General features: G+C 41.9%; 1 protein-coding gene and 1 long non-coding RNA gene across 2 annotated transcripts; both read right to left on the bottom strand.

The window, feature by feature from the left end:
• Positions 1 to 127,293: 127,293 nt before the first annotated feature.
• On the bottom strand, positions 127,294 to 129,401 carry LOC110525578. Its single transcript, XR_005052202.1, has 2 exons — positions 129,318 to 129,401; positions 127,294 to 128,871 (listed from the first exon to the last, which is right to left on the bottom strand). It is a non-coding gene; the product is annotated as an uncharacterized LOC110525578 (long non-coding RNA).
• A 23,727-nt stretch (positions 129,402 to 153,128) lies between these two features.
• Positions 153,129 to 284,983, bottom strand: wdr11 (WD repeat domain 11). Its single transcript, XM_021605791.2, has 29 exons — positions 284,758 to 284,983; positions 281,060 to 281,171; positions 272,471 to 272,624; positions 269,663 to 269,836; positions 261,113 to 261,314; positions 253,705 to 253,873; positions 246,512 to 246,611; positions 243,159 to 243,369; positions 242,974 to 243,074; positions 230,273 to 230,449; positions 224,304 to 224,388; positions 217,042 to 217,148; positions 214,835 to 214,910; positions 213,951 to 214,059; positions 212,057 to 212,181; positions 210,859 to 211,009; positions 198,228 to 198,334; positions 198,031 to 198,145; positions 196,745 to 196,916; positions 196,224 to 196,332; positions 189,775 to 189,837; positions 189,271 to 189,336; positions 182,463 to 182,652; positions 175,452 to 175,547; positions 156,485 to 156,650; positions 155,796 to 155,893; positions 155,409 to 155,554; positions 154,848 to 154,927; positions 153,129 to 154,414 (listed from the first exon to the last, which is right to left on the bottom strand). Exons 1-29 carry the CDS (start codon positions 284,841 to 284,843, stop codon positions 154,233 to 154,235), a joined length of 3,729 nt encoding a protein of 1,242 aa, XP_021461466.2. The 5' UTR covers positions 284,844 to 284,983; the 3' UTR covers positions 153,129 to 154,232.
• Positions 284,984 to 288,358: the final 3,375 nt, after the last annotated feature.

Here is a 288,358-nt window from a genome sequence, read left to right as displayed (position 1 = left end):
AGAAGAGACTTGCTTGGGCCAAGAAACATGAGCAATGAACATTAGACTGGTGGAAAGTTGTCATTTGGTCAGGAGTCCAAATTGTAGATTTGTGAGACACGGTGTGGGTGAATGGATGATCTCCGAATGTGTATTTGCCACCGTAACACATGGAGGAGGTGTTATGGTGTGGGGGTGCTTTGCTGGTGACACTGTCAGTGATCTATTTAGAATTCAAGGCACACTTAACCAGCATGGCTACCACAGCATTCTGCAGCGATACGCCATCCCATCTCGTTTGTGTTTAGTGGGACTATCATTTGTTTTTCAACAGGACAATGACCCAACACAAGAAGGAGAGTGATGAGGGTGCTGCATCAGATGACCTGGCCTCCACAATCACCCGACCTCAACCCAATTGAGATGGTTTGGGATGGGTCGGACCGCTGATTGAAGGAAAAGCAGCCAACAAGTGCTCATTAAATGTAGGAACTCCTTCAAGACTGTTGGAAAAGCATTCCAGGTGAAGCTGGTTGAGAGGATGCCAAGAGTGTGAAACGATGTCATCAAGGCAAGGGTGGCTAATTAAAGAATCTCTTACATAGCATATATTTTGATTTGTTAAAAAACAATTGTTTACTGCATGATTCCATATGGGTTATTTCAGAGTTTTGATGTCTTCCCTATTATTCTACAATGTAAAAAATTCTAAAAATAAAGAAAAAACCCTTGAATGAGTAGGTGTTGTAAAACCTTTGACTGGTAGTATACATATAACTTAACCAACTAAGTTAATTAACTTAATTTGTTTGAGGCAACACATTTCCTCAAAGTTTTTAAGTACTGTTTACTTATCAGGTTTTACATTGTAGGCTTTTGATCTACTGGACCCCTCGAATCACAACAGTACACCACAGACAGAGGGCGTAAACATCAATGCCAGTGTTACAGTACAAACACAATGCCCATACTATATTTTAGTTACAGAATAACTCTATAATACACATAACTGAGTAATTATGGACATAGCATAGCATGAGAGAGGAGGAGGAAATGGAGAGAGTCAAAGAAGTAGAGAGCAAGAGCGAGAGCGAGAGAGCCAAAAGAGAGGGACAAGAAAAAGAGAGAAAGAAAAAAGGAATGAAGGTTGTGTCATGTGTTCATCTAATCAGGTAGGTGATAGCCATTAGCACAGAGGTCCCATATCAGTTACAGTACACCAGCCTCTTCTTCCTCTTCCCTCAATCCCTCTCTTCCTTCTCCTCCCTCTTCCGCTCCCTTTGCAGGTTTGCTTGTGAAATGTCCATTAAGGAAGCAACACAGGGCCTCTCCTAGGTTCTCAACAGGCATGCTTTAAATCCTACACTGAGTGTACAAAACATTAGGTTACACTCCTTTTGCCCTCAGAACAGCCTCAATTCGTCAGGGCATGGACTCTACAAAGTGTCGAAAGAATTCCACAGGGATGCTGGCCCATGTTGACTCCAATGCTTCCCACAGTTGTGGCAAGTTGGCTGGATGCACTTTGGGGGTGGACCATTCTTGATATACACGGGAAACTGTTAAGCGTGAAAAATCCTGCAGCGTTGCAGTTCTTGACACACTCAAACCGGTGCACCTGGAACCTACTAACACCCTCTGAATGGCACACATACACAATCCATGTCTCAGGGCATAAAAATCCTTCTTTAACCTGTCTCTTCCCCTTCATCTACAATTTTTGAAGTGGATTTAACAGGTGACATCAATAAAGGATGTTAGCTTTCACCTGGTCAGTCTATGTCATGGAAAGAGCAGTTCCCAATGTTTTGTACACTCAGTGTATTATTAGTACATGTCTGCTAGGATATACACTCTAGCCAAGTATTGGGTCAAATACAGAGGATATGAAGGTTATATGACTATGGGGATATGACCCTAAACATGGAATATTCTATTTAATTTCATATCATATTCATGGTTAGGCTGACACAAATGAAATGTTTATACTGTTTTATAACTGTTGTATAATGCTCATAATGATGGGGTGGTACCATGCGTTGAAAGAAGGGGTGGGTTTTATGTGTGTGTGTTGTTATTCTCCTAGCCTTTCAGTAACCCCTCTGTTTGGCCGTATGCTTTTGCCCATAAGACTAGTCTATTATTGAATACTACGTCTCAGGCATCAGTGGCGTTCAAAGTTGTACGTCGTTTCGTGAGATAAATAAACCAAAGAATGAATGAACTCAATTGCGTGAGATGACTCCATTGCCTTTGCAGCCTTCCCAAAATCAATGTCCTCACCTAAAGTAAACAGAATATACTTCACTTTGGATACAGTTTCCCTTTTCTCCTCTCTGAATGCATTTGAACACATATTATTAGCATACATTTGCAAAGCAGCGGCTCACATAACAGAAGAATACACAAACACACATTGTATTGGTCCCACTGTAATGCCTATAAGCAAAGCCATGGTTTTGAGAGAAGCTAGGAAAAATGGTGTTTACGACTAAGATCAAACCACAAAATCCCAAAAGAGCTCAGTAACTGCATAATGCCTCCAAATCCAAGACCTAAACAGAGTTTTTTTTACTGTACACTCACTAAACTGTATACACACATATGTGTGCACAGGCACATTCACTGTTTTTAAAACACCCTATTTCCCTTGCACTCACATACAAAAAAAGAATACCCTATTTCCCTTACAAACACACACTCTCTCACTCACACACATCCACAGACATATAATTGAATTTACTGCACCTAGTGGGAGAAACACAGACGCCCTTTGTGCAGTAGAAGATGGCCGTCATATGGACACATTTGGGACAAATTTAATCTCTATGAATCAGCAGAGTCAAGGTAAATATGAGTGTGGGAGATGAAATCCCATTTAATTGGGGTTGGAGGATGAGCAATGAGCCAACAACATTCCCTGAGATTTGATTTCCAATTGCATCATGTAACATTGGCTTGTGGTGATGTCACGATCGTGAGGATAAACGGCCCAAGGCGCAGCGTGGGTTTAGTTCCACATATTTTTATTCTCCGTGAAACAAACAAAGCAATAAAGAAACAACGAAACGTGAAGTCATGACATGCACACAGGCAACTAAACACAAACAATATCCCACAAAACACAGGTGGGAAAATGGCTACCTAAATATGATCCCCAATCAGAGGCAACGATAAACAGCTGCCTAATTGGGAACCATATTAGCACCAACATAGAAATAGACATACTAGAACACCCCCTAGTCACGCCCTGACCTACTACACCATAGAGAACCAAGGGCTCTCTATGGTCAGGGCGTGACAGTACCCCCCCCCCAAAGGTGCGGACTCCGGCCGCAAAACCTGAAACCAAATGGGGAGGGTATGGGGGGTGATTAGTGTTGGTGGCGGCTCCGGTGTAGGTCGTAGCCCCCGCCCAGACCCTGGTTCCGGCCATGGCGCCGGGCAGAACGCCGTGCCTGGACTGGTCATCGGCGCAAAGGAGGGCTCCGGCCATGGAGCTGGGTTGGACACCGTGCCTGGACTGGGCACTGGCGCAAAGGAGGACTCCGGCCATGGAGCTGGACTGGACGCCGGTGCAGAGGAAGGCTCCTGCCCTGGAGTGGGACTGGACACCGTTCCTGGACTGGGCAGCGGTGCAGAGGAAGATTCAGGCCATGGAGCTGGACTGGACGCCGTGCCTGGACTAGCCACTGGCGCAGAGGAATGCTCCGGCCATGGAGAGGGACTGGACCCCATGCCTGGACTGGGCACCGGCGCAGAGGATGGCTCCTGCCCTGGAGCAGGACTGGACGCCTTGCCTGGAAGCTCCGGACCGTTGACCCTCACTGGAGGTTCCGGACCGTCGCTGGAGGTACCGGACTGTGGACCGTCAAAGGACATACCGGACTGGGGAATGCGCACTGGAGCTCTGATGCATGGAGCCGGCACAGGTTGCACCGGACTGGTGACACGCACTTCAGGAAGGGTACGGGAGCTGGCACAGGACTCACCAGACTGCTGAAAGGCTCTTCAGGTTGGATGCCGTGCAGAACACACTTACATAACATTTCTCTCTCTTCCAACTTCTCCATCGCCTCCCTGACGGTCTCTGGATCTTTCCGAGCCAGCTCCACGTGCCCCACCCAAAAAGAATCTTGGGGTTTCTTTGGCAGCGGACTGACGACACGCTCCTCATGACGAGTGCGAGGAACCGGCACCGGACATATCGGACTGGGGAGGCGCACTGGAGATCTGGTGCGTGGAGCCTGCACAGATGGCACCGGACTGATGACCTGCTCTTCAGCCCGCCAGTGCTGCAGCCTACTCCTTGCTCTCTCCCTCTCTCCGGTATCCATCCTCACATTGTTCCATCGACTCCCAGGCGGGCTCTGGCACGCTCCTCGGCTCGACCGGCCACCCCCCCCACACACACATTTGCTGTTGTTTTCAGGACACATTTTCCATTGCAACAACAGAGTAGACTCACTCAACTGCTCAGTTGACTTACCCCGAGTAAACTTAAATGAATGTTGAATATTTGCAAAACATCTCACTTACTGGCACTGTTATTAGATGACTGATGCTTTAATAAACTGTACCCCAACCCAGGAAATACATAATAATAATAATAGCAATAATAATAATTATACATTCTATTTGTCAGACACCTTTCAAGACACTGAAGTACATTTACAGTACCTAAACTCTATCGCAATTTCCTATCCACTATTATTAGAATTCATTAGATTTAGGTAACTGTCTCTTCTGATTACACTACAATTATTAATAAAACAAACACGGAAAATTGTTTACAAGCATATATTCACTTTGTGATTCAGTGATTCAAATACGACTCCATTCTCAGTAGGTTATTCCAGCAGACCATTTAGGCAACACAAAAACGTATTACCTGGAAATTGCCTCGCTATTTATATTGAATTAATTAGTCTTTCAATTTGAACCAAGCAAGCTGTTAAAATGTTCAGTTTATGTCTAAAAACAAACACTGGCTGCTATATCTACCTAAGAAAAACATGGCAATGTTTGAATCAACAAACAGAAACTCAGATTTCAGTCAGTAACATAGACCCAATGCTATTGAAATTACAAATAAATCCTGCAAATAACAATTATAGTAAAAAAAACATAATAACTTCTGTTCACAGGAAAACCACTTTAATCACCATGTTATCTCTTGTTTCGCTGGTTGTACTTTCCCATATGATGCCTTGTGACCCTGCTCTACCAGTTTACTAATGTGGTGATGTTTGGCATATTTTTTACGCCAATAACAAATTCACTACATTTTGTATATACTGTCAAATGTAATATGTTACCTATTATCCACTGTCCTTGATTCTCACAAGGATTATTCAACCCCAAAATCTGCCAAGGAGCATGCTTGATCCAAGCTCTCTGACCTCACAAAGGCAGTCTAAAGTTGGCTAGCTTACTAGCTACTTAAAGGCATAAACAAAAAAAACACATCCTTACTCTGACCATTATACTCACCCTAGCAGGGCTGGTTAAGCTTTTTTCATGTTATTCAAAGTGTTGGTGACTAACTGTGCTGCTGGCAATAATTTAATTATTTTTTCCCCTAATGTTTACTGAGTTGTTGAACATATTTCCTTTCTCACAAACAAGCATTTTTGGTTTGGAGCTCATTTTTTAATGTCTGTGTCAGAGATACGCGGCTCTCGCACTGAGAAGGAGAAGCTTTGGAAGCTCCTTTTCACCCAAACATAATTATAAAAGTGCCACCAGAAGCAGTCAAAACAAAACACATCAAGGACACTTGTTTATTTTGAACCTGTGCAAATATATATACACATGAAAGCCTCCGGGTCAAAATGACCCACAACATCATGTTTAGATACAAAATCTTAGACATTGAAATTGGGATATTATCATGGCCACCCACTTTTGAACTGTGAAGCCATCTGAAGAAGAAAATGAAGAGATGCCAGAAGATTGCGTGCCCGGGGAAGGGGAGTTGGTCAACTGTGCCCATATTTTTTTTTGCATTGATGGGCACTACTACCACATACCAGTTACATTGCTACAGCACTCTCATTAACGGGTGCAACAAATGTAGACTGCTGCAAGGCATGCCTCAAAATATGTTAATGAGACAGAAATCAATTAATCAAAAGGTTTTTGGTGATCTAAAAATACGGTACTGTACTGTATTCTGTGGCATGGAATTACAGTGCCATTTGAAATATTCCTTCCTCGCCCACAACATTTTTTCACAATGAACCATAATTTACAGTATACTGCAGTAAAACATTTCCCAGTATTTTACTTTTGATAGTACACAAAATGACCATATAAATTACAGTTCGCAATTACAGTGTAGGCTAGTTTTTAGCGATCCGCGAGTAGCCTAGTTTTAAAACAGCCCGGGACATGGTTTATTTAGCAATTGCTTCCCACAAATTCCAAAAAACATATCTTGGGTAAAATGGATCATATCTTTTGAACGGTTTTGGCTAGAGACCACGGTTTTCAGTCAAATGTTTCTCTACGGCATACTGCCTAGCGTGTAAGTGAAGTGCTGTTATGGAAACTCATATCATAAGTACAGCCTGCAATTTCTAAATTCTGGGAATGACTCCCACTACCCCTGCCTGTACCACTGCAAGTGAAGAGAGGGCTCTCGTGTATTACCTGTTTTGAGGATAGTGTAGCCAAATAAAATGGAAAGGCCTTTCCCATTCAAGTCAATGTTGTGTGATGGGTGGAACCTTCTATTCCTATGTGTGTAGCCTTGCTGTTGATGTTTAGCCATGACCAGCCTTTCAAAGTACTTCATGGCTACCGACATGAATGATACAGGGCAATAATAATTTAGGCAGGTTACCTTCACTTCCTTGGGCACAGGGACTATGGCGGTCTGCTTGAAACATGTAGGTATTACAGACTCGGTCAGGGAGAGGTTGAACATGTCAGTGAAGACACTTGCCAGGTGGTCTGTGCATTCTTTGAGTACACGTTCTGGTAATCCATCTGGCCCTGAAGATTTGTGAATGTTGACCTGTTAAAGGTCTTGCCCACATCAACTACGTAGAGCGTTATCACACAGTCATCCAGAACAGCTGGTGCTCTTGTGCATGCTTCAGTGTTGCTTGCTTCGAAGCAAGCATAAAAGGCATTTAGCTCGTCAGGTTGGCTCGCGTCACTGGGCTCGGATGTACCAGGGCTTGAAAACTATTACGGACTACAAAGGAAAACCCGCGTCACAATGGCATTGAGGAGTATACCATCTCAGTCATCGGCTTCATCAAAAAATTGCATTGACGACGACGCCCCCACAGTGACCATATGTACATTCAGGGCTGTGGGGGCGTCGTCGTCAATGCAATTTTTTGATGAAGCCGATGACTGAGATGGTATACTCCTCAATGCCATTGTGACGCGGGTTTTCCTTTGTAGTCCGTAATAGTTTTCAAGCCCTGGTACATTCGACGAGCATCAGAGCCGGTGTAGTAGGAATCAATCTTAATCCTGTGTTGATGCTTTGCTTGTTTGATGGTTCGTTTGAGGGCATAGCAGGATTTCTGATAAGCGTCCGGATTAGTGTCCCACTTCTTGAAAGCGGCAGCTCTAGCCTTTAGCTCGATGTGGATGTTGCCTGTAATCCATGGCTTCTGGTTGGGATTCTGAATGTATATATTCTGAATTTTGCAAGCCCAATTTTTCAGTTTTTGATTTGTTAAAAAAGTTTGAAATATCCAATAAATGTCGTTCCACTTCATGATTGTGTCCCACTTGTTGATTCTTCACAAACAAATACAGTTTTATATCTTTATGTTTGAAGCCTGAAATATGGCAAAAGGTCGCAAAGTTCAAGGGGGCCGAATACTTTCGCAAGGCACTGTACATACATACATACACACATACATACATACATACATACATACATACATACATACATACACACACACATACATACATACTGTATATATACATACATACATACCAAAAACAGACAAATAAATACAGAAAAACAGAAGTCACTTGAACCCAGTCTGACAAAGAGAAGATTCATATGGAAGACAAGCCTGTACATAATCTATATACACACACCATTAACCACATACAGTACAGTTGAAATCGGAAGTTTACATACACTCAGGTTGGAGTCATTAAAACTCGTTTTTCAACCACTCCACAAATTTCTTGTTAACTAACTATAGTTTGTCATTTTTCCAACAATTGTTTACAGACAGAATATTTCACTTATAATTCACTGTACCACAATTTCAGTGGGTCAGACATTTACATAAACGAAGTTGACTGTGCCTTTAAAACTTCTAATGGCTTGGGGGAAGTATTTCAAAATCTGGATGAGAAGCGTGCCCAAAGTAAACTCCCTGTAACTGAGGCCCAGAAGCTAGGATATGCATGAAATTGGTAGATGTGGATAGAAAACACTCTAAAGTTTCCGAAACTGTTAAAATAATGTCTGTGAGTGTAACAGAACTGATATGGCAGGCGAGAACCTGGGGAAAATCCATCCAGGAAGTGGGATTTTTTTATATGGGTACTTTTCAATTGAATGCCTCTAGAGTATCTAATAGTTTAGGACCCAGAATGCAGTTCCTATGGCTTTCCACTAGAGTCTTTAGACATTGTTTCAGGCTTTTTATCTGAAAAATGAAGCAGAATGAGACCTTTTTGTCAGTGGACTGAGGGAGAATGCAGAGCTGGTTTGCGTGTGTGTCCAAGTGCGCGCCCTTCGTTGTTTTTCCTTTCTATTGAATACGCTATTGTCCGGTCTAAATATGATCAATTATTTAGACAATTGACAACCCGAGGATTAATTATAAACATATTTTGACAAGTTTCGATGGACTTTACCTGTACTATTAGGACGTATTCCTCTGCATGTTTTTACCGCCTTTGAGCCAGTGGATTACTGAGCAAAACGCGCCAACAGTTTTTGGGATATAAAGAGGGAATTTATCGAAGAAAACAAACATTTATTGTGTAGCTGGGACTCTTGTGACTGCAACCATATGAAGATCTTCAAAGGTAAGTGATTAATCTTGTTACTATTTATGACTTTTGTAATTCCTTTACTTGGTTGTAAAATGTTTGTATACTTTTGTAAGCGAGGTACTGTCCTCAGATAATCGCATGGTATGCTTTCGCCGTAAAGCCTTTTTAAAATCTGACAAAGCGGCTGGATTTATCAAGAAGTTAATCTTTAAGCTGATGTATAACACTTGTATTTTTTATGAATGTTTATTATGACTATTTCTGTATTTTGAATTTGGCGCTTTGCAATTTCACCGGATGTTGTCGAGGTGGGTCGCTAGCGGAAGCCTGCTCCAGAGATGTTAAACAGCTTGGACAATTCCAGAAAATGATGACATGGCTTTAGAAGCTTCTGATAGGCTAATTGACATAATTTGAGTCAATTGGAGGTGTACCTGTGTATGTATTTCAAGGCCTACCTTCAAACTCAGTGCCTCTTTGCTTGACATCATGATAAAATCAAAAGAAATCAGCCAAGACCTCAGAAAAAAATGTGTAGACCTCCACAAGTCTGGTTCATCCTTGGGAGCAATTTCCAAACTCCTGATTTTAAAGAAAACAATATTGCTCCCAGCATTGAACAAATCTCATAACGCTTGATCTGGATGAGGTCTAATCACACCTGCTTATTTGCGAACAAGTGGAATCATCAACATCGATACATATATACATACATCTCCCAAACATACATACATCTCCCAAACAAACAAAAACCGACTCTCGGAGAATGAGTGCACAACTTGTGTGGTTGACACCTGCTCATCGAACATCACATTCCAAAATCATGGGCATTAATATGGAGTTGGTCCCTCCTTTGCATCTGTAACAGCCTCCACTCTTCCGGGAAGGCTTTCCACAAGATGTTGGAACATTGCTGTGAGGACTTGCTTCCATTCAGCCACAAGAGCATCAGTGAGAACAGGCACTGATGTTGGGCGATTAGGCCTGGCTCGCAGTCGGCATTCCAATTCATCCCGAAGGTGTTTGATGGGGTTGAGATCAGTGCTCTGTGTAGGCCAGTCAAGTTTACATGGCTGTGTGCTGGATTTTATACACCACACGGCTGAAATAGCCGTATCCACTAATTTGAAGGGGTGACCACATACTTTTGGCCATATAGTGTATGTTCTCTGTTCTCTTCCTCTGGGTGATGACTTGTCATGTTCTGCGCCGTTTAAGTTTAGCTTTTTTACCATTTAACTGCTTTACAAATCACAATAAAGTCAGTAATTTCATCCTTGTGTTGTTTTAGTTTGGCTAGATAAACAAGACATAGGGCAGCGCACAATTATTGTGTTTTTATACCTTTATTTAACTAGGCAAGTCAGTTAATAACAAATTCTTATTTACATTGACGGCCTACCGGGGAACAGCCACCTTGTTCAGGGGCAGAACAACAGATTTTTACCTTGTCAGCTCGGGGATTCAATCTAGCAACCTTTTGGTTGCTGGCCCAACACTCTAACCACTGGGCTACCAGTCGCACCACAATTGGCCCAGCGTTGTCGGGGTTAGGGTTTGACCGGGGTAGGACGTCATTGTAAAATATGAATTTGTTCTTAACTGACTTGCCTAGTTAAATAAAGGTTAAATAAAATGTACCTAATCTAAATAGCCATGTAGTGGCCTTTCAACATTTCAATGAGGACTTTCCTGCTAAGGTACATAGTTGAGAAGGGCTGTCTAGCTGTAGTTTTTAAGGCTAGACCCACAAGAAATTAACCTCCTCTACATGGCTCAAAGCAGTACAAGTTTCCTGAGTGACTGATTCAGAAAAGTAATATTTTCTGCCACAAGCTTTAATTACTAGACAAAGACATTTGCAGACCTTTTGCTAAATATACATTTTTGTTCTTCCCAGGTGACGATGAGAAGGACATATCACAAGAGGAAAACACTGCAATGTAAAACACAGCGTGCCAATAAGAAGACCATTGTGCAATGCCAAACAAAAGGTGCATTAAGAAGGCTGTGCTCTCAAAGGTGTGATTGAAGGGGGAACCACAAAAGCAAAAACAGTAAACTACCCCGTTACCTTAACATCCCACAATACATTACCCACCACCCCAATGTGTGAATAAAAAATAAAGAAAAAGGTTAAAGAAAACATGTTAACCAATATCTGTACAAATGTATTTAGCACACATCAGCAGTTTTTGGGTAGACAAAAGGGTCTATCTCACTCAAAAGCGGATGGAGTGGACACATGCTGCGTTAAAAACAACTTGGAACTCGGAAAACAACTTGGAACTCGGGGGGGAAAACAACCTCTGTCTGGGAAAAATATTTTTGAAAGGTTATCCAACTCGGAATTCCAAGTAGGAAGCTCGGGTATCTTCTAGAGCTCCGACCTGAAGATGACTGACGTCATGATTTGACCTCAGTTTTTTTCCAAGTTCCCAGTTGTCTTGAAATCATGTTGATGGGCCCTCGAGTGTCAGCTCTGTCGCAGGGCTGTCCACAATGCCATCCCCCTCCAACAAGCAGGTGACGAATACTTTGCAAATAATCTTAAAATATCTCCATGGGCTCCTTTGAGTTAAAATGCATCTCAATATAACACACACACACACACACACACACACACACACACACACACACACACACACACACACACACACACACACACACACACACACACACACACACACACACCCACACACACACAGGGTCTGTTTTCAGATGTTTGAACTCGCCCTACTAATCATTATCATAACATGGTTAAGGGCGCACCAGCTGTGCCATCAGAGTCCCTGGGTTCGCGCCCAGGCTCTGTCGTAACCGGCCGCGACCGGGAGGTCCGTGGGGCGACGCACAATTGGCCTAGCGTCGTCCGGGTTAGGGATTAGAATAGAATTCTAAAGGGACCTCCCGCACCTCAGACTCCTGGAGTGGGCCAGCCACCACCGGCCTGAGAAGAGACACATGGAACAAGGGGTTAATACGGGAATCGGGGGGAAGCTGTAACCTGTAACTCACCTCGTTCAGTCTCCTCAGAACTTTAAATGGCCCCACATACCGCGGACCCAGCTTCTGGCAGGGCAGGCAGAGAGGCAGGTTTCAGGTCCAGAGCCAGACCCGGTCCCCCGGTGTTCGCACCGGCTTTTTGGCGCAGCACGGCTCGCTGAAGGTGGAACATGGGCGGTGACCCATGTTTCCTTTGTGCGCCGGAACAAGTTGTTCCCCGCAGGAGCCTCGGTCTGACTCTGACACCAAGGAGCTAGAACCGGCTGATACCCCAGTACGCACTGGAAGGGGGAAAGGTTAGTGAAGGAGCGACATAGCGAGTTCTGGGCCGTCTCTGCCCAGGGCACGAACGCTGCCCACTCCCCCGGCCGGTCCTGGCAAGAAGACCTCAAGAAGATACTCACATCCTGGTTAACTCTCTCCACCTGCCCGTTACTCTCGGGGTGAAAACCAGAGGTAAGGCTGATCGAGATCCCCAGACGTTCCATGAACGCCCTCTAGACCCTCGAAGTGAACTGGGGACCCCGATCAGACACTATGTCCTCAGGCACCCCGTAGTGCCAGAAGACGTGTGTAAACAAGGCCTCCGCAGTCTGTAGGGCCGTAGGGAGACCGGGCAGAAGGGAGGAGACGGCAGGACTTAGGAAAACGGTCCACAATGACCAGTATCGTGTCCTCGAGAAGAAGGTACAGGGGCGGAGCTTCGGTGGCATACCCGAGCGCTGAGAGAGCATGGCATATCCCAGCCTCAGACACGTCCAACCGGGTGCAGGGAGAGAGAGTAGTGGAGGCCCCTGTTGTGCTGGTGGAGGTGCCGTAGGAATTCCCCGTCTCTCCCAGCGGTCCATAGCTTGGACGTCGCGGTCCATGGCGCACCGAGATTGTGGAGCATCACTGTGTGTTCCTGGACGCGCTCCTCAACCCCTATATGGCTGGGTTTTTCTGTGAGTTGGTGGTGACCTAACATAATCGTTTGTGTAGCTTTCGCTGTAAAGCATTTTTGAAATCAGACACTGTAGCTGGATGGTGCCTAATAAAATGGTGCCTAATACTTGTATGTTTGAGAAATTTGATTTATGAGATTTCTGTTGATTTGTTTTTGGCGCCCTGCAATTTCATTGGCTGTTTGCGAGGGGTTCCGCAGTCCTAGACAGGTTAATATACAAAACCACCGGCATCCTGATTAACAACAAATGGGTACATAACCCGTCGCCCACCAGACATCAATGTGCACAAGCACTTACAACAAACCATTTCGCACAAAGACATAGGGGGAACAGAGTGTTAAATACGCAACATGTAATGAGGGAATGAAAACCAGGTGTGTGGGAAAAAACAAATTGAAAATGAAAAATGGATTGGCGATGGCTAGAAGACCGGTGATGTCGACCACCGAACACCGCCCGAACAAGGAGAGGAACCGACTTTGGTAGACGTTGTGACAGGCGCATATGACAAAACCAATGATATTGATCTGTTTAAGCAATTGATTTTGTGTCATTGTGATTGCTATAAATGTTTATGCTAGTATCACTAATCTGAGGAAAAAAGGATGTGTAATTACCCTCAATTCAATATGGTCAAAATGTGAGGTTGTGTAATTTAGTAACACATACTGTCCAAGTACAGAGCTACCTCTCAAACGGTTGCATGTGGTCTTCTGTGCAGCTTATAGCCTGTACAACAACACACAGCTCGACATGCAGCCCCAGCCAGGCAGAGCTGAACAGAAAAAAAGCTAGTAAGAAAAGACGGGAGTAATGTGAGAGAGAGGTCAGTGGGGAGATTGACAACAGTTATTAAAACTGGTGTGGAATCTCCACCTCACTCTATTTACTTTTCTCTTTCTCTCTCTCTTTCTCGGTTTCAATGCTCTCCCTTATTCTTCTCTCCCTCCATCATTCTCTCTCTCGCTCCCCCTCCATCTTGGTGTGTTGGATATGAGTGACATGCACTCTATACAGGTAAAGAGGGAGAACAACACCTACCCTGTTAGTAGAGGTCAGGGGCAGGATGGGACAGAACGTTTCTCAACAGGAACGTCTTAAAACGAAGGTGTGCTGGGTGCAGGTGCAGGGAGGGTGGGGGGGGGGGGGGGGTCTGTCTGGGGGGGGGGGGGGGGGGGGGGTATTTTTCTCTTGTAGTCCCTCGCAGCCTTCTTGACTGGTCTGAATCATGGACACGTAATTGCTCTGAATCCAGGATTGGACTGGTGATGAGGGCTGAGAGAGTGTCTGTCTGTCTGTCCCCCCCCCCTATGTTATTTTCCCACAGTGTGACACCGTGAGAAGGAGTGACAGTTGTTTTTTTTGGAAGCCCTCACACCTTTAGGCAATCATTCGCTCTCTTTCTCTCTGTTGTTCCCTTTTTCTCTCCTGTTCTCTTCTCTTTCTTGATCGTAAACCTTCAACAGTGGTTGAATCAGAACCCTTGCTGAGTGAACTAGGTCAGCCAAGTACTGCTACAGGTCATTGGGTTTGTAAGCCAGAGAGTGAGAGAACAATTAAACAGTTGCTAAATAAAGACACTGGGCAAAAAGATGTCATTTGGGACATAACCTTTTTTCCGAAAGGTAAGTCCTCAACTGCCTGCTCTACCCAGCTGGTGTAGAATGTTTAAAACGTATGACTGTTTCTCACCTGTGTTGCATGGCATGAAACCTTTAACAAGTATAACAAGAACCCTTGAAACTAAACTAAACTTTTTCAGATGAGACTGTACATAAGCAGCTGGAGCATTTTAATTGTCGAGTAAATCAAATAAAACATCTATTTTGTGTGATTGTTTTGAAAAGTAACAAAAAAAAAGGAGGACAGTCAGAGTTTTATGAGTTCTGAATTGGTGTGGTGTCATGTCGCAGGTCATAGGGGAGGGGAGGGGTAGAAAGGTGTTAATTGTCGATTTCTTTACACAGGTAACAGTGTTGGTAAAGAATGGCGTGTTGATTCGATTGGTGCATCCCCTTGTGGTGATATTGTGTGCTGTGTAAAATTGCACAAGTGGCTGTTATTCAGCAGACACACACTGCAGGGCCTTCTCCTCTGCACAATGGCCCACAATTCCTTTATCAGTTCTCCCATACTGCCCTGCTCCACTCACCTGAGGACCCAACAGAGGTGTACCAACCTGCTCCAGAGTTACACACACACACATACACGTGCACCTTTACACACACACACACACACACACACACACACACACACACATTAATTATAACAAACATACCATATACCTTAATTCCCACATACCTTTTGTAATTCACTGGAAATCCCCACTTTTGCATGTACACACATGCACACAGCAACATGAACATACACTTAAACACTTATTGTGCACCCAACTGTGTAAAAAATGAAATATGTACCCTGCTGTAGAGTAACTTTTTTGTATTTTATTTTGCCAATCAGAAGCTTTCCCTGTTGGGCATCTCTCCACTTGGGGCCAATCAGAGACCTTCCATCTTGGACATTCTCTCCAAGTGCTCAGGGAACACACTCTCAGATTGCCGAACATTAAGCTTTTCCAAGACAGCCCAGCAACCAAACACCAAACATCGCTCAGATACACATGCTATCCCATTACACCTCTCTCCTCTACATACTGTAGCTTGCGACCAAAATGGCCCCTTGGTCAAAAGTAGAGCACTATATACGGAATAGGGTGCCGGGGCCATGGTCAAAAGTGGTACACTATAGAGAGTAGGGTGCCATTTCAGACTCATCCTAGATCAATTCATCCTGGCCAATTAGCATCGTCTGTGGGCCTCACCTCCCTGTAACACTGGATTACTTTTGATACATCAAAATGCTCCTTTTCATCAAGTCAATTGACTGAATGTTGGCAGTAAAAACTTGAGGCTGGGATTCAACATGCCTACTCACTCATTCACCTAGTTCTTATTTAACTTTTATTGATGCAATGATTATGGGAGACGTACAGTGCATCGGCACACACACACACACACACAGCAACAGGGAAAGCCTTATAAACTATCACACTCTCTGACAGGCTACTCACTGATTGATGAAGTTAACGAGGACCACCATTTAACACTCCCCATGACTGTTTCCCTGACAACCTGACAACAGGCAGGGAATCTTTGACAAGAGAGGACAGAAGAATCCCATAACAGTACCCAGAAAGACTTGACGTAGTAGGGATGAAGATACCTTAATTTATTTACCTCAAGATTGTTTGAGTAATTCGATTGTCTTGGAGTTACGCTATAATTGTGTAGCTAAATCATTATACTCCATTTTCCTCCGAAGTGGGGTGGTGGTGGAATGTTTATTAAAAAATCATGATCATGAATCACAGCTCTGTGATATGATAGAGAATTAATATTGCTCGATCAGGGTGTCACGGTCGTTCTCCTCTTCATCTGAAGAGGAGAGGCGAAAAGGATCTGAGGACCAATACGCGGCGTGGTAAGTGTCCATGGTCAAACTTTAATAAAGAAAGTAGTGAACACTGAAAACTATACAAAACCAGTAAACAAAATAACAACCGTGAAGCTAATCATATGGACTGTGCTGAAACAAGCCATCAACATAGACAATCACCCACAAACAAACAGTGCAACCCAGGCTACCTAAGTATGATTCTCAATCAGAGACAACTAATGACACCTGCCTCTGATTGAGAACCATACTAGGCCGAAAACATAGAAATGCCCCAAAACATAGAAAAACAAACATAGACTGCCCACCCAACTCACGCCCTGACCATACTAAATAAATACAAAACAACGGAAATAAAGGTCAGAACGTGACACAGGGTGTTTTCATTTAAGTTATGGCATGTCTTATTGGGTTGTGTCAGACCTTTATTTATAAGTGGGAGTCCTCCTTTTTTATAAAGTGACATAATTATACACAGTTCTTCACCTGCCAACAGATAGGGGCGCACCCTATCCACGATTTACTGTCTTCTCTATTGGAAAGATAGAGGGATGACATGGAGCGAGTGAGAGAAAGTGAGGAAAGAGATGGGAGAAAAAAGGATAGGGAACAGGGAAGACAGAGATGACGTATTCCATGCGAGGAAAGTGATGTAAGATGTAAGCTCCTGGGAGTGTGAGGCCTCGACATTTGGATCTCCACACCGTCCTATTCTGGGCCAGGTCCCAGACTGACGTCGTGTTGTCCCAGGTTGTGTAGGCTGTCATTGAGATGTTTGGACAACCTGGCTCTCTGTCTTCCTGTTGGGCATGGCCAGTTTGGAGATGGCTCCTTAAGGATGAGGGCAGGCTCCAGAGGAAGATTTGATGTTGCCAGGTGACCAAACAGAGTCGGAAGGCTCTGACCAGGGTGGAGACAGGTGGTTGGTCCGTCTTGCGTTGCAAATCAGGATAGGTACACACGTGGATTTCCCATCAAGGTTGTGTTGGATGGATCTTGAAACCGGCAGCAGCAGCAACCTTTCATGAAATAAGTGTCTAGATATTTTGTTTTCTATTATAAGTAAAGGACATGCTATTCATGGGTTGTATGCTTCCTCACAATATTTTGTAGAATGTTCCTCGACTGAGATCAACGGAATGAACGTTCTAGTACTCAATCAATGTATTCTCTGAGCCATGTGCTGAAGATTTTGTCTATTGCAATATAGTGTTGTATTCTAGCTTGAAATACACTTATTCATGTTACAATACTAGAACTTATTGATTACTTTACATGTATAATGAATGTACACTACCGTTCAAAAGTTTTGGGTAACTTAGAAATGTCCTTGAAAGAAAAACACATTTTTTGTCCATTAAATTAACATCAAATTGATCAGAAATACAGTGTAGATGTTGTAAATTACTATTGTAGCTGAAAACAGCAGATTTTTAATGGAATATCTACATAGGTGTACAAAGGCCCATTATCAGCAACCATCACTCCTGTGTTCCAATGGCACGTTGTGTTAGCTAATCCAAGTTTATCATTTTAAAAGGCTAATTGATCATAAGAAAACCCTTTTGCAATTATGTTAGCACAGCTGAAAACTGTTCTTCTGATTAAAGAAGCAATAAAACTGGACTTCTTTAGACTAGTTGAGTATCTGGAGCATCAGCATTTGTGGGTTGGATTACAGGCTCAACATGACCAGAAACAAAGCATTTTCTTCTGAAAGTCTATTCATGTTCTGAGAAATTAAGGCTATTCCATTCAAGAAATTGCCAAGAAACTGAAGTACAACGCTCGTACAACGCTGTGTACTACTCCCTTCACAGAACAGAGCAAACTGGCACTAACCAGAATAGAAAGAGGAGTGGGAGGCCCCGGTGCCGAACTGAGCAAGAGGACAAGTACATTAGAGTGTCTAGTTGGAGAAACAGACACCTCACAAGTCCTCCACTGCAGCTTCATTAAATTGTACCTGCAAAACACCAGCCTCAACGTCAACAGTGAAGAGGCGACTCCGGGATGCTGGCCTTCTAGGCAGAGTTGCAAAGAATAAGCCATCTCAGACAGGCTAATAAAAATAAAACATTAAGATGGGCAAAATAACACAGACACTGGACAGAGAAACTCTGCCCAGAAGACCAGCATCCCGGAGCCACTTCACTGTTGAGGTTGAGACTGGTGTTTTTCCTATTTAATAAAGCTGCAATGTAAGGATTATAAAATGGAAGATTGTTACATTGCAAACAGGTTGATCATTTTTAGCTACATTCCATTCATGATCCCCTTTCTTATGTTCTAAAGGGTCATCGCTGAGGAAGGCCTGCAGGATGAGGAAGACCATCCTCATGGTCAATGTATGATAGTTGTCATGCCATGTTACCATAGCAGTTGGCTATATATAGGAGTTGGCTATATAGCACAAACAGATCTAAGAAACTGATTGTCAGAACAGAAAGAGTGAAACTTCAATGTACTTAGGTTAGGGTTAGGGTTAGTCTAGGGCTACTCTAGAAACTGTTGGATTTGTTATAGGAAATATTGAAAGGAGAATGTGACACGGTTTGCTTGTGTGGCACCTGAATGCGAGGGCAAGCAGTTGTGTATGATTTTATGGTTTATTAGTGATGTAACTTTTTCAGGTTTGAGTGTTTCAGCCAATCATCAGTCGTTTGTGTCAGTGCAGCACATGTTGAGTGCCCTTCTCTATAAGCATGCTGAAAGAGGAGCAGAGCAGGAGGAAAGAGAAGAGGTACTGAATAGCAGAGATGGCGAGAGCAGAGAGGAGGAAACCGAGAGCAGGGAAAGAAAAGAGAGGAAGCTCTAAGGAGCATGCGTTAGTCACAAAGTAGCTCTAACTCCAGCAGTGACCAGCATAGGGAGAGACTTCTCAACACACACACAACACGGCCAGCACAGGGGAGACTTCTCAAAAGCAGCTGACTAATGGGGACAGTTGGGTCAGACAGGCGAGACTAATGAAACGTTACACTGTAGACATGTCATTTGTCCATCTAATATTCTCTCGGAGGGTCTCTCACAGGGTTTGTCCCAATGACTGTATTTATGAATGGGCAAAGCCATCAATCACGTGACACCATTCATTACTATGTGAAGAGTCAATAGCGCATTTGAAGCCAAGGAAGTCGGATAAGATTGTGTCTCGTGGGAGATATATGTAGACATTTTAAGCTACTCCAGGAAGTGACGCTGCAAGCTAGCTCAGTGCTGTATTATGCTGTATGCATGTGTACGAACATCTCATTGAGTATCTAGAGTTGAAGGCCGACCAGGTGCTGCAGGTCACATTAGCTACTAAATTATCCTTATAACTTCTTCTATGTGTGATTTTATAATAATCAGTTCAAGGACATACATCTGGTGTAATAGAATAAAAAATATTTGAAGATTGCCATTTTTCCCTTTACTATAATAGGGGATCCTGTTTTCTGCAAACAGTTCCTACAGTTCTGCAGTCGGCCTTGAACTTTATGGCTTCAACGAGAGGCGGCAGGCGTTCTCCCCTGGTTTGTCCCTTTCTGTTTCTAGTCTCTCACAATGTCATGGTGGTATATTGGTGTGAAATTAATGTGTGTTTTTGTGTGTGTGCTTGTGTTTTAGTAGTAGTAGTAGTAGTAGTAGTGCTTTGGAACCTGCCCTGGTTCCACAGTCGTGTGCTGCTGTCATCACACAGTGATAAAGGAGATGCCTGCTGTCCTTCAGTGACCCTAGCCGTCCCACTGAGGTCATTACCTCTGAATGCCCTCCGATGGACACACAGGCAAGTGCACACACACACACACACACACACACACACACACACACACACACACACACACACACACACACACACACACACACACACACACACACACACACACACACACACACACTGCTGACATTATGCTCCCGGTGTCAGTAACATGTGAAACAGAGTTACAGTAATCCACAAGCAACACAACAAACACAGTCACAATGTTGCACATGCAACACGTTTCATATGTTACTGACACTGGGAGAATATCGGCTTGGCAATGTCTTATTCAAGATATAAGGTAGAGCTTCTTCTGCAACTTGGGCAGAGGTACATCTGTTTATCATACCCATTTTGAAGGCAAAAGTGTAGCTAAGCTAATGACACTGCAACATCCTCAGTGTGTTTTGACATTGTTATTTAATTATACACGGTAAGGCATTCTGCAGAGTATCACTATTTAAATTATATACAATGATAAACGTACATCTGCCCAAGTCACAGCAGGGGCTCTAACCTATAGCTTGAATAAGACATTCCCAGCTGATTTGCTCCCGGACTGGTGTCAGTAGCATATGAAACGTGTTGCATGTGCATCGTTGCGACTGTAACAATGTTTCCATCCCCAAAAATATATGCAAGTAATGTAACTGTCAGATAAAAAAAACTCAAGACAGGCCTGATGGAAATAAAATATTGTCGGTAAACTTTCCTATATTTCAACTAAACAAATATGTGTGAGGTGATAAGGTTGGACCCATGTGCAGAGAAGAGACCAGATGAGGAATCAGTGGTTAAGGATAAACATTATACTTTACTCGAACACACACGGTAAACAATTCAAGCTTCTTCAAAGAACCACAGAAAACACACCTCTTTTAACAGGGACAAATCATGAAATAATAAGACACACCTGAGTCCAATGAAAGTCTCTAATAAAAGTCTCTGGTGCCAGGAGGAACCATGACAATATGTTTGCGAACTTTGGATAATTTTTGGATGCTTTTTTAAATATTTTTTTCGCAGTACTTTTTGTGGAAAAAACATCAGCAAAGATAAAAAATAGGATGGAAACCGAAATAATAATAATCGGTGAATGAAAAGTAATATGAAAAAGTGCTTTTTATGTCCACTACGTCATCACACACAGCGTTTTATTCGCAACAAGCCAGTTTGATGTAAACACACCTCTGCCTTTATAATGAGCTTATCTTTTTGTGCAAATATTAAAATATTTGCTTGAAAATCATTTGACAAAAAATTTATGGAAACATAGCTATTGGGAAAGAGAGTGTCTGTGCTTTGTCTTTCTGTGAACTGGCTGGTTAAGCGTGAAATAAAATGAATTTGTCACATGCTTCGTAAACAACAGTTTCTGAAGCATGTGGAGTCTTGTTACCATCATACCTAGGCGCTGGAAGGCCCTGTGGCCCTTCTCTCTCTCCTTCTCTATCCTCTCTAAAAGAAATACGCTCCGGGACAGAATTACATATAATAAATAATACGGTGTTGAAAACTCTTCAGTCAAGTTGTTATTCTTAGCAGTGTGTCCTAACTTGTCAAAGTCATTGTGCCTTCTCAGGAGTTAATGTGCGGGAGCTACTATTGAGTGCTAATCTCCTCTGTCTGCCTTCCAACAAGTCAGAACAGCTCAGGAAGGTGTATGTTTGTGGGGTAAAGATGTGGTAAACAGGTGTGGGTTTGATTATTTTTGCTCCTAGTGTAATCAGTGGAATCCTTCTCTTTAGCCAAGGGCTGAAGGCACATTTTTACTGTATTAAACAAATCCCTTCGTATTCACCTAAAGCCTTCATCTTTAGGTGACAGGTGATAAAAATGTCCCAACTGAAGTTCAAAATAAGACAAAGGTTGAATTTATAAGATGAAGAAAATGGTTCTTGTTGCTACATTATTTGGGTTTTTAGCACTTTTTAGCTGTTTCAGGTCTGAACTTTTGAGTGTCCTGTGATTGCTTCCCAGGAACACTCATATGAAATGTATGAGGTAATGTGAGACATGAAATCAATGAAATGTCATCAAAGTTACACGCCTTTTCTCAGCTTTTGAGCGTTTTGCGGATGAGAGAGGGATATACATGCACATACCTGTCATGTCATCACAAAGTTATGTGAGTGTGTACAGTTTTAGTGAGGTCTGAAATGGAGGGGGAGGGAGGGGGTAGGTACTCATTAGTTTATGATATTGTTGTCATGGAGGACTGATTGAGCTCATTGCGTCGAGTTGACAAAAAAATCCTGCTCTCATGGAATGGCATGCTTTGAGCACTACCGAGTGCTCAAAGTGCTATTTGCATCTGCAAAATGTATGCCATATGCTACATTTGCTATAGGCCTTTTGTTAGCATTTTTGTTGGTGACACTTTGATATACAGATCATTTGCAGCTGTTTACATTAAAGTGGCTTGTGAAAGTATTCACCCCCGTTGGCATTTTTCCTATTTTGTTGCCTTACAACCTGGAATTAAAATAGATTTTTGGGGGGTTTGTATCATTTGATTTGCACAACATGCCTACCACTTTGAAGATTCAAAACATTTTTTATTTTGAAACAAACAAGAAATAACACAAAAACAGAACATTTGAGTGTTCATAACTATTCACCCCCCAAAAGTCAATACTTTGTAGAGCCACCCTTTGCTGCAATTACAGCTGCAAGTCTCTTGGGGTATGTCTCTATAAGCTAGACACGTCGAGCCACTAGGATTTTTGCCCATTCTTCAAACTCCACCAGCTCCTTCAAGTTGGATGGGTTTCACTGTTGTACAGCAATCTTTAAGTCATACCACAGATTCTCAATTGGGTTGAGGTCTGGGCTTTGACTAGACATTCCAAGACATTTAAATGTTTTCCTTTAAACCACTCGAGTATTGCTTTAGCAGTATGCTTGGGGTCATTGTCCTGCTGGAAGGTGAACCGCTGTCCTAGTCTCAAATCTCTGGAAGACTGAAACAGGTTTCCCTCAAGAATTTCCATGTATTTAGCGCCATCCATCATTCCTTCAATTCTGACCAGTTTCCCAGTCCCTGCCGATGAAAAACATCCTCACAGCATGATGCAGCCACCACCATGCTTCACTGTGGGGATGGTGTTCTCGAGGTGATGAGAGGTGTTGGAATTTGCACCAGACATAACGTTTTCCCTCATGGCCAAAAATCTCAATATTTTTCATGACCAGAATACCTTCTTCCATATGTTTGGTGAGTCTCCCACATGTTTTTTTTGCGAAAGCATGGCTTTAAGCATGGCTTTTTTATGGCCACTCTTCCGTAAAGGCCAGCTCTGTGGAGTGTATGGCTTAATATGGTCCTATGGACAGATACTCCAATCACTGCTGTGGAGCTTTGCAGCTCCTTCAGGGTTATCTTTAGTCTCTTTTAGTCTCTTTGTCTCTTTAATAATGCCCTCCTTGCCTGGTCCTTGCCTGAAGCTTTGGTGGGCGGTCCTATCTTGACAGGTTTGTTGTGGTGCCATATTCTTTCAGTTTTTTAATAATGGATTTATTGGTGCTCTGTGGATTGTTCAAAGTTTCAGATATTATTTTATAACTCAACCCTGATCTGTACTTCTTCAAAACGTTGTCCCTGACCTGTTTGGAGAGCTTATTGCTTTTCATGGTGCCACTTGCTTGGTGGTGCCCCTTGCATAGTGGTGTTGCAGACTCTGGGGCTTATTAGAACAGATGTATATATACTGAGATCATGTGACACTTAAATAAAGTCCACCTGTGTGCAACCTAAATAATTATGTGACTTCTGGAGGTAATTGGTTTCACCAGATAATTTGAGGGTCTTCATAGCAAAGGGGGTGAATACGTATACACGCACCCCTTTTCAGTTTTATTTATTTATTTATTTTTGAAACAAGTTCATTTTTTCATTTCACTTCACCAATTTGTCCATTACATGAAATAAAAAATAGACAATCTATTTAAATTACAGGTTGTAATGCAACAAAATAGGAAAAACACCAAGGGGATGAATACTTTTGACCTTGTAAGTCTATCAAAAGTGGGTGAGTTTGTAGAAGTTTTTGGAAATGTATAAAAGAATAAAACAGAAATACCTTATTTACATAAGTATTCAGACCCTTTGCTATGAGACTCGAAACTGAGCTCAGGTGCATCCTGTTTCTATTGATCATCCTTGAGAGATGTTTCTACAACTTGAATGGAGTCCGCCTGCAATAAATGAATTGATGGTACATGATTTGGAAAGGCACACACCTGTCTATATAAAGTCCCGCAGTTGACAGTGCAAGTCAGAGCAAAATCCAAACCATGAGGTCTTTTCCTAGAGCTCGCCGCCCAACCAAACTGAGCAATCGGGGGGAATACGACCTTGGGCAGGGAGGTGACCAAGAACCCGATGGTCACTCTGATAGAGCTCCATAGTTCCTTTGTGGAGATGGGAGAAACTTCCAGAAGGACAATACTATCTGCAGCACTCCACCAAGAAGGCCTTTATGGTAGAGTGGCCAGACGGCAGCCACTCCTCAGTAAAGAGCACATGACAGCCCGCTTAGAGTTTGCCAAAGGGAATATTCTCTGGTCTGATAAAAACCAAGATTTTACTTTTTGACGTGAATGCCAAGCGTCACGTCTGGAGGAAACCTGGCACCATCCCTACGGTGAAGCATGGTGTTGGCAGCGTCATGCTGTGGGGATGTTTTTCAGGATCGAGGGAAAGATGAACGAAGTAAAGTACAGAGAGAGATCCTTGATGAGAACCTGCTCCAAAGCGCTCAGGACCTGAGACTGGGGTGAAGGTTCACCTTCCAACATGACAACAATCCTAAGTACACAGTCAAGACAACGCAGGAGTGGCTTCGGGACAAGTCTCTGAATGTTAATGAGTGGCCCAGCCAGAGCCCAGACTTGAACCCGATCTAACATCTCTGGAGAGACCTGAAAATAGCTGTGCAGTGACGCTCCCCATCCAACCTGACAGAACTTGAAACTCCACAAATACAGGTGTGCCAAGCTTGTAGCATCATATGCAAGAACACTCAAGGCTGTAATCGCTGCCAAAGTTGCTTCAACAAAGTACTGAGTAAAGGGTCTGGATACCTTTCTAAATGTGATATTTAATTATAATTTTTTATATAAATTAGGTATAATTTTAAAAATTACTGTTTTTGCTTCGTCATTATGGGGTATTGGGTGTAGATTGTTGAAGGAATATAACCATTCAATCCATTTTAGAATATGGCTTTAACGTAACAAAATGTGGAAAAAGTCAAAGGGATCTGAATACTTTCCAAATGCACTTTATACACATTTAAAATACACACATACAGCCATCCACAACAACCACAATCCGTAAGTAGCAAATAGCTAAATGAGATTGCCGCAGTGTGATTTCAATAATAAGTGATATCCGGATTGTCTGTAGGCTACACCACTGCTGCTATCCTTACCTCCAAGTGTTTATTCAAGTTGGATAATCTTTGGATGCCGACAGCAGTCACACCATTCGAAGAAATAGATTAGACCAGTGGAGGCTGGTGGGGGGACCTATAGGAGGACAGGCTCATGGCTGGAATGAAATAAATGGATTGGAGACCATTTACATATCTTTGAGGTGTTTGATACCGTTCCATGTATTAAATTCCAACCATTACAATAAGCCTGTACTCATATACAGTGCCTTGCGAAAGTATTCGGCCCCCTTAAACTTTGCGACCTTTTGCCACATTTCAGGCTTCAAACATAAAGATATAAACTGTATTTTTTTGTGAAGAATCAACAACAAGTGGGACACAATCATGAAGTGGAACGACATTTATTGGATATTTCAAACTTTTTTAACAAATCAAAAACTGAAAAATTGGGCGTGCAAAATTATTCAGCCCCCTTAAGTTAATACTTTGTAGCGCCACCTTTTGCTGCGATTACAGCTGTAAGTCGCTTGGGGTATGTCTCTATCAGTTTTGCACATCGAGAGACTGACATTTTTTCCCATTCCTCCTTGCAAAACAGCTCGAGCTCAGTGAGGTTGGATGGAGAGCATTTGTGAACAGCAGTTTTCTGTTCTTTCCACAGGTTCTCGATTGGATTCAGGTCTGGACTTTGACTTGGCCATTCTAACACCTGGATATGTTTATTTTTGAACCATTCCATTGTAGATTTTGCTTTATGTTTTGGATCATTGTCTTGTTGGAAGACAAATCTCCGTCCCAGTCTCAGGTCTTTTGTAGACTCCATCAGGTTTTCTTCCAGAATGATCCTGTATTTGGCTCCATCCATCTTCCCATCAATTTTAACCATCTTCCCTGTCCCTGCTGAAGAAAAGCAGGCCCAAATCATGATGCTGCCACCACCATGTTTGACAGTGGGGATGGTGTGTTCAGCTGTGTTGCTTTTACGCCAAACATAACGTTTTGCATTGTTGCCAAAAAGTTCAATTTTGGTTTCATCTGACCAGAGCACCTTCTTCCACATGTTTGGTGTGTCTCCCAGGTGGCTTGTGGCAAACTTTAAACGACACATTTTATGGATATCTTTAAGAAATGGCTTTCTTCTTGCCACTCTTCCATAAAGGCCAGATTTGTGCAATATACAACTGATTGTTGTCCTATGGACAGAGTCTCCCAGCTCAGCTGTAGATCTCTGCAGTTCATCCAGAGTGATCATGGGCCTCTTGGCTGCATCTCTGATCAGTCTTCTCCTTGTATGAGCTGAAAGTTTAGAGGGACGGCCAGGTCTTTGGTAGATTTGCAGTGGTCTGATACTCCTTCCATTTCAATATTATCGCTTGCACAGTGCTCCTTGGGATGTTTAAAGCTTGGGAAATCTTTTTGTATCCAAATCCGGCTTTAAACTTCTTCACAACAGTATCTCGGACCTGCCTGGTGTGTTCCTTGTTCTTCATGATGCTCTCTGCGCTTTTAACGGACCTCTGAGACTATCACAGTGCAGGTGCATTTATACGGAGACTTGATTACACACAGGTGGATTGTATTTATCATCATTAGTCATTTAGGTCAACATTGGATCATTCAGAGATCCTCACTGAACTTCTGGAGAGAGTTTGCTGCACTGAAAGTAAAGGGGCTGAATAATTTTGCACACCCAATTTTTCAGTTTTTGATTTGTTAAAAAGGTTTTAAATATCCAATAAATGTCGTTCCACTTCATGATTGTGTCCCACTTGTTGTTGATTCTTCACAAAAAAATACAGTTTTATATCTTTATGTTTGAAGCCTGAAATGTGGCAAAAGGTCGCAAAGTTCAAGGGGGCCGAATACTTTCGCAAGGCACTGTAGCTCTGCCCACCAGCCTCCATTAGCTTAGAGTGTAGACTGTAGCCTGAGCCAATTCCTGCTCTTAACCTGTGATCCATCAATATGCATTTGGTGTGTCATCATAGTGGTCTTTGACTTGTGGTCAGGCTCACTCAGGCAGAACAAACTTAAAGGGATACTTTGGCATTTTGACAATGAGGCCCTTTATCTACTTCCTCAGAGTCAGTTGAACTCGTGGATACCATTTGTATGTCTCTGTGCCCAGTATAAAGTAAGTTAGAGGTAGTTTTGCGAGACAATACTAACTAGCATTAGCGCAATGGCTGGAAGTCTATGGGTGTCTGCTAGCATGACCTCGGTATCCTCATAGTTAAGGTCCTGAGTGTGCACTGTACTGTATTGTAGGCCTATGTGTTAAATGTGTCCAATGGTTGTCCAAAACAATATGCTCTGCGATGTGCTCTATGGCTTCCTTGCTACAGCCAATCAGATCAGGATACAGCTATTCTCAAAATGTTCAAGTGTCGTAAGACAAGACAATATAGTACAGCTGGCGCCAACTGTTTAGCAACACAGATCACCATTTATCATCTAGAAAACTATCTTGTTTTTTTCATTTAGCCTCTCTCTCTCTGTCTCTCTCTCTGTCTCTCTCTTTGTCTCTGTCTATCACACACACACAAGTGTACTGTCTTTTTTTGGTGGGTCACACAGGGATAAATCCTAAAATCCTATCTTTGAGATGTATATGTGTAACTCCCCCAAAAAATTCAAGAACTCCCCCATTCATGCATGCAAGGTTCACACACATTTCCCAAATTTTGGATTTCACCCAGAGAGAGAGAGAGCATTGGGGAATTTTGACTCTGACCACTTAGGGCTACTACAGTTAATTGCACAACTTATCCACATAAAGAAATGCACAACAAACAATAAAGAAAACATGTCTAAACATGCAAAGCTTTGTGTCAAAAGTTTTAAAACAGACTAAAAGGACATCACAATGAAAGACAACATTTGCAGAAAGTCTAAAGATCATCCATGCTTATAAACAATGCTGTTATCAAATCATTTAATTGGCGAAGTTATCCTTACAGACCCCTTAGGCATAAATCACAGCTTGAATATGTGAGAAAGGATACATGTGTTTTGTGGAATCAATACAATTTCATGGCTAGTAATGAGGCTTTGAGCATTCCTGTGTTCAAATACTGTTAAAAAAGAATCATAATAATTTTAGTGTTTGCTTTAGTCTGCCTGGAATGCCAGATAGGCTGAGTTTGCACCTTTGGGACTATTATGTTTGTTCTATTACATCAGGCAAGCTCAATCAAGCCCAGATAAAGTATTTGAAATTATTTCAAATAGTATTTGAACCCAGGTCTTGCTTCGAGTATAAGTCTCTCCCCTTCATTCACTAAAGTTCCTGAGGCAACGCTTGTTATCAAATGAGAGACTTCCACACAGAGCTAACTGAAAACAGTTGTTTGTGCTGGTCTGGGGAAGACACGGAAAGCTGAATTATGACGGAGACAACAAAAACATGGCTTGTTATGGGAAAGGGCATTCTTTGAACCAAGGTTGTATGAATTCAAGGTATTTTCAGGAGACTGAGAAGGCAGGCAGGGAAGTGAAGTAAACAAAGCTGCATTCCAATCAGGCTATTGTTAATTTAACTTAACCATATGCCCTATAAAGAAGCATAAGATCTGGTTTCTGTGTGCTCTTAAGCTTACATTTCCTTCTTCCCCTCAGCTCAGACCCTAGCTCAGACCCCTCAGCTCCTTCACATATTTTACCCCCTCTCTCCTCTGCTCCAATTGGCTCCCACACTAAGGCACAGACACAGCTCTCTGAAATCTAAGTGGGGGCCACACTTTGGTGGATGAGGTGAGTTTCCCCCTTACATTACATGTTCATCACTTTCTTTCTTTCTTTATCTTTGTTTCTTTCTTTCTTGAATCATCTTTGTTATTGTGCTTTACCATTCCCAGAGGAAACTGGGGCAACCGTGGAGCAATGCTGGAACTACCAATGCCGCACTGAGGGACACAAAACAGGAATACACCGTGGGGCACAGTGTCAACACCATGATACACACAATCAGCCACTCGCCAACCCAGGGAACCTGCACCAACACATCACACACAGCACCACCATCTCACTGGTGACGAAGCTTGACCCCACATCCAACGACAACATGAACTGAGTTTGACTTTTAGTGCTGAATTAATTGCTAATTAAAGAAAAAGGAAGAAATGGTAACACTTGCAGTGTCATACCCTAGAACATACCCTGGAAAGGAAGACCCAGAGTTACCTTTGCTGCAGAGGATAAGTTAATTAGAGTTACCAGCCTCAGAAATTGCAGCCCAAATAAATGCTTCACAGAGTTCAAGTAACAGACACATCTCAACATCAACTGTTCAGAGGAGACTGTGGGAATCTGGACTTCATGGTCGAATTGCTGCAAAGAAACCACTACTAAAGGACACCAATAAGAAGAAGAGACTTACTTGGGCCAAGAAACATAACCAATGGACATTAGACCATTAGAAATGTGTCCTTTGGTCTGGAGTCCAAAATGGAGATTTTTGGTTCTAACTGCTGTGTCTTTGTGAGACGCGTTGTGGGTGAATGGTTGATCTCGGCATGTGTATTTCCCACCGTAAAGGATGGAGGAGGAGGTGTGATGGTGTGGGGGTGCTTTGCTGGTGACACTGTGATTTATTTATAATTCAAGGCACATTTAACCAGCATGGCTACCACAGCATTCTGTAGCGACACACCATCCCATCCGGTTTGGGTTAAGTGGGACTATCATTTGTTTTTCAACGGGACAATGATCCAACACCCCTCCAGGCTGTGTAAGGGCTATTTTACGAAGAAGGAGAGTGATGGAGTGCTGCATCAGATGACCTGTCCTCCACAATCACCTAACCTCAACCAAATTGAGATGGTTTTGGATGATTCAGACCGCAGAGTGAAGGAAAAGTTGCCAACAAGTGCTCAGCATATGTGGGAACTCCTTCAAGACTGTTGGAAAAACATTCTAGGTGTAGCTGGTTGAGACAATGCTAAGAGTGTGCAAAGCTGTCATCAAGGCAAAGGGTGGCTATTTGAAGAATCTGAAATATAAAATATATTGTGATTTTTTAAAAACTTCTTATGGCTTTGGGGCAGTATTTCTATGTTTGGATGAGAAGCATGCTCATAGTAAACTGCCTGTTACTCAGGCCCAGAAGCTAGGATATCCATATTGGATAGAAAACACTCTAAAGTTTCCAAAACTTTACGAAGTGGAAGTGGGACTTTTTTATGTGGGTAGTTTCAATTGAATGCCTATGGAGTATCTAATGGGTTAGGACCCAGATTGCAGTTCCTATGGCTTCCACCAGATGTCAACAGTCTTTAGACATTGTTTCAAGAACAATGAAGCAGAATGAGACCTTTCTGTCAGTGGACTGTAGAATCAAACAGTGGTGGTTTGCGCGCGTGAACGAGTGTGCGCCCTCATTTTATTTCCTTTCTATTGAATAGGCTATTGTCCGATTGAAATATTATCGGTTATTTAGACAATTGACAACCTGAGGATTAATTATAAACATTACATGTTTCGACGAACTTTACCGGTGCTATTAGGATGTATTCGTCTGCGAGTTTTGACAGCCTTTGAGCCAGTGGATTACTGAACAAAATGCGCCAACAAAACAGAGTTTGTAGGATATAAAGAGGGACTTTATCGAACAAAACAAACATTTATTGTGTAGCTGGGACTCTTGTGACTGCAACCATATGAAGATCTTCAAAGGTAAGTGATTAATTATATCGCTATAACTGACTTTTGTAATTCCTTTACTTGGTTGTAAAATGTTTGTATGCTTTAGTAAGCGAGGTGCTGTCCTCAGATAATCACACTGTACGCTTTCGCCGTAAAGCCTTTTTAAAATCTGACAAAGCGGCTGGATTAACAAGAAGTGAAACGGTTTTCTTCCTGGGAAGGAGAGGAGGACGAAAATGCAGCGTGGTTATTTATAAACATCTTTAATGAAAGATGAAAACGTGAACACTATACAAAATAAGAAAACGTGGAAAAACCGAAACAGTCCTAACTGGTACAAAACACAGAGACAGTAACAATCACCCACAAGATACCTAAAGAATATGGCTGCCTAAATATGGTTCCCAATCAGAGACAACGATAAACACCTGCCTCTGATTGAGAACCACTCCAGGCAACCGTAGACTTACCTAGAACACTCAACTGAACACAACCCCATAGACTACAAAACCCCGAGACAAAACAAGACACATAAATCACCCATGTCACATCCTGGCCTAACCAAAATAATAAAGAAAACACAGAATACTAAGGCCCCCCCCAAAGGTGCGGAGTCCCGGCCGCACACCTAAACCCATAGGGGAGGGTCTGGGTGGGCGTATGTCCATGGTGGCGGCTCTGACGCGGGACGTGGGCCCCACTCCAACACAGTCTTAGTCCGCTTACTTAGCGTCCCTTGAGTGGCGACCCTCGCCGCCGACCTTGGCCTAGTAACCTTAACAAAGGGCCCCACTGGACTGAGGGGCAGCTGACGACTGAGAGGTAGCTCAGGACTGATAGGTAGCTCAGGACTGAGAGGTAGCCCAAGACTAAGAGATAGCTCAGGCAGGTTGACGGCTCTGGCAGATCCTGGCTGAATGGCGGCTCTGGCGGATCCTGGCTGAATGGCGGATCTGGCAGATCCTGGCTGACTGGCGGCTCTGACAGATCCTGGCTGACTGGCGGCTCTGGCAGATCCTGGCTGACTGGCAGCTCTGGCAGATCCTGGCTGACTGGCAGCTCTGGCAGATCCTGGCTGACTGGCGGCTCTGGCTGCTCCATGCTGACTGGCGGCTCTGGCAGCTCCTTGCAGACTGCCGGCGCTGGCGGCTCATGACAGACGGGAGACTCTGGCGGCTCATGACAGACGGGAGACTCTGGCGGCTCATGACAGACGGGAGACTCTGGTGGCTCTTGACAGACAGGAGACTCTGGCGGCTCATGACAGATGGGAGACTCTGGCGGCTCATGACAGACGGGAGACTCTGGCGGCTCATGACAGACGGGAGACTCTGGCGGCTCATGACAGACGGGAGACTCTGGCGGCTCATGACAGACGGGCAGCTCAGGCGGCGCTGAGCAGACGAGCAGCTCAGGCGACGCTGGAGAGGAGGAAGACTCTGGCAGCGGTGGACAGGCAAGGTGCACTGTAGGCCTGGTGCGTGGCAGTAGGCCTGGTGCGTGCCGGCACTGGTGATACTGGGCCGAGGACACGCACCTCAGGGCGAGTGTGGGGAGCTGCCACCGGAGGGCTGGTGCGTGGAGGTGGTACTGGATAGACGCCCACCCAGACCCTCCCCTATGGGTTTAGGTGTGCTGTCGGGAGTCCGCACCTTTGGGGGGGGTACTGTCACGCCTTAGTTATTTGTGTTTTCTTTATTATTTTGGTTAGGCCAGGGTGTAACATGGGTGATTTATTGTGTTTCATCTTGTCTAGGGGTTTATTAGATTAATGGGGTTGTGTTCAGTGTAGTTGTCTAGGTAAGTCTATGGTTGCCTGGAGTGGTTCTCAATCAGAGGCAGGTGTTTATTGTTGTCTCTGATTGGGAACCATATTTAGGCAGCCATATTCTTTGAGTATTTTGTGGGTGGTTGTCTCCTGTGTCAATGTTTGTGACACACGGGACTGTTTTCGGGTTTTCACGTTTCTTGTTTTGTAATTCTGTTCATGTATAGTTTCTTCGATTAAAGAACCATGAACTTTAACGACGCTGCATATTGGTCCTCCGATCCTTTTCGCCTCTCCTTTTCGGAAGAAGAGGAGGAAATCCCTTACAAGAAGTTAATCTTTAAGCCGATGTATAACACTTGTATTTTTTATGACTGTATTTGGAATTTAGCGCTCTGCAATTTCACCGGATGTTGTCGAGGTGGGTCGCTAGCAGAACGCCTGCGCCAGAAAGGTTACACTTTTTTGGTTAGTACATCATTCCATATGTGTATATTTTTACTTCATTTTTTGTTTTTCCAGGTCTCGTAATACCAAATTTTTTTCAGGTTTACCCCAGTTCTTTTGACATGTTTTAAATAGATGCTTAATTAACCACATCAGGGGATGACTTTTGAGGTCTGGGATAAATCTAAGAAATGTAGGAATGACAGTGTTCTGCCATGGCCAGCGAAGAGCCCTCAATCCCATGTTGGACTGGAGGGTGAGGGCAAGGGCCATTCCCCCCAGAAATGTACGGGAACTTGCAGGTTCCTTGGTGGAAGAGTGGGGTATCTCACAGCAAGAACTGGAAATTCTGGTGCAGTCCATGAGGAGGAGATGCACTGCAGTACTTAATGCAGCTGGTGGCCACACCAAATATGGACTGTTACATTTTTCAATTTCTGTTAGTCACATGTCTGAGGAACTTGTTCAGTTTATGTCTCAGTTGTTGAATCTTGCTATGTTCATAGAAATATTTGCACATGTTAAGTTTGCTGAAAATTAACGCAGATGGCAGTGAGAGGACGTTTCTTTTTTTGCTGAATGTACAGTGTTTACAGTGAGTTTACAGCGTTGAGGGCATTTATTTGACCTGGAATATGTTTTAAACCCACATTTAATGCAAATGTCACATACGTATGAACAAATATGACTTATTGTTAATGTATAGACAACTATTTTTTCATATATCATGAATAAATACAGGTTATTGACACTTTTCTACTAATACATTGGGGCATTTAATTTTGAACATTTCCGAAATATTGCTGATGAAACGCTGATCATGGATAAGATGGCACCGAAGAGGATGGCTGACATTTTACATGCTCCTAACCAACTGTGCTATTTTGTTAGTTTTTTTGCATTGTTTGTAAATTATTTTGTACATAATGTTGCTGCTACCGTCTCTTCTGACTGAAAATAACTTCTGGACATCAGAACATCGTTTACTCACCTCGAACTGGAAAAACCTTTTTCATTTAACGAGTCCAACGAGAAGGATTTAAAACTTCTTCAGGATCGGTGGGTCCCCTTCGGGATGTTGAGCTAATGTAGGCTAATGCAATTAGCATGAAGTTGTAAGTAACAAGAACATTTCCCAGGACATAGATATATCTGATATTGGTAGAAAGCTTAAATTCTTGTTAATCTAACTGCACTGTCCAATTTACAGTAGCTATTACAGTGAAATAATACCATGCTATTGTTTGAGGAGAGTGCACATGTTTGAAAATGAAAAGTTATTAACAAACCAATTAGGCGCATTTGGGCAGTCTTGATACAACATTTTGAACAGAAATGCAATGGTTCATTAGATCAGCATAAAACCTTGGACATAAACTGCTGCCATTTAGTGGCCAAATTTCTAAGTGCTTCCTTTCAAATGGTATCAAGAATATGAATATCCTTGCTTTAGGGCCTGAGTTACAGGTAATTAGATTTGGGTATGTCATTTTAGGCAAAGATTTAGGAATTAAAAGCATACATGAATATAATTATCTACAACCAAGTAAGTAAGTTGGTTGTATGGTTGGTTTGGCTCGCAAACTAACTAGCTGGATGATTTGATTTGAATGTGAGGTTGAGGTTGAGGAGAGAAGCCTGAGGCAAGAGACGGCAACTGAGATGACAGAGGACGTGTGCAGATGCTCGGGAGTACTACAAGGCTACTGACTATTGCCAACGTGCAATGAACTTTCAGGCGTCCCAACAGCTGCCAGCGTATTGTCTAGGCAGGTGCTGCATGTTGGTGGTGGTCAAGGAGTAGCTGGCTAGCTACCGGCAACAGAGATAGACCAGTTGCGTTGTTGACTACAGTCATCATCAAAACCTTACTATAAGGTCTGTGTATGGCCCTGGTGTGTGCACACATGCACAGTAACTGAGGACATCCACCCTGTTTCCACACCACTTCCCCGCTGACAGTGGGCTGCATGGAGATGGTCCAGAACCAATGCCAGGACCAGAGAACCCAAGGCTGTGTTCCAAATGGCACTCAACTTCCTATATAGTGCACTACTTTTGACCAGTGGTGGAAGAATTACCCAATTGTCATACTTGAGTAAAAGTAAAGATACCTTAATAGAAAATGAGTCAAATAAAAGTGAAAGTCATTCCAGTAAAATATTACTTGAGTAAATATACTTAAAGTAAGTATCAGCAGTAAATGTAATTGTTAAAATATACTTAAGTATCAAAATCCTTATATTAAGCAAACCAGACAGCACATATATATCTATTTTTTTTACCGATAGCTAGGGGCACACAGACATATATTTTTTTTAACTAAGCATTTGTGTTTAGTGAGGCTGCCAGATCAGAGGCAGTAGGGATGATCAGGGATGTTCTCTTGATAAGTGCTAAGCACTAAAATGTAACGAGTACTTTTGGGTGTCAGGGAAAACATATGGAGTAAAACGTTTTTTTTTTCTTATGTAGTGGAGTAAAAATACAAGTTAAAAAAAATATATATAAATAGCAAAGTACAGTATAGACACACAAAAAAAGTACTTAAGTAGTACTCTAAAGTAGGGACTCTGGTAAAAAAAAAAAGTAACGCACTATGTAGGAGAATAGGATACCATTTGGGACGCAGGCAGAGACAAGAGCCAGAGCCTCTACTGTCACATCAGAGACAGGCTCCATGACACACAGTGACAGAGGGATTCCGCTCAGTAAAACCCCAGGAACATGTACGCTGACGGTGTTTAGTTTAGACAACTCTCAAACGACGTGTCATTTCCTGTCTGTAACTCACTAACTCATCCCGCCATCCCCTTCCTCTAACTATTCTTCACCTCCAATGCCCCCATGAGTTGAGTGTGTGTGTGTGTGTGTGTGGGTGTGTGGAGCTGAGTTGAGTACTGGAAACAGGGCCTTTTATCAATTAGATTTGCCAACTCCTGCATCCTCGATGGACATCACGAGTGTCCTTAATGAAAGGTGCCTATCGAGGAGGGGAGGACACTCTTCCGTTTGCCTACCAACGAATTGACAAACTCGTCGACCATTTATCGGTTTCCAGGTCACGGAGGACAGAGGAGAGAGGACAGAGGACAGACTTTTGCCCAAACGAGAAAACACCAGGGTGACAAACAGAGCCACACAGATACAGCACTACAGACATAAGGAACAGCCAATGGGCTCTGTCACTAGGTGGTGCTAAGAGGTACAATTCATAGAAAGAGAATTAGAATAGAATGGCTTCTTCTATTTCTATGGTGCAGTAGGCTAAGGAGCAAAAAACAGCAATGATGAATATCGCCTCAAGTTTTTCCAGACTTTTGCATCCGACTTGGAAAAACTCTCCACGGTTAACACCCTCTTACAAACAATTATTTGTATTATGCAGAGGTTGTTGACTCTTCTCTTTCCAAGTCATAAGAGTGACTGTAGGTGATGGTCCAGATTCATAATTTCATTAAATAAAAGTTACATAGCAGTTCTTGAGCTCTTAGTATACTTAGAGCTGTTAATCTGTAAAGGGGGAAACAGCACCACTGTTCACCCCAGCGCCTTTGTTATTGTTTTTGTTTTATTGATGAAACTGAGGAGAGGAGCATCCAGCATCTCGTTAAAAAAAGTTGCAGTACATATTCTGCTGTTCTGTTACGCGTGCAAGGATGTCCGAGCGGGAAAAAACTGTCTTTGTTGTTGTACAGTAGGTGGGTTCAGGGGCATCTGTATCAGTTCTGAACAGAGATATGAAACTTTCCCACACTGGTGCAAGTTAACCAATGTATCTCTTAGATTAAGGATGATTTGTAAAAAGGAAGTATTTCATTTTTTATTTAAAATTGATGTGGCAAGCAAACATTCAAAATAAATGATTAATCATGTTTACTGCACTTAAACAAACATATTCCCTGATATGATCTGTCTCGCAGTGACTATAACCTAAAGTGCCCTTCAGTTTCATATGAGCGAGACACATCCAAATAGCTCGAAGTTAAAAAAAAAAAAAGGAAAAAGAGAAAAGAAATAACAAAGCTTGAGCTAACATGCTCCTAATTCCAAGAATAGACTGTTCGGGCTTGGATTCAAGCGATAAGCCGGTCATATGAGCTACGTTCCCTATCAGTGCAGTCCTGTGACCCCGCTGAGCGAGAGCAGCAATAACAATGCTTGCTCTCCAGTAGGGCCCCTGGGTGCGTTTACTCAGTGGCATAATGTTTGTGCTCTCAGGCCCTTGCAGCTGCCTTGAAGGCTCCCCTTATCTGGGGCCCCAGCTTGGCTTGGTCTGGGCCAACATAGCACAGTCCTAACTCTGAGTTCCAGCTATGCTGATATTGAATATGCCACAATGTGTACACTACCACTATAAACAAGCCTCACACAAAGGAAAAAGATGTAGAGAGAGGGAGAGAGAAAGAGAGAGGGAGAGAGAGAGAGAGAGAGAGAGAGAGAGAGAGAGAGAGAGAGAAAAAATAGAGAGAAAAGAGAGAAAAAAAAAGAGAGAGAGAGAGAGAGAGAGAGAGAGAGAGAGAGAGAGAGAGAGAGAGAGAGAGAGAGAGAGCGAGAGAGAGAGAGAGAGAAAAGAGAGAGAGAGAAAATAGAGATAAAAGAGAGAAAAAAAAGAGAGAGAGAGAGAGAGAGAGAGAGAGAGAGAGAGAGAGAGAGAGAGAGAGAGGAGGTGAAAAGGAGGGGAAAAAACAGACAAGAAGCCCAAAAGGCTAAAGAAGGGCTGGGGTTTTTGTTGATTTCCATGAGGGGCTCCCATGGTGGGGAGTGTTCATTCCTAACTTTGTGCCCAGGAGGAGAGCGGGCTTTTGCTGCTTTGGCTGCAGCCGGGGAATGGAGGCAGGCCTAAGCCCCCGCAGGCACGCATGCCTTGGCTGGCTTCGGCTCCTTAAGACTGTCAGCAGGACCTGGGGCCACCTCCATCTGCAGCGGATGTGACTGACTCCTGCCTGAGTGGCTACCTGGGGGGTTACTGTCTATTTTCTCTGATTCCTGATCCATCTTAGTACACCGGAACAGCAAGACATAAGCATAACACCAATTGGAAGCATGAGACAATTGCCATAATCTGACTGTATAGAGAGGGGGGAGGGGTAGTAAGAAAGAGAAAGTGAGAGGGAATGTGCAGTTTAAGAGAAAGTGTAATAAGAGAGCGGGAGAGAGGGAGTAAAGAGACATTCTGCACCCCAAAAGTCACACAACTGAAGTAGTTGCAGACGCTGGTGAGTCACAGTGGAAGTCTATCCAAAAAGAGAAGGAATGGTCCACATTTCCCATCCTTTTTTCTCCTGCCCTTTATGTTCTCCTCTCACTGGACTTGCACAGAGGCACCAGGCTGGCATTAACATGGTAATTTCCAGCCCTCCTGTTCTTTCTCAAAACACTCCTGAGAATAGTCCTTAATGTCATGAAGCTCTGAGGCCCATTACGGCTAATTGGAAATATCAAGTCTATAAATACACTGAGACCATCGCACAACATTAATCTGTCATTTCAAAAGGAAGAAATGCAGTCATTTTGATGCATTTAATCAGGTATCCTACAATAAACTGAAATAGTCTCAAACTGATATTTGTAAATTGATGAACTTCACAACCTCAAAAATTGTTGCAATTGGATGCAAAATTGCAATTAGTTGTTATATGCTGAAAAATATATCCCTCACCCTCCAAACACACGCAAACATATTCCAGCCTTTGGATCCCAGACAGTGCCAAAAGAAGACAGCCTTTTGTGTCACAAACCCATACCACTGTCAGAATATACCATCCATCCAACCACTCTAACTCCCTCTCTCAAAACCAAAATCAAGACATAGTCACAAATCAAAGTTTATTTGTAACTTGCACAGGATACAGCAGGTGTAAACAGTACAGTGGATGCTTACTTGCACTCTCCTCAACGACGCAGTAACACTAATACTAAGTCATATAAAATAAATACACACAAGAAATAAATGGGTCCACATGAGAATAGAAGAAATACAAACAAGAATACACACAAGGTCAATACCAGTATCAATGTCAATGCCAGGGTACTGGTGACATATGAGGTAAGCTATTTAAGCAATAAGGCACGAGCGGGTGTGGTAAATGGCCAATATACCACAGCTAAGGGCTGTTCTTAGGTGCTTTATTGGCTGGATGTGTTTTGGATGGTGGACCATTCTGGATACACACGGGAAACTGTTGAGTGTGAAAAACCCAGCAGCGTTGCAGTTGTTGACACAAACCGGTGAGCCTGGTTTCTACTACCATGCCCCGTTCAAAGGCACTTACATTTGTTGTCTTGCCTTTTCACCCTCTGAATGGCACACATACACAATCCATGTTTCAATTCTATGGTGATTGTGTGTGTGCGTAATGTGTGAGCCTGTGCGTGCATGTAGTGGGTTAGTGTGTGGAAGCCTCAGGGTCTGAGTGTGTGTGTTTGTGTGGGGGGGTGTATGTGTGTGGTGTGTGGATAGAGTCGTATGAGTGTGTGTAGGTATAGTCAGTGCAAATAGTCCATGGGTGATTAGCTTGGTAGAAGGAGGTAGAAGCTGTCTCGGCGCCTGGGCCATCCACACCACTCTCTATAGAGCCTTACGGTGGAGGGCGGTGATGCAGCAAGACAGAATGCTCTCAATAGTGCATCTGTAGAAGTTCCTGAGGATCGGAGGGGCCATGCCAAATCTCTTCAGCCGCCTGAGGTAGATAGAAGAGGTATTGCTGCACCCGCTTCATTTGACTGCGCGGGTGTGATGGGTTAATGTGCCGGTGTGATGGGTCCATGGAGATGGTCAAGAACTTGAAGTTCTTGACCCTCTCCACTGCATCCCTGTCAATGTGGATGGGGACTTGCTCCCCATCTGCTTCCTATAGTCCACGATCACCTCTTTGGTTTTACTGACATTGAGGGAGAGGTTGTTGACCTGGCACCACATTACCAGGTTTCAACCTCACTATAAGCTCTCTCATTGTTGCTGTTGATCAGGCCCTGCCACTGTGGCCTCAAAACTGGAAACTGTTTTAGACCCTGAAATCAAGAGATATTTTCTTTCTTTCTTTGGGTCTCCAAATGTGGACTATAGGAATGTTAAGCTTATCCCTGAGAAGATTAGGCGGCTCTTCGATACAGCAAACGGCCCTGGCAGATCAAAGACTGGTGTCTGATTTATTGGTCATTAGCTGTGGCTTATCCTAAAATGCCTTCAACCCCCAATACTGATTCCCTCCCTCATTATCCCCTAGCCCAGCACAGTGCACCAGAACTGCATTCAAAAACGAATAGATATCTTTCAAATACATTTAGAGTTTGCTAAAATACTTGGCTGTAGTGCTGGATGGACAGGGTTTGGATTTTGTGAATATTCTATTGGTTCCATTGCGCCAGGCAGCTAAAGTACTGGAAATTATTTCAAATGGTATTGGAACCCAGGTCTTCAGTGCACCCCTCACTTCGGAAAGAGTTTGGAAACAGTGTGCAGAGCTCTGGAACAGGATAGGGATATTACCCCCCCCCCCCCCCGAATGGAAGGCCTCTTCTCTTACATTCTCTCTGTTATCGAAAATCTTGAAAAAATGTACACTTCCTCAATCACTCTAATGTGGAGTGTGGACTACAAAGTGCAAGCACACACACACGCACACACACTTTTTTTCCTCCGTTCATGCTTTTCCCACACATTAATAGTAGTCACTCTGCTCTCTGTAGAAACGCAATCTCCAAATGAATCATTTCTTTTAAATCAGTAGGTACAGTTGACGTCGGAAGTTTACATCCACCTTAGCCAAGAACATTTAAACTCAGTTTTTCACAATTCCTGACATTTAATCCAAGTAAAACTTCCCTGTTATAGGTCAGTTAGGATCAACCACTTTATTTTAAGAATGTGAAATGACAGAATAATAGTAGAGAGAATTATTTATTTCAGATTTTATGTATTTCATCACATTCCCATTGGGGCAGAAGTTGACATATAATTAGCATTTGGTAGCATTGCTTTTAAATTGTTTAACTTGTGTCAAATGTTTTGTGTAGTCTTCCCACAAGCTTCCCACAATAAGTTGGGTAAATTTTGACCCATTCCTCCTGACAGAGCTGGTGTAACTGAGTCAGGTTTGTAGGCCTCCTTGCTCGCAAACGCTTTTTCAGTTCTGCCCACACGTTTTCTATAAGATTGAGGTCAGGGTTTTGTGATGGCCACTCCAATACATTGACTTTGTTGTCCTAAAGCTATTTTGCACAACTTTGGAAGTATGCTTGGTGTCATTGTCCATTTGGAAGACCCATTTGCGACCAAGATTTAACTTCCTGACTCTTAAGCATTACACCTGTTGTATTCGGCGCACGTGACAAATACACTTTGATTTGATTTGATGTCTTGAGAGGTTGCTTCAATATATCAACATAATTTTCATTCCTCATTAAGCCATCTATTTTGTGAAGTGCACCAGTCCCTCCTGCAGCAAAGCACTCCCACATGATGATGCTGCCACCCCTGTGCTTCAGGGTTGGGATGGTGTTCTTTGGCTTGCAAGCCCACCCTTTTTCTTCCAAACATAATGATGGACATCATGGCAAAACAGTTATATTTTTGTTTCATCAGACCAGAGGACAGTTCTCCAAAAAGTACAATCTTTGTCCCCATGTGCAAACCGTAGTCTGGCTTTTATATGGCGGCGTCTTCCTTGCTGAGCGGCCTTTCAGCTTATGTCGATATAGGACTTGTTTTACTGTGGATATAGATACTTTTGTACCGGTTTCCTCCAGCATCTTCACAATGTCCTTTGCTGTTGTTCTGGGATTGATCTGAACCTTTCACACCAAAGTACGTTCATCTCTAGGAGACAGAACGCGTCTCCTTCCTGAGCGGTACTGCGGCTGCGTCGTCCCATAGTGTTTATATTTGCGTACTATTGTTTGCACAGATGAACGTGGTACCTTCAGGTGTTTGGAAATTGCTCCCAAGGATGAACCAGATTTTTTTCTGAGGTCTTGGCTGATTTCTTTTGATTTTCCATAATGTCAAGCAAAGAGTCACTGAGTTTGAAGGTAGGCCTGGAAATACATCCACAGTTTGACCTCCGATTGACTCAAATTATGTCAGTTTGCCTACCAGAAGCTTCTAAAGCCATGACATAATTGTCTGGAATTTTCCAAGCTGTTTAAAGGCACATTCAACTTAGTGTACGTAATCTTATGACCCACTGGAATTGTGATACAGTGAATTATAAGTGAAATAATCTGTCTGTAAACAATTGTTGGAAAAATTACTTGTGTCCTGCACCTAACCGACTTGCCAAAACTATAGTTTGTTAACAAGAAATTTGTGGAGTGGTTGAAAAACTAGCTTTAATGACTCCAACCTAAGTGTATGTAAACTTCCGTCTTCAATTGTACATAAGCTTTAGATTAATTGAAAACACATTAGGTGGTAGAACAAAGAAGTCAAAAGGGAAAGTAATACAAAGAGTGAATATACTGAATGTAAGCAATACTTTCTTTCTCTGCTCATGCTGTTTTTGATCATTCTGCTTTTTCTTTTCCGTATTTTCCCTGCCTTTGTTTACAATGCTAAATGTGAATCTGTTGGTCCTCTGCTTTCTGGAAAGTATTTATTCGAGTGGCTCCTTGCCAAGTGGGTTATAGGCATATTTATACCCGTTGTTTATAAAAACAAAGGGGCCATCTGGATCCAAACATTTACAGTATATATTGTTTGTGAAATATAAATAATTGCCTCAGATATGTGGCAGGCTGCAGGGGGTGTGTAATTAGTATCCAGTACAGTCTCTGGGGGAAGGCAAGGCTGTTAGCCCTCCGCCGTATTGTAATTTAACCAAACAATCTCCCTATTAGCAGAGAACAGTATATGTACCCCATTATCTCACCAACAACAAACTAACTCCATCCCCCACCAGTCTCAATGGAGCAATGCCAGCCTAAATTGCACTACTAGTTCAAGTGTTCTAAATTGGCACAGTTAAACTTTTCAGGTGTGGGTCCTAAATATCTCCAACGTTCCCCCCCAACATGAGTTTTTATATGTGTGAGATGTCAGAATGAACTCACTAATCACATTTGCCATCCACATTATGCGAGTAAAGTCATACCGTATAAAATAAATAGTGACAGCTGTGATGGAAGAAGGTAGTTTCGGTACAATTTTTATAAATGCTGACCGAGAATTTGTTCGTTCAACATGGTGGGATCTTTTTGTGTCGGTAAAATTTATTGTGCACGAAACGGTGGTGGAAACGCCTGCAAATATTGATTTAATAACCATCATATCGAATTAAACTTGGAGTCACGCAATGATATGGTGTATGTTGCTCCCAGTATGACTCTGGAAACCATGCAGTTTATTAGGCTACTGATGAAATAAGTTCTGATGAACTTCACAGGGTGGTGGACGTGCATAGTGATCTTGATGATCCTTTCCAATGAATATCGAGGGTGTTATTCTGGTGACATGATTGAGACTAGACAAATAAAAACATTCTCACTCTCATCAATAATAATCTCATAGTGTAGACAAGCAATCTTGCACAATATCTGCAAGCTGTTGGCTAGAGCACACGTGCCAAGAGCAGAGTAGGCACATTTGCTATTTAAAGCAACAGTTATTGTGACAAACAATCAGTAGAGTTGAAAATGTGATGGAAACATTGATTTTTTAAAACTTTTTATTTGGTAAATATTATTTTTGGTTAAAAAGTACATTTTGTGTGCACCAAGTCATCATGCTGTTAAGGTTTTCTTCCGGAGAAGGAGAGGAGGACCAAAATGCAGCGTGGTTATTTGTATACATCTTTAATAGATGAAAACGAACAACACAAAAACAATAACCGTAACGAGAAACCCTAAACAGCCTATACGGGTGCAAACTAACACAGAGACGGGAACAATCACCCACGAAACACTCAAAGAATATGGCTGCCTAAATATGGTTCCCAATCAGAGACAACGATAAACACCTGCCTCTGATTGAGAACCACATCAGGCAATCATAGACTTTTCTAGATAACCCCACTATACCACAATCCCAATACCTACAAAAAAAAACAAGACAAAACACACCACATAATAAACCAATGTCACACCCTGGCCTGACCAAAATAATAAAGAAAACACAAAATGCTAAGACCAGGGCGTGACACATGCACTGACTTTTACCTGCAACAAGTCCGTTTGGTGGAAACACGCCACTGGTGGGAAATTGGGCATATTTTCTTTATGCAGATTTTATTATATTTGCATGAAAATCTGTCGCGAATTGGATGGAAACCTTGCTAGTGTTCCAAAATGTTATTGTTACGCAACAAGACAATGTGCTCTGCCCTCAAATCAAGGCTATGTTTCAGCTTGTCAATTTCTAATTATTTTCAAACCCGTTTTGGTCCCGCTTTATAAAGGGTTCAGAAATGTGGCATAACCACCACTGTCAAATGTGACATAACCGAATATGACACATATGACATAAACCTTTGCTTTATACAAGGTGGCATAAGCTTGTGTGTGGGTGTTTGTCAGAAGCAAGATGATTTGGAGTAGTCCATCCTAAGACTACCAGGTATTCCTCTTCGGTTCCCATGCTGGAGACACAGGGCTTGGTTGCAATCTGTTCCAATTTTGTGGCTGATCAATCAGAGGGGGAGTGGGTGAATGTGTCAAAGATCTGACTAGGCCCAGAACCGCATGGTGTAGCTAGTTTTTATTGTGTGCGTGTTTGTGTACTGAGGAACATGTTACTTAGTTCCAGAAGTAAGCCACTTTCAATTTCTTTAGGTTGGCGGCTTTCATAAAGGTAGGTGTTTATTGGTGTAAAGTTGTCCCCAGGCTATTGCACACTAAGCACATAGAACCCAAGTGGAAAAAATTATATTTAAATATACTTAAATCATACTTCATTAACATATTTTAAATATATTTAAAATAATCTAAATTGGAACATTTTTAAATACATTTAATGTCAATTTTATTTGTATTTTATTAGCATTTAAGTATATTAACTACATTTAAAATTATCTAAATTCATACACTTTATTTGTACATACAGTACCTTGCGAAAGTATTCAGCCCCCTTGAACTTTGCGACCTTTTGCCACATTTCAGGCTTCAAACATAAAGATATAAAACTGTATTTTTTTGCGAAGAATCAACAACAAGTGGGACACAATCATGAAGTGGAATGACATTTATTGGATATTTCAAACATTTTTAACAAATCAAAAACTGAAAAATTGGCCGTGCAAAATTATTCAGCCCCTTTACTTTCAGTGCAGCAAACTCTCTCCAGAAGTTCAGTGAGGATCTCTGAATGATCCAATGTTGACCTAAATGACTAATGATGAGAAATACAATCCACCTGTGTGTAATCAAGTCTCCGTATAAATGCACCTGCACTGTGATAGTCTCAGAGGTCCGTTAAAAGCGCAGAGAGCATCATGAAGAACAAGGAACACACCAGGCAGGTCCGAGATACTGTTGTGAAGAAGTTTAAAGCTGGATTTGGATACAAAAAGATTTCCCAAGATTTTAACATCCCAAGGAGCACTGTGCTAGCGATAATATTGAAATGGAAGGAGTATCAGACCACTGCAAATCTACCAAGACCTGGCCGTCCCTCTAAACTTTCAGCTCATACAAGGAGAAGACTGATCAGAGATGCAGCCAAGAGGCCCATGATCACTCTGGATGAACTGCAGATATCTACAGCTGAGGTGGGAGACTCTGTCCATAGGACAACAATCAATCGTATATTGCACAAATCTGGCCTTTATGGAAGAGTGGCAAGAAGAAAGCTATTTCTTAAAGATATCCATAAAAAGTGTTGTTTAAAGTTTGCCACAATCCACCTGGGAGACACACCAAACATGTGGAAGAAGGTGCTCTGGTCAGATGAAACCAAAATTGAACTTTTTGGCAACAATGCAAAACGTTATGTTTGGCGTAAAAGCAACACAGCTGAACACACCATCCCCACTGTCAAACATGGTGGTGGCAGCATCATGGTTTGGGCCTGCTTTTCTTCAGCAGGGACAGGGAAGATGGTTAAAATTGATGGGAAGATGGATGGAGCCAAATACAGGACCATTCTGGAAGAAAACCTGATGGAGTCTGCAAAAGACCTGAGACTGGGACGAAGATTTGTCTTCCAACAAGACAATGATCCAAAACATAAAGCAAACTCTACAATGGAATGGTTCAAAAATAAACATATCCAGGTGTTAGAATGGCCAAGTCAAAGTCCAGACCTGAATCCAATCGAGAATCTGTGGAAAGAACTGAAAACTGCTGTTCACAAATGCTTTCCATCCAACCTCACTGAGCTCGAGCTGTTTTGCAAGGAGGAATGGGAAAAAATGTCAGTCTCTCGATGTGCAAAACTGATAGAGACATACCCCAAGCGACTTACAGCTGTAATCGCAGCAAAAGGTGGCGCTACAAAGTATTAACTTAAGGGGGCTGAATAATTTTGCACGGCCAATTTTTCAGTTTTTGATTTGTTAAAAAAGTTTGAAATATCCAATAAATGTCGTTCCACTTCATGATTGTGTCCCACTTGTTGTTGATTCTTCACAACAAAATACAGTTTTGTATCTTTATGTTTGAAGCCTGAAATGTGGCAAAAGGTCGCAAAGTTCAAGGGGGCCGAATACTTTCGCAAGGCACTGTAAGTATATTATTAGTATAGTAGATAATGAGCAAAACAAATATAATTTGAATACACCTTAATTAAGTACATTTTATGTATATTTCTCATAAATTAGAAATATACTAAAGTGGTATTTGAAATATAATTCCTGTATTTTCTTTACAAAAAAAAGTGTATGCATAGGGTGTTTCAAGTATCATCAACTTTCTCTGCACTCTTCTGAACATGAAATTCAGAAAGTACTTAAAGGGATCGGCCTTCCATCAACGGGGCAGTTGTAAATCATGCAGCGTGTTATATCAAGATCGCAGATTTTAGAGTAACAACAAATGTCGGTACATAGAAATGTCTTATATCGGCTAAAAGCTTAAATTATTGTTAATATAACTGTACTGTCCAACTTACAGTAGCTGTTAATGAGAAAAAATGCCATGCTATTGTTTGAGGAGAGCCCCTAACAAAACACTTTTTTCAACGCGATAGGTTTGATAAATTCACCTCTGAAGGTGAAATGTGTACTTTCATTCTGAAATCTTGCTCTGATTTATCATCCAAAGGGTCCCAGAGATAACATGAAGTGTCGTTCTGTTTGATAAAATAATTTTCCATATCCTAAAAAGGTCCATATAGCACGCACGATCGATTTTGTATTTCCACTTGTTCAATTTGCAAAGAAAGGAATCTGTGAAAATTTCACCATAAATGTTGTTTGAACGAGTCAAATCACATTCCTATCTATTCCTCAGAGATCTTAGAAGGTAACAAGACTTCAGTATTTCATTAGTGGTGTAGTATATTCTATAGGACACCATATGTGTTCAGAAAGCGACGCCTTCATGGCAGCCATCTCTTGATTGACTGTATCTTTGTCAAATAAGCACCAATCGGGGTCAAAAAAAGCTAGCTGTACCCGGAAACCATGTATATGTCGTAAAATGTAGCTTCTAACCTTGTACGACGGCATGCCTTTTCATTTTGGACAAAAAATATAAGGATATTAAGAATCATGAATTTATGAAAACTGGTTGTTTGGCAAATGTTGAACTTATAATATGGCTACAAAATACTTGGAAAGCTAAATCAAAGTCCAAGTATACAGATTTGACAATATTCTTGCAGAAAAATAGAATATGAATGTGAATGTGTCCTTCACGATTTGCCCAAATGTACATGGGGATCGGTCATACTCCAAGTTATCCATCTGAAACTTTGCACATACACTGCTGCCATCTTTTGGACACTATCGGAATAACCAGAGTGTTGGCTATAACAGAGACCTTTCTCTTGCATTTCGAAGATGGTGATAAAAAAAACATTGGTTGTTTTTCTTTGTATTTTCTTCTTCCAGATTTATTGTGTTATATTCTCCTACATTAAATTCACATTTCCACAATATTCAAAGTGCTTCCTTTCAAATGGTACCAATAATACAAATATCCTTGCTTCAGGGCCTGAAATACAGGCAGTTAGATTTGGGTATGTTGTTTAGGTGAAAATTGAAAAAAAGGTGGCTATCCTTAAGAAGTTTTAAAAACTCATTTTTGCACTGAAAGTACAGTGCCTCACAATAGTCTTTATTCCATGGTAAGGATTGACACTTGTAGAGACGAGAAGCAGGTACAAGGAGTGAACATTTAATGGCAACAGACCTGGAACAGGACAGGACAGTGTTTGGTCATGAACACATAACAACATTAATGCAGACACAGGGAACAAATGGGGGAGCAGACAGTTATAGGCGGGGCAATCAACAAAGGGAAGGAGTCCAGGTGAGTCCAATGAGCGCTGCTGCACATAATGATGGTGACAGGTGTGCGTAATGAAGGGCAGCCTGGTGCCCTCGAGCAGCAGAGAGGGAGAGCAGGATTTCTTCACATTATATTGTTACAAAGTGGGATAAAAATGGATTTGATAGATGTATTGGTCAAAAATCTACAAAAAATATTCTAATGTGAAATTGGATTTAAAAAAAAAGATTGCTAGAAATTAAATAACTAAAATATAGTAGTTGCATAAGTATTCAGGTCCCTGAGTATTCTTCGGTACGTCTCTAAGCCCTCAATCTCACACAAATTATCAAGGAAACCACCAGGTACAGCCCTAAATCCGAAAACATGGGCACCCTCATAGATATTATCCTGACCAACTTGCCCTCCAAATACGCCTCTGCTTTTTTCAATCAGGATCTCAGCGATCACTGCCTGCATCCGCTATAGGTCCGCAGTCAAACGACCAGCCCTCATCACTGTCAAACGCTCCCTAAAACAATTCTGCGAGCAGGCCTTTCTAATCGACCTGGCCCAGGTATCTTGGAAAGACCTTATCTCGTCAGTCGAGGATGCCTGGTCGTTCTTTAAAAGTAATTTCCTCACCATCTTAAATAAGCATGCCCCTTTCAAAAAATGTAGAAATAAGAACAGATATAGCCCTTGGTTCACTCCAGACCTGACTGCCCTTGACCAGCACAAAAACATCCTGTGGCGGACTGCAATAAGGTTGAATAGTCCCCGCGATATGCAACTGTTCAGGGAAGTCAGGAACTAATACACACAATCACTCAGGAAAGCAAAGGCTAGCTTCTTCAAACAGAAATTTGCATCCTGTAGCTCCAACTCCCAAAACATTTGGGACACTGTAAAGTCCATGGAGAACAAGAGCACCTCCTCCCAGTTGCCTACTGCACTGAGGCTAGGCGACACGGTCACCACCGATAAATCCATGCTAATCGAACATTTCAATAAGCATTTCTCTACGGCTGGCCATGATTTCCTCCTGGCTATCCCAACCCCGGCCAACAGCTCTGCCTCCCTCGCAGCAACTTGCCCGAGCCTCCCCAGCTTCTCCTTCACCCAAATCCAGATCACAGATGTTCGGAAAGATCTGCAAAACCTGGACCCGTACAAATCAGCTGGACTAGACAATCTGTACCCTCTCTTTCAAAGAATTATCCTCCGCCATTGTTGCAACCCCTATTACCAGTCTGTTCAACCTCTCTTTCGTTTCGTCCGAGATCCCTAAAGATTGAAAAGCTGCCGTGGTCATCCCCATCTTCAAAGGGGGTGACACTCTAGACCCAAACTGTTACAGACCTATATCCATCCTGCCCTTCCTTTCTAAAATCTTTGAAAGCCAAGTTAACTTCTCTAGGATCTCAGCGATCACTGGAATTTTGCATGAAAAGCATGCCCAAATCCAACTGCCTGCTACGCATCCCCAGAAGATAAGATAGAAAACAATCTGAAGTGTCTACAACTGTTTGAATCATATCTGTGAGTATAAAATATATAACATAACTTATTTAGCAGGCGAAACCCCGAGGACATACCTTTCTGATTTTTTTTTTTTGAGGTCACTCTCTTTTCAATGGGTTTTCATTGGGAATCCAGATTTCTAAGGGACTTGCTTGCAGTTCCTACCGCCTCCACTGGATGTCACCAGTTTTAGAAATTGGTTGAGGTTATTCCTTTGTGTAATGAAGAAGTACGGCCATCTTGAACGAGGGTCACTTCGTGTGTACTATTTGATAGAGGCGCATGACCAGAAAGCATGCTTCAGTTTGTTTTCTTCCTGTATTGAACACAGATCATCCCGTCTTCAATTTGATCGATTATTTACTTTAAAAAATACCTAACGTTGTATTACAAAAGTCGTTTGAAATGTTTTGTCTAAGTTAACAGGTAACTTTTGAGATATCTTGTAGTCACATTGCGTTAGTTGGAACCAGTGTTTTTCTGGATCAAACATGCCAAATAAATGGACATTTTGGATATATATGGACGGAATTAATCGAACAAAATGACCATTTGTGATTTTTATGGAACATATTGGAGTGCCAACAGTTGAAGCTCGTCAAAGGTATGGTATGATTTATATTTTTATTTCTGTGTTTTGTGTCTCGCCTGCAGGATTGAAATATGTTTTCTCTCTTTTGTTTATGGAGGCGCTATCCTCAGATAATAGCATCGTTTGCTTTCGCCGAAAAGCCTTTTGGAAATCTGGCATGTTGGCTGGATTCAATATACGTGTAGCTTTAATTTGGTGTCTTACATGTGTGATTTCATGAAAGTTAGATTTTTATAGGAACTTATTTGAATTTGGCTCTCTGCATTTTCTTTGGTTTTGGCCAAGTGGGACGCTACCGTCCCACATATTCCAGAGAGGTTAATAAACAGATCACTGACCATTTCGAATCCCACCAAACCTTCTCCGCTGTGCAATCCGGTATCCGAGCTGATCACGGCTGCACCTCAGCCAGTACCTCAAGGTACTAAACGATATCATAACCGGCATCGATAAAAGACAGTACTGTGCAGCCATCTTCATCGACCTGGCCAAGGCTTTTGACTCTGTCAATCACCGTTTTTATCGGCAGACTCAATAGCCTTGGTTTCTCAAATGACTGCCTCGCCTGGTTCACAACTACTTCGTAGACAGAGATCAGAGTGTAAAATCGGAGGGCCTGTTGTCCGGGCCTCTGGCAGTCTCTATGGGGGTACCACAGGGTTCAATTCTCGGGCCGACTCTTTTCTCTGTATATATCAACAATGTCGCTCCTGCTGCTGGTGATTCCCTGATCCACCTTTCTGTGGCCTCCAACTACTCTGAAACGCTATCAAAACCAAATGCATGCTCTTCAACCATTCGCTGCCCGCACGCGCCCGCCCGACTAGCATCACTACTCTGGACGGTTCTGACCTAGAATACGTGGACAACTACAAATACCTAGGTGTCTGGCTAGACTGTAAACTATCCTTCCAGACTCATATGAAACATCTCCAATCCAAAATCAAATCTAGAATCAGATTTCTATTTTGCAACAAAGCCTCCTTCACTCACGCTGCCAAACTTACCCTAGTAAAACTGACTATCCTACCGATCCTCGACTTTGGCGATGTCGTCTACAAAATAGCTTCCAATACTCTTCTCAGCAAATTGGAAATAGTCTATCACAGTGTCGTCCATTTCGTTACCAAAGCACCTTATGCCACCCACCACTGCGACCTGCATGCTCTAGTCGGCTGGCCCTCGCTACACATTCGTCGCCAGACCCACTGGCTCCAGGTCATCTATAAGTCTATGTTAGGTAAAGCTCCACCTTATCTCAGCTCACTGGTCACGATAACAACACCCACCTGTAGCACGCACTCCAGCATGTATATCTCACTGGTCATCCCCAAAGCCAACACCTCCTTTGGCCGCCTTTCCTTCCAGTTCTCTGCTGCCAGTGACTGGAACGAATTGCAAAAATCGCTGAAGCTGGAGACTTACATTTCCCTCACTAACTTTAAACATCAGCTATCTGAGCAGCTAACCGATCGCTGCAGTCCATCTGTAAATAGCCCACCCAATCTACCTACCCCATCCCCATATTATTTTTATTTATTTTGCTGCTCTGTTGCACACCAGTATCACTACTTACACACCATCATCTGCTCATCTATCACTCCTAGTGTTAATCTGCTAAATTGTAATTACTTTGCTACTATGGCCTATTTATTGCCTTACCTCCTTATGCCATTTGCGCACACTGTATATAGACTTTCTTTTTTTCTATTGTGTTATTGACTGTACGCTTGTTTATTCCATGTGTAACTCTGTGTTGTTGTTTCCGTTGAACTGCTTTGCTTTATCTTGGCCAGGTCGCAGTTGTAAATGAGAACTTGTTCTCAACTAACTTACCTGGTTAAATAAAGATGATATAAATAAATAATAAATAAAAATTGTGCAATGTTAGCACATTATTCTTTTCATAATTCTTCAAGCTCTGTCAAGATGTTGGGGATCATAGGTAAACAACAGATTTTCAAGATTAAAGTCAAAACTGAACATTTACTGTCTACTTGGTAAGCAAATCCAGTGTAAATTTGGCCTTGTTTTGTAGGCTATTGATGTAGCCACCACCAGGCTTGAAAATAAAGGGACAGTTACTCAGTGATGTGTTGGATTTGCCCCAAACATAAGGCTTGCATTTAAGAAAAAAGGTGTCTTCCTTTGTCGTGTTTTTTTTTTTAGCAGTGTTACTTTAGTATTACGCATATTTAACCCCTCATTTTTTGGGGCACAAAACTACCTTCATCCTTCCATTTGTTTGTATGGGTTACCTTCAGACGAGTCCCTTGACACTTTATGTTGAGCAAAACGGAGAACACCATTGTGTTTGTGAGAGTCTCAGCTTTCCATAGTAGGATCATATTAGTTTGTATCTCAAACGGTTCGGATGTCTCATGGTCTGACAAACACCATTGTAGCTCGGCCACCTCCCACAGCAGATGTGGAAGGCCGACATAGGCAGATTTGGTGGATTGAGACGCAGCCCATGCAATGATATCTCTACCTTAAACTGACAGATATTTATGGGGATTTTATTATTATATTACTTATACTGATGCACGTGTGCGTCATTAGACTCTTAAGGAATGTTTAAAGAGATATTCAATTTCTGATTTCATAATGTTACCCGTATACCAATCACTGTTTCATAAAAACATTATTGCTTCAACTTAAAAACAACTCCAAGTCGATTTTTAATGAATATACTATATCACAATTAAGTTGTTTGAAATTCAAGTACAGCGGTCAAATTTAGCCAACTGTCAGCTGATAGAAATATGAATTACCTAATAGAAATGACTATTTACAATTCATCACATCACAAGTGTGCACACTCGTGATCTAAGTAATTGAGTAAAAGAGTTTTGAAAGGTGGGAAGCAATCAGACAGTGGGTAATTTGTGAGCGCCACCATATTTGTTTTTCTGCATCAACTAAAGATAAGAAGAGGTGACAAGATGAGTTGGGTCTGTTTGCAGTATACATGTTGAAGACAAAGGGGGTGTGTCATCTACCCTCATACACTTCCGGAAATGTTCTCGAAAGACGAGTAAACCGTCACCTCATTTTGCTATGACATCTTTGGTCTGACGTGACACCCAGTTGAATGATGTCAACGAACATGGCTCCACACATATCCGGAAAATAGCTTAGTATTAGCTCACCACAATCAGTTCAACCTTCAAAAAAGTATTTTACACACATCATATGTGTCTATTACAATCTATGCAAGAATTGGAATACATTATTTGCCACCAGACTTGAAAACGTGAATAAAACATTAAATAAACAAATTATTACCACACAAACCATATTCTGAATGTGAATTATTGGTAACAATTTACTTGACACCCAGTGTCATATGACACAGTTGTAACCATGTCATACTATGTCATAACACTGTCATGACTCATATATTGACACCTGTTGTGACATATATTTTGTTATTTTATTTTATGGCTGGTTATGACACCGACATAACAGTGTAAAAATCCACATTTATTCAAATTAGTTTTTCCCTGCTTCCTTTTGTTTCTTAAAGCTACATTCCGGGATTTCAGCAAAACGACAGGCCCGCCCGCCTCTTGATTTTGTATTCCCATATCCAAGATTGCAGTCCCCTACAGATACACTCCAACCAACTGACAAAAAAGAGCTGACCACAGAAAGACAGATTGCTTCCTCAGGTATATAAAAGCATAAGGAAGCATAAAGAGTACATCCATCCAGCCATCCAGGTGTTGACTGTGTTTGCTCAAGGCTAGGCGATGCCAGCCATGAGGTGGAGTGGGCTGTAGGTTTATGTCATGAGAAGTACATACACCTGGGTAAAGGAGAGAGATTAAAAGCGTTTGAACAACTGCTCTCTGTTAGGTCAATAGTGCAATCTTTCTCCTGGCTGCCCCATGCAGAATGCTATCGCTATCCGATCTCGGGAACAATCCAGCTCTTATCGCTTATTGGTTCTGATTTCACCCATTTGGGCCAATTAGGAGATTGCTCCCTCTCAGAGTGAGCGGTTCTTGCCTGGCAGCAGCGGGCCACTGTACGGTTGCTCTGGTTCCTGTGCTGTTCAGGCAGGGAGGCCATCAGGGGAGTTAAGAGTTCAGCAATAATCACAGGACCGCTGTGCAGTGTGCTCTTTCCCAGACATTGAAGCTTCATGCTCATGCCAGTCCTCTCTAGAATGCAATATTAGTCTTCCTAGTAGCATCATAATGCAAGGCGAGGCCCAGACGCAGACACAGGAGGCAGATGGTTGAAGTCTTACAATGTTTATTAATCCAAAAGGAGTAGACAAGAGAATGGTTGTGGACAGGCAAAAGGTCAAAATCAGATCAGAGTCCAGGAGGTACAGAGTGGCAGACAGGCTCATGGTAGAGGCAGGCAGAATGGTCAGGCAGGTGTTAACAAAGTCCAGAAACAGGCAAGGGTAAAAACCAGGAGGACTAGAAAAGGAGAAATGCAAAAAGCAGGCGAACGGGAAAACCGCTGGTTGACTTGGAAACATACAAGACGAACTGGCACAGAGAAACAGGAAACACAGGGATAAATACACTGGGGAAAATAAGCGACACCTGGAGGGAGTGGAGACAATTATAGGGACAGGTGAAACAGATCAGCGTGTGACAAGTAGGACTCTGTAATAATGAAGTGGTGTGTACGTGTCATCAAGGCAAAGGGTTGCTATTTGAAGAATGTAAAATCTATTTTGATTTGTTTAACACATTTTTGGTTACTACATAATTCCATATGTGTCATTTCATAGTTTTGATGTTTTTGCTATTATTGTACAGTGTAGAAAATAGTAAAAATAAAGAAACATCTTTGAATGAGTGGGTGTGTCCAAACTTTGACTGGTACTGTATGTCAAACCTTTTTTAATGTACTCAGAGGATCATTACTAGCATATTTTAACCATTCCTATAAAAATGGTAGATTATCAAATACTCAACAAGAAGGTCTGATTTCACTATTACTGAAACAGGACCCAGGTGGTAAATATAAAGATCCAGCCCATTAAAGAAATTGGAGGCCCCTTACACTTCAGTGTTGTGATGCAAAGATTCTAGCAAAATGCATTGCACATAGAAATAAAAAGTTATTTTCTGATATTATTCATCCTAATCAGACAAGTTTTTTTACATGGATGATGCATTGGAGATTAAAAAAAGAAGACAACTACTGGAAAAAATAGAACACAGAAAAATCTGGGAAACCAGGCCTGGTATTCATAGCTGACATTCAAAGGGCTATTAATAAAGTATGTGTCACGTTCTGACCTTAGTTCCTTTTTTATGTCTTTGTGTTAGGTTGGTCAGGGTGTGAGTTGGGGTGGGTAGTCTATTGTCTTTTTTCTATGTTGATATATTTCTATGTGTTTGACCTAGTATGGTTCTCAATCAGAGGCAGGTGTCGTTCGTTGTCTCTGATTGAGAATCATACTTAGGTAGCCTGGTACTGTATACACATATATATTCACACGGGGAACCAGTATGAAAATGTATTCACCCACTACTGTAAGTCGATGTGGGTAAGAGAGTGTGTTTTTATTGTTTGTTTTCATGAATATATATATTTTTTTATTCATGAAAACAAACAATAAAAACACCCATTTTGCAAGTGCCATGCGAGAGTGGGCATCCAGCCAGGGTGTGTTGTGCCGGCTGAGGGTGTCTGGTCTCCGGTACGCCGTTTCGGCCCAGGGTATCCTGCACCGGCTCTGCGTGCTGTGTCTCCGGGGCGCTGGGAGGGTGCAGTGCGTCCTATGCCTGCGCTCCGCCCGTGCTGGGCAAATGTGGGCATTGAGTCTAAGGGAGAGGTGCGAGTAGTATGCACCAGATCTCCAGTATTCACCCACAGCTAGATTCAACCTGTGCCTGCACTCTGGATGGTCCGGGCTAAAGTGGTCATCCAGCCTGGAGGAGTGGTGCCAAGGCTGCGCACCAGAGCTCCAGTGCTCCCCCACACCCCGGTCCATCCGGTGCCTCCTCCATGCACCAGGCCTACTGTAGGTCTCCCCAGCCTGGTGGGTCCTGTGGCAGCCCCACGCACCAGGCTGTCTCTCCGTCTCCTCCCTCCAGGTTTGCCCGTCGGTTCTGAGCTGCCGTAGCCGCCCGTCTGTCCTTAACTGCTGGAGCCGCCCGTCTGTCCTGAGCTGCCGGAGTCGCCCGTCTGTCCTGAACTGCCAGAGCCGTCCGTCTGTCCTGAGCTGCCGGAGCCGCCAGTCTGTCCTGAGCTGCCGGAGCCGCCAGTCTGTCCTGAGCTGCCGGAGTCGCCCGTCAGTCAGGAGTTGCCGGAGCCGCCTTTCACTACGACGCTGCGGAGTCTCCCGCCTATCCGGCACAGCCGGAGTCTCCCATCTATTCGGGTCCGGCTGCAAGGGTCCCCAGTCCAAGGTCGGCGGCGAGGGTCACCGCTCCAAAGGCGCCACTTAAGCGGGCAAAAACTATGGTGGAGTGGGGTCCACATCGCGCCGCCACCGCGGACAGAAGCCCACCCAGACCCTCCCCTATAGGTTCAGGTTTTGCGGCCGGAGTCCACACTTTTGGGGGGGGGGGGGGCTACTGTCACGTTCTGACCTTATTTCCTTTTTTATGTCTTTGTGTTAGGTTGGTCAGGGCGTGAGTTGGGGTGGGTAGTCTATGTTATTTTTTCTATGTTGTTATATTTCTATGTGCTTGGCCTAGTATGGTTCTCAATCAGAGGTAGGTGTCGTTCGTTGTCTCTGATTGAGAATCATACTTAGGTAGCCTGGAACTGTATACACATATATATTCACACGGGGAACCAGTGTGAAAATGGATTCACCCACCACTGTAAGTCGATCTGGGTAAGAGAGAGAGTGTTTTTATTGTTTGTTTTCATGAATAAATATAAATATATATATATATATTTTTTTTTTCATGAAATGGACAATGACTCCAAGCATACTTCCAAAGTTGTGGTAAAATGGGTGTTTTTATTGTTTGTTTTCATGAATATATATTCATGGAAACAAACAATAAAAACACCCATTTTACCACAACTTTGGAAGTATGCTTGGAGTCATTGTCCATTTGGAAGACTAATTTGCGACCAAGCTTTGACTTCCTGACTGATGTCTTGAGATGTTACTTCAATATATCCACACACTTTACATTCCTCAAGATGCCATCTAAATTGTGAAGTATACCAGGCCCTCCTGCAGCAAAGCACCCCTACAACATGATGCTGCCACACCCGTGATTCACAGTTGGGATGGTGTTCTTCGGCTTGCAAGCCTCCTGCTTTTTCCTCCAATCATAACAATGGTCATTATGGCCAAACAGTTCTATTTTTGTTTCATCAGACCAGAGGACATTTCTCCAAAAAGTAGGATCTTTGTCCCCATGTGCAATTGCAAACCGTAGACTGGCTATTTTATGGCGGTTTTGGAGCAGTGGCTTCTTCCTTGCTGAGCGGCCTCTCAGGTTATGCAATATAGGACTGGTTTTACTGTGGATATAGATACTTTTGTACCTGTTTCCTCCAGCATCTTCACATGGTCCTTTGCTGTTGTTCTGGGATTGATTTGCACTTTTTGCACTAAAGCACGTTCATCTCTAGGAGACGGAACGCGTTTTGATTTTCCCATGATGTCAAGCAAAGAGGCACTGTGTTTGAAGGTAGGCCTTGAAATACTTCCACAGGTACATCTCCAATTGACTCAAATGATGTTAATTAGCCTACCAGAAGCTTCTTAAAGCCAACTTCTGTCCCACTGGAATTGTGATACAGTGAGTTATAAGTGAAATAATCTCTGTAAACAATTGTTGGAAAAATGACTTGTGTCATTCACAAAGTAGATTTCCTAACCGACTTGCCAAAAGTATAGTTTGTTAACAAGAAATGTGTTGAGTGGTTGAAAAAGGAGTTTGAATGACTCCAACCTAAGTGTATGTAAACTTCTGACTTCAGCTGTAACTGTCTTACCTTATCATATCCCAAATATCAGGTTTGCGTTACTCCATTGTATATAACAGGAGCATAAACCATGTATAGCTTCAAAATATGTTCAAAAGCTGTCAACTACCATGCCCGTTTTCCATCTGAGTAGGTAGGCCTATTGCGGCGTTCACTTGCTAGTCTGAAACAGGAAACTTTGACATATCCGACTCACTAGCTGGTTGTACATGGCATGTGGCCTACTAACTACAACCGGCTAGCAAGTCTGAAATTTCAGAGTTTCCTTGTTCCAACTAGCACGTGAACGCAACACATGTATTAGGCTAGGTCACCTGTACGATTAAGGAGTGGTTTCACGGATACAGATTACACCTAGTCCTTGAACAATTTTTGATTGTTCCTGCTTTTTCTGTGTCTTGGAAAGCCTCCCCATACTGTTTAAAGGCCAAGTGCTGTCAAAAATGCAATTACCTGCGTTTTATATATATTTCCACACTCTGAGGTTGGAATAACACTGTAAAATTGAGAGAATTATGATGATGCCCTATTAGTGTGAGAGCTGTTTGAAAAGAGTGCCTGAATGTTTAGCCTGTTTTGGTGGGTAGAGTTTTGGCCTGCCTGGTGACATCACCAGTCAACAAATGAGTTAATAGAACAAAAAGAAACATGGTTTTCTCTTTCCTGCTACCTACTCAGACCACTCCCAGACGGTCCTAGCTAAAATCTTGCTTGAGAAAATGTTTTCTGCTAAGAGAGTTTTTGTTTGTTTTTTACTATTTTAACAGTGAGGTACTTAATTGTTACCCATAACAGGGTAACAATATAATGGTGGCACCCATTTTACAGCAATTGTGTGTACTGTGCAGTGCTATATGTACACTACCGGTCATAGGTTTTAGAACACCTACTCATTCAAGGGTTTTTCTTTATTTTTACTATTTTCTACATTGTAGAATAATAATGAAGACAAAACTATGAAATAACACATATGGAATCATATAGTACTAAAAAATGTGTTAAACAAATCAAAATATATTATATATCTCAGATTCTTCAAATAGCCACCCTTTGCCTTAATGACAGCTTTGCACACTCTTAGCATTCTCTCAACCAGCTTCGCCTGTAATGCTTTTCCAACAACCTTGAAGGAGTTCCCACATATGCTGAGCACTTCTTGGTTCCTTTTTCTTCACTCTGCGGTCCGACTCTTCCCAAACCATCTCAATTTGGTTGAGGTCGGGAATTGTGGATGCCAGGTCAACTGACGCAGTACTCCATCACTCTCCTTGGACAATTAGCCCTTACATAGCCTGGTGGTGTGTCTGGTCATTGTCCTTTTGAAAAACAAATGATCGTCCCACTAAGCCCAAAGCAGATGTGATGGTGTATCGCAGCAGAATGCTGTGGTAGCCATACTGGTTAATAAATCACAGATAGTGTCACCAGCAAAGCAACCCCACACCATAACACCTCCTCCTTCATGCTTTACGGTGGGAAATAAACATGCAGAGATCATCCATTCACCCATACCGCGTCTCACAAAGACACAACGGTTGGAACAAAAAATCCACAATTTGGACTAAAGACCAGAGGACAAATTTCTACCAGTCTAATGTCCATTGCTTGTGTTTCTTGGCCCAATAAAGTATCTTCTTCTTATTGGTGTCCTTTAGTAGTGGTTTCTTTTCAGCAATTCAACCATGAAGGCCTGATTCACATAGTCTCCTCTGAACAGTTGATGTTGAGATGTGTCTGTTACTTGAACTCTGTGAAGCATTTATTTGGGCTGCAATTTCTGAGGCTGGAACTCTAATGAACTAATCCTCTGCATCAGAGGTAACTATGTGTCTTCCATTCCTGTGGCGGTCGTCATGAGAGCCAGTTTCATCATAGCGCTGGATGGTTTTTGCAACTGCACTTGAAGAAACTTTCAAAGTTCTTGAAATGTTCCGTATTGACTGACCTTCATGTCGTAAAGTAAGTATGGACTGTCACTTCTCTTTGCTTATTTGAGCTGTTCTTGCCATTATATGGACTTGATATTTTACCAAATCTTCTGTATATCCCCTACCTTGTCACAACACAATTAATTGGCTTAAACGCAATAAGAAGGAAAGAAATTCCACAACTGAAATTTTATGGAGGCACACCTGTTAATTGAAATGCATTCCAGGTGTCTACCTCATGAGGTTGGTTGAGAGAATGCCAAGAGTGTGCAAAGCTGTCATCAAGGCAGAGGGTAGCTATTTGAAGAATCAAAAATATAAAATATATTTTGATTTGTTTGACACTTTTTTGGTTATTACATGATTCCATGTGTTATTTGATAGTTTTGATGTCTTCACTATTATTCTACAACATAGAAAATATAAAAAACAAAGAAAAACCCTTGAATGAGTAGGTGTTCTAAAACTTTTGACCGGTAGTGCATGTTCGTACCCTGTGTGTTTAATAGCCAGCAGCATACCACCCTGCATCCCACTTCTGGCTTGATTCTGAAGCTAAGCAGGGTTGGTCTTGGTCACTCCCTGGATGGGAGACTGGAGGTGTTGTAGGAGGTACCCTTTTCTCTGGTCTAAAAAAATATATATCCCAGGGTGGTGATTGGGGACAGTAGTACCCTGTGTAGGGTGCTGTCTTTGGATGGGACCTTAAACAGGTCTCCTGACTGTCTGTGGTCACTAAAGATCCCATGGCACTTATTGTAAGAGTAGGGGTGTTAACACTGGTGTCCTGACTAAATTCCCAATCTGCCCTTCATACCATCATGACCACCTTATCATGCCCATTTTACAATTGGCTCATTCATCTCCTCTCCCCTGTAACTATTCCCCAAGTCGTTGCTGTAAATTATGTGTTCTCAGTCAACTTGCCTGGTTAAATAAATACATGATAAATACCCCCCCCCCATCCCTTCCACTGTGACATAATGCACAGATAATTGTGATATGAGTAGCTCTACACACGTTAACAATTTTGACCATTTAGGCATAAACATTTATCAAAACCTACACAGTGAACAAAAATATAAATTCAACACGTAAAGTGTTAGTCCCATGTTTCATCATGAGCTAAAAATAAATAAATCCAAGCTTATTTCTCTCAAATTTTGTGCACAAATTTGTTTACATCCGTGTTAGTGAGCATAATCCATCCACCTGACAGGTGTGGCATATCAAAAAGCTGATTTAACGGTATGATCATTACACAGGTGCACTTGGGGATAATAAAAGGCCACTCTAAAATGTGTAGATTTGTCACACAACACAATGCCACAGAGTCTCAAGTTTTGAGTGAGCATTCAATTTGCATGTTGACTGCAGGATTGTCCACCAGAGCTGTTGCCAGATAATTGAATGTTCATTTCTTTACCATAAGCTGCCTCCAACATCGTTTTAAAGAATTTGGCAGTACTTCCAACCGGCCTCACAACCGCAGACCACATGTAACCACGCCAGCCCAGGACCTCCACATCCGGCTTCTTCACCTGCGGGATAGTCTGGTGGGGGGTGTTGAGGAGTATTTCTGTCTGTAATAAATCCCTTTTGTAGGGAAAAACTAATACTGATTGGCTGGGCCTGGCTCTCCTATGCCCTCGCAAATCCACCCATGGATGCCCCCCTGCCCAGCAATGTTAAATCTCGGGCCTAATTAATTCATTTCAATTGACTGACTTCCTTATATGAACTATAACTCAGTAAAATATTTGAAATTGGTGCACGTTTCGTTTATATTTTTGTTCAGTATAGATCACATAATTACTTTTAGGAAGACGTGTTTGATAACTAGTATAAAACATGTAAATAATTGAGCACACCTCCTATAATTTTTTGCTTTCACTATTCATTTACAGAGTTTATAGCATTTTCACTAGATAGCACAGCAACTAAGCCCAAATTGTCTGTATGGTAAAAATTCATGAGAACAAAAATGTGCTTTTTGTCTTAAATTAACCAGTGCGGTTAAGGTTAGATATAAAATCAGATTATAAGAAAATACATTTTTTAAATAGGCAGGGTTTATGACTTTGTTTCTGCGCTAGCTAGTGACGACCAGTTTACAGGCTAGCTTCACTTTCGTCAGCTGGTTGGTCATGCCAGATTCCCCATGGTTCGAAAAAAAAAGAACAAAATATTACTTAGTTGTTCATTTTCTTAATCTGTAGGCACAACCTCGAATCGAGCCAATTTTATGTAGTTGAGCATGTCATTACACCAACCTTGTGAAATTGACACGTTTTAATTTTTGTCAAAACAACTTTATATCGAGTGCCTTTGATTTGACGGCCTGCACTTACACAGTTTGGTGCGAGACAACCATTAGACCCGATTATGTGTTAATGCGCATATGCTAGCCAACATCGCCATGACATCGCCTACAAGCGTGATGTTCTATTGGAGAAGCAGTTTCTGGCTATCTTTATACCGTATTATCTTTGGTTCCAGTCTAGAAGCCCGCTTTCGAGGACAGCGTGTGGGAACAGACATTTAGCTTGTAGTCTTTTGAGGTGAGTGGATACTGCACTGGGCCTGGTTTCAAAATAGCAATGGAAATTAGGCTTACGAATTGTTACCGGTTTTGGTTTTATATTTATATTTCGAGGTAGCACGTTAGCACATAGGGCTCACAGATTGGTGTCATCGCGTTAGTAAGTATGTGTTACATCTGTGCTGTCTTGTCCATCTCGTAAGTCGGAAGGTGTTTCACTTGTGCTAGCCCAGGTGATATTTAAGAATGGCTGGCCCAGTGCTCCAGGTGAGCTTGAGAAATGTTGGGAGAGATGCAATTCATGTCAGCTGAGGTGCGATTTCGAGTTCAACCTATTTAAACATGAAAGAACACCAACTTTTGGTGTGTCCGCTGTTTGTTTTGTGCCAAAGTTCCATCTAACCACAGCAAAATCTACAATGGAATGGTTCAAAAATAAACATATCCAGGTGTTAGAATGGCCAAGTCAAAGTCCAGACCTGAATCCAATTGAGAATCTGTGGAAAGAACTGAAAACTGCTGTTCACAAATGCTCTCCATCCAACCTCACTGAGCTCGAGCTGTTTTGCAAGGAGGAATGGGAAAAAATGTCAGTCTCTCGATGTGCAAAACTGATAGAGACATACCCCAAGCGACTTACAGCTGTAATCGTAGCAAAAGGTCGCGCTACAAAGTATTAACTTAAGGGGGCTGAATAATTTTGCATGGCCAATTTTTCAGTTTTTGATTTGTTAAAAAAGTTTGAAATATCCAATAAATGTCGTTCCACTTCATGATTGTGTCCCACTTGTTGTTGATTCTTCACAAAAAAATACAGTTTTATATCTTTATGTTTGAAGCCTGAAATGTGGCAAAAGGTCGCAAAGTTCAAGGGGGCCAAATACTTTCGCAAGGCACTGTATAGTGTATGTAAAATACATAACTCCCTACAGTTCAGGCTGGATCTGATTTCTTGCTAGATAATCTCTGCAATGTGCCCAATGAGCTCACAGAAAGAAAGCAAAAAATGGAATTCAAATAATTGAACCGACATTGGTCAATTAGTTGTTTAAAAAATAAAAAATACAAAATTGTTGGTTAATCGCTCAGCACTAACACCTACAGCTGAAGTCAGAAGTTTACATACACTTAGGTTGAAGTCATTAAAACTCATTTTTCAACTTCAACAAATTTCTTGTTAACAAACTATACTTTTGGCAAGTCGGTTAGGACATCTACTTTGTGCATGACACAAGTAATTTTTCCAATAATTGTTTACCGACAGATTATTTCACTTATAATTCACTGTATCACAATTCCAGTGGGTCAGAAGTTTACATGCACTAAGTTGACTGTGCCTTTAAACAGCTTGGAGAATTCCAGAAAATGATTCCATGGCTTTAGAAGCTTCTGATGGGCTAATTGACATAATTAGAGTCAATTGGTGGTGTACCTGTGGATGTATTTCAAGGCCTACATTCAAACTTGACATGGGAAAATCAAAGAAATCAGCCATGACATCAGAAAATAATTGTAGACCTCCACAAATCTGGTTCATCCTTGGGAGCAATTTCAAAATGCCTGAAGGTACCATGTTCATCTGTATAAACAACAGTACGCAAGTATAAACACCATTCGACAACGCAGCCGTCATATCGCTCAGGAAGGAGACGCGTTCTGTCTGCTAGAGATGAACGTACTTTGGTGCGAAAAGTGCAAATCAATCCCAGGACAACACAGGACCTTGTGAAGATGCTCGAGGAAACAGGTACAAAAGTATCTATATCCACAGTAAAATGAGTCCTATATCGACATAACCTGAGATGCCGCTCAGCAAGGAAGAAGCCACTGCGCCAAAACCGCCATAAAAATGCCAGACTACGGTTTGCAACTGCACATGGGTACAAAGATCGTACTTTTTGGAGAAATATCCTCTGGTCTGATGAAACAAAAATAGAAGTGTTTGGCCATAATGACCATTGTTATGTTTGAAGAAAAAAGGGGGATGTTTGCAAGCCAAAGAATACCATCCCAACCCTGAAGCACGGGGGTGGCAGTATCATGTTGTGGGGGTGCTTTGCTGCTGGAGGGACTGGTGCACTTCACAAAATAGATGGCATCACGAGGAATTAAAATTATGTGGATAAATTGAAGCAACATCTCAAGACATCAGTCAGGAAGTTAAAGCTTGTTCACAAATGGACTATGACCCCAAGTATACTTCCAAAGTTGTGGCAAAATGGTTTAAGGACAACAAAGTCAAGGTATTGGAGTGGCCATCACAAAGCACTGACCTCAATCCTATCGAAAATGTGTGGGCAGAACTGAAAAATGGAGCATGTGTGTGCGAGCAAGGAGGCCTACAAACCTGACTCAGTTACACCAGCTATGTCAGGATGAATGGGCCAAAATTCACCGAACTTATTGTGGGAAGCTTGTGGAAGGCTACCCGAAAAGTTTTACACAATTTAAACAATTTAAAGGCAATGCTACAAAATACTCACCAAGTGCATGTAAACTTCTGACCCACTGGGAATGTGATGATAGAAATAAAATCTGAAATAAATCATTCTCACTACTATTATTTTGACATTTCACATTCTTAAAATAAAGTGGTGATCCTAACTGACCTAAGACAGGGAATTTGTATTAGGAGTAAATGTCAGGAATTGTGAAACTGAGTTTAAATGTATTCTGTTAAGGTTTATTTAAACTTACGACTTCAACTGTATCTAAAAGTGTGGGCAAATCAGAATGTGATCAAGGACGCATTATAAAACCTGGTGTAAACTGAGCTTCTTCAGACAGACATACAGATTTTGTAAAAGCAGCTAATCATTAAAGTAGGTATTAGTAATAATAGGGCCGATCACATATCAGGAAGGATATAGGCCTACAATAAACCCTCTGTTATCAGTTGTGCTGCTTAAATCTTTAAATTTTATATTGCAAGTCAGACAATGTACATCACAGTCATTCAAATGCATACTGTGCATCTAAAGTTCGATATAACCGAGCCAAGTCTTTTTGGCCCTGTACTGTACTCCACTCTTTTATGCTCTCTCTCTCTTTTCCTCTCGCTCTCCCTTTTTTCTCTCTCGCTCTCCCTCCCCCTATCTCTTTCTCTCTCTCCCTCCCCTCATATAAAGTTGTCCTCTGTGTTGTGTAAGTTCTGTGGTTTGGCATGGCAGTGCAGAAAACCAAGAAGTTCCTGTTGTGGTAAGCACTACTATTACTTCGCTTCACTGCTGGGTGAAAGAAGGTGGTGGGAGAGAGAAGAGAAGGAAGGGATAAAGTTGAGGTAGAGAGAGAGAAGAGAGAGAGGAAGAGTGGGGAATTAGAGAATAGAGAGAGAGAAGAGCTATGAAAACCGATAGACATCTCGGTGTGTCTTTCTTCATATGTATCACCACATTTTTTGCCTAGAATGCAATGTATTGCCTTATGCATCATGCCACGTGATCAATATAACTTTCTGCTAAAGTGTCAGACTGATTGTTGAGACATCATCTTCCTGATGCATTTCTCTAACTGATAGAGACATACCCCAAGCGACTTACAGCTGTAATCGCAGCAAAAGGTCGCGCTACAAAGTATTAACTTTAGGGGGCTGAATAATTTTGCACGCTCAATTTTTCAGTTTTTGATTTGTTTAAAAAGTTTGAAATATCCAATAAATGTTGTTCCACTTCATGATTGTGTCCCACTTGTTGTTGATTCTTCACAAAAAATACAGTTTTATATCTTTATGTTTGAAGCCTGAAATGTGGCAAAAGTTCGCAAAGTTCAAGGGGGCCGAATACTTTCGCAAGGCACTGTATATCAAATAGTTACATATTACAGTTATGCTTCTATGACTTAATTAATAACACAGTCCCGGCAAAGTGAACATCCCACTACTGGTGGGATGTTCACTTTGAAGTGGGATGTTCACTTTGAGTTCACGAGGAGAGTCACATAAAATGAGGCTTGAACTGTAGAACTATCATGTTTCCTCCATATATTTTTTTATCTTTCCCACTCTTTCTTTCTGTTTCTCTCTTTGTCTTGCACACACACACGTTTTAATGTTAAGAAAATGAAAACAACTTCGACAAGAGCAACTTGGTCTCAATTTACCCACTTAATTTAAGTACCTAATGGTTCTTGAACATCTGAATCATCTCAGTTCTGGATGATACATTTATATTTTACTCACATACTGGGCCTACCCTCTCATATTCCATTCAATTGTTATGGTCAAATGTAATTTAGCCACCCCAAATGAATCCAGGCCACATTGTTGGATTGACAGTTAAGCAACATAATAATGACAAATCACAAACACTGTATCGTCAAGGGATGTGTGTGTGAGTGTGTGTGTGCATGCATACGTGGCTGTGTCTGGTTTTCTGTGCGTATGTTCACATACTGTATGTGTGTTTATGGGGAGACCGGGCCAATGATGAGCATGAGATGGGGCCCCAGGGGTCGGCTCCTGGTCTGAATGCATGGAATCTACCCACTCGGGGTGAACTTTAACCTAGTGCCCTCAATCGTCACCTTGCCCAGGTGTGCTCCCCTCGGGTCAGCAGTGAACCTGTGTGTGGATGGCCCCCGGGGTTCACCAATCTGGGCCTCTCCCCACCTCTCCTCTCTATCTCTTCCCTCAGCCCCCCTCTTCTCCAGACATCCATGTAATGAACCCTTAATGAGCCTGTCACTTATTCTAGCTCATCTGGGAAAATAGGGAAGGAAGGGGAGGTGGAGCAGTACTAAGCAATAGGGAGAGAGAGATAGTAAAGGTCAGACAGACATACTGTACATACATACATACTGTATAGCCAGATAGCAACAATCAAATAAAATTGTATTGGTCGCGTACACAGATTTGCAGATAGTACTGCAGGTGTAGCAAAATTATTGTGTTTCTTGCTCCAACAGTGCAGTAATACCTAGCAATAAAAATAAAACATTCTGGTGGCAGAATCATGCTATGGGGATGCTTTTCAGCAGCAAAGACTGATAAACTGGTAAGAATAAAGGGAACAATGAATGGAGCCAAATACAGGCAAATCCTTGATGAGAACCTGCTTCAGAGTGTAAGCGAAGTTTTACGTTCCAACAGGACAATGACCCCAAGCATACAGCCAAAGCAATGCTGGAATGGCTTCAGAACAAGGATGTAAAACTCCTTGAGTGGCCTAGCCAAAGCCAAGACTTGAATCCCATTGAAAGCTGTGGAAAGACTTTAAGATTGCTGTTTACCGCCACACCCCATCTAACTTAACAGAGCTTCAGAAAATCTGCAAGGAAGAATGGGAGAAGATCCCCAAATCCAAATGTTCAAAGCTGATACAGACATACCCAAGATGACTCAAAGATGTAATCACAGCCAAAGGTGCTTCTACAAAGTATTGACTTAGGGGTGTGAATGCATAAGCAAATAAAATATTTCTGCTTTTCATTTTCAATAAATTTGCTAAAACTTCTAAAAACATGTCTCCACTTTGTCATTAGGGGTAGTGTGTGTAGGTGGGTTTTGAATTAAGGCTGAAACGCAACAAAATGTGGAATAAGTCAAGGAGTATGAATACTTTTTGAAAGCACTGTAGGTACTGTATTTATCTTGTCCAGGGGGGATCGGGCAGTGTGCAATAAAATGGTGATTGCGTTGTCCGTGGATCTATTGGGGGGATATGCGAATTGTAGTGGGCCTAGAGTTTTAGGTAAGATGGAGATGATATGGTCGTTAACTAGCATCTCAAAGGACTATGATGACAGAAGTGAGTGCTACGGGATGATAGTAATTTACTTCAGTTACCTTTGCTTTATTGGGTACAGGAACAATGGTGGGCCTCTTGACGCAAGTGGGGACAACTGACTAGGATATGGAGAGATTGAATATATCCATAAACTCTCCAGCCAGCTGGTCTGCACATGCTCTGAGGACGTGGCTAGGGATGCCGTCTGGGCCGGCAGCCTTCCATGAGGTTAACATGCTAAAATGACGTACGTCGGACACGGAGAACAAGAGCACACAGCCATAAGCATCGGGGGCCCGATTTGGTGCTCAGTGTTTTCCTCAATGTGTTTTCCTCGACGCGGTATAAAGAAGATAGCCCTATTTGGGCTAGAATAGCTCAAATAAGCAAAGAGAAACAAGTCCATCACTACTATAAGACATGAAAGTCAGTCAATCTGGAACAATTCAAGAACTTTGAAAGTTTCTTCAAGTGCAGTTGCAAAAAATATCAAGCACTATAATGAAACTGGCTTTCATGAGGACCGCCACAGGAATGGAAGATCTAGAGTTACCTCTGCTGCTGAGGATAAGTTCATAAGAGTTACCAGCCTCAGAAATTGCAGCCCAAATAAATGCTTCACAGAGTTCAAGTAACACATCTCAACATCAACTGTTCAGAGGAGACTATGTGAATCAGGCCTTCATGGTTGAATTGCTGCAAAGAAACCACTACTAAAGGACACCAATACAAAGAACAGACTTGCTTGGGCCAAGAAACACTAGCAAGGGACATTAGACTTGTGTTCTGATGAGTCAAAATTTTTGATTTTTGGTTCTAACCGCTGTGTCTTTGTGAGACGCAGAGTAGGTGAATGGATGATCTATGCATATGTGCTTCCCACCGTGAATTATGAAGGAAGAGTTGTGATGGTGTGGGGGTGCTTTGCTGGTGACATTGTCAGCGATTTATTTAGAATTCAAGGCACACTTAACCAGCATGTCTACCAAAGTATTCTGCAGCGATACGCCATCCCATCTGGTTTGCGCTTGTTTTAACACAGGACAATGACCCAACACACTTCCAGGCTGTGTAAGAGCTATTTGACCAAGAAGGAGAGTGATGGAGTGCTGCATCAGATGACCTGGCCTCCACAATCACCCGACCTCAACCCAATTGAGATGGTTTGGGAAGAGTTGAACCGCAGAGTGAAGGAAATGCAGCCAACAATTGCTCAGCATATGTGGGAACTGTCACACCCTGATCTGTTTCACCTGTGATTGTCTCCACCACCCTCCAGGTGTCGCACATCTTCCCCATTATCCCCTGTGTATTTATACCAGTGTTCTCGGTTTGCCTGTGGCCAGGTCGTCTTGTTTGTCAAGCCAACCAGCATTTTTGTGTTAGCTCCTGCTTTTCCCCAGTCTGTCTTTTCTCATCCTCCTGGTTTTTGACCATTGCCTGTCCTGACCCTGTATCCACCCGCCTGACCACTCTGCCTGCCCCTGACCCTGCCTGGGGTCCTGTACCTTTGCCCCTGTTGCAGTAATAAACATTATTACCTCGACACGGTCTGCATCTGGGTCTTACCTTGATACCTGATATTACGAACTAGCCATGACTGACCCAGCTGACCTGGGCCAACTGTGCAATGCCATCTCCACCCAGGGAGCCACTATCGGTATGCGAGAGGAATTGCTTCATGACCTTGTGGAGTTGGTCCAAATGTTGGCTGAATGCCATGACCAGGCGTTGGACAGTTTGCTAGAGCAATTCCACAGGTTGTCTGGGAGGCCACCTACCACAATGGTAACCCCACAGCTCCTCAGCAACATAGCTGCTAGCAGCGCCGTCTCATCTGTCACTCTACCTTCTCGGGAGCCCCGCATACCTCCTCCGGAATTCTTCAATGGAGGGCTGAGCACCTGTCAGGAGTTCCTAGCTCAGTGTGCCCTTGTCTTCGAGCTTCAGCCCTCCTCCTTCCCCTCGGATTGCTCCAAGATAGCCTACCTCATGCTGATGTCCGGGAGGGCTCTCACCTGGGCTACTGCCGTGTGGGAACAACAGCCGGCCATATGCGCTAGTCTGGAGAGGTTTGTGGGAGAAGTGAGCAAGGTCTTTGATGAACCGGATTTCTGCACGTTGGCAGTGGAGAGTGCTTGGAATCAAGAGCTACGATATGTTCCTGCACGGCGTCTCGGAGGAGGTCAAGGACAAGCTTACAAGCCCGGGAGTTACTTATGGAGCGGGATTCCCTCATCGCTTTGACTTTCCGTATCGATGGCCGATTACCGGAACGAAGGAGGGAGAGGAATTTGGATTTCGCTGACACACCCAGCGATCCCATCTTGCCTCTGACTCATCCCGGAAGCTCTTGATGGTCTCGCTGCCGAGAGAACCCGAGACTTCCCGACCTGTTCCAAGGGCTGCCGAAGACGGCCGAGTCACCGCTTCCTGAGCCTATGCCACTAGGCAGAGCTGGGCTGTCGCCAGCGGAACGGCAATACAGGATTGACACAATTTGTTGTCTGTACTGCGGGACTCTTGGACATTTTGTGTTCTCTTGTACTTTAAAGAAACAAGGCTCACCGGGAGGAGCAAGTACTCTCCTGGGCCATATGGAGGACGTTCCTGCTTCTCATGCTCGTAGCCCTTTTCATGCAATTCTGCTGTGGGGAGACAGGTCCAATTTTCTCTGGGTTCTCATTGACTCTGGGGCCGACAAGAGCTTTTTCGACGCTACCCTGGCATCCGAGCTGAACATCCCCACTCAGCCCCTCTTAATTCCCATGGATGTTAGAGCACTGGACAGGCACTCTATAGGCTGAGTCACCCACAACAGTACTCCCATCATCCTACGGGTGAAGGGGAACCATAGCAAAGCTATCCAGTTCCTGCGCATCAAGTCCCCTCTGATTCCCGTGGTATTGGGATTCTCCTGGCACCAACGACACAATCCTATCAGTAACTGGTCTACTGGTGCCATCATGGACTGGAGACCGTTCTGACACGGCCATTGCATGAAGTCAGCACAACCTGCCATGGGACGTATTCCTAGGGGCTCAGAAGGTGCCCCGGACCTCTCCGCCATCCTGCTGAGTACCATGACCTAGACCACCGCATCGACCCTATGACTGCGGGATTGACATTCTACCTACCACCACGCCGCCCCGGGGACGTCTCTACTCTCTGTCAGGACCGGAGACCAAGGCTATGGATACCTACATTGGGGAATGTTAGTTCCGTTTTTTGGGGCTCCGTTATTTACTTAACCTCTCTTGGTAGGGGGCAGTATTTTGACTTCCGGATGAAAAGCGTGCCCAAAGTAAACTGCCTGTTACTCATGCCCAGAAGCTAGGATATGCATATAATTGGTAGATTAGAGCACTCTAAAGTTTCTAAAACTGTTAAAATTATGTCTGTGAGTATAACAGTGCTGATATGGCTGGCGAAACCCCGAGGACAAACCATCTCCAAAAAAATAATTTCAGCCTACCACTGTTTTCAATGGCTGACACTTTTATTATAAGGCGAAATCCTCCCAGCTTGCAGTTCCTAGGTCTTCCACTATCAACAGTCTTTAGAAAGAGTTTCATGCTGGTTTTTGGAAAAACTTTCCGAAAATTGTAGTTTATCTAGGTGGCTCCCATTTTGTCTGTAAAGTTTCCAAGCACGTGGAAGAGAACGCGTTCTTTGGTATTTTTCTCTGGTAAAGACAATAACGATTCTCTGTCTTAAATTGTATAATTTATTTACGTATTAGGGTACCTAAGGTTTGATTATAAATGTTGTTTGACTTGTTTGGAAAAGTTTATTAGTAACGTTTGGGATTCATTTTGTATGCATTTTGATGGAGGGAAACTGGGTGGATTATTGACTGAAGCGTGCCAGCTAAACTGAGGTTTTATGGATATAAAGAAGGACATTATTGAACAAAAGGAACATTTGTGATCTATCTGGGACCTTTTGGAGTGCCAACAGAAGAAGATCATCAAAGGTAAGACATTTATTATATCGCTATTTCTGACTTTCGTGGCTCACCTGCCTGGTTAAAATATGTTTTTCATGCTTTTGTACGCGGGGCGCTGTCCTCAGATAATTGCATGGTGTGCTTTTGCCGTAAAGCCTGTTTGAAATCTGACACAGCGGCTGGATGAACAAGAAGTTAAGCTTTATTTTGATGTATTACACTTGTGATTTTATGAAAGTTAAATATTTATAATTCTGTAGTTTGAATTTCACGCGCTGCAATTTCACCGGATGTTGGCCAGGTGGGACGCTACCCATAAGAAGTTAACAAATAAGACTAAATAATAACACTCAAAATGTGCACTTATAAATCATAACAATTGTAATCGAAATACAGCTGTAGACAGAAGTCAAAGATCAAACATCACACATACAACTGCAAAATAGGAAAGTGTCCAAGTTATTGTATTATGCTTGCCGTCAATCCTTAGTGATATCAGTCCTACGTCATTACCTTCTACTCATGAGACCAACCCCATGCAAACACAACTATACAAACAATAGTTTCGGTGTTATCTAAAGGCTCAGCAGAAATGTCCACTCCCCAAGTTAATTTATAGTGGTATGTCTGACTAGTCTCTTATCTCTTTCACTCCCCTGCAGGGTTTTGTGTTTATCTTTGAGGTGCTTTCTCACAGACTCCTGTTTTAACTGCAATTACTCACACATCTCTCAGACCATTTCTTTATAAGAGGCAAAGACTAGAAAAGACTGTGGAACAATATTAAACCTTTTAATGAATATATATATTGTTAATCTGTAGTTTAGGACCCTATAAATGTGGCGGGGGAGGGGTCTTATAGCCCTTCCCCTTCTATTAATACAACATAAGCATAATCAACTATTATAATAAATCAAACATTTGGTGCAGCCCCTATCATGACCCCAAGTTGACCCAGTCAGGACTCCCCGGCTACTGGATTTATCCGTCCCTCTTCCTCTTCTGCCGGCGCAGGGTTCTTCTTTGTGCGGAAAAAGGACAAGACCCTTTGCATTGACTACTGGGACCTCAATGACATTACAGTTAAGAACCATTGCCCACTACCACTCATCTCCCTGGCCTTCGAACCACTCCAGTGGGCCACTATGTTTTCCAAGCTGGATTTACGTAACGCCTACCACCTGGTGCGGATATGAGACGGGGGCGAGTGGAAGACCGCCTCAACACAGACAGTGGCCACTATGAGTATCTGGTCATGCCATTTGGCCTCACCAATGCCCCTGCTGTGTTTTAGGCTCTGGTGAATGATGTCCTCCATGACATGTTGAACCGGTTCATCTTCGTCTACATTGATGACATCCTTGTCTTCTCCCACTCCCCTCAAGAACATGTGCTCCACGTCCGGCAGGTCCTTCAACGCCTTCTGGAGAATCAGCTGTTTGTGAAGGCGGAGAAGTGAGAGTTCCATTGCTCCACCATCCCCTTTTCTGGGTTACATAATCTCTGCTGGGAGTGTCCAGATGAATCCGGGGAAGGTGAGAGAAGTGATGGATTGGCCTCAGCCTACGTCCAGGGTACAGCTGCAATGTTTCCTGGGGTTCGCCAACTTCTATCGCCGATTTATCCGGTGCTACAGCACCCTGGCTTCCCCCTTGTCAGCACTCACCTCGCCCAAGGTACTGTTCACATGGTCTCCAGCTGCTGACTGGGCGTTCCAGGATCTCAAACATCGCTTCACCACAGCTCCCATCCTGGTTCATCCTGACCCATCTCGTCAGTTTGTGGTGGAGGCCGATGCTTCGGATGTCGGAGTGGGGGTTTTCCTGTCCCAGGGTTCTGCCCTTGACCTCAAGCTACATCTCTGAGCTTTCTTCTCCCATCACCTCAACTCCACAGAAAGGAACTGATAATAGGAACTGATAACCGGATGTTCGTTCCTGACGCTATCCGCTACACGGCACTGAAGTCGGCCCACTCCTCCAGGCTTGCCTGCCACCTGGGCGACGTCGGACCCTGGACTTTGTGCGACAGCACTTTTGGTGGCCTACTATGGTTCCTGACGTGTCCGCATTCGTCGCCACTTGCACACTGTGTGCACAGAGCAAGACTCCTCTGCAAGCCGGCTGATCTTCTCCAACCTCTGCCTGTCCACCACCATCCCTGGCCTCACATCTCCCTGGACTTTATCATGGGTCTTCCCCGTCTGATGGCAACACCACCATCTTGACTGTGGTGGATCGGATTTCCAAAGCCAACCACTTCATTCCTCTCCCCTAACTACCCTCTGCCAGACACGGCCCAGCTCATGGTGCAGCACGTCTTCTTTGTGCGGAAAAAGGACATGGTCTCCGACCGGGGTCCTCAGTTCTCGTCTCAGTTATGGAAGGCGTTCTGCACCCTCATTGCGTCATCGGCCAGCATGTCCTCTGGGTTCCACCCCCAGTCCTACGGCCCATCGGAGCGAGCCAAACAGGACCTCAAAACTACCCTGCTCTGCCTGGTCTCCGCCAACCCCTGGTTGGTCGCCCGCAATACCTTTCCTGCTCTGCCATGGGCCTATCTCCCTTTGAGTGTTCCCTGGGGTATCAGCCCCACTCTTCCCTGAGCAGGAAGAGGTTGGCATACCTTCTGCCCAGATGTTTGTCCGCCGCTGTTGTCATACCTGGAGGAGAGCCCCTAGGTATTGACGATGGTATGGCTGTCCACCCAGGATTTGCCCCTCCGGGTGGAGTCTCGCAAACAGTCCCCTCGGTTTATCGGCCCTTTCCCCATTTCCAAGATCATTATCCCCTCTGCTGTCCGTCTGTTGCCCCGTACCCTTCGTATTCATCCTACATTCCATGTGTCTAGAATTAAGCCTGTGTCTCACAGCCCTTTGTCTTCTTTTTCCAGGCCCACCCCTCCTCCCCTGGTCGTCAATGGCCATCCGGCGTACATGGTGAGACGCCTCGAGGGTTCGACCACGGGGCAGGGGTTTCCAGCACCTGGTTGACTGGGAGGGTTATGGCCCGGAGGAGAGGTGCTGGGTCCCCACTAGAGACATCCTGGACCCAACCCTCATCGCCAACTTCCACCGCCAGCACCCTGGTCAACCAGGTATGCGCCCAGGTAGGACACCAGGTGGCGCCCTTAGAGGGGGAGGGGGCCTATCAGCTCCTGCTTTTCCCCAGTCTCTCTTTTCTCATCCTCCTGGTTTTTGACCATTGCCTTTCCTGACCCTGTACCCACCCCCCTGACCACTCTGCCTGCCCCTGAGCCTGCCTGCCGTCCTGAGCCCTTTGCCCATGTTGCTGTAATACACATTGTTACTTCGACACGGTCTGCATCTGGGTGTTACCTTAATACCTGATAGAAAATATTTCAAGACTGTTGGAAAAGGTTGTATTCGGCACAATTTACAAATAAAATTTGATTTGATGTTGACACACGCAACATTAGCAACACACACACTCACATGTACATTTGGCAATGATATACAAAGTGGCGGCATTCATGGGTGAGTATTTTGTTTTATCTCATTAATACTACAACTGTTCACACTAAATTGTCAATTTAAAATGAGATGGTAATTTTCCATAAAGAACCATTTTTGTGACTTGCCTCAAGCTCTTTGAAAGTATTTTGCAAAGTGTCACTTGCCACATGATCATGAAGCATTTTGCAGCATATGATGCATTTTGCATCATCATGATAATGTGGCAAGTAACACTTTTTTTCTTGAACGTCCAATATCTTGAAAACATTTTCGAACTGTATTAAATATGCACTATGCAGAAATTGCTCCGCCATTTCCGAATTGCTAAAATTCTAATGGTTCGCCTAATATCAGTTTGTAACAAAACAAATGCGTATGGTGTAGAGAAACATTGTACCATCTAAACAGCTGTGAAAAATATTTTCCATAACAAAAATATTGTATTTTCCGCTGTTTGAAGCTGGTGTACAAAATCGAAAGTAAAAGAAGGAATAGGATTGCTTTCAATGAGAATGACAGATCTATAACTTACATTTCAATGTCAGTTTGGTCGGATTGCCACAAAATGTACGTATTGCTGCTTTAACCATGGACTAATGAAAACATTACCAAAATATAGTTAAGTGAATGTTTTCCTTTAAGTGAAGCGGGGAAATATAACGTAATCAAAGTTAAATATACAGTGCATTTTGACTTTTTCCAGATCTGCAGAGAAGAATTGTAACGGTTTTCTTCCATTGAAGGAGAGGAGAACCAAAATGCAGCATGGTTAGTGTTCAACATCTTTAATATATACGATGAACGAGAACACTACAAAATACAAAACAATAAATGTGAAAACCGAAACAGTCCTATCTGGTGCAATGACACAAAGACAGAAGACAACCACCCACAAAATACCCAAAGAACATGGCTGCCTAAATGTGGTTCTCAATCAGAGACAACGATAAACACCTGCCTCTAATTGAGAAACAATCTAGGCAACCATAGACTTACATAAACACCTAGACTAGGGAAAACACACCATAAATATACAAAACCCCAGACAAAACACATCATGTCACACCCTGACCTAACCAAAATAATAAAGAAAACAAAGATAACTAAGGCCAGGGCGTGACAGTAACCCCCCCCCCCCCCCCCCAAAGGTGCGGACTTCCGGCCGCACACCTAAATCCATAGGGGAGGGTCTGGGTGGGCGTCTGTCCACGGTGGCGGCTCTGGTGCGGGACGTGGACCCCAGCATAGTCTTAGTTCTCCTCCTAGGAACGGCAACCTAGGATTGGCAACCCTACTAAATGGCCCCACTGGACTGAGGGGCAGCTCCGGACTGAGGGGCAGCACCGATTCAGGGGCAGCTCAGGACTGAGGGGTAGCTAAGGACTTAGGGGTAGCTCAGGACTGAGGGGTAGCTCAGCCTGGTTAACGGCTCTGGCAGCTTCTGGCTGACTGACGGCTCTGGCGGATAATGGCTGAATGGCGGCTCTGGCGGATCCAGGCTGACTGGCGGCTCTGGCGGCTCCTGGCTGACTGGCGGCTCTGGCGGCTCCTGGCTGACTGGCGGCTCTGGCGGCTCCTGGCTGACTGGCGGCTCTGGCGGCTCCTGGCTGACTGGCGGCTCCTGGCTGACTGGCGGCTCTGGTGGCTCCTGGCCAGGCGGGAGACTCTGGCAGCTCTGGACAGACGGGAGACTCTGGCAGCTCTGGACAGACGGGAGACTCTGGCAGCTCTGGACAGACGGGAGACTCTGGCAGCTCTGGACAGACGGGAGACTCTGGCAGCTCTGGACAGACGGGAGACTCTGGCAGCTCTGGACAGACGGGAGACTCTGGCAGCTCTGGACAGACGGGAGACTCTGGCAGCTCTGGACAGACGGGAGACTCTGGCAGCTCTGGACAGACGGGAGACTCTGGCAGCTCTGGACAGACGGGAGACTCTGGCAGCTCTGGACTGACGGGAGACTCTGGCAGCTCTGGACAGACGGGAGACTCTGGCAGCTCTGGACAGACGGGAGACTCTGGCAGCGCTGGAGAGGAGGAAGGCTCTGGCCGCGCTGGACAGGCGGGAGCACCTGTAGGGCTGAGACGGAGAGACAGACTGGTGCGGGGGGGCTGCCACCGGAGGGCTGGTGCGTGGAGGTGGTACTGGATAGACCGGACCGTGCAGGCGCACTGGAGCTCTTGAGCACCAAGCCTGTCCAACCTTACCTGGTTGAATGCTCCCGGTCGCCCTGCCATTGCCGCGAGGTGGAATAGCCCGTACTGGGCTGTGCTGGCGAACCGGGGACACCATGCGTAAGGAGACGCACTGGAGACCAGATGCGTAGAGTCGGCTTCATGGCGCCTGGCTCTATGCTCACTCTAGCCCGGCCGATACGAGGAGCTGGTATGTACCGCACCGGGCTATGCACCCTCACTGGGGACACTGTGCGCTCCACAGCATAACACGGTGCCTGACCGGTCTCTCTCGCCCGCCAGTAAGCACAGGAAGTTGGCTCAGGTCTCCTACCTGGCTTCGCCATACTCCCTGTGTCCCGCCCCCCAAGACATTTTTGGTGCCGACTGTCGGGCTTCCATCCGCGCCGCCGTGCTGCCTCCTCATACCAGCGCCTCTCCGCCTTCGCTGCCTCCAGCTCTTCTTTGGGGCGGCGATTTTCTTCTGACTGTGCCCAGGGTCCTTTCCCATCTAGGATCTCCTCCCAAGTCCATGTCTCTAAATAGTGCTGCCTCTCCTGCTGCTGCCTGTTACCACGGCGCTTGGTCCTTGGTTGGTGGGTGGTTCTGTAACGGTTTTCTTCCGTTGAAGGAGAGGAGGACCAAAATGCAGCGTGGTTAGTGTTCAACATCTTTAATATATACGATGAACGAGAACACTACAAAATACAAAACAATAAATGTGAAAACCGAAACTGGTGCAATGACACAAAGACAGAAGACAACCACCCACAAAATACCCAAGAACATGGCTGCCTAAATATGGTTCCCAATCAGAGACAACGATAAACACCTGCCTCTAATTGAGAACCAATCTAGTTAACCATAGACTTACATAAACACCTAGACTATAAACACCCCATAAATATACAAAACCCCTAGACCAGAAAAAACAGATAAATCCCCCATGTCACACCCTGACCTAACCAAAATAATAAAGAAAACAAAGATAACTAAGGCTAGGGCGTGACAAGAATGGTTAAAACACCATAAATATAGGTGTGCAAAGCTTGTAACATCATATCCAAAAAGACTCGAGGCTGTAATCGCTGCAAACAGTGCTTCAACAAAGTACTGAGTAAAGGGTCTGAATACTTATGTAAATATGTATTTCTGTTTTTATTTTGTATACATTTGCAAACATTTCTAAAAACCTGTTTTTGCTTTGTCATTTTGGGGTATTGTGTGTAGATTGATGAGGAAAATAAAACTTGAGAGGCTGTAATGTAACAAAATGTGGAAAAGGTCAAGGGGTCTGACTACTTTCCGAATGCGCTGTATTAAACTATCTGGTCTGATTTCTTTGATAGACTATGTCAACCTTATTAGATCCCTTATTAGATTCACAAATAACAAACACTAAGACTACTACACTTTTACTAATAAGGAATTCAAAAAGTTTTTTTGCTATCATTTTGGGATAGAAATAGGATGGTGCATATAGTGGAAGATGTTTAGAAGTTTGTGTTGAAGAAATGTTGTCGTAGTTGAAGTTTTTGAAGTTGAAGTTTTAATTGAGCTAAGTAGCAAAATATAGTCAAAGTTAATGGTTGAGTAAGTTAGGATTTTGTCAACAAATATATCCACATTTCTATATGTAAACAGATTATGATCAGTGAATGCCAGAATGTAGTTATTTTTTTTACATACTTCTCCCTTTTAGATGAAATCTTATCTTTTCAAAACCATTTTAGCTGTCATGCTAGCTTTTCAGTCCGAGCAGATTCACTAATGATGGGAATTTTTTCGCACTATGGCAGGGTAGCCTAGTGGTTAGAGCATTGGACTAGTAACCGAAAGGTTGCAAGTTCAAATCCCCGAGCTGACAAGGTACAAAATCTGTCGTTCTGCCCCTGAACAGACAGTTAACCCACTGTTCCTAGGCCGTCATTGAAAATAAGAATTTGTTCTTAACTGACTTGCCTAGTAAAATAAAGGTAAAAAAAAAAAATTAAAAAAATAATAATAATGTTGTCTCCCTCTGACGCACATGTTGCTAGGCAACTTGCCTGGGCAGGCCTGCTCCATCCGTGGCTAAAGCCAGTGTCAGAAATGTGTTAAGCTATGAAACTAGATACATTCTGCACTTTGTCTAGTATTAGACAAAGCAAGGAAAGTGAACTTAAATACTCATTTAATTTTATTGGAATTTGCAGCTGTTGATAAGTAATGAATTTGCTAGCTTCTGATGACTTACTGCATCGAAATATATTAAAATATCTGGTCTGATTACTTTGACAGATTACAAGATCAACCTTATTACTTTGGAGTGTGGGGCACTTAGATCGCATAGTTCATCACAAATTACTACACTCAGACTACCATCACAGAATATGTCAACTGTAATAATAGAGTACAGAAAATAATAAGGGATTGGTTAAGTTATATAGGGGGATAAGTGGGAAAAGGGAGGCACTGGCCGGAGAAGGGCCCCCCTTCCCTCGGAGCACTATTGCCAACAGGGACACACAGTCAACAGAGCTTATCATACATCTGAGTTTCATTATATCAAATGCAAGCTATAGATTTTTTTTACCATGAACTTGTGTAGACCATCAAAATGTAATTCTGCTTTCACAACACACCGTATTCTCCACCTGGTACTCCGCTACCATTTTCTCAACTGCCCTGATGCTGATTTTGAGTTTCTTCTGTATCATTATGATTAAACCTTCAGCTTTGTTTGGGGCTGAGCAGCCAGTTTGTACAAATGGTTCTCTATTCTATGTGTGTCCTTTTGGAGCAGGTATGTTTCTTGGAGATTTGCTATATCAGTACGGTTTCTTGCTAGGATATCAAGACAGCTGGAGCATTTAATAGGACTATTAAAGCCTTTAAAATTTCAAGAATAATGTATTATTAATCATGCAACTGTTATCTTTAGTGTTGATAAGACCATAGATGTGAAACAAAAAGCAGGACGCACAGGGAAACCCACTCATTCACTCACTCACTCATCGTCGTTCCCCCACTTTAAAGCATTCCACCGGTTGTATAAAAGTGGTAATGCCCTCGACCTCGTCTCGGGCCTGACAACACCCGTCCCTGGCATTATCACTTAATTAAGCGCTCCCCATTGTTATAATTTGAAAGTTCTGAAAAACTCAGTGGCAGTTAATTCAACAATGGGAAGTTAGCTAAATTACTTGATGTGGACACTAAAACAGCTGCACCTCTTGATTAGTAGTAGATCATTCTGTTCTGATTCCAGATTTAAACTGCAGAGAAGTAGATCAAGATTGTCATCTATGTTTTTGTCTGAAGTGCTGGGAAAGTGGTCCACATTTCAGTTGTTTGTAAAAGTTGAGACAAAGTACTTGATGTGGTTACGAAAACAGTTGACATATTTTGATTGATAGAAGATAATTCTGTTCTGATTAAATATTTGAAAAGCAGAGACATAGACCGAGATGTTATCCCTCAAAGTTTTTGTTGAAAGTGCTGGGTAATTGGATAAAATGTCTGTATTTTCTAATAAATTGAAGAGGTAAACAACATACAGTTGAAATTGGAAGTTTATATACACTTAGGTTGAAGTCATTAAAACTTGTTTTTCAACCACTCAACAAATTTCTTGTTAACAAACTATACTTTTGGCAAGTCGGTTAGGACATCTACTTTGTGCATGACACAATAACTTTTTCCAACAATTGTTTACAGACAGACACTTTCACTTATAATTCACTGTATCACAATTCCAGTGGGTCAGAAGTTTACATACACTAAGTTGACTGTGCCTTTAAACAGCTTGGAAAATTCCAGAAAATTATGTCATGGCTTTAGAACCTTCTGATAGGCTAATTGACATCATTTGAGTCATTTGGAGGTGTACCTGTGGATGTATTTCAAGGCCTACCTTCAAACTCAGTGGCTATTTGCTTGACATCATGGGAAAATCAAAAGAAATCAGCCAAGATCTCAGAAAAAAATTGTAGACCTCCACAAGTCTGGTTCATCCTTGTGAACAATTTCCAAATGCCTGAAGGTACCATGTTCATCTGTACAAACAATAGTACGCAAGTATAAACATCATTCGACAACGCAGCCGTCATACCGCTCAGGAAGGAGTACTTTGGTGCGAAAAGTGCAAATCAATCCCAGAACAGCAGCAAAGGACCTTGTGATGATGCTGGAGGGAACAGGTACAAAAGTATCTATATCCACAGAAAACAAGTCCTATATCGACATAACCTGAAAGGCCGCTCAGCAAGGAAGAAGGCACTGCTCCAAAACCGCCATAAAATAGCCAGACTACAGTTTGCAACTGCACATGGGGACAAAGATCATACTTTTTGGAGAAATGTCCTCTGGTCTGATGAAACAAAAATAGAACTGTTCAGCCATAATGACCATCGTTATGTTTGGAGGAAAAAGGGGGAGGCTTGCAAGCCAAAGAACACCATCCAAAATGTGAAGCACAGGGGTGGCAGAATCATGTTATGGGGGTGCTTTGCTGCAGGAGGGACTGGTGCACTTCACAAAATAGATGGCACCATGAGGATGGAAAATTATCTGGACAGTTTGAAGCAACATCTCAAGACATCAGTCAGGAAGTCAAAGCTTGGTCGCAAATGGTTCTTCCAAATGAACAATGACCCCAAGCATACTTCCAAAGTTGTGGCAAAATGGCTTAAGCACAACAAAGTCAAGGTATTGGAGTGACCATCACAAAGCCCTGACCTCAATCGTATAGAAAAATTGTGGGCAGAACTGAAAAAGTGTGTGCGAGCAAGGAGGCCTACAAACCTGACTCAGTTACACCAGCTCTATCGGGAGGAATGTGTCAAAATTCACCCAATTTATTGACCCAAGTTAAACAATTTAAAGGCAATGCTACCAAATACGAATTGAGTGTATGTAAACTTCTGACCCACTGGGAATGTGATGAAAGAAACAAAAGCTGAAATAAATCATTCTCTCCACTATTATTCTGACATTTCACATTCTTAAAATAAAGTGGTGATCCTAACTGACCTTAAGCAGGGTTATTTACTCAGATTAAATGTCAGGAATTGTGAAACTGAGTTTAACCTCTCTAGGGGGTGTGGGGCGGTAGCGTCCCACCTGGCCAACATCCAGTGAAATTGCAGAGCGCCAAATTCAAAAACAGAAATACTCATTATAAAAATTCATAAAACATACACGTCTTTACATCGGTTTAAAGATGAACTTCTCTTTAATCCAACCACAATGTCAGATTTCAAAAAGGCTTTACGGCGAAAGCATACCATGCGATTATCTGAGAACAGCGCCCAGCAGACAATTCATTACAAATAGTTACCAGCCAAGTAGAGGAGTTACACAAGCCAGAAATAGCGATAAAATGAATCACTTACCTTTGATGATCTTCATATGGTTGCACAGTTTGCGCGTTTTGTTCAGTAATCCACAGGCTCAAAGGCAGTCACAGCAGGAAGACTAAAAATCCGAACAGTATCAGTAAAGTTCGTAGAAACATGTCAAATGATGTTTATAATCAATCCTCAGGTTTTTTTTTGTCATAATAATCAATAATATTTCAACCGGACAAAAGCTTCGTCAATATAAAAGGAAAACAAGAAAGGCGTGCTCTCGGTGGCGCGCAGGAAAAACCTCTGGGACACTGAATGGTCCACTCATTCAGAGTGGTCTTACTCTCTCATTTTTCAGAATACAAGCCTGAAACCATTTCTAAAGACTGTTGACATCTAGTGGAAGCCATAGGAAGAGCAATTTGAGTCCTAAATCAATGGAATCTGTTTTGGCAGTCTATGGAAAACTACAAACATAAAAAAAAAAAAATCCCAGGTTTTCACTTGCCATATCAGTTATGTTATACTCACAGACATTATTTTGTGTTTTCCATCCAGATATTATGCATATCCTAGCTTCTGGGCCTGAGTAACAGGCAGTTTACTTTGGGCACACTTTTCATCCGGAAGCGAAAATAGTGCCCCCTACCCTAATGAAGTTAAATGTATTTGGCTAAGGTGTATGTAAACCTTCCGACTTCAAATGCATGTGTTACCTAAAACAGCTGTATCGTTAGATTGGTAGAATATATTTTTGATCTAATTTCAGAGAAGTAGAGGAAGATTTCATATATGCGCAAACGTCTTGTCTAACTTGTTGAGAAATTGGTTAAAGTAGGTGATTTCATCCTCCCGATTGGCGCAGTGGTCTAAGACACTGCATCGCAATGCTTGCGGTGTCGCTACAGACCCAGGTTCGATCCCAGGCTGTGTCGCAGCCGGCCGTGACCGGGAGACCCATGAGGCGCCGCATAATTGGAAAACACAAAATAATGTCTGTGAGAGGGGAGGGTTTGTCCCATCATTGTCCCATCACGCTCTAGCAACACCTTGTGGGGGGCCGGGCGCCTGCAAGCTGAAAATAAAAAGTGGATGGAGGACAAAAAGAGGTGTCAACTTTTTAAGAGTAGCATGCTAAAGAATAACTATAATAAATAGTCAGATATAAGTGGTACAAGCCACACTAATAACATCCTATGAAAGCCATGCTACTGAGTCCCGCTTGTCCGTGCATGTGCATGCCTATGAATTAATGTTTGTGTGTGTGAGTACCATCGTGGATCACCATCCATCGGCCTATGGCGCTGAGAGCTAAACCAGGCCAGGAGGAAAGCAAACAGTGTTTGGGAGATGGAGGGACGAGACCCCTCACAAAGAAACGCAAACTATTCTGCCCGAAGAGAACACACACTGAGTGTGACTGACCAGGTGAATCCAGGTAAAAGCTATGATCCCTTTTTGATGAAACCTTTTAAATCAGTTTAGATGAAAGGGAGTTGACAGGTTAAAGAAGCATTTTTAAGCCTGGATACAATTAAGACATGGATTGTATATGTGTGCCATTCAGACGGGGAATGGGAAAGACAAAAGATTTACGTGCCTTTGAACGGGGTATGGTAGTAGGTGCCAGGTGCATCGGTTTGATTGTGTCAAGAACTGCAACGCTGCTGGGTTTTTCATGCTCAACAGTTTCCCGTATGTATCAAGAATGGTCCACTACCCAAAGGATTCAGCCAATTTGACAAATGTGGGAAGCATTGGAGTCCTTGGTGAATGCGGAATGCTTTCAACACCTTGTAGAGTCCATTTCCCAAGGAATTGAAGCTCTTCTGAGGGCAAAAGGGGTGCAACTAAATATTAGGAATGTGCTCCGTGAACATTAGACAGGCCTTTCACTTTTAGAATAATAATATCTCTACAAACAGAGAACGTTGCAAATTCAGCTATATAGGCTGGTAGAGGACAACATGCAACTCTACTACTCTCTTTCTTCTCCTCTCTTCTCTTCTTCTTTGGCGTTGAAGCGCCAGGTCTGATGCCTACACCAAAGAAAGAACAAAAAAAAATCATGACTTTTAAATAAATATATTTTTTCTGATTTAGACTTTGCTTTTATTTATTTTTCCTCATCCTTGGTTTTGGTGTGGCCTGGCTTGATAATATAAAATATGTATCCATTCCTCGGAGCTGATCACTCACTCTCTTACTGGTGTGGGTTTCGAATACACACACCACGCTGACGTGTGGACCTGGAGCGAACACAACACTTTTTTTTTTTTTTTTTGCTCTGTACAAAAACACATCAATCTAACCAGCAGTGCTATGACACAATGGGGATTTCAAAGTGATAGAAAGCATTAGTCACCACCAGTCTCCATCACCCCCAGTCTCCCCACTGATAAGGAAGAAGGGCGGCAGGCCTTTCTAGCAGTGAGTCCATGGGATGTGGTCATGACCAAGGCTCCAGTGGGTCTTTGTCTGAGCATGGGTGTGTGTGTGGGTCTTTGTCTGAGCATGGGTGTGTGTGTGTGTATGTGTGTGTGTGTGTGTATCCACATTAAAAAATATTACAGCTTATTATAGAATACTACAGTACTTACTATAGAATTCTGTAGTAAACTGTAGTATGATACTATACTACACATTGTATCCCTCGATCGTGTGTAGTAGTTACTATAGAATGTTGTAGTACACTGTTAAATACCACAGTATTATTCACAAAAAACACACTAGTAAATACTACATTAATGTCTGCAAAAAACACTAGTCTGTAATAAAAAAAAAATATTATAGTAAATACTACAGTATTTAATGTGCATATAACCTACCCATTCCCTCCCCCATTTCCCAATTTGTGCCACCATAAGTGAGAAACCTATATGCCAAGTATAGATCATATTTGTTATAGAAGTTACAGAAAATAGCAGATTCTCTGAACTATCTGTTCAGACCCCAGTTCTACCTACCTACAGGTTTTGCAAAATGTGTTTTTTTTTCTCCAGTACGTTTCCTCAAGAAGAAAGCCTATGTCAAATATAATAAAACAAAAACACTATACTAAGTACTACAGCATACTGCAGTCTGCAGAACACTACAGTAAATACTACATTATGAACTGAGTGACTAGAGTTCTGAAAGCTGATTCGCTGATAGCTGTGGTATATCAGACCGTACACCATGGGTATGACAAAGCATTTACAGTGCCTTGCGAAAGTATTCGGCCCCCTTGAAATTTGCGACCTTTTGCCACATTTCAGGCTTCAAACATAAAGATATAAAACTGTATTTTTTTGTGAAGAATCAACAACAAGTGGGACACAATCATGAAGTGGAACTTCATGAGTCAAACTTTTTTAACAAATCAAAAATTGAAAAATTGGGCGTGCAAAATTATTCAGCCCCTTTACTTTCAGTGCAGCAAACTCTCTCCAGAAGTTTAGTGAGGATCTCTGAATTATCCAATGTTGACCTAAATGACTAATGATGATAAATACAATCCACCTGTGTGTAATCAAGTCTCCGTATAAATGCACCTGCACTGTGATAGTCTCAGAGGTCCGTTAAAAGCGCAGAGAGCATCATGAAGAACAAGGAACACACCAGGCAGGTCCGAGATACTGTTGTGAAGAAGTTTAAAGCTGGATTTGGATACAAAAAGATTTCCCAAGCTTTAAACATCCCAAGGAGCACTGTGCAAGCGATAATATTGAAATGGAAGGAGTATCAGACCACTGCAAATCTACCAAGACCTGGCCGTCCCTCTAAACTTTCAGCTCATACAAGGAGAAGACTGATCAGAGATGCAGCCAAGAGGCCCATGATCACTCTGGATGAACTGCAGAGATCTACAGCTGAGGTGGGAGACTCTGTCCATAGGACAACAATCAGTCGTATATTGCACAAATCTGGCCTTTATGGAAGAGTGGCAAGAAGAAAGACATTTCTTAAAGATATCCATAAAAAGTGTTGTTTAAAGTTTGCCACAAGCCACCTGGGAGACACACCAAACATGTGGAAGAAGGTGCTCTGGTCAGATGAAACCAAAATTGAACTTTTTGGCAACAATGCAAAACGTTATGTTTGGCGTAAAAGCAACACAGCTGAACACACCATCCCCACTGTCAAACATGGTGGTGGCAGCATCATGGTTTGGGCCTGCTTTTCTTCAGCAGGGACAGGGAAGATGGTTAAAATTGATGGGAAGATGGATGGAGCCAAATACAGGACCATTCTGGAAGAAAACCTGATGGAGTCTGCAAAAGACCTGAGACTGGGACGAAGATTTGTCTTCCAACAAGACAATGATCCAAAACATAAAGCAAAATCTACAATGGAATGGTTCAAAAATAAACATATCCAGGTGTTAGAATGGCCAAGTCAAAGTCCAGACCTGAATCCAATCGAGAATCTGTGGAAAGAACTGAAAACTGCTGTTCACAAATGCTCTCCATCCAACCTCACTGAGCTCGAGCTGTTTTGCAAGGAGGAATGGGAAAAAATGTCAGTCTCTCGATGTGCAAAACTGATAGACATACCCCAAGCGACTTACAGCTGTAATCGCAGCAAAAGGTGGCGCTACAAAGTATTAACTTAAGGGGGCTGAATAATTTTGCACGCCCAATTTTTCAGTTTTTGATTTGTTAAAAAAGTTTGAAACATCCAATAAATGTCGTTCCACTTCATGATTGTGGCCCACTTGTTGTTGATTCTTCACAAAAAAATACAGTTTGATATATTTATGTTTGAAGCCTGAAATGTGGCAAAAGGTCGCAAAGTTCAAGGGGGCCGAATACTTTCGCAAGGCACTGTATTTCCACTGCTCTAATTATGTTGGTAACTGGTTTGTTGTATATGGCCAATATACGGCTAAGAGCTATATCCAGAACAGCCCTTAGCCGTGGTATATTGCTTAAGTATACTATTCCAGAAATACTACAGTATACTACAATCGGCAAAAACACTACATAAATTACTATACTAGAGTTTTATTTAACTACAGTAATTATACTATAGCTAACTGTAAATACTACATATACTACAGTGAAGTCCGTAAAAACACTAAAGTGGATACTATACTATTTACCATAGTATTTTTTCATGTGGGTATTCATGCATAAATCTTTGTGTGTGTGTGTGTTTTTCCATAATATCATCTTTATCTTGCACACAGACTGACTGAGCCTTATACCAGGGTATATGGAGACCATTGCACTGCCCCTTTCATGTCCTATTTACTTCATTTTTGATTAATAGGTTGTGTATTTAAGAAGTCTACAGATCAGTCTGATTTTATTATTTTCAAGAAATTGAGAAATGAGGTGAGCAAATGATTATTGAGACAAAGTGGTCATACTTTTGACAAAATTGAAGAACACAGGCTCAAAACCAAATCAATTAATGTCAGTCTGAGCAAAAATCTGGAGATTTTATTGATTTGTACACTCCGTGTTTATCAATTTTTTATTTTTTTTATTTTTTTTTTACCTTTATTTAACTAGGCAAGTCAGTTAAGAACAAATTCTTATTTTCAATGACGGCCTAGGAACAGTGGGTTAACTGCCTGTTCAGGGGCAACGACAGATTTGTACCTTGTCAGCTCGGGGGTTTGAACTTGCAACCTTCCGGTTACTAGTCCAACGCTCTAACCACTAGGCTACCCTGCCGCCCCGGCAATGACATGAAATCAGCTTTCTCCTGTCAACTTTTTTTATTTGCAGATGTTTCAGCTCTTTTGGTCTCTCACTAAGACAAGAGTATGGCTGAGAGCCAAATTAGTGCACAACTACCAAGTATCAGTAACTGGCTGTCAGACAACAAGCCATCTCTTAATTTTGGGAAAACAGAGTACATATTATTTGCCTCTAAGATTAGGCTAGGTAGATCACCAGGCTTTAAAGTCACGGTTGGTGACACAGCAGTTACAGCCAATAACGCTGTTGAATACTTAGGAATACTCAGGTTCCTGACAGGAGAGAGCATGGGTCAGAAAATAAATGCCAATGTCAACCAGAAAGTAATGTTTCTGTCCAGAAAAGCCACATTTCTAGATAAAGGGATCTTGAAAACCCTTGCAGCAGTGTTAGTGCAGCCTCACTTTGACTACGCATGCACTACCTGGTACAGTAAATAATCAAGAACTAGCTGCAGACAGCTCAGAATAAAATGTCAAGGGCCATTGAATCTTAGCCTTTGGGTTCATATTGGGCCTTCTCATCTCAGTGAACTGGAGTGGTAATCAGTTGATAAAAGGGTCATTCAGCTGAAATTGGAATTGGCCCATAATATCGGGTATGGTACAGTCCCCCAGTATTTAAAGAGCTATCTTACTACTGTTAGGGACACGCATTCCTTTGCCACGTGAGGCAGTGCCACAGATTTTGTGCCATGTCGATTCAAGAGCGGTACTGTCCAGAACACGTTTTTATATGCGGTAGTGGTAGAGTGGAACAAACTCCCAGCTGACATGAAAACAGTTTATGCCAGTTGTAGGATCAAACACTCCTCCACAGTTTGGTTAATGATGAGATAGCCTCCTAGCCAAGTGTAAAGCCCTGGAGTGATTTGCTACATGTGTATATATTTTTTATTTTTATAAATACAGTGGCAAGAAAAAGGATGTGAACCCTTTGGAAATATCTGGATTTCTGCATAAATTGGTCATAAAATTTGATCTGAACTTCATCTAGGTCACAACAATAGACAAACACAGTCTGCTTAAACTAATAACACACAAACAATTATATGTTTTCATTCACATTCACAGTGCAGGGTGGAAAAAGTATGTTGAGCCGTTGGATTTAATAACTGGTTGACCCTCCTTTGACAGCAATAACCTCAACCAAAAGTGTTCTGTAGTTGCGGATCAGACCTGCACAACGGTCAGGAGGAATTTCGGACCATTCTTCTTCACAAAACTATTTCAGTTCAGCAATATTCTTGGGGTGTCAGGTGTGAACTTCTCTCTTGAGGTCATGACACAGCATCTCAAATGGGTTGAGGTCAGGAATCTGACTGGGCCACTCCAGAAGGCGTATTTTCTTCTGTTGAAGCCAGTCTGTTGTTGATTTACTTCTGTGTTTTGGGTTGTTGCATCACCCAACGTCTGTTGAGCTTCAATTGGCAGACAGGTATTCTAACATCCTCCTGCAAAATGACTTGATAAACTTGGGTATTCATTTTTCTGTCGATGATAGCAAGCTGTCCAGGCCCTGAGGCAGCAAAGCAGCCCCAAACCATGATGCTCCCTCCACCAATGTTTTTTTTTTGTCAGCAGTGGCTTCTTCCGTGGTGTCCTCCCATGAACACCATTCTTGTTTAGTGTTTTACATATCGTAGACTTGTCAACAGAGATGTTAGCATGTTCCAGAGATTTCTGTAAGTCTTTAGTTGACACTAGGATTCTTCTTAAACTCATTGAGCATTCTGCGCTGTGCTCTTGCAGTCATCTTTGCAGGACGGCCACTCCTAGGGAGAGTAACAACAGTGCTGAACTTTCTCCATTTATAGACAATTGGAATTACCGTGGACTGATCAAGGCTTTTAGAGATACTTTCTAACCCTTTCCAGCTTTATGCAAGTCAACAATTCTTAGTCTTAGGTCTTATGAGATCTCTTCTGTTCGAGGCATGGTTCACATCAGGCATTGCTTGTTGTGAATAGCGAACTCAGGGCAAGGCAGCTCTAACCAACATCTCCAATCTCGTCTCATTGATTGGACTCCAATTAGCTTTTGGTGAAGTCATTAGCCTAGGGGTTCACATACTTTTCCCAACCTACACTGTGAATGTTTAAATGATGAATTCAATATAGACAAGAAAAATACAATCATTTGTGTGTTATTAGTTTAAGCACACTGTTTGTCTATTGTTGTGACTTAGATGAAGATCAGATCAAATTTGATGACCAATTTATGTTGAAATCCGTGTAATTCCAAAGGTTTCACATACTTGTTCTGTATATCTAAATACGTGGACATTGTGTATGATTTAATATATGGCACAGAGTGCCCATGTCACCATATTTCGCCTTTCAGCCACTTTCCTACCAATAGAGGACCACAATGGAAACAAGTCTGACTTTTTGTGTACATAAACCTCTGCAATTTTGATAAATGTATTGGTTGCCTGGTGTGGCTTCTTTATGCATTTTAAATTTCCATGTCTGGTTTACATACCCATTCTTACCCTAGATATAATGTACTAGTAGATATCACAAGTCTTTCCCGGCTACCGATGACATTCAATTCTGTGAGCTGCTCCATGTCACAACCAGCTGAGAGCTGTGCGCTCTTGCACCCTGATATTCTGCTGAAACTATCTATGTGTGCAGCGTGTACGTAAATATAAACTCAGCAAAAATAAGCAACGTCCTCTCACTGTCAACTGCGTTTGTTTTCAGCAAACTTAACATGTGTAGATATTTGTATCAACATAAGATTCAACAATTGAGACACGAAACAGAACAAGTTCCACAGACATGCGACTAAAAGAAATTAAACAATGTGTCCCTGAACAACAACATTTCTGGAGGGAATGGCCATAGCCATCACCCTCCGATCCAACAGGTCCCAGACATGCTCAATGGGATTGAGATCCGGACTCTTCACTGGCCATGGCAGAACATTTGACATTCCTGTCTTGCAGGAAATCACGCACAGAACAAGCAGTATGGCTGGTGGCATTGTCATGCTGGAGGGTACCATATGAGGGAGGAGGATGTCTTCCCTGTAACGCACAGCATTGAGATTGCCTGCAATGACAACAAGCTCAGTCCGATGATGCTGTGACACCCCGCCCCAGACCATGACGGACCCTCCATCTCCAAATAGATCCTGCTCCAGAGTACAGGCCTCGGTATAACGCTCATTTCTTTGATGATAAACGCGAATCCGACCATCACCCCTGGTGAGACAAAACCGCAACTCGTCAGTGAAGAGCACTTTTTGCCAGTCCTGTCTGGTCCAGCGATGGTGGGTTTGTGCCCATAGGTGACATTGTTGCCAGTGATGTCTGGTGAGGACCTGCCTTACAACAGGCCTACAAGCCCTCAGTCCAGCCTCTCTCAGCCTAGTGTGGACAGTCTGAGCACTGATGGAAGGATTGTGCATTCCTGGTGTTACTCGGGCGGTTGTTGTTGCCATCCTGTACCTGTCCCGCAGGTGTGATGTTTGGATGTACCGATCCTGTGCAGGTGTTGTTACACGTGGTCTGCCACTGCGAGGACGATCAGCTGTCCGTCCTGTCTCCCTGTAGCGCTGTCTTAGGCGCACCACAGTACGGACATTGCAATTTATTGCCCTGGCCACATCTGCAGTCCTCATGCCTCCTTGCAGCATGCAAGGCACATTCACGCAGATGAGCAGGGATCATGGACATCTTTCTTTTGGTGTTTTTCAGAGTCAGTAGAAAGACCTCTTTAGTGTCCTAAGTTTTCATAATTGTGACCTTAATTGCCTACCGTCTGTAAGCTGTTAGTGTCTTAACGACCGTTCCACAGGTGCATGTTCATTAATTGTTTATGGTTCATTGAATAAGCATGGGAAACCGTGTTTAAACCCTGTACAATTAATATCTGTGAAGTTATTTGGATTTTTATGAATTATCTTTGAAAGGCAGGGTCCTGAAAAAGGGACGTTTCTTTTTTTGCTGAGTTTATTTAATGTGCTCTGTGATTGCGTAGGCTACTTTGTGCATGATTTTTCTATTGTACTGCATAATTGATACAGCGTATTTCTACTTTGATACACATCAGTGAGGATTAAGAAGTGAGAATATGCCATGTCCACTGAAAAAAAGTGTGTATAAGTCACCTGCATATAGCCCCCACTACACCACTGATGGACAGACCTCAGTCTTTTCATATTCTCACGTCTCTGTGCACTGTGCACACACACAAACACGCACATACTCACTCAACCATACACGTGATAAACACTCACATGCACACACACTCACTCACTATGTACACAGTTGTCAAAAGTCTACCTCTTGCGCAATGGAGGTTTTAGTAATTTACAAACAGAATGGGAAAGTTCCTCCTTATAGGTCCAAGCCTCTATAAGGCTAGGATTATAGCCACATCATCAAACAAAGTGTGACATCAATTACCTCCTAAAGCAGACGGATCACTTCAAGAGACCTCTCATTTTTCAGGAGCCTTGAGCAACTCCTTGTGTAAACGTTGCACTATTGCAAGACAAGCACATGTCACTGTAATGGATGGGTTTACTAGTCTCAGCTTGAAGAGTTGCTCTTGGGTTGCTATAAACAAGACAGCAACACATTGTGTTACCAAGGGTTTACATCAGTAAGCATTTAATAATACAGGTTCATTTTAGTGTAGATTCTTAATAGAGATATGTCACATCACACTTATTTATTATTTACATGCTAGAACATGGTACAGGTCCAAGTGTAAGCTAGTTCAATTGGTAACCTTAGCCACAGCATCGAATTGCTCTCTATTAGGTGGTGTAGCTGGCTATTGTTGTCAAAAGGGTTGTAAAACCCTTGACAACAGGCTATGGCGGTCAGTGCAGCTGTGCGCACACATGGCTGCTTCTCATTACAGGTAATCCTTCATTGCCCGCAGTGAAATGTGTTATTTTCCATTATAGTGCACACCTCCTCCTCCATCCCTCCTTTCCTGACGGGGGATCTGGGGGTATGATAGATGGTGTTTCTCCCTGTGTTTAGCTCACCATGTTTAGGCCTTGGCCTCTGTTAACCAGCATGAGGCTGCCATTGCTCGATGGCACATCCCATGTAGGAGTGCTGGGCGGTGGGATGTGTAGGGGATCTGTGGGGTGGTTGGTTTGGTAGGCGGAGACTGATTTGTAGGCTAAAGTAACTAGCTACAGTATATAACTCTAGTCCAAGGTATGAGATGTGGCTTCGGGGTCAGGGTGCTGGGCTATTAGAGGGATGGTGTGCTGGGGAGGGAGAGGGTATTTTGTGCTGGGATTTCAGCATTGTTATACAGTAATGATCATAACATTTATTTTTTGTGCATAAAAAGCAATTATGTAAAGACCCTTCTCAACGTGAATCAAAAAATAAAGTTAAATGACCACAAGGAGAATGAAAATAACAGACATCTACTGTAGTATTGTACCTGCAACCCTAACTGAAAAATGACCACATTCTTTCCTAAGAAGCACCTTTTCTAATCTAATCGTATGAGGTACAGCATTTACTGTACCCTTGCTCTCTTCGCTGGCTGAGGCTGAGGCCTGGCCTAAAGGTATGCAGTACTGGACATCTTTGATAACCTCATGGTCACAGACACACACAGACTCACTAGGACTGGCCCCTGTAGGCCCGATAACGCATTGGCGCCACAGGACCGACCGCTGGTTTCACGTGGTGGAGCTAGGGGGAGAGAGAGACTGTCAAACATTCTCAGACTAAACAAATTACTCCACCTCCCTCCCCCTCAACCCCTATCATTCATTCTAACTTTCTCACTACATCTCTCTCTCCCTCACACTCTCTCTTTCTCTGTTTCTGTCTCGCACTCTCTCTTACACACACACTCACACATACACCCCCCCCCCTCCTCCGTGCCCTCCTGTTGCCCCAGTCTGGGCTGATGGAGTGGGGTTATCAGGCCAAACACCTCCCTGCTCTCCTGGGGTCCAGCCTGGGAGTCTGGAGGAGTGGAGCTGTTAAAGTAGTGTGAACAAACCGGAGCTGTTAGTGAGCTCAGAATAGACTTCTTCTTTATCCGTTTTTCTTCATGAATGCCAATTTATCTGACTGGCTAGGAGAGAGAGAGTGGAAGTGAGACAGGGTGATCATCAGACAAGCCCATACTGTACTGGAATGTACATGCATGCCCATACACAGACACATTCAGCGATGTAGAAACGATAAAATATGCATATATGGCTGAATCCATCCACATACTGTATTTCTGACTTTTGCATATAGAATTAATTCTGTATGGTACACTGTAAAAACAATCCTGTTGTTTTTACAGTCATTTACCTGTAAGTTACTGTACAAAAAGGAACAGTATGTGACCGTACTGTATTTTACGGTATCCAATACTGTTACTGTAATTGATTTACAGTACCAATAATGCTACTGTAGTCATTTTACAGTACCCTACTCTCACTGAAAAGCCTGCTTTGTATATTTCCCAGATTGCCTTGCCTTTCGAATGATTTGTAACATGGTTATTGAAACATGGTTGTTGCATTCATCCATGTTCAGTCCTGTGGCCTACACCAAGTGAGATACTAAGTGAATATGTTATCATTAACATTTAGGTATTTAACACAATACAATATGTATTTCATAAGGCCTTATTTTGAGAGGTTAATGTTAATTCCGTGGCCTTAAATTCATGGTTAGCAGGCCACAGGCCTGCAAGTAGGATTTCAAAATTCCAGTAACTTTCCCCAAATTCCCAGATTTGCCAGAGATCCTGGTTGAAGGATTCAAGATTTCCAGCTTATTCTTTCCCGTTTCCAGGAATCTTCCAACAGGGATTTCTGGAAAACCTGGGAATTTTGGGGAAATACCAGAATTTTGCAGCCCTACCTGAACGTCACATTATGCTAGCTTGCAAAGTGAAACGTAATTCCTATTGGAATCCAGCCAAAGTTAGGATATCCAACAGGGTATTTATTCACCTGCAACCTGCATTGAGAATAACTGCTAGGAACATTGTAAGGTGACAACCTAAGTCAGGGGTGTCAAACTCATTCCACGGAGGGCCGTGTCTGCAGGTTTCTCCTTTCAATTAATTTCCTTACTAATTAGTGACCTTAATTCATAAACCAAGCAAGAAAGGTGGAGAGAAAACGCGCAGACACTCAGCCCTCAGCGGAATGAGTTTGACACGTGACCTAAGCCTTTTAAACTGGAACAACCATTTCAGTAACAGGTGCAAAAAAATCTGATTGGATTAGTTTAGAAACATGAATGTTATTTATCTTTGTGTAGCAGAAGATTAGTCAATCAATCAAAGTACAGTACATGCAAAAACGCAGATATTAAGAACAATTCTAAACAATTAACCTGCAGGAGAGCTTTTCTTGGAAATATGATCAAGTTAATGATTACCACCGTTTTACAGTAACTGGCTGCCAGTAAATTATCGTAAACAAAACAGTCTAACTATACAAATGCCGTTAATTTATTGATGGTAGCATTATTGGTACTGTAATATATTGTAACGATTGGGGCAGGGGAGGGGGAGAGTAGTTTGAATTCAGTCTAAGTGATGTTGCAGTTCAACAATTTCCACAAGGGGCCTGCGTTTCACTTGTAGCTCCTATTATGTGTGCTTGGTTAATTTTAGCAATGGAAAATTATTTATTTGTATGATGTGCCTTTCTGATTGTGTATTTTTGTCTATAATATAAAACAGCACAGCCAAAAACAAAGCAATACATTTAAAATATAAAGACAGGTACCAATTAACTAATAAGAAGCAAGAGGATTGTTATATTTTCTTCTGATGTGCTTTCATTATGTTGCCGTTGTACTTTTTGTGTGGCGTTTTATTTAGAATATTCAAAAATACATTAATATATCATTTTTCATGGTAATGTAGAAATACATGTTTTTTTAAATGATCATAATGCAATGTAAATTAAGGCAATCTACTATATTCAGTTCATACAGTATGTTAATCTTTGATTATACAGTAATTTACAGTTACAGGAACACTTTTTTTTTTACAGTAGATGCTACTGTAAAAACCCACTGCAAAGCCAAGTGACTGGTTACAGTCCGTGGGAACCAGTAAAATGGCCATATAATCAAACAGGCAAAGCATCAAAACAGGATTAAGATTGAATCCTACTACACCTACTACACTCTGATGCTCGTCGGATGTGGCAGGGCTTGCAAACTATTACGGACTACAAAGGGAAACCCAGCCACGGGCTGCACATTGATGCGAGCCTACCAGATGGGCTAAATGCCTATTATGCTCACTTCGAGGCAAGCAACACTGAAGCATGCATGATAGCACCAGCTGTTCCTGAAGACTGTGTGATCACACTCTCTGTGGCCGATGTGAGCAAAACCTTGAAACAGGTCAACATTCACAAGGCCGCGGGGCCAGACGGAGTGCCAGGACGTGTACTCAGAGCATGCGCGGACCAACTGGCAAGTGTCTTCACTGACATTTTCAACTCTCCCTGACTGAGTCTGTAATTCCTACATGTTTCAAGCAGACCACCATAGTCCCTTTACCAAGAAAGTGAAGGTAACCTGCCTAAATGACTACCGCCCGTAGCACTCAAGTCAGTAGCCATGAAGTACTTTGAAGTACTTTGAAGTACTTTGAAAGGCTTTGAAAGGCTGGCCACGGCTTACATCAACACCATCATCATCACCAAACCCTAGACCCACTCCAATTTGCCTACCACCCCAACAGATCCACAGATGGCGCAATCTCAATCGCACTCCACGCTGCCCTTTCCCAGTTGGACTAAAGGAACATTATGTGAGAATGCTGTTCATTGACTACAGCTCAGCATTCAACACCATAGTGCCCACAAAGCTCATCACTAAGCTAAGGATCTTGGGACTAAAACACCTCCTGGACTTTCTGACGGGCCACCCCCAGGTGGTAAGGGTAGGCAACAACACATCTGCCACGCTGATCCTCAACACGGGGGGGCCCCTCGGGGATCCGGGCTTATTCCCCTCCTGTACTCCATGTTCACCCACAACTGCGTGGCCAAGCACGACTCCAACACCATCATTAAATTTGCTGACGACACAACGGTAGTAGGCCTGATCACCGACAACAACGAGACAGTCTAGAGGGAGGAGGTCAGAGACCTGACAGTGTGGTGCCAGGACAACCTCTCCCTCAAAGTGAGCGAGACAAAGGAGATTATCCTGAACTACAGGAAGAGGAAGGCCGAACACGCCCCATTCACATTGATGGGGTTGTAGTGGAACCGGTCGAGAGTTTCAAGTTCCTTGGTGTCCACATCACCAACAAACTATCATGGTCCAAACACACCAAGAAAGTCATGAAGAGATAACAACAACGCATTTTCCTTCTCAGGAGACTGAAAAGGTTTTGCATGGGTCCCCAGATCATCAAAGTACTACAGCTTCACCATCGAGAACATCCTGATCGGTTGCATCAATGCCTGCAATGGCAACTGCTCGCCATTTGACCATAATGCGCTACAGAGGGTAACGGGTACAGCCCAGTACATCCCTGAGGCCAAGCTTCCTGCAATCCAGGACACATATACAATAAGCGGTGTCAGAAGAAGGTCCAAAAAAGTCTGACTCCAGCAGAGCGCCAAGTCTAGGTCCAAAAGGCTCCTTAACAGCTTCTACACCCAAGCCTTAAGACTACTCAACAATTAATGAAATGGCCACAGGGACTATTTGCATTGACAGTAATGATAGAGTAATGATATATAGTCGACTGCAGAGGAAGAATATTTTCTGCCAGATTGTGCTATTCATAACCACAGTGTCTACAGTACATGTCCTTTTCTACAGAAGGTGGGTAAAACTGCGTTTGTGTTTACACTCCACTCCACCACTGCAATTGATGTTTTCATAACAGAAGAAACAACAATTCCATATTGGTTTGTTTTTAAACATCTCTCAGGTTGATGAGAGAATGGCCAGACTGATGTTACTGATACACAAATAGGTACATTATAAAGAAAGTATATCTTTCCATCTGTCCAGTGGGATTATTTCTCATACATTTTCACCTAATGCTGCTCACACATTGTTGTTTGAAAATGTACTTTCATATCACCGAGAGTGGTCAGTAGTTGTGATCTGTAGTTGTGTGGTTATGGTCAGTAGGTTAGGTCCATAGTTGTGGTCAGTAGTTGTGTGGTCAGTAAATGTGTGGTTGAGGTCAGTAGTTGTGATCAGTAGTAAGTACTGTGGTGTGGTCAGTAGTTTTGCAACTAGTGTGGTTGTGGTCAGGGGTTATGGTCTGTGGTTGTGTTGTTATGGTAAGTAGTTATGTGATCAGTACTTGTGTGGTTGTGGTCAGTAGTTGTGGTTTGTAGGTTAGGTCAGTAGTTGAGGTCAGTAGTTGTGTGGTCAGTAGTTGTGGTTAGGAGTTGTTGTCAGTAGTTGTGTGGCGCAGTTTTGGTCAGTAGTTGTGGACAGTAGTTATGGTCTGTAGTCGTGTTGTTGTTGTCAGTGGTTGTGGTCAGTCGTTTTGTGATTGTGGTCAGTAGTTGTGTGGTTCAATAGTTGTGTGGTCACTAGTTGTGTGGTTCTGGTCAGTCACTAGTTGTGGTCAGCAGTGGTCAGTAGTTGTGGTCAGTAGTTGAGTGGTTGTTGTCAGTAGTTGTGGAAAGTAGCTGTGTGGTTGTGGTCAGTAGTTGAGTGATTCAGTAGTTTAGTGGCTGTGGTCAGTAGTTGTGGGGTTGTGGTCAGTAGTTGTGCGGGTGTTTTTCAGTAGTTTTGTGGTTCAGTAGTTGTGGTCAGTAGTTTAGTGGTTGTGGTCAATAGTTGTGGTCAATAGTTTTGGTCAGTAGGTGTGTGATTATGGTTAGTAGATTTGGTCAATAGTTGTGGTCAGTACTTGTGTGGTTGTGGTCAGTAGTTGTGGTTTGTAGGTTAGGTCAGTACTTGAGGTCAGTAATTGTGTGGTTGAGGCACATGGGCATACCAATAGGACTCAGGAGGTGTGAGTAGTTTAGTTTTGTACCATCAACACCGTGATTATGTATAGAAGACAATCGAGTTTCATTTAATTTCTTTCAGCTAGGGGGCACTATTTTTATGTTTGAAAAAATAACGTTCCCAATGTAAACAGCCTATTTCTCAGGCCCATATGCTAGAATATGCATATAATTGACAGATTAGGATAGAAAACACTTCAAAGTTTCCAAAACGGTCAAAATATTTAACTGATTGCAGGCAAAACCCTGAGGAAAATCAAACCAGGAAGTGGCTTCTATTTTGAAAACTCCATGTTCCATAGCCTGCCTTTGCTCCATTTAAAGGGATATCAACCAGATTCCCTTTCCTATAGCTTCCTCAAGGTGCCAACAGTCTTTAGACATAATTTCAGGTTTTTATTTAGAAAAATGAGCGAGAAAGATAACATTGCGTCATTGTATGGCTGGGTACCAGCTGCATTTTGTATGCGCAACAGAGCTTGGGCAGCCATTGCCTTTCCCTCTCCTACTGAAAAAGACAATTGCGGTTGATATATTATCGATTACATATTTTAAAAACAACCTGAGGATTGATTATAAAAAACGTTTGACATGTTTCTGTGGACATTACGGATACTATTTGGAATTTTCGTCTGCGTTGTCGTGACCGCTTGAGCCTGTGGATTTCTGAACATAACGTGCCAAACAAACGGAGGTATTTTGGATATAAAAATAATCTTTATGGAACAAAAGGAACATTTATTGTGTAACTGGGAGTCTCGTGAGTGAAAACATCCGAAGATCATCAAAGGTAAACTATTAATTTGATTGCTTTTCTGATTTTCGTGACCAAGCTACTTTGATGCTAGGTGTTCATAATGTTTTGTCGAGCGATCGATAAACTTACACGAGCGCTTGGATTGCTTTCGCTGTAAAGCATATTTTCAAAATCTGACACGACAAGTGGATTAACAGCTAAGCTGTGTTTTGCTATATTGCACTTGTGATTTCATGAATATAAATATTTTTAGTAATATTATTTGAATGTGGCGCTCTATAATTCAGCGGTTGTTGATGACAATTATCCCGCTAATGGGATAGGTAGCGTCAATTAAGCCTCTAAAATTGATAGATCAATATATCCCCAAGCAACCAAGAGAGAGTGAGCTGTCAGTGACATACAACAGCGAACCAATGTGTGGTTAAAGCGACTCTGCGCCTCAACCCAACAAACCATGGCTTTCCTTAGAGGAAAAGACAAAGAACAACTTGGACATGAGAGCAACGAACGGCTAAATGATATCCAGGAAAACATCGCTGTTGTTGAAGAAACTTATGTGTTATGGCTTTTCAACCTCTGCCATATTGTGGATTCAGAGCTACTATCTATCTAATAGAACTCAGAGGGTTTTTCTTTAATGGAAGCTTCTCTAATGTCAAACATGTAAAGTGTGGTGTACCACACGGCAGCTCTCTAGGCCCTATTCTCTTTTCTATTTGTACCATTGACCTGCTACTGGCATTAAACAAAGCATGTGTGTCCATGTATGCTGATGATTCAATCATATACGCATCAGCAACGACAGCTAAGGAAGTCACTGAAACCCTTAACAACAGAGTTGCAGTCTGTTTTTTGGAATGGGTGGCCAGTAATAAACTGGCCCTGAACAGCTCTAAAACTAAGAGCATTGTATTTGGCACAAGTCATTCCTGAAGTTAGACCTCAGCTGAATCTGGTAATGAATGGTGTGGCTGTTGAACAAGTTGAGGAGACTAAATTACTTGGCGTTACCTTAGATTGTAAACTGTCATGGTCAAAAACATAGATTAAATGGTTCTGAAAATGGGGAGAGGTCTGGCCGTAAGAAATAGATGCTCTGCTTTTTTGACACCAAGCAAGTTCTGCAGGCTCTAGTTTAGTCTAATCTTGATTATTGTCCAGTGCCTCAAAGAAATATCTAGTTAAGCTGCAGCTGGCCCAGAACAGAGTGGCACGTTTCGCTCTTAATTGTAATCAGTGGGCTGATATAAATACTAGGAATGCCAGCCTCTCTTGAATAAGAGTTGAGGAGAGGCTGACTGCATCACTTATTTTTATAAGAAACATTAATGTGTTGAAAATCCCAAATAGTTTGCATAGGCAACTTACACACAGCTATGACACACACTTATCGCACCAGACATGCCACCAGGGGTCTTTTCAGTCCACAAATCCAGAAAAAAATGAAGAAAGTGTACAGTATTCTATAGAGCCCTTATTGCATGGAACTTCCTTCCATCTCATAATGCTCAAATAAACAGCAAACCTGGTTTAAAAAAATAGATAAAGCAACACCTCACGGCACAACGCCTCTCCCCTATTTGACCTAGATAGTTTGTGGGTATGCATTGATATGTAGGCTACGTGTGCCTTTTCATTTTTTTTTATGTATTTCTGTCCTTGAGCTGTTGTTGTCCATTGATGTTCTTTTTTATGTCATTCTGTATTATGTTTCATGTTTTGTGTGGACTACAGGAAAAGTAGCTGCTGCTTTTGTAACAGTTAATGGGGATCCTAATAAAATACCAAATTCTGATCATGGAGGACAAAGGAATCAATTCTCAACTCTGATTCCCGACAGTGCTGTGGGTATGTAAGGGAACACGGGATGGAGTTCACAAACACAGATGAAGCCCTGAACAGGCTGCAGGGAACCTTTCCAGTTGAATGAGAGCCCAATGCCCTGAGAAGAGGAATATATGGGAAAGAAAGTGATAAGCACACTAGGCTACATGCAGTAATGCCCAAGACCAGCTTATCGTAAATTGAGACAATATTCTTTCCCTCTCCCCCCAATACAGCCTAGACTCTATTGTCCCGAACTAACTGTTCTTCTCTAGGAAGTAATGAGAAAATGCCAATGAGATACATGGACATGAAAAGACAATATAAAAGAGAAAATATAGCGTGTACGTCAATAATTGTCAGTAATAATTATATGGATGTGTGTATGTGTGTGTTAGAGAGGGTGGGCGTGAGTGTGTGTGTGTGCTTGTGCTTGTGCATATGAATGGGAAAGTGAAAGAGGGTGAATATGAATATGTGTAGGAAGGCAGAAGAGAATGGGTTTGCAGAGTCATATGGTTCTTGAAAATTAGAGATTGTCAGCAGATGTGGTTTTCTTGCATGAGGTATTTTAAAAAATGAGAAATGTTATTGTCACGATCGTCGTATGAGTGAGACCAAGGCGCAGCGTTGTATGCGTGCATTCTCTTTTAATGAATGAAACACTTAACAAAAACAACAAAAACAACGAACAAAACGTGGAGCAAAACAAATTAGTGCAGACAGGCAACTAAACATAGTCAAGTCCCACAACAGAAAGTGGGAAAAAGGGCTGCCTAAATATGATCCCCATTCAGAGACAACGATAAACAGCTGTCTCTGATTGGGAACCATATCAAACCAACATAGAAATACACAACATAGAATGCCCACCCCAAATCACACCCTGACCTAACCAAATAGAGAAATAAAACGGCTCTCTGTTTTAAGGGCAGGGCGTGACAGTTATATTTAAAGAAGAGCTGGGTCGGAGAGGCCTATGCTGCCACCTTCTGTAGTAACAGCAGAGGTATAGGCATCCTGAAGAATACACAATTTGCCCTTATATCCCAGCACATGGACCAAGAAGGCCGTTTTTCTAATGATGAATTGTACCTTACATGGTGAGAAATACACATTGATTTCTCTGTATATCCCACCAGGGGCAAATCTGGTGTTTTTGATCAAATTCTTGTACATTAGATCAAATTCAGACAGGAAGTATTATTTTAGCAGGTGACTTAAATCATGCAGATAAGATTGACAGAAGTATTAATAAAAAGGTCAAATTTAGGAAGCCTCCAAAGAGGCTGAACATTTTCATCTATACAAATAATTTACAGGACACCTGGAGATTACTATTCCCAACTACAAACTACAACTTATTTTCCTCTATTTAAGAATTGACTACATTTTCTTTCTCCAAAAATGCACTCAACAATTTACTGGATAAATAAATGTATGATATATTGATATCGGATCATTATCCAGTATCATGCTTAATTACACCAATTGAAAACACACTTAGCGACAGAATTTGGAGAATGAACAGAGAGAAAAGAGAAAAGCCGAACCACGATATAATTTGGGATGCCTTCACTATCTAACAAAAATCCCATAAAAAAGCTCAACAAGCTAAAGAAGAAAATACAATTTCTGAACTTAAGCGGGAATATGATATTTTACTTTTGAAGAGCGCCAACAACTACAGGTTAAACTCAAATAAAGCATACTACTTAATAGCAAATAAACCTGGTAGATATCTCACATCTCTAACAAAATGAATATATACTAAAGCGGTTATAATTTTGAAAGATGAAGATACAAATGTGGTAATTAGAAACAACAACACGGCAAATTACAATTTTAAAAGCTTCTATAAAAATAAACAAAAACAAAAGTTGGACTCATCCTATATCCTTCTTTATAAAAATAGCCTTGAAGCAATTATCAGCAGACAAAAAAGGTTCACTAAAAACAGAGATCACCCAAACATAAATATTAGACACTGTTAAAACATCAGTGCAACAAAAAGCACCAGGAATGGACGGCTTTCCTATGGAATCCTGTTAAACATTTTGGGAAAAAGTAGCACCCCTATTTACACAAATGACAACACGTCACTCAATTCAGTACTTCCTAGTTCCATGTATCAAACTGTTTTTTCAGTCATATTAATAGTAGCACAATCTGCAGAGCCCACTGTTGATTACAGACCCAGTTTAATAAATTGTTCCAATAAAATAATAACAATGTTTATAAGAAATAGAATGGCAGAAGTCTTACCAGACTTCATACAAATCAATCAAACAGGGTTTATAAAACACACACTTACAAACAAATAGAAGAACATGTTTCAGTTTAATACAATATGCCAAAAGAACAAGATATACAGTTGAAGTCAGAAGTTTACATACACTTAAGTTGTAGTCATTAAAACTTGTTTTTCAAGCACTTCACAAATGTCTTGTTTTAACAAGCTATGGTTTTGGCAAGTCGGTTAGGACATCTACTTTGTGCATGACAAGTAATTTTTCCAACAATTGTATACAGACAGTTTATTTCACTTATAATTCACTGTATCACAATTCCAGTGGGCCAGAAGTTTACATGCACTAAGTTGACTGTGCCTTTAAACAGCTTGGAAAATTCCAGAAAATGATGTCATTGCTTTAGAAGCTTCTGATAGGCTAATTGACATCATTTGAGTCATTTGGAGGTGTACCTGTGAATGTATTTCAAGGCCTACCTTCAAATTCAGTGCCTCTTTGCTTGACATCATGGGAAAATCAAAAGAAATCAGCCAAGACCTCCGAAAAAAAATTGTAGACCTCAGCAAGTCTGGTTCATTCTTGGGAGCAATTGCCAAACACCTGAAGGTACCACGTTCATCTGTACAAACAATAGTACGCAAATATAAACACCATGGGACAACGCAGCCGTCATACCACTCAGGAAGGAAACACATTCTGTCTCCTAGAGATGAACATACTTTGGTGTGCAAATCAATCCCAGAACAACAGCAAAGGACCTTGTGAAGATGCTGGAGGAAACAAGTACAAAAGTATCTATATCCACAGTGAAACGAGTCCTATATCAACATAACCTGAAAGGCCGCTCAGCAAGGAAGAAGCCACTGCTCCAAGTCCGCCATAAAAAAAAAACAGTTTACGGTTTGCAACTGCACATGGGGACAAAGATTGTACTTTTTGGAGAAATATCCTCTGGTCTGATGAAACAAAAATACAATTGTTTGGCCATAATGACCATTGTTATGTTTGGAGGAGAAAGGGGGAGGCTTGCAAGCCTAAGAACACAATCCCAAACATGAAGCATGGGGGTGGCAGCATCATGTTGTGGGGGTGCTTTGCTGCAGGAGGCACTGGTGAACTTCACAAAATAGATGGCATCATAATGTGGGAAAATGATATGGATATATTGAAGTAACATCTCGAGACATCAGTTAAAGCTTGGTCGCAAATGGGTCTTCCAAATGGACAATGACCCAAAGCATACTTCCAAAGTTGTGGCAAAATGGCTTAAGGACAAGAAAGTCAAGGTATTGGAGTGGCCATCACAAAGCCCTGACCTCAATCCCATAGAAAAGTTGTGGGCAGGCCTGAAAATGTGTGTGCGAGCAAGGAGGCCTTACAAACCTGCACCAGCTCTGTCAGGAGGAATGGTCCAAAATTCACCCAACTTATTGTGGGATGCTTGTGGAATTCTAGCCGAAATGTTTGACCCAAGGCAATGCTACCAAATACAAATTGAGTGTATGTTAACTTCTGACCCACTGGGAATGTGATGAAATAAATGAAATCTGAAATAAATCATTCTCTCTACTATTATTCTGACATTTCACATTCTTAAAATTAAGTGGTGATCCTAACTGACCTAGACAATAATTTTTACAGATTAAACGTCAGGAATTGTGAAAAAACTGAGGTTAAATGAATTTGGCTAAGGTGTATGTAAACTTCTGAATTCAACTGTACATACATTCATCAGTAATGGCTGTTGACACTGGAGCTCCCCAGGGGTGCGTGCTCAGTCCCCTCCTGTACTCCCTCTTTACCCACGACTGCATTGCCAGGCATGACTCCAACACCATCATTAAGTTTGCAGACGACACAACAATGGTAGGCCTGATCACCGACAACGGCGAGACAGCCTATAGGGAGGAAGTCAGAGACCTGGCCGGTCAGAATAACAACCTATCCCTCAACTTAACCAAGACTAAAGAGATTAGTTTGGACTACAGGAAAAGGAGGACCGAGCACTCCCCCATTTTCATTGACGGGGCTGTAGTGGAGTAGGTTGAGAACTTCAAGTTCCTTGGTGTCCACATCAACAACAAACTAAAATGGACCAAACACACCAGACAGTCGTGAAGAGGGCATGACAAAGCATATTCCACCTCAGGAAACTAAAAAGATTTGGCATGGGTCCTGAGATCCTCAAAAGGTTCTACAGCTGCAACATCGAGATCATCCTGACTGGTTGCATCATTGCCTGGTACGGCAATTGCTCGGCCTCTGACCGCAAGGCACTACAGAGAGTAGTGCGTACGGCCCAGTACATCACTGGGGCTAAGCTGCCTGCCATCCAGGATCTCTACACCAGGTGGTGTCAGAAGAAGGCCCTAAAAATTGTCAAAGACCGCAGCCACCCTGGTCATAAACTGTTGTCTCTACTACCACATGGCAAGCGGTACCGGAGTGCCAAGTCTCGGACAAAAAGGCTTCTCAACAGTTTTTACCCTCAAGCCATAAGACTCCTGAACAGGTAATCAAATGGGTACCATGACAAGTAACCAAAATACCTGTGGGGAAACACTGGTCGGGATGGGTTGCAAAGCAAGCTAAATGTTGAAAATCTTTAAGAGCCCATTTAAGCTGTCCAGTAAATAATGCAGGAAATATCCCAAAAGCCTGATTATTAAAAATTCCCTTTTACAGAGAGTTTTGTAAGTGAGCTAAACATTTCCTCAGAGTGAATATAGGTAAACAAAGCTGGTGGCTTTGTTTACCTATATTTCTTATAATTCTGTGTTGATCAACAACTTTAACAATCACAATGCACCTCTCACCTTTTTCAGGCTTTTCATCATTCTTGTCAGGGTCCTTGAGCTCCGTGCAATGGCATCCTCTATAATATCAACTTGCGTCAAGTGTAGCCCCTGTGCAAATCTGCAATATTGCAACAAAGAAATTAACAAATCAGAACAACAGTATATGACAATAGAAACACAAATATATTTTCATTAAGGAAACCACGATAGGCCCCAGACAACACATTGAAACTCAGCTTTTGGTAACACAACCAACCTTAACTTCCCCTTAAACCACATTCTATTCAGAAGACCTGCTTGCCATACCTTGCTCCACTTCTGTACTAATCTATGCCACAGAACACTAACTAACATGTAATTACTAAGCAGAGAGCCCCACACTCACCAGCACCATCTGTATGGTTGTTATGCTTCATTTTATTGGGGGCTGAAAGAGCATGGACTTTCTGTGGGTGACAGCTATTAACAAGCAAAGTGGTCAAAATGATGTATTTTCTGACCTTGGCAGGTCTACCACTAGCCTAAACATTTAATCATCAATGAAGCACGCCATCCCAGTGTAAAAACAAAACAAAAAAAGTGTCAGGGATTTTTGGAAGCCGTTTTGGGTAATGCAGCACCTGATTGTGAACCACTTTATAAAAATGTAATTATCCAACATTTTCTTAGTGTGTCAAATTCATTAAGAAATGTTACATAATCTTTAAGCGGAACCCGAGAACGGCTAAACATTGAATCCTTCCGAATGGAGCAGGAGGGAGTCTGATTATGCCTCCTTTTGTTTCAACAAATCCTGCAAGGAAACATGCTCATTTAACTCACACAGGTTCGTGTTTTAGAGACTGACACTAAGTGATAATAGAAATGGAACTTAGGCTAAGTAATTCTATTGAATTCAATTCCATTCTACTATGCTTATCAATTAACCTTTTTCAGTAGCAGTAGGAATACATCCACATTGTTGGAAATAGGAGAACAAACTTTTTCCAGAGACATGAAACATCTTCACTGGTAGGCTGCAGGCCAAAGATAGACCAGAAGGGTGTGTGTCTCCTCAACTCTTCACTCGCTCTACATGGGCTTGCAGTCCATAGTGTCCAGAGTGGGACTGCAGAAAGACTGGAAATCAAATGTCTCAAGCAGCACATACACAACGATGAAGGAGAATGGCCACCGGAACGCTTAGATTATTCTCTTCAATGAATGTTCATAGCAACATTTTTTTTAATGTTTTGGCTTGAGAAAATATATAATGTTCAATGTCAGAGGAGGCGGATGGGAGGAGCTATAGGAGGACGGGCACTTTGTAATGGCTGGAATGGAATAAATGGAACGGTTTCAAACTTATAGAAACCATATGTTGACTCAGTTCCATTCATTCCATTCCAGCCACAATTCCAGCCGCAATGACCCCGTCTTCCAATAGCTCCTCCCAACAGCCTCCACTGGTCAATGTCAGCCCAGCCTGGCAGTGTACATGTCTAGGACCTGTGAGACTAGTTAACTAAGGTACCTACATACCAGCTCAAGATGAAAGTTAGATTCACTGTACATTTACATATTCAAACATTTCTTACAGTACTCCTCATTTCAAACTTTCCCAAAGTTCTCTAGGCCAATCAATACCAGTTGTACGATTAACTTACCATATATGTATCCATCTTTGCACGCATGACAGATCATTTTCTGCTTGTGGCCACAGATTGAACACCTTACAGATTTCTTTAGCAGGCCTTTCTTCTGGGGTTATTTCATAACAACAATACTATAATTTTTGGAAGAAAGCTAAATATCTGAACCGACCAAAGCACCAGACTCTGTTGGCACTTTGATGTTTATGTGACAAGTCTGCAATATTGACGTTGGAAAGTGCTAGCTAGTAGGTAGAACCTTTGTAAGTAAGCTTCATTTCATATTTCAGTTCCGAAGTGCGGCAACAATGAATTGATCCGAGAGGGTGGTGGGAGCCTCTCCCCGTGCAAATATTTATACCCCTTTCACACCACGAACCAGGGTTTTACCTTATATATTTGAAATGGGTAATTAACATGCAGGACCGTTCATGGAAAATAACTGTTCAGCAAACAAGTAGTGCTGTTGCGCTTGGACATTACTGACTATGGGTCAGTGAACACAGATCAACCCATACAGACCAACGGCTCACTCCTTTTTTTACACGTGTTACTAGGTAGGACAAACCTCTTGATTATTGCGGAGGAAAGAATGGTTATGCAACCTGTTTGTATGCATCACAGATCTGTGCATTAGCCAGGCTATAAACAATTTAAAAAAAAGGGCAGGCCAGTCCACGGCCTAGTGGTTGGGAATCCCTTGCTTTAACCAATTATCCGTTGGCTGACATTAGCCTGAATGTTCCCTTTGTTTCTCTCTTTACTGTAGGACAAGGGGAGGGGGGGGGGGGGGTAGTCAGGCTCTCTCCCTAGGACCAAGTCCTGCCTCTTCTGTCGGTAAGTTTATTTGCATTGTTTAATGGCATCTTTAAAGTTTTGTTTTAACGTAAGGGACAGAGAACTTTCACATACAATAAGAGTGAGATGGTGTTCTGAACACACCGGTGCAAAATAAATACGTAATATTCAATATCAGCATGTTAGACTAAATATTAGCACTTCATATACTCGTGGGTAATTTACATTCCATCTGCACAACACAACCAAATTAATTAATTTATTGTCCTATCATGATGGAACGGTCGACAGCCCTATAGCCTAGACACCCACCTGAACAACCCATACACTAAAGAGAATTCCCTATCTGTTTTATGGGCCTGCTGTAAGCTGCCTATATGCTGCCAAAACAGAAAGATAAACGCGGTCAGAGACCCACTAGAGCAGCACCGCCCTCTCAAGATGCTGAGCCCGCCTGGCAGGGTTGGTCCTATAAAGCCAGAGCCCTCTGATGGGAGAGCATAATATACAAGGAAATTCTCAAAGCTGCTAATGAGAACCTTGACGACCTTGTACCTAGCCGGTGGGGATTCCGGTGGAGTGCCTCCACCCAGGTAGTGGCAGTGCTGGCAACACTGGCTGCAGTAACCCATGGGGAGGGGGTTACACTCGGACAATCAGAGAGGGGGCATACTATTGTGGCCCTTATGGTTGATTGTGGAGGAAAGGGGTTGAGTGTGTAAGCGTGTGTGTGTGTGTGTGTATTCCACATCTGTTGCAAGGGGGTAAGGATGTTAGGGATAATATAGGAGGAATCACAATTGTTTGCTAAAATAATAATTGCTTGACAAAAATGTAATGTAATGCAATGGCAATCCCGGTCATAGGTAACAATCCTTTGCACAAACTGCCAACCTTATTACACATATTATGTGTTAATAATGGAAATAAAGGTACGCAAGATATTTGAATATACATTTTTAATAGTCATATGTAAAGCAAATTGAGGTGAGAGCATTGGAAATACTTTCAGCGGTTGATCTGCTTCTGTTCTGTGGTTGGCACTCTGATCTTTTCGATGGATGAGTCCTGGCCTTTCGGGGGGACTTGGGTGGTCTGCCAGTCACTGGGGTGACAACCCAACTTTAGAGGGGCTTTGGAGTGTTGAGTTCTGGAGAACAATTGGAGGATTACTTTGTAACAATGCAAATATCATTTTACAGCTATAATTGTAATTGTAATGGCTTAGCAGATAATAAGAAAAGAAGAACAATATTTACCTGGCTCAAAGAGAATGAATATAATATCTATTGTTTACAGGAAACTCATTCAACAATTTTAGATGAAGTTGTGTGGAAAATGTACTGAGGGGGTGAAATATACTTCTCTCATGGGCAAAAAAAACTCAAAAGGGGTGATGATATGAATTAACAGTCATTTTGATCCGAATATGCAAATTGTCCAAACTGATCTGCAAGGTTGATGGATGATTTTAAATGTTATTGGACCATAAACCTTTACGAACCAATTAATGATGATCCACGCTTCTTTGAAAATATATATAATAAATGATCAATCCTGCAAGCAATACTCTATTATTACAGAGGGAGAATATAATACTGTTTTAAATACCTCTATGGACCGTAAAGGAAATCCCACTACAAACTATCACCCTCATGCTCTTAAGGGAATCATGAATGTCATGGATATATTGGAACTAGTGGATATATGGAGGTTTAAATATCCTGACCAAGTGAGATATACATGGCGGAGACTCAATCAAGCTAGTCATCTTGACAGCTTTCTAATGTAATTCACGTTGGCACCAAAAACGCAAAAAGTGTGGATAGAATGCGGTCTGACCATCAGATAATTGGCATGTACAGTGGTTCTTCCTTTAAAAGTTTATGAGCAAATGCAGCAACCATTCTATCATTGCACCACACTATCTCAAGGGGGAGTTAGAAGGCTGATCTATCGGTAGTCAAAACTGTGGCACAAATTGACTATCTTGTCGTAAATGAATGGAGGTGTTTTCAGGAATGGAGTCTCTTCTCTGGCACTAGAGACCTGCATCAGGCAACAACAACAACAAAAATGTTGGTGGTCCTAGAGTTAAGAGAGAACTTGGGTAAGTAAATACAATGGTGGAATTACACTTGACATGTGGACAGATGATTTTCGAATAAATAGGCACGGTGGGCATTTGGTTTCTCTCCATCTAAAAACAGAAATAAATAATTCTAAACAACAAACTGTCTTTATTTACCACAGTGTGAAAGAGTGATAGCCCCTCTATATGAAGTGAGTTTCTGAAACACGGAGTCCTTCTTTGCTGATGTGAAGATATCATTTTTTAAGCAAGCCATAGAAAGTTGGTTGCAATTTCAGTTTAATCCACCAGAAAATAATATATACAAATAATACAAAAAATATTGTGGTTAAACTCAAATATACTAATTGATTAAAAAACTATCAATTGGAACCTTTATCAAGTGGAAGGGGGGAAAAGTAAAGAACTTGTCTGTCGGCCCTGCAATAAAGACCATAATTGGTTAAAAAAAAATTGTGATGAATGAAGAAGTATACCAGTTTCATTTCAGAACCAAAAAAGTGACAGCCGTGCCATATAGACTGCAAAATACAGCAGATAGAAGTACTACGCGATCTGATAAGTCAGTCAAATGATCAATAATATGATACTTTTAGCAAAACATTTTATTTTCCATTTACAATCTGTAGAAACCATGAAATAGAAAGGTTCAGAACTTTTGTGAATCATCACAGCACAGTTGAAAAATATATGGCAAATAGAAATTCAATATGGATGGTGTTAATTAAGAGATGGATGGGAGGGGTTGAATGGAGCTGAAGGTTGGGATCACTAACAACAAGATAACTAATGTAAAACATACTGTGCCCATAAAACGTTAACAGGTTAAGAACTTTTTTGAAAGACACAGTTTGAAAGATATGGCAAATAGAAGTCAAACCGGATGGACATCATACATATGGGACAGGTTGAGGGTAGAGGAAGGACAAGAGTTAAAAACAAACAAAAAAAACTTTTGTCAAACGCAATGTGTCCATAAACAGTATACAGTATGTATAAGCTGGAAATCCAGCCTGAAGCGTTGTTGTTCACTAGTTTGCTCCAATTGGGGGAGGGGTTGGAGGGTAATAAAGGAAATATATTTTTAAAGATGTGTATATATATGTATAAATATAAATATATATGGAGGATTGGAATTGATGCAGACAATTACATTGATGGAAGCTACAATCTATCTGCAAGATGGATAGAGCCAAATACAGGACCATTCTGGAAGAAAACCTGATGGAGTCTGCAAAAGACTGGGACGGAGATTTGTCTTCCAACAAGACAATGATCCAAAACATAAAGCAAAATCTACAATGGAATGGTTCAAAAATAAACATATCCAGGTGTTCGAATGGCCAAGTCAAAGTCCAGACCTGAATCCAATCGAGAATCTGTGGAAAGAACTGAAAACTGCTGTTCACAAATGCTCTCCATCCAACCTCACTGAGCTCGAGCTGTTTTGCAAGGAGGAATGGGAAAAAATTTCAGTCTCTTGATGTGCAAAACTGATAGAGACATACCCCAAGCGACTTACAGCTGTAATCGCAGCAAAAGGTGGCGCTACAAAGTATTAACTTAAGGGGGCTGAATAATTTTGCACGCCCAATTTTTCAGTTTTTGATTTGTTAAAAAAGTTTGAAATATCCAATAAATGTCGTTCCACTTCATGATTGTGTCCCACTTGTTGTTGATTCTTCACAAAAAAATACAGTTTTATATCTTTATGTTTGAAGCTTGAAATGTGGCAAAAGGTCGCAAAGTTCAAGGGGGCCGAATACTTGCGCAAGGCACTGTACATACGAGCAGACAAATGACATTTTTTTAGCTACAATTGATAAAATGCTCAATAGTTACCTTTCATTTTTAAGTAACATTTCATTTTTAAGTAAAACTTCTTCAGTGCTCTTCCATATCATTCCTCATCCTCAGCAATACTGTTCACAGCTAACGCATTCAAGCATTAGATTTGCAGGCATCAGAGGACACAACTTGGTGATGATGTCCACCGTCTTGGACTCTTCTATCCCTCTATCCTGTGTACGTAGTGCCAAAGTTGACTCTAGAGTGACTTCCTTCATGATAAAGTCAAGCTCTGGAAAGTCCTTTTGTTCAAGGTAGACTGTAGAAGAGGCTCCTGGATCCACGCCTCAGCTTGATCTCAGCCATGCTGCTGCTTTCTTCAGCTTGAGGACGGAATGGTAATCTTTACTTGCCAGGATATTTTCCTTTTTAATTTTGACCACCTCCACCTTGCCTGCATTGGAAGTGGGAACCACATGGAGGAAGTCCCCGAAGTCGTACACCACACCTCCAGGTTGAGCTTTCATTTCCTGTTCCTCGCCATGATGGAAATTGTCTGCACTCATAAAATAAAAAAAGTTGAGTCGGCATTGACAACACTCAGGTGACGCCAGGTTTGTTTTGAAAAGTGCAGTTATCAACCCAATACACTGCATGCTTGACATACCTTTCCCTCCCCAGTGCTGTTACGTAAAATGAAGTAATCTCCTCTATCGTCCGACCAGCTGTTCCATCATGCCATTCCACTGTTTTCTTCTTCTTTTGAAACTTCTTTCCAATGTTGGCGAATGTCTCATGAAAGGCAACGATTCTTCTTGTGAACACTGCTGTTTTCACACCTGGCATACGAGGGTGCATGATGACTTTCTGCATGTAAACGCTCCTCATAAACCAGTCCTCTGGCCAATCTTTCTGTGCATCAGCTTGGTAATGGCTTCTGCTCTGCCCTGCATACTTCTTATGTTTCTCATATTTCCTTCATTGCATGCAGTCAGGGTTGGTGATGGTGAATTCAGGTGCTACATGGCTGTTGTCTTGGCAGGCTTGGGTTTCCATGGCTTCATTCTCCCAGTGCTCCATCTTCAGATGATGACCCTGCACCAAGCGGAGCTCGCACTCCTCCTCTCCAAGCTTCACAAAGCTGATGTTTCTTCCTTTTACTGCCTTACGGGTTTCGTAACCACAGCTAGAATCTTTTTTCTTCTCCTTGTAGTCACTATGCATGAACCGGATATTTACGTCACTCGGAAGGTAGAGGTGATATGGGGCATGCTCTCATCTGTAGTGGCTGATTTGGGGATGGAAGGACTCAATGTATTGCAGGATTGGGTTCATGTTCAATTTTCTCGCTGAAGCTTTCTTTCCCCTCTGATCCTTTGGTGGAGTCAGTTTGGTGGTGATTGACTTGCCCATCATTGTGACAATCAGTTTATCATTTTTGGGGTGGTCGCCCAATGTTGTTAGAAAAAACACTTTGCACACCTGTTGTGAAGTACCGCTCTGGTCTGGAAGATGGTACACAAATTACCTCCTGCGTCGACTGTCAGTGCCAGCAGTTATATTTGTCTTAGATTGCTGTGCCACCATGTGTAAGAGCCATGTCCTCTTCTCCTTATACTTCATCTCCCAATACTGTTCCCATATTTCCTATTCCTCTGAAATCTTCTGAGTACATTGCCTCTTGCATTTGGGGCCACATGGCTTACCCATTGGTGGAACCTTTGATTTCTTGTTTGAAAGTACGTCTGGAATTGTGTCCAGGGGCTCAGTTGCCACTTGCGCTGGAACATTCAACTCTGAAGGTGGATGATAATCCTCATCATCATCGGCAATTGATTTCTCATCGAGTAGACTGATGTCTAAGGAGTCAGAGACCACCCACTGGTTCTCTATTTCTTCAAATAGTGTTGACACTGGGACTTCAGTTGAAGGGGGCAGATCAGGAATCTTTGTTGGAATGTGGCCCTCACACTGAATTGAAATAAATAGAGCAAATAATCAAGGACATGCATCCTAATGATTATTTTATGCCATGGATGATAATTATTAATACTGACATTTTGTGGTTTGCAAACATAAGATCATAATCCTTTTCAGTTATTCTATTCTATAATATAGGATATAATCAATGTTGATTTTATCTTGTGCAAACATTATCATGATAAGGGATTGGGGGGAGAAGTAATTTTGGCTAAACTTAATGATGGCACTGAAGCAGACACATTAAGCACACATTTGGCATGACAACGCTTGTTGTACTAATTAAACACGCCACCAACAAAGGTGATGGATATTATTGGCGATTTTAACCTCCCTGACTGGGACAGTCACTCAATACTGAAATATAAAAGAAAACCAGAAACCCTGGACATGTGAGTAGATATACTATTAATGAGGTAACAACGCTGTGTGTGCGCACAACCGGAAAACAAGGGTGCGTGGCTTTTGACAATTGTGACCCACTGCCTTGATTCGGTCTCATGTAGCAAAATTTGAAATTGTGTTTTTTTACATTGGATAAAAGCAGAGAGACATAGCTTTAAAATGGTTACACTACATACACTCCATTTGAGGAACAATGCGAAAGTAATTCTGCTTTGAAAGTTGAACAACTTGTAACCCCACTTTTGAGAAAATGTCCCTTGAATTATTTGGTACACCTACTGGAGAGCTCTTCTTTGTCTACTCCCATTCATCATCGTTCACACCCTCTTAATTATGCATTAGGGGGCGCTATTAAAATTTTTGGATGAAAAACGTTCCCGTTTTAAACAAGATATTTTGTCACGAAAAGATGCTCGACCATGCATATAATTGACAGCTTTGGAAAGAAAACACTGACGTTTCCAAAACTGCAAAGATATTGTCTGTGAGTGCCACAGAACTGATGTTACAGGCGAAACCCAGATAAAAATCCAACCAGGAAATGCCGCATTTTTTGAAACCGCCTCATGCCAATGACTCCTTATATGGCTGTGAATGAGCTACGAATGAGCTTACGTTTTCCGCGTATTCCCCAAGGTGTCTACAGCATTGTGACGTCTTTTAAGGCATTTCCATTTAAGAATGGCCGTAAGGGACCATATATAGCATGTGGTCACATGGTGTCTCCCGCAGAAAATCTTAAGTAAAATACTGAGGTAGCCATTTTTCCAATCACTTCTTATGAGAAACCAATTGCCTCAACGGATATATTATCAAATATATATGTTAAAAACACCTTGAGGATGGATCCTAAACAACGTTTTCCGTGTTTCTGTCGATTATTATGGAGCAAATTTAGAAAAATGTTTGGCGTTATAGTTGCAGCATTTTCCGGTCGATTTCTCAGCAAAGCATGATGAAGAAATGTGCGCTATTTCACCTACAAAAATAATATTTTGGGAAAAAAGGAACATTTGCTATCTAACTGGGAGTCTCCTGAGTGAAAGCATCCGAAGTTCTTCAAAGGTAAATTATTTAATTTAATTTTCTTATTTTCTTATTTTCGTGAAAATGTTGCCTGCTGCCAGCAGAGCTAGCATAGCATTATGCCATGATAAACTTACACAAATGCTTGTCTAGCGTTGGCTGTAACGCATATTTTGAAAATCTGAGATGACAGTGTTGTTAACAAAAGGCTAAGCTTGTGTTTGAATATATTTATTTCATTTAATTTGCGATTTTCATGAATAGGAAAAGTATTTATGTCCGCTGCGTCATGCAAATTAGTTTGAGGCTATGATTACGCTCCCGGATCCGGGATTGCTCGTCGCAAAAAAGACAGCCCCACCCATCTCTTTTAGGATTCACATGTGATGTCATGTGCTAAACAATGAGTACTGTAGTAAAAAATTAAGACTAAGTGGTAAAAGTAATAGCCTACAATAAACAGTGTCCATACACAAATATATTATAAATATTAGATGACACACGTCTAAATTGTTGGGTCATGTGAAAGAAATGCTATAACCCCCAGCCACATCTTGCTAAGTGGATGGGTCTCTACAGAAGGTGTTAACGGTACAGCAAAATGGTTACTTGCATAGTAAGTAGCAATATCAATAATAGATAGTGTCAATGCCAGTAGAGAAAGAACAAAATAATATACAGAATGTACAAGAGCAATATCAATAACGATATCAGTGACAGATGAGGTAGTTATATTCATACAATCAGGTGTAAAGTGGCTGAGTAGCAGGATAAAAAAATAAATAGTAGCAGCAACATATGTGTTAGGAGAGAGTCATGTGAATAGAGGCACTGCAGATAGTGCCGATGACTGGGAACTTACCCCCCGTGATGAACTGGTCTGTCCGAACCACGCATGAACATGGGAATCTATATTCAGGGAGCCTTCCATAAATCACTCAGGCCGGTTATTTTCCTGAAACCACTCTCCCAGGGCCCTCACCTCCTCTCTGAAGGCTGTCTCGTCATTGTTGGTAATCAGGTCTTCTACTGTTGTGTCATCTGCAAACTTGATGATTGAGTTGGAGGTGCGCGTGGCCATGCAGTCATGGGTGAACAGGAAGTACACGAGATGACTGAGCACGCACCATTGTGGGGTCCCTATGTTGAGGATCAGCGAAGTGGAGGTGTTGTTTCCTACCTTCACCACCTGGGGGGCAGCCTGTCAGGAAATCCAGGACCAAGTTGCACAGGGCGAGGTTCAGACCCAGGCCCCCGAGATTAATGATGAACTTGGAGGGTATGCCATTAAATGCTGAGCTATAGTAAATGAACATAATTCTTATATATTCTTATATATTCCTCGTGTCCAGAGGGGATAGGACAGTGTGCAGTGCGATAGTGAATGCATCATCTGTGGATCTATTGGGCGGTAAGCAAATTGAAGTTGGTCTCGAGAAAGGACTGGGATAGGGAGAGATTGATTCTGTCTGTAAACGCTCCAGTCAGCTCTGAGGATGCGGCTTGCCGTCTGGGCTGGCAGCCTTCTGAGGGTTAACATGCTTAAATGTCTTCTTCTCGGTGGCCTCCGTGAGTAAGAGCCCACAGTCCTTGGTAGAGGGCCGCGTTTGTGGCACTGTGTTATCTTCAGAGCGGGTGAAAAAGGTGTTTAGCTTGTCCGGAAGGAAGAGGTCGGTGTCCTTGACGTGGCTGGTTTTCCCTTTGCAGTCTTTGATTGTCTGTAGACCCTGCCACATTCATTTCGCGTCTGAGCCATTAAATAGTTGTGTGGTTGTGGTCAGGGGTTATTGTCTGTGATTGTGGAGAGTAATTTTGGTAGTTAGTTGTGGTCAGTAGTTTAGTGGTTGTGTACAGTAGTTGTGGTTAGTAGATGTGGTCAGGAGTTAAGGTCTGTAGTTCTATTGTTTTGGTCAGTAATTGGGGTCAGTAGTTGTCTGTTTAGTAGGTGTGTGGTTGTGGTCAGTAGTTGCGGTTAGGAGTTATGGTCAATAATTGTGTTCAGTAGGTGTGGTGTAAGTGGTTGTGGGTTCGGTAGTTGTTGGTAGTAGTTGTATGGTTGTGGTCAGTAGTTGTGTAGTTGTGTTGCAGGGACTTTGGGCGGTACAGTATGGACATGGTCATTACTTGTGGTCAGTAGTTGTGGTCAGTAATTATTGTCAGTAGTTGGGTGGGTGATTGTGGTCAGTAACTGTGGTCAGTAGTTATGGTCAGTAGTTGTGGTATTTAGTTGTATTGTTTGGTCAGTAGTTGTGTGTTTAGTATTTGTGTGGTTGTGGTCAGTAACTGTGGTCAGTAGTTGTGGTATTTAGTTGGATTGTTTTGGTTGTGGACAACAGTGGTGTAGTTGTGTGGTAGTTGTGTGGTTGAGGTCAATAGTTGTGGACATTAGTTGTGTGGTTGTGGCCAGTAGTTGTGGTCAGTAATTGTGGTCAGGATTTGTTTGCAGTAGTTGTGGTCAGTAATTATGGTCAGTAGTCATGCTTTGAAAGGCTAGTCAAGGCTCACATCATCACAGACACCCTGTACCCACTCCAATTCTCATACCGCCCCAACAGATGCATAGATTATGTAATATCTATAGCATTTCACACTGGCCTCACCCACCTGGACAAAAGGAATACCTATGTAAGAATGCTGTTCATTGGCTATAGCTCAGCATTCAACACCATAGTCCCCTTCACACTCATACCCAAGCTCAGGACACTGGAACTGACCACCTCCCTCTCCAACTGGATCCTGGACTTCCTGAAGGGCCACCCCCAGGCAGTGAGTACAGGCAACAACACATCGGCCATGCTGACCAACACAGGGGCCCCTCGGGTGTGTGCAAATTGAAGTTGGTCCCGCCCACACAAGACAGTGTGGCTACGCACGACTCCAACACCATCATCAAGTTTGCTCACGACACGATGGTGGTAGGACTGATCACAGACGATGATGAGGCAGCCTATAGTGAGGAGGTCAGAGACCTGGCAGTGTGGTGCCAGGACAATAACCTCTCCCTCAATGTCATGATCTGATTGTGGTCTACAGGAAACAGAGAGGTGAGCATGCCCCCATCCACATCGATGGGGCTGTAGTGGAGCGGGTCGAGAGCTTCAATTTCTTCGTTGTCCACATCACTAAGGAATTAACATGGTCTACACACAGTGTGAGCTCTGTGATCTATGATCTATCCTGTTGCCTTGTCACTTCACCCCATTATGTACATAGCTACCTCAATTATCCCATACCCCTGTACATCAACTCGGTACTGGTACTCCCTGCATATTGCCATGTTATTGTTTACTTTTATTGTTTTTCACTGTGTATTTATCCCTCATGTCACTATTTGTATTTTTATTTTATATATTTTTATCTTTAACTCTACATTGTTGGAAAAGGACCCGTAAGTAAGCATTTCACTGTTAGCCTACACCGGTTGTTTACGTAGTATGTGACCAATAAAATGTTATATATCGCAAAATAACAAAATAGACAGTAGAAATGAGGGGAGTACAGGCTGACAAGACGAGACTGAGAAGAAAGGGAGAAAGTGACAGGGAGACAGAGAAAATGACCATAGTGCTGGACAGTGGCTTGTTCAAATCAAATCCAAGTTGCTTTTGGAGTTCTGTAGATGGTATCTTCACTGATGGGCAGTACATGCTTCATGTCTGTATATGTTGTGTGTCTGAGAGAGGGAAGACTTTGCAGCAATACAGCTAAAAGGCACAGAACGGACCAGTAAGAGCGTGTGTGTATGTGCGTGTACACCAGTGTGCGTGTACGTGAGCGTGTGTGTAAGTGTCCATACGTTTGAGGATTTGAGCCCCTTGTCGAAATCCTGCATGATTCATGAAAGGGGAACAAAGGGAAGTTTTTCCTTTGCTTTAGCTGCAAGGGCCTGCAAAGAGAGAAAAGACAGATGGATCTTCTCCAAATGCCACCGCGGGTGCACTAATGCCTGCTTTGTTTGTCCAAGGCTAATTCTATTATGGTAATCGAGGATGAATCCAAGCTTTCTTTCCCTTCTCGTTACTTCTTCCCAGATAAAGTCTCCAGTTATCCCTGTTGCTCAGTGCTTCCGGCTGGTGATGTCACAACGCGGCAGTGGACTGTGGCCCCTAGGGGCTTCTGAGAGAATAACAATAGAGCAGAGCCCTCTAGCTCAACTCTGGGTGTGTTTACATCAGGAACTTTTTTCAGTTCACCTACCCAGGGCAATTGATCAGTTTAGTCAGGTCCACTCACACAATGATTTATTTTATTATAATAATACAATTATATTTAGTGACTTCAGAAGGTATTCACCCCCCTTTTACTTTTCCACCAAAATGTGTTACAAAGTTGGATATTGTAATCCATGTCATTTTTTTGTCAACAAAATATTTCTCATTTCAGGAAACTAGGCGAATGTCGAGTGTCACTACATCACAGGAGAGACATTTGAACGTAAACTTTTTTTTAAAAATCTAAATGCGTTTTTTTGGCTGAAGTGCCTTCTGGAATATGTAAACTTTCATGTACCTTAATAACAAACTTCTATGCCATCTGTACGAATAAAATTGTTAAAATACAAGCCTAGTTGGTTATAGCCACAGAAAAAGTGAGGAACCTTCCTACTACCCATGATTGGCTGAAATAATGGGTGGGCTGGACATGCCAAGAGGACTTCGGATTGGTCTGCCATCTAGCACACTTCTGTCTATAACATGAGCTGGTCAGTATGTGTAGGTATTCATATCTAACTATTTTTTTTTGAAAGAGATCACGTAGTAAAGCTGCAAAAATGTTGCTCTCCACTTTCTGGAAGACCGAGTTTTGAAATTAGTGGAATGCACAGTGGAATTACAGTATGACAGCTAAGGAGATTGAGAAAATTATGGTGTTTGATTGCAAATATGCAGAGTTGAAAAGAGAACACAAACTGTTGTATAAAACACCCGTCTACGATTACATCTTCAAATTTATATGCTGACCATACCACTCGAGTCATGTGCGCGAGTGTTGCAAAATAAATGTACACATAGATGTTGAACGCTGAACACGGTGCAAGCACATAGAAGTATATACCCACTTGACATCTCCTCATTGGTTATTATACCCATGTGGGTGATTGAAAGATGAACTGAGGTCGGTTGGTCAGTTGTGGTAATACACCTTATTATGAAAGTTAGATGCCAATAGCCATATAAAGTCCAAAGAAGAAAAAGCCTGGAAGGAGGAGAGATGACTAAAAAGATTTAACTGACCGTTTTATGTGTGGATTAATTGTCAGAGTAGAGGACCTTGTGCATTTCAGGTAAAATAACTCAACGTTCATATCCCAGGACGAATTAGCTACAACAGCAAGCTAGCTAAATAGGACACATTAGCTAGCAACTGCAATGTTTAATGCTTTTCGACCTGTCCCCAAATTAATATATTTGGTTCAGAGTTTGTTTTGATATTTCAATCTGTGTGTCGTGATTGCGTTTGGTGTGGGGGGACAAAATCAATTTGCACGTGCGTCCGGTTTGGGCATGGTGCAAGGCAACCATGGCATCCGTGACAGAAAGGGAGAAGCGTACATCCATGTATACGGGTAAGATAGTCTAATTAGCTACATTTTCCAATATTACACATTTCTAATTTTGTCAGAAAGTTGTTTTCATATCAAGTTAAAGCATATTTTTAGCTAGCTAGCTAACATTATCTGGCTGGCTCGCTAGTTAAGGTTCCATGTATGATCAGTGTAGTAATATTATTTGTATCTCAGAGCTTTTTGCATTGCTAGTTATAGCCTAATGTTAGCTAGCTAACATTGAACCTGGTTGGTTAGCTACCTGCAGATTCATGCAGGGTATTACATTTATGAGTTGGGATTATGGTTTATTGTTTAAATAGCTAACTACATGTCTAAACAAAAGACTCCACTATGCAAGTAACCATTTCAATAATGTTCATGATGTCACTGCGAAAATTGTCGATAGACGTGGCTGGTAAATTTGCTTTGGCTGCCTACTCCGATTTCAGAGCACTCTAGTCTGAGTGTAACAGAGATGCACCAGAGTGCAGAATAACTGACAAATTTACGAACGCTGAACACTCGTTGAATATGGCCGGTGTCAGTAAAAGTTGGCAAAAAAGTGTAATTAAATTGTTGCCAGCAGCACAGTTGCAGTCACCAATGCTCTGGATAACATAAAAACAGCCTTAAGCAGCTCCTCAAGGGCAAGTAAAATGGTCAGAGTGAGCTGTTCCCTCATTTGTGTCTGGAAGTAGCTAGCAAGCTAGCCAACGTTAGCCAGTTAGCTTGGGTGCATGACTGTTAGGTCAGAACGCTCGGATCAACCCTACTCCTCGGCCAGAGTGTCCAGTCAGTGTGCGCTCTTAACGCTCCGAGAGCAAATTGCTGACAATCCGACAACGCTCAAAGATTACGAACACCCAGAGCACGCTCTGAGCACATTATGGCACTCCAGATTGAATTTCCTAACACACCCGTAGTATAAACCAGTCTTTAGTCCTGAAATCTTTGGTTGTTTAATACATGGCCTCATGTGAATCCTTAAAGAGCTGGGTGGGGCTAAAATTTAAGAGGGTGTGAACAATGCTGAATGGGTGTAGACAAAAAAGATCTCTCCAGTAGGTGTACCAAAATATTCAATGGCCATTTTCTTTTTTGTTGTTGTTGAATTTTACCCCCTTTTTTCGCCCGAATTTCGTAGTATCCAATTGTTTTTAGTAGTTACTATATTGTCTCATTACTACAACTCCTGTACGGGCTCGGAAGAGACGACCGAGAGTCATGCGTCCTCCGAAACACAACCCAACCAAGCCGCACTGCTTCTTAACACAACGCGCATCCAACCCGGAAGCCAGCCGCACCAACGTGTCCGAGGAAACACCGTGCCCCTAGCGACCTGGTCAGCATGCACTGCGCCCGCCCCGCCACAGGAGTCGCTAGTGCGCGATGAGACAAGGACAACCCTACCGGCCAAACCCTCCCTAAACCGGACGACGCTAGGCCAATTGTGCGTCGCCCCATGGACCTCCCGGTCACGGCCGGCTGCGATAGAGCCTGGGCTCGAACCCAGAGTCTCTGGTGGCACAGCTAGCACTGCGATGCAGACCACTGCTCCACCCAGGAGGCCGCAAGTTTACTTTTATCCAATGTAAAAAACACCATTTCAAATTGTGCTACATATGACAGAATCGTGTGAAAATCACCTTTGGCAGCTATTACAGCAGTGAGTCTTTCTGGGTAAGTCTCTAAGAGCTTTGCACACCTGGACTGTACAATATTTGCACATATAATATTTGCACATTATTTTTTAAATTCAAGCTCTGTCAAGTTGGTTGTTGATCATTGTTAGGTAGCCATTTTCATATCTTACCATAGATTTTCAAGATGATTTAAGTCAAAACTGTAACTAGGCCGGTCAGGAACATTCAATGTCGCTGTGGTAAGCAACTCAAGTGTAGGATTTTGATTTTGTTCAGGTCAGCACAATTATAACAACAATTTATCCATGTGATCACTTTGACCATTGTTTCCTCTCCTCCATTTGTAGGCCTGGCATTGCAGAAATGAAAATTGTAGAAAAGGCCCATGGAGTTGGTGGAATACTCCTTTAATTCATTGCCATTTACTCAGCTGGACCAGGGGCGCTCTAATTAGGTCAGGTGGAAATGTCCGACAGATCTCAACTCCATAAAAGGAGGAAATTGCCATCGCCTGATCTCGCTGCTTTCTCTTCCTTAACTCCAACTGATCCAGAAGTTCTGTGCGTCCATGAATCCACGTAAGTCCACCGACTATGTTACCTTTCATCTGAATTATCTGTGGCGATCGGGAGAGTGGGCCATTCAGTTATTGTTTATAGGTTTTACCGCGGAGCGCGGCTTGGAGCGCACGCTTCAAACATATTGTGTAATGTGAATTGTCAATGATCACGGCCCTACGGATCCTCATAGGCCAATTATGCAATCGATATGGTTCATATGTATTGAAATGAATTATATGTACACATGAAGATAATTGAAAGAGTGAAATGAGAAACGTCATTGTTTGCTAACTGATTGACTTTGATGGGGATTATAGATTGTATAACCATTCACTGTTTGTATTCTTTCATGATTTATGATAAATAGTTACGAGCCTAAATGACTCGCGGATGATTACTATTGACTTAATGAACTGAACTGTTGACCTCCCTAACTTGTGTTAATAATGAATGATATGATTTGATCTTTGATTATGAATCTGATTGGATACATGTTATTTGTTTCCTTTGTGATGCAGCACAGACTACTCAGTAAATATACCACTTTATGGTTAAAGGAATTCCTGCCTCAGTCTCATCCATTCCTCTGTCACCTGACACGTGACCACCTGTTCACCTTCACTGTCAGTCATCCTACCTGTCCAGCTACTCACACAGATTCCACTAATCTTTCAAAAATATTCCCTTTGTTTCCCACTGGTTGGTCAGTCTTGTGCAGTGGCAGTCTGGGGGGGTTGCAGAGGTACCAGTCTACCAGTCTGGATGAGTGCCAGCCAGCATTGGGCTGCTGAACACTGCAACCCTGGGTGACTGTGCTTTGGTCAAACCCTGCCGTCTCCTCTCCTGGGACTGACCATCCGTCTGGTGCCCCATGTCACTACCCAACTGCCCCATAGTTTCAAGGTCTGGGAACAACTCCAAAATGGAATAACTCAGTGTCAGCAAGTCACAGTTAGTTGCATGATTGTATGCCATGAATTACACTAAAGGTATATGAAAGAGAATACAGGCGAACGGACCAGTGATAAATCTGAAATAATGAAACAAAGCCCTATTCCCTACACTGTAAAAGAAAACTGTAAATTATATAGTCGTTTTGTTATTATTAACAGTAAAATACTCAAATGTTTTACTGCAGCATACTATAAATGATGGTGCATTGTGGGAAAGGTTTGTGGGCAGGGAAATAATTCCTGTATTTAGAATGGTACTGTAATTCCACCCCTCAGAATCCAGTTTTTACTGTATCTTTGGAGTGCCAAAAACCCTTTGACCACTATTGGGTGCATGGTATATTGTTGTTTCTGGCTCATTAACATATTCTGAGGTGTGCCTTGTAAGAGGCTATATTTGTTGCACCTTTGAGTGGAATGCTGTGCCAATTTAATTCCTATGTGGTTATAGTGCCTCATTAATTTGTGGAGGGGACAGATTGGAGTGGCAGCAAGTCTTGAACCTTAAATGGTTGAGGGTTTTGCTATGTCCTTTTGTTGTGTTTTGCCCTGTAGTTGCTGCCAGTTTGTAAGCCTTTGTTAAGACCTCTAGAAGTGCAAATATAAATATGTACCTTGCAGCCAACCTGCTTGCACCAACCCTTGAAATGTCAGTAAAATACTGTAAAATACAAACCCATCCCTTCAATGAATTTAATTAATCCATTCATTTAATTCATCCATCTATTTGGATTACGGTACAATGTACGTTCTTACAGTATAATACAGCCAATGTTATGGTATGGTACTGCATGTTATTACACAGTACTTGCTTTGATACCATATTTATATTACAATGGGTGTACTGTAATATGAAATAAATAATTTTACTTTCCACCGAGCTGCCTGTAAACTGTCAAATTTACAGTAACCCCTTTACAGGGTATATAGTGCACTAGAGTTGGCTATTGGGTGTGGATGATATAATACACTAATCTAAACATTATATAACATCGCAACACCTTATGGAACGGCGAGGACTGTGAAGCAAGACTAACATTGGCAAAGACACATGCACACACACGATAACATAAGCACAATACATACACATGGATTTAGTACTCTAGATAGGTGGTAGTGGTGGAGTAGGGGCCTAAGGTGTGTTGTGAAATCTGTGAATGTATTGTAATGTTTTTAAAATGGTATAAACTGCCTTAATTTTTCTGACCCCAAGGAAGAGTAGCTGCTGCTTTGGCAGCAGCTAACGGGGATCCATAATAAATACAAATACTGACAAAAGCACAATGCATTTTTTTTTTACCTTCACAGTATTAACGACCTTATCCATGGTACTTTACTAACAGTAGTATTTCCCTTACGGCAATTATCCTAACAACTATAGACTAGGTGAGCACACCCAATAAAACAAATTATCTAGGGATTCTTGAGACCGGGGGCTATGTGTGTCTGTTGTTAATTTGTTTTCTGTAAAATAACTTAACCATTAAAGAGTGCTCTGCTATTCTTGGGAAGCAGAATGACCTTTGCCTCCCTCCATGTCTTGTTCTTGGCTAAAATTGAAGGTGTGACAAACAGGAGTCACAATGTATTTCGCTACCAACCTTAGCAATTTACCATCCAGGTTTTGTGTTGTGTGTTATTTCATAGTTTGTCTTTAATATTATTCTACAATGTAGAAAATAGTAAAAATGAAGAAGAACCCTTGAATGAGTTGGTGTGTCCAAACATTTGACCGGTACAGTATGTCACAACAGGTGTAAATGAGTCATGACAGTGTTCTGACCATATTATGACAAGTTATATCATAATTATGGTTATCCCTGTGTCATAATGTGTTATGATGCTGGGTGTTAAGTAAAGTGTTACCAAAAATCTCAACTACACTGATAAAAACCCACCCTAGTTATATAATATATACATTAGAATTGTAAATAAACAAATCCAATGAAGATTATATGACTTATCAGTGAAGTCCCAATGAATATAGCAAGTGTCTCAATAGCAAAAATCATCAAAACACTTCAGTACTGAGAAATATAAGGCACTGGTGCCCTCCTGGAGCGAAATGAGATACAGGTCAAACTGCACTAGCAAACTCTTATCTGATTCTCCAATGGAAACCACAGCAAACTTCTGGAATGGAAGCCCAGCGAAGGATGATCTAGAAGAACGGTCACAGCACCACTGTAACAGTACTCTTCTTGCGTTGTGAACAATCATCGACAAAGAGTCCAGCATGTAGCACCAGTTATGGATATTATCTGATAGGAAACAGCATGAATAGCACATCATGCAATAGACACCACATATCATCATACTCTCTGCATACGTGCTGGTTTGGCAATGTTGACTGGGCCGATTCAATGGTTTCCAAAAAGAATTCAAGTTTACATGAAAATTACAATGCATCTGATAAGAAACAGCACGAATAGCATGTTATGCAATGCAGCAACCCAGATCATCATCTTACTCTCTGCACGAACTGTACAAAATATATGCAGTACAAAAATAGTGCCAGCACCAGGCTGTGGTGGTAAATAGACTGCTACGAAAAATATAGATAAACTATTGGTAAATAGTATGGTCTGCAGGTTATCATGAGGTATTCTAGCGCAGGTGAGCAAAAACTCTAGACTTCCTTAACGTTAGAGATAGCGCACTAGCTGTTGTTAACAAAGGGACACATACCCTTCCTCCTTCGACTTACCCGAGTTCGCTGTCCGGTCTTGAAGATGCGTAGAAAAACCAGCACGATATATATCCGTGTCCTCATTCAGCCACGACTCTGAAAAACATAGGATATTACCGTTTTCAGGTCCCGTTGACAGGATACCCTAGAACAGAGCTCATCTAGTTTGTTCTCCAGTGACTGCACGTACGCCAATATAACAGAAGGCAATGATGGACTACTTGCTCGACGACGTAGTCTAGTCAGGGTGCCGGCTCACTTGCCTGTCTTTTGCCGCCGCTTCCTCTTTCGAGTCCCGGGGATTAGGGTCTGGTATGGAGTATGCAGAATGTCCGGAGCAGAAAGAGAAGTAAAAAAAGTTGTCTAATTCAAGGTTAACAATCCCTGTTCTGATGTCCAGAAGCTGTTTCCAGTCATAGGAAATGATGGCAAAAACATTATGTACAAAAGAAAGTAAAGATCAGAGTGAAATATTAGCAGAATTGGTCAGGAGCCCGTAAGACGGCTGCTATCCACTGCAGTGCCATCATAGAAGAAGGTGGAACTGGAGGGGTTGGACAAATGTTTTTATTTATTTTATAATCTCATGTGTATGTGATGTAGCTGTTCTTACGAATAAGAGTGGAATCCAATGTGAGGAATATGTTTGTGTCATTCAAATTATTATTTTTAGTTTACAATAAAGAATACGGTTGAACTAGCTAGTATTGAGAATTTAAAGTAGAGAGAATTACCGGACTGAGAATGTGAATGAAAAGTGAATGAACCTTAGAAGATTACCTCATACTCAGACTGAATTCTCCCTCACAACACTTACATTGCCACATAGCCAGACCTATGCTGCCCCCTAGTCGACATAATAACAATTTTAATTTCAGAATGGACAACACAAGATTCCATAGCCATAACTTTTCCAACCAAAACCTAAAAGGGCAAACAGTTACAGTTTGACTTGGGTCTGATTGATTACCATCATAACTTTATAGCAGTTAAGATGCTTTCCTATGAAAGCCACCAGAGAATGGCAACCAGGGTCTGGTTGCGTTTGGCAGAATAACACACGCTAACCCGCAGGAGCGTGAGCCTGCCCTGGGCAACAGACTCCGTGTGTGTGTGTGTGTGTTTGTGCATGTACACAGACAGCGGAACAGACCAGCCCAACACTCCTGTGCCTCCACCGTCCCTCACGTCCCCTCTCCACACAGCGCTGATGTGTCCGCCTTGCTGCACAGAGAGGAAACGTACTCCGCTTGACAAGAAACATAAACACACTACTCCTCTAGCTGCAGAACTACTCGGCACCAACACCGAAAAGAAGCCAATGTAGTGAGAGTAGGGTTCAGATACACACACACATACAGTGCCTTGCGAAAGTATTCGGCCCCCTTGAACTTTGCGACCTTTTGCCACATTTCAGGCTTCAAACATAAAGATATAAAACTGTATTTTTTTGTGAAGAATCAACAACAAGTGGGACACAATCATGAAGTGGAACGACATTTATTGGATATTTCAAACTTTTTTAACAAATCAAAAACTGAAAAATTGGGCGTGCAAAATTATTCAGCCCCTTTACTTTCAGTGCAGCAAACTCTCTCCAGAAGTTCAGTGAGGATCTCTGAATGATCCAATGTTGACCTAAATGACTACTAATGATAAATACAATCCACCTGTGTGTAATCAAGTCTCCGTATAAATGCACCTGCACTGTGATAGTCTCAGAGGTCCGTTAAAAGCACAGAGAGCATCATGAAGAACAAGGAACACACCAGGCAGGTCCGAGATACTCTTGTGAAGAAGTTTAAAGCCGGATTTGGATACAAAAAGATTTCCCAAGCTTTAAACATCCCAAGGAGCACTGTGCAAGCGATAATATTGAAATGGAAGGAGTTTCAGACCACCGCAAATCTACCAAGACCTGGCCGTCCCTCTAAACTTTCAGCTCATACAAGGAGAAGACTGATCAGAGATGCAGACAAGAGGCCCATGATCACTCTGGATGAACTGCAGAGATCTACAGCTGAGGTGGGAGACTCTGTCCATAGGACAACAACCAGTTGTATATTGCACAAATCTGGCCTTTATGGAAGAGTGGCAAGAAGAAAGCCATTTCTTAAAGATATCCATAAAAAGTGTTGTTTAAAGTTTGCCACAAGCCACCTGGGAGACACACCAAACATGTGGAAGAAGGTGCTCTGGTCAGATGAAACCAAAATTGAACTTTTTGGCAACAATGCAAAACGTTATGTTTGGCGTAAAAGCAACACAGCTGAACACACCATCCCCACTGTCAAACATGGTGGTGGCAGCATCATGGTTTGGGCCTGCTTTTCTTCAGCAGGGACAGGGAAGATGGTTAAAATTGATGGGAAGATGGATGGAGCCAAATACAGGACCATTCTGGAAGAAAACCTGATGGAGTCTGCAAAAGACCTGAGACTGGGACGGAGATTTGTCTTCCAACAAGACAATGATCCAAAACATAAAGAAAAATCTACAATGGAATGGTTCAAAAATAAACATATCCCGGTGTTAGAATGGCCAAGTCAAAGTCCAGACCTGAATCCAATCGAGAATCTGTGGAAAGAACTGAAAACTGCTGTTCACAAATGCTCTCCATCCAACCTCACTGAGCTCGAGCTGTTTTGCAAGGAGGAATGGGAAAAAATGTCAGTCTCTCGATGTGCAAAACTGATAGACATACCCCAAGCGATTTACAGCTGTAATCGCAGCAAAAGGTGGCGCTACAAAGTATTAACTTAAAGGGGCTGAATAATTTTGCACGCCCAATTTTTCAGTTTTTGATTTGTTAAAAAAGTTTGAAATATCCAATAAATGTCGTTCCACTTCATGATTGTGTCCCACTTGTTGTTGATCCTTCACAAAAAAATACAGTTTTATATCTTTATGTTTGAAGCCTGAAATGTGGCAAAAGGTCGCAAAGTTCAAGGGGGCCGAATACTTTTGCAAGGCACTGTACGTTTACTTGCACATACACAACCCATCGTGGAAATTCTAACCAATAATGAGAAGAGTCAAGGTCAATCACTAATCAGGATATTACTTTATTCAAAACAATTAATTATTGCAATAATGAAGCTGGTCGACGACCCACCTGTAGGTGATTTGTTGAGAGCCCAACGAGCGGATTTGAGCCACAGCATTTCATAGCAAAGTGCTATAAATGTTCATGACAAATGTTCATGACAAACAACAGATGTATGGAATGGGTCACATGGTTAGGATTTAGGATTTGTATGAAAGATACTGCTGTAAAGACTGTTCTCATTGTGTAGAAACCAGGGTCTGGCCCCCAAAACCAAGTTATTCTCATTGTTATCCATACCGGAGCCATCTCCACCCCAGTACCTCCCGGTACTTCCCAGCACCTCCCGGCACACAAACACCAACTCATTCTATGGAATGTGGGCTCCGAGAGAGGACAAGACAAATAAATAAAGTTACTAGAGTTAAATCTCAGAAACTCCTCTCACTTCACACAGACACAATAGAGTTCTAAGAAGCCCATTTTGTTGCATAAAACAACCATTTGATGCAATAACAGTATTATCAACATAATCTTGTCATTTCTCCACGAAACACTCCCCCCCTTTCCCCTCCATCCTTCCCTGAAAAGGAATACCCAATAGTGATGTACCGAAAATTACATTTTTGGCCGATACCAATATCCAATATTTTCCTTGCCCCAAAAAACGATACCGATATTTAACATTTTTGCGGCCTTTTAAGCATTCTAGAACAGTTAAATAGTTGATACACACGGACGCAGCAGTCTAAGACACTGCATCTCAGTGCAAGAGGAGTCACTACAGTCCCTGGTTAGAATCCAGGCTGTATCACATCCGGCCGTGATTGGGAGCACAATTGGCCCAGCATCGTCTGGGTTTGGCCGGGGTAGCCCGTCATTGTAAATAAGAATTTGTTCTTAACTGACTTGCCTAGTTAAATAAAGATTACACACACAAATACAAACACACCCCACACTGACCAAAAATGTATTTCACTTACTTGCTGTGCAGTTTCATGGGTTCATTTGTTCAGTCGTTTCATTCTAAAGCAGGATTTCTCATATTATGGAACGCCGTTTGGTCTGTGAGTGTCAAAAAACATACACGACAAATAACACTATTTGACTTGCCTAGTCAAACATAGCAAAAAAAACAATCTGTTTCAGTAGCTATAGTTAGCTAGCTATCTAACTATATAGTTAGGTGTCATCATCTAAATAACCTTAAGAATAATGAAAATGACAGTTTCTTCTGGTCACTGTTTTCAGGCTGGTTGTATTGGTGCTAGCTAGGTACCAAGCTAAAGCTAGCTACCCCAGAACTTGCGGTCAAACAAACAATGCTTTATTACCAACGCGGTATTGTAAACACATCGTTCATGGCCGGTGTTCGCAGACTTTTTTGTACAGCTTTAACAGTGTTACTGGCTACTGATGGTAGTGGTGGCGCTTGGCTGGCACGTGCAAATTGAGACAACAATCTATAATATAATTGTTTTTTGACATGTCAAACAAAAGCTTATTTAACGCATCAAATAGTGTTACTTGACGTGTATCTTTTTTGACAAACAATGACCCAAATGGCATTCCATAGTACGTCGTTAAGCTAACAGCAGTGACGCTATTATTGTGTATGTCCAGTAGAGCAACATCTGAAAAATAGCATACTTGGTAGTGTGTACCGGTGCTCGACCAGTCAGCGAAAGCCAACATCACCCATGACAGAGAACGGTTGATTGTCAAGGGCAATGGATTCCATTGTCTTGGCGTTAATGGATTTCGCCTTTGAGTTGTCTTGCTGAAATGTTCTTACTCTTTCAAATGACTGCTCGACTTGTTGACTGCTCGATCCACACAGCAGACATTGTGGGCTAGGTATGAAATGCTGTGTTGCATGTGTAGCGCAACATTTTACGTGGCGTCATTATGTTATGTACCGAAGTTATATAGGTATGCACGTCAGCTTTGACATCGGTTTTGCACATCGGCGTTGAACTAGACATCAGGCAGATAATGATGTTGGCATTTTTAGCTAATATCTTCTGATTCCGATATGTTCACCGAAATATCGTACATCCCTAATACCCAATACCCTTATTTCTCCAGCTGTATGCCCAGCTCAGGTTACTACAGAGTTCATGAGAGGCCATTTCCTTCATAATCATCCATGTCCTCCCCTCCTCTAATTTCCCCAAGGACCGTGGAAATGAGCTCTGGGGGTTTTCCTCTCTACCAGGAGCATCTGAGGCATCTCTGTTACCTAGTCCGCATCCCAAATGGCACCCTATTCACTACACAATTCATTACTTTTGACCAGGGCCCATATGGCTCAACTGTTTGTTATTAATTAACTTTATAGTGCTTAATGGGATATCTCTGTTGTGTTGTTTACGCAACTAAACGTGCATGCATGCACGCACACAGTAAAAGTGAGTCTGTGTACTCTGTGTGTATGAGAGAGAGAGAGCGTATTTGGGTCTGGCAGTGATGTGTAGCTCAGTAAGTGAGTTATAAATAAATGTTTATTTACAATGACGGCCTACACCACAATCACATGAAGAATATGAAACACTCAAAACAACATATTACACTGCAAACCTACCATTCAGTAACAGTAAAGACAAGACAATAAAGGTATAGCGTCTCCTTTTTTGTCTGGTTCACTTTGCTCTTTTCCAATCCAAGAGCCTATAGTCTGCTCTTTTCTGTCTGTATATTCTTGTTAGCTACTGTGTCAACTCCACACACAGACTATTCTCAGGGGATTAACACTGTAGAAGAGCCCTATACTGGAGCCAGAGACTATATGCTACAGTAATTGACGGAGGCAGTACCACACTCCCACTATAATGTCCCCATTGATTCCCGGGGCTTTTGTAAATAACGGTCTCCACCGCAGTATGCAGGCGTGGCAGCCACAAAAGAGCCGTTTTAAAGACGGCACAAGCAATTTAAAGATTATTCTGTCCACAAGTCATTACAGGGAGTTGATAACAGTGTGTCATCACATGGTAATGTTCCAGAAATTCTGTTGCTTGCTCCCCTATGCTTTGCCATTATTTTTTCCTCAATCCCCCCCCCCCCCCCTTCTCCCAAGCAAGTCTTGAAGGAGGGTAGTGTATTGCTGTGGTAAGGTGAGGCTATGGTTCACCGAGCACGGTGACATTCTGAATCTAAATGGCATCAGATAAGATTGAGGCATGAATAGCTCCAACATAAACATCACCTGCAGCCCCCAGCCCTGCCAACCACCGGCCTGGCCCCACAGCCAACCAGAGTAGAGGAATAAAGGGGGCAGTTGTGGGTCAGCCAATAAGAGGTGGAGAAAAGTCTCCGTTTTGACCAATCCAGAAGTGGAGAGCAGTGCAGGTGTATCAGATCAGGGCTGGTTTCCTGCCATGCCAGAAGATATCCCCAGATGTGGTTAAGGGAGGAGTGTGAGAAACGGATATGACCATGCCACATGTATCCGGTTCCCTGTAGTGGCCTAGGAGGAAAGTAAGGAAATGTTGTTAATAGAGTAGACAAAACTAAGCACAGGAGAATAATCATCTTGATTTATGATGCGTGTATGGAGGTGGATGTTCAAAAAAAAACAAAGGGGGAGAGAAAGGGTTGTAAAAATGTTAAATAGCAGGGGTGACGATAGAACAATTACACCCCGTGCTGTGGAAGGAAAGATGACTAAAAAAAAGCAAGAAATATAAATGATTCATTTTTCTGCAGGAGGAGCAGGCTTAGACCTGCCTTACGTAGATAACGCTATCTGTCAACACCAGTAGTGAGAGAATCTCCTCCTACGAGAGGGTCCAACTATATTTTACTGCAGCCCTGAGTATGCCTCAGTTGCACAGTGCTATATGCTTTCGCAAGCCACCTCCTAAGGGGGCCTATTGGATCGATCACCACTTGTATGGAGGATTGAACATGCTTTAACGCTAGGCTATCATAAATGTTTGTTTTCATTTATCTGACTTTCATTTATCTATATGTCCAGCCCTTATATTTAGCCTCACAAAGAAGTGTTTTTACAATTTTCTTTTCAGGACATCAAGGGCTTCAAGTAGACCACAAAACAATTTGACAAACAGTTGCATACATTTGAGTTTTAGTGACAATTGAGGTCTTCCAAAGCAATTGTTTCAAAGCAACATCATACAAATAAATGTATATGAACGCTGTAAGTACAGAGATTGTCTGCTCAGTGAGAAATATTAATATGCAACTAGTCCGTGACAACCGTGTGGAATTTGTGAAAGCAACTATGAGCTTATTACAGTATTATATAAAATATGTCCTTGGATTTCCTATAATCTTCTATGTAGACAAACCCCTTACCTTTTAACAAGTTGCATAGCTTGTGAGCGTCATAGAGCAAAGCATGTTACATGTGTGTCTGTGAGTCTCAGCTTTTCATAGACAGCTTTTAATAGTTTGTAACTCAAGCCATTCGGACTCTACCGATGTTTTTGTAAAAAGACCAGGCCCCGGGCCCCTTCGGGATCTGCCATTGTCTCACAAACACAGCTCTTGCTCAGCCCCCATTAATCACACAGAATAATGTTTGGTACCAACATATGCAGGATAAATAGACAAATCCAATGGTACAACCCTGAAACAAAAGTGGTTCAAGTCCAAATCACGCCGGTGTCGCAGTGGGACTCATTGGGTAAATTATCTTTGTAACAATGTAATCACCATGGTGTCATGACTTTACTGTCATTAATCTGATGACTGCTATTTATTTAACTAGGTTTAATTGTTACCCGATTAAATTAATCATGTAGCAGTGAACTCATTAGGATTTGGGGCACCACGGAAGAAGTTGTTATATCTCCCAAAATAAACTCTATAAGGTCTATAACATCCATAAAACAGTCAACATATTAATCATAACCTCTTATCATATCATCATTCTAAACAGTCAAACTTCTTGGATCTGCAAAAAAATCCAGCCTTACTCGTGATTCAGTACTACACAAAATGGTTTAACTTCTTGGTGACAGGGGGGCAGTATTGAGTAGCTTGGATGAATAAGGTGCCCAGAGTAAACTGCCTGCTACTCTGTCCCAGATGCTAAAATATGCATATTATTATTAGTATTGGATAGAAAACACTCTGAAGTTTCTAAAACTGTTTGAATGTTGTCTGTGAGTATAACAGAACTCATATGGCAGGTAAAAACCAGAGAAAAATCCAACGAGGAAGTGGGAAATCTGAGGCTTGTAGTTAAAAAAAAAAACTCAGCCCCTATTGTAGATACAGTGGGATATTGGTTATGTTGCACTTCCTAAGGCTTCCACTAGATGTCAACAGTCTTTAGAACTTTGTTTGAGGATTCTACTGTGAAGGGGGGCCGGATGAGAGAGGAATGAGTCAAGTGTCTGGTAGATTGCCACAGGCTCTGAGGCGCGGTCACGAGAGAGTTAGCTCTCATTCCATAGCTTTTCTACAGACATAGGAATTCTCCGGTTGGAACATTATTGAAGATTTATGATAAAAACATCCTAAAGATTGATTCTATATTTAGTTTGACAAGTTTCTACGGGCTGTAGTGGAACATTTTGAACTTTTCGTCCGACGTTCGGCTGGACCTGAAAGCGCTTTTGGATTTGTTTATCAAACGCCCTAACAAAAGAAGCTATATGGACATTATCGAAAAAAACAAACATTTATTATTGTGGAACAGCGATTCCTGGGAGTGCATTCTGATGAAGATCATCAAAGGTAAGTGAATATTTATAATGCTATTTATGACTACTGTTGACTACCCAATATGGCGGATATCTTTTTGGCTGCTTTGTTGTCTGAAAGCTGTACTCAGATTATTGCATGGTTTGCTTTTTCCGTAAAGTTTTTTTTAAATCTGACACAGCGGTTGTATTAAGGAGAAGTTTCTCTCTAATTCCATGTATAACAGTTGTATTTTGATCAACATTTATAATGAGTATTTCTGTAAATAGATGTGGCTCTCTGCTCAATCACCGCATGGTTTGGAACTACTGAACGTAAAGCGCCAATGTAAAATGAGATTTTTTTTATATAAATATGCACTTTATCGAACAAAACATACATGTATTGTGTAACATGAAGTCCTATGAGTGTCATCTGATGAAGATCATCAAAGGTTAGTGATTCATTTTCTCTATTTGTGCATTTTGTGACTGCTTTTCTGTGAGTTGGTGGTGACCAAACATAATCATTTGTAGTGCTTTCGCTGTAAAGCATTTTTGAAATCAGACACTGTGGCTGGATTAACGAGAATCTTATCTTTAAAATGGTGTAAAATACTTGTATGCTTAAGGAATTTTAATTATGAGATTTCTGTTGTTTTGAAATTGTCGCCCTGCACTTTCACTGGCTGTTGGCGAGGTGGGACGCTACCATCCCACATATCCCAGAGGTTAATTATTTATTTACTAGTTAACTAAATAATAACACAGAATAAACATACACCTAATACATAAAGAAAAGTCCCTAGCGGACTAACATGACTGCTTGTTTACCAAAAGTGGGAGGAAGAGTGAAAGAGACTTATCGTTGATACATTTGGAAACTACTCTCACAGTAATCATTTACTTTGCACATGAACCACGGCCCATTTGGAGTAAGAAATCATGAATGTATTTACGTGTGAATGCCTTCGTCTATCCCTGTCAAAACCAAATCTTCTTGGAAAGGGGTTTGGTTGGGTCTCCTCACGTGTAAGGCTCTGATTGTCCACAAGAGGTCACAATAACCTCCTTCTTAGTTGTCCGGTGTCCATTGGGGTGTTTCCTCAGAACTTCATAGCCGTACAAGTGATTGTCTGAGAGGCGAGAATCATTGGTACGGCAACGTACTTTATAGCCATTTCGTCCTGGTCTGGTAGGTGAGTTCATTTTCTTCACCTCGTGTTGAGGTTCAAAGTTCCAACCATTTCAGACATGTAGTGACCGTTCCACGCTTTTCTGGTCTAATGTTCACTTTGTTACCAAGGCTTTTTATGCACTCTGGCCAAAGCGGACGGCTCCGTCCGTCTGACATGCTCTCCGACCTTACTCGGGGCGTGGCTACTTACTTATGCAGAGTTCATAGGAGATAGATTCTCTTATCAAAATCAAAAAACTCCCTAGAAAGGCCAAAACCTAGGAAGAAACCTAGAGAGGAACCAGGCTGTGGGGTGGCCAGTCCTCTTCTGGCTGTGCCGGGTGGAGATTATAACAGAACATGGCCAAGATGTTCAAATGTTCATAAATGACCAGCATGGTCAAATAATAATAATCACAGGCAGAACAGTTGAAACTGGAGCAGCAGCACGGCCAGGTGGACAGCACGGAGTCATCATGCAAGGTAGTCCTGAGGCATGGTCCTAGGGCTCAGGTCCTCCGAGACAGAGAAAGAAAGAGAGAATTAGAGAGAACACACTTAAATTCACACAGGACACCGGACAGGATAGGATAGGATAGCCCCCCGACACAAACTACGGCATTATAAATACTGGAGGCTGAGACAGGAGGGGTCAGGAGACACTATGGCTCCATCCGATGATACCCCCGGACAGGGCCAAACAGGAAGGATATAACCCCACCCACTTTGCCAAAGCAAAACCCCACACCACTAGAGGGATATCTTCAACCACCAACTTACCATCCTGAGACAAGGCCGAGTATAGCCCACAAAGACCTCCGCCATGGCTCAACCCAAGGGGGGGGGGGGGGGGGGGGGGGGGGGGGCGCCAGCCCAGACAGGAAGATCACAGTAGTGACTCATGAGTCTTCAGTAAAGACTTAAAGGTCGAGACCGAGTCTGCGTCTCTCTCATGTTTAGGCAGACCCATAAAATTGAGCTCTATAGGAGAAAGCCCTGCCTCCAGCTGTTTGCTTAGAAATTCTAGGGACAATTAGGAGGCCTGCGTCTTGTGACCGTAGCGTACGTGTAGGTATGTACGGCAAGACCAAATCGGAAAGATAGGTAGGAGCAAGCCCATGTAATGCTTTGTAGGTTAGCAGTAAAACCTTGAAATCAGTCCTTGCCTTGACAGGAAGCCAGTGTAGGGAGGCTAGCACTGGAGTAATATCACATTCTTAAAATCACATTCCTATCTTAAGAAAAATACTTTCATATTTTTTTCAAATTATATGAACAATGTATTGGATGGAAACTTGATAGATAAAGGGGATATACTTTCCAAGTTACAGTATTTAGTCTATACAGTTTTTAACCTCTCTGGGATATGTGAAAATGCAGAGCGCCAAATTCAAATAAATTACTATAAAAATCAAACTTTCATGAAATCACACATGCAAGATAGCAAATTAAAGCTACACGTTGTGAATCCAGCCAACATGTCAGATTTCAAAAAGGCTTTTCGGCAAACGCTATTATCTGAGGATAGCACCATAGTAAACAAAGAGAGAGAAGCATATTTCAACCCTGCAGACACAACACAAAACGCAAAAATATAAATATAAATCATGCCTTACCTTTGATGAGCATCTTTTTTTGGCACTCCAATATGTCCCGTAAACATCACAAATGGTCCTTTTGTTCGATTAATTCCGTTGATATATATCCAAAATGTCAATTTATTTAGAGCGTTTGATCCAGCAAAACACTGGTTCCAACTTGCGCAACGTGACTACAAAATATCTCAAAAGTTACCTGTAAACTTTGCCAAAAGATTTCAAACTACTTTTGAAATGCAACTTTAGGTATTTTTTACATAAAGAATCGATACAATTGAAGACGGGATGATCTATGTTCAATACAGAAGGAAAACAAACTGTAGCTAGCTTTCTGGTCACGCGCCTCTAACAGTACACTTCAAGTTACCCTCGTTCAAGATGGCCGTAAGTCTTCATTACACAAAGGAAAAACCTCAACCAATTCCTGAAGACTATTGACATCCAGTGGAAGCGATATGAACTGCAAGAAGGTCCCTTAGAAATCTGAATTCCCAATGAAGACCATTGAAAATAGTGACATAAAAAAAAAAAAAAAAAAAAAAAAAAATCTGAATGGTTTGTCCTCTGTGTTTCGCCTGCTAAATAAGTTCTGTTATACTCACAGACATGATTCAAACAGTTTTAGAAACTTCAGAGTTTTGTCTGTCCAAATCTACTAATAATATGCATATCTTATCTTCTCTTCTGGGGATGAGTAGCAGGCAGTTGAATTTGGACACGCATTTCATCCAAAATTCCGAATGCTGTCCTCTATCCTAGAGAAGTTAATGACATCACAAAATGAGTTCCCCACTGACCATTCCCCACATTATGTTAGAAATATTGTTCCGGTATTCACTTTTTGGATGTTAGAGTTTTGGGCGGGAGACAAAGAACAATCCTTTAGACAATACTGGAGGGAAAAGAGAGAGTTCTCTCCTGCTTAATTTAAAACGGAGTGTGAGCTGTCAACCCGGCAGTTCCCTCCTCACCCTCCCCCCTTTTGCGGGTGGGAGAGGGTCTGGTTATTGTCAACCATTGCCAAGCTGATCTGAGCAATGTTATCCTCACAGGACAGCCATGACAATGGTCATAGAAGACCATGGTCATGATTGAGCGAGTATTGAATAAATACTGTAAATACACGATGCAACAGTGTCTGGAACAATGACTATATATAGCTAAGCAAATTAGCTAAGCAAATTAGACCTGAACTGTTGGATCTGCTAGCCTTTGTAGAAAGGCAGAGGCATGAAGAGTTGAAAGAGGAGAGAAGGAAGAGAGGAAGGGAGTGATGTACGTTCTTTCAATCTCTGGAACTAAACAAGTCTTCCAGGAAACCAACTAAGAAAAACACAAAACCAATTCAATGTGTTGTGTGGTGCAGAAGCAAGTATTGGCTCTATGCTTTAGAGATGAGGAAGAGTGAGAGAAGGGGAGAGAAAGCAAGAAAGAAAGCGATAGAGTGAGATAAAGCGACAAAGTAAGAAGGGCCACATCCAGGGTGGTAGATGGATCTGAGCAGTTCTGAGAAACGGCGGATGGGAGAGTGTACCGGGGATGTCAGGGTGAATACAGGACCAATCTGGCTGGCTTGAGTTACAGAAGAACAGTGGGGAGAATAGGTTAGCCGTGGCTCAGGCCCAGCCCTGTTAGGCCCTACAGCATACTGATGTTCCAGGGGTGCGTCCAAAATGATACCATATTCCCAACATAGTGCCCTATTTTTGACCAGAGCTCTATGGGCCCTGGTCAAAAGTAGTGCACTATAGGGAATAGGTTGCCATTTGGGACTAAGCCCTGGTCTAACGGATGGGACCCATACCCAGCCACATTCTTTAAAGCACTAAACAGCAGCACACAATCAGGCTGTTTGTGTGGCCCAAAGACTGTTTTTCCTCTTTCTTTGTTCCATTTCACAGTAAAGAGAAGTAACAGAATGCACATGACTGAATACACTGAGGTGAGAGAGAGCTAGAGAGAAGGCAACAGCACAAACTTGACATTGGATTGGATGCAACAACTCAGCACTTGCCAGGAAAGAGGAACAAAAATGGGGGTCGATCAACCACAGCTAGGCCACTTAAACCCCCTTACACCTCGATCGCACCGACAGCGTCATTGCATTTTGGTACACCAGTAGCATTTCCAATGGAATGTTGCGTTTGCCTTGCAGCATTGCGATGCAGAGGCAGTTGCAGTGCGTTCTGTGTGGTGCATTCATTGGATTTATCAAATTTACGTGTCAAACTGTATGCGTAGATGGCTTGACAGAAATGGTAGCAGAAGGTGAATTGAACTTTTGTTGCACACATATCCAGATGATGCTTCGTACCAGTTTGGGCAATGACTTTGTAGGTGTGATCAAGGAATTAGTCAGTGCGTCAATCTAAGTAACATTAAAAAAAATCTTATTTATTTAATCTTTATTTATCTTATTTATTTATTCTGTCAATTTATTCTGGGCTGCGTCTCAATCCACTTCATCCGCTTATGTCACCCTCCAGAATCTGGGGTGGAAAGAGCTACAGAGCCGTCTGTCGAAACCAGGAGACATCCCAAAAATTGGTCTACCCACAAAAACATCTGCAGCATCCAAACGGTTTGGCCTACTAACTACTATGAAAAAGGGAGAAAAGGGAGAATCTTCTCTCTTTTGCTCTACAACCCCCACAACTGTCATGGGACTCAGCTAAATGTAACCCCATACAAATGAATGTTATTTTTGTTGGCACGAAACTAAGGGGTTAAATGTGTGTAACAAAAAAAATATATATTTCCTGATCGCCTAGGTATTTCTTTTTTTTTTTTTTTAGTTAATTAACCTTTAACTAGGCAAGTCCATTAAGAACAAATTCTTATTTATAATGATGTCCTACCAAAAGGCAAAAGATATGACATACACTCAAAACCTTATTCCTTTTTTGCCAATTATGAATGAATGTGTTATTCGATACATTTCTATGAGCTAGTTAAGGCCAAATAAAACATTTTATCCAATAACCTAAATATATTTTTTTATACATAAAGGGGTCCTAAAAATCCAAAATCAAATACCTAAACGATCCATGGTATTTTATTTATTTTATTTCACCTTTATTTAACCAGGTAGGCTAGTTGAGAACAAGTTCTCATTTGCAACTGCGACCTGGCCAAGATAAAGCGCAGCAATTCGACACATACAACAGAGTTACACATGGAATAAACAAAACATACAGTCAATAATACAGTAGAACAAAAGAAAACAAAAAGTCTATATACAGTGAGTGCAAATGAGGTAAGTTAAGGAAATAAATAGGCCATGGTGGCAAAGTAATTACAATATAGCAATTAAACACTGGAATGGTAGATCGGCAGAAGATGAATGTGCAGGTAGAGATACTGGGGTGCAAAGGAGCAAAAATAAATAAATAAATACCAGTATGGGGATGAGGTAGGTAGATAGATGGGCTGTCTACAGATAGGCTAAGTACAGGTGCAGTGACCTGTAAACTGCTCTGACAGCTGGTGCTTAAAGCTAGTGAGGGAGATATGGGTCTCAAGCTTCAGTGATTTTTGCAATTCGTTCCAGTCATGGGCAGCAGAGAACTGGAAGAAAAGACGACCAAAGGAGGAATTGGCTTTGGGGGTGACCAGTGAGGTATACCTGCTGGAGCGCGTGCTACGAGTGGGTGCTGCTATGGTGACCAGTGAGCTGAGATAAGGCGGGGCTTTACCTAGCAAAGACTTGTATATAACCTGTAGCCAGTGGGTTTGGCGACGAGTATGAAGCGAGGGCCAACCAACGAGTACAGGTCACAATGGTGGGTAGTGTATGGGGCTTTGGTGACAAAACGGATGGCACTGTGATAGACTGCATCCAGTTTGTTGAGTAGAGTGTTTGAGGCTATTTTATAGATGACATCACCGAAGTTGAGGATCGGTAGGATGGTCAGTTTTACGAGGGTATGTTTGGCAGCATGAGTGAAGGATGCTTTGTTGCGATATAGGAAGCAGATTCTAGATTTAATTTTGGATTGGAGATGCTTAATGTGAGTCTGGAAGGAGAGTTTACAGTCTAAACAGACACCCAGGTATTTGTAGTTGTCCACGTATTCTAAGTCAGAGCCGTCCAGAGTAGTGATGTTGGACGTGCGAGCAGGTGCGGGCAGCGATCGATTGAAAAGCATGCATTTAGTTTTACTTGCATTTAAGAGCAGTTGGAGGCCAGGGAAGGAGAGTTGTATGGCATTGAAGCTCGTCTGGAGGTTAGTTAACAAAGTGTCCAAGGAGGGGCCAGAAGTATACAGAATGGTGTCGTCTGCGTAGAGGTGGATAAGAGAATCACCAGCAGCAAAAGCAACATCATTGATGTATACAGAAAAGAGAGTCGGCCCGAGAATTGAACCCTGTGAACCCCATAGAGACTGTCAGAGGTCCAGACAACAGACCCTCCGATTTGACACACTGAACTCTATCAGAGAAGTAGTTGGTAAACCAGGCGAGGCAATCATTTGAGAAACCAAGGCTGTCGAGTCTACCAATAAGAATGTTGTGATTGACAGAGTGGAAAGCCTTGGCCAGGTCGATGAATACGGCTGCACAGTAATGTCTCTTATCGATGGCGGTTATGATGTCGTTTAGAACCTTGAGCGTGGCTGCGGTGCACCCATGACCAGCTCTGAAACCAGATTGCATAGCGGAGAAGGTATGGTGGGTTTCGAAATGGTCAGTAATCTGTTTGTTAACTTGGCTTTCGAAGACCTTAGAAAGACAGGGTAGGATAGATATAGGTCTGTAGCAGTTTGGGTCTAGAGTGTCACCCCCTTTGAAGAGGGGGATGACCGCTGCAGCTTTCCAATCTTTGGGAATCTCAGACGATATGAAAGAGAGGTTGAACAGGCTAGTAATAGGGGTTGCAACAATTTTGGCAGATCATTTTAGAAAGAGAGGGTCCAGATTGTCTAGCCCGGCTGATTTGTAGGGGTCCAGATTTTGCTCTTTCAGAACATCGGCTATCTCGATTTGGGTAAAGGAGAAATGGAGGGGGCTTTTGCGAGTTGCTGTGGAGGGTGCCGGGCAGTTGACCGGGGTAGGGGTAGCCATGTTTAAAGCATGGCCAGCCGTAGAGAAATGCTTATTGAAATTCTCAATTATAGTGGATTTATCGGTGGTGACAGTGTTTCCTAGCCTCAGAGCAGTGGGCAGCTGGGAGGAGGTGCTCTTATTCTCCATGGACTTTACAGTGTCCCAGAACTTTTTAGAATTAGTACTACAGGATGCAAATGTCTGCTTGAAAAAGCTTGCCTTAGCTTTTCTAACTGCCTGTGTATATTTGTTCCTAACTTCCCTGAAAAGTTGCATATCACGGGGGCTATTCGATGCTAATGCAGAACGCCACAGGATGTTTTTGTGCTGGTCAAGGGCAGACAGGTATTCCTAGTTCTAAATGTTTTGAGAGGGTCAGGAAGGCACTTTTAAAGAATAGCCAGGCATCATCTACTGACGGGATGAGGTTAATGTCATTCCAGGATACCCCTGCCAGGCCGATTAGAAAGGCCTGCTCGCAGAAGTGTTTCAGGGAGTGTTTGACAGTGATTAGGGGTGGTCGTTTGGTCGCAGACCCATTACGGATGCAGACATGAGGCAGTGATCGCTGAGATCTTGATTGAAAACAGCAGAGGTGTATTTGGAGGGCGAATTAGTTAGGATGACATCTATGAGGGTGCCCGTGTTTACTGATTTGGGGTTGTACCTGGTAGGTTCATTGATAATTTGTGTGAGATTGAGGACATCAAGCTTAGTTTGTAGGATGGCCGGGGTGTTAAGCATGTCCCAGTTTAGGTCACCTAGTAGCACGAGCTCAGAAGATATATGGGGGGCAATCAGTTCACATACAGTGGGGCAAAAAAGTATTTAGTCAGCCACCAATTGTGAAAGTTCTCCCACTTAAAAAGATGAGAGAGGCCTGTAATTTTCATCATAGGTACACTTCAACTATGACAGACAAAATAAGAAAAAAAAACGATTTTTAATGAATTTATTTGCAAATTATGGTGGAAAATAAATATTTGGTCAATAACAAAAGTTTATCTCAAATTTATATACCCTTTGTTGACAATGACAGAGGTCAAACGTTTTCTGTAAGTCTTAACAAGGTTTTCACACACTGGTGCTGGTATTTTGGCCCATTCCTCCATGCAGATCTCCTCTAGAGCAGTGATCCTTTGGGGCTGTTGCTGGGCAACACGGACTTTCAACTCCCTCCAAAGATTTTCTATGGGGTTGAGATCTAGAGACTGGCTAGGCCACTCCAGGACCTTGAAATGCTTATTACGAAGCCACTCCTTCATTGCCCGGGCGGTGTGTTTGGGATCATTGTCATGCTGAGAGACCTAACCATGTTTCATCTTAAATGCCCTTGCTGATGGAAGGAGGTTTTCACTCAAAATCTCACGATACATGGCCCCATTCATTCTTTCCTTTCCACGGATCAGTTGTCCTGGTCCCTTTGCAGAAAAACAGCCCCAAAGCATGATGTTTCCACCCCCATGCTTCACAGTGGGTATTTTGTTCGTTGGATGCAACTCAGCATTCTTTGTCCTCCAAACACAACAAGTTGAGTTTTTACCTAAAAGTTCTATTTTGGTTTCATCTGACCATATGACATTCTCCCAGTCTTCTTCTGGATCGTCCAAATGCTCTCTAGCAAACTTCAGACGGGCCTGGACATGTACTGGCTTAAGCAGGGGGACACGTCTGGCACTGCAGGATTTGAGTCCCTGGCGGCGTAGTGTGTTACTGATGGTAGGCTTTGTTACTTTGGTCCCAGCTCTCTGCAGGTCATTCACTAGGTCCCCCCGTGTGGTTCTGGGATTTTTGCTCACTGTTCTTGGGATCATTTTGACCCCACGGGATCTTGCATGGAGCCCCAGATCGAGGGAGATTATCAGTGGTCTTGTATGTCTTCCATTTCCTAATAATTGCTCCCACAGTTGATTTCTTCAAACCAAGCTGCTTACCTATTGCAGATTCAGTCTTCCCAGCCTGGTGCAGGTCTACAATTTTGTTTCTGGTGTCCTTTGACAGCTCTTTGGTCTTGGCCATAGTGGAGTTCGGAGTGTGACTGTTTGAGGTTGTGGACAGGTGTATTTTATACTGATAACAAGTTCAAACAGGTGCCATTAATACAGGTAACGAGTGGAGGACAGAGGAGCCTCTTAAAGAAGAAGTTACAGGTCTGTGAGCCAGAAATCTTGCTTGTCTGTAGGTGACCAAATACTTATTTTCCACCATAATTTGCAAATAAATAAATAAAAAATCCTACAATGTGATTTTTTGGAGAATTTTTTGTGTGTGATGATGATGATGATGATGATGTCTATGATGAAAATTACAGGCCTCTCTCATCTTTTTAAGTGGGAGAACTTGCACAATTGGTGGCTGACTAAATACTTTTTTGCCCCACTGTATAGTATCGAGGGCACAGCTGGGGGCAGAGGGAGGTCTATAGCAAGCGGCAACAGTGAGAGACTTGTTTCTGGAAAGGTACATTTTTAGAAGTAGAAGCTCAAATTGTTTGGGCACAGACTTAGAAAGTAATACAGAACTCTGCATGCTATCTTTGCAGTAGATTGCAACACCGCCCCTTTGGCAGTTCTATCTTGGCGGAAAACGTTATAGTTAGCAATGGAGATTTCAGGGTTTTTGGTGGTTTTCCTAAGCCAGGATTCAGACATGGCTAAGACATCTGGGTTGGCAGAGTGTGCTAAAGCAGTGAGTAATACAAATTTAGGGAGTAGGCTTCTAATGTTAACATGCATGAAACCAAGGCTTTTACGTTTACAGAAGTCAACAAATGAGAGCACCTGGGGGGTGGGAGTGGAGCTTGGCACTGCAGGACCTGGATTAACCTCTGCATCACCAGAGGAACAGAGGAGAAGTAGGATAAGGGTACGGCTAAAGACTATACGAACTGGCCGTCTAGCACGTTCAGAACAGAGAGGAAAAGGAGCAGGTTTCTGGGCACAATAGCATAGATTCAAGGCATAGTGTACAGACAAAGGTAAGGTAGGATGTGCGTACATTGAAGGTAAACCTAGGCATTGAGTAATGAAGAGAGAGATATAGTCTCTAGAGATGTTTAAACCAAGTGATGTCATCGCATATGTAGGAGGTGGAAAAACATGGTTGGTTAAGGCATATTGAGCAGGGCTAGAGGCTCTACAGTGAAATAAGACAGTAATCACTAACCAGGACAGTAATGGACAAGGCATATTGATATTAGAGAGAGGCATGCGTAGCCAAGTGAAGATATGGGTCCAGTGAGTGGTTGGGCTGGCTGGGGACACGGCGATTCAGACAGTTAGCAGGCTAACAAGCTAACAGTTAGTAGGCCGGAGCTAAACAAGCTAGCAGCTAGTAGACCAGGGCAAGCTAGCAGTTAGCAAGCAGTTAGCATGGGCTAGCAGTTAGTAGACCAGGGCAAGCTAGTAGTTAGCAGACCGGGTTAGCAAGCAAGCAGTTAGCAAGGGCTAGCAGTTAGCAGACCAGGCAGGCAAGCTAGCAGTTAGCAGACCAGGGCCCGGCAGTTTATCAGTTAGCAGACCGGGTTAGCAAGCAAGTAAATAGCAGGGGCTAGAAAGTTAGCCTTTTGGGGGGGGGGGGGGGGGGACGTCCCGATGGGGGTAAGTCTGTTTTTGCCTCTTCGTGCGGTGACGTCGATAGACCAGTCGTGGAATTAGTAGGGTTCCAAGTAGCTCTAGGTAGCTAGCAGGCCGATATTGTAGCCCAGGAGTATGCTTCGGTGGTAGCACAGGAGCCCTGGCCGGGCTAGCTTCAAGCTAAATTGGTACTTGCTCTGGGATGGAAACGCTAGCCAGGAGTAGTCATCCGGGATTGCGGTTAGCTAGTTGTGAAGATCCAGATGAAAATGTTCAGTTTGCGGTAGGAATCCGTGGATAAAAATAACAGGTCCGTTATGCTCTGGTTAGAGTCACGTTGTTCGAACTGGCGAGAGCTTTCCGAGCTGAAGGTTAGCTGATGACCGCTGGCAAGTATTTAGATGAGGTTAAGCAAAATATTTTAAAGGATAGGCGACGAAAAATATGTAAAACGATATATACAAGGGACACAACAGGACAAAGACGTTTGACCGCTACGCCATCTTGGATTAAATGTCCTGTAATTCATCTCACGTGTAGTGGTCATTCATTGATGTACTGAAGGGATTTCCCAAAAGTATTCCAGTCTGTCCATGGCTGTTTGATACACTTTTTTACTCACTTTGTCTCTCATAGTGTAACAGTGCCCTCATGTGATCAGATAGAGAGATAGACACAATATAGGTAGATACTTTAAATGCTTTTATTGCTATCCATTTTCATTTTTTTTTCCAGAACAAGATTTATAAAGCGGATGTGAGGGTCACTCAGTGTAAACATGAGACGACAAGAAAATTAGGCAAAGCTTTTCCATTTTTGACACCGTCAAAATTATAATTGTCTTCAATCAAAACAAAAAGGCAGATTTTTTTTCTCTATATGTAGTTAATGTCTACGGTCACATACAATAACCCCTTAAAAGGCAGACAGTTGTTCTGTAAAGTTTAACAACAAAATGAAACAAAGCAGCAGTTGTTAATTCAAATCTACTTTAAAAGACACCAGAAGGAAGGGGTACAGCAGCCTGATTCCAGGTCTGTTTGTGCTGTCTTGCCAACTCCTCTATGGGCAGCAGTGGCAAGACAGCATAAATAGATTTGGGACCAGGCTAGGGGTACAGTGGGGGCCAATATTACTTAGACAATACTGTAGGACATGATTAGATCAAAATAAACAGTATATCAACTGATTGGATCTTTTAGACCATAGAAATAGTAAACCATAGAAATATAATCTATGGTTTGGACTCCAGTCCATTTCAGGCATAATGGAAACTAAAACTCCAAACACACTGAAACTACATGACATGGATATGTGGGAACTAAGCCCTGTGTAATCCTCAAAATAAGCGTGGGTTACCATAGTGACATTGTCTAGGGTGGTCAACAACATCCCAGACTATAACAGCACTCACAGCAACTGAACGACACACAGATTTAGTTACAATATCACTTCTGAACAAGAAAACATAATACAAGTGCTACTAAACACAGAATTACTTTTCATGTACATCATTCACATTTTTTTTGTATATATTTTTAAAATAATTAATTTCTTTAATAGTTTTGACTTTGAACAAGACAGACGAGGCAAGGGGAAAAAAAACAATATTTTACCCGCACTCCTAACGGAAGAGTTGACATGGGATTGGTCGTTTTTGGTGAGTGGTTTAAGAGCTATACAGTTTTTGGTATGCGGGTGTGAGTCAATGGTTAGACTGGTTTAGCCTATTGATACAGTTGAAGTCAGAAGTTTACATACACTTAGGTTGGAGTCATTAAAACTCATTTTTCAACAACTCCACAAATGTCTTGTTAACAAACTATAGTTTTGGCAAGTCGGTTAGGACATCTATTTTGTGCTTGACCAAAGTAATATTTCCAACAATTGTTTACAGATAGATTATTTAACTTACAATTCACTGTATCACAATTCCAGTGGGTCAGAAGTTTACATACACTAAGTTGACTGTGCCTTTAAACAGCTTGGAAACTCCAGAAAATGATGTCATGGCTTTAGAAGCTTCTGATTGGCTAATTGACATCATTTGAGTCAATTGGAGGTGTACCTGTGGAAGTATTTCAAGGCCTACCTTCAAACTCAGTGCCTCTGCTTGACATCATGGGAAAATCAAAAGAAATCAGCCAAGACCTCAGACAAAAAATTGTAGACGTCCACAAGTCTGGTTCATCCTTGGGAGCAATTTCCAAACGCCTGAAGGTACCACGTTCATCTGTACAAACAATAGTGAGCAAGTATAAACACCATGGGACCACACAGCCGTCATACCATTCAGGAAGGAGACGCGTTCTGTCTCCTAGAGATGAACATACTTTGGTGCGAAAAGTGCAAATCAATCCCAGAAGAGCAGCAAAGGACATGGTGAAGATGCTGGAGGAAACAGGTACAAAAGTATCTATTTCCATAGTAAAACAAGTCCTATATCGACATAACCATTCAAAGGCCGCTCAGCAAGGAAGAAGCCACTGCTCCAAAACCGCCATAAAAAAGCGAGTCTACGGTTTGCAACTGCACATGGGGACAAAGATTGTACTTGTTGGAGAAATATCCTCTGGTCCGGTCTGATGAAACAAAAATCGAACTGTTTGGCCATAATGATCATCGTTATGTTTGGAGGAAAAAGGGGGAGGCTTGCAAGCCGAAGAACACCATCCCAACCGTGAAGCACAGGGGTGGCAGCATCATGTTGTGGGGGTGCTTTGCTGCAGGACGGACTGGTGCACTTCACAAAATAGATGGCTTCATGAGGAGGGACAATTATGTGGATATATTGAAGCAACATCTCAAGACATCAGTCAGGAAGTTAAAGCTTGGTCACAAATGGGTCTTCCAAATGGACAATGACCCCAAGCATACTTTCAAAGTTGTGGCAAAATGGCTTAAGGACAACAAAGTCAAGGTATTGGAGTGGCCATCACAAAGCCCTGAACTCAATCCCATTGAATATTTGTGGGCAGAACTGAAAAACCGTATGCGAGCAAGGAGGCCTACAAACCTGACTCAGTTACACCAGCTCTGTCAGGGGGAATGGGCCAAAATTCACCCAACTTATTGTGGGCAGCTTGTGGAAGGCTACCCAAAACGTTTGACCCAAGTTAAACAATTTAAAGGTAATGCTACCAAATACTAATTGAGTGTATGTAAACTTCTGACGCATTGGGAATGTGATGAAAGAAAAAAAAGTTTAAATAAATACTTCTCTCTGCTATTATTCTGACACTTCACATTAAAATAAAGTGGTGATCTTAACTGACCTTTTACTAGGATTAATTGTCAGGAATTGTGAAAAACGGAGTTTAAATGTATTTGGCTAAGGTGTATGTAAACTTCTGACTTCAACTGTACTTAGATACAGATTATGTAATGCAGTTTGTGGATCCTTTAGAATGCAACCCTACAGTATGCGACAGGAAGTATTTGCTGATTGGCTCATTTTAGTCCTGAGCCTGGTACCAGCCAATGCTATGCTCCTGATGAGGGAGGACTTTTAGTGATCTTGACAGAACAGCAGTCAACTTCCTGCTGATTCTGTCTTTTCTGGTCCACTAGAATGATTTGCTAAACATGATATTTTTTTATATTTTAATGAGACATCCTCATACTTCACACATCAGAAAACACACAATAAAACTGACATCTTATGTCCTTATAGGGAAAAGCTGGAGATCAATCTGCAATCCAACTGTTGAATACTTCATGCCCACATTTTATATATTAACCAAGAAGCCCTTATAGCTAACAGTGGTCAAATCCTCTCTTCTGTGTAGGGGTATAATATACTGTGTCTGTTAGCGCAAACAATCCTGGCTAACTAGACTAGAGGAAGAGCCTCATCAGTGTCCCATCTGTAATGCAGGGACAAGTTGATGAATGCAGTCCCCTGTGCTAACTATGCCTGGCTTTGGTCAGTCTTAATAGAGCTGCTCTATACCACCTACTCTCAGTCACGACACAGCAGACCGGGGCTCACATACTAGCACAAATGCTTGACTGAGCTTGCCTGTTGCAATATAACCAATAGATACGTCTCAACCGTGCAAACCACGCTCATCTGGCACTCCAAGCAGGCTAAAGCAAACACTCAAAGTATTTGAAGGATTTCAAATAGTATTTGAACCCAGGTCAGGTACACTGTGTGGGTTGTCTGGGACATTGGTCTGCTTCATGTCTGAGCTACAGGGAATGGACACTCACTTGACCTTAATGTCATTCATTCAAACATTTAAACATTAATTTACACTAACACCAGCATTAAATAAAAGGGAGTGCATAATGCAGAATGTTGAAGGATAAAAGGTTGTGCCACTTTTAACTGCTTTAAACGGTAATAGCAGTACATCGACAGTCAGCAAACTTTGATTGAATCTTCCACGGAAGAGTCAGATTGTTAAAAAAAAAAAACACTCAAAATAAAGCTAACTGACCATTCAAAACCTCAAATCAATCAACAAAAACTGATTATAATCTCTTAATCTGTTCTTAATAACCATAAATTGATGCATTAGATGAATGTCTGCATTTGCTGTGCGAGTGAGTGTGTGGTTCCATTTGGCCTGCCACTGGGGGAGAAATCGACATGCATACACATACACTGATCACGTGATGAATCAGAACACACAAAAGCATATTCACAGACATGGCAATCTCCAGTGACAAACACTTCCTCTCCTCTCCCCCTAAATTTCCCCTAGAACACTGATCCAAGATCAGTTTTGCATTTTCACCTGTAATAGTTACAATTAGGAGGGGGTGAGCGTTAGCTGATCATAGATCTTTGCTTATGGGCAACTCCTCCCCTCTCCTCCACACTCAGGGATCACTCTGTGTTCTCCAGGCCCTCCGTTTCCTCGGGCACTGCCCCCTCTCCCTGGAAGAGTTCTTCCAGCAGTTGCTCTCCGGCACCTCCTGCCCGCGATGCCCAGAACGCGGCGCTCTCCCTCAGGCCCAGGGTGCGCAGTAGTCGGGCGTAGTCCACGAACGCAGCCCCGATCAGCTTATGTGGCGACACATAGGTCAAGGAGAAAACACTTGGAAACAGACAAACCCCAATGCACAGTAAGATCTGGTTGGATAAAGGATGTGAAGTGTTCAGCCTGTAGTTGAGCGTTAACACTTCTGGCTCTGCACATACTGTGTACCACAACCCCGGAGACTGGGGTTCAATCACCGCCTCAACCCTTCATACTGTTTCACCTATTCATCAATCTCCCTCTTCTGTCTGAATTAAAACATCAAAGTACAAAAGGTAGTGTGGTGTCCACTCTTCAGGTAAAGAAAATAAAGCATGTGAACTGTACTATAAAAGGTACAGTAAGTCCATTCTGTTCCAGACTGCTGTAGTATTAGACTAGACAAACTTTATGTGAGAAAGATTGAGAATAACCTGATTAGCACAGCCAGACTGTATGATGTCTTGACTTTGAAAGGATATTGGTGGAATCGTTGGCCTCCATCACTCCGTACTTCAGACAGGCTTCAATGAAGAGTGCCGCACGGTCAAAGTACCTCATGCTGTCACAGTTGAGATTGATGGATGGATGGGAGAAAGAGGTAGAGAGACAGGAGAGCGAGAAGGAGAGAAAGAGAGGAGGGTGGGGGAGAGACATCAGAGAGAGGTGTGCATCATCACAACTTTCATGTCTCTGTTTTTGAAGCTTCACGTCAACCTGCCAGCCACACGCCTTTCTAAGGTGTCATGGGGAGAGGCACATTAAAATGCAGGCTGCCACTGAGACAGCAGGTCTACTTACAGAGTAGATCAATATTGAATGTGGCGAGAGAAGCAAGGTAGGAGAGCACCACCACACCTTTGAAAATGCTCAAAGTTAGACAATGAGGACCAATTTGGAGTGATGGATAACACAGAGCTGAGCAAAAAACAGAATAAAGTCCCAGAGGAGCTGATAATGGGGAACGAGAGAGAGAGCGCGAGAGAGAGCGCGAGAGAGCGAGAGAGCGAGAGAGAGAGAGAGAGAGAGAGAGAGACTGTTACCTTTGTAGCATCTCTCCTACTTTATGGAAGCAGCCCAAGGATAGCAGCACTAGGATGGCCTTAGACTTCTGGTTGACCTGGGGGGAGCAGAGGTGCTCTGCCCAACGCTTTAGCACGTCTGAGCTCTCTGCCGGGTTCAGACGCACCTGACACACAGTTGCAGGCACACATGCATACAGAGGCACACATAAGCGATCAAGTTATAATTTCAATTATGTTTTATAGGCTTTATCTGAACTACCACTACATTTTATATTACTGTACAGTCTTGATTTGCAACAAACCATCTCCTTGACTCCAGCCCAGCAATATGATTTGAGAGTTTCTCTGGCCCTAATACTTTAAATGGGATACTGATGATGGACAGATGAGTGAAAGATAAGTTACCTTAGCCAGCCAGGCAGCGCGGTTCCACTCCCCATAGGTCTGCAGGTATCGGCATGCGTCCGCAGCCTTGTCAATCAAACACAGCAGTTGCACTCCCTCTGACAGACGGGAGAAAAAGTAGAGACAGAGAGAGTGATGGAGTGTGTGAGATGAGGGGGGTTTAGGATTGATTACTAAGGGAAGCTATAACTGTGCTATACAAGGCCTTTTTTATGGGCTGTGGAGTTAAACTACCTGTTATGTGAGCTGCTGGGCTGCAGAAGGGGACCGTGGTAATAATACACTGCATAATAATACACTCAACACACTACCTACTCCATAGAACTAGAGGTGGGGGTGTGCAATGGCAGAGGCTCTGCCTAGGCTGGTCTGGGTATTAGAGCCAAGGTTGGAAGAGCCCATGGCATACACCACAATGGTACCACAGTTGAAACAATAGTCTCTTTGTTGCCACCTGCGTAGATATACAGTATAATACTAGAGTGACTGACATCATCAAACTTAATGGAAATAGTGTTCTATTTAGCTTTATGGCCACCAGTACATGCCAGATTGCCTTTGGCGATCATGATTGTGACCACCAGTTTGATGGTGCTCTGGGAGGGCAGCTTAGAAATAAAATACTAGAGTGGCAGATGTCATATACCTTCCATAAACTAGAGTTATATTTAATTATGGCTTCCAGTTACCTGCCAGTTTGCCGTTGGCGATCATGTTGGTGGCCACTAGTTTGATGGTGCTCTGGGAGGGCCCTGAGGAGGTGATGGTGGTCACCAGACACGCCTTCAGTGAGTCACAGTAGTAACTGGGGTTGTCAGCACTAGTCTCCAACAGCAACTGCACCGCTCGGTCCGTCTGAGGGAGAGAAGACAGGAGAAGAAAAATGTTAGAAGATTGTTATTTTAAAGGAGGCACTGCCTCCCACAGCTCGCAACTCTTTTCATTTCTTAATTGGGGATAAAGACCATGAGAGAGAGACAGGGAAGTTGAAAGAGGGTTTGTGTCAGAAGTATTGTGTTTCTTTGAGTTCTCTCGTCTCACTGTTCTTTATTCAATGTCTGTGATGCCTACCATTGTCCATTGTGACAACTGCAAAATTGACAGTGTTTTGCATATGTTTTTGGGCCATCTCTGTTATGTTTGTAATATCTTTCTTTTGTGGACTCCAGGGAGACTAGCGGTCGCTAGGGCCAAGGCGTCAGCTAATGGGGATCCAAATAAAGAACAAAGAAAATAGGTGCAGAGAGTGAATGAGAGGAGAGGGGGAAATAAACACAGTAATGATTTATACCTTTAATCAGGTAAAGAATGGTGGCCATACACTATGGACCAGTGAGTAATTGACCAGTAGTTAACATAAACATGTTTAGGATCTCCAGACTTCCAAGCATAAAGTGCATTTGGAAAATATTCAGACCCCTCGACTTTTTCCACATTTTGTTAAGTTACAGCCTTATTCAAAAATGGATTCAATTGTGTTTCTCTTGTAAATCTCCAGACAATAGCTCATAATGATATAGCAAAAACAGGTTTTTAGAAATTGTAGCAAATGTATATAAAATGTATATAAAAAAAAGAAACGTCCCTTTTTCAGTACCCTGTCTTTCGAAGACAAGTAAAAATCCAATTAACTTCACAGATCTTCATTGTAAATGCTTTAAACACTGTTTCCCATGCTTGTTCAATGAACCATAAACAATTAATGAACATGCACCTGTGGAATGGTCGTTAACTTCTTATGGCTGGGGGCGCTATTTTCACATTCGGATGAAAAGCGTACCCAGAGTACACTGCCTGCTACTCAGGCCCAGAAGCTAAGATATGCATATTATTAGTAGATTTGGATAGAACACACACTGAAGTTTCTAAAACTGTTTGAATGATGTCCGTGAGTATAATAGAACTCATATGGCAGGCGAAAACCTGAGAAAAATCCAACCAGGAAGTGGGAAATCTGAGGTTTGTAGTTTTTCAAGTGATGGCCTATCCAATATAAAGTGTAAAATTTGGTTTGATTGCACTTCCTAAGGCTTCCACTAGATGTCAACAGTCTTTAGAATGTTGTTTCAGGCTTCTACTATGATAGGGGAGCGAATAAGAGCTGTTTGAACCAGTGTTCTGGCAGGGTATCTGTATGGTGGCTGAGCGCTGTACTCAGATTATCGCATGGTGTGCTTTTGCCATAAAGATTTTTTGAAATCTGACACAGCGGTTGCATTAAGGAGAAGTTTATCTTTAATTCTATGCATAACACATGTATCTTTCATCAACGTTTATGATGAGTATTCCTCTAAATTGATGTGGCTCTCTGCAAAATCACTGGATGTTTTGGAGGCAAAACATTACTGAACATAACGCGCCAACGTAAACTAAGATTTTTGGATATAAATATGAACTTTATTGAACAAAACATACATGTATTGTGTAACATGAAGTTCTATGAGTGCTATCTGATAAAGATCAAAGGTTAGAGATTCATTTTCTCTCCATTTCTGCTTTTTGTGACTCCTCTCTTTGGCTGGAAAATGGAAGAACCTGTGACAAGGCGCTGACCTAACATAATCGCATGGTATGCTTTCTTCGTAAAGCCTTTTTGAAACCGGACACTGGTGGGATTAACAACAAATGTATCTTTAAAATGGTGAAAAATACTTGTATGTTTGAGGAATTTTAATTATGCGATTTCTGTTGTTTGAATTTGGCGCCCTGCACTTTCACTGGCTGTTGCCAAATCAATCCTGTTAACGGGATTTAATCCGTAAGAAGTTAAGACACTAACAACTTAAAGACGGTAGGCAATTAACGTCATTGTTATGAAAACTTAGGACACTAAAGAGGCCTTTCTACTGACTCAAAAAAACACCAAAAGAAAGCTGTCCAGGGTCCCTGCTCATCTGCCTGAATCTGCCATAGGCATGCTGCAAGGAGGCATGAGGACTGTAGATGTGGCCAGGGCAATAAATTGCAATGTCCGTACTGTGAGACGCCTAAGACAGTGCTACAGGGAGACAGGACGGACAGCTGATCGTCCCCGCAGTGGCAGACCATGTGGAACAACGCCCGCACAGCATCCGAACATCACGCCTGCGGGACAGGTACAAACCCACCGTCGCTGGACCAGACAGGACTGGCAAAAAAGTCCTCTTCAGTGACGAGTCACAGTTTTGTCTCACCAGGGGGGATGGTCAGATTCACTTTTATCGTGGAAGGAATGAGCGTTACACCGAGGCCTGTACTCTGGAGCAGGATCAATTTGGAGGTGCAGGATCCGTCATTTTCTGGGGTGGTGTGTCACAGCATCATCTGACTGAGCTTGTTGTCATTGCAGGAAATCTCAAAGGTGTGAGTTACAGGGGAGACGTCCTCCTCCCCTTCTTGCAGGCTCATCCTGACATGACCAGCACGACAATGCCACCAGCCATACTGCTCGTTCTGTGCGTGATTTCCTGCAAGACAGGAATGTCAGTGTTCTGCCATGGCCAGCGAAGAGCCCGGGTCTCAATCCAATTGAGCATGTTTGGGACCTGTTGGATCGGAGGGTGTGGGCTAGGGCCATTCCCCCCAGAAATGTCTGGGAACTTGCAGGTGCCCTGGTGGAAGAGTGGGGTAACATCTCACAGCAAAAATTCAATTAAATGTGTTAGTCACATGTCTGTGGAACTTGTTCAGTTTATGTCTCAGTTGTTGAATCTTATGTTCATACAAATATCTACACGTTAAGTTTGCTGTGAGAGGACGGCTCTTTTTTTGCTGAGAGATGTATGTGTGTGTGTGTGTGTGTGTGTGTGTGTGTGTGTGTGTGTGTGTGTGTGTGTGTGTGTGTGTGTGTGTGTGTGTGTGTGTGTGTGTGTGTATATATATATATATATATATATATATATATATATATATATATAAACTGAAACATTTACACAAGTATTCAGACTCCTTACTCAGTACTTTGTTTTAGTACATTTGGCAGTGATTACAGAATTGAGTATTCTTGGGTATGATGCTACAAGCTTAACACACATGTGCAGATCCTCTCAAGCTCTGTCAAGTTGGATGGGGAGCGTCGCTGCACAGCTAATTTCAGGTCTCTCCAGAGATGTTCAATTGGGTTCTATTCCGGGCTCTGGCTGGGCCATTCAATGACATTTAGAGACTTGTCCCGAAGCCACTCCTGTGTTGTCTTGGTTGTGTGTTTAGGGTCATTGTCCTGTTGGAAGGTGAACCTTAACCCCAATTTGAGGTCTTGAGCGCTCTGGAGCAGGTTTTCATCAAGGATCTCTCTGAACTTTGCTCTGTTCATCATTCCCTCGATATGACAGCCCGCTTGGAGTTTGCTAAAAGGCACCTAAAGACTCTCAGACCATGAGAAACAAGATTATCTGGTCTGATGAAACAAAGATTGAACCCTTCGGCCTGAATGCCAAGTGTCACGTCTGGAGGAAACATTGCACCATCAATACGGTGAAGCATGGAGGTGGCAGCATCATGCTGTGGGTATGTTTGTCAGTGGCATGGACTGGGAGACTAGTCAGGATTGAGGGAAAGATGAACGAGACAAAGTACAGACAGATCCTTGATGAAAACCTGCTCCAGAGCGCTCAGGACCTCAGACTGGGGTGAAGGTTCACCTTCCAACAGGACAGCAACCCTAAGCACAAAGCCAAGACGACACAGGAGTTGCTTCGGGAAAACTCTTTGAATGTCCTTGAGTGGCCCAGCCAGAACCTGGACTTAAACCTGGCTTAACATCACCCACATCCAACCTGACAGAGCATGAGAACAATGGGAGAAACTCCCCAAATACAGGTGTGCCAAGCTTGTAGCGTCATACTCGAGGCTGTAATTGCTGCAAAAAGTGCTTCAACAAAGTTCTGAGTAAAGAATCTGAATATTGACGTAAATGTGATATTTAGGTTTTAAATACATTTGCAAAGAAATAAAAAAATGGGGTATTGTGTGTAGATTTGGGCTGTTGTGGTGACCGTATTACTGCCACACCGGTGGTCACGAGTCATGAAGGCAGTCAAATTCCACATGACCATTTAGTCACGGTAATTTGGCTTCTCCAAGCTCTGATGCTGCTAATGGTCATTAGTAGCCAACCAAATTTGCTAACTGCCTGGTACTCAGCACTCTATTGTCCCTCTAATCACTATGACATCAATTCAAATGGCATCAAATCTAATCAAACACTTCATGAGAGTCCTTGAGGTCATGCTGCACAACATTTCTATAGGCTATGCAATTGTGCGAGAAAACATATTGATGGCCTCTCTTAAAAAGAGAAGGATCCCATCAGCTTTCTATATGCTAAGCCTACTATATTTATTTCTCAACTTTCCTAATATTAAGCAAATATAAAAAGCACATTGCTTATATTTTCAACAGGAGTATAGCCTACCTGGCTGGCATGAAAGTGAACCACAGGAAAAGTGTCCTCCATTCACTATTTAAGTGCAGAGATGACATGTATTTTTTCCCCTGCCCCTGTTTCAAGTCAGGTGCATGTTAATGGTCAATTCTAAATTAAAACGAGTTTCACACATATATTATTTAGTATATGTAAAGCCAAGATTAAATCAAGAATAGTCTGTTGGGTGACAAAATTAGCCTATCACTTACGAATGTAAGGGAACTCCCCCCTGAAATGGACAAAATGAATGGGAACATATTGGCACTAACAACCATATACACAGTGTCCAATACCACTCAATTCGGCATTGTTTCATTCAAAGTTGATTGCAAATGCCATATGGAAAATGCCAAGTGTAACACTGCAAAAATCCAACAGATGGCGAGTGCGCTCCACCATGATTTTTCATATTGCAAATGTAACAAGTCAAGACCCAAAAGTAAAAAAAAATTCAAAATCTTATCACCCCCTTAAAAAAAAGTGTTTTCTGGACCATTTTTGGAAATTCTTTCGATTTTTTTTGTCAATAACACATGTATAAGAACTGTATCAACATACTTTAGTCATATTTTATTATCATAATTTAAAAATAACTTGTGCATAAGGCATATGTTTTGTCCATTTGCAATATGATTTCATAGGAAGTCAAAAGTCAAAGTCAGGTCACTTTTTTTAGGCCAAATGTCATAAGAAATTTCCAAATGTGATTTGAAAGTGTCAAAAGGCATTTATACTGCCAAAATGATATATAGCACTATGTTAAGCCATGAATCAACCTAGATGGTCTATTTGTCATGTATGATGAGGGAGAAGTGGGACTGTTGTTTTTTACCGATTTTTTGAAAAATGTCCAAAATGACTATTGGATGGGCACGGGTGGGGGGGTGAATGTCATTTTGGTGATGGTACCTCACTGTTTAAACATATTGCAAATGGACAAAAGTCAGCCAGCAAGTCAACGTCCATCAGTCAATTAGATGTCATTCTGACACCAAACTGATAAACTGACACCACACCCACATCACCACACACTATCGACTTGAGCTCTAGAACAGGTTTCTAAAGTTTCAGAACTCTAGGTCTGATGGTTCTTTAACTGTTCGAACAAAGGTAACTATTGCAGGCACTGTCTGTCTCTACGCACCACACTGTGTCCCTCCGTCCAAGCTGTGTGTGTGTGTGAGAGAGAGTTTTTCTTGGAAAGTTTATGGGAGAAATGACTGATTTACAGTTCATGAGGGTTGCCTAATCACACATATGACATTTTGGAAAGATCTGACTTTTTTAACCCGTCAAAACAGCCCCTATGACACCATTTATGGCACTTCCGGTTGGCACAGGAAGCTAAAAGTAGACACATCCTCATTGGGGTATGCTTTTACAGAATCCTGAGTTTTAAGTCTATACGTTAAGAACTGACTGATTTACACAGGGTTGAATTCACTATTTCTATCAAACATCAGTTATATAGGTATGGAAAAACACTTTTAGGGTGATTTTAACCACTTCCAGTTGCTTCAGGAAGCTTAGAATCAACACAGGTAGACCTCATAGTGGCCTGATGGACTGTCATCGAAGACAGGTTCATAAGGCATTATTAACCCACATAGGCTCTAGGTTGAATTTAGGGGAGCAGGCAATGTATTCCTATAAGGAGAGATGTCATTGTAATCTGTGAGATCAAAAAACCCTGATTTACTGTTAAGGGTTAATGCCACACGGTCAAGGTTAGGCTTGCACAGATCGGGAGGACCTCAGGAACGTACCTGAGGTCGAATTGTGCTTCTTACCTTAACGGTTCTCTCACTGTCACCCAAAAGCAAATTACATTTATGGCCAGGCTTCATTTTGGGCCTACTTTTTCTCATGGTCGCTGTGCTTAGACCGAGCGAGCTACGGTCAAGTGGGGCATCTCGTTGAACTCGGCACAGCCAAGAGATGATGGTAATGCCATTGCAGGCTCTGTGTGTCTTTAAGCACTGCACTTTGTTACTCCATCCTTGCTGTGTGTATGTGTGTGTGTGTGAGAGAGCTTTTCTTTGACATCTGTTGGGAGAAATTATTGACTTACAGTTCATGAGGGTTGCCTAATCACACATATAAAGTTTTGAAAAGATCTGACCTTTTAACCCTTCGAAACAGCACCTATGACACCATTTTAAGGCACTTCCGGTTGACACAGGAAGCTGAAAGTGAACACATATCCTCCTTGCGGTAGGCACTTATAGAATTTTGAGTTATAAGTATTTACGTTAAGAACTGACTTATTTATGGAGGGGTTAGTGAGTGTGTGTTATTTCAGAAAATCACAGAAAATCTCAGAAATCTCGCAGAGCTCCGAAGCACCCTTGAAAAAGATTTGTGTGAACACACTGCAACTGGATCTGTAATTAAAAAAAATAATATATATATATTTTTGAACATCACCAATTTGACATTGTACGATTAAATTAAATGACGATAGATAAATGGCAGGTTCTTTTTTTATTGACACCGTAGGTTCATTTACTTTGACGTGAAGCGGAAATATTATTGCTCTATTTTCATTTTTCGACCTTTAATCCCAGAAAAATGTCCATAACTCAAAAAACGTTGAGGCATAGACGCCATCTTGTTCGGGGCCAACTGCCCATTATGCCAAAACTATGCTCACCAAGTTCCGTCTTCAAAATATTTTCCATTTAGAAGATAAGGCCACGTAGTGATTGGTGATGTTTTGTACATTTGCAATATGATTCCATTTGCCCTCTTGGGGGATTTACCGGGAGAGCGGAAAAATGACAAATTTAAAAAAATTATAAAACGGAAACCGAATGTCCGAGAGAGTTCGTTTGATGACTTCCTGGAAGATCCGGCCCTGCTGCAAGGCCCGACGCCGTCGAAACGTTGTCGGACGTCTAGTAAGGGACCGTACATTTGCAATGTGGACTTTCTCACTAACCATATGGCGAATGTCAAAATGTTACCTTAAGGTATGATATGTTATCACTTGTGAATGATGAACAGGTTAAGGCAAGAAACAATATTATTATAACCAATTTTTTTTTTACTTAGTCGAATCATAGTCGCACACGTTTTGATAAGGTTTGTAATCACAACTAAAGTGGCCAAATAAATTCTTAAAAAGAAGCACATTAATCCACTTTACAATACTGTATGCAGCACGAGTTTCAAGTTTTGGGAAGATAATTTTCACCATAAAAATGCATAACATGCATAATCACATTTGTGGTCAATTTTGATAATGGTGTTTTCCCGCTAATGGAACATTCGCGCTTATAGCCTACTGCCGTGTGTGCAACGCTGCGCTTATAATGTGAAGAAAGTAATAGTTCATCAACAATTTCAGCTAAACGTTCTGTTGCGTCAGCCTCATTTCGCAAAATCCTTTTTCATTTTTTTTTATTATAGTGGTTGTGTTAATTTGGGATCTATCGCATCCCACAACTGTCCCAGATTATGTTTGGAATATTTATTTCTCGCACAGAATAGCTCAACTTTTGTACTATGGGGATAGTAGATTGACATAGGCTAGTGCTTTTGCTGTCTTCAGGCCTACTCATCTTGTTGGCTGACAAAAAGTAAATGTGGACAGTTCTTAAAATATATTCAATATGCACCTCGGGCAGTTGCGTCCCCGATGTGTCTGTCTTCACTTGTAGCCTGTGAGAAAGACCAGATGATGTGATGGAGCTGTGTGAGTGAGGTGAGTGGTGCTTCGGAGCAGGCAGCACACAGGGAGAAGGGCTGCAAGAGGCATAGGTTTTTTTAGGGTGCATTATGACCAGACAAAGGGGATGCCGCTGGGAAATTTGAGGCATTATCAAGTGAGAGTGACGGAAACTCCAAGACTGTTGGACAAGCATTCCAGGTGACTACCTCATGAAGTTGTTTGAGAGAACACCAAGAGTTTGCAAAGCTGTCATCAAGGCAAAGGGTGGATACCTTGAAGAATCTCAAATATAAAACATAATAATGAGTGTGAGTTGTCGTCACAACCTGACTCGGGTTGTTTGACTCTTTATGTAGCCATCTTACATATACAACTTTATTTGTTCATCAAAAATTGTAAATAACTCACAACAGGTTATTGAGAAGGGTGTGCTTGAAAGGATGCACATAACTCTGCAATGTTGGGTTGTATTGGAGAGTCTTTCTTATATAATTTTCCACACAAAGTCTGTGCCTGTATTTAGTTTTCCTGCTAGTGAGGGCCGAGAATCCACTCTCACATAGGTACATGGTTGAAAAGGGCATCAGGGTCTTAACAGCGTGATTTGCCAAGGTAGGATACTCTGAGCGCAGCCTAATCCAGAAATCTGGCACTGGCTTTTGATTAAATTACATTTTCACAGAACCGCTTGTTACAATTTCGATGAGGCTCTCTTGTTCAGATATTGGTAAGTGGACTCGAGGCAGGGTATGAAAGGGATAACGAATCCAAATGTTTGTGTCGTGTTTTGGAAAAGTACCTGCGTAATTGCACACCCAACTCACTCAGGTGCTTCGCTATAGGACAGTCGTGTGAGAAACGTCATCATCATGCAAGCGGTCAGACAAGTAAAAATTATGGTCAGTAAAGAAAACTTTAAGCTCATCTCTCAATTTCAAAGAAATGTGTCAATACTTTGCCCCTTGATAACCAGTGCACTTCTGTATGTGGTAAAAGAGTTACATGGTCGCTGCCCATATCATTGCATAGTGCAGAAAATACACAAGAGTTCAGGGGCCTTGCTTTAACAAAGTTAACCATTTTCACTGTAGCCTCCAAAACGTCTTTCAAGCTGTCAGGCATTGCCTGGGCAGCAAGAGCCTCTCAGTGGATGCTGCGGAGTACCCAAGTGGCATCGGGAGGAACTGCTTGCATGTGCGTTACCACTCCACTATGTCTCCCTGTCATGGCTATTGCGCCATGAGTACAGATCGCAACACATCTTGACCACCAAAGTCCATTTGATGTCACAAAGCTGTCCAGTACTTTAAAAATATCTCCTGTTGTTCTGGTTTCCAGTGATATGCAGAAGAGTATGTCTTCCTTAATTGACCCCCCATAAACGTAACGGACATATACCAGGAACCTGTGCCAGGCCCGCCACGTCTGTTGACTCATCCAGCTATACAGCACTGGCTTGTATGCGAAGCATTAATTGTTTCAAAACATCTCCTGCCATGTCACTGATGCATCATGAAACAGTGTTGTTTGATGAAGGCATTGACTGTATAGTTTTTGGGGCCTTTTCCTCCCGCATTGTCCCAGCAATAAACGCGGCAGCAGGAATAATTAAGTCCTCCACAACAGTATGGGGATGCCTGTCCTAACCACTCGGTAGCTCACCATATAAGACGCTTCTAGCCCCTCCTTATTAATGGCATCTGTTGCTTTTATACATGTCTTACTACTCAAAAGTCTTAATACTCGCTCAAAAAACTCCCGTGGCTTATTTATCTAATCTTCATGTTTTGTTTCTAAATGTCTGCGCAAGAGCGAAGGTTTCATCGAGTTGTGAGATAGTAGTTTTGCACATATAACACACGGTGGCTGAGGAAAGGCACTACTCCCAATATAAGTGAACCCCAAATCAATGTAGTTCTCATAATATTAGTGCCTCCTCGATGGTCCAACGTCCCTGTCTGTTTTTCGGTGCTTTCTCGGGTAAGGGGCAGTAGCTCTTCGGCTGCATCAGATTCACAACTGTCAGTGTCCATGCTAGCTGGACAAAGAACAAATGTAGAATTACTGATGCTAGCATTGGATATGCTTGTGGAAGCAGAAGAACTTGTCGTCGACAGGTGCAGGTGTAGTACTGCTGGTAGTAGCAGTACTACCAGTAGAGCTGGTATATGTCTATGGATGCAGGCCCGACTTCTTTTTAACCATTTATCAATTTTCGAACAAACGGAATGAGCAGCGGTTAATGTGATTGGATGTAAATTATTTGACTACGCTACCTGTATTTGACATTGTGTTGTTATTTTGTTGAACACTAGATGGCTTATTTTTTGGGGGGGCAGTGAAACGAGGCTACTCAGGCGAGAAAAAAAAAAACTCACCCAAATGTATGGCCCCGTTGGAAAACATAAATGGATTGTTTGAAAATGTGAAGAAAAAACGTATTGCGTGTAGTGAACCAGTTTGAGAAAACCTGCTCTAGAGCAATTCAGAAAACTGATTGAGGACTTTATTACTGATGTATGTGTTTGTTTTTATAGATTAAATATATATTTTTTTCTTTCTCACCCATCTACAGACAACACCCCATAATAACAAAGTGAAAACATGTTCTTACATTTTTGCAAATTTATTAAAAATGAAATACAGAAATATCTAATTTAGATAACTACTCACTGTCCCAAGTCAATCATTTGCAGAAGCACCGTTGGCAGTGATTACAGCTGTGAGTTATTCTGGGTAATTCTCTAAGAGCTTTCTACACCTGGATTGTGCAACATTTGCCCATTATTCTTAAAAAAATTATTGCTCTGTGCTTAGCTCCATTCTGTTATTTTTTTATCCTAACAAAACTCCCCATTCAACAACCATTACAAGCGTACCCATAACATGATGAAGCCACCACTATGCTTGAAAATATTGAGTGGTACTCAGTAATGTGTTGTATTGGATTTGCCCCAAACATAACACTTTGTATTTAGGACAAAAAGTGAATTGCTTTGCAACATTTTTTGAAGTATTACTTTAGTTCATTGTTGCAAACAGGATGCATGTTTTGGAATATTTGTATTCTATACAGGCTTCATTCCTTTCAATCTGTTAATAAGAGTAGTATTGTGGAGTAACTACAATGTTGTTGATCCATCTACAATTTTCTCATTAAACTCTAACTGTTAAAGTCACCATTGGCCTCATGAAATCCCTGAGCGGGTTCCTTCCTCTCCGGTAACTGACTTAGCTTAGGAAGGATGACCATCTTTGTAGTGACTGGGTGTATTGACACACCATCCAAAGTCAATCAATCCAATGTATTTATAATGCCCTCTTTATATCAGCCGATGTCACAAAGTGCTATACCCAGCCTAAAACCCCAAAACAGCAAGCAATGCAGATGTAGAAGCACGGTGGCTAGGAAAAGCTCCCTAGAAAGGGGGGAACCTAGGAAAAAAACTAGAGAGGAATCAGGCTCTGAGGGGTGGCCGGTCCTCTTCTGGCTGTGCAGGGCTGAGATTATAACAGTACATGGCCAAGATGTTCAAACGTTCATAGATGACCAGCAGGGTCAAATAATAATAATAAGCACAGTGGTTGTAATTAATAACTTCACCGTGCTCAAAGGGATATACATTTTTATCATCTTTGGAAACCTTCCCTGGTCATTTGGTTGAATATGTGCTTGAAATTCACTGCTCGACTGAGGAACCTTCAGATAATTGTATGTGTGGGGTACAGAGATAAGGCAGTAATTCAAAAATAATGTTAAACGCTATTTATTATTGCACACAGAGTGAGTCCATGCAATTTACGTGATGTGTTAAGCCCATTTTCACTCCTGAACTTATTTAGGCTTGCTATAACAAAGGGGTCGAATACTTACTCAAAACATTTCAGCTATACATTTTTTTATTAATGTTCAAATTCCTAAAGACATAATTCCACTTTGACAATATGGGGTATTGTGTGTAAGCCAGCATCAAAACATCTCAATTTAATAAATTTTAGATTCAGGCTGTAACACAACAAAATGTGGAAAAGGTCAAGGGGTGTGCATACTTTCTGGCACTGTACGCTATGGGCTGCATGATGTGACTATTGATAATTTAAAAAAGTCAGGGGGAAAATGCATGCGTTCGAAATTAGATAAGATTTTAAATGTAGAATGACTCATTATCATGCACCTGTCAAAACAGGGGAAGTAAAAAAAAAAATATATAAAAAAAAATAAATAAAAAAATCACCCATTACCACTTAAATAGCGAATGGATTGGGGTTTGTGATTCATTAATTTTCATTAAAGCCAGGTAGGCTACTCCAGTTGTATTGCGAAGCAATGTGCCAAATTAGCAGTTGAGAAATAAATATAGTAGCCTAGCAATAGAAATCTGGGATCCAGAATTTGACAGTCACTTACAGGCAGCTCAGTGGCATGTAAAATTCGGTATTTCATATTACAGTAAGCCTACACCTACTGTTATATAAAAATGGTATCAACGCAAGTACTGTACACAGTACAATACCGTAAAATGAACTGTATTATACTGTAAAAACAAATGCCACCGTAATCAGAATGAATGGATGAAATTAATTGAGGGGAGAGGTTTGTATTTCACAGTATTTTACTGTAATTACAAGGGATTGGTAAAAGCAAGTGTTTACACATTACAGCATATTAATACATTGTTGGTGTTATATTTCACTTGCATTTCTAGAGGCCTTAAAACCTCTCTGGGATATTCGGGATGGTAGCGTCCCACCCTGCCAACAGCCAGTGAAAGTGCCCCAAAAAAAAATAATAATCTCAATTAAAATTCCTCAAGCATACAAGTATTTTACACCATTTTAAAGATAAAATTCTCGTTAATCCAGCCAGTGTCTGATTTCAAAAAGACTTTACAGCGAAAGCACTACAAACGATTATGTTAGGTCACCACCAAGTCAAAGAAAAACACAGCCATTTTTCAGCCAAAGAGAGGAGTCACAAAAAGCAGTAATATGGATAAAATTAATCAACTAACCTTTGACGATCTTCATCAGATGACACTCATAAGACTTCATGTTACACAATACATGTATGTTTTGTTCGATAAAGTGCTTAATTATATCCAAAAACCTAATTTTACATTGGCGTGTTATGTTCAGTAGTTCCAAAACATGCAGTGATTTTGCAGAGAGCCACATCAATTTACAGAAATACTCATAATAAATATTGATAAAAGATACAACTATTATACATAGAACTTTAGAGAAACTTCTCCTTAATGCATCCGCTATGTCAGATTTAAAAAAACAACTTTCCGGAAAAAGCACACCATGCAATAATCTGAGTACGGCGCTCAGAGACCAAACAAGCCAAAAAGATATCTGCCATATTGTGCAGTCAACAGAAGTCAGATATAACATTATAAATATTCACTTACCTTTGATGTTCTTCATCAGAATGCATTCCCAGGAATCCCAGTTCCACAATAAATGCTTGATTTGTTCGATAAAGTTCATAATTTATGTCCAAATAGCTCCTTTTGTTAGGGCGTTTGGTAAACAAATCCAAACGCTCGTGCAAGTCCAGCCGAAAGGTCGGCCGAAAAGTCCAAAAAGTTAAATTACAGGTCGTAGAAACAATTCAAACGATGTATATAATCAATCTTTAGGATGTTTTTATCATAAATCTTCAATAATGTTCCAACCGGAGAATTCCTTTGTCCGTAGAAAAGTAATGGAACGCAAGCTAACTTTCACATGACCGCGCATCATGAGCTCGTGGCAATCTGCCAGACACCTGGCTCAATCCCCTCTCATTTGGCCCCACCTCACAGTAGAAGCATCAAACAAGGTTCTACAGACTGTTGACATCTAGTGGAATCCCTAGGAAGTGCAACATTACCAATATCCCACTGTATCTTCGATAGGCTACGAGTTGAAAACCTACAAAACCTCAGATTTCCCACTTCCTTGTTGGATTTCTCTCAGGTTTTCGCCTGCCATATGAGTTCTGTTATACTCACAGACATCATTCAAACAGTTTTAGAAACTTCAGAGTGTTTTCTATCCGAATATACTAATTATATGCATATACGCTTTAAAGGCTGAGTAGCAGGCAGTTTACTCTGTGCACCTTATTCATCCAAGCTACTCAATACTGCCACCCAGTCACCAAAAAGTTAACAAAGGCTTCCAAAACTGGCAGTGACTACAGACCAAAAGAACATGGCAAAATGTCTCAACCATTTAAGGTTTAAGACTTGCTGCCACTCCAGTCTGTACCCTATACGGTGACTTCAGAAAAGTATTCATACCCCACATTTTGTTGCGTTAAAGCCTGAATTAAACATGAATTAAATTGAGATGTTTAGTCACTGGCCAAAACACAATAACACCCCATAATGTAAAGAGTTTTTTATTTTATTTTTTAAAACAAATTCATAAAATATTTAAAGCTTAAATGTCTTGAGTCAGTAAATATTCAGCCCCTTTGTTATGGAAAATCTAAATAAGTTCAGGAGTAAAAATGTGCAAGTCACAAAATAAATTGCATGGACTCACGTCGGTGTGCAATAACAGTGTTTAACAGGATTTTTGAATGACTACCTCATCTCTGTACCCCACACACACAATTATCTATAAGGTCCCTCAGTCGAGCACTGAAATTCAAACACAGATTCAACCACAAAGACCAGGGAAGTTTTCCAATGCCTTGCAAAGAAGGGCACCTATTGGTAGATGTGTAAAAAAATAAGAAGATTGAATTGAATATCCCTTTGAGCATGGTAAAGTTATTAATTACACTTTGGATGGTGCATCAATACGATACACCCAGTTACTACAAAGATACAGGTGTCCTTCCTAAATCATTTGCCGGAGAGGAAGGAAACTGCTCTGGGATTTCACCATGAGGCCAATGGTGACTTTTAAACAGGTACAGTGTTTAATGGCTGTGATGGGAGAAAACAGAGAATGAATCAACAACATTATTGTTACTTCACAATACTAACCTAATTGACATAGTGAAAAGAAGGAAGCCTGTACAGAACACAAATATTCCAAAGCATGCATCCTGTTCGCAACAAGACACTAAAGAAAAAGCGCAAAACATGTGGCAAAGCAATAAACATTTTCTTCTGAATCCAAAGTGTTATGTTTGAGGCCAATCCATTGCAACACATTACTGATTACCACTCTCCATATTTTCAAGCATAGTGGTGGCTGCATCATGTTATGGGTATGCTTGTAATCATTATGGACTGATGAGGATAAAGGATACAAAATAAATGGAATGGAGCTAAGGACAGGCAAAATCCTTGAAGAAAATAGGGTTCAGTCTGCTTTCCACCATACACTGGGAGATTAATTCACCTTTCAGCAGGACAATAACCTAAAATGCAAGGCCAAACCCTTGCTTACCAAGAAGAAACTGAATGTTCCTGAGTGGCCGAGTTACAGTTGGACTTAAATTTAAAATCTATGGCAATACTTGGAAATGTCTGTCTAGCGATGATCAACAACCAATATAACAGAGCTTGAATAATATTGAAAAGAATAAGGAGCATGTTGCACAATCCAGGTGTAGAAAGCTCTTAGAGACTTACCCAGAAAGACTCACAGCTGTAATTGATGCCAAAGGTGCTTCTACAAAGTATTGACTCGGGGGTTTGAAATGCAGAATGAATATTTCTGCATTTCATTTTCAGTACATTTGCAAAGAAAATAAAATACATGTTTTCACTTTGTCATTATAGTGTACATGGGTGAGAAAAATAAATAATATTTTATACATTTTGAATTTAGGCTGTAACACATGTCATGACGTTGGCCCGGGGATAGGTTTATGACAGTCATAAATACCTCTTACCCCCTTTTTCCTCTCTCTACCCTACTGATGTGAAATTTGAAAACCCCTTGGTTAACATAGAGATCCTGGGAACATCAGAAGGTGGGGGGAAATGAACTATATTCTGGTAATCCGACCAATTGAACATATGCGGTGGTACTTAATGAATATGATGTCAGTTCGGTTGTCATCTGGGACATTCTCATCAATGATAGGATGACAAACTCTACAGTGGAAAGTCTGCACATAGGAGTCACATGGAATTGTTGTTCAATTTCAATGTTTGAATATAAAATTATGGGTGAAGAGATTAAATGTAATTTTAGCTTCCAAATGAGAGATTTGGGTTTTCATAAGGTTAGGGCTCTTATCAATCAGTGGCCCGCCCCTATGAAGAGTCATGGGTTCTAAAACTTTTCAAACACAGTCCACTATATAAAGCCTTGACAAAAATGTAACATCCTGTTCCATGTACGTGAGGTCTGCAGACTCTGCGTTAAAAGGACTAACATGTCAACTACAGAACTAAGCCAACCTCAGAGTAAGCTTTGGTTGCGAATGGTATTAACTTGATACCTCCTAGCCATTGAGTTAGCAACAGCAGCTGCAAACACGGGCTAGGAAAGAACAGACAAGAGTATCCCCTCCACCACACAACGACGTTACTTCAACGTATCCAATTGACCACCAGAGACATTCATCAAAGGACAAAGGACTCGGTTTGGCAACACGGCCTTCCATCTACCACCGACCTACCGAAGCGCAGCTCAGAGTAAATATTTATTCACATTTTCCTTTTCCAAATGGGCGGTAATTTAGAATGCATAAGATACTGTATTTACGATAGTATAGCTTCTCCTTTTGTCCCCCAGTCTTCCGCTCTTTCATTCAAACCCAGCCCCTTTTCTTTTGTGTTACCAGCTGTCATATCTGTTCCGCCCGCTAGGGACGTTTTCATTTATGACGTAATTTGTAATCAAGGTATAATTCATTCTGTGTATATGTAATTCTGTGTGATTAGTTAGGTATTTAGTAAATAAATAATTAAACCCAATTTTGTATTGCTGATTCAACTTCAACTTTCAGATGAGACTGAATTAAGATGACGATTAATATTGACTGCTATTGATGTAAAATATTACTAGGTCTTTAAGAGTTTATTCGGAACAGCTCTATAAATATTATTTTGTGGTGCCCCGACTCTCTAGTTAATTACATTTACATGATTAGCTCAATCAGGTAATATTATGGAAAAAGGATTTTATAGAATAGCATGTCATATCACTTAATCCGGCATAGCCAAAGACACAACAAAATGTGAAATAAGTCAATGGGTATGAATACTTTCTGAAGGCACTGTACATTTTAAATTGATGGGGCAGTATAAGTACGGGGCGGCAGGTAGCCTAGTGGTTAGAGCGTTGGGCCAGTAACCGAAAGGTTGCCAGATCGAATCCCAAAGCTGCCAAGGTAAAAGTCTGTTGATCTGCCCCTGAAAAAGGCAGTTAACCCAAATAAGAATTTGTTCTTAACTGACTTGCCTAGTTAAATTAAAAATGTAAAATGTATATATTTTTTAAATTTAAATTCTCTCTCACAGGTGCAATAAATATAGCCTCTTACCATGCATCAAACTATGTTAATACGACAGAAAGAACAATACCATGCGACCACTAGTGGTGAAAAGGTTTTTGGCACTCCAAAGATATTCTGTGGGGTGGAATTACAGTACCATTAGAAATTGAATAATTCTATCCTCAGCCACAAAATCTACCATCATTTACAGTATGGTGCAGTAAAAAAAAAAAGTATTTTACTGTAATACCCAACATTACTGTATAAATTACAAATCAAATCACATTTTATTTGATATAGTGTATAGAAATGTTCCGCAATAACTGGGCTTATAAGAACACATTTCATTCCACGCATCAACAAGCTATTTTTTTAGGAGCTGGCTCTCACTGCGTGACATGTGCTATTCTGCTGAAATTCAATGCCAGGGGTCTCCAAACCTGTTCCTTGAGTGCTAACCCTCCTGAAGGTTTTCACTCCAACCTCAGATGATAATAACCTGTTTCAGCTTATCAACCAGCTAATTATTAGCCTCACATTCCAAAATGTGTTCCAATGGCATGAAGTGTTTGATTTGATTTTTGATGATATTTGCATTGATGTCAGAGTGATTAGAGGGACAATAGAGCGCCCCAAATACGAGGCCATTAGCAACTTGAGGTACTTTAGCAAGTTTGGTAGGCTACTAATGACCATCAGCGGTACGAGTGGTGGCATTCATACAGAACGCAGTTTTGGAGTAGCCTTGTCACCGTAACTCAGCGGTCACGTAGAATTTGACAACGTCATAACTGGTAACTGCTGGTGTGGCTGTAATACGGTCACCTTAACAGCCCTATTGGCGCGTCTTCATCCTCCACTGACAGGGGTGTTGGAGGGAAAGAGAGCAACAACACTCATCCCTGTCCATCAGGCTCCATTCAGAGAAAAGAGAAGAGAGAGAAGGGGTGAGAGAAAGAGGGAGCGAGCAGAAAAGAACAGTGTGCGCGTTGTAAATATTTTGTGTATGAAAGACAGATTGCAGTATATGTTCTTCTGCAGGTGTGCTCAGGCGTGTGTGTGTGTACAAGTGTTTGTGTGCAAAATAGAGATTTAGTCTGAAAGAAAGAATATTGTATTTGTGTGTGCATATGACAACTTCTACAGAAGCCCATACAGTAGTGTAAAGACAGTAGTACTGACCTGTCCCAGCAGGAGGAGCTGGTCAGCACACTTCTTGGTGTGTTCATAACTGGACCTCTTCACCTCCTGTAGATGGACTCGCTCCAACTGGAACCTCTGTTACAACACAAAGAGAGCGAGACTTAGAGATGAGAGAGAAAGAGGACGAGATGGAGAGATTATTATTTAACCTTTACTTATCCAGATTCGTATCATTGAAATAAAAATATATTTTACAAGAGAGACCTGTTTCAAGATGGCAGCCATCAACAGTTACTAAAGTTACACACATATAGTAAAGGTACATTCAATTACGTTACAAACAAAACATAGCAAACGCAATCCTCAAGTCACGTGGTACGAGTGGCAATCACAATTGTCATCTACATATTTATCGACCAACCTCCTCTTAAATTCCCGAAATATAATATATTTTTTTGGCCTGGTGAGATTGTTCATGAGATCATTACATGAGAAAGTATGAGAGACAGGAGATGGAGAGTAAGAAGGTAAAGGGATAGAGACTAGGTAAAGAGAACATGTTGAGAACATTTTGTTTAAATATTCAAGAATCGTTATTCTATTGCACTGCCAAGCTCCATCAGACATTTATATTCCGCAACAACTCATCACAATGATTGCATTTAATGTTCACTGCAGGATAATTGATGAAACTCAGACAAATGCATGAAAGTGTTTTCAGAACAAAGAAGAAAAGTAATAAAATCTAGAATTACATTGTCTAGTGGATAGACTCGATGGATTTTCCAAAACACAAGAGCTAATCAGAGTATTATAAGAGGACTGAGGAGAAGATACTGGGCAGAAGAAGTGCTGTGTACCAAACCTAGTTAAATAAAGGATAAATAAAAATAAATAAAATACCAAAAGTTCTCTATGACAACTAAGGGGATAGTGCTAAACACACAAGTTCACTGAAGGTAAATGTAGTGTTCAGAACATGTTGGTGCAACAGTTGAAAATGGACAGAGGAAGAGAGGCTGTTTTGGTGGCATCATCATCATCATCTTCCCCATCTGCTACACCATCTTAGTTAACCTGCTAAGGCTAAAGAAGAGAGCAAAAGTGTGGAGGCGAGCTGAGCCTGTTGAAGCGAGCCTGAACTAAGAGACTGAATTTTGAAATTGAAAAGTGTCTTGTTACTTGAAGTTGACCTTTGCTTACTGTCTACGTTCAGGGGGGTTCTGTTTTAACATGTTCTGACCACAGTCCTGCCATGACTCTCCTGTGATGATCCAAAGGACCAGGTTACAGTGGATCAGCTCTACAGAGTTCTCTCTCTCCCGTAGAGGGGGAGAGGGATGGATGTGTTTTTTTTAATGACATCTCGATCGTAAACCATAGGCAGCAGACGATTCCTTTTGTGGCCTAATTTGGGCAAATGGAATGTCTCTGTGTTACATTAGAGTTTACCGCCCAAGAACTTCAACATCAAACCATGGACACTGGGATATTGGGACTTATGAGAGATGGAATATGGAAAATTAACGTCTATTTTGGGATGTCATTAAAAGTTGCATGAAGACGTTATAACGAAAACATTGTAACTTGAAGAATTTTCATACGGTGTATGTCATGTTTACATGCTTTGCGTTGTGTGGAAAATATCCAGGATAAAGAGAATGTTTTGTGACGTTAAGATTCTGATTTTATTTCTCTAACGAGATCATAGTAAATTGTGATACCTTGCCTCTTAACTAGCTACACCCCAGGGAACCCAGAGAGCGTGTCAGCAAGACGTTCTACCCTAGTGTATAAAGCATTTTAGTTAAGAATGAACATTTCAGAATAGAAGGGCCACAAGCTGCAGCTGAGGTCTACAATTAGTCACGACCCCGAAATGCAACACGAGTTTGAAGAAGACAAAGGAACCTCATAACAATCAATGATACAGTTGAGTACTGAGTACTGTATCTAAGGTGATGAATTTCAGCAGGACCATACGGTTCTTCTCTTCAAATCATTGTCTACACGGCTTTTATCACCAATCTGGGATCATCGACACGGCTGATTAGCTGTCCTCAGGAGACCACACTTCCTGAACGAGTGCAAATAAACAGACAACTAAGAAGGACAATATGACATATTGTGGACAATCAGACTTACACCCGAGAACGAAGGAGAAGGCCATTCAAAGAACAAGGCCTCTGTCGAACCCTTATCACCAAGCTGAACCTGGCCCACGAAGGCCTGGGCCCAACAGAGATACACCAACAAAGCCATTCAACGCGTAAAAAAAAAGAGTCCCTTTTTCAGTCTTTCAAAGATAATTAGTCAAATCCAAATGACTTCACAGATCTTCATTATAAAGGTTTTAAACACTGTGAACAATAAACAATTAATGAACATGCACCTGTAGAACGTCGTTAAGACACTAACAGCTTACAGACGGTAGGCAATCAAGGTCACAGTTATGAAAACTTATGAAGACAGCACTACAGGGAGAGGGGACAGACAGCTGATCGTCCCCGCAGTGGCAGACCATGTGTGACAACACTTGCACAGGATCGGTACATCCGAACATCACACCTGCGGGACAGGTACAGGATGGCAACAACTGCCCGAGTTATACCAGGAATGTACAATCCCTCCATCAGTACTCAGACTGTCTGCAATAGGCTGAGAGAGGCTGGACTAAGGGCTTGTAGGCCTGTTGTAAGGCAGGTCCTCACCAGACATCACCATCAAAAATCTCAATGCTGTGCGTTACAGGGAAGACATCCTCCTCCGTCATGTGGTACCCTTCCTGCAGGCTCATCCTGACATGACCCTCCAGCATGACAATGCCACCAGCCATACTGCTTGTTCTGTGCATGATTTCCTGCAAGACAGGAATGTCAGTGTTCTGCCATGGCCAGTGTAGAGCCCGGATCTCAATCCAATTGAGCATGTCTGGGACCTGTTGGATCGGAGGGTGAGGGCTATGGCCATTCCACCCAAAAATGTCTGGGAACTTGCAGGTGCCTTGGTGGAAGAGTGGGGTAGCATCTCACCGTAAGAACGGGCAAATCTGGTGTAGTCCACGAGGAGGAGATGCACTGCAGTACTTCATGCAGCTGGCGGCCACACCAGATACTGACCGTTACTTTTGATTTTGATTTGACCCCCCCTTTGTTTAGGGACACATTATTCAATTTGTGTAAGGAACTTGTTCAGTTTGTCTCAGTTGTTGAATCTTATGGTCATACAAATATTTACACATGTTAAGTTTGCTGAAAATAAACGCAGTTGACAGTGAGGACGTTTATTTTTTTTCTCAGTTTACATACATTACTTCTTACCCATAAGATCGGCAGTTTGGGGCAAGGTATTAGGGCTAAACGAAGCTTAGTTTACAAATGTATCCAAGTGTTGTTTCTCTCTCTATATTTCCATCTTGGGTAACCAGTGTCCGCTAGGGACTTGTCATCGTATTACGTTTCTATACAATAACCTATACCGTATGTATATGTGTATCTTATGTAATCACTTAGCTTATTAGTGAATAAATAACAATCAATTTGTGTGGTACGGAATGATCAGTGAGACCCGGGTTTGTGCGGATTGACGGAGTCTACGATCTTCAGAATGAGACTTAGATGAGGAAATTATTAACTGATGAGTGGTATGATATCGATATATTCTTGAGTTAATTCGGGAAATGGTAAATCATGAAACAAACTTTTCCCTTGGTGCCCCAAATTCCTAATGAGTTAATTGTTACATGATTAATTTCATCGAGTAATAAACATAGTAGGTCATTATTTGATGAATAGCAGTCATCACATGAATGATAATGGACTGTCGTGACGTGACTGTTTTAAAATTAGTGAAGTTGATGGAGGTTTGTTTGGTGTTATATCTACACTCCATTACTTTCAATTTAGTGGAGACAATGGAGGGTGTAAGTGTTATATTCACACTCAATCACTTCGAAAAAAGTGGATATGGTGGAGTGTGGCTAGCACTGAAGGGTGTTTACATAGGAGGCGGCCCAATTTCATTACAAAAGGGAGTAGTAGGTTGATGGATATTCATTCTTCTTCTTCTTTTGGATGTTGTGGGCGGTGGAGGCTGGTGAGGCGGACCTGTGGGAGAGCAGGCTCATTGTGGTGGTTGGAGTGGAGTTAACTGTCAAACGTGGTGTCCTTGTTTGGTACCGTTCTGTTTGTTCCGACCAATGCAGTGGGCCCATCGTCTTATGGCTCCTTTCACCGGCCTCCACTGCTGGTGAGTATTCTTTGGCAGTTTTACTTAAACGCTGGGGAGCTAGTTACACATGTCTGTCTTTACTTTTTGAGGGAAAATGTACTTGATACGATTGTGATGCCCTGGATAAGAGCATCTGCTAAATGACTAAAATGTCAAAGGTAACTAGAGCTTTTATTCAATTCAGAGATTAATTCTGTGTCAACCACCTGCTTTGGACATAAAACCAAATACAAATAATGATATTTGTCTTATTGTTCAGTAGGTTCAAAAGCCTTCCATAGGCATAGACTGTCAGTGTCCTCTCATTAGGCTCATGTTATGGTGATTTTGGAATACTCTGACAAATGTATTTTTGACTGAAAGCTCGTCACATCTTACATAATATTGCAGATAATTTTTCTTCATGTTGATATTAGTGGGCAATGGGCATGTAGCTGAAGTGTCTCAGTGTAGGAGTGCCGATCTTGGATCAGTTTTTCCTTTTAGATAACAAGGAATAACATTGTGGGGGTCCTGATCCTAGATCAGCACTCCAACTCCGAGAAGCTTGATCTATACAGCCCATGGACTATGATATGACTTGACACTAGTGAACAATGGACAGTGTACCAGCAGCACTTGTGCTCTGAGTCTTTCATCATTGTCTACTTTCATCTCATGGGCATGGCATCAGAGGAATAATACTTATTTCAACATTTAAAGGGGAAGTGAGAAACTGGTCTGGCTCTCACAGATGTTGACCAGACAAATAAAAACCGGACATTATTGTTACGCTGTCAAGCATTGAAGTGATTTTTCTAGGGAAACAGTTCTGGTATTTGAGAAGGCTATTTGATGTATTGAGTAGAACAACTACCAGTCAACAGAAAAAGCTTTCTTAATTGGTTTATGTGTTAATGCCATTTCTTATGATAATACGTATTGTTAAATTACACTTTGAACATGGAAATATACGGAACAAAAATAAACGCAATATGCAACAACTTAAAAGATTTGACTGAGTTACAAATCATATGAAGAAATCAGTCAATTGAAATGCATTAGGCCCTAATCTATGGATTTCACATGACTGATTTGCATCTGTTGGTCAGATACTTAAAAAAAAAAAATGCTTTCCAATGGGCCTTAGGATTTTGTCGGGGTATTTTTGTCCATTAAAACTGCCATCAATAAAATGCAATTGTGTTAGTATAGCTAGCTAATAGCTTAAGCCTGCCCATACCATAACTTCCCGGCCACCACGGGGCACTCTGTTCAGAACGTTAACATCAGCAAACGGCTCGCCCACATGATGCCATACACGTGGTCTGCGGTTGTGAGGCCAGTTCGACGTATTGCCAAATTATCCAAAATGACGTTAGAGGCAGCTAATGGTAGAGAAATGAACATTAAATTCTCTGGCAAGAGCTCTGGTGGACATTCCTGCAGTCAGCATGCCAATTACATGCTCCCTCAAATCTTGAGACATCTGTGGCATTGTGTTGCGTGACAAAACTGCACATTTTAGAGCTGCCTTTTATTGTCCCCAAGCACAAGGTGCATCAGTGTAATGATCATGCTATTTAATCAGCTTCTTAATATGCCACACCTATCAGGTGGATGGATTATCTTGGCAAAGGAGAAATGCTCACTTACAGGGATGTAAACAAATGTGTGCACAACATTTGAGAGAAATATTTTTTTGTGTGCAGATGGAACATTTCTGGGATCTTTTATTTGGTCTCATGAAACATGGGGCATACACTTTACATGTTGCTTTTATATTTTTGTTTAGTGTACAATCCAAGATGGATATTTTCTAGGCCCTAAAAAAAGAATGTTGGTCGAAATCTCCATTAGACAGACCGACAGAAGAAAGTGACGCGCATGAAGGCCCAAATGCACCATCTCTGATTAAAAAGTATTCTCCATCAACTTGGAAACTGACAAGCGGGTGGATCACAGCTGAGTCTGGTTGTCACGTGGTTGCCATGTCACCCAGTCATGCGACAGACATAACAGAGACATGCCAAACAATGAACACCGATTTAGCACACCTCCTGAATCCTAACCCTGCTGTGTCCAAAATGGCAGCTTATTCCCTATATAGTACAAGTGCACTAATTTTGACTTGGGCACAAACAGCTCTGGTAAAAAGTAGTACATTATAAAGGGAATAGGGTGCAATTTGGGATACACCCAGAGAGGATCCAATCAATTATTAAGGTTGAAAAAAATCCACCCGCCTTGCTGGATTATTTCTCAGGGCACTCTTCTCTTCTCCATCCAACTATTCAGTTTTTCTCCTACGCCCTACACTCCTATTTTTTCACTCCTCCCCCATCTCCTCTGCAAAGGCAAAGGGATACTGGAAAATACAGAGCACACCACAAACAAGGGACGAGGGAGGGCAGTCGGCGGTTTGTGTGACTGTGTGTATTGACCGGTCAAAACTGCCGACTCTGCAGAATGGTCACAGGGGACTGTCTGCTAGAGGAATTGCTATGTGGTCTGGGGCCAATACAACCTGTGGTGTTGACAGTTTGACAAATGTAATGGTATATACCCATTAACTCTCAAACACTGATGCCCACCTCCTTGGACGTTAACTAGAATAAATCCCTTGTAGAGACAACACATTGATTTGTTAGACCAGTGGATGCTGGTGTCACTTTAAATTGGAGGATGGGCTGATTGCAAATCCTGGAATGGAATGGTATCCACATTAATTTAATTCCCGCCTTCAAGGAGCCTGTTGTCCAATTTCTCCCTCAACCAGATTCCAGTGTGTTATACAAGGCACACTGCCTAATAAAAAAAAACGTCCATTCTTTCGCTCACCTGGAAGTAGAAGCTCTCACACAGGGTGTCGTGGTAGATGTCCAGGTGGCCCTGTGGGGTGGCCTGGGTCCCCTCGGCTGGGGTCTGGCCCTCGGGGACGGGCACACTGAGGTGGCGAGCCTGGGCGAACGACTGGAGGTAGTGGGCTGCCACCGTCCAGAACTGCAAGTCTGACTCATCCCCAAACAGCCTGCATTTGGACACAACCAGGCCAGTGTTCATTAGGCACGAAACAAATTAAAACGGAAACAGGAAAGGATTACCTGTGAGTGTCCATTAAGGAACCCCTTGATTTGTTTTACATTGCAACATTTTTTTGTTTGTTGTTAGGGTGTGCCGACAAAAATAGGCCGAAACAGGGATGCACTACCCGGGGCTCCGATAAGAAACACACATTTTTGTTTGCAAAACATCCTGGTACAGTGTGTCCTAATGAAGACCCTGATTGCACTTGGTTTTGAAACGTTCGTTGTGATAGCAAAAATGGATCAACCACTAATGACCGCACCACATGACCAGTTCTGCATGAAACCATCCCCACATCAATTCGTCGTTCTACTCCATCTTTCTGCTAAATGCTTTTTAAACATTTTCACAGTGCAATATCTAACCGTTGCTAGGCTACCCCCCTTCACTAGCAAAGGGGTACAAGAACATCAAACCACTATTGTAAAGTTTAATGTGAGTGCAAGAACCTTCTGAACATCGGAAGAAAAGACACCTTAATGTGCATTTGTCTTCTGAAAAGGAGAGTCCTTGGGGATTCTCGGGCTTGGCGGGTTTAGAACAGTCAAAATGGGTTAAAAACATGAATCATAGTTCAGAGCAGATTGCTTCTGCAGGTTTATGTAAGCTTGAGGGTGTAAAGTTAAGTTTAGACAAAGCTAGATCTCCTGACTTAGCACTAATGGTTGGAGCTCAATGTTACATTCAAATCTCCCTGCCATCCTATTTGAGCCAATATGACACCAATGTCGTAGGCTATTAATTTAAACAAGGATATACCTGATGATATCAGGCCATATACATTAAAGCTGTGTCACGACAAGCCCTTGGGGGGAGGATCATAGGCGCCACCTCTATCCAGTTTTATGATGGTCATAAAAACCTGCAGGAAACCTCTCTCCCCCCACTCTCAGAAATGGAAGTTAAATCCCTTTGTTACCACAAAGAGAGACGTTGCAGTACGGTAACATCAAAAGGTTGAATAATTAAACAGTATTTCTGTATTCCAAACATTTGAAATGGTCTGTGTGTATTTAAAGAACAATCCTGTCGAAAGTGTTAATAATTTATGATGTAGCTAAAGACGGTAGGACAACATAACTGTATTTCTGGATGGGTATAATTGTCAGTGATCAGATCCACATTCAAATGTGGGGATACGTATATGATTAAATATGAAACTATATGTGAGAATATATAATGTGGTATATAATGTGGCCTTCTAAATGAGAGAATTGTTTTTCATATGAAGTCTTAACCAAGTCAGTGGCCACGCCCCCATGAGCACAGACATTGAATCGGCGTCATGGAACGCCCCCATTTCTCAGGCCCAGAAACTAGAATATGCATATAATTGACAGCTTAGGATAGAAAACACTAACGTTTCCAAAACTGTCAAAATATTGTCTGTGAGTATAACAGAACTGATATTGCAGGCGAAAACCTGAGGAAAATCCAACAAGGAAGTGCTGATTTTTCTGAAACCTCTCTGTTCCATTGGATGCCTTGCCTCCATTTAAAGGGATATTAACCAGATTCCTTTTCCTATGGCTTCCTCAAGCTGTGAACAGTCTTTAGGCATAGTTTCAGGCATTCATTTTGAAAAATGAGCGAGAAAGAACCCATCGCGTCAGTTGATGGCTGGGTGCCAGCAGAGTTTTTCATGCGCAACAGCCATTTTCTCTCTCTCGCCTATGGAAGAAGCTACATTCCGGTTGACATATTATCGATTATATATTGTAAAAAAAACCTGAGGATTGATTTTAAAAAACATTTGACATCTTTCTACGCACTTTACGGATACTATTTGGAATTTACGTCTGTGAACATAACGCGCCAAACAAATGGAGGTATTTTGGATATAAAAATAATCTTTATGGAACAAAAGGAACATTTATTGTGTAACTGGGAGTCTCGTGTGTGCAAACATCCGAAGATCATCAAAGGTAAGCAATTTAATTTATTGCTTTTCGTGACCACTCTACTTGGCTGCTAGCTGTTTGTAATATTTTGTCTACTGAGAGAGATGTTCTTACATAAACGCTTGTTATGCTTTTGCCGAAAAGCTTTATTGAAACTGACATGCCAAGTGGATTAACAACAAGCTAAACTGTGTTTTGCTATATTGCACTTGTGATTTCATGTAAATTAAATATCTTTAGTCATTTAATTTGAATTTGGCGCTCTGCAATTGAGCGTATGTTGATGAAAATGATCCCTCTAACGGGATGGGTGCGTCAAGAAGTTAAGGCGGGATTCAGAGATTTTCTGTACTCACACATACAGTCAATATGGAGTGACACAGTGTGGGGCTTAAAGACACACAGAGCCTGCAATAGTTACCTGCGTTCGAACCATCAAAGAACCGCCTCTGAAATATGTGATATTTGGCTTCTAAACGAGTTGGACAAATTGGGTATGATATCTTATTGACTTGATGGCTGACTTATTGTCCATTACCAATACGTTTAAACAGTGATGAAACAACACCAAACGGACATGCTGAAATCAACACTGAAAGTGTTGGCAAATGCCATCACCGTAGTCTCTAGGCCGTGCCTAGAGGAGATGCCCCACTTGACCGTAGCTCCCTCGGTCTGAATGAAGCGACCACGCTAATTGTAGGCCTGAAATGAAGCCTGGCTAGTTGTGATTTAATGATGCTTTGGACATATTGCTGCCTCTGGGTCACAGAGACACGCCATTTTCGATGGGCTCATCGGGGAGAGGTTGTGTGGACATCAACGTGAAAAGATTGAATGGTCCCCTTCATATCCTAAAGGGGAAGTATGAACTTTACCATCAAATACAGCTGAAATCCAGAAATGTGCAGGCTTAAATCATCACAGAAAGGGAAACAAATGGCATCAGCCTAGTCTCTAGGCCATGTCGAGTTCAAGGAGATGCCCCACTTGACCGTAGCTCGCTCGGTCTGACCGTAGCGAGTGTGCAAAAAAGTAGGTCCAAAATGAAGCCTGCCCTACATTTGAGGTGCTTTTTGGTGACAATGGCAGAACCATTAAGGCTAATTCAACCACAGGAACGTTCCCAAGGTCCTCCCGCTCTGTGAAAGCCTAACCTTGACCATGTGGAATTAACCCTTAACATATATAAAACTGTCTTCAATGACAATCCATCAGGCCACTATGAGGATTACCTGTGTTGATTTTAAGCTTCCTGGAACAACCAGAAGTGGTTAAATTGACCCTAAAAGTGCTTTTGATTTCACAAACTACAGTTAGTGAAAAACACTGCATTCAACCCTCTGTAAATCAGTCAGTTCTTAACGTAAGGATTTAGGATTATGTAAAAGGATATGTGTTTACTTTCTGCTTCTGTGACAACCAGAAGCACCTTAAATTGGGGTCATAGGGGCTGTTTCGAAGTGTTATAAAGGTCACACACACCCACCCACCCACGATGGAGTGACACAGTGTGGGGCTTACAAACACGCAGAGCCTGCAATAGATACCTGCGTTCGAACCATCAAAGAACCGTCAGACCTAGAGCTCCGAAACTTTATAAACCTGTTCTAGAGCTTAATTCGGTAGTGCATGGTGAGTTATGTGGCTCTAGAAGGTTCTCAGACCGAGAAACAGCCTTGTCCATTTGCAATGTATTCAATTCCTTTTTAGGCGGAGGTAGCGGTCCTGCTGCTGGGTTGTTGCCCTCCTACGGTCTCCTCCACGTCTCCTGATGTACTGGCCTGTCTTCTGGTAGCGCCTCCATGCTCTGGACACAACGCTGACAGACACAGCAAACCTTCTTTCCACAGCTCGCATTGATGTCCCATCCTGGATGAGCTGCACTACCTGAGCCACTTGTGTGGGTTGTAGACTCAGTCTCATGCTACCCCTAGAGTGAAAGCACCGCCAGCATTCAAAAGTGACCAAAACTCAATAAAATAAGACAAAAGTATGTCCATATGGTTACTACATACGTATAATTGACAACCCCCCCACACTTTTTATGAGGGGGAAAATATGAGATTGACATTTTCACCCTTGAGACCTGACTTTGTGACCATTTCCCATATGAAATCCTACGGTGGAGCGTGCTCACCCCCTATGGGATTTTTGGTTTATGACACTTGGCATTTGCAATGTTCCGATTGCAATATGGTCTTGATAAACTGCCGTCCATTTGAGTGGTATTTGCGGTCATGTAGATGGTTCGCCCAATGCCAATAAGATGACACTCATTTTTGTCCATTTCTTGGGGGTCTTCCCTTACCTGTTTAACAGAACACAGAGGGTGTTCTTTATTGGAAGCCTCTCCAACATAATCCAAAGAATCAGGAATTCCCCAGGGCAGCTGTTTAGGCACATACATTTTTTAAATCTTTACTAATGTCATGCCACTGCCTTGAGTAAAGCCAATGTGTATGAATGCGGATGACTCAACACTAAAAAATGTCAGCTACTACAGCGAGTGAAATCCCTGCACACTTAACAAAGAGCTGCAGTTAGTTTCAGAATGGATGGCAAAGGTTAAGCTATTCCTAAATATTTCAAATTACATTGTATTTAGGACAAATAATTCACGAAACACTTAACCTCAACTAAATATTGTAATAAATAACGTGGAAATTGAGCAAGTTGAAGTGACTAAACTGCTTGGAATAGCACTGGATTGTAAAATGTCATGGTCAAAACAAGTTGATACAACATTAGCTAAAATGGGCCAAGTCTGTCCATAATAAAGCACAGCTCTGCCTTTTTAAAAACTAAATCAACACCGCAGGTACTACACAGGCTCTAGTTTTGTCACAAAGAGGGACCTCGGAAAATAACAATTGGCTCAAAACAGGTTGGCACAAATAGCCCTTAAAACCTCTTGAAGCTAGGGGGCACTATTTTTATGTTTGGAAAAATAACCTTCCCAAAGTAAACGGCCTATTTCTCAGGCCCATATGCTAGAATATGCATATAGTTGACAGATTAGGATAGAAAACACTCGAAAGTTTCCAAAACTGTCAAAATATTGTTTGTGAGTATAACATAACTGATATTGCAGGTGAAACCTGAGAAAAATCAAACCAGGAAGTGGATTCTATTTTGAAAGCTCCATGTTCCATAGCCTGCCTTCGCTGCATTTAAAAGGATCTCAACCAGATTCCTTTTCCTATCGCTTCCTCAAGGTGCCAACAGTCTTTAGACATAGTTTCAGGCTTTTATTTTGAAAAATAAGCGAGAAAGATAATATCGCGTCGGTGGATAGCTGGGTGTTCCCATGAGTTTTGCTTGCGCAACACAGTGGGGCAGCCATTGACTCTCCCTCTCCTACTGAAAAAGAGACAATCCCGGATATATTATCGATTCTATATTTTAAAAACAACCTGAGGATTGATTATAAAAAAATGTTTGACATGTTTCTGTGGACATTACGGATACTATTTGGAATTTTCGTCTGCGTTGTCGTGACCGCTCGAGCCTGTGGATTTCTGAACATACCTCCGTTTGTTTGGCGCGTTATTTTGGATATAAAAATAATCTTTATGGAACAAAAGGAACATTTATTGTGTAACTGGGAGTCTCGTGAGTGAAAATATTCGAAGATCAAAGGTAAGCAATTAATTTTATTGCTTTTCTGATTTTCGTGACCAAGCTACTTTGATGCTAGGTGTTCATAATGTTTTGTCTAGTGATCGATAAACTTACAAACGCTTGGATTGCTTTCGCTGTTAAGCATATTTTCGACAGGTGGATTAACAAAATGCTAAGCTGTGTTGTGCTATATTGCACTTGTGATTTCATGAATATAAATATTTTTGTAAGATTATTTGAATGTGGCGCTATGCAATTCAGCGGTTGTTGATGACAATTATCCCGCTAACGGGAAAAGTAGTGTCAAGAAGTTAATGTGTTGTGAAAAGTGTTAAGAAATGTAATGTAATATTTTAAACGGTATACAACTGCCTTAATGTCACTGGACCCCAGCAAAAGTGGCATTGGCAGCAGCTAATGGCGATCCTTAATAAGAAAAATACACAGGTAAGCTAACAGTTACAGAAATCTGGAATGCAGACAGGCTCCATAGACCTCTATGTGTGTCAAATAAACACACATAGTCAAGGTTGGTCACCTGTCTTTTCTAGTGTGTGGATTTTACTCTTGTTTTTGACTACTAATATAATTTCCCTTGTCATATCTCTGGATGCATAAGACTCACAGTTCAATGCCCGATTATAATAACCTGCAGAGGGACAAATAAAAAAAGTGCCAACCAACGCTGACGGGTATTGGGTGAAGTTGCCCCTAAATGCTGATCTTGGGTCAGTTTTGAATTTCCCCAACTAATGGTTAAGGTTAGGATTAGGGGAAGGCATGCTGTTCCTAGATCTGTACCTGAACAAAACTTAACCCCAGAGCACAAGGAGGGGTGGGGTGTGTTTTGAGGGGACTGCAGGGCTACTTACAATGTCCATACTAGCCCACTACTTAGAAAACAAGCTGTGTGGCCAATAAATTGCTTCATACTAAGTGGTATGATAGTGTGGATATGTCGACAGGGACAGGAGGATGGGAGAACAGGACAAGTTTTGTGCAGTGATGCCCGCCCGCTCCCTCCCTCCCTCACTCACCGAGACACCAGGAGGCAGCGTTGCAGCAGGTTGAGCTCAGGATCCAGCAAGACACTTTTCATGTCACTGGGGAGCAAATCAAGGATCACGGAATCACACAGAAACACGCAGACAGACAGACACAGATTAGGTTTCTCGGGCTCTTAACTAACAGCAGGCACAGTCTGGCACACACATGTGCGCATGCACACCAAGATACAATCACACACACATACACACAACTATGCAGGACATCTAGACAAAAAGAATACCAGGAAACCTGGCTTCCACTGCTGGAGCAATCTGGATATCTACATTTGCTTCTCACACAGACAATGTGAGTGCATGCGTGTGTGTCAGACATGCTGATAAATAGACCCCCATCACCAAATGTTGCTGTCACTTCATGTGTGAAAAAAACAAGGATGTCATTATTTATGACAAATGCTTTAAATAGTAGCATTGACATGTGTGTGTGTGTATGAGCGAGCGCATGTGAGAGTTTGTTGAAGAGCGATCACTCACTTGGACATGGAGTTGAGCTGTTCCTGGATCAGGCCCTTAATCTCATGTTTTTCAGTGTAATCCCTACAGAGAAAGAGACAAGGCCCAGATTTACAACATGTCTCAGAATAGAAGTGCTGATCAAGGATCAGGTCCACATCTTATGATCTAAAAGGCAATACTTAGATCAACATTGTGTCTGGTCCCAGACCATTGAATTAGGAATTATAATACCAGAATATTAGAATAAATAATTTAATAGGATCTCTATAAAATGTACAGTTCAAATAATGTGTATCATATTAAAATTGTCCTGGGGTCAGATTGATATAGCACCTCAAACCCCTACACCCAGAGTGAAAATGAAGTGAAATAATCATTGCTACTATGCAAGTAACCATTTGGCTGTACTGTTTACACCTTCAGTAGAGACCCATCCACTGAGCAAGACTTATAAAATGTATATTGATATGTGTGGTCGTAACATGATTTTGTGATATAGCACAACAATATCATGTGACCGTATCAAGTATCTACCCCATAAATATATGGCGCAGTCATCTGTTTATGTACTGTACAAGCGCACCACACTCAGGTATCAACTCAGGTTGCATGGCCTTAACTTATGTATGGAATACTATGTGATAAGTGCATGTGTAACAGCATATAAAGTTCTGGTGTGAAGGCATTTGGGCAGTGGTGTAAAGTACTTCAGTAAAAATACTTTAAAGTACTACTTAAGTATTTTTTGGCAGTATATGTCCAGTCGTGGCCAAAAGTTTTGAGAATGACACAAATATGAATGTTCACAGTCTGCTGCCTCAGTTTGTAGGATGGCAATTTGCATATACTCCAGAATGTTATGAAGAGTGATCAGATGAATTGCAATTAATTGCTAAGTTCATATTTGCCATGAAAATTAACTGAATCCCCAAAAAACATTCCCTGCATTTCAGCCGTGCCACAAAAGGACCAGCTGACATCATGTCAGTGATCCTCTCCTTAACACGTGTGAGTGTTGACGAGGAAAAGGCTGGAGATCACTCTGTCATGCTGATCGAGTTCGAATAATAAACTGGAAGCTTCAAAAGGAGGGTGGTGCTTGGAATCATTGTTCTTCCTACTTCAACCATGGTTACCTGCAAGGAAACATGTGCCATCATCATTGCTTTGCACAAAAAGGGCTTCACAGGCAAGGATTTCGCTGCCAGTAAGATTGCACTTAAATCAACCATTTATCGGATCATCAAGAACATCAAGAAGAGCGGTTCAATTGTTGTGAAGAAGGCTTCAGGGCACCCAAGAAAGTCCAGCAAGTGCCAGGACCGTCTCCTAAAGTTGATTCAGCTGCGGGATCGGGGCACCACCAGTACAGAGCTTGCTCAGGAATGGCATCAGGCAGGTGTGAGTGCATCTGCACGCACAGTGAGGCGAATACTTTTGGAGGATGGCCTGGTGTCAAGAGGGTAGCAAAAGAAGCCACTTCTCTCCAGGAAAAACATCAAAGAGACTGATTTTCTGCAAAAGGTACAGGGATTGGACTGCTGAGGACTGGGGTAAAGTCATTTTCTCTGATGAACCATTTTCCGATTGTTTGGGGCATCTGGAAAAAAGCTTGTCCGGAGAAGACAAGGTGAGCGCTACCATCAGTCCTGTGTCATGCCAACAGTAAAGCATCCTGAGACCATTCATGTGTGGGGTTGCTTCTCAGCCAAAGGAGTGGGCTCACACAATTTTGTCTAAGAACACAGCCATGAATAAAGAATGGTACCAACACATCCTCCGAGACCGACTTCTCCCAACCATCCGGGAACAGTTTGGTGACGAACAATGCCTTTTCCAGCATGATGGAGCACCTTGCCATACGGCAAAAGTGATGACTATGTGGCTCGGGGAGCAAAACATCTATATTTTGGGTCCATGGCCAGGAAACTCCCCAGACCTTAATCCCATTGAGAACTTGTGGTCAATCCTCAAGAGGTGGGTGGGATAAACAAAAACCCACAAATTCTGACAAACTCCAAGCATTGATTATGCAAGAATGGGCTGCCAGGGGTTAATTGACAGCATGCCAGGGCGTATTGCAGAGGTCTTGAAAAAGAAGGTCAACACTGCAAATATTGACCCTTTGCATCAACTTCATGAAATTGTCAATAAAAGCCTTTGACACTTATGAAATGCTTGTAATTATACTTCAGTATTCCATAGTAACATCTGACAAAAATATCTAAAGACAGTGAAGCAGCAAACTTTGTGAAAATTAATATTTGTGTCATTCTCAAAACTTTTGGCCACGACTGTACATTACTTTACTATTTATACTTTTGGCTACCTTTACTTCACTACATCCCAAAAGAAAATAATGTACTTTTTACTCCATACATTCTCCCTGACACCCAAAAGGTCTCGTTACATTTTGGCAGGAAAATTGTCCAATTCACAAACTTATCAAGAGAACATCCCTGGTCAACACCTACTGCACTTGATCTGGCAGACTCACTAAACACTTATACTTAGTTTGTAAATTATGTCTGAGTATTGGTGTGCCCCTGGCAATCCATAAATGAAACAATTAAATTAAATTGGGCTGTCTGGTTTAATAAGGAATTTGAAATTATTTATACTTTTGATAATTACGTGCAATTCCATTTACTTTTGCTACGTATGTACTTTTAAAAACAAATACTTTTAGACTTTTACTCAAGTAGTATTTTACTGGGTGAATTAATTGTACTTGAGTCTGTGTAAGCGTCAACTAATATTTATAAAATATTTTTACCTGGACACTTTGTTAACCTGGAATTTTTCCTTATTGTAGGCTACTACCACTTTTAGTCTTAATCTTTACTAAACTACTCACTGTTTAGCACGACCTCACATGTGAATCCTTAAAGAGATGGGTAGGGATTGCTTAAGAGGGTGTGGACAATGCTAAATGGGTGTAGACAAAGTTAATCAACAATCAAAGCAGAATTACTTTCCCATTGTTCCTCAAAAATACTTATTTTCCACCATCATTTGCAAATAAATTCATTAAAAATCCTACACTGTGATTTTCTGGATTTTTTTTCTCATTTAGTCTGTCATAGTTGAAGTGTACCTATGATGAAAATTACAGGCCTCTCATCTTTTTAAGTGGGAGAACTTGCACAATTGGTGGCTGACTAAATACTTTTTTGCCCCACTGTACCATTTTGTAGAGCGGACTCTACTTTTTACCAATGTAAAAAACTAAATTTCAAATGTTGCTACATACGACCAATTTGAGCTGGTCAATTACATATGGATATGGCGATTTTGGGATGTCAACAAGCCTCATACAAACGGAGCTGCTAATAGGCCAACTGTTATAATTTCCTAGACTGGCTGTATTTAATGAATATTATGAGATTTTTAAATATATTAAAATCATTTTAAAAAACATCTTGACATAGGTGAGAAAGCCAAAGAGGGCATGCTGGCTTAACAAGATACATAATCAGAACCCTGACAACTCAAAAGAACTTTGGCGAGGTGAGCATTTAGCCGACATACACGCCAATGTGTATGTCTGAACCTCCATGGTGACCCATGTACAGTTGAAGTCAGAAGTTTACATACACCTTAGCCAAATACATCTAAACTCAGTTTTTCACAATTCCTTACATTTAATCCAAGTAAAAATTCCCTGTTTTAGGTCAGTTCGGATCACCACTTTATTTTAAGAATGCAAAATGTCAGAATAATAGTAGAGAATGATTTATTTCAGCCTTTACTACTTTCATCACATTCCCAATGGGTCAGAAGTTTACATACACTCAATTAATATTTGGTAGCATTGCCTTTAAATTGTTTTACTTTGGTCAAACGTCTTGGGTAGCCTTCCACAAGCTTCCCACAATAATTTGGGTGAATTTTGGCCCATTCCTCCTGACAAAGCTGGTGTAACTGAGTCAGGTTTGCAGGCCTCCTTGCTCGCACACGCTTTTTCAGTTCTGCCCACACATTTTCAATAGGTTTGAGATCAGGGCTTTGTGATGGCCACTCCGATACCTTGACTTTGCTGTCCTTAAGCCATTTTTCCACAACTTTGGAAGTTTGCTTGGGGTCATAGTCCATTTGGAAGACCCATTTGCGACCAAGCAAAACAAGTATTGATGGATATGGAGAATTTTTCAAATATGATTATGATAAGTATTTTTTTGTCATTATCAGTGATCGGGAAAAAAAAAAATTCAGCTGCCAGCTCACATCTCTCTTTCACTCAAACAGTGACCGTGTGCTCTAAACAACTATTGGTTAGTTATTTTGCCTGTAAAGAAATGGGTGTGTATATTGGTTGAGCTTGCTGTACCAATTGGATTAGAACAAACTGCTTTCCCCACACAGACAGACAAACGAGGATGGGCGTTTCTTTATCTCTTTCTCTCCCTCCCTCCCACTCGTCTCAGGGCAAAAGTCTCCCCTTCTCCAAACATTGTGTATGAATCAGAAATCATTTCTAGTTATTGTTGTTCAATCTATACTGATCAGTAATAAACGCAACATGTAAAGTGTTAGTACCTTGTTTCATGAGCTGAAATAAAATATCCCAGAAATGTTCCATATGCACAAAAGGGTTATTTCTCTCAAATGTTTTGCACAAATTTGTTTATATCCCTGTTAGTGAGCATTTCTCCTTTGCCAAGATAATCCATCCACCTGACAGGTGTGGCATATCAAGAAGCTGATTAAACAGCAAGATTATTCCACAGGTGCACCTTGTGCTGGAGACAATAAAAGGCCACTCTAAAATGTGCAGTTTTGTCACAAAACACAATGCCACAGATGTTTCAAGTTTTGAGGGAGTGTGCAATTGGCATATATGTTTGCAGGAATGTCTACAAGAGCTGTTGCCAGTTAATTTAATTGTTCATTTCCCTTCCATAAGCCGATTCCAATGTCGTTTTAGAGAATTTGGCAGCATGTCCAACTGGCCTCACAACAGTAACCACACCAGCCCAGGACCACCACACCTGTCTTCTTTACCTGCAGGATTGTATGAGACCAGCCACAGACAGCTGATGAAACTGAGGAGTACTTCTGACTAATCAAGCCCATTTTAGGGAAAAACCCAGTCGTGTACATTAGCGGGTAGCTGTTGACGAGGGAACAAATTACACTGTGGGGAAAAACTGAGTAATTGGGACGGCACTTCACCCTCGTAACGGACCATGCAGCACTGGTTTGGATGTCACGGAATAAGGACAGTAACGCCCGGTCACCCGCTGGTTCCTATCATTACAGCCCTTTGCTTTCTCTGTGATCCACAGATCAGGTGCAGCCCATGGACATGCCGATGCCTTCTCGAGGAGGGATGCTGGACCACCCCTCCCTCTCGGTCAGAGCTGAGGGGGGGGGGGGGGGGGGGGGCAGATGGAAGAGAGTACTTCGGGATACTCCGGGATGCTGGCCTTCTAGGCAGAGTTCCTCTGTCCAGTGTCTGTGTTCTTTTGCCTATCTCAGTCTTTTATTTTTATTGGCCAGTCAGATATGGCTTTATCATTGCAACTCTGCCTAAAAGGCCAGAATCCTGGAGTTGCATCTTCACTATTGATGTTGAGAGTGGTGTTTTGCGGGTACTATTTAATGAAGCTGCCAGTTGAGGACTTGAGGTGTCTGTTTCTCAAACTAAACACTCCAATGTACTTGGGAGTAGTACACAGCATTGTACGAGATCTTCAGTTTCTTGGGAATTTCTCGCGTGGAATAACCTTCATTTCTCAGAACAAGAATAGACTGACAAGTTTCAGAATAAAGTTCTTGGTTTCTGGCCATTTTGAGCCTGTAATCGAACCCACAAATGATGATGCTCCAGATACTCAACTAGTCTAAAGGCGGCTAGTTTTTTTGCTTCTTTAATCAGAACAACAGTTTTCCGCTGTGCTAAAATAATTGCAAAAGGGGTTTCTAATGATCAGTTAGCCATTTAAAATGATAAACTTGGATTAGTTAACACAAGTTGCCATTGGAACACAGGAGTGATGGTTGCTGATAATGGGCCTCCGTACACTTATGTAGATATTCAATAAAACAATCTGCCGTTTCCAGCTACAAAAGTAATTTACAACATTAACAATGTCTACACTGTATTTCTGATCAATTTGATGTTATTTTAATGGACACATTTTTTTGCTATTCTAAGTGACCCCAAACTTTTGAAAGGTAGTGTACGTGTTCATGAGAGACCTTCCCATAGAGGGGTCATAATAGTAAGTAGGCCAGACCGTTCGGACGCTACAGACATTTCTTGATCGACTGATGATGATGATCGACTATCAGGTTGTGTCAGGGTCTGACAAACACCGCTGTAGCTCTGCCACCTTGTACCGCAGATGTGGAAGGCCTTTATCGTCGGATGCTCAAACAGACAGATTTATATGGGGATTTTGTTATTACGCTAAATAGACTCAAGAGGGTTAATGTGGGACCCATTTAGAGCTGATACATACACTTGTGTGATGTCCATGGTGAATGTGCCAGACCAGGGCTGCAGCAAGAGGAAGGCCTTCAGGGTGAGGGCAGCACGGGGGAGCAGCAGGTATGGACACCACACAGGATCTGAGGGGGTTAGAGGTCACAGTTTACAGGTCAAAAGAGCATTAGGAAGTTGGGGCAATTGCTAGTGTCAGATAACTACCCTTAATACTGTAAATGTTCAGTGTTCATCGCTCAACTATTTATATCAGTAGTTTGTACTACAATTTGACAATAAACAATGAAATACGGTAACTAATTAATTACTCCACTGTTCTCAGAGACTGTGGCAGGCTGCATCCTGATTCTACTATGGATCTGCACACTATGGATTTAACAATGCTGAAAAGTCCCTTTAGCCGATTATTTCACCAATCCAATGATCAGAAATTCATGACTGGACATCGGGAGAAGGGTGGAGAATCCGGGCGCAGCTCTACTTCCACTAAGCCTATATGCCCTTTCTCTTCGCTTCCCTCTCTCTCCCATCTCTCACCGGTCAGGTCTTGTTCATCCATCCTGTAGCTGGCAGACTTCATAGCCATCTCCAGCACACGGATGCAGCCGTCCTCAGAGGCTAACACCACCTTGTCAGAGGTGCACCAGTCGATGTCCAGGATACGATAGTTCACGTTCCGACCAATCCGCAGGCTGCTTACCATGTTCACCTACAGGGATCAGAGATCAGGGGGAGGAGCATGGATACACAACAGAAGCTCTGATTGGTCAGGGGAAGGTGCATTGTTATATGATTGGTTTAGAAATGATGAAATGATTTGAGGTTGGATGTTAATTGGATAATATTTAGGATTAGATTGACAGATGATAGGAAATAAAACATTTACATAGTTCTCAAACCAACGTGTCAAACTGTCAAAATGAAACTTAAAATTGTCCATACAGATGTCTGTGTTTGAGTGTATGAGCGTGCGTGCGTGCGAGTAGGAGTCTGAGACAGCAGTCAAGAGAGCACTGGTGCGTTTGAGATCTCTCCTATATTTTTCCCTCTTCTTCATCCTTTCTCTCGCTCCCGCCCACGCCATCTGTTGCCTGCCGCTGGGCGCGAAAGCTTCTCCAGCCTCTCTCTCTGTTGGTGCACATGCAATCCCCCATAGGAGATCCATCTCTCCTTTACATGCATCACTGGGAACTCACAATTCAGGTAAACAGAGTTCCTCTGTCCAGTGTTTGTGTTCTTTTGCCCATCTTAAATCTTTTATTTTTTAACAATGCCGACACTGCATTTCTGATCAATTTGATGTTATTTTAAATGGACAAAAACATTTGCTTTTTTTTTTCCAAAACAAGGACATTTCTAAGTCACCCCAAACTTCTGAACGGTAGTGTATATAAATAATACTAACACATGGCTTTGTTGTACTAACACTTTTCTTTTTTGTAACACTGATTTTGTTGATAGCTGCTTTATTGAGGAAAGTGTTTTACTTGTAATCCCTACATGTGGTTTATCACCTTAGTGAAATGCACTGACTAAAAGCGCCTGGTACAGTAAATTACAGAAATGCATACGATGCCTTAGGAAAATCATTCTGGGGGGGACCTTTGATGAAGGAGGGTCAATCAAAGTGCAGATCTTCAGTCGATCATTTAGCGTGGCACCCTATTTTGAATTCGCACAAAGTCGAACTTTTAGCTAGTGGGACAATCTGTGTGAATTTGGCCCATAGGTTATTCTTGAAGTTTTGAACCTTGATAAAATTTACACGGAATGTCTCTAGATGCTATTTCGAGAGGAAGGACCAATAGAGAAAAATAACTCACCTCTTTGGTGTCCCAGACTTCTGCCCCATCTGTGTACATGACCAGTAGCTTCTGGTTCCCTTTCCCAGGTGCGAAACGGATCTTCTTCACCCAACCACGGTGAGTAGGGATCCCCCTGGAACAAACATTGAGGTACTACACACACTCACGCATGCACGGATGAATGAACACACATGAGCACACACGTGACTTGTTACCTGGAGAGACGGGCCTTGAGGTCCCAGAAGTTGAGGTTCCCGTCCACATCACCGAGAACCAGAGTGTCTCCCTTCCAGGCGATGCACGCAATGCTACCCATACTGCCCTGCAACATACATAGGAAGAGAGGGTGATGGTGCTATGAGGTGAGGAGAGCAGAGCGGACAGCGCAAACAACCCAAGCAACTTTAACCAAATAACTCTCACTCAGAAATTCCTACAATCACTCCATAATAATCCTCTGGTAATCAACTTAAAGAGGAACTGACATCATTTTAGCAACATTAAATCTTATTAAAATATTAAGAGACATCTTAGATATGGTCATTTTTACGTTTTCATAAATTCAGATTTCACGTTTTCATAAATTCATAGAATGTTTGTGAATGAAGTATAGTAAGGCATTTGGGACATTTCTATACCAATATAGCGTGGGAAAGTGGCCATGCATTTGGACAATTAATAGATAGAAACTGCAATGAATACATCTGTCTTACATCAGTGACAATGGCGCCGAAGAAGGCTGACGTTTTGTGTGTCCCCAACCGATTGTGTTTTTTGTTAGTTTATTTGCGTTGTTTGTAACTTATTTCTAAACTGATTTTGTACATAATGTTGCCTCTACCTTCTCTTATGATGGAAAATAACTTCTGGACATCAGGACTGCGATTACTCACTAATGACTGGCAGAATCCTTTTTTTCCCTTTAACGACTGACGAGCCCGACGCAAATGATATACTGCTTTCTCGTGAACAGGCCCAGATCCCCGTGATTTGCGTGAAGCGGAGGCGGAGAAAAAGTGTTCAGAGGGCAGGCTCCCTTCTGAGAATTCGTAGGCAATCGAACAAACCCTCACTTCCTTCCATTCTACTAGCAAACGTGCAATCTTTGGAGAATAAAATCGATGACCTACGCGGAAGTTTAAACTATCAACCGGACATTCAAAACTGTAATATCTTATGCTTCACGGAGTCGTGGCTGAACGACGACACTATAAACATACAGCTGGCTGGTTATACGCTGTACTGGCAAGATAGAACAGCGGCGTCTGGTAAGACAAGGGGTGGTGGACTACGTATTTTGTAAATAACAGCTGGTGCACGATTTCTAAGGAAGTAGAGTATCTCATGATAAGCAGTAGACCACACTATCTACCTAGAGAGTTTTTAAGTGTATTTTTCATAGCTGTTTACATACCACCACAGACTGAGGATGGCACAGAGACAGCATTGAATGAGCTGTATTCCGTCATAAGCACACAAGAAAACGCTCACCAAGAGGCGGCACTCCTAGTAGCCGGAGACTTTAATACAGGGATACTTAAATCTGTTTCTCCAAATTTCTATTAGCAAGTTAAATGTGCAGCCAGAGGGAAAAAAACGGGACCACTTTTACTCCACACAAAGACGCATACAAAGCTCTCTCTCGCCCTCCGTTTGGCAAATCTGACCATAAATCTATCCTCCTGATTACTGCTTACAAGCAACAATTTAAATCAGGAAGCACCAGTGACTAGATCAATAAAAAAGCAGTCAGATGAAGCAGATGCTAAGCTACAGGACCGTTTTCCTAGCACAGACTGGAATATCTTCCGGGACTCCTCCGATGCCGATCAGGAGTAAACCACATCAGTCATCGGCTTCATCAATAAGTACATCGATGACATCGCCATCACAGTGACCGTACGTACATACCCCAACAAGAAGCCATGGATTACAGGCAACAGCATTTTCACTTTTGGATGAATAGCGTGCCCAGAGTGAACTGCCTCCTACTCTGTCCCAGATGCTAATATATGCATATTATTATTAGTATTGGATAGAAAACACTCTGAAGTTTCTAAAACTGTTTGAATGATGTCTGACTATAACATAACTCATATGGCAGGCAAAAACCTGAGAAAAATCCTACCAGGAAGTAGGACATCTGAGGTTTGTAGTTTTTCAAAGCTTGGCCTACTGAATACACATTGAGATATGGATGAGGTTGCACTTCCTAGGGCTTCCACTAGATGTCAACCGTCTTTAGAAACTGGTTTGAGGATTCTACTATAAAGAAGGGGCTCATGAGGCCTCTGAGTAGAGAGCAGAGAGCCTCGGTTTCATGACGTGCGCTCCCGACAGGGTTACCTCTCATTCCAATGCTTTTCTGAAGACAAAGTAATTCTCCGGTTGGAACATTATTGATGTTTTATGTTAAAAACATCCAAACGATTGATTCCATACATCGTTTGACATGTTTCTAAAGGACTGTAACGGAACTTTTAGAGTTTTTGTCTGGACGAAATGTTTGCGCCTCATGAAGATGGATTACTGGGCTGAACACGGTAACAAGTGGCTATTTGGACATAAATGATGGAACATTATGGAACAAATCAGTCATTTATTGTCGAACTGGGATTCCTGGGAGTGCCTTCTGATGAAGATCAAAGGTAAGTGAATATTTATGGTGCTGTTACTAACTTTGTTGATTCCAAAATTGCGGATATTCCTCTGGCTGTTTTGGGCTCTGAGCACCGTTCTCAGATTATGCTTTTTCCATAAAGTTTTTGGAAAATCTGACACAGCGGTTGCATTAAGGAGAATTCTATCTTTAATTCTGTGTATAACACTTGTATCTAGATGTCAACCATCAATATACATTATAATGAGGGTTCTATGTTGTTGTGGGAGTGAATGAGAGCAGAATATATCAGGTGTCCATCAAGCAGCCATTTTGTTGTTGCACTTTTTCCTCATGGTCGCCACTTGCGTTCCATTGCTCACGTAGAAAAGAAGGAATACTAAGGTTGGAACTTTATTTAAACTATATGTTAAAAACATCCTAATGATTGGTTCTGTACTTAGCTTGAAATGTTTCTTCGACCGGTAATTTCACTTTTTGTCCGATATAACGCTGACCAGAATTAGCGTTTGGATATGTATACCAACCGCGCTAACAAAAGAAGGTATTTGGACATAAATAACGGACATTTCCGAACAAAACAAACATTTATTGTGGACCTGGGATTCCTGGAGTGCTTTCTGATGTAGATCATCAAAGGTAAGGGAATATTTATCATGTAATTTCTTGTTTATGTTGATGCCATCTTTGAGGCTGTGGTGTTTTTACTTTTGAGCGCCGTCTCAGATTACTGCATGCGTTTCATTATCCATAAAGTTTTTTTGAAATCTGACACAGTGGTTGCATTAAGGAGAGGTATATCTATAATTCCATGTGTATAACTGTATTATAATCTACATTTATGATGAGTATTTCTGTTGAATGATGTGGCTATGCAAAATCAATTGATGTTTTTGGAACTAGTGAATCTAACGCGCCAATGTAAACTCAGATTTTTTTTTTATATAAATATGAACTTTATCAAACAAAATATGCATGTATTGTCTAACATGAAGTCCTATGAGTGTCATCTGATGAAGATAAAATGAATCACTAACCTTGAATTATCTTTATTTCTGGTTTTTGTGAATGCTATATTTTGCTGGAAAATGGCTGTGCTTATTGTGGTTTAGTGGAGACCTAACAATCGCTTGTAGTGCTTTCACTGAAAAGCCTATTTGAAATTGGACACTGTGGTGGGATTAACAACGAGCATAGCTTTAAAATGATATACAGTGGGGCAAAAAAGTTTAGTCAGCCACCAATTGTGCAAGTTCTCCCACTTAAAAAGATGGGACCAAAGTAACAAAGCCTACCATCAGTAACACACTACGCCGCCAGGGACTCAAATCCTGCAGTGCCAGACGTGTCCCCCTGCTTAAGCCAGTACATGTCCAGGCTCATCTGAAGTTTGCTAGAGAGCATTTGGATGATCCAGAAGAAGATAGGGAGAATGTTATATGGTCAGATGAAACCAAAATATAACTTTTGGTAAAAACTCAACTCGTTGTGTTTGGAGGACAAAGAATGCTGAGTTGCATCCAAAGTACACCATACCTACTGTGAAGCATGGGGTGGAAACATCATGCTTTGGGGCTGTTTTTCTGCAAAGGGACCAGGACGACTGATCCGTGTAAAGGAAAGAATTAATGGGGCCATGTATCGTGAGATTTTGAGTGAAAACCTCCTTCCATCAGCAAGGGCATTGAAGATGAAACGTGGCTGGGTCTTTCAGCATGATCCCAAACACACCGCCCGGGCAATGAAGGAGTGGCTTCGTAAGAAGCATTTCAAGGTCCTGGAGTGGCCTAGCCAGTCTCCAGATCTCAACCCCATAGAAAATCTTTGGAGGGAGTTGAAAGTCCGTGTTGCCCAGCAACAGCCCCAAAACATCACTGCTCTAGAGGAGATCTGCATGGAGGAATGGGCCAAAATACCAGCAACAGTGTGTGAAAACCTTGTGAAGACTTCCAGAAAACGTTTGACCTTTGTCATTGCCAACAAAGGGTATATAACAAAGTATTGAGATAAACTTTTGTTATTTTCCACCATAATTTGCAAATAAATTCATTAAAAATCCTACAATGTGATTTTCTGGATTTGTTTTTCTCATTTTGTCTGTCATAGTTGAAGTGTACCTATGATGAAAATTACCTCTCTCATCTTTTTAAGTGGGAGAACTTGCACAATTGGTGGCTGACTAAATACTTTTTTGCCCCACTGTATGCGCATGTATGTATGCATGTATGTATGCATGCATGCATGTATGTATGTATACAGTTGAAGTCGGAAGTTTACATTCACCTTCGCCAAATACATTTAAACTCAGTTTTTCACAATTCCTGACATTTAATCCAAGTAAAAACTCCCTGTCTTAGGTCAGTTAGGATGACCACTTTATTTTAAGAATGTGAAATGTCAGAATAATAGTAGAGAGAATGATTTATTTCAGCTTTTACTACTTTCATCACATTCCCTGTGGGTCAGAAGTTTACATACACTCAATTAGTATTTGGTAGCATTACCTTTAAATTGTTTAACTTGGGTCAAACGTTTCAGGTAGCCTTCCACAAGCTTCCGACAATAAGTTGGGTGAATTTTGGCCCATTCCTCCTGACAGACTTGGTGTAACTGAGTCAGGGATTTAGGCCTCCTTGCTAGCACACATTTTTTTCAGTTCTGCCGACAAATTTTCTATAGGATTGAGGTCAGGGCTTTGTGATGGCCACTCCAATACCTTGACTTTGCTGTCCTTAAGCATTTTGCAACAACTTTGGAAGTATGCTTGGGGTCATTGTCCATTTGGAAGACCCATTTGCAACCAAGCTTTAACTTCCTGACTGATGTCTTAAGATGTTGCTTCGAAATTTCCACATCATTTTCCTTCCCCCTGATGCCATCTATTTTGTGAAGTGCACCAGTCCCTCCTGCAGCAAAGCACCTCCACAACATAATGCTGCCACTCCCGTGCTTCAAGGTTGGGATGGTGTTCTTCAGCTTGCAAGCTTCCCCCTTTTTCTTCCAAACATAACGATGGTCATTATGGCCAACCAGTTCTATTTTTGTTTCATCAGACCAGAGGACACTTCTCTACGATCTTTGTCCCATGTGCCGTTGAAAACCGTAGTCTGGCTTTTTTATGGATGTTTTGGAGCAGTGACTTCTTCCTTGCAGATGGAACCTTTTAGGTTATGTCGATATAGGACTCATTTTATTGTGGATATAGATACTTTTGTACGTGTTTCCTCCAGCATCTTCACAAGGTCCTTTGCTGCTGTTCTGGGATTGATTTGCACTTTTCGCACCAAAGTATGTTCATCTCTAGGAGACAGAACGTATCTCCTTCCTGAGCGGGATGATGGCTGCATGGTCCCATGGTGTTTATACTTGCGTACTATTGTTTGTACAGATGAACTTGGTACCTTCAGGCATTTGGAAATTGCTCCCAAGGATGAACCAGACTGGAAGTACCCAAAAAAGGGGTTAAATACGTGTAAAAAAATATATATATAATAATATACAATGCTCAAAAAAATAAAGGGAACACTTAAACAACACAATGTAACTCCAAGTCAATCACACTTCTGTGAAATCAAACTGTCCAATTAGGAAGCAACACTGATTGACCATAAATTTCACATGCTGTTGTGCAAATGGAATAGACAACAGGGGGAAATTATAGGCAATTAGCAAGACACCCCCAATAAAGGAGTGGTTCTGCAGGTGGTGAACACAGACCACTTCTCAGTTCTCATGCTTATTGGCTGATGTTTTGGTCACTTTTGAATGCTGGCGGTGCTTTCATTCTAGTGGTAGCATGAGACGGAGTCTACAACCCACACAAGTGGCTCAGGTAGTGCAGCTCATCCAGGATGGCACATTAATGCGAGCTGTGGCAAGAAGGTTTGCTGTGTCTGTCAGAGTAGTGTCCAGAGCATGGAGGCGCTACCAGGAGACAGCCAGTACATCAGGAGACGTGGAGGAGGCCATAGGAGGGCAACAACCCAGCAGCAGGACCGCTACCTCCGCCTTTGTGCAAGGAGGAGCAGGAGGAGCACTGCCAGAGTCCTGAAGAATGACCTCCAGCAGGCCACAAATGTGCATGTGTCTGCTCAAACGGTCAGAAACAGACTCCATGAGGGTGGTATGAGGGCCCGACGTCCACAGGTGGGGGTTGTGCTTACAGTCCAACACCGTGCAGGAAGTTTGGCATTTGCCAGAAAACACCTAGATTGGCAAATTCACCACTGGCGCCCTGTGCTGTTCACAGATGAAAGCAGGTTCACACTGAGCACATGTGACAGACGTGACAGAGTCTGGAGACGCCGTGGAGAACGTTCTGATGCCTGCAACATCCTCCAGTATGACCGGTTTGGCGGTGGGTCAATCATGGTGTGGGATGGCATTTCTTTGGGGGGCCGCACAGCCCTCCATGTGCTCGCCAGAGGTAGCCTGACTGCCATCAGGTACCGAGATGAGATCCTCAGACCCCTTGTGAGACCATATGCTGGTGCGGTTGGCCCTGGGTTCCTCCTAATGCAAGACAATGCTAGACCTCATGTGGCTGGAGTGTGTCAGCAGTTCCTGCAAGAGGAAGGCATTGATGCTATGGACTGGCCCGCCCGTTCCCCAGACCTGAATCCAATTGAGCACATCTGGGACATCATGTCTCGCTCCATCCACCAACGCCACGTTGCACCACAGACTGTCCAGGAGTTGGCGGATGCTTTAGTCCAGGTCTGGGAGGAGATCCCTCAGGAGACCATCCGCCACCTCATCAGGAGCATGCCCATGCTTTGTAGGGAGGTCATACAGGCACGTGGAGGCCACACACACTACTGAACCTCATTTAGACTTGTTTTAAGGACATTACATCAAAGTTGGATCAGCCTGTAGTGTGGTTTTCCACTTCAATTTTGAGTGTGACTCCAAATCCAGACCTTCATGGGTTGATACATTTTATTTTCATTGATAATTTGTGTGATTTTGTTGTCAGCACATTCAACTATGTAAAGAAAAACGTATTTAAGAATATTTCATTCATTCAGATCTAGGATGTGTTATTTTAGTGTTCCCTTTATTTTTTTGAGCAGTGTATTATATATTTTTTTACACATATTTAACCCCTTTTTTTTGGGTACTTCCATTGTTTTTAACTGGTACTGGTTACCTTCAGATGAGTCCCATGACACTTATGAGCAAAACCGAGAACAGCATTGTGTTCATGAGTCTCCACTGCCCATAGAGTGGTCACAGAGTGGTCCAACAGTTTCGGGTGCTAGAGACGTTTTCATGAGAAGAATGATTTTTGGCATGTCTCATGGTGCGACAAACACTGCTCCAGCTCTGCCGCCTTTCACCACAGATGTGGAATTGCGACATTGGCAGATCTCTCGCTTAAATTGACAGATATTTATTTATTTATTATGTTACTTAGATTGACAGGACGGTGAATCAAATCGACTCTAGGGGGTTAATTACACTTTGGATATTGTGTCAATACAACCAGTCACCACAAAGATTCAGGTGTCCTTCCTAACTCAGTTGCCGGAGAGGAAGGAAACCGCCCAGGGATTTCACCATGAGGCCAATTGTGACTTTAAAACAGAGTTGAATGGCTGTAATATGAGAACTGAAGACAGAGCAACAACATTGTAATTATTCCACAAGACTAACCTAAATGACAGAGTGAAAATTAGGAAGCCTGTACGGAATAAAAATATTCCAAAACATGCATCCTGTTTGCAATAAGGCACTAAAGTAAAACTGCAACAACAAAAATACTTTATGTCCTGAATATAGCGTTATGCTTGGTGCTAATCCAACACATCACTGAGTACCACTTCATATTTTCAAGCATGGTGGTGGCTGCATCATGTTACGGGTATGCTTGTCATGGGCAAGGACTAGAGAGTTTTTTTTTGCATAAAAATAAACGGAATAGAGCTAAGCACAGGCAAAATCCTAGAGGAAAACCTGGTTCATTCTGCTTTCCAACAGACACTGGGAGACAAATGCACCTTTCAGCAGGACAATAGCCTAAAAACAAGGCCAAATATACACTGGAGTTGCTTACCAAGATGACATTAAATGTTCATGAGTGACCTAGTTAAATTTTTGACTTAAATCAGCTTGAAAATCTATGGCAAGACTTGTCTAGCAATGATCAACAACCAACTTGACAGAGCTTGAAGAAATATTGTACAATCCAGGTGTGCAAAGCTCTTATAGACTTACCCAGAAAGACTCACAGCTGTAAAACGCTGCCAAAGGTGATTCTAATATGTATTGACTCAGAGGTATGAATACTTATGTAAATCAGACATTTCTGTATTTCATTTTCCCAAGAAATGTGCTATAATCTCAAAAAAACATGTTTTCACTGTCACTAAGGGATCTATAAATCTATTTAATACATGTTTTATTCAGGCTGTAACAACAAAATGTGGAATAAGTCGAGGGGTATGAATACTTTCGGAAGGCACTGTACATATGTGACAAAACAATTTGAAACACAAAACAAGGAGGGCTTTCTATGCCATTAAAATATCTATCAAATTAGACGCACCAATTAGGATCTGGCTAAAAATATTCAAATATTTTTTTTTACAAATTGCACTATATATGGCAGCGAAGTGTAGGGTCCGCTTACAAAACAAGAATTTGCCAAATGGGAAAAACACCCAATTAAAACCCTGCATGCAGAATTATGTAAGAGCATAAACTCTGAACACCACATGCAGAACAGAAATAGGCCTAATCCCTCTTGATTAATATCCCCCCAAAATTATAACAGGCTGTGCTCATTCTGCCCCCAGTAAGAGATCGAGAGAGAGCTGCATTTTCTGTGTTCAATCTAACTAATGGCTGCTTGTTAGGCACAGCACCATCCATCCTAAACTAAATCTACCTCCAGTCACCTTTTTTTTTTTTTTACCCCAAGTTTGTGTTAAACACCTGGAATAGATTCAGTGTGAGTAGGCATAAAAGAAACACCAGCAATTTGACAAAGTCAGTCCCGAAGGGAAAACAAAACGACATGAGGAGCCGCAGTCCCTCGCCACATAGTGCCGACGATGGTGATGCGCACCCACATGTCACAGGCAAGCAAAGTGAGCACAATTCTAACAATGCAGAAAATTCCGACAGGAGATGAACAAAAGCCTGAGTAAGATGACAAGCTCCCATAGCTAAGCTGGAACAATCTGTTAAGGGACTCGGTGAAAGGGTGACTGAGGCAGAGAATCAAGTTAGAACAGTGGAGGATGGGTGCATTCGCACTGACCGCCTCTTCTCATACCTGCTACGGAGGGACAGACGGCTCTAGGACAGGTGTGAGGCACTCAAGAAGTTTATGAGGTGCAGCTTGAGACTCTACGGGGTCGCATAACATTTATAGTGTGCAGTGGGTTGAACACTTACTCAGAGACATGCTGAAACTACCACCAAACTTCCCTTTCTTACTGGAATGGTTTCAAATGTCATCTCATCGGCTTATAAAACATTAGGGACCAATTAAGGTAATAAGCAAGGCATTCATAGGGTAATTAAGAAAAAGAAAGTACTCTATCAGTTGAAACTTGGATGTCAGTTTGCATTTCTGCAAGAAACACATTTATCGGATAACGAGCATGAGAAACTGAATAGAACATGAGCTAATACAATATTCTATTAATCTCATATATCAGAATGGAAAAGGGGGGTAGCAATTCTAGTGCACAGGTCAGTTAACTTCAATGCCAGCTCCTTTCATAGGGATACAGAGTTTAGGTTCATATTAGTGGATGGAACTATAGATGGGGTGAATGTATCATTGCTAAAAGTGTATGATCCCAACGAGGATGATTGATCAAGGGTTTATCAAAAATATAACCTTTTCTTGGAGAATAGCTCTGACTTACTCCTAATGGGGGGGAGATGTCACCATCAACTCCACCCTCTAGGATGAGGGAGTCAGTCACTGATTATCCACGGTCTAGAAGTGGGATTGGTTGAAGTATTGAGATACCTTTATCCAAGTGAGAGACTTCACATTTTATTCAAGCCGCTACTTACTCTATTTACACATTGACTACTTCTTTACCACTAAGTCTGAAGCCTATAGGATAATGGATTGTGAGACACTTCCAATAACTTTGTTGGACCATTCACCATTGATGGCGACGTGAGATTTAGGACAAAAGTCTATCTCACGAAGGTGGAGACTTAAACGCGTCCCTCCTTAATGAAACAACATTTGTGGACTTTGTTAGAAAAGAGCTGAAGTTCTATCTTGAGCTGCAGTTCTATCCCCACTTACGCTCTGGGAGTGTGCAAAAGCCTTAGTAAGAGGTCGCATTATATAATTTGCCCCCCAAAAAATCCAAGTGCACTGAATTGGAAAACAAAATAAACCATTTAGAACAGCACAAACCAAAACCATCCACAGCTCTGACAGCCTGCTCTCTGAAAAAATAGAGGGCTGTTAAAGGCTTGCTAAGCAGAGATATTCAATTTGAGCGGAAGAAATCAATGAAATGGACTGAAAAAGAGACAAGGAAGAGGTGAGGGAGATAAAGTATGTACGGAGAGTGGAGATCAGTGGGGGAGGAGAGAGAAAGAAGGGTGTGGAGAAGAGGTGAAGAATGAGGTAGAGAATATGTATGGAAAGGAAGTTGGGTCTAAAAGAAAAGGGCAGGGAGAGGAAGAAGAGAAGCAGAAGTGAGAAGCAGAAGTGAGGAGGTAGAGAACTAGAGTATACAGTACGTCTGGAGAATAGAGGTCGACCGATTATGATTTTTCAACGCCGATACCGTTTATTGGAGGACAAACAAAGCCAATACCGTTTAATCGGCCGATTTATAAAATGTATTTGTAATAATGACAATTACAACAATACTGAATGAACACTTATTTTAACTTAATATAATACATCAATAAAATCAATTTAGCCGCAAATAAATAATGAAACATGTTCAATTTGGTTTAAATAATGCAAAAACAAAGTGTTGGAGAAGAAAGTAAAGTGCAGCATTACCCATGCAGAGCAAGGGGAACAACCACTCCAGGTCTCAGAGCGAGTGACGTTTGAAACGCTATTAGCCCACACCCCGCTAACTAGCTAGCCATTTCACATCACATCGTTACACCAGCCTACACAGAAGAGCTGCTGGCAAAACGCACGAAAGTGCTGTTTGAATGAATGCTTATGAGCCTGCTAGTGTCTACTCAGTCAGACTGCTCTATCAAATCATAGACTTAAACATAATAACACACAGAAATATGAGCCTTAGGTCATTAATATGGTCGAATCCGGAAACGATCATCTCGAAAACAAAACATTTATTCTTTCAGTGAAATACGGAACCGTTCTGTATTTTATCTAATGGGTGGCATCCATCAGTCTAAATATTCCTGTTACATTGCACAACCTTCAATGTTATGTCATAATTGCGTAAAATTACGTAAAGTTCTGGCAAATTAGTTCACAATGAGCCAGGCGGCCCAAACTGTTGCATATACACTGACTCTGCGTGCAATGAATGCAAGAGAAGTGACACAATTTCACCTGGTTAATATTGCCTGATAACATGGATTTCTTTTAGCTAAATATGCAGGTTTAAAAATATATACTTCTGTGTATTGATTTTAAGAAAGGCATTGATGTTTATGGTTAGGTACACGTTGGAGCAACGACAGTCCTTTTTCGCGAATGCGCACTGCATTGATTATATGCAAGCAGGACACGCGAGATAAACTAGTAATATCATCAACCATGTGTAGTTATAACTAGTGATTATGATTAAGTTTAATGCTAGCTAGCAACTTACCTTGGCTTCTTACTGCATTCGCCTCGTGAGGCAGGTGGTTAGAGCGTTGGACTAGTTAACCGTAAGGTTGCAAGATTGAATCCCTGAGCTGACATGGTAAAAATCTGTCGTTCTGCCCCTGAACAAGGCAGTTAACCCACCGTCATTGAAAATAAGATTGTGTTCTTAACTGACTTACCTAGTTAAATAAATATTAAATAAAGGTGTACATTTTTTTTTTTTTAAAGGCAAAATCGGCATCCAAAATTACCGATTTCCAATTGTTATGAAAACTTGAAATCGGCCCTAATTAAATCGGCCATTGCGATTAATCAGTCGACCTCTACTGGAGAGTAAAGAGGAGAATGTAGAGTGTAGACTTAGCATGTACAATTACAGTAGCATTAGATCAGCATCCATGAAGGAGAAGATGGGAGAGGAGATTGAGTTAAGACTCACGTCTGGGGGAATGCGGGCACCGTCTTTGACGGTATTCCCCTCGACAGTGATGTGGTACACCTGTCCGTCTGTGTCTGTGAACACAAAGTGTTCCCTCGCTGAGATGGCCTGGCCTCCTCCCTCCGATTTACTTTCTGCATCCTGCAGAAGACTACAGACACATAAACACATTTTACTATTAAAGTGAGGACCACTGATAAAGCAAGGGCTAGATCAGGGGTCAGAAACACGCAGGGCAAAACCAGACAACATAATTTTTTGTCCCATTTTAGATTTTAGTTTTTGTCAAAAAAAGACAAGGAATTCAGCTAAAAATGTGTTTAATTTAGGAAATCTGTTCCCAAGTATTCCCATAAATAACAAGTGACGTGATTGTGTCTCAATGTGATCAAGGCATGAAATTGTTATTTTCAAATAAAATTTATTTTTGGGCTTAGTTGTGGTCAATTTGCAGTGTACAATCAATATATTATAAATACATTCCGGCCATCCGACCATCCACTCATGACTAGATACACTACTGTTCAAAAGTTTGGGGTCACATAGAAATGTCCTTGTTTTTGAAAGAAAAGCACATTTTTTGAACATTACAAAAACATCAAATTGATCAGAAAAACAGTGTAGACATTGTTAATGTTGTAAATGACTATTGTAGCTGGAAACGGCAGATTATTTATGGAATATCTACATAGCCGCACAGAGGCCCATTATCAGCAACCATTACTCTTGTGTTCCAATGGCACGTTGTGCTGGCTAATCCAAGTTTATCATTTTAAAAGGCTAATTGATCGAAGAACACCAGTCTCAACGTCAACAGCGAAGAGGCGACTCTGGTCTTTTAGGCAGAGTTGCAAAGAAAATTACTTAAAAATCATACAATGTGATTTACTGGATTTTTGTTTTAGATTCCGTCTCTCACAGTTGAAGTGTACCTATGATAAAAATGACAGACCTCTACATGCTTTGTAAGTAGGAAAACCTGCAAAATCGGCAGTGTATCAAATACTTGTTCTCCCCACTGTACCTACACCACGTCTCACCCCGAGAAACACACGCACAATATTAAGAAAGACACATTGAGAATTTTCTATTAATTTATGATGAGTAGGGCCAGGAGTTTTTTCTGACCATTTGGCAAAACTCTAGGTCTTAGTGCTGAGGTGCGACCCACCCCCCTTCATGCCCCCTGCTCTCTGACCTGATAACGGAGGACTCCACGCTGCTCTGCTCGGTGTCAGACAGAGTGGTATATCTGGCCATGGCCTCCCGTGCTAACAACTGTTTCTTCTTCAGACTCTTCAGGTTGTGGGAGGGTGACCACTCCTGCACACACAAACGCAAAAAGTGCATGACACACACAGACACACACACAGTTCATGGAGATTTCTTCAGCTGCCTGACATCTTGAAGAACACGATTGTTGGTGGACAAACATTGAGATGTATTTTTTATTTTTTAAATCATCATACGTTTTCCTTGGAACCACACCCACAAATTCACAAAAGAGCTCCACTCTTTCCCATACCCTGTTTCATCATTCAGGATTGAGGCCAAAACAACTGCCCCATTTTGCCCGGAGGGTGCAATCAATGTGGAAATGAGCAGGCAGTAAGGGGCTGGGGAGAGAATGTATTATTATTATTTTTGTTACTGTGGCTGCTATTTGCAGTGTCTCAGACATTCCAGCCCACATCACTCTCCATTTATCAGTTTTTCTTGGGACTAATGTAGCGACGTCCTTGCTGAGAGAGGATAACTTTCCCAACTAATCTTCCAAATTGAAAATATAAAAATATGTGTACACAGGAGTACAGTGCATTCAGAAAGTATTCACACCCCTTGACTTTTCCACATTTTGCTACATTACAGCCTTATTCGAACATTTCTGAAATTAAATGTTTCCCTCAATCTACACACAATACCCCATAATGACAAAGAACTGGTTTTAGATTTTTTTGTAAACGTACAAAAACGGAGATATTACATTTACATTAGTATTTACTCAGTACTTTGTTGAAGCACCTTTGGCAGCGATTACAGACTTCAGTCTTCTTGGGTATGACGCTACAAGCTTGGCACACCTGTATTTGTGGAGTTTCTCCCACTCTTCTCTGCAGTCCTCTCAAGCTTTGTCAGGTTGGATGGGGAGCGTTGGTCTCTCCAGAGGTGTTAGATCAGGTTCAAGTCTGGGCTCTGGCTAGGCCATTCAAGGACATTCAGAGACTTGTCCCAAAGCCACTCCTGCATTGTTTTAGCTGTGTGCTTAGGGTCATTGTCCTGTTGTAAGGTGAACCTTCGCCACAGTCTGAGGTCCTGAGGACTCTGGAGCAGATTTTCATCAATGATCTCTACGTACTTTGCTCCGTTCATCTTTCCCTTGATCCTGACTAATGTTCCAGTCCCTACCGTTGAAAATCATCCCCACAGCATGATGCTGCCACCACCATGCTTCACCATAGGGATGGTGCCAAGTTTCCTCCAGATGTGTCGCTTGGCATTTAGGCCAAAGAGTTCAATTTTGGATTTTTACACCAGAGAATCTTGTTTCTCACAGTCATGGAGTCCTTTAGGTACCTTCTGGCAAAATCCAAGTGGGCTGTCATGTGCCTTTTACTGAGGAGTGGCATCAATCTGACCAATCTACTATAAATGCCTGATTGGTGGAGTACTGCAGAGATGGTTGTCTTTCTGGAAGATTCTCCCATCTCTAGAGAAGAACGTTGGAGTTCTTTCAGATTGACCATCGGGCTCTTGGTCACCTAATTGACCAATTCCCTTCTACCACAATTGCTCAGTTTCTCCAGGCGGCCAGCTCTAGCAAGAGTCTTGGGTGGTTCCAACCTATTTTTAGTTTTGTCATCATTATGTAGAACTGTGTGTAGATTGATGATAATTAAAAAAATATATATTTTAGAAAAGGCTGTAATGTAACAAAATGTGTAAAAAGTAAAGGGGTCTGAATACTTTCCGAACGCACTGGATAGACACAGAATAATCAACACGAAGACTCTTGCAGAGTATTGCCTCAGTTTACAATGCCTAGGTGTATATGCATGTATGCTATGGTGTTTCTGTGTGTGTGTGTTCAGTACCAGTGCAGTGACAGTGGGGAAGTTCTTGGCCATCTCTCGTAGCAGGGTGCCGGTCCTGACGTCCCACAGCTCCAGAGGCTTGTCTCTGAACACCACCACCAGGTACTGCCTGTAGGGTACAACACACACACACACCGCAGTACAGGAACATCACAGTCTGTACCATCAAAATCATCCCCATGTGCTCTATGGGACACTTTCTCTCTCAAAGACACACACATCCGTACACACACGAGCTTGCACACGCAAGCAAGCACAAACAGATTTCAAACATCCATTCTTTGTGTGAAGGGCGCCCTGTGCTGTCCTGGAGTTCATGCTGTTCTAGGGAAAGAACAAATAGCATCAGAATATAAATTAGCTCTCAGGGAACAGAGACAAAGAGCAGAAGCATTACACTGCTACAGTACTTTGTCTGAAGTTTCATTAAGGGTGCTTTGTCCTGATGAGACAGCTGAGCCCTTGCAAAGGTAAATCTCTCACCCTCCCTCTTTTGTCTAACACTCTCTTTACCCCTCACCATCTCCGGCTCGCCCTTTCTCTCAATCGCTCTCTCTCACCATCCCCCTCTCTATCTTTCTCCCTCCCTCCCTCCTTCCTTCCTTCCCTCCTTCATGCATGCATGCAGAGAGCTCTTTAGAGGGCCTTTAGCCATCAAAAGCATGTGCTTCTGACAACAGCTCAGTAGCAGGAACAGAATGAGAGAGTATGCCCTGGACAATTAAAGGAAATGGATATCCCTTGACGGCACATAGGCTTAATAAAAAAAACACCCGGTGGGGAGACGAGAAAGAAAGAGGCGACAGTGGCAGTTAAGGTGAAGGGTGTGTGTGCGTACGTGAGTGTGGCAGGTGTAAAGAGGCGGCTGTGTGTAGGGGACTCACTTCAGATGAGACACTTTCATCATCTCAATGGCAGGCTCGTCATTCCCCTGTTCGCCTCGGAATGCAAAGCACCTGCCTAGGAGAGGAAGGAGAGAGAGAGGAAGGAGAGATCGAGAGAAAAATAGAGCATGAAATCATTCAACCTCATGAAACACATAAGGATGGTCATTTATATATTAGCTAAAGAGTATAGGGCCTAAGATGGATCCCTGGGGAACCCCTGCATTACAGTTGTAAGACGTGGTGGTAATAACTTCGAATTTCCGCCAGCTAAGAGAATATGCCACTTTAGATCTGCTGCAGCGAACTCATTTTACTCACAAACAATATAATATTCTCATGAATCAAGTGTCCCTTATCTACTCAAAATGCCGGAAGGCAAAAACAAGAATAAACCTCAGTTGTACTCTACTACACCAAAAAATGCTGATGCACTTTGCAGAGGACATTAAAGGAGGTTGCCTGTAAAATGTACAAGTGAGAGAGCACAGCAACCCAAACTAAGCACAAGTAGGAGAGGTGGGAACTCTCAACAACTGCCTAGGATGTTTGTTGCAGGGGCAAAAGGGACGCAGATGAAGTGACACAAGGCAAGATTGCAGGTGAAGAGACTGGGGAGTAGTGCAGGTGAGGCATCCGGCTTGTGTGTGTGTGTCACCCACAGCTTCTGATCACCGTCTCAATTACTGTTATCAGGACAGAGAAACCAGACACATGCTTTTACTCACACGGAAAATTCCAAACAAAAGAAAATGATAACATGATAACAAATGACGATGATGAAATAAACTAAAACTAGTTTCTCACACGTGTAGCAGGTTATGAACTCTGCAAGCAACGTTTCCACTCCGAGAATGAGAACGGTAAATGACTGTAATGAATACATGCATTAACATAAATTAATGTAACCAAATGACAGGGGTTGACTGCACATTTACTACTGGAGAGAAACGCAACTATATCTTCGCCACACACCCCTCCCCAAAATATTTTACATGCTTTTCACTGACAGCCGCAACTCAATAATCAGCTAGGTCTATTGCGTGCTGCCCAAATTGTGGGGTTCCCAAATAGGCATAGGCCTACGAGCTTGTGATTTGAAACAATCCACAGCAATTGTTTTTAAAGAAGCTAATAATCCTCGATTCCTCTGTGGCCAAGTCATGCTTTCTGGTGAAGTATTTTATTCATGTTTAGACCGGAGTAATTCTATAATTTTGGGAAATGTATTTCCATTTACTTCCCTATTGGACCCACCTCTATGCCATTTTTTGCCTGTTGTATCGGTTTTCATTTCAAATGTATTGTCCAGAAGCCAAAGGCACAATCCTAGTCATATTAGCAGCCAATCCTAGTTCCCTAGCATCTTTAGACTCCCCCTCATTCTAAGTTGCTAACAGACTTTCATCTCTGTGACATATAGAACCGCTATAAGGTCCTTTGAATTCTAATGTGGCTGGGCCAAACACCAAACCTAATGCTCTGGCCTGTTCAATTTTATTTATCCAGCCTGGGTGTCGTAAGTGAGTGGCTCACCCTTCAACTGAACTGTGGAAAAGGCTTGGCTGGTGCTGAAACAAGAACTGACCCCAAATTAATTGTGTCTTTCATTTTCCCTGTCTCCTGAGCTCTCCATCTCTTGCATACTATATGGTCATCCCTGTATCCTCTCACAAACTCTTCTTCTCCTTATTCCTCTCTCTCCTTTCCTTACCTTTCCTTATGTACAGTATTTCCCTGCAGGGATCCTAGTCATTAAGACAAGTTTCAACGGGGGAGAGAAACATTGGGGCAGTGTGTGATACAATTTCACTGCCAGCCCTGACACACTCCAGCTGCGTTATCACAGTGTAATGGAGAGTGTTCAGACTTGAACGTGTATCCCTAGAGAGCTATGGGGAGGGAAGTCTCGAGTGGCGCAGCAGTCTAAGGTACTGCATCTCATTGCTAGAAGCATCACTACAGGCACCCTGGTTTGAATCAAGGCTGAATCATAACCAGCCGTGATTGGGAGTCCCATAGGGCGGCCCACAACTGGCCGTCATCCAGGTTTGGCCGGGGTAGGCCCAAAAAATAAAAAGTGCCTTAGAGTAACACAGAAAGGATTGTGCATGTTTGTGTGCATTATGGTGTGCGTGCATGTGTAGACCTTGAGAGTATAGATGTGTGTGCAAGTGAGTGCATACGTGACCATGTGCGCAACTCACCAGTGGGAAGGTCGACGTGCTGAAGCTCATTCCTCACCAGTCCAGCATTGTTGGGGGTTGAAGTGGCAAAGGAGAGGAAGCTGGTGAGACTGACCCATTCTATACCTCTGCAGAACACACATTGAAAGTCCGATTAAAAAAAAAACATTAACATGCCTCATCAGCCTTTGTCTGATGAGTTAGTTTTCCATCTACATTTCACTCAAACCTTCATAGAAATAAAACAAACACTACATTTGCAAGCACTAAAGCTAGGAGGTGATAGAGCATTCCATTGAATACAGGGCACTTGCCCGTTTCAAATAATAAAAACTCAGACCTTTTTCTGACATTCCCCTAAGCTAACAAATACATTTTAAACAATACATTTAAGACTTTTTAGTGCCTACAACTGTAGAATAGCGATTACAGAATAGTTGGCAACACCACTAAAACTTTCCATGGAATCAAAGAGACAACAATCCAGCAGAGAGCCCTTTGAGGGGTTTGACAGGCACAGAAAGGGAGCAGCTCACAGTAAGCACCATGCTGTAATGAGATCCTAAATAGCCACATGATTCATTTCTACATTTTACCCTAAAATTAATATTAGAAGCAAAATAGCCCGACGTCCCTCCTTTGCCATTTCAGGGCTGAACTGGCCTGATTTCCACCCTAACGACACACACACACCTCATATTATACATCTCACCACTGGCCCTCTGTCAGCAGGGAGAAGACTCACGGAGGCAGAGAGCATTGCTAACTGAGATGATACATATGTTGTGATTCAAATATTGCATTTTGGGTAGACAATTATGCTATTGTTGTTATATTTTACTGTTAAAATAGGGCTCTAGATAAAACATTTTGTTCAATAAAATGAAATTGCCTGTAACTTTATGTGCTCTAATATCATAGGCTAATTTATTTGGGGATAACTCACCACCTCAGTAACTGGAAACTCAAAACACAGCTAGATTACTAACTAAGGACAATACCCACTGTTAGTAGCCATGTACTAATCAAAAAGTATATTTAATTTTATAATTTATATTTTATCCAAAACATTGCAGTTGTAACCTACTGCCCCAATGAGGACTATGCACTCGCAATGCCTAATGCGCATTTCGCAGGCTCCATATCTCAAAGCCATATAAACTATATTGTTAGAAAAATTGTTGCTAGAGAGCTCAAAATTCAGACTTGAGAAATACAGCAGGATAGTTGTACTTTCACCACAATTGGATTTAAAATGTTATTACAATCAAAACACTTTCTTTCTCCAGGAGCTTTTTTTTCTCCCCAGGAAAGAAGAGCGTGGCTCGCTTGACACAGCAGCAGGCCCCACCGAAACAGGGGCAGGCAGGCAGACACTTTCATTACAGGAATCATAAGGATGATGTACTTTTTGACCAAATCATGGTTTTAGCCTCCTAACAAATATGAAGTTTTGAGTAAGGTGAATAAATGTGACCAACGCATTTTTTTACTTACACAGCCAACATTTCTGCAGTATTGTAGGTCCTCAAAAACACAGTGGCCTCCATCATTCTTAAATGGAAAAAGTTTTGAACGAACAAGACTCTTCCTAGACCTGGCCACCCGGCCAAACTGAGCAATCGGGGGAGAAGGGCCTTGGTCAGGAAAGCTACAGAGTTCCACTGTCGAGATGAGAGAACCTTCCAGAAGGTCAACCATCTCTGCAGCACTCCACCAGACCAAGCCTTTATGGTAGAGTTGCCAGACGGAAGCCACTCCTCAGTAAAAGGCACATGACAGCCCACTTGGAATCAGGAGGAAGCCTGGCACCATCCCTACTGTGAAGCATGGTGGTGGCAGCATCGTGCTTTGGGGATGTTTTTCACCGGCAGTGACCGAGAGACTAATCAGAATCGAGGGAAAGATTATGTGAACCAAGTACAGAGAGATCCTTGATGAAAACCTGCTTCAGAACGCTCAGACTGGGGTGAAGTTTCACCTTCCAACAGAACAACGACCATAAACACACAGCCAAGACAATGTAGGAGTGGCTTCAGGTCAGGTCTCTGAATGTCCTTGAGTGGCCCAGCCAGAACCCAGACTTGAACACGATCTAACATCTCCGAAAATAGCTGCGCAGCGATGCTCCCCATCCAAACTGAGCTTGAGCTTGAGAGGATCTGCAGAGAAGAATGGGAGAAGCTCCCCAAATATAGGTGTGCCAAGCATCATACCAAAGAAGACTCAAGGCTATAACCTGCCAAAGGTGCTTCAACAAAGTACTGAGTAAAGGGTCTGAATACTTACACTACCGTTCAAAAGTTTGGGGTCACTTATAAATGTCCTTGTTTTTGAAAAAAAAAAGGTTTTATATCAAATTGATCAGAAATACAGTGTAGACGTTGTTAATGTTGTAAATTACTATTGTAGCTGGAAACGGCTGATTTTTACTGGAATATCTACATAGGCCCATTATCAGCAACCATCACTCATGTGTTCCAATGGAACGCTGTGTTAGCTAATCCAAGTTTATCATTTTAAAAGGCTAATTGATCATTAGAAAACACTTTTTTAATTATGTTAGCACAGCTGAAAACTGTTGTCCTGATTAAAGAAGCAATACAACTGGCCTTCATTAGACTAGTTCAGTATCTGGATCAGCATCTGCATCTGTGGGTTCAATTACAGGCTCAAAATGGCCGGAAACAAATTACTTTCTTCTGAAACTCGTCAGTCTATTATTGTTCTGAGAAATGAAGGCTATTCCATGAGAGAAATTGCCAAGAAACTGAAGATCTCGTACAACGCTGTGTTACTCGCTTCACAGAACAGCACAAAATGGGTCTAACCAGAATAGAAAGAGGAGTGGGAGGCCCCGGTGCTCAACTGAGCAAGAGGACAAGTACATTAGAGTGTCTAGTTTGAGAAACAGACACCTCACAAGTCCTCAACTGGCAGCTTCATTAAATAGTACTCGTAAAACACCAGTTTCAACTTCAACAGTGAAGAGGCGACTCCGGGATCCTGGACCTCTAGGCAGAGTTCCTCTGTCCAGTGTCTGTGTTATTATGCCCATCTTAATCTTTTATTGGTCAGTCTGAGATAGGGCTTTTTCTTTGCAACTCTGCCAAGAAGGCCAGCATTCCGAAGTCGCCTCTTCACTGTTATCATTTGACTGCATGTCTTTTGACCGTACTAGGTGGATGGGGTATTTTTTATTTGTCGTTATAAAAGTAAGCTGTTACCATGTTCCATCACATATCCTTTTTGATTCATAGTTGTAACAAAGGCTCTCCTCTAATAAAATTGATTGTTTTTACATATTTATTTAAAATAAGATACAAATCGTATTCTAATGTTACCCAAGGCCTTCATAAACACAACCAAATTATTATTTTTGCTATAGCATAAGTGACCTGATTCAGGAAACTAGGCGTATATCGCAAGTTCCGACTTCACAGGAGAGCCGTTTAAAGTGAAACATGTTTTTATTAAAATGCATTTTTTTGGCAGAAATGCCTTCTCAAACGTGAACTTTCATGTGTCTTAATAACAAACTTGTATGCCATCTGTAAATAGGACTACAATTGTTCAATTACGAGAATAGTTGGTTTAGCCACAGAGAAAGTCAGCATCCTTCACGCTAGCCATGATTGGCTGAGATAATGAGTGGGCTGGACATGAGAGTTTGGGTTGTTCTGCGGTGTTGCATCTTGTGTCTACAAAATGAGCTTCTCGTTATGTGTAGATAATCCTTTCTACTGCAGTTCTCTCTAAATATATAACGTTAGAGGAGAACTGGAAATGGAGAACTGCAAATATGTTACTGCTCTCAAAAACATTTCTGCCCTGAACTTATCAGGCGCTATCGACAAAGGTCAGTGGGAAAATGGCTGGCTTGCTAGCTAACATTAACTTACATGTATGAAGTGTGTGTAATGCGAGTGATGTTTTCTCAGAATGTAATTTCGCATTGCTAGTTATAGCCTAATGTTAGCTAGCTATACAAGGTATCGAGAACAACTCTTTGTATCTAAAACATAAACACATTTTGATTGTTTAACAATTTTTGGGATAGGGGGCAGCATTTTCACTTTTGGATGAATAGCGTGCCCAGACTGAACTGCCTCCTACTCTGTCCAGATTCTAATATATGCATATTATTATTAGTAGTATTGGATAGAAAACACTGACGTTTCTAAAACTGTTTGAATGATGTCTGTGAGTATAACAGAACTCATATGGCAGGCAAAAACCAGAGAAGAAATCCAAAAAGGAAGTGAGAAATTGATTTTCAAAACAGTGCCTATTGAAACCCCAGCGAGATATGAATGAGGATGCACTTCCTAGGGCTTCCACTAGATGTCACCATCTTTAGAAACTGGTTTGAGGATTCTACTATAAAGGAGGGGCTCATAATAGCTCTTTGAGTGAGTGGTCTGGCAGAGAGACTCAGTCTCATAATGCGCGCTCCCGACAGAGTTTGCTCTCGTTCCAATGCTCTTCTTCAGACAATGAAATTCTCTGGTTGGAACCTTATTGATGATTTATGTTAATGTGTGAACGTTACATATTTCTAAAATATTTTTGAATTTCGCACTTTTCAGCGGAATGTTGTCGAGGGGTTCAGATGCCCTAGAAAGGTTAATTGACCTCCAACATGATTGGCACTACTTTGATTGATCTCACATTATTTCTGTATTTTTCAGAGGTACGTGTCGTCGGGCTGTCTTCCTTCAGGAATCTGTGGAGAAAATTGCTGCTCCACTTCTCAAGCACTAAGCCCAGGACAGACCTGTGCTGGCAGTGCCAGAGGAACAACTATCAGGTCTTCAGATCTGCCAATATGCCAGAAGCTGTTAAGTAAGTGTTAAAATAATTTATAAAGGTTGAAGATAAATTATTAAATAATTCTACCCAGAAAATTAACCATCAGGGATGGTTATGTAGCATAGACAAGGAGTAATTAAAGCTGATAAACATATGTCCAAATAGGTTGGACTGGGGAAGAGAGGACTGTATGTGTGTGCCGGAAGAAAAAGTGAATCCTTAACCTGTTTGAACTGACCCGGCTCTAACTCTGGGGAGATAAGATAGGACAAGGTGTACCCCTCCAGGTTTCCCTTATCTTGAGGGGAATGTAATTGTCAGTTGGGTAGTGATCAACTGTGGTGAGAATTGTAGAGAAGTAGATAGGATAGCTCTCCTAATGATAGCGTGTATGTATCTGCGAGGGTTAAGAGAATGTTATAAAAGGAACATCTTTGTATATGCACGGGAGAGCTCTCGTGAATAAACTTGGAATTGACCAATTGTGAGCTGGGAATTCTGTCTGTTTCATTTAAACCAGAACTTTACACTCTGGGTTGCAGACCAATTAGAATAATTGAAATATATTTACATTTAAAACAAAATTCTATATCAGTAAGCCAAGATGAAGAAGCAAGAGCAGCATCTCCTGCTTGTTCAGAGTGACCGGTCGGTCTACCACATGGTTGCTGACTGCAAGACCACCTGTGAAGACTTGCAGTTGTCTCTGGAGTCCCTACTGAACGAGCAAGCTTGGATTTTGCTCAACAAGTAAGCAACATTTGCTCCTTTATACTGATTAAGGACATAGATGGATGTATAGATATACACAAAAAATTATATATGGGAGGCAGGCAAATACCTTTCACTGAGCTGTGTAAAGACAGATTGACAGGGGTGAGAATTAATTGTAATTTATCTTAATATCATTTTGTTGTTTGCAGGTGCAGGTTCTGAACCTATGCAGCCAGGTCCCATCTACTTTTTAACTCCTCGCAAGTGTGACTTGTTTGGCGTCTGCTGTGAAGGAATACCACAAGTCAACTACTTGATTGATGAAGGCACATCATCCAGCAAAGGCAGCAGCGCAGTCATCAACTACATGCACCATTTCTTCACCAACTACGGAGTTGGGGAAACACCTGTGGACCTGAATTGTGATAACTGCAGTGGCCAAAAAGATAACAAGTTTGTGCTCTGGTATTGTGCCTGGCGGACCATGCACAAGCTCCATCACAATGTTATACGTTACCCTCTCTCCCTCAGTGGCATTGTTAGTTTCTAAGATCGCCACCTGTCTCCCCTTATCAATGCCTGCCACATGTAAATTGCTTCCCTGCACTCAACACATTCCAAGTTTAGTTGCACCCACTATATACCTTCCTCCTATAACCCTTAACATCTGGTGTAGACCCTCTAAACCTTAGCACTCCATCAGTGACATGAATGTGTATATTTTCATATTCTCAGAACCCAGCGGCACCTCACTCAGGTTGCATGGCCTTATCACATATGTATGGAATAAATAAGTTAAGTGCGTGTGTAACAGTATATCAAATATGCTAATGTACTGGTGTGCAGGCATTTGGGCAGTGGTGTAAAGTACTACTTAAGTATTTTTTGGGGGGTATCTGTACTTTACTTCACTATTTATATTTTTGCCTACTTTTACTTCACTACATTTCCCTGACACTCAAAAGTACTCGTTACATTTTGGCAGGAAAATTGTCCAATTCACACACTTCTCAAGAGAGCATCGCTGGTCATCCCTACTGCATTTGTTCTGGGACACTCACTAAACACAAATGCTTTGTATGTAAATTATGTCTGAGTGTTGGTGTGCCCCTGGCTAAAAACCAAAACCTTTCAGTCTTTTACTCAATAAGTATTTTACTTGGTGTCTTTTACTTCAGTCATTTTCTATTAACTTCTCTAGGATAGGGGGCAGCATTTGGAATTTTGGATGAAAAGCATGCCCAATTTCAACTGCCTGCTACTCATCCCCAGAATATAAGATATGCATATTATTAGTAGATTTGGATAGAAAACACTCGGAAGTTTCTAAAACTGTTTGAATCATGTCTGTGAGAATAACATAACTTATGTAGCAGGCGAAACCCCCGAGGACAAACTATTCCGATTTTTTTTTTTTTTTTTTTGGTCACCCTGTTTTCAATGTGATTTTATTGGGAATCCAGATTTCTAAGGGACTTGCTTGCAGTTCCTACCGCTTCCACTGGATGTCACCAGTCTTTAGAAATTGGTTGAGGTTATTCCTTTGTGTAATGTGTTATTAAATCTGAACCGAAGTAGTTGGGAGGAGACGCAATTCACGGCTAAATGAGTGGTGGCTTTTGTGATGAAAGTGAGTTGTAAGTAGGTGATTATCAAATGGCTCAGTGGGTGTCTTGGGCAGAGCCATGAGTGGACAATGATGAGTGGAAGTCCTTGATTTGAGACACCACACTAGGGAAGTGGGTGATGTTACTCACTTGACTTCACAGGAGTGGACACTCAGGTCCTTGTGCAGAAGACCACTGGTGAGGTTATAAACCAGAACTGACCCATTACTGGTACCTGTGGACAGACAAAGAGAGACATATACAGTTATAATTGGAGCAAATCCTAACTTCCCTTAAGTCAGATTTCTACGTCTAAGTCCCCCAGCAATTTCTGAATTTGCCCCCCAATAAAACAGTTACTGATGGAGGCACATTAACATTATTAATACAATTACTAAATGTATATAAAAATCGGAGCAATAGTGTGCGGCAGGCCTAGAATTCACCGGCAGTATCGACGGCCCCCTTGTGTGGCCGTAATACCCGCTAAAGAAAAGCCATGCCATGTGGTCAAAGTTAGAATTCCCTTCTCCTGGCTTGCCAATAGCCGTGGTCCGAAGCACCTTCATTCACATTGCTCTCCCAGATATCTAAATAATTATTAGCCAATGCACGTCATGTAATCGGTACTTCTCACAGGCATAGCAGCTCCGAAGTACAAGTGAAGACAGCCTTATCGAATTCCGAGGAGCACATTGAAGATATTACGAAACGAACAGCAAAATCACTAGCCTTCAGTTCGTTGGGAATGTATTTAGACCCCTTGACTTTTTCATATATTGTTAGGCTACAGCCTTATAAAATTGGTTAAATTGTATATTTTTCCTCATCAATCTACACAGAAGACCCCATAATGACAAAGCAAAAAAGAGTTTAGAAATTGTTGCAAATTTGTTCAAAATAAAACACTGAAATATCACATTTATATAAGTATGCAGACCCTTTACTCAGTACTTTGTTGAAGTACCTTTGGCAGTGATTACAGCCGAGTCTTCTTGGGATTGATGCTACAAGCTTGGCACAACTGTATTTGTGGAGTTTCTCCCATTCTTCTCTGCAGATCCTCTCAAGCTCTGTCAGGTTGGATGGGGAGCGTTGCTGCACAGCTATTTTCAGGTCTCTCCAGAGGTGTTCGATCGGGTTCAAATCCGGCCACTTAAGAACATTCAGAGGCTTGTCCCAAAGCCAAACCTGCGTTGTTTTGGCTGTGTGCTTAAGGTCGTTGTCGTATTGGAAGGCGAACCTTTCCATTGATCCTGACTAGTCCCTGTTGTAGCTTGTGAGGTGTGGAAACACTGTTGCTTTTATGGATTTTGTCTTGTTGGTTTTTGAGCTATGTTGCTCTGTCTGCATGCTATGTCTTGCATGTCCTATGTTGCTCTGCATGTGCTCACTGATTGTCTGTATTGTTATTGTAATTGTTTTTAATAACCTGCCCAGGGACTGTGGTTGAAACTTTTCCTGCTGGCTAAAACCGGCACTTTTACTGAAACGTTGATTAATGTGCACTGTCCCTGTAAAAATAAAAACATCTATGGTTTCCTCCAGACGTGAAGTTCTCTCATTCACTCGAAAAAGTTCAATCTTGGTTTCATCAGACCAGAGAATCTTGTTTTTCATGGTCAGATTCCTTTTGGTGCCAAACTCCAAGCGGGCTGTCATGTACCTTATACTGAGGAGTGGCTTCCATTTGGCCACTCTACCATAAAGGCCTGATTGGTGGAGTGCTGCAGAGATAGTTGTCCTTCTGGAACTCTATAGCTCTGTCAGAGTGAACATCTGGTTCTTGGTCACCCCTGATTGCTCAGTTTGGCATGGCGGCCAGCTCTAGGAAGAGTCTTGGTGGTTTCAAACTTAATTAATTTAAGAATGGAGGCCACTGTGTTCTTGGGGACCTTCAATAATGCAGAAATGTTTTGGTACCCTTCCCAGATCTGTGCCTTGACACAATCCAGTCTCTTAGCTCTAAGGACAATTCATTCTACCTCATGGCTTGGTTTTTGCTCTGACCAACTGTGGGACTTTATATAGACAGGTGTGTGCCTTTCCAAATCATGTCCAATCAATTTCATTTACCACAGGTGGAGTCCAATCAAGTTGAAGAAACATCAAGGACAATCAATGTAAACAGCTACATTTCAAGTCTCATAGCAAATAGTTGTGTAAATAAGGTATTTATGTTTTGTATTTTTAATACATTATTTATTTAACACATTTTAGAACACGGCTGTATTTGTATTTATTATGGATCCCCATTAGCTACTGCCAACTCTTCCTGGGGTCCGGCAAAATTAAGGTAGTTACAGTGGGGCAAAAAAGTATTTAGTCAGCCACCAATTGTGCAAGTTCTCCCACTTAAAAAGATGAGAGGCCTGTAATTTTCATCATAGGTACACTTCAACAATGACAGACAAAATGAGAAGGAAAAGAAATCCAGAAAATCACATTGTAGGATTTTTAATGAATTTATTTGCAAATTATGGTGGAAAATAAGTATTTGGTCAATAACAAAAGTTTCTCAATACTTTGTTGGCAGTGACAGAGGTCAAATGTTTTCTGTAAGTCTTCACAAGGTTTTCACACACTGTTGCTGGTATGTTGGCCCATTCCTCCATGCAGATATCCTCTAAAGCAGTAATGTTTTGGGGCTGTTGCTGGGCAACACGGACTTTCAACTCCCCCCAAAGATTTCCAATGGGGTTGAGATCTGGAGACTGGCTAGGCCACTCCAGGACCTTGAAATGCTTCTTACGAAGCCACTCCTTCATTGCCCGGGCAGTGTGTTTGGGATCATTGTCATGCTGAAAGACCCCAGCCACGTTTCATCTTCAATGCCCTTGCTGATGGAAGGAGGTTTTCCCTCAAAATCTCACGATACATGGCCCCATTCATTCTTTCCTTTACACGGATCAGTCGTCCTGGTCCCTTTGCAGAAAAACAGCCCCAAAGCATGATGTTTCCACCCCATGCTTCACAGTAGGTATGGTGTTCTTTGGATGCAACTCAACATTCTTTGTCCTCCAAACACAACGAGTTGAGTTTTTACCAAAAAGTTATATTTTGGTTTCATCTGACCATATGACATTCTCCCAATCTTCTTCTTGATCATCCAAATGCTCTCTAGCAAACTTCAGACGAGCCTGGACATGTACTGGCTTAAGCAGGGGGACACGTCTGGCACTGCAGGATTTGAGTCCCTGGCGGCGTAGTGTGTTACTGATGGTAGGCTTTGTTACTTTGGTCCCAGCTCTCTGCAGGTCATTCACTAGGTCCCCCCGTGTGGTTCTGGGATTTTTGCTTACCGTTCTTGTGATCATTTTGACCCCACGGGTTGAGATCTTGTGTGGAGCCCCAGATTGAGGGAGATTATCAGTGGTCTTGTATGTCTTCCATTTCCTAATAATTGCTCCCACAGTTGATTTCTTCAAACCAAGCTGCTTACCTATTGCAGATTCAGTCTTCCCAGCCCAGTGCAGGTCTACAATTTTGTTTCTGGTGTCCTTTGACAGCTCTTTGGTCTTGGCCATAGTGGAGTTTGGAGTGTGACTGTTTGAGGTTGTGGACAGGTGTCTTTTATACTGATAACAAGTTCAAACAGGTGCCATTAATACAGGTAACGAGTGGAGGACAGAGGAGCCTATTAAAGAAGAAGTTACAGGTCTGTGAGAGCCAGAAATCTTGCTTGTTTGTAGGTGACCAAATACTTATTTTCCACCATAATGTGCAAATAAATTCATTAAAAATCCTACAATGTGATTTTCTGGATTTTTTTTCTCATTTCGTCTGTCATAGTTGAAGTGTACCTATGATAAAAAGATGAGGCCTGTAATTTTCAAGTGGGAGAACTTGCACAATTGGTGGCTGACTAAATACTTTTTTGCCCCACTGTATGTATGTATGTATGTATGTATGTATGTATGTATGTATATGTGTGTATATGTGTGTGTGTGTGTGTGTGTGTGTGTGTGTGTGTGTGTGTGTGTGTGTGTATATTTTAGTTGACAGCTGTGTGATTGTCTGATATACATTAATAAATATTGAATCACTCTGGACATGACATGACTCAAAAGCTCTCCGTATTTGTCTTTATGTTTAACTTGCCACAGAAGTCAGTAAAAATGTGAAGACCAAAGTGACAAACATGCTATGAAAAGGTTAGTTTTGTAATCTTGCAAAAAAAAAAAGTCTTCATACAAAGCCAAAATGAGGCCATTGAACAACTTGAGTCCTTGAGAATTACATTTTCCACAGAATGTATACCCCTTTTCGAGCCAAAACCACCTTTTAAGTCCGCCCAGAAACCGAGATCCCTCTAGAAACATACTGCCGATTGGTGTAAAAAGTTGTCACAGATTTTGAGTAAGAAACGGGAAGAGTAATAATCTCCCTAATGAACAGAGACCAGCAGAAAAATATATATTCCACTTTGATAGTGCATAATAGTTAAACATTCTGACTCAGACTTGTCTAGTTAAATAAGGGTGAAATAAAAATGAAAAGGGCGGAGCTGTGGTGGTGGTAAACCATGACGAGTATGTGAATGAGATGCTGCCAGCAGGAACATGGAGTGCTCCATGTCAGTAAGTCATAATATTATTATTTTTTTCTTTGTTGCATGATACCGTTACAAAAGCTAATACTCCACTCATACAGTGTAAGGAGTGGAGAAGCCCTATGCATAATACACCTGTCTACTCCTGGAGTAACTCCCTGTCAGAGAGATTGTGGCCAAATACCTGTGATCTCTCCAGAGCACAGAGAGATAGGCTCCACTCATAATAGTATTCCTGATACACTTTGTAAACCTTCTTCACTGTGGCAGTCTGCCTGTGTGATGACATGGCATATTATCCAGGGCCAATGGTTGGATTGGATTTACTCTACTCACTCCAAAACTCATGCTCTCTCCCTGTAAATGTCTCCCAGACTTTAATAAAACCTAGCAAAATCCACTCCTTCTTCCAAAAGTTGAAAGTGCAGTGCACAGCTGATAATCACCCCGACAAATGCCACGAAACTGAACCTAAACTTTACCGAAACAAACTTCACACTTAACAGATTAAATAAATGTAAGTTAAGTATGATGGGGAGAAAGGGGGAGAACTGGTGAGTTGATGAGCGAGTGGAAGTGAACAATGCATAATTATGTAATCACCAATTGTGAAAAAAGAACAGGGTGGCCCATTCTATTGTATTGATCCATTTTAATTATAATCTTAAAAGTGGTATGTATTTATATTAGTCTCCCGAATAAAAGCTGTCTTATCAGTCTACTCTGGCCTACTTGGAGTGGGCTACACAGTGAGTGTGCATAATTGTACATGTTGACCGACATTCAATGTCGGGCAGCAAGTGAGCAAGTGTTGGAGAATGTGGTGATAGGGTTTGTATAATCTTACCTTGGCAAGGGGAGAAATGTCACTATGGACAATTTATTCACTTCACTGTCATTGGCAAACAATTTGCTTGCAAAAAAAAAAAAAAAGTTTGGCTGGCACCATGAACAAAGGGAGACAGGAGCTTCCTCCCTCTGTGCAAAATAAGGCACCTGCACAGCCGTTGTACTCCACAACAGTGCTGAAGAATAACAAGACAACGGGAAGACGATGAAGAGAAAACTGGAGACTTACACACTACAACCAAACAAAGGTATCTCAAAGTGTGTCAAGCGAGTTACGAAAATTGTGTCAACAGCTAAATGAAATCCAACTGATGCCATTGCGTGAAGTTGCACACAATAAGCACGAGCTGACAATAGGACTATTTTTGACTGCTGTCATATCAACTTTGCCGTTATTGCTTTTGTGAGTTTAACAATTTATCATCAAGGCCACTTGACGCTTATAATGATGTTTAGGCTACTGATGTTTCATAATTTCACCATGCGTCTTGGTGGTTGGGGTATTTTTATTTTGTCGTTATAAAAAGAAGCTGCTACCGTGTTCCAACACATAGGCTTTCTGTTTCATAGTTGTAAGAATGGCTGCTCATTAGCTTGAAAAGGGGTCCATTCAAGTGTTAAACGGAGATTTGAGGTATGAGCAAGCATCTATCCAGTCGTGTGTGTGTGTATTTAAATCCATCCCAAGTACAGAGTCACACTGATCTGCAGTACTCACCCACAGCCAGTAGGGGCTGGTAGTGGTTGATGTTCTTGGTGGTCAGTGGGGGGCACATCCTGAGGGCGAAGGGGGGCAGGGGAAGCCCCGACAGTAGCCCCGTCAATAGGAACTTCAGCTGTACCTCCTGCTGCAGTGATGGGGGTGGTGGGTCTGCTCCTGAAACCAAACTCTGACCTAGATATACACCAACACACAGGATGGAAAGGGTTAACAGAGATCTCACCGTCTTAGAAGGAGCAGGACTCAATCTCTCTTGGAGCTCATTACAGAAAGAACAAATAATTCAGTTCCATTTCCCAAGCTACAGTTTTCAACCACCATTGCTAGGGGTTGTGTTCAATGGTTGTTGATCATTAGTAGACAACAATTTTCAGGTCTTGCCATATATTTTCAAATAGATTTAAGTTAAAACTAACTCGGCCACTCGAGAACATTCGCCGTCTTCTTGGTAAGCAACTCCAGTGTAGATTTGGTATTGCGTTTTAGGTTATTGTCCTGCTGAAATGTAAATTAATATATTGTGCCTTGTTGTAAAAAGGATGTACGTTTTGGAATAGTTGTACTCTGTACAGGCTTCCTTCTTTTCACTGTGTCAATTAGGTTAGTATTGTGGAGTAACTATAATGTTGTTGATCCATACTCACTTTCTCCCATCACAGCCATTAAACTCTGTACATGTTTTAAAGTCACCATTGGTCACATGGTGAAATCCCTGAGCGGTTTCCTTCCTCTCTGCCAAGTGAGTTAGGAAGGACGCCAGCATCTTTGTAGTAACTGGGTGTATTGATACACCATCCAAAGTGTAATTAATAACTTCACGATGCTCAAAGGGATATTCAATGTCTGCTTTTTTATCTTTTTTAACCCATTGGTAAGCATTGAAAAACCTCCCTGTTCTTTGTGGTTGAATCTGTGTTTGAAATGCACTGCTCGTCTGAGGGACCTTACAGATAATTGTTTGTGTGGGGTACAGAGATGCGGTAGTCACACAGAGTGGGTTCTTATTATGTGACTTGTTAAGCACATTTTAACTCCTGAACTCATTTACGCTGGCCATAAGAAAGGGGTTGAAGACTTTTTGACTCAAGACATTAAAGATATATATATATATATATTTTTTTTTCAAATGAATAAAACATTACAAACATTTCCACTTGGACATTATGGGGTATTGTGTGAAGGCCAGTCACAACAATCTAAATTGAATCAATTTTAAATGTAAGCTGTAACACAACAAAATGTGGACAAAGTCGAGGGGTGTGAATACTTTCTAAAGTCACTGCATGTGATGTTGTGTGCTCTCTGCAGGTTGAGGTCAAGCTCTCCTCCACTTTGAGCCAGGAGAGATTAACATGCATTATTAATATAAGCTTTCTGTGCACATCCAAAGGCCAGCCGTGCTGCCCTGTTCTGAGACAATTGCAATTTTCCTAAATCCCTGTTTGTGGTACCTGACCACACAACTGAACGGTAGTCCAGGTGCGACAAAACTAGGACCTGTAGGACCTGCCTTGTTGATAGTGCTGTTAAGGTAGAGCAGTGCTTTACTACGGAGATACTTCTACCCTTAGCTACTATCAATATGTTTTGACCATGACAGTTTACAATCCAGGGTTACTCACCTCAACTTTCTCAATTTCCACATTATGTATAAGAATATATAGTTTAGGGTTTAGTGAATGACTTGTCTCAAAGACAATGTTTTTAGTTTTAGAAATATTTAGGACCAACATACCTTTCCACCCACTCTGAAACTAACTGCAACTCTTTGTTAAGTGTTACAGTCGCTGTGGTATCTGACATGTACAGTCATGGCCAAAAGTTTGAGAGGCACAAATATAATTTTCAAAGTCTGCTGCCTCAGTTTGTAGGATGGCAATTTGCATATACTCCAGAATGTCATGAAGAGTGATGAGATATTTTGCAATTAATTACAAAGCCCCGCTTTGCCATGCAAAGGAACTGAATCCCCAAAAACATTTCCACTGCATTTCAGCCCTGCCACAAAAGGACCAGCTGACATGTCAGTGATTCTCTCGTTAACACACGTGTGAGTGTTGACGAGGACCGGGCTGGAGATCACTCTGTCATGCTGATTGAGTTCAAAAAACAGACTGGAAGCATCAAAAGGAGGGTGGTGCTTGGAATCATTGTTCTTCCTCTGTCAACCATGGTCACCTGCAAGGAAACACGTACCATCATCATTGCTTTGCACAAAAAGGGCTTCACACAATATCAATATTGCTGCCAGTAAGATTGCACCTAAATCAACCATTTACCGGATCATCAAGAACTTCAAGGAGAGCGGTTCAAATGTTGTGAAGAAGGCTTCAGGGCGCCCAAGAACATCTAGCAAGCGCCAGGACAATCTCCTAAAGTTGATTCAGCTACAGGATCGGGGCACCACCAGTACAGAGCTTGCTCAGGAATGGCAGCAGGCAGGTGTGAGTGCATCTGCACACACAGTAAGGCGAAGAATTTTGGAGGATGGCATGGTGTCAAGAAGGGCAGCAAAGAAGCCACTTCTATCCAGGAAAAACATTAGGGACAGACTGATATTCTGCAAACGGTACAGGGATTGGACTGCATTTTCTCTGATGAATCCCCTTTCCGATTGTTTGGGGCATCTGGAAAAAAGCTTGTCCGGAGAAGACAAGGTGACCGCTACCATCAGTCCTGTGTCATGCCAACAGTAAAGCATCCTGAGACCATTCATGTGTGGGGTTGCTTCTCAGCCAAGGGTGTGGGCTCACTAACAATTTGCCTAAGTGCAACTTCTCAGAGAACAACTTCTCCCAACCATCCAGGAACAGTTTGGTGATGAACAATGCCTTTTCCAGCATGATGGAGCACCTTGCCATAAGGCAAAAGTGATAACTAAGTGGCTCGCGGAACAAAACATCGATATTTTGGGTCCATGCCAGGAAACTCCATAGACCTTAATCCCATTGAGAACTTGTGGTCAATCCTAAATAGGCGGGTGGACAAACACAAATTCTGACAAACTCCAAGCATTGATTATGCAAGAATGGGCTGCCATCAGTCAGGACGTGGCCCAGAAGTTAATTGACAGCATGCCAGGGTGTATTGCAGAGGTCTTGAAAAAGAAGGGTCAACACTGCAAATATTGACTCTTTGCATCAACTTCATGTAATTGTCAATAAAAGCCTTTGACACTTATGAAATGCTTGTAATTATACTTCAGTATTCCATAGTAACATCTGACAAAAATATCTAAAGACAGTGAAGCACATTACTTTACTATTTATATTTTGGGCTACCTTTACTTCACTACATTCCGAAAGAAAATAATGTACTTTTTACTCCATATACTCTCCCTGACAGTTGGTTGGTTTTGTGATTAATGAGCCATCTGATTCAATGAATGATGGAGCGGAATTTGGTATTTTCCCACAAATGTCACTTAAGGTGCTCCAAAGCTTTTCAATATCAAGCCGCATGTAATTTCTTTGTTTCATATTATAGTTTCTTATTTTTTTTTGTTTAGTCACATGATTTCTCAATTTGCAATACGTTTGCAAATCGGTTGTGCAGGCAAACTTTTTTGCCAATCCTTTTGCCTCATCCCTCTCAACCACACAATTTTTCAATTCATCATCAATCCATAGGGATTTAACAGGTTTTACAGCCGTCGTCTTAATAGGTGAATGCTTATTAGTAACTGGAATAACCAATTTCATAAATGTGTCAAGTACAGTGTCTGGTTGCACCTCATTACACACCACTGACCAACAAATATTCTTTACATCAACAACATAGGAATCACTACAAAACTTATTGTATGACCACTACATCCAATGGATCTGGATACTGCTTTCAAGCTAATTTCTGCAACATAAGCTGTCATCAATACATGTTGATGATTTAATTCCTGCACTGTTTGTAACTACCCTGGTAGGTCGATTGATAACATGAACCAAGTTGCAGGCATTGGTTACAGTTTGAAGCTTTTTCTTGGGGGGCAGCTTGATGAAAGCTAGTCAATATTTAAAAATCTATAGCAGCTTCCCACCAGAATGGGCTTTAGGTGAGACAGACGAACGTGTAGTCATATTACTTCAACAGTTTTTAATATGAGATCCTCTCTAAACTTTACAGAAATGTGGTTCTGAATATAAACAGCAACACCCCCATTGGCATTTCTATTTTTTCTGTAAATGTTATAACATTGTATTGCTACCACTGTATCAAAAGTATTACCTAAGTGAGTTTCAGAGATATGAATGTAATCTGTTACTAGCAAATTACTGATTTCATGAATCTTGTTTATAAAGTTACGTGTTAACATGGGCTATTTTGAGCACTTTTCTTCTGCGATGAATACTTATTTATATTGCTTTACTGGAAAGCTTAGCAGAAGTAGATATCATAGTATAGTGAGCTGCACACTGTGGACTTCCTCCTAGGGCACACCAGCTCAATAGTATAAATCTGGTTCATAGGCACATGATTACTGGAACATATATTAGGGTAATTACATTGTCTACCAAACGCCCCTGGTGTAATGTACATTTGCTGAAGCATTATGACAATTCTGAGTCAATTTGGTAGGTATTATCTGAGCTGGGCTTGGGTCATTGATAAGTCATTGTCTCAACACAGCCTTATAATGCTGTGAAAGGATCCAGGAACCCAAATGACTTGGAAGGATCCCATCCTCCTAATAAAATGTGTTTTGTTTCCAAAAGGTATCGAAATTGTCAACATAACTAACACCCATTGAGCTGCAATAATTACATAGCTAGTAGTAAAAAGAAAGAATCCTGCTAAAGCGTTAATGCCACGATTCAGAAAGGGCACAGGGCCAGATATGATTGTTAGAGTCTAGCAGACAGTCATTGAGCTCTTTAAAATCCAGTTTCAACTGTTCAGAGTTGCCCTTCATAATGTAATTAAAACCCACATGGACTACAATAGAATTGAATTCCATGTCCTGATGTAGTACATTCGGGAGTAGCTTAGTAATGTCATTTACTCGAGCTCCAGGGTAGGATAATGTTTTTGCATAAGGAACGTTCACATCTTACCATGGAGCTGCCAAAAAAATCACAGCTGGCGAGAAGGACGAGGAAATCCACCCACTCCCACGCTTCACAGGATTCTGAGAACCATTTATGGATGGGCGAGAAGCAGGATAACGTGAGTACGTGGCTCCCAGTGCAGGCCTCTGACAGACGTCGAAGCCCCGCTCAATCCAGAGCAGGGACGGAAGGGAAGGTTACCAACGTCGACTTTTAAATCATAGTAGTAGGCACTGCGGCCGCAGACACAGGCACCCCCAGCGACAAAGGTGCAGGAGGATCAGGCTCCAGGACGGCAAAAATATTTGTTGTTTGTATCCTCTCCGGGCCTTTCGTTGGGAATGTAGACTGCTTTGAGTGAGGCCGCTGTCTTCGGCTTCCACGGCTCGTGACATGTGACCATCGTTGATTGCCTTGCTCCTCTTGCTGTGCTCCTTCGACTCAGCTATCAGATGGGGGAGGTCTGGGCAACACCGGCCAGTCGTATAACGACAAGGCGTAAATGCATCCAACAAGCGAGAACGCCGTACAGTCACCGGCGTTGAAAATGTAAACATTCCACTCTGCATCTTCTCCAGTTTCTTACGTAGGCTGGCGCAATCAAGGAAGCCTCCTCAAGCCTATAGTCCTTGGCAAGTAAACAATTGCCGCATTGAAAATTAGAGTGATCCGGTTTGTCCCGAAACAAAGTAGTAGAAACAGCTCCTACAGCGCTGGAACTGTTCATTTACTTCTCCAGACAAAGAGGGCTGCATTGGACAACTCATTTGGTACCAACTTTGTTAGCTTGATGGCTAGCAGCTTAGCAGCTCTGTCAAGCAGGCTTCAACCTATCTGTTACGCGGGAAGTTGTGGTCGATGTTCACTTGTCCCTGATGGAGGTTGCTCCAAGTCTCTTATCGCTCGCTGGCTACATATTATCATCACATCATATCATATCATATCATCACACACAATTTTTCTTTTGGTACATATACACTGCTCAAAAAATAAAAGGGAACACTAAAATAACATCCTATATCTGAATGAATGAAATATTCTTATTAAATACTTTTTTCTTTACATAGTTGAATGTGCTGACAACAAAATCACACAAAAATGGTCAATGGAAATCAAATGTATCAACCCATGGAGGTCTGGATTTGGAATCACACTCAAAATTAAAGTGGAAAACCACATTACAGGATGATCCAACTTTGATGTAATGTCCTTAAAACAAGTCAAAATGAGGCTCAGTAGTGTGTGTGGCCTCCACGTGCCTGTATGACCTCCCTACAACGCCTGGGCATGCTCCTGATGAGGTGGCGGATGGTGTCCTGAGGGATCTGCTTCCAGACCTGGACTAAAGCATCCGCCAACTCCTGGACAGTCTGTGGTGCAACGTGGCATGGTGGATGGAGCGAGACATGATGTCCCAGATGTGCTCAATTGGATTCAGGTCTAGGGAACGGGCGGGCCAGTCCACAGCATCAATGCCTTCCTCTTGCAGGAACTGCTGACACACTCCAGCCACATGAGGTCTAGCATGGTCTTGCATTAGGAGGAACCCAGGGCCAACCGCACCAGCATATGGGCTCACAAGGGGTCTGAGGAACTCATCTCGGTACCTAATGGCAGTCAGGCTACCTCTGGCGAGCACATGGAGGGTTGTGCAGCCCCCCAAAGAGATGCCACCCCACACTATGACTGACCCACTGCCAAACCGGTCATGCTGGAGGATGTTGCAGGCAGCAGAACGTTCTCCACGGCGTCTCCAGACTCTGTCACGTCTGTCACGTGCTCAGTGTGAACCTGCTTTCATCTGTGAAGAGCACAGGGCGCCAGTGGAGAATTTGCCAATCTTGGTGTTCTCTGGCAAATGCCAAACGTCCTGCACGGTGTTGGGCTGTAAGCACAACCCCCACCTGTGGACGTTGGGCCCTCATACCACCCTCATGGAGTCTGTTTCTGACCGTTTGAGCAGACACATACACATTTGTGGCCTGCTGGAGGTTATTTTGCAGGGCTCTGGCAGTGCTCCTCCTGCTCCTCCTTGCACAAAGGCGGAGGTAGCGGTCCTGCTGCACTACCAGCGGTCCTGCTGCTGGGTTGTTGCTCCTCCACGTCTCCTGATGTACTGGCCTGTCTCCTGGTAGCACCTCCATGCTCTGGACACTACTCTGACAGACACAGCAAACCTTCTTGCCACAGCTCGCATTGATGTTCCATCCTGGATGAGCTGCACTACCTGAGCCACTTGTGTGGGTTGTAAACTCCGTCTCATGCTCAATTCTCGGGCCGACTCTCTACTCGGTATATATCAATGATGTCGCTCTTGCTGCTGGTTATTCGTTGATCCACCTCTATGCAGACAACACCATTCTGTATACCTATGGCCCTTCTTTGGACACTGTTAACAAACCTCCAGATGAGCTTCAATGACATACAACTCTCCTTCTGTGGCCTCCAATTGCTCTTAAATGCAAGTAAAACTAAATGCATGCTCTTCAACCGATCGCTGCCCGCACCTGCCCGCCCGTCCAGCATCACTACTCTGGACGGTTCTGATTTAGAATATGTGGACAACTACAAATACCTAGGTGTCTGCTTAGACTGTAAACTCTCCTTCCAGACTCATATTAAACATCTCCAACCCAAAATTAAATCTAGAATTGGCTTCCTATTTCACAACAAAGCATCCTTCCCTCATGCTGCCAAACATACCCTCGTAAAACTGACCATCCTACCGATCCTCAACTTCGGCGATGTCATTTACAAAATAGCCTCAAACACTCCACTCAGCAAACTGGATGCAGTCTATCACAGTGCCATCCGTTGTGTCACCAAAGCCCCATATACTACCCACCTCTGCTACCTGTACGCTCTTGTTGGCTGGCCCTCGCTTCATACTCGTCGCCAAACCCACTGGCTCCAGGTCATCTACAAGTCTCTGCTAGGTTAAGCCCCGCCTTATGTCAGCTCACTGGTCACAATAGCAGCATTCACGCGTAGCACGCGCTCCAGCAGGTATATCTCACTGGTCACCCCAAAAGCCAATTCTTCCTTTGGCCGCCTCTCCTTCCAGTTCTCTGCTGGGGCGGCAGCGTAGCCTAGTGGTTAGAGTGTTGGACTAGTAACCCGAAAGGTTGTAAGATCGAATCCCCGCGCTGACAAGGTACAAATCTGTCGTTCTGCCCCTGAACAGGCACAGGAACCCACTGTTCCTAGGCAGTCATTGAAAATAAGAATTTGTTCTTAACTGACTTGCCTAGTTAAATAAAGGTGAAATAAAAATAAACCTACATGAGTGGATTTTTGGCCCTCGCTAGCATGAAAACTAAATATAGGCAGACTGTTTGTGTAAAATGATTTAAGACAGACTCTCTTCAATACAACATTGCAGAGTTACAGTGCCTTGCGAAAGTATTCGGCCCCCTTGAACTTTGCAACCTTTTGCCACATTTCAGGCTTCAAACATAAAGATATAAAACTATTTTTTTGTGAAGAATCAACAACAAGTGGGACACAATCATGAAGTGGAACGACATTTATTGGATATTTCAAACTTTAACAAATCAAAAACTGAAAAATTGGGCGTGCAAAATTATTCAGCCCCTTTACTTTTAGTGCAGCAAACTCTCTCCAGAAGTTCAGTGAGGATCTCTGAATGATCCAATGTTGACCTAAATGACTAATGATGATAAATACAATCCACCTGTGTGTAATCAAGTCTCCGTATAAATGCACCTGCACTGTGATAGTCTCAGAGGTCCGTTAAAAGCACAGAGAGCATCATGAAGAACAAGGAACACACCAGGCAGGTCCGAGATACTGTTGTGAAGAAGTTTAAAGCCGGATTTGGATACACAAAGATTTCCCAAGCTTTAAACATCCCAAGGAGCACTGTGCAAGCGATAATATTGAAATGGAAGGAGTATCAGACCACTGCAAATCTACCAAGACCTGGCCGTCCCTCTAAACTTTCAGCTCATACAAGGAGAAGACTGATCAGAGATGCAGCCAAGAGGCCCATGATCACTCTGGATGAACTGCAGAGATCTACAGCTGAGGTGGGAGACTCTGTCCATAGGACAATAATCAGTCGTATATTGCACAAATCTGGCCTTTATGGAAGAAAGCCATTTCTTAAAGATATCCATAAAAAGTGTCGTTTAAAGTTTGCCACAAGCCACCTGGGAGACACACCAAACATGTGGAAGAAGGTGCTCTGGTCAGATGAAACCAAAATTGAACTTTTTGGCAACAATGCAAAACGTTATGTTTGGCGTAAAAGCAACACAGCTGAACACACCATCCCCACTGTCAAACATGGTGGTGGCAGCATCATGGTTTGGGCCTGCTTTTCTTCAGCAGGGACAGGGAAGATGGTTAAAATTGATGGGAAGATGGATGGAGCCAAATACAGGACCATTCTGGAAGAAAACCTGATGGAGTCTGCAAAAGACCTGAGACTGGGACGGAGATTTGTCTTCCAACAAGACAATGATCCAAAACATAAAGCAAAATCTACAATGGAATGGTTCAAAAATAAACATATCCAGGTGTTCGAATGGCCAAGTCAAAGTCCAGACCTGAATCCAATCGAGAATCTGTGGAAAGAACTGAAAACTGCTGTTCACAAATGCTCTCCATCCAACCTCACTGAGCTCGAGCTGTTTTGCAAGGAGGAATGGGAAAAAAATTCAGTCTCTCGATGTGCAAAACTGATAGAGACATACCCCAAGCGACTTACAGCTGTAATCGCAGCAAAAGGTGGCGCTACAAAGTATTAACTTAAGGGGGCTGAATAATTTTGCATGCCCAATTTTTCAGTTTTTGATTTGTTAAAAAAGTTTGAAATATCCAATAAATGTCGTTCCACTTCATGATTGTGTCCCACTTGTTGTTGATTCTTCACAAAAAAATACAGTTTTATATCTTTATGTTTGAAGCCTGAAATGTGGCAAAAGGTCGCAAAGTTCAAGGGGGCCGAATACTTTCGCAAGGCACTGTATGTGCATCCTTTCAAGCACACCCTTCATTAACCTGTGGTGAGTTATTCACAATTTATGATGAACAAATAAGGTTTTATATGTAAGGCGGCCAAACAAATAGCAAAATTATTGATTATTTTTAATATAATATTAGCTCTTATCCACTGATCTAGAGGATAGGAGCTATGGTTTGTTTCTGGATTCTCCCTGGTAATTCAAGGCCATTTGAATATAACCTGGAGAGACTGGGGATGAGTCATTACAGGGGTTTAGTCCTTACATAGCTTCCCCTTTGTCTGACTGTACTATTAGGCTTAGACCATGTTGTTATTTCCTTCATATGGAGTGCTTTAGTTAGTCTCTGTCCCAAATGGCACCCTATCCCCTACATAGCACACTACATTTGACCAGAGCAATATGAGCCCTGGTCAAAAGTAGTGCGCTATATAGGGAATAGCCACGCCCCGAGTGAGGTCAGAGAGGACAAAACTGCCCTCTCTCTCTCAGAGTGCATTAAAGGTCAGGTAAAGAAATTAACATGAGAAGCGTTTATTCACGGGGTGAAGAAAATTAACTCACCTCAGGGACCAGAACATCGCCAGGCTGCAGCTGCGCGTGTAAAGTGGTTCGAACTCTGACTATCAACACGAGGTGAAGAGAGAAGAAAACTCCCCTCTCGGACAATCACTGGTACGGCTGATTAGCTGTCCTAAGTCAAATATCTAGAAAAGGGAATTTAAGTGGGACAATCCTCACTGGTACAGCTGATTAGATGTCCTAAGTCAAATGTCTAGAAAATGTAATTTAAGTGGGACAATCCTACTACTCATCAAACCATCCTATTGTACTACTCTTCTCAAATCACCGTAGTACGCTACTCTCATCATCTAATAGGAACCGTCGACACGGCTGGCTAGCCTATCTTCCAAGGAGCATCTTCCAGAGTGAACAACAGTACAAGACGGGAAAGGGGCGACCCCTTTCGGACAATCAGAGCCTTACAAGCATGCTGCTTAAAAGGCGAATCCATCACCCTTCCTAAGGAGGGCTGGTTCCGACAGAGATAAACGGCAAAGGAAGGCATTCACTCGTAATTACATTCATGATTTCTTACTCCAAATGGGCAGGGGTTCGTGATTAGTCGTGAGAATAGTTTCTAAAATGTATAGAAGATAAAGGTCTCTTTTTCACCCTCCCGCTCCAAGTCGTTGTGTAACAAGCCGCCATATGTTGTGTCAGTTCGCTAGGGACCTTTCTTAATGTATTAAGTGTGTATGTTATCCTGTGTTATTATTTAGTTAGCTAGCTAGTAAATAAATAATTAAACCACTTTGTGTAGTACTGAATCCTAAGGCTGGGGTTTTTGCAGAACCAAGGAGGTTATGACTGTTCAGAATGATATGATAAGAGGTTATGATTAATATGTTGACTGTTTTATAGATGTGACAGGTAAAGACTTTTAGAGTTTAATTCGGGAGATGGTAACTCAAAACAACCGCTCTTGTGGTGCCCCAAATTCCTAATGAGTTAATTGATTAATTTAAAATGAAGTCAAAAAAGTTAATTAGCTGATTTGGTAAATAACAGTCATCAGATTAATTAAATTAAAGTCACGACACCAATAAGAAACAATCATATCCATTTTCTGTTGCAAAGCATTTTAAAATGTTGCGTGCCCTAATGAACACGGCCCAGCTGTCAGCTTCCATCTGCAGCTGGGCTACTCTATTCAATAGGCTAAAAGGGGTGAAAGTGGGCCATTCCTCTGTTCTACCAACATCAATATATACAGTGTATACTTCAGACCACAAAACAAAACCAATGGCTCTCATACTCAACACTAACTGACGCACATTGAATCTCCCACCGCTCATCCACATGTACACACTAGTATTCTTTATTAGCTGCTTCATTATGTCTCAAATCTAAAGAGCACAACACAATGTCCGCATTTAGATGTCTACAAGCATAGCTAGTCAGAGGGAGGGAGAAAGTGATAGAGGGAGGGGAGTAAGAGAGAGGAGAGAGAGAGATGGAGAGAGCAACAGATAGAGATAAAGCAATAAATATAATAAGGACAGATGGATAGAAAGAGAGAAAGGAGAGATAAAAGTAACATCCACCCACAAGATCTCTTTTGCTGGGGTTTTCAGTGCGAGCAGTAGTCAGCGAGTCAGGGTTGATGAGAAACAAGAAATGACAGAAGGGGGAGAGATAATGGTCACCTCGGGGCTAAGAGTGCACACGGCTCAGGCAAACTGCAATGAAGGATGTCTAAAGGGCCCTGGCACACAGCCGGTGTTTGGATTCTTTATTGTTGGTCTTCTGAAAAGATTCTAAGACTTGCCTCATCTCGAAGTATTCGTTTTTCAAGAGAATTGAGAACGGTGATTGCTGCCTTGAACACACTATTGTACTGTGTACGCGATAAGATGATTTATAAGTCATAGATTAGAAGCATGACCTGAATGTATTGATTTGATTTCTGTGTTGAGTGAATACAAGAGCCCAGCCATGTGTTGTGCTCATTAGGCACAAAAAGAAAGGAAATGGTCCAAAACAGGAAGATTCTATCTGAACTTGTCCAATAAGAAATGCTCATTTTCAATTACAAAACAGTTTTCTATGGTTTGTCCTAATGAACATGCCCCAGGTGTGTCTAGTTGAGATGAGATATGCGTACCGATCATGGTGTTAAGAGACAGGTCCTGAATCTTCTTCTGGTTCTGACCCAGTGGTGAACCACAGAATGCCACAGGAGCGTAGAGGGGGGACAAACCCGAGCTGAGGGAGGAAGGGAATCATTATAACTAAACAAAACATGTTCAAAGAGTGTGTGTATGTATGTATGTATGTATGTATACACACCTAGGGTTGACCGTAGGCTTGGACACGTGGGCTTTGAGCTCCCACAGCATGACACGGCCGTCGCTGACCGTCAGGGCGGCGTTGTTCTCATTGACCGGACAGATGACCATGCGGTAAGGTCGCACGGTCTTGGTGACCCTGATGGCATCACACTGGGAACGCAGGTCATACACCAGCTCCTGGACACTCTGCTCTGGATCTGACGCAGCTACTACACACACACACACACACACATTATGAGACGGAGAGTGCAGGAGGGAGAAGGAGAGAGAAAGAAAGAAATTGGGGGGAGAAAGATAATGCAATTGACTCCCAGCTTTCAGGGTCATCAACATTTCTCATTGACAGAGAATAAAAAGAATGTGAAAATATATAGTCCATTGACGTGCAAGAGTTTTGGGTTATTTACTGCAGTCTAGACTGCTAGATGGATGAATGGAGGAGTGATTGACAGATGGACAGCTTTGAGGAAAAGATTATGATTATTAGAAAGCAAATTACGGACTCTTCTTTAAATCTGCGTATTCCTTCAAAGCTCAGTTGTCCTGAGTCTGCACAACTCTGCCAGGACCTAGGATCAAGAGAGAGAGACGCTCAAGTGTTTTAGTACTATATCTCTTGGCACAATGATGAAAATCATCATGGCCTCTAAACCTTCAAGCTGCATACTGGACCCTATTCCAACTAAACTACTGAAAGAGCTGCTTCCTGTGCATGGCCCTCCTATGTTGAACATAATAAACGGCTCTCTATCCACCGGATGTGTACCAAACTCACTTAAAGTGGCAGTAATAAAGCCTCTCTTGAAAAAGCCAAACCTTGAACCAGAAAATATTTTTAAAAACTAATCGGCCTATATCGAATCTTCCATTCCTCTCAAAAATTTGAGAAAAGTCTGTTGCGCAGCAACTCACTGCCTTCCTGAAGACAAACAATGTATACGAAATGCTTCAGTCTGGTTTTAGACCCCATCATAGCACTGAGACGGCACTTGTGAAGGTGGTAAATTACATTTTAATGGCTGCATCTGCATCTGTCCTCGTGCTCCTAGACCTTAGTGCTGCTTTTGATACCATCGATCACCACATTCTTTTGGAGAGGATGGAAACCCAAATTGGTCTACACGGACAAGTTCTGGCCTGGTTTAGATCTTATCTGTCGGAAAGATATCAGTTTGTCTCTGAATGGTTTGTCCTCTGACAAATCAACTGTAAATTTCGGTGTTCCTCAAGGTTCCGTTTTAGGACCACTATTGTTTTCACTATATATTTTACCTCTTGGGGATGTTATTCAAAAACATAATGTTAACTTTCACTGCTATGCGGATGACACACAGCTGTACATTTCAATGAAACATGGTGAAGCCCCAAAATTGTCCTTGCTAGAAGCATGTGTTTCAGACATAAGGAAGTGGATGGCTGCAAACTTTCTACTTTTAAACTCAGACAAAACAGAGATGCTTGTTCTAGGTCCCAAGAAACAAAGAGATCTTCTGTTGAATCTGACAATTAATCTTAATGGTTGTACAGTCGTCTCAAATAAAACTGTGAAGGACCTCGGCGTTACTCTGGACCCTGATCTCTCTTTAGAAGAACATATCAAGACCATTTCAAGGACAGCTTTTTTCCATCTACGTAACATCGCAAAAATCAGAAACTTTCTGTTCAAAAATTATGCAGAAAAATTAATCCAGGCTTTTGTCACTTCTAGGTTAGACTACTGCAATGCTCTACTTTCCGGCTACCCGGATAAAGCACTAAATAAACTTCAGTTAGAGCTAAATACGGCTGCTAGAATCCTGACTAGAACCAAAAAATTTGATCATATCACTCCAGTGCTAGCCTCTCTACACTGGCTTCCTGTCAAAGCAATGGCTGATTTCAAGGTTTTACTGCTAACCTACAAAGCATTACATGGGCTTGCTCCTACCTATCTCTCTGATTTGGTCCTGCCGTACATACCTACACGTACGCTACGGTCACAAGACGCAGGCCTCCTAATTGTCCCTAGAATTTCTAAGCAAACAGCTGGAGGCAGGGCTTTCTCCTAAGAGCTCCATTTTTATGGAACGGTCTTCCTACCCATGTCAGAGACGCAAACTCGGTCTCAACCTTTAAGTCTTTACTGAAGACTCATCTCTTCAGTGGGTCATATGATTGAGTGTAGTCTGGCCCAGGAGTGGGAAGGTGAACGGAAAGGCTCTGGAGCAACGAACCGCCCTTGCTGTCTCTGCCTGGCCGGTTCCCCTCTTTCCACTGGGATTCTCTGCCTCTAACCCTATTACAGGGGCTGAGTCACTGGCATACTGGGGCTCTCTCATGCCGTCCCTGGAGGGGGTGCGTCACCTGAGTGGGTTGATTCACTGTGGGTTGATTACCCCCCCCCCCTTGGGTTGTGCCGTGGCGGAGGTCTTTGTGGACTATACTCAGCCTTGTCTCAGGATGGTAAGTTGGTGGTTGAAGATATCCCTCTAGTGGTGTGGGGGCTGTGCTTTGGCAAAGTGGGTGGGGTTATATCCTTCCTGTTTGGCCCTGTCCGGGGGTGTCCTCAGATGGGGCCACAGTGTCTCCTGACCCCTTCTGTCTCAGCCTCCAGCATTTATGCTGCAGTAGTTTATGTGTCGGGGGGCTAGGGTCAGTTTGTAATAATCGGTGTCCTGTGTGTCCTGTGTGAATCTAAGTGTGCGTTCTCTAATTCTCTCCTTCTCTCTTTCTTTCTCTCTCTCGGAGGACCTGAGCCCTAGGAACATGCCCCAGGACTACCTGACATGATGACTCCTTGCTGTCCCCAGTCCACCTGGCCGTGCTGCTGCACCAGTTTCAACTGACCTGAGCCCTAGGACCATGCCCCAGGACTACCTGACATGATGACTCCTTGCTGTCCCCAGTCCACCTGGCCGTGCTGCTGCTCCAGTTTCAACTGTTCTGCCTTATTATTATTCGACCATGCTGGTCATTTATGAACATTTGAACATCTTGGCCATGTTCTGTTATAATCTCCACCCGGCACAGCCAGAAGAGGACTGGCCACCCCACATAGCCTGGTTCCTCTCTAGGTTTCTTCCTAGGTTTTGGCCTTTCTAGGGAGTTTTTCCTAGCCACTGTGCTTCTACACCTGCTTTGCTTGCTGTTTGGGGTTTTAGGCTGGGTTTCTGTACAGCACTTTGAGATATCAGCTGATGTACGAAGGGCTATATAAATACATTTGATTTGATGGACAGAGAGTGTGAGAGTAGATTAGTTCTTTTTGAGAGAAGATGGATGAATGGAACGAATGAGTGACAGAGATAGAGGAGTTCTTGTTTTTGAGAGAAGATTGACTGACTGTGTGAGTGACAGTAGAGGGGTGCTTGCCTGATTCGTCGGGTGCAGTTGTGGAGCGACACACCCTCAGAGTGATGCAGCCGTTCTCGTGGAGACAGAAGAGAGCGTCTCTTTGGGCACAGGGGATCACCTGGATAAAGGAAGTAGAACAGAGAATGATGTGATTGGGTGAAAATATCCCCCAATCCCAAACTAGCCCATAGCCTCAAGCAACTCGCTTGGAAGTCCCTCTGTTATCACTATCAGAGGGTGACGACAAGAGCGGTGAAGGGATAATATAATATGCCATCAAGCAGATACTTTTAACCAAAGCAACTTAGTCATGTGTGCGTGATTGTTTTTATATGGGTGCTCCCAGCGGTAATCCAACCCATGCTCATGACGTTGCAAGTGACATGCTCTACCAACTTAGCCACAGAGGGATCAATAAGCTTGGTCGAAGTGGCTATCAGAGGGTCTCATTATCCCCTACGAACTAGATGATTTCACCCCCTTAGCTTTGGGACATCACTACATATGGAAGAGATGCGTTTTAATGCACAAACGGAGGGCCGGGGGGAAGTGGAAGAGAAAAGGGATTGGTTGGGGATTCAGCATATTGTGTCTTTATTGGAGTATGACTGGGTAAGTGTGAATGTGTAACTATCTCTAATGACAGTGTGGTTGTGCATCTGTGTGTGTGTGTGTGTGTGTGTGTCTTAGTGTGTGTCCCTGGCTCCCTATACTCTACCACAGTCCAGGCTGGACTCAGAGCCTTCTTCGCTGCAGCTGTATCATCACTCATGCAAATTGGCTGTGACAAGTGCTTTACAACACTTAGCGAGAACCCTGCAACTGATGGACAGAGCCTCAAAGGCTGAGTAAGGGCTGCTCCTCTACTACTGCCCTGTGACTTGGGCTAGGCTGCTGTACTGAAATGTGTACAGTGTAGGCTACACACTTCTGAAGCCAAACAGACGGACATACAGTACCAGTCAGAAGTTTGGACACACCTAGTAATTCAAGGGTTTTTCTCTATTTTTACGATTTTCTGAAGTGAAGAAAACTAAACTATGAAATAACGCATATGGAATCATATAGTAACCAACAACAAAAAAGTGTTAAATCAAAAGATTTTTTACATTTTAGTTTCTTCAAAGTAGCCACCCTTTCTTTGCCTTGATGACAGCTTTGCATACTCTTGGCATTCTCTCAACCAGCTTAACCTAGAATGATTTTCCAACAGTTGTGAAGGAGTTCCATCATTTGCTGAGCACTTGTCGGCTGCTTTCGTTCATTCTGCAATCCAACTCATCCAAAACCATTTCAAATGGGTTGAGGATGGGTGATTGTGGAAGCCAGGTCATCTGATGCAGCACTCAATCACTCCCCTTCTTGGTCAAAATGGACATAACACAGCCTGGAGGTGTGTTGGGTCATTGTCCTGTTGAAAAACAAATGATAGTCCAACTAAGCCCAAACCAGATGGGATGGAGTGTCACTGCAGAATGCTGTGGTAGCCATGCTGGTTAAGTGTGCCTTGAACTATAAATAAATCACAGAAAGTGACACCAGCAAAGCACCCCACCCCTCTTCCTCCATGCTTCACAGTGGGAACCACACAAGTAAATATCATCCGTTCACCTACTCTGCGTCTCACAAAGACACAGCAATTGGAAATCAAAAATCTAAAAATTGGACTCATCAGACCAAAATAAAGATTTCAACTGGTCTAATGTCCATTGCTTGTGTTTCTTGGCCCAAGCAAGTCTTATTTGCGTCATTTAGTAGTAGTTTCACGCAGTCTACTCTGAAAAGCTAAATGTTGAGATTACTGATGTTACTTGAACTCTGAAGCAATTATTTGGGAAGCCATTTCTGAGGCTGGTAACTCTAATGAACTTATCCTCTGCAGCAGAGGTAACTCTGGGTCTTCCTTTCCTGTGTCTGTCCTCATGAGAGCCAGTTTCATCATAGCGTTTGATGATTTTTGCGACTACACTTGAAGAAACTTTAAAAGTTATTCAAATTGTCCGGATTGACTGACCTTCATGTCTAAAAGTAATGATGGACTGTCATTTATCTTTGCTTATTTGAGCTATTCTTACCATAATATGGACTTTTATTTTAACAAATAGGGCTATCTTCTGTATACCATCTTGTCACAACACAACTGATTGGCTCAAATGCATGAACTTCTTCAGGTTCGGGAAGTCCCCTGCGAGACGGTTGAGCTAACGTAGGCTAATGCGATTAGCATGAGGTTGTAACTAACAAGAACATTTCCCAGGACATAGACATATCTGATAATGGCAGAAAGCTTAAATTCATGTTAATCTAACTGCACTGTCCAATTTATAGTAGCTATTACAGTGAAATAATACCATGCTATTGTTTGAGGAGAGTGCAGTTTTGTTACATGAAAAGTTATTAATAAACAAATTAGGCACATTTGGGCAGTATTGATACAACATTTTGAACAAAAATGCTATTGTTCATTGGATCAGTCTCAAACTTTGGAGTTGGTCCCCCTTTGCTGCTATAAAAGCCACCACCAGATGTTGGACCGTAAGCACAAGAATGTCATTGTATGCTGTAGCGCTAAGATTCTCTTCACTGGAACTGAGGGGCCTAGCCGAAACCATGAAAAACAGCCCCAGACCGATATTCCACATCCAACTAACTTTACAGTTGGCACTATGCAAATCGGGCAGGTAGCGTTCTCCCCGCATCCGCCAAACCCAGATTCGTCCATCGAACTGCCAGATGGTGAAGCGTGATTAAATCACTCCAAAGAAGGCTGCAGTAGATATCTCAGATGGGGGGGGTGTGAGACCTAAGAAGGTTTAATAAATATGCATCAACCAGTGGGTCTTGCGACGGGTATACAGAGATGACCAGTTTACAGAGTAGTATAGAGTGCAGTGATGTGTCTTATAAGGAGCATTGGTGGAAAAGCTGATGGCCGAATGCTAAAGAACATCTAGCCGCTCGAGAGCACCCTTACCTGCCGATCTCGAAGTTATGTCTCCGTAATCTATCATGGGTAGGGTGGTTACCTGAATCAGGGTTAGTTTGGCAGCTGGGATGAAAGAGGAGCGATTACGATAGAGGAAACCAAGTCTAGATTTAACCTTAGCCTGCATCTTTGATATGTGCTGAGAGAAGGACACTGTACCATCTACCCATACTCCCAAGTACTTGTATAAGGTGACTACCTCAAGATCCACATCCTCCGGTAGGAGGGGCACTCTTAACAGACCTTTGTTGGAGGTGTTCAGAACCACGTTAAAGGCAAAGAAAGCTTGTTGGACACTAAGAAATCAGAGGGGCCAGCTGAGTATAAGACTGCATATAAATGGATGAGAGAGATTCCTACTGCTTGAGCAGTGTTGTTGATGTACATTGAGAAGAGTGGGATCAAGCCTTGGGGTACTGCCTTGCTGTCAGGCAGTGGCTGAGACAGCAGATGTCCTGACTTTATACACTTATACAGTCTGCAAATAAGAAAACAACGGCCACGAACGATGAGTTTACAATACCGCGTTGGTAATAAAGCATTATTTGTTTGAATACAAATTCTGGGGTAGCTTTAGCTTGGTACCTAGCTAGCACCATTACAACCAGCCTGAAAACAATGACCAGTAGAAACTGCAGTCATTTTCACTATTCTTAGCAATGATTTAGGAATCCTTGTTAGTAAGTATTAGCTAGATTGCCACTTGTTGTTTGCCTATTGAAATTTAACTTCAGTTCATGAAAATAAATAGCTAGCCAGCTACTTAACCCGGTTGCCCAAAGCTAACATTATAAGCAGCCAGCTAGCTTCATCTGGCTAGTGAGGCTCGACCTGACCGGGTTATGTATTGTGAAGCTAGCCACAATAAGGATTAGGCACAATAATGGAATTTGCAGTTTGCCTTCAAAATAAAACTACCTCTTTGAAAGTGATGCAGAAGGTTACAATTGGTGGAATTATGCCATATTTAGACTAGATAATGTTAAACAATGTTGGAATGTGAAGCAATGAAATGGGGTATCAGCCTACTCTGTGATACCCACAGAACACAACTGTATAGAGTGTATGCAAATATTAGGCGTTATAGCTCTTATCGCAGGACTGTGACTGTGTGAAATCAACTCCCCAGTCAGCCTATTGTGTGTATTGACAATCATATTGCACTGTACAGCTTTACCTAAGGATTGGGGATCAATGAAATTGGCCAACAGTCTTCTCAATACCCAATATATGGTTTCCCCAAAGCCCACCTCCGAGTTATGAGACTCCAAAACATCCACGCAGTATTGTTCTTCCCCAAGAATAGTGTTCAATACACATGTTGACAATCAATGTGGCTCAATTCACAGTTATTTCAGAGTCCCGCAATAAGAGCTATGATGCTAATGTTCTCTGGGTGTCATCGAGTAGACTGATACCTATGGATTGTGTATCAATGACATGGGGTAAGGCTGTACAGTGAAATAAGTATGCCCCCAATGCAATTCTAAAGTATAATACATCCAGTGTGATTTCAACAGATTGTCAAATTAACAAATGATTGTCTTTTGGTGATTTTATATAACAACATTTATAAACAACGTTTACCATGATCTATTCAATTATGGCATAATTCTACTATTTGTATTAATTTGCATCACTGTCAATGACATACTTTAATTTTGAAGGCGTTAGGTTCTTAAAATTCAGAAGAAACAACCCACAGACACAAGAGAAGCTTTAACCAAGTTTAATTCTGCCCAAAGGTTATGTACAGGTGTAATTCAGACAACCCAACATTTGTCCCATCCAGATATGTATATCCCACTTAAGACACTCCACTCCCTCTCTCCAATCCTTAGTTTATGCCCCATCAGGAAGAAGGTAACCAGATACTACGCTGATTGCTCCCTTACTGACCTCACCCCTCATTTCCTGACCTCAACCCCTCCTTCACCTAATCCACAGATAACCATCTGTCTTCCCTATATTAACACGTCGCTCTCCTCTCCTTCATCAAACACATTCTACAGAGAACCCTTAACTTTCTCCTTTGAGTCTATGCTTCTTCTCTATCATATATTTAATATCTCAATGTTCAAAATGTCGAACCCAACAAAGGCTAACCGCAAAGTCCACTATTGTGGCGAATCCTTATTGTGGCTAGCTTTACATAGATGGGTCCGACCACCATTAATCAAATAAGAACTGTCTTATAAATTAGGGTGATTTTAGATGACACCCAGATATAAAGTTAGCAAGCTAACGAGAGCTACTGAAACAGATGTCGTTTTGCTATGTTTGAGGAAAAACATTGTTTGCATCCATGAGCTAGCTAGCTTTTTTTTTTTTTTAATGACCAGCACTGCGAGACAACTTTACAAGCATCATAGCATTTGAATCGATGAATCGTTGTGACATATGAAATACGAGTAAGTGTAATCAAGGTGTAAGTGCACTGGTGCACTGACTGACTGACAGTTGAACTTGGTGAGGAAGGATGTTTTAAGCCTACCAGTGTTACTCCTTTAAAATCGAACAATATAATGCTTATCCTTATATATTTTTTAAAAATACTATAATCAAAAAGGCAAGTAAGTATGCCTATATCTGTATCACAGTAGTAGCCTATCTGACAAGGATAAATAAATGTATGTGGTGTCGGGAACATTCAACCGGCATATCTCCATCTTTCTTTCGGTGTCTCTCTAGGCCTAAGCTTCTCTTCATGAATATTTCCTACAGTGGACGCCTGATCCTAACATGCATGCAATACCCTGATACATTTGCGGCTAAATCTCTGACAGCACCAACAACTATTTTTAGCAAAATAAAAACAGACTGCAACATTTTTAACATGCACATCGAAACACAACCAATCATTTTTTGTAACAGGAAGTTTTACAGGACACATAACTGTGGATCATTTGGCCAACGTCACTCCTTTATTGATGGTGCTGGCAGCACCCAGATGGAAGTCTCTTTCACTCATTAGTTCTACTCTCGGATCTGAATGGATCTCTCAGATCCGAATCGGCACAGGTCTGTTCGGGTCTGTTTTTTCAACGGGCCTTTTCGGAATGGTGCGACTGTCCTCGGGTCCATTCGGGACGAGTCTCCATTTTATGGGTGGGGGTTGGTTTACGCATAGCAGGTCCAACTCTGTGTTGTGTGTGCATGCATGAGTACAGTGCCTATAGAAAGTATTAATACTCCTAGACTTACTCTATATTCTGTTGCGTTAAAGCCTAAATTGAGTCATCTTGGGTGTCTTTATCAGCTTTGCACATCTGGATTTGAGGATTTTCTTCCTTGCAGATTTTCTCAAGCTCTGTTAAATTAGATGGAGAGTGGCTGGGCCTCTCAGGGACTTTCACATTCTTGTTCTGAAGTCATTTCAGCATTGCTTTGGCTGTATGCTTGGGGTCATTGTCCTGCTGGTACATAAATATTTGCCTCAACTTAGGGTCATTTACACTCTGAAGCAGATTCATTTTGTGGGGGTGCTTTGCTGCAGGAGGGACTGGTGCACTTCACAAAATAGATGACGATGGAAAATTATGTGGATGTATTGAAGCAACATCTCAAGACATCAGTCAGGAAGTTAAAGCTTGGTCGCAAATGGACAATGACCCCAAGCATACTTCCAAAGTTGTGGAAAAATAGCGTAAGGCCAGCAAAGTCAAGGTATTGGAGTGGCCATCACAAAGCCCTGACCTCAATCCTATAGAAAATGTGTGGGCAGAACTGAAAAAGTGTGTGCGAGCTAGGAGACCTACACAACTGACTCAGTTACACCAGCTCCGTCAGGAGGAATGAGACAAAATTCACCCAACTTATTGTGGGAAGCTTGTGGAAGGCAATCCGAAACATTTGTCCAAAGTTAAACAATTGAAAGGCAATGCTACCAAATAATAATTGAGTGTATGTAAACTTGTGACGCACTGGGAGTGTGATGAAAGAAATAAAAGCTGAAATAAAATAATTCTATACTATTATTCTGACATTTCACATTCTTAAAATAAAGTGATGATCCTATCTGACCAAAGACAGGGAATTTTTACTCTGAATAAATGTCAGGAATTGTGAAAAACTGAGTTTAAATGTATCTGGCTAAGGTGTATGTAAACTTCCGACTTCAACTGTAAAGTACCATACAAAACTATAAAACACTGATTGCACAGGGGTTTAATTGAGGTGAGGGTAAGTTGAGGTGAGACTGAAGAGTGTGTGTGTTGCATCCCACCTGAATGAAGGGAACCCCGGAGCGTTCAATGGCCACCACACCCACGGTCTGGCTGACCTCAAGGTCCAGGATGAGGATCTCTCTGGGGTAGAGCAGCAGCATGTGGTTCCTCTTGGAGGGCAGGTAGGACAGCTGCAGGCAGTCTGCATTCAGGGTCACAGCCTCCGCTCTGACGAGAGGAACACACCCATAGAAATATAATTAACTTCCCGATTTTAATTCCTGGAATGGGTACATTCAATATGGCTGCCTATCCGCTCATCATGGAACAGTGACTTGAATAGGAATGTACCTTCCATTAATTATGTTTTCATGAAACACAACAGTCGTTACCTTGACTGACTAACTTTAAACCAGCAGGTGTTACGCTGTCTGATGATGCAGTTTTTGACCAACTCAGTGGCATTGCGGTTTGAGTGCCCACCCTGTGATAGAAAGGTCGGGGGTTTGATCCCTGGTCGAAACATAAGACTTAAAAAAAGATTTGAAAATAAAATCAGACCCCCTCTGCTTGGCACTAAGAAGATGAATTGGGGGTAAAGGCCCTGCAATAGATGAGTGTCCTGTTCAATGTCCAGGGGGTGTGCTTGCCCTATGGCCCGTTCTGGCTGGGAAAAAGCTACTTACTTACTGGTGGAGTATAATGCATTGCCAGAATTGTTATGGACATGTTCTCCTTTAGTTATAGCATCTTAGCGTCATCTCACAATGACACGCTGAATTTACCTGCTAATTGTATTCATCCACTGAAAAATTGCCACACACTGTAGAAGTACATACAATACTAGTCAAAAGTTGACACACTTACTCAATCAAGGGTTCTTCTTTATTTTTACTATTTTCTACATTGTATAATAAGTGAAGACATCAAAACTATGAAATAACAGATATGGAATCACGTTGTAAACAAAAAAAACAAATCAAAATAGATTTTATATTTGTGATTCAAAGTTGCCACCCTTTGCCTTGATGACAGCTTTGAACACTCTTGGCATTCTGTCAACCAGCTTCACCTGGAATGCTTTTCCAGCAGTCTTGAGTTCCCACATATGCTGAGCACTTCTTGGCTGCTTTTCCTTCAATCTGCAAAATGATAGTCCCACCAAGCGCAAACCAGACGGGATGGCGTATTGCTGCAGAATGCTTTGGTAGCCATGCTGGTTAAGTGTGCTTTGAATTCAAAATAAAATCACAGACAGTGTCACCCACACACCTCCTTCTCCATACTTCATGGTTGAAACCACACATGCGGAGATTATCCGTTCACCTACTCTGAGTTTCACAAAGACACAGCGGTTGGAACCAAAAATCTCAAATTTAGACTCATTAGACAAGACCAAAAGACAGATTTCCAATGGTCTAACGTCCATTGCCCGTGTTTCTTGACCCAAGCAAGTCTCTTCTTATTATTGGTGTCCTTTAGTAGCAGTTTCTTTGAAGCAATTCAACCATGAAGGCCTGATTGATCATTTATCACTCCAGTGTTAATCTGCAAAATTGTAATTATTCGCTTACCTCCTCATGCCTTTTGCACACAATGTATATAGACTATTTTTTTCTTTTTTTCTACTGTGTTATAGACTTTTTTATTGTTTACTCCATGTGTAACTGTGTTGTTGTCTGTTCACACTGCTATGCATTATCTTGGCCAGGTCGCAGTTGTAAATGAGAACTTGTTCTCAACTAGCCTATTTGGTTAAATAAAGGTGAAAAAAAATAAAAAATGATTTTTTTTTTAAAATCACACTGAACAGTTGATGATGAGATGTGTCTGTTTCTTGAACTCTGAAGCATTTATTTGGGCTGCCATTTCTGAGGCTGGTAACTTTCATGAACTTATCCAGCAGAGGTAACTATGGGTCTTCCTTTCTTGTGGTGGTCCTTATGAGAGCCAGTTTCATAGCGCCTTATGTTTTTTTGCACTTGAAACGTTCGAAGTTCTTGAAATGTTCCGCATTGACTGACCTTCATGTCTAAAAGTCATGATGGACTGTCATTTCTCTTTGCTTATTTGAGCAATTACTGCCATATGGACTTTTTACTAAATAGGGCAATCTTTGGAATACCATCCCTACCTTGTCACAACACAACTGATTGGCTCAAACGCATTGAGGAAAGAAATTCCACAAATTAACTTTAACAAGGCACACCTGTTAATTGAAATACATTCCAGGAGACATCAGGGACTGTACCAGTCTTTCACAGAATCATGGTTCTCTCAGGACATACTGTCCCAGTCTATACAGCCAGCTGGGTTCTCAGTACATTGTGCAGACAGAAAAAAAGAACGGGAAGAAGAAAGGTGGAGGTGTACGTTTCATGATTAACTGGTTTTGATTGTGGTAACGTACAAGAACTCAAGTCCATCTGTTCACCCGACCTAGAATATCGTAATATCAAATGCTGATAGTATTACCACCAAAAATAATTACCTTATCTTTGGTTGTCGTCACAGCCATGTACATTCCCCCTCAAGCTGATACCACGATGGTCCTGAAGGAACTACACTGGACTTTGAGCAAACTGGGAACCACATATCCCGAGGTCGCAGTTATTGTAGCTGGGGACTTGAACAAAGTAAATATGAGGAAAAGCTACTGAAGCGCTAACAACACATTTCCTACAGTACATGCTCTTCAAAATCTCTCTACCATTGTTACCCTCCTTCACCACCTGGGGTGTTGCTACCTACCCTCACCACCTGGGGGCGGCCAGTCAGGAAGTCAAGTACCCAGTTGCACAGGGCAGGGTCGAGACCCAGGGTCTCGAGCTTGATGAGTTTGGATTATATTTAAGAAACATGTGAAGGTGGTGATTAAAACGGTTAAGTTTGGATTATCCAACTTTGGGTTTATAAGACCTTTCCTTCCTCTGGAGGCCGCCAAACTATATATGCATGCTATGATCTTCTCACATTTGAGAGATTGCCTCACATGCTGGTAACAAGCAGGAGCTACTATTCTGATATTACACAAATATACATTTTCACAAAGTCTGCTGCCTCAGTTTGTATGATGGCAATTTGCATATACTCCAGAAAGTTATGAAGAGTGATCAGATGAATTGCAAAGTCGCTCTTTGCCATGCCACTGAACTGAATCGTCCAAAAACATTTCCACTGCATTTCAGCCCTGCCACAAAAGGACCAGCTGACATCATGTCAGTGATTCTCTCGTTAACCCGTGTGAGTGTTGATGAGGACACGGCTGGAGATCATTCTGTCATGCTGATTGAGTTTGAATAACTGACTGGAAGCTTCAAAAGGAGGGTGGTGCTTGGAATCATTGTTCTTCCTCTGTCATCCATGGTTACCTGCAAGGAAACATGTGCCGTCATCATTGCTTTGCACAAAAAGGGCTTCACAGGCAAGGATATTTCTGCCAGTAAGATTGCACCTAAATCAACCATTTATTGGATCATCAAGAACTTCAAGGAGAGCGGTTCAATTATTGTGAAGAAGGCTTCAGGGCGCCCAAGAAAGTCCAGCAAGCGCCAGGACCGTCTCCTAAAGTTGAGTCAGCTGCAGGATCGGGGCACCACCAGTACAGAGCTTGCTCAGGAATGGCAGCAGGCAGGTGTGAGTGCATCTGCACTCCCAGTGAGGCGAAGACTTTTGGAGGATGGCCTGGTGTCAAGAAGGGCAGCAAAGAAGCCACTTAGAGGAAAAACATCAGGGACAGACTGACATTCTGCAAAAGGTACAGTGATTGGACTGCCGAGTCATTTTCTCTGATGAATCCCCTTTCCGATTGTTTGGGGCATCCGGAAAAAAGCTTGTCCGAGAAGACAAGGTGAGCACTATGTCTTGGAAAATTGCAAGTTTATGTTATAATGCTTGTATTACATTATAATAGTTGTTTTATTCGACAGAATAGAGTATTGGCTCAAATGCATTAAGGAGGAAAGGAATTACACAAATTAACTTAAGGCAGCACACCTGTTAATTAAAATGCATTCCACCACATGAAGCTGGTTGAGAGAATGCCAAGAGTGTCATCAAGGCAAAGGGTGGCTACATTGAAGAACCTAAAATATACTTTGATTTGTTTAACACTTTTTGTGTCGTCCAAACTTTTGACTGGCACTGCATATCAATGAATTGACGAGGGCACTACAACAGTCTGCAGCACCCGGCCACACCCTTCTAGAATCTGAAGTGAAATGTCTACTGATGATCTAGTGCTTCTGTCCACAACCAAGGAGGGCCTAACGCAGCACCAGGATATTCTGCACAGATTCTGTCAGACCTGGGCCCTGACAGTGAATCTCAGTAAGACAAAAAATAATGGTGTTCCAAAAAAGGTCCAGATGCCAGGACCACAAATACAAATTCCATCTAGACACTGTTGTCCTAGAGCAAACAAAACAGTTTAACTTCCACAAAGGTATGAACGATCTGAGACATGGCAATATGCCATCAAAAAGGACCATAAAATTTGATATCCCAAATTAGGATCTGGAAAAAAAATACTTTAAATCAGTTACAGAAACCACTGCCCTCTACGGTTGTGAGGTCTGGGGTCCGCTAACCAACCAAGAATTCACCAAATGGGACAAACACTAAATTGAGAATATGCATGCAGAATTCTGCAAAACATCTCCCGTGAACAATGTAAAACACTAAATAATGCATGCAAAGCAGAATAAGGATGATACCTTCTAATTATCAAGATCCATAAACATTTTTAAAAAAAAATTCAACAGCAATTCCCAAACCTCAAATCACCTATAGAGAGATGAACTGAGAGAAGAGTCCCCTCAGCAAGCTGGTCCTGGGGCTCTGTTCACAAACACAAAGATGCCACTGAGGTGCCCACTGCCCACATTTGGTAGAAACTGACCTGACCATATTAAAAAGACACATATTTCCCTCATTACACAGACCCAAAGAATTTAAAAACAAATCAAATTTTGATAAACTTCCATAAATATTAGGTGAAATACCACAGTGTTCAATCCCAGCAGCAAGATTTGTGACCTGTTGCCACAAGGACAACCAGTGAAGGAAACACCATCATGAATACAAATTACAGTGCCTTGCAAAAGTATTCGTCCCCCTTGAACTTCACGACCTTTTGCCACATTTCAGGCTTCAAACATAAAGATATAAAACTGTATTTTTTTTGAAGAATCAACAACAAGTGGGACACAATCATGAAGTGGAACGACATTTATTGGATGTTTCAAACTTTTTTAACAAATCAAAAACTGAAAAATTGGGCGTGCAAAATTATTCAGCTCCTTTACTTTCAGTGCAGCAAACTCTCTCCAGAAGTTCAGTGAGGATCTCTGAATGATCCAATGTTGACCTAAATGACTAATGATGATAAATACAATCCACCTGTGTGTAATCAAGTCTCCGTATAAATGCACCTGCACTGTGATAGTCTCAGAGGTCCGTTAAAAGCACAGAGAGCATCATGAAGAACAAGGAACACACCAGGCAGGTCCGAGATACTGTTGTGAAGAAGTTTAAAGCCGGATTTGGATACAAAAAGATTTCCCAAGCTTTAAACATCCCAAGGAGCACTGTGCAAGCGATAATATTGAAATGGAAGGAGTATCAGACCACTGCAAATCTACCAAGACCTGGCCGTCCCTCTAAACTTTCAGCTCATACAAGGAGAAGACTGATCAGAGATGCAGCCAAGAGGCCCATGATCACTCTGGATGAACTGCAGAGATATACAGCTGAGGTGGGAGACTCTGTCCATAGGACAACAATCAGTCGTATATTGCACAAATCTGGCCTTTATGGAAGTGGCAAGAAGAAAGCCATTTCTTAAAGATATCCATAAAAAGTGTTGTTTAAAGTTTGCCACAAGCCACCTGGGAGACACACCAAACATGTGGAAGAAGGTGCTCTGGTCAGATGAAACCAAAATGTTACTTTTTGGCAACAATGCAAAACGTTATGTTTGGCGTAAAAGCAACACAGCTCATCACTCTGAACACACCATCCCCACTGTCAAACATGGTGGTGGCAGCATCATGGTTTGGGCCTGCTTTTCTTCAGCAGGGACAGGGAAGATGGTTAAAATTGATGGGAAGATGGATGGAAGCAAATACAGGACCATTCTGGAAGAAAACCTGATGGAGTCTGCAAAAGACCTGAGACTGGGACGGAGATTTGTCTTCCAACAAGACAATGATCCAAAACATAAAGCAAAATCTACAATGGAATGGTTCAAAAATAAACATATCCAGGTGTTAGAATGGCCAAGTCAAAGTCCAGACCTGAATCCAATACAGAATCTGTGGAAAGAACTGAAAACTGCTGTTCACAAATGCTCTCCATCCAACCTCACTGAGCTCGAGCTGTTTTGCAAGGAGGAATGGGAAGAAATTTCAGTCTCTCGATGTGCAAAACTGATAGAGACATACCCCAAGCGACTTACAGCTGTAATCGCAGCAAAAGGTGGCGCTACAAAGTATTAACTTAAGGGGGCTGAATAATTTTGCACGCCCAATTTTTCAGTTTTTGATTTGTTAAAAAGGTTTGAAATATCCAATAAATGTTGTTCCACTTCATGATTGTGTCCCACTTGTTGTTGATTCTTCACAAAAAAATACAGTTTTATATCTTTATGTTTGAAGCCTGAAATGTGGCAAAAGGTCGCAAAGTTCAAGGGGGCCGAATACTTTCGCAAGGCACTGTATATCTATACTGAACAAAAATATAAAAACGCAACAAGTTCATCAATTTTATTGAGTTACAGTTCATAGAAGGAAAAACTCAATGGAAATAAATTCATTAGGCCCCAATCTAAGGATTTCACATGACTGGGCAGGGGCACTGTATGTACCGTTGAGTGATTTCTTGAACTCAACCAGGATAAATTATTAGTATTACAAGACTAAATAATAAACCAATTACAGACATGAAGGTGGGCAGCTGTGTTTAGAGGGTGGGAGGGTTATTACAGCAACGGTAGCCTATGCCTTACTGCAACAGTCAAACAAATATTACATAGGGGCAATTCCATACAGGTTGGCCCAAATAGGTTTTTGATCTTCCTGAAATAAAATCCATAGAAATGTCATTTGGGGGGAAGGATGTTTAGCATACCTTTGACGTCTATTTTCAAAATGATAATTGAGAAATAATGAATTCACATTGGAAAATTGGTGACATTTCACCTTACCTTACCCAGGCCTTCTTTAAGACACGACAACAATGAGTCTGTAGATGCTACAAAGTGAGTCATGCTCTCATTTGAAACTTTAACGTGGGCTCTGAAATATAAGTCATGTTTTGTCATTCATTTCTGAATAATACAAATATATACTTACATATCTCAAAAGTACCCAAGTACATTTTTTGATATATTGTTTTAAACAATACAAGCTTTCTAATATGGAATGTGTAATAAGAATCATGCAGTGTTTAGCTATGGGGTTTTCTTACGTTGGCTTCTCGTTGGTGATGAGCACTTTGACCTTGTTCAGGGCCTTCTTGGCACCGGTAGGGGCAGGGAGGGCAGCAGGCACAGGCTTAGTGTGGGCAGGGCTGGCATGGGGGCTGGCGATATAGACCTTCTTACCCCCACTGCCCGGGGGTTTGGAGTGAGAGAAGTCAGAGATGAAGACAATGCCTTCGCTGGTCAGCACTGAGCATGAAAGGAGAGAGAGCAAGGGAAGAAATTATGACAGGTTTGAAATCTATTTAAAGTAAATGTTTTTTTCTTATTATTATTATTAACTGGACTGTAATGACTGCTCTAGGATCAACAGGTCTGGGATTTGTTCCGGGGCATCACGCATCCCAAAAATCTGAGGGGGTACAAAGTTTGTGAGGATGACTGGGGGGTGGTCCGGAGGGGCAATATGCCATCCTTAAATTCAAGAATCTTGCATTTTTTAAACCCCTGAAATAACTTTTTTTCTGTAATCTAAAGACATCATCATTATGCTTAATTCTATTAATCCCCAAAACTAAGTTAAGTAAACAATTAGCTTTTTTCTAAAGTCGAAGAAGACAGGAAATTCAAACTCTAACATTATGGGGAGGTTTTCCTAGACTAAAAAGCAAGATCAATGGAACATATCCTGCCAAAATTCATTGTGAGTACATCTGTTGTTGAAGTACTGTAGATCAATAAAATTGACCTCCCCATAATGTTTGAATTAGTGGAATGGGATTATTTTTTACATGAAAAAACATGTTTACATTAATGGGGTAAATCTCTAAAAGGATGATTAGGCTGTTTGATAGGTCTAAATCCTAATCAATCCATCCAATGTGAGTACATACAGTGCCTTGCGAAAGTATTCGGCCCCCTTGAACTTTGCGACCTTTTGCCACATTTCAGGCTTCAAACATAAAGATGTGAAGAATCAACAACAAGTGGGACACAATCATGAAGTGGAACGACATTTATTGGATATTTCAAACTTTTTTAACAAATCAAAAACTGAAAAATTGGGCGTGCAAAATTATTCAGCCCCCTTAAGTTAATACTTTGTAGCGCCACCTTTTGCTGCGATTACAGCTGTAAGTCGCTTGGGGTATGTCTCTATCAGTTTTGCACATCGAGAGACTGAAATTCTTTACCATTCCTCCTTGAAAAACAGCTCGAGCTCAGTGAGGTTGGATGGAGAGCATTTGTGAACAGCAGTTTTTAGTTCTTTCCACAGATTCTCGATTGGATTCAGGTCTGGACTTTGACTTGGCCATTCTAACACCTGGATATGTTTATTTTTGAACCATTCCATTGTAGATTTTGCTTTATGTTTTGGATCATTGTCTTGTTGGAAGACAAATCTCCGTCCCAGTCTCAGGTCTTTTGCAGACTCCATCAGGTTTTCTTCCAGAATGGTCCTGTATTTGGCTCCATCCATCTTCCCATCAATTTTAACCATCTTCCCTGTCCCTGCTGAAGAAAAGCAGGCCCAAACCATGATGCTGCCACCACCATGTTTGACAGTGGACATGGTGTGTTCAGGGTGATGAGCTGTGTTGCTTTTACGCCAAACATAACGTTTTGCATTGTTGCCAAAAAGTTCAATTTTGGTTTCATCTGACCAGAGCACCTTCTTCCACATGTTTGGTGTGTCTCCCAGGTGGCTTGTGGCAAACTTTAAACAACACTTCTTATGGATATCTTTAAGAAATGGCTTTCTTCTTGCCACTCTTCCATAAAGGCCAGATTTGTGCAATATACGACTGATTGTTGTCCTATGGACAGAGTCTCCCACCTCAGCTGTAGATCTCTGCAGTTCATCCAGAGTGATCATGGGCCTCTTGGCTGCATCTCTGATCAGTCTTCTCCTTGTATGAGCTGAAAGTTTAGAGGGACGGCCAGGTCTTGGTAGATTTGCAGTGGTCTGATACTCCTTCCATTTCAATATTATCGCTTGCACAGTGCTCCTTGGGGTGTTTAAAGCTTGGGAAATCTTTTTGTATCCAAATCCGGCTTTAAACTTCTTCACAACAGTATCTCGGACCTGCCTGGTGTGTTCCTTGTTCTTCATGATTCTCTCTGCGCTTTTAACGGACCTCTGAGACTATCACAGTGCAGGTGCATTTATACGGAGACTTGATTACACACAGGTGGATTGTATTTATCATCATTAGTCATTTAGGTCAACATTGGATCATTCAGAGATCCTCACTGAACTTCTGGAGAGAGTTTGCTGCACTGAAAGTAAAGGGGCTGAATAATTTTGCACGCCCAATTTTTCAGTTTTTGATTTGTTAAAAAAGTTTGAAATATCCAATAAATGTCGTTCCACTTCATGATTGTGTCCCACTTGTTGTCCCACTTGTTGTTGATTCTTCACAAAAAAATACCGTTTTATATCTTTATGTTTGAAGCCTGAAATGTGGCAAAAGGTCGCAAAGTTCAAGGGGGCCGAATACTTTCGCAAGGCACTGTATGTTGTTTAAGTAGATCAATAAACTACTCTACTCTAGCAGCAGTCAAGCTGCTTATGCAGAAAAGTCTTATTATTATTATTGCATAGATCACATTAGCATTTCAATTTCCTGTGTTTTTCAATGTCAGACAAAAGCTAATATTTAACTTAAAACACCAACTGTAAAAATATCCTAATTACATAACTAATGTGCATACATTTGCATAAGAGGAACACATTTACCACAGTACCCAACTTCCCCCATGACAGATGTTCTGAATACAGTCACAGGTAAATATGACTGCCTTGCTTTTATAAAATGACATAAAAAATATACATATTTTCAACAAAAAGTTATTTTTCTAAGTACGTTTAATTTTAGAAGCAAATTCATACAAAGTTCAGTCTTCCACCAGTCCGGACAAAAATATGGTCGTTTGTTGCTAGACGGCCAGTTTTTTTATAGCAACAAAAACCGATGTGTGCGCAACTACGGGGAAAAACAGACGGATTTGGCTTAGACTGTTGACAACTATATTCAGTGTCCAAATTTGTATTGAAAACATTATTTGTTGGTTAGCTACAGTGCCTTGAGAAAGCATTCATACGCCTTGACATATGACGTGTTTTACAGCCTGAATTCTAAATTCATTAAAATAGATGTCTCACCCAGCTACACACAATACCCCTAAAAACATGTTTTTAGACATTTTAGCAAATGCATTGAAAAAGAAATACAGAAGTATTCACACCTGAGTCAATATTTTGTAGAAGAACCTTTGGCGTCGATTATAGCTGTGAGTCATTTGGGAAAGTATAAGAACTTTGCACACCTGGATTAATGCAATTTCTGCCCATTACACTTTTCCAAATTCTTCAAACTCTGTCAAGTTGTTTGCTGATCATTGCTCGTCTTGCCATAGATTTTCAAGCCGATTTAAGTCAGAACTGTAACTAGGCCACTCAGGAACATTCAATGCCATCTTGGTAAGCACCTCCAGTGTAGATTTGGCCTTGTGTTGTAGGTTTTTTTGTCCTGCTGAAAGCATGTCCCATTGTCTGTTGGAAAGCAAACTGTACAAGGTTTTCTCTAGGTTTTTGCATGTACTTTATTCTGTATTCGTCTGGTCTAATTTTTCTTTATTTTTTTTCTCCCCAATCTCATTATTATGATCTTGTTTCATTGCTGAAACTCCACAATGGGCTCTGGAGAGGCGAAGGTCGAGTCATGTCCTCCGAAACATGACCTGCCAAGCCACGCTTCTTAACACGTGCTCGCTTAACCCAGAAGCCAGCTGCACCGTAGGAGGAAACACTGTTTAACTGACGACCAAAGTCAAGCCTGCAGGTGCCCGGCACAGCACAAGGAGACGCTAGAGTACGATGAGTCAAGTAAATCCCACCCGGCCTAACCATCCCCTAACCTGGACAACGCTGGGAAAATTGTGCGCGGCCTTATGGGACTCCCGGTCACGGCCAGTTGTGACACAGACAGGCTGTAGTGACGACGCAACACTGTGATATAGTGCCTTAGACCACTGCGCAACTCAGCAGGACCTATTCCGTTCAGTTTTACACAACAAAAAAACTCCCTAGTTCTTGCCGATGACAAGCATACCCATAATATGATGCAGCCACCACCATGCATTGAAAATATGAAGAGTGGTACTCAGTGATGTGTTGTGTTGGATTAGCAACGAACATAACGCTTGGTATCCAGGACAAAAAGTTTATTTCTTTGCCACATTTTTTGCGATATTAAATGCCTTGTTGCAAACAAGATGCATATTTTTTAATATTTGTATTCTGTACAGGCTTCCTTTTCACTCTGTCAATTAGGTTAGTTTTGTGGAGTAACTTCAATGTTGTTGATCCATCCTCAGTTCTCCTATCACAAGAATTAAACGGTGTACCTGTGTTAGTCACCACTGGCAATTTCCATCCTCTCTGGAAACCGAGTTAGGAATGTCACCTGTATCTTTGTAGTAACTGTGTGCCAAAATGTAATGAATAACTTCACGATAATCAAAGGGATATTCAGCCTCTGTTGTATTATTTTTACCCATCTACCAATAGGTGCCATCTTTGTAATGCAATGGAATACCTCCCTGGTATTAAAATGAATGTGTTTGAAATTCACTGTTCGACTGAAGGACCTTACAGAAAATTGTATGTGTGGACTACAGAGATGAGGTAGTCATTCAAAAACCTACATGTTCACGGTGAAGGCAAAATCAGCCAACCATTCTTTAACTTGCAGTTGAGGGAAATACACATATTTTCCTTTCATTTGCAAAAACTCAACAATCTCTGACTTCAGGTCCCACAACCTTTTAAGCACCTTCCACAAACTCAGCCATGTCACGTTTGTGTGGTAGGGGAGATCTGCAAGACCTGACACGGTCTCTTCCAACAGTGAGACAAACAGATCTTTCTTGTCAGGGCAAAGTATTGCTGCAGAGTCAATTAAACTTTCTTTAAGGAATTCGCCCTCAGCGAATGGCTTGCTATGTTTAGCATTTTTGTGGCTAGCTCTCGCAATTCTGTCATTTGCTGAATGCAGTTTTGGGAAAAGACCTTGGTGCTTTTGCAACTGAGAAAGACATATTCCTATATTTCTCTGCATTTTTCGTCTGGAAGTGTCGGGACAAGTTGTAGCCTTTCGAGACAGCGATGCTCTCTTTGCAGACTAAGCACACAGCTTTCTCTGCTACCTCAAATACATTTTTCGATGTATTCATCATTGTCTACCTTCCTTTTCCTAGAAAAACTCATTTTGGCGCAATTTCTAGCTAGGTACTATCTCTAACGGTGTCGGCCTGTCAGTCACTGTCTGTCCTCGTGCAGTTGCTATTTATATGTGCCTTTAAAATAAATGTCCCAGAAGCGGTGGGAGTTGAATACTCGCCATTGTGTAAGGATTTATTGGGCTTTTAATAACAAATACATTTTTCAAAACTTTACTATCGCAAATTGTGATCTGAGCATGATTCTGCAGGATTTAGAAATCCATGTTATTTAAAATTGTTGCACCCATACTGCTCACGCGCGCCAACGAGCGTTGCCAAGGGCTAAAATAGAAGTCATTCCTATTTCTGACGCAGATTGCGCTGCAAGTCCTGCCTCTCCCATCTCCTCATTGGTTTATAGAAGCAGGTACTCACATGCCATCTCCTCATTGGTTATACCCACGTGGGTGATTGAAAGATTAAATGTTTTTTCGGTTGTCGTGGTAATACTATGAAAGTGTAGATGCCAATCACCATATAAGTTCAAAGATGAAAAAGCCTGGAAGGACGAGAGATGACTAGAAACGAGTCGGTTGGCCATTTAATGTGTGGATTAATTGTCTAGCAAATTAGCTAGCAAATGCAAGCTAACTAGCCATACATGTTTAATGCTTTTTGACCTGTCCCCAAATTAATGTCACTGGTTCGGAGTTTGTTTTAATATTTTAACCTGCGTGTCATGATTGCATTTGGTGTAGGGGGACAAAATAAATGTATGCACGACAGCGCACGCGCGCAGCCGGTTTGGGTTCCATGTAACGTTACAAAGTCAACTAATGAAACAGATAGCCTTTATTGGAATTGTATCTGGCTTGAAATCAATTTTGAACTTTGGCTGAAAACCAAAATATATTGAGCGTCAATGTTGTCGGAATGTAACGTTAGCTAGCTAGGTAAAAACTGTTGCTAAGATACGAGAGTGGCTAGGTTTAAGTTGCGTCACAGCTCGGTACCCAATGAGGACATGCTGTATTTCTAACTTTAAATGAGACTGTAGGATCTGTAATCGTAATTCTGTCCATCTTCTTCTGTTTCTCCTTCAACAAAAATGAAATATTATCCTGTTATAACTAATTACATGGGAGCTCTTTCCATCATTGTTTGCTGTAAAAGACAGCAAAGAAAATATTTGTTTTGATTAAATCATCACCTTTCTCGAATATTCTAAAGTGGTCATAATTAATATTTCTCTGTGGCTCGACTGTCACTTGACAACTTTGTGGAATTTCTTAGGGGTCACTTCAAAAAGTGACTTTGTGATAATGCTAATAAAATAAAATGTTTTAGCAAGACAACTAGTGAATCGATAGCAGCGTCATCAAGTGACCATTTAGGGAATGGCGTTCTCAGCTGAGGTGGCAAATTTTGTTCAAGAATACGGAGTATTGACGGAGAACAGAAGAGGGGAAAAACTTACTTTAACATGTGTTGGCCAATCAACATCTAATACAGACATATCGCCACCTCTATAGAGTAAAATGTATATTTTTCTGCAAATCTAAGCATCTTCTGTTTCTGTCTATCCTCCTAACTGGTGGTTATTTTTTTGAAAGAAACTGCTTCTCTGCATCTCTGCTAAAAATCTGGGTAAAAGATTGAAAGGAATGTGAGTCTTATTCAGTAGATTTAGTTATTGCTTACTTTTCAAAAGTCTACCAACCTTGCCAGCAGACATGCCAGCTAAGATAGTTAGCCAAGCTAGCTACTATTTCTTGATTGATAGGCTGAAGTTGCTTCTTGGTAGCTAATTATGACATTGGGAACCTATCTGGGCTAGCAAAAGCCAACTTCATAAAATGTCTATGTGCCTGGTAGTATTAGAGGAAAAACTAAAATATATATATTTTATAAAAAGGACAAATCTGAGATGGCACATGCCTCTGTGCCCTTATGCCTCTGTTTTTTACATTATTAAATATCTACCACATGATTAATAACCTGTTTGGGATAGGGGGCAGCATTTTCACATTTGGATGAAAAGCGTGCCCAGAGTAAACTGCCTGCTACTCAGTCCAAGTTGCTAATATATGCATAGTATTAGTAGATTTGGATAGAAAACACTCTGAAGTTCCTAAAACGGTTTGAATGATGTCTGTGAGTATAACAGAACTCATATGGCAGGCGAAAACCTGGGAAAAATCCAACCAGGAAGTGGGAAATGTGAGGTTTGTAGTTTTTCAACTCTTGGCCTATCAAATAGTGTCTATAGGGTTAAATTGCACTTCCTAAGGTTTCCACTAGATGTCAACAGTCTTTAGAACCTTGTTTGATGCTTCTACTGTGAAGGAGGGGGAATGGGAGTTGAATGAGTCAGTGGTCTGGCAGAGTGCCATAAGCTCGTGACGCATGTTCACGTGAGAGTTAGCATGAGTTCCATTGCATTTCTGAAGACAAAGGAATTCTCCGGTGGAACATTATTGAAGATTTATGATAAAAACATCATAAAGATTGATTCTATACTTCGTTTGACATGTTTCTACGGACTGTAACGGAACCTTTTGACTTTGTCTGCTCATGCGTCATGAATTTGGATTACTGGGCTGAACACACTAACAAAGGGAGGTATTTGGACATAAAAATGAATATTATCGAACAAGTCAAACATTTATTGTGGAACTGGGATTCCTGGGAGTGCATTCCGATGCAGATCAAAGGTAAGTGAATATTTATAATGCTATTTCTGACTTCTGTTGACTCCAACATGGCGGATATCTGTATTGCTTGATTTGTTGTCTGAGCGCCGTACTCAGATTATTGCATGGTTTGCTTTTTCCGTAAAGTTTTTTTTAAATCTGACACAACGGTTGCATTAAGGAGAAGTATATCTTTAATTCTGTGAATAACAGTTGTTTATTAGGAGTATTTATGTAAATTGATGTGGCTCTCTGCAAAATCACTGGATGTTTTGGAAGCAAAACATCACTGAACATAACGATTCATTTTATCGCTGTAAAACCTTTGTGAAATCGGACACGATGGGTAGATTAACAAGACGTTTCTTTCATTTGGTGTATTGCACTTGTTAATTTATAAAAGTTACATATTTCTAAAAAATATTTTGGAATTTCGCGCACTGCCTTTTCAGCCGGAATGTTGTCGGCCGTAAGAAGTTAACAAAGATTGACTTCCAACTAAAAGAGAAGCTTTCTACAAGCAGGCAGGGAATACAAATAACGTTTAACCTGTTAGAATAAGGAGTTGGAGGGATTGAGAGAACAGAGATTGACATAGTATGAAAGAGTGAGAGAAAGCAAGACCAGATAAAAGAGATCTATAGAACATTGCACTGTAGGTGGGTGATTGCTGCTTACATGCTAGGTTGGATGGATCGAAGGGGTCAAAAGAGAAGGAGAGGATGTTCTCTGCATAGCTCTTCTTCCACAGCTTGGTCCCTGTGTCTCCGTTCCATAGGACTATGTAGTTAGGTGGATGGATGGCCAGGAGAAGATCACGTGAAGCGTCCTGAGTCCACAACCAGTCCATATCTGAGGGCAAGAAGAAAAACAGCGAGAGAGAGAGGGGAGGGGGGGGGAGTGAGAGTGCCCGAGAGAAGAAGAGAAAAAAAGAGTGAGAGAGAGAGGAAAAAGAGCGAGAGAACAAGCGGAAAAAGAGCGAGAGAGGAAAAAGAGCATATAAGATATATTTGAAATGTTTATGGATGAATTTACTTCTGCCAGATAGTCAAAAATGTGGTTTTCCTGTGTTTTATATATACAGCGCATTCGGAAAGTAATCAAATCCCTTGTCTTTTCCCACTTTGTTATGTTACAGCCTTATCCTAAAAATGGATTAAGCAAAATAATTTCCTCATCAATCTACACACAATCTACACACAATGACATGATGACCATACGCAAACATGTTCAGAAATATTTGCAAATGTATTAATTGTCCTTGAGTGGCCTGGCCAGAGCCCGGACTTGAACCCGATCAAACATCTCCGGCAATGTTGAACATTGTAAAAATAAAGAAAAACCCTTCAAATGAGTATGGATCCAAACTTTTGACTGCTTATGTATACATCACACACACACCAGTATTTGGGGAGTTTCTACCATTCTTCTCTGCAGATCCTCTCAAGCTCTATCAGGTTGGATGGAGAGTGTGTCTGCACAGCTATTTTCAGGTCTCTCCAGAGATGTTTGATTGTATTCAAGTCCGGGCTCTGGCTGGACCACTAAAGGACATTGAGACTTGTCCTGCAGCCACTCCTGCTTTGTCTTGGCTGTCTGCTTAGGGTCGTTGTCCTGTTGGGAGGTGACCCTAAGCTCTCAGACTGGGGCGGAGTGCTGTGGAGCAGGATCTCTTTGTACTTTGCTCCATTTATCTTTCCCTCAATCCTGACTTGCCTGCCTGTCCCTGCCACTGACAAACATCCCCACAGCATGACGCTGCCACCTACATGCATCACCGTTGGGATGGTGTCAGGTTTCCTCCAGATGTGACACCTGGCATTCAGGCCAAAGAGTTCAATCTTTGTTTCATCAGACAAGAGAATCTTTAGGTGCTCTGTCAGAGTGACAATCAGGTTCATTGTCACCTCCATGACCAATGCGCTTCTCCCCACGATATCTCAAGCTGGTCGGGCGGCCAGTTCCAATCAAACAAGTGTAGACCTTAACATGAAATACTTACAAGCCAACAGTGCAGTTCAAGAAGAGTTAAGAAAATATTTACCAAATAAGCTGAAGTAAAAAATACTAAAAAGTAATAATAACAAGGCTATATACAGGGGGTACCAGTTAGAGATAATATGTACGTGTAGGTAGGGGTGAAGTGACTATGCATAGATAGTGTATAAAACAAAGGGGGGGGGGGGGGGGGGGTCAATGTAATAGTCCGGTGGCCATTCAATTAATTTTTCAGCAGTCTTACGGATTGGGGCTACGGTATAGTCTGCCGTGCCTGAAGCTGAAATTACAATCTATAACTTGGGTGACTGGAGTCTGACAGTTTTATGGGCTTTCCTGACACCACATATTATACTGGTCCTGGATGGCAAGAAGCTTGGCCACAGTGATGTACTGGGCCATAAGGACTACCATCTGCAGCGCCTTACGGTCAGATGCCGAGCAGTTGCCACACCAGGCGGTGATGCAAACGGTCAGGATGCTCTCGATGATGCAGTTGTTGAACCTTGAGGATTAGGGGACCCATGCCAAATCTTTTCCGTCTCCTAAGGGGGAAAAGGTTTTGTCGTGCCCTCTTCACAACTGTCTTGGTGAGAGTTCTAGGAAGTGGTAGTGGTTCAAAAACTGCTTCTATTTAAGAATGATGGACACCACTGTTCTTGGGAACCTTTAATGCTACAGACATTTTTTGATACCCTTACCCAGAGCTGTGCCTCAACACAATCCTGTCTCAGAACTCTACGGACAATTTCTTCGACCTCATGGCTTGGTTTTTGCTCTGACATGCACTGTCAACTGTGGGACGTTATATAGAAAGGTGTGCCTTTCCAAATCATGTCCAATCAATTGAATTTACCACATGTGAACTCCAATCAAGTTGTATTAACATTGAGGATGATCAATGGAAACTAGATGCACCAGAGCTAAATTTTGAGTCTCATAGGAAAGGGTCTGAATACTTATGTAAATAAGGTATCCGTTTTTTATTTAATACATTTTGCTTTGTCATTATGGGGTATTGTATGTAGATTGATGAAGAATAATTTAATCCATTTTAGAATAAGGCTGTAACAAAATGTGGAAAAAGTCAAGGGGTCTGTGACATATAAATATGTGTAATTAGTTGTATTAGCAGCAGTAGTTTTTATTGTAGGCCTATTTGTAGTTGTACAACAACCTTGTTATGCTGTTCATTTAAGTTTTATGACAAATTAATTTTTTCATTGTTTAAATAGCCTAATACCTGATTTCGGGGACTGGGATATTTGTCAGCTCAAGAGGATAATAACCTTGCTGAAAAAAAAAAAAAACTATCCCAGGGTTTATGATAGATCTCATTTTCATTTATCAATAATTCAACATTTATGTCAGGGAGGTTTGGCTTAATGTACTTGGAAGGAAATCATTGATACAGGTTGTAATTTCTTGGTCTCTCAAAGTTGATGTAATAAATGCAGCAGTGGTCCTTTTCCGAGGTTTGGCTCTCACCCTGGATAGGTTTGGAGTGCTCCTGGATCTCACAGTGGGCCGTGCCACTCACCACATCCCACACGATAATCTTCCCTGCTGAATCGGCAGAAGCCAGCCTCAGAGAGTAGGGCGAGCTCAGGCTGTGGTGGTAGTTCTCCCTGGACCATTTCACCTGCAGGCAGAGAGCGAGAAGGAGAGAGTGGGAGCAGGTGAGATGGTTTAGCCTATTTGAACATTGTCTCTAAAAACAAAATCAAATGTGCAAGAAAAACTCAGCTCTCTAGAACACAATTAAAAAGAACCAGAACCCAATTGACTACCAAATTACACACGCTGAACTTTCAAATAAAATATAACCTGGAAAGGCATGTGGCCCTGACAGCATCAAGAATTAAATGCAAAAACACAGTACTCCTGAGCTGCAGGATGCCTAATTCAAACCCGGTTTTGGAAAGTGGCTGCTTCCCTGATATCCTATATAACCCCCATAAATAAAACATTTAAATGTTTTTTTTTTTTAAAGTGACAAATTAGAGCCTAATAACTATATGTATCACCCGCAACATGGGGAAACTGTTCTGCTGTATTCTCAATAGCTGAATACAGACCTTCCTTAGACAACATAAAAGGCTTTCTACCCAAACGCAGAACAGACCACACACACACCTGCATGTTCATCAGAAACACAGAGGAAAAGTACTTGCATGTTTTGTTGGTTATAAAAGAATGCTTTTGATTCCAGATGGATTATATTGTAAAACCCCCCCAAAAAATATATATAAAAACATTTTAATATATTTTAATATGACACAAAATCTATTTCCTTGAACAGACAGTATTAAAAATAAACCATAAAAGAGAATTTGACACAAAGGGGGGGGGGGGGGGGGGGGGTTTGCTGCCCATATAGTCTTGAAATCACTGGCCAGTTTAATAAATGGAACTCTTGTCACTTTAATAACATTTACAGTACAGTATATGTATATACTGTATTTTATCCTATTCTACTCGGACACTGCTCGCCCAAATATTATATATTCTTAATTCCACTCCTTTATTTTAGGTGGGAAAAAAAATCGGAATGGTTTGTCCTCTGGGTTTCACCTGCTACATAAGTTCTGTTATACTCACAGACATGATTCAAACAGTTAGAAACTTCAGAGTGTTTTCTATCCAAATCTACTAATAAAATGCATATCTTATCTTCTGAGGATGAGTAGCAGGCAGTTGAATTTGGGCATACTTTTCATCCAAAATTCCAAATGCTGCCCCCTATCCAAGAGAGGTTAACAGTTAGTGACTGAAAATAAATTTGACCGGTCATGTTTATCGGTCTATGTTTATTTGCATAATTTGTGGAATGAAAGTGTGTCTTCGGTGTGAAAACTAATTTGAACTGTAGAGGGCGCTATACCACCAAGAATGTGCTTGGAAGCTTTCACATCCACTAGAGGCCCTGCTAACGTTAGCTTGGCAACTGAGGAAAAATGAAGCGCGCCAAACGTATCTCTGTGTGGGACCCTTCGTTCAAAAGGGTGATGAAGTTCTCTGCAAGCTTTGCGAAAATTCAGCAGCAGGGGCCTCCCGAATGGCGCAGTGGTCTAAGGTACTGCCGTGATTGAGGAGTGCATTACAGATCCGGGTATCGCAGCCGTCCACGACCGGGAGACGCACAATTGGTCCGGGTTAGGGGAAGGTTTGGCTGGCCAGGATGTCACTGTCCCATTGCGCTCCAGCAACTCCTGTGGCAGGCCGGGCGCATGCACGCTGACACGGTCGCCAGGTGTCGGCTCGCTTCCGGGTTAAGCGAGCAGTGTGTCAAGAAGTGTTTGCAGTGTGGCTTGGTAGGGTTGTTTCGGAGGACCTTAGCCTCACCCGAGTCCGTACAGGAGACGCAGCGATGGGAAAAGACTAACTACCAATTGGATAACAATAACATTTTTTTTTAAACAAATTTAGCAGCAGTACCAGCACGATGAAGAACAAACACCCGGGTGCCATCACGTTGATGCTAGCGGGGAGAATGATGCGTGCCGTCTGAGGTGATCACACAGTTGGTGTGTAGAATGATTGAGCGTGATATGGTGCCAATCAGTGTGGTCGAGGGCTTTAGGGGAGTTAATTCGTTATCTTGAGCCAGAGTACTGCACGCCATCACAAGACTCAATAACAAATAGAAAAAAAATAAGTGCTGAAAGTGAAGCTAGCCACAGGCGGCAAGTTGGATCTCACAACTGACTGTTGAACTGTGCTGACCACCGAGATCTAAATTACAATGACGTGCCACTTCAGTGATGTTGACTGGGTAAAGGTCCTCCTGACACAGAGTCTATTCGTCAGACACACAGCTGACAACCTCGTGGAGAAGTTGACCAGTGATGTTGAGACGTGGGACTCAATGACTACGTGTTGGCATGCATCCACAACAAGGCACTCAACATTGTGGCTGCCAATTCCCCTGCTTGCATCCCCTGGGACTCGGTGCCATGCTATGCACAGACTTCAACGATGGCTTCAATAAGTACACTGCTCAAAAAAATAAAAGGGAACACAAACACAATGTAACTCCAAGTCAATCACACTTCTGTGAAATCAAACTGTCCACTTAGGAAGCAACACTGATTGACAATAAAATTCACATGCTGTTGTGCAAATGGAATAGACAACCTTTGGAAATTATAGGCAATTAGCAAGACACCCCCAATAAAGGAGTGGTTCTGCAGGTGGTGACCACAGCCCACTTCACAGTTCCTATGCTTCCTGGCTGATGTTTTGTTCACTTTTGAATGCTGGCGGTGCTTTCACTCTAGTGGTAGCATGAGACGGAGTCTACAACCCACACAAGTGGCTCAGGTAGTGCAGCTCATCCAGGATGGCACATCAATGCGAGCTGTGGCAAGAAGGTTTGCGGTGTCTGTCAGCGTAGTGTCCAGAGCATGGAGGCGCAACCAGGAGACAGGCCAGTACATCAGGAGACGTGGAGGAGGCCGTAGGAGGGCAACAACCCAGCAGCAGGACCGCTACCGCCGCCTTTGTGCAAGGAGGAACAGGAGGAGCACTGCCAGAGCCCTGCAAAATAACCTCCAGCAGGCCACAAATGTGCATGTCTGCTCAAACCGTCAGAAAGACTCCTCCAACCCGACGTCCACAGGTGGAGGTTGTGCTTACAGCCCAACACCATGCAGGACGTTTGGCATTTGTCAGAGAACACCAGATTGGCAAATTCGCCACTGGCGCCCTGTGCTCTTCACAGATGAAAGCAGGTTCACACTGAGCATGTGACAGACATGACAGACTCTGGAGACGCCGTGGAGAACGTTCTGCTGCCTGCAACATCCTCCAGCATGACCGGTTTGGCTGTGGGTCAGTCATGGTGGCATTTCTTTGGGGGGCTGCACAGCCCTCCATGTGCTTGCCAGAGGTAGCCTGACTGCCATTGGGTACCGAGATGAGATCCTCAGACCCCTTGTGAGACCATATGCTGGTGCGGTTGGCCCTGGGTTCCTCCTAATGCAAGACAATGTGGCTGGAGTGTGTCAGCAGTTCCTGCAAGAGGAAGGGATTGATGCTATGGACTGGCCCGCCCGTTCCCCAGACCTGAATCCAATTGAGCACATCTGGGACATCATGTCTCGCTCCATCCACCAACACCACGTTGCACCACAAACTGTCCAGGAGTTAGTGGATGCTTTAGTCCAGGTCTGGGAGGAGATCCCTCAGGAGACCATCCGCCACCTCATCAGGAGCATGCCCATGCATTGTAGGGAGGTCATACAGGCACGTGGAGGCCACACACACTACTGAGCCTCATTTAGACTTGTTTTAAGGACATTACATCAAAGTTGGATCAGCCTGTAGTGTGGTTTTCCACTTTAATTTTGAGTGTGACTCCAAATCCAGACCTCCATGGGTTGATAAATTTGATTTCCAGTGACCATTTTTGTGTGATTTTGTTGGCAGCACATTCAACTATGTAAAGAAAAAAGTATTTAATAAGAATATTTCATTCATTCAGATCTAGGATGTGTAATTTTAATGTTCCTTTTATTTTTTTGAGCAGTGTATATGTGGTGTGATTGTTGCTGCTGAGAGACTGGTTAGGCACTTTAACCATAGCCAACTCAGCCACCAAGGCACTAGAAGTTAAGCAAGTCAAAATGCAGCTCCCGCAGCACCACCTGATCCAATCTTGTAAGACAGACCGAGTTCCAGCGCGTAGCATGTTTGAGAGGTTGGTGGAGCAGAGACAGCCGTGCTGTTCAACCGGACCATCACCAAGCTGCAAGAGGCAGAACTCTCGAACTCCCAGATGATCACTGGCAAATAATGATGGAGATCAAGCCCGTCTTGCTAACCCTGACATGCACAACCAGCGTCAAGTCATCCAAAAAAGGTGTCCATCTCCAACATAAACCCTATCACATTCAGCCTACTGCAAACATCTCTTCCGCGGAGTGGATAAAAGCATGAGAGTGTTAAGAGTTCCTCTGAAAAATGCATGCAGGAATGAATCTATAAAATTAGGTTATATTGTATGTAGGCAATTAGTGTTGTTAATCTATGTAGGCAAATAGCAGCCAATTGTTGTTATTGTCATTGTCTTATTGAAAGTATTAGGAGAAGCAAAACCATACATTGCACATTTATGAAAAAACATTTTTGAAGGATCGGACATGCAAGATCGTATAACACTTTTTTTATTATTTTCAAAGGTGGATGCAAAAAATCTGACCTTAATGGCACCTCTCGTCACATTGATGTTGGACCGTCGCCACAAGCATCTGCGATTTCTTTTGCCAGCTGAGAGTGACAGCAAAAACAAAGCTGCTCAAGTTGGCGGACTTGGTATCCTATGAGACAGATGCGACTGGGTCAAATGGAGAGAGTGCTCTGCTGCTGCTGACAGAGAGATAGACTGAGCGAGCCAGGAAGCCTTGGGTATTCAGCTCCTATTTGCTAACGCCAACAACCCCATGCTGTTACTCCTTGGGTGAGACTACAACCCCGCACTTGAGAGAGAGAGGCAGAAAACAAGGTGGAAAACTACTTGAGACATTCCTCCCATCACTCAATGTGTTTCCACGTCACTGGTGGAAATTCAACAGTGAAAGATTCCCAAGGATCGCCACTTTAGCGAGGCGCTACAATTTGCTGACAATAGTCCACATCAATAGGCCTACTGTTAACTGAAAGAAAATGTTAACGGTTTTTAAAATGAAATGGAAAAGCAGAATGTGGTTTTTGTTACTGTTTTGTTGTTTATTTGCAAGAATATGTTGTACAATGTAGCCTACCTTTTTCCGACGATATGTTATACTTCGACAAGGCTTTAATATCTAATTGAAATAAGATATTTTAAAATTTGGGAAATGAAAGGTTTTACATTTGGCTGCTTCATTTTAATGAAAACAGCCGTTCCTTGTACGCATGCAATTCACACAGGAGTCAGACGTTATCAGCAGAAACATGATTTGATTTAGTTAACTTTAATCTGCTATGGTTGATAAAAAGGAGTAAAAATGTAATGAGTCTTTTCGTTGCACATCTAAATGATATGTTGATAAACCAAATGTATAAAAATAATATTGTCCATAAATCAAAACCATATCACCTAAAATAAAATGTAGGCCCTATTAAAACTTCTAAATACAGTATCTAAATAAAACTAACATTTATTTAACTAGGCAAGTCAGTTAAGAACAAATTCTTAATTATACTCTCTGGGATATGTGGGACGCTAGCGCCAAATTCAAAACAACAGAAATCCCATAATTACAATTCCTCAAACATACAAGTATTTTACACCATTTGAAAGATAAACTTATTGTAAATCCAGCCACAGTGTCCAATTTCAAATAGGCTTTATGGCGAAAGCACACCAAACGATTATGTTAGGTCAGCACCTTGTCACAGAAAACCATAAAACCATTTTCCAACCAAGGAGAGCCCTCACAAAAGTCAGAAATAGCAATTAAATTAATCACTAACCTTTGATGATCTTCATCAGATGGCACTCACATGACTTCATGTTACACAATAAATGTGTGTTTTGTTCGATAAAGTTCATCTTTATGTCCAAAAACCTCATTTGAAATTGGTGTTTTATGTTCAGAAATGCATTGTCTCAAACAAACATCCGGTGCAGAGAGCCACATCAAATTACAGAAATACTCATAATAAACATTGATAAAACATACAAGTGTTATGCATGGAAATATATATAAACTTTTCCTTAATGCAACCGCTGTGTTAGATTTCAAAAAGGCTTTACGGTGAAAGCACACCTTGCGATTATGTTAGGTCAGCACCTAGCCACAGAAAAACATAGCCATTTTCCAAAGAAGGAGAGGTGTCACAAAAGTCAGAAATAGCATTATAAATATTCACTTACCTTTGATGATCTTCATCAGAATGCACTCCCAGGAATCCCAGTTCCATAATAAATGTTTGTTTTGTTCGAAAACGTCCATCATTTATGTCCAAAAACCTCCTTTTTGTTTGCGCGTTTAGTTCACAAATCCAAACTCACGAGGCGCGGGAAAGTCCAGGTGAAAGTTCAGACAAAAAGTCATATTACAGTTTGTAGAAACATGTCAAACGATGTTAAACCTGCATATAATAATCAATCTTTAGGATGTTTTTTATCATAAATCTTCAATAATGTTTCAACCGGACAATTCCTTTGTCTTTAGAAATGCAATGGAACGCAGCTAACTCTCACAGGCGCACACGAGACTGAGCTCATGGCACAATGCAAGAAACCTGGTTGAAACAGCTCTCATTCTCTTCCCCTTCACAGTAGAAGCCTCAAACAAGGTTCTAAATACTGTTGACATCTAGTGGAAGCCTTAGGAAGTGCAATATGACCCCAGACACTGTATATTCGATAGGCAAAGACTTGAAAACCTACAAACCTCAGATTTCACACTTCCTGATTAGATTCTTTCTCAGGTTTTTGCCTGCCATATGAGTTCTGTTATACTCACAGACATCATTCAAACAGTTTTAGAAACATCAGAGTGTTTTCTATCCACATCACCTAATTGTATGAATATTCTAGCTTTTCGGCCAAGCTATTCAATACTGCACCTTAGTCCCAAAGAAGTTTAGAACAAATTCTTATTTACAATGACAGCCTACCCCGACCAAACCAGGACGACGCTTGGCCAATTGTACACCGCCCTAAGGGACTCCAAATCACGGCCAGATGGAATACAGCTTGGAATCGAACCGGGGACTGTAGTGCGGACTACAGTGTGGAGTCTGAGTGAGTGGAGTCTGGCCCAGGAGTGTGAAGGTGAACGGAAAGGCTCTGGAGCAACGAACCGCCCTTGCCGTCTCTGCTTGGCCAGTTCCCCTCTTTCCACTGTGATTCTCTGCCTTTAACCCTATTACAGGGGCTGAGTCACTGGCTTACTGGTACTCTTTCATGCCGTCCCTAGGAGGGGTGCTTCACTTGAGTGGGTTGAGTCACTGACGTGATCTTCCTGTCTGGGTTGGCGCCCCCCCCTTGGGCTGTGCCGTGGCGGAGATCTTTGTGGGCTATACTCGGCCTTGTCTCAGGATGGTAAGTTGGTTGTTGATCCCGCTAGTGGTGAGGGGGCTGTGCTTTGGCAAAGTGGGTGGGTTTATATCCTTCCTGTTTGGCCCTGTCCAGGGGAACGATCGGATGGGGCCAGTGTCTCCTGACCCCTCCTGTCTCAGCCTCCAGTATTTATGCTGCAGTAGTTTGTGTCGGGGGCTAGGGTCAGTTTGTTATATCTGGAGTACTTCTCCTATCTGGTGTCCTATCCGGTGTCCTGTGTGAATTTAAGTATGCTCTCTAATTCTCTCTTTCTCTCTCTCGGTGGACAGGAGCCGTAGGACCATGCCTCAGGACTACCTGGCATGATGACTCCTTGCTGTCCCCAGTCCACACCTGGCCGTGCTGCTGCTCCAGTTTCAACTGTTCTGCCTGCAGCTATGGAATCCTGACCTGTTCACCGGACGTGCTACCTGTCCCAGACCTATTAGTTGACCATGCTGGCCATGTTCTGTTATAATCTCCACCCGGCACAACCAGAAGAGGACTGGCCACCCCTCATAGCCTGGTTCCTCTCTAGGCTTCTTCCTAGCCAACGTACTTCAACACCTGCATTGCTTGCTGTTTGGGGTTTTAGGCTGGGTTTCTGTACAGCACTTTGAGATATTAGCTGTTGTACGAAGGGCTATATAAATACATTTGATTTGACTCTTGCACTGAGATGCAGTGCCTTAGACCGCTGCGCCACTTGGGAGCTGAAACTTTATCAATGTGGCTTTTTGGCCCAAACAGTAAAAACATGGCCGAATTTTGCTGACAAAGAGAAAAAGCTTACTCTGACCATGGTCAAAGAGAACCCACTTTCTTACTTTGGATGATAAATATCACTTCAGCTAGAAAACAGACTTTATAATTAGAACCAGACATGAATATAGTTTACTCCTGTGATGGGTTACATTCACTATTGCAAATGTAATCTAAGCTACATGCTATGAATTCACTCAAACAACTTATTCAAAAAAAGGCAGAGGCTACTTCCTGGGATTTTCCCATTATAATATTGAGAAACCCTGACTGGAACTTACCTTGACCACATTGGCTTTGTGCCTCTCCAGAACCTGGATGGTCTGGGAAGTCTTTGGGTCGATGATGAGGATGCTGGAGTGACATCCCTGGGCTATCAGCCCCTGCCAACCCCTAGAAGAGAAGAGATTTAAAATATAGGCGATATAACTAAGCTATCTAGCATAGCAGCAGGGCATACCGTATCCATCAAAGAAAACATTTACATTTTAGCCTATCAACAGGGCAGCACACAGCTGCTTGAAAAGTGGGGTCATTACAGCAGAGGCATGTTCTAGGGTGAGGCGGTATCCCGATTTTCATTTTGTCATCTTATACCAGGATATACGCACTACCAGCTTAGTACACAAGGTTGCGTCAAAGAAATGAAAGAAAAAGGGAACAGTCAGTATCTGGTGTGGCCACCACCATTATTAATAAAAATAAATTAAATCATTTTTTGAATTCCCAACCAACAAAAAAAATATAATTACATTGGTATCGGCAATTTTGGGTCCTCCAATAATCGGTATCGGTATTGAAAAATCATAATCGGTCGACCTCTAGTCTTAAGCGTCTCACACTACGGACATTGCAATTTATCAATAAGTGCATCGATGACATCGTCCCCACAGTAACTATACGTACTAGAGGTCGACCGATTATGATTTTTCAACGTCGATACCGATTATTGGAGGACAAAAAAGCCGGTGCCGATTAATCGGCCGATTTTTTAAATGTATTTGTAAAAATGACAATTACAACAATACTGAATTAACACATTTTAACTTAACATAATACATCAATAAAATCAATTTAGCCTCAAATAAATAATGAAACATGTTCAATTTGGTTTAAATAATGCAAAAACAGTGTTGGAGAAGAAAGTAAAAGTGCAATGTGTCATGTAAGAAAGCTAACGTTTCAGTTCCTTGCTCAGAACATGAGAACATATGAAAGCTGGTGGTTCCTTTTAACATGAGTCTTCAATATTCCCAGGTAAGAAGTTTTAAGTTGTAGTTATTATAGGACTATTTCTCTCTATACCATTTGTATTTCATATACCTTTGACTATTGGATGTTCTAATAGGTACTTTAGTATTGCCAGCCTAATCTCAGGAGTTGATAGGCTTGAAGTCATAAACAGTGCAATGCTTGAAGCATTGCGAAGAGCTGCTGGCAAAAGCAGGAAAGTGCTGTTTGAATGAATGCTTATGAGCCTGCTGCAGCCTACCTCCGCTCAGTCAGACAACGCTATCAAATCACAGACTTAATTATAATTTAATAACACACAGAAATACGAGCCTTAGGTCATTAATATGGTCAAATCCGGAAACTATCATTTCGAAAAGAAAATGTTTATTCTTTCAGTGAAATACGGAACCGTTCTGTATTTTATCTAACGGGTGGCATCCATAAGTCTAAATATTCCTGATACATTGCACAACCTTCAATGTTATGTCATAATTATGTAAAATTCTGGCAAATTAGTTCGCAACGAGCCAGGCGGCCCAAACTGTTGCATATACCCTGACTCTGCGTGCAATGAACGCAAGAGAAGTGACACAATTGCCCTAGTTAATATTGCCTGCTAAAATGAATTTCTTTTAACTAAATATGCAGGTTTAAAAAATATATACTTCCGTGTACTGATTTTAAGAAAGGCATTGATGTTTATGGTTAGGTACATTCATGCAACGATTGTGCTTTTTTCGCAAATGTGCTTTTGTTAAGCCATCCCCCGTTTGGCGAAGTTGGCTGTCTTTGTTAGGAAGAAATGGTCGTCACACAGTTCGCAACGAGCCAGGCGGCCCAAACTGCTGCATATACCCTGACTCTGTTGCACAGAATGCAAGAGAAGTGACACAATTTCCCTAGTTAAAATAAATTCATGTTAGCAGGCAATATTAACTAAATATGCAGGTTTAAAAATATATACTTGTGTATTGATTTTAAGAAAGACGTTGATGTTTATGGTTAGGTACACATTGGTGCAACGACTGCTTTTTTTGCGAATGCGCTTGTTAAATCACCCGTTTGGCGAAGTAGGCTGTGATTAAATGATAAATTAACAGGCACCGCATCGATTGTACGCAACAAGCTAGATAAACTAGTAATATCAACCATGTGTAGTTAACTAGTGATTATGTTAAAATTGATTGTTTTTTATAAGATACGTTTAATGCTAGCTAGCACAATACCTTGGCTCCTTGCTGAACTCGCATAACAGGTAGTCAGCCTGCCACGCAGTCTCCTCGTGGAGTGCAATGTAATCGGCCATAATCGGTGTCCAAAAATTCAGATTACCGATTGTTAGGAAAACTTGAAATCGGCCCTAATTAATTGGTCGACCTCTAGTAGTGAGTACAGCCCAATCCGGGACCTCTATAACAGGCAGTGTCAGAGGAAGGCCCTAAAAACTGCAAAAGACTCCAGCCACCCAAGTCATAGACTCTTTGAAATCGCATGGCAAGCGGTACTGATGTACCAAGTCTGAAAATAAATCAATAAATAAAAAAAGTTCTACCCCAAAGCCATAAGATGTTAAATAATTAATCAATAGGTACCCAGACTAACTTTTTTGACTCATCACATACACCGTTGCTACAGTTCATCTATCCTGTTGCCTAGACATTTTATCCCTTCCTGTATACATCTACCTAAATTACCTCGTAACGCTAAATATGAACTCGGAAGTGGTACATTGTGTATAAAGCCAACATAATTCTTATGGTATATTTATCCTTGTTTTATTATTTTTCTATTATTTCCTCTGCATTGTTGGGAAGGGCCCATAATAAGCATTTCACTCTTATCCTACTCTACACCTGCTGTTCACGAAACATGTGACAAATACAATTTGATATGGGATTGAGGAACGAAAGCGATTGATAACAGAGAATACTGCGATTGCTGCACTATCACACATTTTCCACCTCTAGGGACAAAGACCATCAAGAAAATCACTAAGACCCAAATGTGGGGGTCTAGCACATTAACTAATCTTACAAGCACACTTTATGTGCTTTTTTAAAACTACAGCTAACTACTAGCAATATGGCATTCATCAGTCACATACATTTACACTCAACCAATGACACTAAACAGTGGCATCGTAATTGGTTGTCAGCTTTAGCACAAAAACACAACTGCAATGTCAAATCAATAACTAGCTAACGTAACGTTAGCTAGTTATTGATTTGACATTGCAGTTGTGTTTTTGTGCTAAAGCTGACAACCAATTACGATACGTCTAACGTAACGTTAGACAATTCGCTAATTAGCGAGGAAGCTAACGTTAGCTTCGTCTCACAACTGGTCATGTATATTAACATTTAATTAGCTTAGCCATTTATGTTAGCTAAAATGTATATTAACAATTTTAACTTTACTCGTAATGTCTACAGATGGCAAAGTAAAGTCAACATGGTTAATCCAAACGCTAACTAAATTAAATGTCTAAGCTAATTGCGGGACGAAGCTATTTCACGTTAGCTAAGCCAGCTTGCTGAAACTTGTAGCAGAACACCACTTGCCAACTGTGAAGCGAAGCATTCAAATTCTTCATTTTATCCAAAGACGAAACAATATAGTATTGTAATCTAATACATATCTGCTCATCTTCATTTTCTGCAGAATAAACCATCTCAGCTGAGTGAGTTAACGTAAATATCTAAACACTTTAGCTAGCTAGGCCAATGCACAGGGCTCCAGAACTCACCAGTCAACAGCAGTTTTGTTCTGCAAATTAAGCGTTCCAGTCAATGTTCGCGCCGCGAGTTTAATATTGACAGAGTAAGGAATCATTGTTACTATGAATTGTATTAACTAGCTACATCCAAATAAATTGACAAATCTCGCATATAACATGTATTTTGGTTTGTTGACAGGGGGGAAAAATAAGCAGGAAGTGTCAACTCCAGGATGCGTTATAATATAACTGTGAAGTCGGCAATAATAACAAAGTACTTCCGGGTAAAAGTCCCGTCCTGTGTAATTTGTAAATAAAAAATTTGAGAGAAAATAATAGAAAATGTGCACAAGTATCCAAAGATTTTATACTAGTTATGAATAAAAAAATAATTTTACGTATTTCTATAAGATATTATGTATTGTTGTCTTTTTGTCTTTCTCTTATTTTCTTTCAAGCCTACCTAAATGGTCAACAATGTTTTTTGTATATGTACACCTATCACTTATTGCACCATACAATACTATCAATACTATCTAATACTATCAACTTAAACCCAATAGTTTTTTCATACTGGACATACATATTGCATCTTACAAAATTATCTGTACGTTGTGTCGCTGTAAAAGGACAGTCCATTCTACTCAGGAGCATTTTAACTTTCCAAATCCACAGTTTCCAAATCCACATCAGTGTCGCTTCTAATTTTACAACCATATTTCATATCGGACATACATATTGCACCATACAACATTTTCTGGTCATTGTGTTGCAGAAAAAGGGGGGGGGGGGGGGGGGGGTCCCCTTTAACACAGGAGCTGTAGTTTCCAAATCCACCACCCCCAAGGTCGTCATTGCTGTTATTGTGGCCCTTTAAGAGTGCAAATCAATTTACATCCAGCTATTTGCATGTTAGATGGTCAGGTTTAATTAACAGAAATACATGTGCCACAGTGGAGCACTTTGGCAGATTACAATGAATCTGAATTGCAGTGCAGTTTACATAAGATATATACAAATATGTTTGACTTGGACGTAGCCTACCCACACTGTATCTGCAGGCTGTTTTGCTACACCCGCAATAGCATCTGCTAAATATATACATGCGACCAATACCATTTTATTTTATTTTATTTGGCTAGAGTCATATGCCAAGACCAGAGTGGGCACATTTGCTATATAACTTATAACTTATATATAACTGCCAAATGAGCAGTGACACTCCTCTGGGTGTAAACTCTGTGGATTTGGAAACTAGAAGTGCTCCTGATTTGAATGGATCCCCCTTTAGATGTGACACAATGTACAGATAATTTTGTAAGGTGCAATATGTATGTCCGACATGAAAACAAACTACTGGATTTAAGTTGAAGGGACATTTTATAAGGGCCGACAAATGATCAGTGACGCTTCTCTGGATGTAAACTCTGTAGATATGGAGACTAGAAGTGCTCCCTTTTATTTCGTCCTGCATAATTCTAAACTCTTATTTTATTTCAATCAGTTACATCGTGCAGACAGGAAGTGATATTTATTCGCTCTGGCCAAAAGTATCTTGTTTTCTAACGTTAGCTTTTTGGTTTGAGCCGGTTGCAACCCCAGTGAACATTGGGCCTTTTCAACAAGCTGCTGGCTGTTATTAATTATGTAATAAAAACAATCAATAATATCAATTGTGTAAGCACATGGAAATACTTTTTCGGGAATTATTGATCTATTTATTTCATAACTTAAATGTCTGGCTGTGAGTGACGGACTGTGAAACTCAATCTCCCATGATTCCGTAGTACCAGTACTGGTGTTTTATCATTTGTACTGGAACTGACCGTTGTGTTCGTTCTTATTATACCTGTGGTTGTGTTGAATACCGCACTCAACTTAAAATAAACAACTACTCTGCATATAATACATAACATACCTGTATAATAAACAGATTCAACTATTTTGCCTTTTATTAAGATCTTTGATGTCGTAGCTAGTTTATTTATGGCCTGTATGTGTCCCATTCAAATATGATTTCATAGTTATGCTGGTATCTGCACATTTTAAACTGTAAATTGTCATTCTAATTTTGCTGTCTGTATACCAATTGTGTAAATGTGAAAATACCATTCTAGTTCAGAAATAATTATACCAGCTTTGTTTGCACCTGAGATGTTAATGAATTCAAGCAGGTAAATAACAAAAACATTTGAGTGTTAACTGTGGAGGCTTTGTCTTTTGATTTTCCACAGTTCCCACGATAATGAAACTAACCATCCACAATGTTTACCAATTTACTTCTGTCATGTGTGAAACTACTATATATTATTTGATTGTGTCTCACAGTATATGATCACACATTTTGGTACTTGTTTTTCTACATTATTAACACACAATAATGTTTATGTTCTACCAAATAGAGAAATGAGCTTGAGCAAACAGCGGGATGCGGCACTGGTGGCATTTGAGGAGGCACTTCCATCTACATTACAATTTCAAAATGTAGATGGAAGTGATATTTCTTCCCATTTCCCCAGTATATTTTTAGAGCAGTTGAATTATGGGTAGATACCACAATGTTTGTTATGTTGTAATTTTAATCACAGACAGATTCCCATTCTATGTTTGATTTTAATAAATACTTTAGGATCAGAAGGAGCGAACTGCAAAGTGACAGTAACCTGCTCCTGCCTTGCCCCTAAAACAGGGATTCCCCCCACAGAAGTTTCACATTTTTGTTTTAACCCTATACTGCCACACCTGATTTAATTAATCAAAGGCTTGATGATTAGTTGACTAATTGAAGCATGTGTGTCAGTTAAGGGTTAAAACAAAAATATGAAACGTCTGGAGGGGGCCTTTTTGAGGTTTGGGAAACCTTTACCTAAAGGAACCCCAAGGGAGATGCCAAGAGCGAGATCTCCCTTGGGAGATTTCTTAACAGACTTATCAAAGCTAAGATCATTACACTACTCCCTCGGTTCAGAAAACACAACCTGTGCTTCTTTATCACAAATGCCTCACGCCTTAACACGACATGCGTTTGAGACTCATACACTATGCTTCTTCTGCTCATCAGAGTAGCAAATGGCAGGAGGGGGTATTGACCTGAGGTAGGCTTGAAGTCAGGTAGCTTGACCATAAGGAAATCCCACTACAGACAACAACCTCAAGAGAGTAAGGGCATCATCAAGGCTAGTGTATTTCAACTTGTCAGACAGCATGACTACCTTGTTAGGAAGTGTCTAACTAGTACTAAATGCAGTTGCAATATACTGATCAAGTTTAGCTGTGTCATTGGCTTTCATTTCAATGTAGGATTAAATACAAAGTGGTGCTATAAAACATTTAACTCCTCAGACCGATTGACTGTAACCTAAGCCTCTCATATCCTCACTGTTGCAATACTGACACTGGCCCAAAACAGTATCTTCAGTAGAGAGCATGCTGTCTACCATTGACTCTCTCTTTTCCCCCCACTTTTGTGCACACAAGGCCTGCCCAAGTCACCTTTGGGTTACATGACAATCTGACTGTGCGAAACTCCCCATCGGCTCCTGCATCAGGGAGACTTGTGGAGATAAAATAAAATACAAAAACATGACAGAATTCATGAAAATAATAGCTTGGCTGTATAATTATTTTAAGG

The sequence above is a fragment of the Oncorhynchus mykiss genome, chromosome 1, assembly GCF_013265735.2.
Source record: "Oncorhynchus mykiss isolate Arlee chromosome 1, USDA_OmykA_1.1, whole genome shotgun sequence".
Classification (NCBI taxonomy): domain Eukaryota; kingdom Metazoa; phylum Chordata; class Actinopteri; order Salmoniformes; family Salmonidae; genus Oncorhynchus; species Oncorhynchus mykiss.
Note: the sequence above shows the minus strand (reverse complement) of the source record. Positions and strands in the feature narration are given on the sequence as shown.

What these genes read in the sequence shown, in the direction of transcription:
- wdr11 (XM_021605791.2), bottom strand. Translation starts at nt 284,843, where the DNA reads ATGATTCCTTACTCTGTCAATATTAAACTCGCGGCGCGAACATTGACT. An exon ending in GTCCACTCCTGTGAAGTCAA is followed by an intron (nt 217,149 to 224,303) that starts GTGAGTAACATC and finishes TGTGTTCTGCAG; the next exon opens with AGGTATAGAATGGGTCAGTC. An exon ending in AGCTCCTCCTGCTGGGACAG is followed by an intron (nt 156,651 to 175,451) that starts GTCAGTACTACT and finishes TCTCTCCCTCAG; the next exon opens with ACGGACCGAGCGGTGCAGTT.